This window comes from Cyprinus carpio, chromosome A7 (genome assembly GCF_018340385.1).
Source record: "Cyprinus carpio isolate SPL01 chromosome A7, ASM1834038v1, whole genome shotgun sequence".
Classification (NCBI taxonomy): domain Eukaryota; kingdom Metazoa; phylum Chordata; class Actinopteri; order Cypriniformes; family Cyprinidae; genus Cyprinus; species Cyprinus carpio.
In genome coordinates, this window is record NC_056578.1 from 24,936,720 (window position 1) to 25,189,311 (window position 252,592).

At 37.4% G+C, this 252,592-nt stretch overlaps 5 protein-coding genes across 8 annotated transcripts; 1 reads left to right on the top strand and 4 right to left on the bottom strand.

The window, feature by feature from the left end:
• Positions 1-917: 917 nt before the first annotated feature.
• LOC109056305 (neuropilin and tolloid-like protein 2) lies at positions 918-17,299 on the bottom strand. The gene is made up of 9 exons (XM_042760587.1): positions 16,894-17,299; positions 12,037-12,093; positions 11,610-11,750; positions 9,947-10,195; positions 8,878-8,925; positions 8,434-8,561; positions 7,539-7,767; positions 3,867-3,980; positions 918-3,072 (listed from the first exon to the last, which is right to left on the bottom strand). Exons 1-9 carry the CDS (start codon positions 16,901-16,903, stop codon positions 2,375-2,377), a joined length of 1,674 nt encoding a protein of 557 aa, XP_042616521.1. The 5' UTR covers positions 16,904-17,299; the 3' UTR covers positions 918-2,374.
• Positions 17,300-17,761: 462 nt separating this feature from the next.
• On the bottom strand, positions 17,762-142,316 carry LOC109083860 (T-cell immunomodulatory protein-like). 3 transcript variants are annotated; one of them, XM_042760584.1, is made up of 18 exons: positions 142,077-142,316; positions 141,749-141,833; positions 140,744-140,880; positions 139,629-139,686; positions 138,685-138,759; positions 138,484-138,578; positions 110,475-110,521; positions 102,920-103,001; positions 93,508-93,602; positions 79,162-79,310; positions 55,467-55,620; positions 52,918-53,026; positions 45,258-45,301; positions 40,478-40,556; positions 29,096-29,220; positions 26,215-26,297; positions 24,861-24,978; positions 17,762-19,157 (listed from the first exon to the last, which is right to left on the bottom strand). In XM_042760584.1, the coding sequence occupies exons 1-18, from the start codon at positions 142,276-142,278 to the stop codon at positions 19,098-19,100; spliced, it is 1,797 nt and encodes a 598-aa protein (XP_042616518.1). In that variant the 5' UTR covers positions 142,279-142,316; the 3' UTR covers positions 17,762-19,097. The 3 variants fall into 3 exon arrangements, with proteins under 3 accessions (XP_042616518.1, XP_042616517.1, XP_042616519.1); XM_042760583.1 differs by having other exon boundaries at positions 55,467-55,623; XM_042760585.1 differs by lacking the exon at positions 141,749-141,833 and having other exon boundaries at positions 55,467-55,623; positions 142,077-142,214.
• An 18-nt stretch (positions 142,317-142,334) lies between these two features.
• On the top strand, positions 142,335-199,906 carry phkb (phosphorylase kinase, beta). 2 transcript variants are annotated; one of them, XM_042760589.1, is made up of 31 exons: positions 142,335-142,453; positions 144,860-144,946; positions 149,072-149,210; positions 152,141-152,240; positions 157,088-157,195; positions 157,413-157,493; positions 160,628-160,743; positions 162,533-162,596; positions 165,208-165,303; positions 166,069-166,266; positions 169,176-169,233; positions 170,008-170,119; positions 171,091-171,215; positions 172,042-172,136; positions 182,113-182,168; positions 183,695-183,788; positions 188,696-188,779; positions 189,620-189,724; positions 189,949-190,031; positions 190,107-190,197; positions 191,652-191,710; positions 191,882-192,044; positions 192,123-192,204; positions 192,633-192,690; positions 192,886-192,976; positions 196,200-196,402; positions 196,549-196,683; positions 197,041-197,170; positions 197,335-197,442; positions 197,567-197,707; positions 199,167-199,906. In XM_042760589.1, the coding sequence occupies exons 1-31, from the start codon at positions 142,390-142,392 to the stop codon at positions 199,302-199,304; spliced, it is 3,264 nt and encodes a 1,087-aa protein (XP_042616523.1). In that variant the 5' UTR covers positions 142,335-142,389; the 3' UTR covers positions 199,305-199,906. The 2 variants fall into 2 exon arrangements, with proteins under 2 accessions (XP_042616523.1, XP_042616522.1); XM_042760588.1 differs by lacking the exon at positions 192,886-192,976 and adding an exon at positions 194,524-194,614 and having other exon boundaries at positions 170,008-170,110; positions 171,082-171,215.
• Positions 199,907-201,353: 1,447 nt separating this feature from the next.
• Positions 201,354-203,124, bottom strand: LOC109106258 (type-1 angiotensin II receptor-like). Its single transcript, XM_019119638.2, has one exon. It carries the CDS (start codon positions 203,064-203,066, stop codon positions 202,122-202,124), a length of 945 nt encoding a protein of 314 aa, XP_018975183.1. The 5' UTR covers positions 203,067-203,124; the 3' UTR covers positions 201,354-202,121.
• A 10,355-nt stretch (positions 203,125-213,479) lies between these two features.
• On the bottom strand, positions 213,480-215,138 carry LOC109092823 (type-1 angiotensin II receptor B-like). Its single transcript, XM_042759236.1, has one exon. It carries the CDS (start codon positions 214,976-214,978, stop codon positions 214,091-214,093), a length of 888 nt encoding a protein of 295 aa, XP_042615170.1. The 5' UTR covers positions 214,979-215,138; the 3' UTR covers positions 213,480-214,090.
• Between the last annotated feature and the right edge of the window lie 37,454 nt (positions 215,139-252,592).

A 252,592-nucleotide genomic window follows, 5' to 3' on the forward strand; every position in this document is an offset into this window, starting at 1 on the left:
GCTGAAATGAAATGTTGCGCCAAAAATGTTGAATCACAATGATTTATTTATTTTTAAATAAATTAATGTGTGCCTTGTTTCTAAACCTTCTAAAACTTTTAAAGTTGCTCTCGACATCTGGCTGTACATTTCTCATGCATATTTCATATGCATATGTTCCTGTAGCTGAGAGTAGAGTATGGTGCTAACACTTTCAAGGTCATGGGAGAATCACGACCTGATAAAATATAAACTCTAAATGCAATGTAGAGTACACATACATTCACATACATTCACCTTAATGTTGCTTCAAAACGAGATGAACAAGGTTCTTATGTGCTATATTCCAAGCCATATTTTGGCTTAGTGTGACATTTCATCTTTCTGTGTGTAATCAACTATTGTGAACTAATCATTATGTGGAAGACATTTTTTCTTTGGAATAACATGTTATGACCCATTCACCACACTATGAATCATTCACAATGGAAGGAACCAGAACCTTGTATTAAGAAAACAAATGAGGGCTCTTTTCATTTTTTTCAAATTCATGCTGACTTTAACCTCAGTGACAATCAGCTAGGGTGGCCGGGCCTCGGGGTCTTATGGAGGCTGTGACCTGCGCTGCGTCTGTCCTTTTCAAGACGTATGAGGCCTTGAGTGCTCCCACAGTCTAATTCAACATGACAGATCAGTGAGATGGACACTGGGAGAGGACTGAAGGAAAATAAGTAAACAGAAAATGAAATAACAGTGAAGATGAAAGCGAGGCATGTTCTTAGTGTGTAGACGTTTCCAGTAATGACAATAATAAAATATCATTACTGGTGAGCTTGGGCTGACTGAAGGAAAGTAATGTAGACTCTACTGGAAATAAGAGGAAATATGCATACTGCAGTTTCTGTGGTTCACAAGATGCAAAGATATTGTTGCACATCAAACATACTTCAGGTGGTGTAATTTTATTAAAATGTAACTGGACATCTCTCACATCAACATATTCACAATTATTCATGTTAAGACTAAAATGGAAGCGCAATTATAATTTGATATACAACATATATTGGTTAGAAAATATATTCCTGCTTATTTTTACTTAACAACAAAAAGAATAATTTCTATACAAAAGGTGTAAGCATTATTTTACAATTTCCCACACTTGATCTGAAGCTTGTAATGGATTGGTTGAACCTTCAAAATGGTGTTTATAGGTTAAAGAACATATAATGCATGTGCTGTGGTCTTTAATGGCCACTGAGACACAATTATAAGTGCACACGGGAAATTTGCTTAAAACAAAAGCTAAAAAGCAACTCTGAAAAACAAATGGCAAAATATAGAAATCAGGTCTGTGTTTGTGTACTCTGTGGTAGTATTTGATCTAGTAGGCATTCTTGTTCAAAAGCATGTTCCTCTGAACACCGTGTCCAAAGCAAACACTAAATCCTGTCTTCATGTAAACTAGGTTTTTTGCCCTAAGCAGCGATGACCACAGCTGCATATTAAACTTCATATATGTTCTGATTAGTTGTGATTCTCACATCACAGCGGATGGAAACCTGTCTTATCCTGTCTGGTTTGGGCATGGTGTAAAAGACCTGTTAACACCAAGAACGATAACTAAATAACTATATCAGCATCCACACATTCATAACATTCTGATTATTATAAGCACACACTGCAGATGTCGTCTGCCACTTTAAATGCTCAAGCTCTTCAAAGTCTGGTGGATTCTGATTGTCAATGTTTTTATCATTCAACAACTGCAAAAAATGTTCTAAAAGTGATGCCAACTGAAATTATTAAGGTTAAGCACTGTGAATTTCCCCCTTGAAATTGTAAATAATAGTATGTTTTACAAGAAAATACTTTTAGTCTCTCTTCTTCAAAATATCACATTTAATTCAATGTGTTACTTGCCATTTTCTATAATCAATTATGAAATTTACTAGCAATTTCTACAACAATTATTAGTTGTGGTGTGGACTTCACTATTCTCATAGAATTAGAACTATTATTAAAACTTTACAGTTATCATCCTTGGTGTGAACAGCGTTGAAGGATATAGCAGGGGATGGTTTTGACTTCAGTTCATAATGTGTCACCTTTATTTGAGCATAATTTGAGTTATCCACAGTGCCAAATTATGCAAAATGTTTGTTAATGCCAAGCAACAACACAAAACCTACACACTGTTTATCTTTCATTTTAAATGTACATAGATTAAAATAGCCAGCCACATGTCGTCTTCTCTGCCTGTCTGTGCACAGTCCGTTCACTCAGTGCACTCCGTACTTGTCTATATGACACTGGAGCCCATGCATTAAAAACAGCAATGCAGGACAAAGTCAGTTGTGATCAGTGCTCTCATTCTCCGTCGTCCTTCTTCGCCATCTCAGAAGTCCATGGACATGGAGTGTTGTCCTGGGTCCACCACGGTGGTGTTGTTGCTGCGAGCACTGCCATGGTTACGGATGGTAATGCTCCCGCATCCGCTTCCAATGCTGCCCGCAGCCCCTCCTACACTCCCACCCCTCACGTAGATTTCACAGGGGATCTCCTCCATCACGCGGTCCTCGATCACCTGCTCAGCGCAGTCGTGAGTCTGTTTGTACCCGTAGCAGCTCTTCTTGTAGGTGCCGGTGTTGCTGCTATTAAAGGTCTTCATGGGAGGTGGCTTGGAGAAATCGTTGTGGTAAGAGAGCTCCATTGAGCTGAGCGTGGAGCGGCTCTGCTTCATGCTGCCGCCCGAGGAGGCCTGGGTGCCACAGTGGTGCTCGTGGATGCATCGGGACATGGTGGAGGAGCGCCGCAGCTTATGGTAGCCGTCCAGCTCATCCGACAGCTCGGCCAGGTCTGACGACAGCTCCTTGTCGCGGAGGGAAAACAGCTCATAGTTGGGGGGATCGAAGACCTCTTGGAAGCCGCCTTTGTTGAAGACTGCCGGCCGACGGGCCACTACCTTCTTACGGGGTTGCTTCATTTGCACCAGGATGGAGATGATGAGCAAGACCAGAACCACACCAGCAGAGATGCCGATTACCGTGCCGTGTGTTTTTGTGATTTGGTGAAAGATCCCCTTGCTTTTTCTCTCTGAGATAAAAATAATTAAAACCATAAAGGGACATTAAAACATACTTTTATTAGTCAAGTCAAAATCTACTTTATACAGTATATTTAAAAGCAGCAGAAGTTGTTTTTCTATAAAGAAATTATATTTCACCCAAGTCTGTTGCCTGAATGTGTGAACAGAGAAAATATGTCACAAAATAATATATATAATATATTCATCAAGAATGCATTCAATTGATGAAGTGACAATAAAGACATTTATAATCTTACAGAATATTTTATTTTCAAATAAATCCTGTTTTTTCCCCCAAAACATTCTATTCATCAAAGAATCCTGAAAAAAAAATCATCACAGCTTCCACAAAAAATATTAAGCAGCACAACTGTTTTCAACACTGATAATAATAAGAAATGGTTCTTGCACACCAAATCAGCATCTTACAATGTTTTCTGAAGGATCTTGTGACAATGACTATTAACGGCTTTGCCATTACAGGAATAAATTACATTTTAAAAGAGATTAAAATGGAAAAGTTATTTTAAATTTGCTACATTTTTGATTAAATAATTGGAGCCTTGGTGAGCATTTTTTCAAAATCTTTCTAACTCCAAACTTTTGGTATTATATATATTAAAAAATAAATTTTGAATAATAAAAAATTATACTTTAATAAACAACAATAACATTAAAATATGTTACAAAAATAGAATTGTTTCATTTAGAGGAGAATAGCATTTTAACCCCAATCAGAGGTTTCCGTTCCAGGTCGTAGGTGACTGAGGAAGCAGAAGCTGGTGTTTCTGCTGTAACTCACCCTTGCAGTGGTTCTCATCCCAGGGGTAAACGCAGTTCTGAACGCCGTTGCACACCAGTGAGTTGTTGATGCACATGTTGCTGTGACAGAAAAAGGTGCTGCTGGAGCATGGAGCTGAAAAACAGAATAGATAGAAAGATTAAAACAAGGCATTCCCGTTCTATATTCTCATAGCAGGCGTCAGCGGCTGTCTGCCTCATGCCTGTGCCACAGGCTGTGTAGTGAGGGTTGATCACAACACCACAAATCAAATCTACCAGCCATCACAAAGCCCATCTGGCCAAGTTGCCATGAAGCTCTTGACTGAACGTATGCTTAGCATGCTAGTCAGAGCGAAGGGTAACGAAGAATGGAAAGAGAGGGAGAGGGGGAGATAAGCTTGTAATTGAAGGTGAGTGCTGATCTCTGAGGATGAATCCTTCAGGCTGTGTCTGTAAACCCTACACTCAACTCCTCGTCACGTCTCTCTCTTTTAGCTGCATAGCCTCATTCCTTACACCAAAATCCAACCGCTACATTAGAATCCTCCTTATAACTTCTATGCTGGAGCTTGAGTGAGGAGGGAAAATCTCATCCAGTTTATGGGACTAAGTGCTTCTGGCAGACGGTTGAAGAGGTCATAACTTTCATTTTCTGGCAACAGCTCCATGCTCCCACTATACTGTGCTCATTTCCAAAATGGTTAGACATTTCTTGCCTTCCAACAATCACCACTGATGACTGCCAAAGTCACACCACATGCCCTGATACATTATCGCTCATCGGGAATGGGGTGATACACCAAGTGTATTTGTTTCGCTTCTTGTTAGGGAAGAATCATTCAGAGCAGGATGTAGCTGAATGTACATTACAGTTCAAATGTTTGTGGTTAGTAAGATTAATACTAATACTGCTTACTAATAAATTACTACTAAATTAAAATGTATATTCTGCAAGGATGCAATAAACTGATCAAAAGTAACAGTAAGGCATTGTTACAAAAGATTTCTATATCAAATAAATACTGTTAATTTTTTCTTTCAATATATCAAAGAATCCTGAAAAAAATGTATCACAGTTACCAAAAAAATCAGAACTGATAATAAGAAATGTTTCTTGAGCACAAAATCAGCATATTAGAATGATTTCTGAAGGATAATATGACACTGAAGAATGGAGTAATGAAAAAGCTGAAAATTCAGCTTTGTCATGACAAATATAAAGTATAATTTTAATGTATTTTTGTTCAAATAAAGACAGCCTTGGTGAGCATAAGAGACTCCTTTCCATTACAAAATCTTAGGGTCCCCAAGCTTTTTTAATGGCAGGGTATCGGTGGAACAGGAAAGGGTTCTCATATCAGCAAAAACTCAAATGCAAACATGCGTCTCAAACCACTCAAATAACTAAACACATCATCCATGATTGTTACATGAAGCTTATTACTGCTGTCTATTCTAGTGGTCAATTTTTTTGTAGTGCTGAGAGCTTGTGTGATATTTTGAAACACAGTGGAAAAGCAAGTGAAACTGTTGATCATTGCCAAGATGTTAGTGAAGACATTAAATGAACCAACTAACCCAAACCCAACTTGGCTGTGTCAATCTATTCACAGCGCTGCAAGGCTTTCAGCAGTTCTACGAACTACAGTTCTACAGTGATGAAAATCATTTGCATTTGCCACAGCCACTGCTTTTTTTGCTCTGAGCAAGATTAATATTCAGATGGAGTTGACATTGAATGCTGCAATTAATTCCTCTGATTATTCTGGCATTTATTAAAAGTATTACAGACTAGAGCAAAAATATCCATTTGCTCCATGGTAATTTTCCGTAATTTGCATACAACCTTTAAACAGCAACTGTCCTGAAAAGCAAAGGGGAAAGAAATGTGATATATCTTTCATACCAAATCATCTAACTCACGAAATAAAGCTTCATTTAGTGTTTTCTTTCTTTTCAGCAGGTGCAGATAACTTCCAATTTTCCGTCATGACTGATCAATTAGCGTGAGAAATGTGCAGCACTAAAGCCGTGTTATTTGATTTCCTATGCAAAGGTTGGGGGAGTAATAGGCTTTTTGATATCACTGCTTTCTACAGAGATTGCTTTAATTAACTTCACACTCCTTAAATGGTCAATTTTTAAATACATGCCAGGTTGTTCAAGTCAGCTTCCATGAATCATAGCATATTTCAGTCTATTATTAAACATCATTTTTCTGACATTTCAAGCAACGTTTGTGATAAACTTGCATTTTGAAAATAGCTGATTTCCATTTAAATGTTGACAGTTGATAATATTTAACCCCAGTCCATGTAACAGTCAAACAGGGATGCACAGCAGCATTTTCTCACATCATATTAAGTTGTTATCTCAATGGCTTGTAATTTTAATTGAATTTGGCACATTATAATGTGGGGATCTGTCCTGCTCTCTTTGTTTTCGTGTGGTTTTCATACTGCGGTTAGCAGAATGCTTGCTATCCTGGACAGGCAGACTCTGCCTAAAGCACATTACAAAAATGAAATATAAATGATGTTTCTACAAAGCCTGCTGGCTTTTGCTCCTTTTTTTTTTTTTTTTTTTTTTTGCTAGCTGACGTGGCACATACTTCTCCAAAGGTCACATACATCCATACTAACTTTCTAGCACCATAAAAACCACTGATTTGTCTAAGAAACATGAAGGCTTCTCACTGCTTCTTTATTCAATGATACAAGCAATCACTATTAGTCTTCACTGTATGTTTAAAGGGATCATATGACATTGCAAAAAAAAAAGAACATTATTTTGTGTATTTGGTGTGATGAAATGTCTTTATGTGGTTTAAGTTTCAAAAAATACATTATTTTCCACATACTGTACATTATTGTTTCTTCTCTATGCCCTGCCTTTCTGAAACGCGATGATTTTTACAAAGCTCGTCATTCTGTAAAGCGAGGTGTGCCAGCTATACAGTGCGGTGTGATTGGCCGAATACCTCAAGCGTGTGACGGAAATGTTACGCCCCTTACTATACTGTGATGCCGTGTCCCGGTGCGATAAGAGAAAAACAATAAAACCCATTACAAACAAGGCATTTGTTGCATCCAGTGGGGACATTACTACTGATTATAATGACTTATATGCGTTGCATTGCACCGTGTAAACATAAAACGTCCGTGTTGTAAATACAACTTAACCACTGAGTTCTAGTTGTGTCCTCTTTTGGAAGGCCAAACAAAGTACTTTCGCTTTCACACCGAACCACACAGCGTCTCCACAACATGGCAGCGGCTGCAGCAACAATACTACAGCGAGAATCAAAGTTACATCTTTCTTTGCGTGAACATTTGGGCGGTGTTATGCAAATCGTCCCACACAGTGACGTAGACATGTGGGGGCGTGTTTAAACGAGGTGTTTTAAGAGGGCGTAGACGAGACTTAACTTTTATAAAGAATATCTCTTTGGGTTTGAGACTTTAGTCTTTGCAACTTTAGGGATCTTATCTACTCATGAACAGCTTGTAACACTCCAAAGAGATAGGAAAACTTGAAATTGCATCATATGACCCCTTTAATGATTTGTGTAGTCATCTATATTCACTTTGTCTGTGTCATTCTGTATTAGTTACCAATACTGTTCCATCCTGTCATCTGACTGTTAATTCCATCCTGTTGTAATTTTAAAATGAAGAACATATATACTCACGATCCACAAATGAGGTAAAGAGCATACGGAAACGGCTGAGTCTGCTGCTTTCATCGGCCCACATGCGCACGACACCCACACCAGTATCCAGCATCACGTCATTGGCCACCGTGCTGCAGAACTTCGCTTTCAGGTTCTCAATGGCGCTGCTGCCATCATATATTGCAACAAAGTTCTTCTTGCACTCATTTGAGTGCTCCATCTGGTACTCGAGGAAGCGAAGGTATATCTGCAGGGATGAACCAACCTTTAACAAATGCATCAGGTAGATTCTGCAAAATGCTGACTCAAACAAGACAAGAATACAGGAATTGCAAAAAAGGAATTTTGAGAGAAAGGAAAACACTGCTGCAGTTTGGTCAGACACAAACTGAACTGTCCTGATCTACGGGGACTGCTTACTGAGAAGAAGAAGAAGATGAACAACAACAAAAAGCTCCTGGCTGTTTTCTTTTAAGACTTAGGCACAAAAGATCACAAAAAGTTGCCTCTCACAACTCTAATGACTTATCTTCATGCTTTGTAATCATTCACTCCTCTGCCAAGTTCTTTAGGGATGTTTTTTTTAGCCTGCTAAGTGTTCCGGTCTGCTTAGCGCAGGTGAGTGTGTAATCCCCGGGCCATCTGAATGCTGTTTTCTTCCCTCAGTCTTTTTACTTGCTGATTCGGCTCTACCACCATTTCTGCATCATTGGCCTAATACTTGCTGCTGCTGCATTGCTAATTTGAGCTCTTGAAAAGTTTTCTCAGCAGAAAAAGGGTCAGGGGGGCCTGATGGGCTCCTGTGGTCTCGTCAGTCCCTGGTTTTAGGTGCTCATATATCTGCCCATGGCAGAAGAGCAGGGTCATCTTATTTGATGAACAGTGCTAGTAAAGAAGAAGTGAAGAGGGTCACCTTGGATTGTGGAGGGGCACGGATGGTCCAGATGCAGTCCAATGCGTCTCCATTTCTGATTTTATCCTCTTCTTCCACCTGACTGGAGTGGATAACTCCGTCTGTACCACTGATCTCAAACTGGCAATCTGCCGAAGGAAGAAGTTGGAAGTGAGAAAATACAGGGAAGAGAGTAATTAAGAAAATAAAAAACATAAAGCAGCTATAGCAAAATAATGCAAGAGAAAGCAGTGACTGCAAATTGGAGGCAAATAGAGTTTTTTTTGGGGTAAAAACAGAAATGGAAAGTCCGACAAGAGACAGAGTCAGAAAAGGCAGCATAAAACCAACAGAGAGAGGGAGGAGTGGAGGATGTCAGCAGCAGATAGCCTGCAGCCTGCCGCAGAGAATAGAAAACACTTGAGATGGAATTGAAGTGGGGGGTGAAAATATTGAGGGGCTTACCTGGAATTGGATTTAGCAATCCACCAACGTGCAAATGAAAATCTGGGTCTGAAATGATAAGACAGATATCGCATTACCCAGATAGCACACGCTGGAAATCCCATGCTCCAAACGTGCATTAGAATTCAGTTAAGTCAGCTGTGGGTTCTACAGTACAAAGATCTGCCGTTTGATCTAATAAACAGCATTTAATGTTTGTCTAATTTTACCTTAAGTGCACAGAACATCTGAAAGTCTTAAAGCTATTGCATTTGAATGGGATTTGGCCCAGAAATTGAATGCCTAAAAATCAAATGAATCAAGTAGATGTATTTGTATTATAAGTATAAGGACAGCATAATGGCAACATCAAACTTGCATGAATATTTCCTACACTGAAAAATGTTAACTTAACAATTGTGCTTCACGGGTAAAGTTAAATAGATTTTATTCTAGTGACAAATTTCAAATAAAAATGAATCAACCTAAACACAATAAATTACACCAACAAAAGTCATTTCAGAGTTTTTTCTACCTGATTTAATCTTTGAAATGACTTTTGTTGGTGTAATTTATTGTGTTTAGGTTGATTCATTTTTATTTGAAATTTGTTACTTGAATAAAATCTATTTAACTTTACCACGTGAAGCACAATTGTTAAGTTAACATTTTTCAGTGTAGGAAATATTCATGCAGGTTGCAGGTTTCCCCTTTTTTAGTGTATAATAGTGGCCATCAATTAAAAAATAGTTATCATAGGTTGGCCTTTGAGAATTATTACAAACTTGATTGCTGTGAAATCTAATTTATATGAAGAAGGTGGTCACATAAAAGGTAATTAATTTTAACAGAATGGAATCCAATACCCAACTGCTTAAATCACTGGATTCAGTCACATTTACTGAATACAAACTCCTGTTTGTGCACAACATACTTCAAGTCAGACAGACAGACAAACAATTCTGCAATGTGAAACACGCAAGCAAGAATTCTTTACAAGGTCTAAAGCATCAAGGCCATCTCTTTAAATTCAGAATGCGTTTATGAATCTCAAATATACCAAACTTTCTGCTTTCACTGTCTGGGTTACCTGCTATAAAAGTGTATTTGACGCGGAAACCTAAGCCTTCAAGCTCCTCGTCAGTAGTGAATTTGATCCACATGAAGCGGCCCGTGGAGGTGACCACGCCTGGACTCTTTGGCCCACAGAAGCGATCAATAAGAGGAGAGAAACCAAAGGGACCATCCCTTATCTCAATATGGTCAAAGCGGCACTCGAAGGAAGGTTCAATATAGTACATTTTGTCAAAGGCCAGCTGAATTCTCTGCCGAGGGAGAGCTGCAGGAGAAAGGGAATCGAGAATGAAAGAGTAAACATCATATTTAGTTTACAACTGTTGAGTATGTGACACTGTAACCTGTGCTGGAGGAAGCCATTGTCTATTCTGCAGGATGCCTTCCATAAATTGAGCTAACACAATAATGCTACATATAATATGCCAGTCACACACACACACACACACACACACACACACACACACACACACACACACACACACACACACACACACACACACACACACACACACACAAATGAACAATACAGATTTCACATCCACATTACATCCATTGTCCACATTATACAGTCTACTACAAATGAAGATAAACTCTCTTTCAATACCCTGTTGAAAGAACTTGATAGACCATTATGTTGCAATGCACACTTCATTTGAATTAATTTTGATTTATTAATATGAATACAGAAATTGTAATCTCCAATTTGTGTTGTGCGATAAATGCACAAAACATGTAGTACAATGAAGCAGCCAATATTCACTAACTACATTTTGAATATAGGTCACCTGCTCGAGGCACAACATCCATAATCATATTAGTCTCTGAAACAAATAACCAATGTCACTGTTGATTTAGGTTTGTTCGGCTGTATTTGCTGCTGCTTGCATTAAAACCACAGACTCTGCATATTTTACAGTTATTTATCAAGGAAAAAAATAGCTTCTCTCTGTTATACATATAAAGGCAGGCAAATAAATATGCACAGGATTATTAAAATACATTCAGTTAAATATATTACTGGGGCAAATTAAGGTAATTTGGGCCATTGGGTAATGTGGAAACTTGAGTAAGCTCCGACAATGTACATTTTTCTCCATCACATACAAGCGTTTGTTATAATGGTCATACTCTAAGTTGTCTTCTTGATCTGAGATGACAATCACAGTAAGCTGCATACGTCGAAAGGATTGAAAACTGAAATCCAGCCTATAGTAACCACATTTATTTATTCTAAAAAAAATAAATGCTTATATCTCATATAAAAGGATGATTTGAAAAGTTACATATATATGTTTTCTTCAAAAGACTGATGCATCTGTCAGAATGTATTTGAGTGTAAATAAGTTTGCTTCGTCCACAGGGGGCGCTCTCGCACCGCTTCAAATACTGTTACGCCAGCACAAAATTGTCATCCGCACTTCTATAGTGTTATACTGAGATGCACCAGCAGATATGATGTTGTTAAGACAATATAATTAGTGTTGTATATACCTTAATAATAATGAGAAGAGAAGAGTTCTTAAGTACCTAGAGGCAAAATACAACACTCCTATATAAGCAAACACTGTTAACTTGAGGCAGACATCAATCATGCTGTCATTACCAATTACAGTCTGACATCTAACAGCTGAAGAATAGCCAGAGAAGCTTCTTTCATTTGCATTTAGGGAAGTTACCTTCTAGGATGTACACACACTCCTTGTTGGGTGGATAGGAGTTAGGATAGTTTGGAGATGTAAACAGGCCTCCATTGATATTCCGGGTCCACTGGCCGCACTGCTCAGCGTTAAACAGAGATTCACCCGCATTCTGCGTCTCTGTGAGAACAGAGAGATGTAGAGGGGATAGAGGAAACAGGAATGAAACAGACAAAAACAAATTTCAACCCTATAGGTCCACTAGTCTGAACACAGGAAGCATTTATTTAGCATTTTGAATGAGTTTAAAACATTTACTGGCCAGTTTACCCACACACTGTTGAGACACTGAAAGCGAATAGAGCTGCACAGAAACCCTCTGCAAGTGCCTAGTGCAAAAATGTGTACAGATAGGACTGTCACAGGTGACAATTCAGATATGAGTGTGATAATGCGTGAGTCATACCTTTAATTTTCTGTGCCAGGGCAAATCCCTCTTCTATTACAATGAGGAGAACCCAGGCTGGAAACAAAAGTGAGCAAGAGCATGTCAAATGTTAGCACACAAAAATAGGCATGCGACATCATATTTTAGCAACAATCGTGTCCTTCATCTGACATGATGTTCAGGACACCCGTAAACTAGACTGGGAAATACTGTATTAGAACTGCAAAATAACCATACCGGAAATGACTTGGGTTCTGAAGTACTCTGACTACAGCACAGAAGACAGAGGCAAAGGCCACGGGTGATGTGAGCACCCAGACACAAGCACATCACCCCAAACTCAGCCATAACTCTCCACGCCCCGCATCTGGACAGGAATAAATCTAGCAGACTGATCAAACGTTGAAGATCCTTGTCATGTCATAACACTCATTGCACTTGATGCTCATCTCTGAGACAAGGCCAGATGGTGAAAGATTCCCTGCCTCGAAAATTTGTAATTAAATGACAAAATATCATGCACAGCCACACTGTTGATTTAATTATGATGCAATATTAATTTATTTCCTTCTGGATTTTGAGAGAATTATCTAGACAGCAAAATAAAACAATGAGCGGTCACAAGTGTATTTTAGTTCTTGTTCAATGAATTGGTATTTACTTTCAGGCCAATCAGTTGCCATTCATTAAGTATGATGAGATACAGCTGAAGAATGCCACGTGTGTGTTATGTCAAAAATAGTGTGCCTCAGCTTTCATTCTGGTACACTTTTAACAGTCAGTGTGCAAATTAAATGAAAAAGCCCCATTTTCAGGGTTCTCAGAAGCAAATGTTGTCATAGATTGGTAAACTTCTGTACTGATGAACAGCAGAAGAAGAAAAAGCGTTTCCATGACTATCCAAAAGAGGAAAACATATGGAGAGATTTATTATGGCATTTAGAAAGGAGATGTGAACTTTACATTCACCTCCATAGACAACCGATTAGAAACACCCTTGCAGCAGTGTTTTTTTTTGTAATTTAATGCAAAAGTAAAATCACACAAAGTATAGGGTTATGAATGTACATTGTTTAATTAAAATAAATATAAAAAAAAGAAAGCTTTACTAGATGTGCAGTGTTAATGACTATGGAAACAACATCAAAGTTGGTCCATAACTTTCTGTTTTCTGTTTAAGAGGGTTGTCTCACGCAAGAAGCATCATCGTTTGGCACTCCAGCATTGTTAGTTAATCATCAACTATTTTTAAAGGGGTGGTTGATTGCTATTTAACTTTTTTAACGTTAGTTAGTTTGTAATGTTGCTGTTTGATCATAAGCAATATCTGCAAAGTTACGAAGCTGAAAGTTAAATGCAAACAGAGATATCATCTTTTAAAATTCTGTCAGTTTAATGCCTACAAAAACAGCTGGTAGGGACTACAAGTTACTTGCCGGGTTCGTGACGTAACAAACCAAGATAAACCCAGACCTGCCACGCTCCTACCACGCTCTGCATCTCTCTCTCTCTCTCTCTCTCTCTCATTCAGCTCGGCTCCAACCATGAACTGTTCCAATTATACACTTATTTTCACATAGCTATGAGCAGTGTTAAACATGGACACGCATGCAGTTGCCATACTGTTTTAAAGCTTTAATCAGGATAAACCCGTATATTAAAAGATAACATAAGCAGCAGCATTTACAAATAATAGCGTATCTAAAAGCATGAGACAACAACAAACAAAAAACATAGGCCTACCATTAAAAGCCGTGCTGGCACAGGTTCTGCATGATCATCTTCAATAATATCCTCTGCTTCTCAATTGGGCTCAAACTGATATGCGATATTAACAATGCCATTGTTTACAATACAATCGGAGCACATGCCAGTGAGGTGAGGGGCGGGACATTTAGACTGGCACTAGAGACGGTTTAGCCAATCACAACACACTAGGCTAGCCAACCAATTAGAGCCCATCGCCTATTTTCTCCCCATTCAAAGAGATAGGAGCTGCACTTGCATGCCCAAGAGGTGTTTCAAAGATGGGCACCAAGTGAAATGACTTGCCTTAAAGAGACTTTGCTAAATGTAGACTGCGCAGAATTGTGCCATCTTCTAATTCTCATTGATTATTATGGTGAGTGACGTCAAGTTGACCATTGCAGGATGGCGGACACATCTACGTGCTTGGAGCGGTCAAAGGAGGAATCTACTTATACATATCTATGTCTCAAGTGGCAATTTGTTGCTATGGTAACCAGGTAAACACAACATCTGTTCACCAGTGTCAGAGATGGTCTTATTTATTGGGAGATGAGAGGGTCTGTATTACTTCCTATTGGAGAAAGCTTAACGGTCAACTTGTGCCTTGAAAACCAATCACATTACAGCCTTGAGGTCACTGAATTTCAGTCAGAGTTGTACAACACTCAATCGCCGTTTACAGATACCATAGGAATAAATGAGAAGTGCCATAAGCTGTATCCCTGTCGCAACGTCAGTGACTTCTTATAAAACGCCTGTTTTTTTTTTTTTTTTTATGTAAACTTTAAAAATAGTTTAATCCAAAAGTATTGTTTAGTGTGAAACATGTTGAAGACTAGCCGATAGCCTGTCTATTCATTAAATGATAAGCTGTTTCCTCTAAAAAGCTGTTTATTCAACACAGTTAAGCCTCTCCTCCATTGAGATCCATTAAAAAAAATAAAAATAAAAAACGGCCTTTGGTCTCCTTTCGCACGTACTGCCAAACCGGAAGTGTTAACATTAGCTGTTACTCTTTTTCTGCTAAAGGTTTCAGGCTTGCCTTCTAGTGGCTTTGCCAGCGTTTCCAAGGCGGTGAAGCCACCGGTAGTGGCCTACAGATTAAACGGAAGTGATGAATTCAATTTAGACAATATCCATGTACCGTGAAGTCATAATCCTATAAACCCAATTCCCTTCTGTCACTGTAAAAATTATATTAAAGAATTAAATTTGAAAGTATCTTCATTCTGCATGGCCAGCGTTTCGAAAGCTCCTGAAGTGACCCAAAAGACAATTCGGCAAATAAGACGAATACGGCTCGGGTTGAACTTCAACAGACTGCAATGCTAAAATGTCCTACTACTTTCTACACGCCTAAATGATTGACATATCTGGATTAGCTTGACCTGAAATAACACAACATCGTGTAGATTCATTTGGTAACAATAAAGTGAAAAGTCTAAGATGACAATCTTCATCTTATAAAGCCTCTCAGGCTAAAGACAGAACCATTTCATGTCTTGAAGAGATAAAGAGATGTCAGACAAACACACATGAAAGATGAACTGAAGAGCTCTCTGGGGATCCTTTATCTTATGTGATATGAGGGCAACAAAAAATCTTTTTAAATAGCCCACAACTTGGTTTTTAAAGTAGCTTAATTAAATTGAGTTTTGTCCTTAAAATGATGATGGCAACAGTAGCTCCAGATCTCACGCAGGATCTGATTTTCTGCATGAATTATCCTGCGTGCTGTCTGCTTTCAAATGAACACACATCTGGGTTGAGCCCCATGGGACGAAGCGTTAAAATGTTATGATATATATGAGCAACGCATCCATAAACAAACCCAAACAAATCTCATTAGGAAGGGAACAAAATAATAAAATTATAGTTTATTAAATAAAACTTTACATATAACTTTATTGCTTTATTATAACTTTAATTGACAAAAGAGATTCACTAGCTATTTTTGACTGAGTAAATGAACTGTACAGTCTATAACATCATTTGAATTAAATGCAGCACTTTACTGTATTTAAAGTTAATTAAGGACAGGTGACAATTTCCCTGTAGTATATCAACGAGAACTGTAAATGCCTCAAACTAATTACTAATGATGTTAAATACTACATATTACCTTTCATTAACAATTATTTGGTTGTAATTCAAATGTTTAATTGAGGGCAAGTTAATTTAAATTTGGCCATCATCATCTTGCAAATTCATCCAAAACTTATATAACTGATGAGATAATGGCTTATTTTGGAGGTTGATCATCTTTGTGAACCTTAATTATTAAAGTCGTGGTCATAATTTACATGACAGTGTTCACGTTGCCTTGTGATTGCACAAAAGATAAGTAATAGTAGTGAAGAACATATGACAGGCCTATTGAGTTGCATGTTGCTATATTAATTTATCATCTGTAATGTATAACATTTACACTGCTATACAAAGCATTACCACATTTTTTTTGTCGGGGGGAGGGAGGTGGGGGATGGGGCATAATTACCCTATTTTTCTTATTTGCAGAGATCTGAGTTAATTAGCTAATTGGGAACTACAGAAAATAGGAGAAAAAGGAGTATCTCAATACGTCTTTCGCCATATACATTTGCTTGAACCTCGATGTCGCGGTTCATCAGTGGAGAGGGTCATGAAGGCTGGGGAACAGCAGCTCGAGCTCCAGATGTGGCACGCGGGAGCTGTCACTTCAGCACTCTCGCGCCGCTCCTGCAAATGCCACGCGCTCACGCGGCGAAGTTGCACGAGACGCTGCAGAAATCTAATTCAACTCGCCCCTTGTGTTGCAGTGACTATAAAGCTTTTAACGTCCAAATTACCATTTTTGATGGATAATAATGAAATATACATTTTCCGTCATACAAACGACCAACGGCGTATGAAAATGAAGCAAATAATGAACCAAATTCTCTTTGACACGCGCGATATATAGCTAATGAACAAAAGCACACCTGTAGGTGGCGACGCGATTGTTAGCCCTGAAAACGGCAACTTATTTCTGCTCTATGAATGTTGAGCTGTATTTGTTTTGCTGCTTTGTTGCAGCGACGTTCATAAAGGAACAAACCCACGCTGTGTTGCCAGACACAAAATAAATGAATGTTTGCTTAAACTCACCTCTGTGCATTTCCTCTCGTTGTGAATACCGCTGCTTCCACCTTGCTGAGCTGTGTAGGCGAGCTTTTATCTCTCCATTTTACCAGACCTACAAATCCCAACTTTTCTTCGATCTCGTTAATCCCATTCCTCAAGTTGGAAAGAACCACTGTATTCCTTACGAAGAAAACGCCTGACAGGTTTTAAATGACTGAGTTTATAATCCTGTTGAGAAACGAGCTTTGTAAATCCTCGCGCAGTGTATCAGCTTTCAGACGGGCGACGCGAAGAGTCCGGGGAGAGACGCGGGTCTGCGGGAGTCTCGGGCTGAACTGAGGTGATCGCACTAAACGAGGCTCGTTTGAGCTTCGGGCGCTGCTCGCTTGAATGAGCAGCCTGTGCGCACGCGCGCTTCACGAGAGTGAGACGCGGAGAGCGCGGTCAAGTTAAGGTGACGTGATTCACCACGGCCGCAGCATCAAGACTCTTACCATGGTTTTGCTACACTAACCATAGTTTAACCATGGTATTTGTAATAAACCTGTGGTTATACAAATGGTAATCAACACGCCAAGAAACACACGTTATTAAAACATGGTTACTACACTTTTACTACACTAAAACCATTGAAAAGCATTGAACAGAGTATCGAACAGCCCCTAGTCATGATTATATTTAAGTCATTTGACGAATGTCTAGTGATAACACACACAGTCCTCCGCGCACGTATGAACCTTGTGAATACAGATCCGTTTTTTTCCCCACAGAGTACAAGAGGTGATGAATTCACTGCCGATGACTATCTTCTGACTCATCTGCTATATCTTCTGGAGATGTATCCGAACTGTAAGTGAATTTCAAATCAACCAAAAACAACTTGAGGCAAAGGTAATAAAGCATTTGGTCATGTTTATTGTTAATACAACATTCCAAAAGACATCTAATGACAAAACAGAATTTCAACAACCAAAAACACATTGAGAGTGATTCATTAATAATTAAAACTGAGCACAGATGCATAACTTGTTAGGACCAATATGCACCTGACCAGAAACAATTAGTGAAAACCATAGACAATTGCATGCCAGTTAATATGTGAGTTTAGTATGCAGCTGTATTGTGGTTTGACAATTGAATTTTCCTTTTAAAGTGAAATCACTTTATGTGCAAATAATGACACCATTTTTAAATGTAAAAGAGATTAGTATATGAATCGATGCATATGGATCAAAGCATGTGTAAGATATATACAGCCAAGAACAAAACCCTTCACAATGAACATTCTTCAGCAGCACATAATTAATTTCCAGTGTTTTAAAAACATGTAAAATAAATAATACCACTTTGAAACTGACAAGTGTCTTACAATTGGAAAGAGGACAGACACAGAGGGAATTACTAGAATGCGGACAGAGGACAGTGCATGCAGAAACAATAACCTGCTTTATGTTGACCTCAGGCAATTAGGTTTGGGGACTTGACTTCCAATTAAATATTGATACCCAGTGTCAAGTCAATGAATCAAAACACTAAACTCGCTGTGAAATCTTTTGGATGTGGCTGGCACTGACTGTTGACAGTTAAAGCAATACTTTATTGTGAAAGAAGGATGGCATATGAGTTTTTTTTTTGGGTTCCATCTAGCTAAATGCCTAATAAAATCAGTTTGCAGAGGACACCTTTGTTAAGAGGGGGCCTCATGTAGTGCTTGAAGTCAAAGCGTTTATTAAGTAAAGACTAAAGAGGTTCAGTGATGTGAAAGAACTATCACTCAGTTACATTCATAGACATAAAGGCTGACAATTAATTACATCCTTCAAAACACATGACATAAAACTTGAAACAAAACAAACAAGAAGAGAAAATTACCGGTTTTTGTTTCTGCCCACTTGACATTTACCAGATACTTTAACAATACAGAGAAATAAAGACAAAAGAGTTTTAAAATAACATGTTTGTCCCAAACCAAAGTACACACACAAAAAAAGGCACAAAACATTTCTCTCTTCTCAATGTGCAAATGTCATTATGCCTTTAGGATCATGTAAACAAACTTGACAGAAACATATCTCTCCTCTTCAGAAGTCAGCAGATCCAGAGAGACACATCACTGTTCAAAATATTCATATTTAGATGGATTCCTCTGATTTCAGACATTATTAAATGCATAAAAAGCTCCAGTGTGGAAAAAAAGTGAAAATAAATACCCACAACACTCCAATTTCTCACATGGCATCAAAATGGAAGCGATGGGCCTCCTGTCTCTTCTCCCGGTCATCTGCTTTCTGTAACACACAAGCAATCAAAGTTTGCTACATGCTGTAACTTCACGGTCCTGATATCAGTCCGGAGAAGCTGGGACTCGCATGTTAACCGTGCCCCTGACTTGAATGCAAACACAATACAATGGAGTTTGATACATTGGGAGAGGAAAAGAACAGACACAAAGAGAGAGAGACAGACAGACAGAGAGAGAGAGAACTCACTACACACACAATGGCACACTTTACCACAGTGAAATACCTCTGTGTGCAATCAAAGATAGAGCCAACACCAGACACTTGCTGCCTGAGACTGATAATAACACACACTGCCCAGCCTGGAGAGTGAGCGTGTGTGTGTGTGCGCTCAGTGATTATCCTGTCTCGGTGATGGCAAAAACCAGGTCTATTCTCAGCTAGTATGAGTGACTCACGCACCGGGACCCTCTGTGAAACACTTGTAAATTGGCTCTCCTGTTCTATAAGGGTCACTTGGATGTATTTTTAGCTTTAGGTGTGTCGTTTTCCACCTAGTAACTGTGGAAAGCACGTCGGTCATAAGCAAAATGGCAAATCAGTTAAGAAAAAAAGCAATGTGCCAGACAGATACAATAAGGGATTATTTTCCTTTTCAAAAGGACTTTATATGTCGCAGACCATGCAAAAAGAGCCTGAGGCTTTGACTGAGCGCTGTCAAGCCCTACGCTATCTGCTCAGGAGCATCCAGATGATATCTATTCACAAGATATACCACTACATGTCGGATTTTTCCACATGATACGGTGCAGAGTCAAATCAACATAACTATTCGCCATTTTTCATTGCCGTAATTGAGGTTTGTTGCACAAATGAAGATGTGAGATACATACCTACGGGTTCATCCTCATTTCAGGTCCATTTAAGTGTGTTCAGTGAGTCATAGGCCAGTCTCAGACTCATTGATTACTCTGTCATGAGTGCTCGACTTAATTACATAGTCAGTGATAAAAATAGCCTATACTCTCCTTCAAGCTCAGGATTACTAAATAGCAAGACTTGCAGATGTAACATATCTGACCTTTTGATTTCTTCCAGCAGCAGCCTATCAGTAATAGTAATAGTCTCTGTCAGATCAGCTGCCAGCAATTTAACGATGCAACTTCACAAGGTTTTTAACACAGGCGCAGTACCAGTGGAAAGTTCACTGTTTTTTTTCCATCAGATACTTCTGTATTATGTTTTTGTTGCAGAAATGTAACTTGCATTCCTCTGCCACACATTGGGTTTGACGTGTGTTCTCCAACAAGCACAACACAAGGCACTGAGATGCTTGAACATATATATGTACATAAAAACAGGTACTGATGGAGCCGTAGGCAACATATAGTACAGCATCTATGTACTGACAGGCTGACAGTCACATGACCCACACACATCCACAGTCTCCCGCATGGAGGAGGATTAGACGCAGTCATGTTGCCTGTGAGGCAATTTTATATAGACCTTTCCATGTCAAAATCATGTTCTCCTTTTATAATTCAATAAACAGATCAATATTACATTATTTATCTGAATAAATTCTGGTGCCTGTTTTGCCCTTATAAATTTTAATCATAACTGGATCTTCTGGATTTCATCCACATAAACCCACCCCTTTCTTACAATCAATTGCAAGCTCACATTCTTTTGTGCCTCCATCCAACAAACCGATGAACTAAACCAAGTCCCTGTCTGATTTGATAATCACTTTCAAAAGATGCATGTCAAAATAAATGTTTTTATGAAAATATGTTTTCAGTTGCAAATGTAATATTCTGGGCGATACCAAAAAGTCAATGCTTATTTAATTTTAATTAACTGATAACTGACTGATATTAAAATGTATGTTTTTTTGCACTAAAAAGCATAATTAAATACCCAATATCAACCAATTTATAAAATAAAAACACATGGTGCAACTGTATGTTTCTAGTTCTTTTTGAGTAATTAAGATGATGTAGTAAAAAAAAGAAAAGAAAACCATATTCCCTTATCATGTCTTAACAAATTTCTTCAGGTATTTCTTTAAGTGAGTGTTGCACCTTTGTTCAGCTTATATGTTTTTTGATTGCACCTCCTCTTCTGTTGGTAGAGCACCTCTTTTTACGTTTGTTTAAGTGAGGACGTCTACATGCAGGGGAAGACAAGGTATGTTTCTGCCCCACGCAGACATGCAAATGATACAGAAGACCTCAGTACTCTATTTGTGTCTTTCCCGCGACATTGAGCAGGATGAAGAGAGAAGCCGGAGGCAAAAGGGAAATACTGTCTTATCGTCCTCTAATGTCGCGCCCCTTCCACTGGGATGCAAATGGAACGGTCTGCAGAAATGGAGCGGAGTCCTCTCCAAATGCTATTTTCACAGGCACAGGTTGCCCTCTCTTATCTACTAAAGCCACTTCAATTACAAGCTGTCATGGGGGCAATGGAGATGGAGGGCTGAGGCAAAAAGAGAGAGAGAAAAATGCTTTGTATATCTGATCTTTTAACCCGTGTCCGTAGAGAACATGCATTTTCATGAGCGGTCACATGAGTGTGGAAGTCAACCTGCGCAACATGACTGACATTTCCACTGCTTCACAATGGCATACACTCATTCTTATCCTGAAAGTACATGCAAGAACATTTCTACAAATGTAGCTCTGTGATTAGAAGAAGAACATGTTTGGGGAGTTGTGCTATATTTGGATTGCGAGAAGCTGCAATAAATGGAGAGAGTTGCAGAAAAAGCGAGCGATAATGTGTAACAGTCTGGTAATGTAGCAACATGCGATAATAGACCACCTGCAGCCTACACAGCTCACAGCGTCAGTTGTGCAGAGAAATACAGGGCTGCGGAGCTTCTCTCAGACAGGCGGAGGAGAACGGGCTGCTTCCTGACCTTTTAATAGCTGAATAAGTGAGCAATGCTAATCGTCACCTGAACATGAGCATCAGGAAAGCCCATGTTCCATCAAGCAGTCATCAAGACAAGACAAAGAGCCAAAATACTCCCTCTTCCAGGACTTCCTTCAGCCTTGCTCTTCCCTTTTGTCAAATGTATAATTGCAGGGCTGAGGAAGAGAGATATGGAGCCAGCATGTTATTTTAATGCCGTGTCAACTCCAATGAAGGTTGTGTAGTGGGAAGCGCTTCCCTGAGCAGAGAGCAATTATGGTTTTCAGCGCGCATAATCAGGCACCCACAGCAGATGGCTTTGAGAGGATGCCAACACTAGAACAGCTCTTCAGTCCTCACACACATGCACACTCATTGCACCACCAGGACCGCCATAACGCCTATGAATACATGAACACAAACCGCCATTCTTAAAAGAATAAAAAGACAAAACAGGTGTCCCAACACTCTGCATACACCTAGGACAGAGTCAAAATAATGAAAAAAATAACTATTTAGCTATTTAACAAATATGTGCAAGCCTTGACAGTATCATTTTTTAAATTTACTTCTGTTTTTTTCTAACATGCATCCACTGCCAATGTAGTATCACTTAGTATACATTTGCAGATCTACAGGACCCTGTAGAAGTCTGGAAACTCCCTAGGCATGGGATTTGGGCAATATTAACATACAGTAGGGGAAATATTTATTTGATCCCCTGCTGATTTTGTAAGTTTGCCCACTTACAAAGAAATGAAAGATCTGTAATTTTTATGGTAGGTTTATTTTAACAGATAGAGTCAGCATATCAACCAAAAATTCCAGGACAAAAAACAAAAAAACATTATAAAAAGGTTAGAAATTGATTTGCATTTCAGTGAGTGAAATAAATATTTGATCCCCTACCAACCAGCAATAATTCTGGCTCCCACAGATTGGTTATGTGCCCATGTGGAACACAGATTAGTCCTGCCACTTTAAGAAGTTACTCCCAATGTTAGCTCATTAGATGTTTAAGACATCTGTCCACACAATCTGTATCTTCCATTCCAGCCTCTCCCACCACCATGAGCAAGACCAAAGAGATGTCAAAGGATGTCAGAGACAAGATTGTAGATCTGCACAAGGCTTGAATTGGCTACAATACCATCAGCAAGAAGCTTGGTGAGAAGGAGACAACTATTGGTGCGATTATTCGGAAATGGAAGAAATACAAAACAACCATCAGTCGGCCTCGGTCTGGAGCTCTGTGCAAGATCTCGCTTCATGGGGTAAGGATGATCATGAGAAAGGTGAGGGATCAGCCCCCAACTACACGGGAGGAGCTTGTTAATGATCTTAAGGCAGTTAACCAGTCACCAAGCAAACCATTGGTAACACACTATGCCGCAATGGACTGAAATCCTGCAGCGCCCTTCTGCTCAAGACGGCACATGTACAGGACCGTTTAAAGTTTGGCAAAGAACATCTAAATGATTCAGAGAAGGCTTGGGAGAAAGTGCTGTGGTCGGATGAGACCAAAATTGAGCTCTTTGGCATTAACTTGACTCGCCATGTTTGGAGGAAGAGAAATACTGACTATGACCCCAAGAACACCATCCCTACAGTCAAGCACGGTGGGTGGAAACATTATGCTTTAGGGCTATTTTTCTGCTAAGGGTACAGGACGATTTGGACATAAAAAACAACAACAAAAATGTTTGTTCTTTTGGTTAGATTTCTCAAGCAGTTCTCAAACAGGGAGCCTCAAGATTACTTAAAACCTTTAAAGGGGGTAATAAAATGGAGAATCAAAATGTTCTTAATATTTTGTCATATAAGAGTCTACTCTGCAATAAAAACATACGAAAAAATTTCAATATGGAGTTAATAAGATCCACTGTTTTAGAGGTGATTTTGCAGTTTTTCTGCTGGTCATTCTGGGAAACTCGAACTGAACACTGCTGAACACCAGCTTGACTAGGCTGATCTTAAACCAGGGACATTCTAGATCTATTTATAAACCAACTCTAAACTGAATGACTAGTCGGCTAATTGGTCTTAAGGAAAGATGGTTTCATGTTTACCCCAATTGGACGTGTGTCTTGGGAACTATTACATAAGATGTTCCTGCACTCAAAAACACTTAAAAACATATTGGAACAGAATGCAGTGGTCTTTAAAAGTTGGACTATTTTAAAAGGCTGAATGTGTACGGCCATGCAAACTGCATAAAAGCTAAAAGCCCAGTGCAGCATGCCAATTAAATTTTAGATAAACTCATCAACCTCACAAATCAGTTGTTGCGACAGCTAGTTATGACCCATGACAACTGTTATGACCCATCCTGAGTGTTTAAAAGGAATACATTCACACATTCTCAGGCACAGATAGCGTAAAAAAAAACAAAAAACAATCACCTTCCCACACACAAAGACAAAAACTCCCACATTCACGTGCACAGAACTCACACATAACACCCTGGAGGACATGTTGTGTGGGATAATAAGGAACAGATTTGATATGCTGAAAGGACAGAACAAAGCAATTAGGAGCAAAGCAGTGTGTGTGGAGCACCCCCTGGAGAGAGCTAGAGGGCAGGGCCACACACAGACACACCCATCTGCTCAGATCCTCAGACACATGTGCAGACCAAAGACCGAGGGTTGAGTCTGAGTGAGGTCACAATCCTTTGCTGCAGAAGCAAAGACAGATGCTGGTGTGTTTCAAGCAGATTCATAGAAGAAACCGGGAACGTAGAAGTGAGTGATGTACAATCAGACTCAGATCAGAAAAAGCAAAAGATGAGTGAGAGAGGCTGGAAATAAAAGAAGGGATGTTCGTTCTCACCTTCTCCTGCCAGTGCAGAATCCCGATGATGACGAGAATAAAGACGCACACACCAATCAGTGCTATCGCTGTCAGTAAGACTATATTACTGGGGGTTAGGTACAGCTTTGCACTCCAGCTGCAAAGACAGACAGAAAGACAAAAGAAAACTTTTCAGAGCACCATCTTTAAGTGTAGTAAAAACTTTAAACATCATTCAAATGTGAGAGAGCACATAAAGACATTATACTGAGTGGTACCTGTGTAGATCATCAAAACAGTGACTTGCGGAGTTTACAGCACTCTTATTAGCACTGCGTACCTTCATGCGCGAGCTTTAATACGATGATTCAAAGAACCTGAGAAACCTAAATATAATCAGACCTGATGCATTCTGACAAGCTGAAACATCAGGACATCAAGAGGAGCTGCTTTAAATAACAGACGGAGAGCGAGCGAGAGCACGATAGGTGGAACCCTCTCCATTCACTGGAGAGAATAGAATGAGAGATGCTCTGTTTATCATTACGAATTGTTTGAAAGCAAAAAGGCAGCTGAAGGAGCCCGAGTGGAGTCTAGCGGGAAATCAAGTGACCTGCTCAAATATTTATGATAAAGATTGGCAGACAGCTTCATTAAGATACATTACAGCTGTGCTGGTTAACACATGAAATATTAATGCCGGAGGAAATACTTTCTCACGGTCATGATTAAGGCTAGTGACGGATGCAGTGACAGTGTGAAACTGCTTTTAATTACAAGTTAGTATACTAACTAGTATATTAACAAGTTTATTATGCTTTTAAGTTTATTCTCACTAGATGGCTGAGAGATTGCATCAGTAGATACTGATAACAGTAAGTGAAGGAACTAATTGTGTACATTGAAACTTTGTGGCGAAAATAATATTGACTGAACAGAGGGTGCTGAGTGAGTGTGTGCAACAGAGAACGGATTGCAAAAATGTTTAGAAAAATATGCATTTTAATAACATAACAGTTCCATACATTTAGGAAAAAATAACAGTAATGAGTATATTGTTACATATGTGATAATTTAATTAACTATTTATTTATAAATGTAAACTATTTTCATGAATAATAATACAAAATAAAAATAAAAAATCTAATTATACTTTTAAACTTGCTTACAGCATTGTTAACGAAACCTGAAATGTTTGGCGTTATGGGAACAACGTGCTCCCCAAGAGGTAAACAGTTTAGAAATCATACTAAATAGTTTTTTTTTTTTTTTTTTGGAAAATGTAAAAACAGAGTGTTTTCTGTAAGACTTTTACAGTAAGAGGATAGAATGTAAAGTTTGTGCAGTATAAAAATCATTATGTCTATGAATAGTCCAACGTGTGTGTGTGTACCTGCGAGGGTCATTTTGTGGATATGGTATAACAATGAGCTGGGAGTTAGGAATGATAGCGGTCCATTCCTGTTTCCTCACGTCCTGCAGGAGAAAGAGAATAATAGATGGAAGAGAGAGAATGAACGCAAAGAATATTAGTACCATTACCGTCATGGAAATTACAGCACATTCAATTTCTGCAGCTGTCCTTTGGCAAACATGCACTAGAGCTGATGTGCCTCTGTGGAAGACAGAGGGATTTGCAGGAGATTGTATTATTGTATAATTGGACATTATTGAAGTGGGGGGTCTTAACGGAGAAGAGGGCATGTTTAACATGTCCGTCTTCAGTCATCATTAAACCCATAACGGCTGATACACTAATCCAACATCTCTCGTCGCACAATTTGTCCCGCATTTACACTGTTTAACTAATCTTTTGAACGTTAGAGGGAGAGCCGCACTTCAGGTGCTGATATGATGGTATGATGATCACTTCAAATACTCTACGCAGGCCAATCGCACTATATTTACTCCACTCTCAGAGAGATACTAATGAAAATTAAGCACTGACAGAACTAAAAAAACTAACATGGCAGCAATGAAAACGACCCTTTTGGTGCTTGAAGTCGCGAGTCTTTCGGTAGGAGAAACCGGAATCATTTTTTAGTGCATCGTTCAGATAATAAGCCTCCAAACATGAAGCAGCATCAATAGTCATCTATTCCCCCAGCTATTTGCAAAAAAGTTAATTAGAGGAAGGGAAGTCTCTGGAAGCCTTACTGTATTATGAAGACAGTACCTCTATCAATTACAAAGGTAATTTTCCCTCTTCAACTTGTTTCTCGACAGCAATTAGTAGCAAACGTTAAATCCGTCTTTTTGAGGGAATCCTCCAGGGGTACAGATTTTAATTTCCGACAACACATTTATCATAAAACTCTACATTACAGTATGCACATGAACACGCACAGCTGAGGAAGAGTGTGGGGTCTGAATGAGATATTTTTAGCATGTGTCTTTAGTGAGTATGGATGAGGCTTGCAAATGAAAGGGATGGGGTGGTTTCGGTCTTCCTGTAGGGAGTTGAGCCTCTGCTTACTGTGGAGGGCAACTGTGGGCACAAAGATTTGTTACAGTCAAAGAGCCTCTACTGCTGCTCTGAGCATTAAAGAGGGAGGGCAGCTCAAGCCCACACAATTAAGAGTTATGCTAACCGACAGGCCCTGGCCTTACGATTATGCAACAGTGAGAACTCAATGAGGCTTTTTTTTTTTTTTAATACGGACGGAAGATATTGCAATTTAAAGATATGATATGATATGATATAATGTAATTTAAAAGTGCAACCATTTAATATGTGAGAAAAACATTTTATTGCTTGTGCTTATTAGTACATGAAACGTGTAACAAGGACACTGTTACCCAAGCGTCACCCAAATTTTTCTAGTTCAGCATGTAGCAAAATGAAGCTCTGATTCGGTGTTGTGCAATACTGAGTAATGTGTTTTTCCACAATGTTCTTCTGACGTGATAACTTAGGTTGTTGAGAGACTAGAGATGTGAAAACGATAGAGAAGGGTGAGCTGTTTCCCTTCTGCACACAAGCTTTGAGAGTCAGCAGGAACTGCAGGGTATGCCGTATAGAAACCTTCATCTACATTCATCAACAACCATGCATGCAGAGCCTTTTTGAAGAAATTCTCTGGCAAAGTCTTCCTCTCTCATTCCCTTCAGTGTTTGTAGGAGACAAAAAAACTACTCTAGATCAATTAAAAAACTGTAATGAAATAAATATGCAATTAATTACATATATTAATATTTGATAAGAAATGAAAAAAAAAAAAGAAGATAATTAGTAAAAATTGAACAAAAAGCACCTTTAAAAAAAATCAATACATCACACTATTTCCAAATGCTAGATGAACATCTTTCGGCTGTTGTGATGTGTCTTGTTTTTGCACTGTCTTGCATCATAAGCGCTGCATTTTAAAGACTCCTTGTTAGGTTAAAAACAGTTTAACTTTTAAAAAAAGCATGCCTCAAGACTCCTGTGTTCGATTTCATTCTGCCCTGTGCTTCATGCAGCTGCTTGTCAATGCAAACTGTGTGAACAATTCTCAGTAAGAGCAGTTTGGCGAGTCGTTTTGGCTGTAGTAGCATATGGGTCAGAAGGCATAATTAAATGTGCCATTTTTGTGTTACTTTTACAAATAATTAATTGTACTAAATGGACGTGTTAAATCGGCAGCCCTATTAAAAACACAACACGGCAAATTGCTGTACACAAGGCTCGCTCATGCACAAGCTTTGTGTTAATGTGAATGTGTGTATGCATGTGCATGTATTCATGTGTGAGTGTGTTGGTAAATCAAAATCTGCAATTCTAATCACTGTTTGATAAAGACCTCTGTTTAACTCACTGACAGCAGAGGAAGCAGACGTCTTAAATTTAAATGAGCAGCACTGGGGGAATTCTAGAGGAAGTGGAGGGAGGGAGAGATTTCAATCACAGCTCTTCAGCTAAAACCAGACAGGGACGACGATTAAAAAATCAAATAAATAATTTGAAAACCTAGAAAGGATTGAGAGATGTAAGCACTGTCTTGGCGATATAGTCCTATAATCGTCTACAAACAAGAAATATATATATACATATACATACATACATACACAGTGTAGGGTATATATTCCAACATAGGAAACATTGTGTCTGGCATACTATATATAGTACATCAGACTCAATGTTTCCCTTCTAAAACACAGAAAAAGAGCAGGTAGAAGTAATCCAGGCCATCTGCATGCTCTTCCTCTCCCGGGGCCTTTCTACCCATGATTCCTCCCTCCTCCCTCCATATGGTGATTGTCTGTGAGCATGTTTGAGTAGGTGTGTCTGTTACCTTCCCTCCAGGGGGCTGGGGGATGCCCACAAACAGGTGATCCAGGAAGTTGGCGCTGCGCCCCAGACCGAGCACGGTGTAGGGCAGCTGGAGCGAGAGATGAGCCGACTGGCTGAGCTGTCCCGCTGCAGGAGAGAGAGAGAGAGAGAGAGAGAGAGAGAGAGGGGAGAGAGAAGGAGGGAGGGAGAGAAGGAGGGAGGGAGAGAGGGAGGAGGGGAGAGAGAGAGAGGGAGGGAGGGAGGGAGGGAGAGAGGGAGGGATGGAGGGAGGACGTGAGGTGGAATTGTAGAGGAAGAGAGTGGGATTGAGGATGGAGGAGTGAGAGGTGAAAGAGAACAGCCGAGTGTGAGGGGGAGGGAAGTGTAAGGTATGAAACAGGACATGAACAGGTAAGGGAGGGGGAGGAGAAGATGAAAGAGGAGAAAACCAAAGAAATAGCTGCCATTAGTGTCATCCGTAAATAAGGCTTATTATAATAAGAGATCTCAGCATATGAAGGGCTTTAAATCAACCTCAACAAACTACTGCAGAATATTTCACATACTACAATTGCTTTAAAATGGTAGGTAACCAAAAAATTAAAATCTGTCATGTCTCTCATGTCGATTCAAACCTGTATGACTTTATTTCTTTTGTGGAACACAAAAGAAGATATTTTATTTTTTTCCTCTCCATACAATAGAAGTCAATGGTCACCAAAACTCTTCAGAAACCTTCTTTTATGTTCTACAGAAGAAAGAAAGACAGGTTTGAAACGAGGGTGAATAAATGATGGCATTTACAATTTTGTGTTTTTGGTTATTGATGCCACTGTAAAAAAACACTGTGTCTCACTGACCAGGGACAGATCCCTAGCTAATATAAAATAAAACAAGCAAAAAAAGAATGCTCTTTTATAGTCTTGCTCTAGTAGTGAAGTACACAATGCTGGTATTTCAATCTATATCTTCTATTATCATTTACAGAACAGAACATGTTTGTGTATTGCAATCAGTCATATTTTTACATTTCATTTAGTCATTCAGCAGACACTTTTATCCAAAGCGACTTACAAATAAGGACAATGGAAGCAATCAAAACTAACAAAAAAATCTCAGTTTGCCTAGCGCAGTACACGTAGCAAGGTTATGTACAGTAGGTGGACAACCAAAATGGGTAATACCACCGCCGCCGCAGGGCCGCGGCGTAAACTTCAAGTCAGTCGTGTGTTAAAGTTATTCGCGAAACTACTGCCAGGTGGCGCAAAGGCACGGGTTGCAAACTGACAGTAACTGTAAAATTTTGGTTTGTAAACGGAGATGAAACAAAGTAAAACAACAATAACATTATAATATTACATTGTAACATACTTAAAACCATTAGAAAATTTACAGTGAGTTAATTTCAAAACGTAGGATAGTCTTAGGCTTCTGTCTACGCATCAAAAATTAAAAGAAAGACCTTTACACAAAGGCTCTTTCTGCATGCTATTGTTATTAAACAACAATAATATATATGTGTGTGTATATATATATATATATATATATATATACATATATATATATATATATATATATATATATATACATATAAATACACAGATTAAAAGGTAATGTTTTCATTGTTTTAAATGTTTTCAAAAAATCCTTAAGGTACCATATGCAGAGCAAAATGAGAAAGGTCCAGCATTTAGAAATAATTCTTATTAACTCTGCTATTATTCTTGATATTTTTTGCTCATTATGATTTTTTCCATCCATACTGAAACACGCGTGAAACTCAAAGTCTATTTTACCTAATGAATAATAGTTTAGCTTCAAAATGGGCAACATCACGAATATGGAAACGTTTAGATGTGTCCCGAATGAAAAAAGCCATTAATCGGTTAACATTTGTTACTATGGGTTAACAAATTCATCGGTTAAATTTTGTTACTGTGGGTTAATCTAGACTATGTTGTTAACTATTTACAAATTTCATGTTTATCCCGTTTTTCTCCATTGCATCTGAAATTTTTTAATTTCATAAAACACCGTTTTGTATGTTTTTTTTTAAAAGCCTTTTGTTTTAAGAAGACACAGGAAGTGTCCTCATAACCCATGTTTACGTTGTAGTACCCATGTCAGAATACACGTGTCCTCATAAACCATATTTACCAGTACACACACACACACACACACAAAATAAATAAATAAACTAAAATAACTGTTTTCTATTTTAAGATACATTTGTAAATGTAATGAATTCCTGTGATGTCAGATCTGAATCTCAGTCTCCAGCATCACACGATCCTTCAGAAATCTGTGGCGCGCTGAGGGTCCCTGGATCCCAGTTTGAAAAGCCCTTATGTATAATGTTGTTTAGCTAAGGGTTTGTGTATTCGGGAAACCACATGTACATGCACACACATACAGGTTTATCTGTAACCCACATATGAGCGACAGCATCAACAAAACAAAGAGGATTGAAATTCAGCTAGCCGAGCACAAGCTGAGGTGCAAGACGAGCTAATAGAGCTGTAGCTCGCCTCCTACACACACACACACACACACACACATGCTCACTCACCCACAGTCTGTACAAGTGCAAGGGCACATATTTTCTCTAACTACAACTGTAGGACCATTTTGGTAGAGGATGTACTCTAATGCATGCAAGGAAAAAGAGAAAGAGAAAATAGCTTCAATCTGACAAACAACAGGCAGGTGCAAAGCACTCTGAATAGTAGGTGGGAAAAAGGAGAAATGGTTTACAAGTGTATCTGTCTCTAACTTTAAAAATGTGCCTGCTAGCCACAATGCATACTTCATAAACAGATGGAAAGAAAACAACACAGTATATTAGTATATAAACAACAACTGAAAGCAGATTTTAGTGTCCACACAAACACACTCTCAGCCTAAACCCAACAGCCCAGGTCATCTCCTCAAGCAAACCTGTTTGTTAAATGATCTTGGGTCTAGCGTCGCTATAGAAACCATTCTTTGCCTTGTCGATTGGGCGCTTGTGGAATGATAAAAGGAACAAATGGTGGCGATGCTTCCTGGGCCTGAGGGATTAGAGAGGTTAGAGAGGAACAGCCGCTCGCCGAGCCGCAGAGCCAAAATGGCGGCTTGATCCAGACACTGATTTGTGTGTAGCGACACGTGTCTGCTCTGAGGGAGATAAGTGGAGTGTTCCAGAGGCCTTCAGCAGCATTTCCCATCTTATCACGCTACCGTCACAGAAAACAGCAGAGCGAAAATATGGCCACTCAAAGCCAGAAAGACATCCAGTGTGGAGAGAGGGGAAAAGAAAGAACCTGGGCCGACTAAAAGACACAAAAACTGTTTTTTTGGTAACCAGAACTCATAGAGTACAATGTCAAATTCTAGACAATCTCACCACAAATATGAATATATGAAGGATTTTCTGAAAAGAAAGAATTTTAGCACAATCACAGCACAATATCGGCAGGTAGGAATTCAAAAAGATGTAAAAAATAAAGTCGTCATGCAGATTTCATGAGATGACTTGGTGTGAAAAGGCCTAACTACATTTGGAGGTCAAATTTATTCTGTGTGCAAATTATGTGTGAATACTGTTCCCCAGCAATGACCCTATAGTAGCTCAAAACAACAACAACAACAGTTTAACGAGACAAATTACCATATTCCAAAAAGAACAAACTAACAACTCACTGATATTACAATAACAATATAAGAGATAAATACAAATCAATATTATTGTGTCTAAATAAATTAAAACAAAACAAAAATGACAATTAATCAAATTTAATTGAATTTTTTTAATTTAGGCATCACAACATTATAATGACACCTGTCATGCAAAAAGGGAAGGCAAAATAAGCTGGCTTTACCCTACACCTTTTTGGTTGATGATAAATTATGTATAATTATGAATTTTTGTATTAAAAAAATTATTATTATTTATTTATTTATTTTTGGTGATGATGATGTACAGTATGGAAATGGATATCTATTTTGAAACTAGCTAAAAATCACATTTAACACTGCTATTAAAATACTAGAATATTATTTTAAAATGAGCATTAATGACATTTTTTTTTTTTTTTTTTTACAAATCTTCAGAAGATGCCATTGAATCCCAAACCCACCTAAACTAAAGTGACAAACAGACCCTTCATTAAGTCCAAACCTACCAAAAGACCTAGAGAGCAGCGCTTATAATCCAAAAAACGTTTTGCAGAGCCGAATGATAGTTCAAATATATAAAAACACATTATACGTATGTAACTAGTATAAACAGAAAAGTTAGAAAATGGGAAACCAACACAAATCATTTGCAATCCAAGTGAATCATATTAGCAGTGTGAAACCTCAGGAAGCTGGAAGGTGTGCAACATCTTGCCATTAGAACTTACAATTACTAATGCTTGGCCAACATATAGTCCTGTCTATCTCACATGACAGAGCTGCTTTGAATCTTGTAAGAGCAAGGCAGAAAGAGAGCTATCAAGAGTGTAATTATAGAAGAAATAACTGCATTAGGTCAGATGGGTCTCTCTTTCTCTATATGTTCACTGAACATAACGAAAGGACTTCAAACTATCCTAGAGGAAAAAGGCGGCTTTCAGATCAATTACAGAGAAAAAAGGCTCCAACAAGGGTCATTATCACAGTCATTCTCTCTATCGCTCTTCATGGAGAGGAAGCAGACGATGCGGTATATGTGATGAGTGTGAATGTGCTCTCTTTGTGATTTTGATGGATTGGAGTGATATCCAGAGACAGAGACGTGCTAAAACCACCAGCAGAGATTCCTTCTTTTGCTCCATCACAATGATGATCCAGATCACGAACATAAAGATATACATACTCGTGGTCAGCACAAGCATGTCTACTCATATTTTAAGGCTGTGTGATTTAAAAACTGAGTGTTTTCTGATCACAGGAGACTTTGGAAAAAGACAGCAGGAAAGAGGGGATCATTTTGCTGGCTTGTGAATGGGTGAGGTCTATGTTTGCTCTGGGAGATTCAGAGAGGGACAAAAGCTGTGATCAATACTAATGGGACCTCTCACCCCAGCTGCAGGCACAGCACATATATGAGAGTGTGAATGAGGAGGAAGAGAGACGAAGATGGGGAATGGACTCGAGAGACATTAGACTTGTACAATAAGATTATTGTCCTTTTGGATATAAGCAAGCGCACACAGAACTGTGTGATTCATTCACCAAGTTCAATCTTCTCTTATTAAATCCAGTGGGGTCAAAATTTAAGATTTATTTTACATTACAAAGAGTATTAAGTAAACAATTTGAATAAAAAAGTTTAACAGAAAAAGCAATCAATGTCATATATTTGACGTGTCTTTTAATGACAGCAGCACTTCTCAAATAAAAATATAGATACTAGTGATTTTATTGTTTCTTCAGCATGAAAATGAATTAGTAAAACAAGTCTAGAAGACTAGAAAAAAAAAATTATGTTTCGTCACACTAAATAAAGGCACAGCTACATGTAACATTCATTATAACAGGTTTGTAAGGCAACTTATTTAAATTAATTTATTTTTTGGTTGATAAAAACAAGTAATTAAAGTTTTAATGGTATACAGCATATACAGCATAGAGTATAGCATAGAGTCTAATGCAGAGCCACAAAAGCAACTAATAGCAGAAATAGAAAATATGTAAAAAATAAAGTGAAAGTGAAGTGACATACAGCCAAGTGTGGTGACCCATACTCAGAATTCGTGCTCTGCATTTAACTAATCCAAAGTGCACACACACACAGCAGTAAACACTCACACACCGTGAACACACACCCGGAGCAGTGGGCAGCCATTTATGCTGCGGCGCCCGGGGAGCAGTTGGGGGTTCGGTGCCTTGCTCAAGGACACCTCAGTCACCTCAAAAAACAGACAGGTTCAGAAGTACAGCTGAGAATGAACTCAAAATGAACAGAAGTTCAGATAGGAATGAACAAAAACACATTCCTAATAATAATTCAAGAGGAAGAACACACCATCAACTAGGGCTGTCAAAAGTTCCGACTTCGGTACCAGTCAGTCCTGAAATGTTAAAAATTTCCCGCTAGCATTTTGAGCATTGTTGAGAGGATTCCTAAACAGCTCTTATTGTCTATTGTGTTCACACGTTCAACAGACATGTCTGTGATTGGCTACAATGATCCTCGCTTCACACTCTTCACCGAGCGCTTACACAGATACACATGGGAGCATTTGAAAGCCGCGTCTATCAGAGGATCCATCTATGAGCAGATAGACTATATTAGGGATCCACTGATAGATGTGGCTTTCAAACGCTCCCATGTGTATCTGTGTAAGGTAGTTGCTGTAGTAGTCATGTTGAATGGTGTAGGGTTAAGGGAGGTAAAATATGGTCATGCAGAAAGCATGTGCTTTATGAGTACTAATAAACAACCAAAAAAGCTAGTAATATGCATGCTAATAAGCGCTTAGTTAATAGAGAATAGTGTTTCCTAATCTACAGTGTTACTGTTTAAACTGAGTCACAATGTGAATAAAATCTTTTAAATTTGGCTGATTTAAATGTCATTAAAATAACAGCTACCATAAAGAGAGTAAAAATCTCAGCTCCGTTTAACATATTTGATCAAGTTTAAAACCGGCATGCAGAACTCTGCAGATATTTCTCCCCAAAGTAAATGGAAAGAATGCTAAAAAGTTAGCAGATTCCATCTGTGCCTATATATGAGTGTGTAGGACATGTAACAGTGTGTCTGTGTGTGTTCCTCACTGTGATGATTCAGAAGAGCTGTTCATTATACAGCACATTCATTTGGCTAATTAATGAGAACAGTCTCAAGCCCCATATTGATCTGCATCAGCCTCCCCTCTCCCTCTTCATGTCGGCCTCCATGCTTCACCTTTTTCTGCTCACATTCTCTGTTAACTTATAACTCTCATTCATTAGCTTAGTACTGCAAGGTTCAGTCCAATTATACAAGCATGAAAACAGAACCCTCTGTGGTACCTTATGAAGTACCTCAGATATTATTGGAGAGGATGCCCCCCACTCGGCTCCCTACAAATGCACATTTACCTGCAGGCTATACAAATATTCATACATAAATTCCCACACACAAATTAATTAAAAAGAAGAAAATAAATGCAGTCATGAATTGGAGTTAATGCTAAATTTAATACACATACAGTATATTTTGCATTATATAGTTTATGTATTAAAATATTTTAATTTGTGATGGTACACAACACATTTTTAATTGATAGACTAATAAATTTGTCATAGGTTGTTTGAGGCATAATCCTCCTAATTATTTTGTAATTGATCTAAAGAATATTTCTTGCTGGAATAGATGTTATCTTAGAAACTGTAGGTTGCTCCTCATTTAAGCCAATTGAGAAAATTTGTTAATTTGTTTGGTTTAGTCAACTCGGTTCCGTTTTAGATAATTTAATAGAAAGACAACTCAAGCTGATTTAAAAGTGAGTTATTTTCAGCAGGGCTCTGAACCGGTTCAAGGAACGAAAACGAAGATCGGAAACAAACAAAATATTGACAGGAACAGAACCAGAAACAGAAACGAAATCAAATTTTATAGTTCCGAACAGAATCAAAATTTGAAATGGCCATTAACCGGTTAATAATGTTATTTTATCGTTCCATGTAATATTTGAAATTTGATATTAACCAATCAGGAATTCCAGTAGTACGGCCTATGCAAATATGACGCTGAAGCCAACGAGTGAAATGTCCACTTAGCTTTGAACTCATCATAGGTAAGTCACAGTGGCAATGCACCGCCCTTAGAGTTTATTTGAGGATAGTATAAGATGAATTCAACAGATCACACACACCTGCAGCGCTTCTGTGAATGGAGAAAACAAAAAACCTCTATAGGCTTACATAAAATGGAATATAGGGATATACACTAAATATATTTCACTTAAATTCATTCATATTGACAGATTAACGAAACGAAAGAAAAAAAGGTGCAAAATTACGGTTCATTTTGACACGTTCCAAAGTTTTCGGAGAGAGTAGTTTTCTTTATTTTGCAAAAGCTTGACAGCTTTGAATAATGTCTTGCTTCTGTATAACCAACCAGCGTTGGTATGACCATCACGCCGACGCCTTACGCACACACACAACATAATTTTGCTATATTGAATCCTGTTCATTATCAAAATTAAATATGGTTAAAGAAACAAATAAAAAGTTACACTGCTCCGCTGTACAACATTTGTTGCGTTCAGTGTGACCGCTCTTCACTGTGCTGATATAGCCGATGTGAAGGATGATGTTTTATGTCGATGAAAGTACAAACACTATATAATAAACAATATTTTAGCATCCATATACGTTGGGAATATGGAAACATTTGGATTCGTGGCTAATGAGAGAGGTAGGCATCAGCTCACCTTAAATTAATTAGTTTTTGGATTGACGTTTTTATAGCCTAAACTTTAGAAGATTTGTTTTGGAGAGAAACTAATAACTGTTCTGTTTTTATAATGTTTGTAAACATTTTGCTTTAGCCTACAGGCATTTTAGCCTTCATTATTTTGGAAAGTAATAGGGCTAATAAAATGCGACGTGAGCCGCGACTTATGTTTTTTTTTAATTCTCAAAACGCAATCTTATACAAGTGTTTTTAATAATAAAATGTGAGGAGACTTTTTTTGTTTTATTTTAAAATAATTTAGTGTTTTTATAGTGTTGATTTTTTTTTTTTTTGTTTTGTGTAGTTTAATATATTTGGCCAAAATCTAGAAAAGATGATGCTGTATTGGCTGTGACTAAGCGCAGTGGGTTATTGGCGAACGTTACCAGATCTCTCTTTTTTCAGTTTCTTTTTGAGTAAAGAAAACGCTGTACTTTATTATTATTATTATTATTATTATTATTAGACAAATTATAGGCAAAGAAAATTGTTTTTAAAAAATAACGTTATTAACCGGTATTTCTTCCACCTGAACCAGTTTCGGAATGGTAATAATATCAGAGCAACAGGAACAGAAACGTTAAAATATCGATTCTGCTCGGAGTGAACCGATTGATTTTTTTTTTTCCATTTTCAAGCCCTGATTTTCAGTGTTCCAGTTAAACTAACTTCTAAAGAATAGTAGGCCTATTTTTCTACTTATTTTAAACTGTTATCAGGACACTACATGAACAATGTTGCCTTCATGGGATCTGTGGTTACTTCAGTTACTTTGACCTCAAATAGAGATAGGGAGAGCAAGTGCAGACAGCAGCAGAAATACTGCCGTCCCCATGTCCTAAGCTCGAGTCTAAATGTGCAATAAGTCTTGCTGTGCTGTGTTTTATTACTGGCCAATGAGAGCCTGAGGGAATAAGGGCCCTAATACAACCTGACCTGTTCTCCACTCCGCGTACAACATACACCCCATTACTGTCCTTCAGCTGACCCCAGAAACCCTGCCACAATCTCTCCAATTACAGCAGGACATTTAGCACAGAACTGTAGTTAGAAGTTCAGCATCAGATCACGGAGGGACGATGGGCCACAGTGTCACTAAGCTCTACTAACAGTTTCTGTGCTGAAATGGTAATTGCTTTTATTTATCTATTCCTTTGTGTTTTCTCTGGGAACGCCATCAACTCCCTGTCACTCCTCAACTCTTCACATGGTAAACTGTGTGTGGAGGAAAGAAAGATAGAACGACAGCTAGATAGAACCACACATACACAGAAATTAGTGCTGCACAATTAATCGAAATTAAATCGCAATCGCGATTAGGCAAAAGCTGCAATTGTCATTCGCATCTTGTCAGTGAACTACGGTTCTGTGTAGTAAATGCTGCTCCATCTGAAAGCACGTGATGGAGATTTACTACTGATCACAGAACTGGCTTTACTGACTTTTCTGTAAAACACATTAGAACCTGACCTAAAAATGAAAACAAACCTGACACACAGCAGGTGAAGCCAGAGATTCATACTGAATTTCATACTCAGACTATTAAGAAGCAAACACAGCCAAACACTTCTGTTCATTTGTATTCTGCTTCAGCAGGTGTACAACAAGACAAATCAAGAACATTATTACAGTGACATTTCATTATAGACCACTATGTCAGCATATACCATTTAACTCTGAGACTGTTTTTTTTTTTTTTTCAGGACATAATGACAATAAACATTTATAAATGCTCTGTCTGAGTGTCTTTTATCCCTTATGAATCTCTCTTCACATTAGAGAGGAAAGAACAAAGATAAAGAGGACAATGAGAGAGAGTGGAGATATCTAAGATAACAGAAATCCTTTCATGGCTAGAAGGGCTATAATTTGATTGGACAGAACTCAAAGACAAGTTCAGAAACTCTAGTCCAGCTTTTAAAAGCAGGACATAATTGCTTAAAAAAAAGAAGATTTCTTCTACAAGCATGGAGCACACAAGTTCCCAAAAAATCCATTATTTCCAGTTATCTGAGGATAATTTTTGTCCTTTTAACCATTTATCTTTGACATAGCTTTGTCACATCCCACTCTCTGTTCTGCTGAGGATCTTTAGCACACACACACACACACACACACACACACACACACACACACACACACACACACACACACACACACACACACACACACACACACACACACACACACACACACACACACACACACACAGAACAGGTCTGCACAGAAGATGCAGATATGCACGTGCACACACAGAATCACAGCATGAGAGAAACATTTATTCTGTTTATGTAATGCTTCCACTGAGAACTCAGTCAGTGATGTATTTCAAAAGAGAGTTCAGGAAAACAGCCATTTACACCAAAGTGATGGAGTTATGTCAGTGCCGTGAGGAATTTAATCTCATCTGCTCTTAGAAAGGTGGAACAGATGATCTTGAACTTAGTCAATCAGATATCCCTCAATGGCCAAAACAACATAAGAGACACTCATATAAAATACTAAGCATTCAAGAAACAAGGCAACTCAAGCGTCATACCGATGTGTGCTTAGTTACAGAATCTCTAGTTTGGTCTAGATTGGAAAACAGTATTTTAGACCTGTTGTCTACAGAACATGGTGTGACAACGGACAGAAATTACTGTCTCACTAACAAATGTCCATCAATTTGTTTTTTTTGAAAAAAAAAAAAGGGCAATTCTCCAGAGCATTTGTGTGCATCCTTCACACAATGTACCATGCCAGAACAGATTTTATAATTAACACCAGGATAAAGTAAAGCCAAGAAAAACTTTTTATTGGTCAATTCAAAATAATCCTAGTCTAGTTTAGTCTAATCCATAAAAAGTAGTGAACTAGTCACGACAGATAACTGTAGTGTGTTGAGGTTGACTTATCTTACCTTCCTGAGGCAGGATATGCTGTGCAAAGAGATATGTGTGATGCCTTTCCCATCTAGTGTTAATCTTTTCTGAGCCGTGTACTCACCAGATGCGTTCTTCAGATAACCGTTCGAGTCCACCGATGTGTACATGACATACGGGCCAGGCTGGTTCACACCAAAGGGCTGTGGGACAGATAGAAGTGATTAACAACAAATACAATACAATAAAATACAAAAAACTATATGGCAAATGCCATTAAAATCATAAAACTACTCAAGAAGCAAAAAAGCAAAAAAGCAAAAACAAAAACACTACCATCTCAAATTAGAAAAATAATTTTACAGGCCAAAAAAAGCCCACTGTCTATTGCAAATAGTGTAGTGTAGTACAAAAAAATATCACAGAACAACGTTAATGTGACCTCACTTTAACTCAAGCAAACAGAAGATGTTCAGACAATGCAAAAACCCCTAAAGCGAACTGACTCAACCACATATCTGATAATATCATTAAAATCTTCCTTGGGAAGGCTCATTGTAGTAGCCTGGGAAATTGCAAATATGATTTTGTTTCCTGGCAGACTGCTAAAATCCAGAACATTGGAGCTACTCTGACCTCTGATATTGGCCTGACGATGATTATGTTGACCCTTGCTTGTATGCAAGTGTATGTGTTTTCAGTCTTGAGTCCACACAGATCACCACAGGTTACACAGGCCCAGCTCCAGCCTCCCTCAAATACTGAGACACATGAGAGATATCTATCAGCATCCAGGAGGAATGTGGGGCCAGCACTGGCTCAGCACTGGGGAGATGGGGCAGACCTGCTACATGGCAGCTTCTCAATTATGAATACTTTTCTCTGTGCAGACAATAACCCTGGGAACTGCAAATGAACAGCATGCCAGGAACAAGTGAGCATAAATTTTTAAACAGATGTACTTGTAGGGCATGATTATGGGTGGGGAGGGGTGAAATGATTCCCTAGTTGTAAATTATGTTCTATCGTAGCTGATGAATCCAGCCAATAGACAATGTTGACAGAAAGTGAGACAATCCTGGACCCGAAGCTCTCAGTCATCCAGTGCCAAACTGACATAAATGAGGGAGAGGAAGACCTGGCAGCATCAGATACAGATGAAAGATGTTCAGACAAACACAAGAATGAGGGCCAGAGAATCTGACGTCAGTGAGACCTGAAGCCCCATACACTTCTTTGGATCTGACAATCTACTCCATTGCCAACATCCATCACAGAGTTTATTCATAGAAATCAAAACACAAAACACATGTAACTAACTACAACATAGCATAACAGTTTATGACTTTTGTTGCTACTTTAATTGCTTCTTCACTCAGTATGTAGAGACACATGATAAATGACTTTCAGTTTTGGTGAACTATCCCTTTAATTATCATGATACACACTTTAAATATTAATCATGCTGGGCATTCATTGCAATTAGTGTTTTAAATAGTCTGTCAAACATCATGTTCATTACTACAATACATATTTCATTTCATTCAGTTTGGTGCATTAAGTTAGACCTTTAGTAATAGATGCTTTTATAGTATTTGCTCTTTACAGGTGCAGCTGCTCCAAACAAAGAACTCACCAGATTAAGATGTGGAAAGACATGTTACGACCATGATTTGGAAAATGAGCAACAACCGAGGAACAGTAGTCACCGTTTCACTCAAAAATGATACATAGTAATAGTTAGGTAATGATTAAAATTATTTTGGCAAGTACAAAATGTGTTTAATTCCAAAAACATTTAACAATGTTTTGTTCAAAACAGTTTTTAATGTTTTAAGCTTTACTTAAATTTTACAATCCAAGTATAAGTAAATGCATGGTTAATTTTGCAAAATGTGTTAAATATTTTATCTACACTTACTGCATAACTGCTGTTTTTTGTTGTTGTTGCTGTAATTGCATTGTTTTGTATAAATACATTTTCCTCATTCCAGCTTGATCAAGTGAGTTCTTTAATGGATTTTAAAATTGCATGCATAATTATGAGAGGTTTATAGATTTAAGCCATGTTATTTATATATTATAATTAAGTAAGGAAAGTTCAACGTTGTGTTTGAGTTAAAACAGCAGTTTTTGTGAAATGTTACTACAAATTAAAATACCTGTTTTCTATTTGAATATATTTTAAAATACAATTTATTCCTGTGATGGCAAAGCTGGATATTCAGCAGCAATTACTCCAGCTTCCAGTGTCACATGATCCTTCAGAAATCATTCTGATCTGCTGATCAAGATTTTGCTCAAGAAACATTTCTTATTATTAATGTTGAAAACAGTTGTGCTGCTTAATATTTTTGTAGAAACTACGATTTTTTATCAGGATTCCTTGATGAATAGAAATACATGAAATTGTAACATAATAAATGTCTTTGTCACTTTATCCTTGATGAATGCTGAAAATCTCACTTATTTACTTAAAAACATATTGATCCCAAACTCTTGAATGGTAGTGTATCTCACAATGTGACTACATATATTGCAACTGTGATTTTGTTTTCTAATAACTGCGAAATTCAAACCTTAAATATTACAACTCACCAAATATTCCCCTTAAAGAAACTGAGGTTATTTGCATGAAGAGCACCTAACTACTATTATCAAGAGCTTCCTGGAGAAGTGAAAAAGCAAAGCTTAAACTGCAAAGGAAGACAACATCTGACCCAGACATGACTGCCAAATATAATGTCTGCAACTTCAGAAGCCAGTTACAAAGCAAAAAATAACTTCCATTAAACTCTTCAGATTGGCTGAAGCATAGTAAACAGCAGGAGGACCTTGAGCTATATCAACCATACAAGGACAGGTGGTTAACCCATGATCTCGCTGATGAAACGACCAGACAGCAAGAGACAAATGTTGAGACTGAGCAAGACAAAGAACAGAGAGAAACAATGTAAATGTGGGAAGATATATCATCAGAGGAAACAAAGTGATGCCTAAGACAGCAGAGAGGCGAGAGGCAGCTTAAAGGAGATAAACGGATATGTCACAAGAACTGAATTGGGAATAACAAACACCTCCATGAGTGACTGCAAATTTGCGCCAAATATTTGAGACTTAAAAAAAAAGGAACTAACTAAGACTCTCTCCAAACTAAAACAAAAGCTGAAATATAATAACTCTTAAGTGTTCCAGTGGGTCATTTGTTTTTGCAAGTAACATACAAATGGCAAATATTTCATTTAATTTTTTCATGAATCAGAGACTCCAAATAAACCAGGAACAAACACAAACACGATCCTTTGCTTCGAGTAAATAGTTCATTATAACCTGGCAGCAGATTTCAAATTTCCTACTACTCCCACAGCGCAACCTAAAGTTGCGATTAAACTCAAGTAGTGACAGATATTTCTTCAGTATTGTGTAAAAAAAAGAAAAAACTTCAGATGGTGACTTGGTTCTATTCATCTGTTGTCGATCGGATTTTGAGATCAACAAGTGGAGGGAGATGAGCGTATGCAAGGTTTAAGCGGACAAAATTATTGGAGACAATCACCAAAGAGAAGTCTGTTGTTTTCATAGGAAGGTCCAGTTATCACATTTGGATTAAACATTACAGGGTCACATAAAAAAGAAACGTATGCATAGAATGAATCAGTTGTTTACAATAAGATCTATAACATCCATTTAGAAAATATATAAGGTGAATTTTAACTTCTTCGCTACTTCAAGGAAAACTACCATATGAGTGTGATTTACACTGGCTGTGATCGTCCAGGATGTGCAACTGTGTTTAGCATGCAACACTGGAAAAATAGGACAAATGCAAATGACTATGATCCAGAACATATGCATTCATCTGCACTAACATCCCTGTTTCTGCATCTGAATATTAATTTAGCGTGAGACTGTATAACATATATGTCAGAGGTCCAGTTGGAGCGAGACAGGAGTGCGGCCCATCTTATTAAATCATAGAGCCCTCTGCTATCCACTGGCCTCAGGGCAAACAGTCTGTACTCGGCATATCACTAAGTTAGAGAACACATTCAATGTGATGTGTGTGTCTGTGTGTGGAAAAGGCTGTTTTATCTCTTCATTATGAAGAATGACTGAGGTCTGTGAGTGTGTATGTGTGTGTCGCTCATGCATTAACAGAGTAATGACATGCTTTGGGACCCTGCCAATGGCACTGACAGAATAAAAGAAAGAAGAATGTGTGTACATCGAAAAGGAAACAAGGTACAGAAGTGCTCACAGGCAAATGGAGAGAGTGTAGAAGAGAGAGGAAAACAAGAGTGAGAACATAAAAGCCTGTCTTCTCATCAGAATGAGGACAGCTTTGTGACTCACTTGTCCCCGACCTCAACAGCTAGTCAATAACTTCAGAGGAAGGAAGATAATGTGACAGAAGTCAGACAATCAAAATCAGGTTTGATCTTTTTAAGAGTTACCTATGTAGTGGTTGACTGATCGACCGAAGGTCGACTGGACTCTTATCGTTAAGGCTGATTATTCAGCCAATATTTGACATTTTTTAATTAAAAGCATTGGCAGAAGTGCTCCTGTTTGGCTGATAAGTGTCTGAATTGGGAATTTATTTTGACAATGCTGCGAATATACTATATTGCAGAGAAAAGTTGGTAAAGCTTAATTTTTTACACATTTAATTCTTAACGAGGTTCACTTTTCGAATTGATTACATTTTATAAATGATACAATATAAACAAACATGCTACAGGCAGGGAATGTGTAGAACATTATGAATGATGGGCTTGAATTCTGAAATCTGCAGGAACAGATTGCATGAGGGCCTGGTGATGCCAAACACATGCCAGTACCACTCCAGTTGAGTGTCTTGTATGATAGAGCAAAAAAAAAAAAAAAAAAAAATCAGAACTCACCTTGACGTTTTCTGGACAGTCATTGGAGCACAGGCCACTGAGCACTACAGAGAGGAAGAGATAAAGACAATCATAACTCTGTCCCACACATCTGGCCCTTAGATAAGACAGGTTGATTGCAGTGTGTGTATCAAATCCACTTTACAACACTCTGCTAAACACGGGCAGCAGTACATTCACCTCCGCTAATATCACACAATTTAACAGCAACTCTGCTCCCGCACACATCTTCAGCCAGGAATTATGCCTAGAGAAAATGAATTGGGTGAAATGTGCACTAAATTCCCACTAATGGTGTGAAATAAGAGCCAAACTCTCTCGCTCTCTTGAGGCCAAAATTGACTGTGTGTTAGAGAACAGCACATATGTAAGGGAAAGTAAAAAATCATTAATTGCTCATTAGTGGCACACAAAGAACCATCTGTGTACTTGTGCATCTGTCTTTATCTAAACTCAGCATTAGATTTTTAAACTGGCAGTGACAGGCAGCACTATTTACAGACACGGCAAATTAGAAAGTTCAGGATGGGAGAACACCAGCATAAATTATATAAGGGAAAATGGAAAGGACAAAGAAAAAAAAGCGACTTTGAAAGTCTGTGATGGAAAAACTAATTCTGAAAATGTTTCAATCACTTCTCATCCTTTGGAAATTTATAGATTTCCATATTTAGTCTGACGGACAAATGTTCTGCATGAGTTATTCGGATTGTGAAATCAAATACGTGGCTTTGGTTTTTAAAACAAATGTACTGAGGGGTGAAAGAGAGGTGTGACATGAAGCCTGAAATCATTTTTTATTCATGCCTGGTCTAGCAGTTTTGTTTTATTTTATATATATATATATATATATATATATATATATATATATATATATATATAGTTGTGCTTGGAAGACAAGAACAGAGCGATAAAGTCAAAATGGTCAATTTTTTTCTTATGTTTTTGAAAGAACTCTTTTATGCTCACCAAGGCTGAATTTATTTGATCAAAAACACAGTAAAAGAAGCAATACTGTAAATAAAATAACTGTTTTGTATTTTAATATATTTTATAATTTAGTCCTGTGATAGCAAAGCCAAATTTCCAGCGGCCATTACATCGTCTTTAGTATCACATACTCCTTTAGAAATCTTTAAAATATGCTGATTTTGTGGAAAAAAGTTGTTTTTAATCATTATCAATGTTGAAAAAGGTTGTGCTGCTCAATGTTTTTGTGAAACCATAATACATTTTTTAAAAGAATTTTTGGTGAACAAAGTTTATCAAATTCATAATATTCATATTCAATATTCAATTCATAATATAACAGCATTTATTTGAAACAGATTTTTTTTTTGTAACAAAGTAAATGCCTTTACTGTCACTTTTGATAAATTTTATGCATCCTTGCTGAATAAAAGCAATGATTTCTTAATTTTTTTTTACTGATCCTATACTTTTGAACGGTAGTATACCATTCTGGGTCCTGCAACAACCAAGCAGATAACCTTCTCCAGGTATTATATACCTCTTTGTGACAGACATCCTGCTGGCCTGAAGCTGTCAAATACATTTTAGGCTTTGTTTGTGAATGTGTGGCTAATAGTTGTCCACCGTTTTAATAATATTTTATAATTTAGTCCTGTGATAGCAAAGCCAAATTTCCTGCATCATCTTTAGTATCACATACTCCTTTAGAAATTTTTATAATATGCTGATTTGGTGGAAAAAAAGTTGTTTTTAATCATTATCAATTTTGAAAAAGGTTGTGCTGCTCAATGTTTTTGTGAAACCATAATACATTTTTAAAAAGATTTTTTGATGAACAAAGTTTATCAAATTCATAATATTCATATTCAATATTCAATTCATAATATAACAGCATTTATTTGAAACAGATTTTTTTTTTGTAACAAAGTAAATGCCTTTACTGTCACTTTTGATAAATTTTATGCATCCTTGCTGAATAAAAGCAATGATTTTCTTAATTTTTTTTTACTGATCCTATACTTTTGAACGGTAGTAAACCATTCTGGGTCCTGCAACAACCAAGCAGATAACCTTCTCCAGGTATTATATACCTCTTTGTGACAGACATCCTGCTGGCCTGAAGCTGTCAAATACATTTTAGGCTAGTGTTTGTGAATGTGTGGCTAATATTGTCCACCATTTTGAACATACAAACTGACATGCCTGCACACGCATGCTAAAGGATAAGGAAACATGCACACATAGTGGAAATGTCTTTATCAATGACAAGTTACCAGCAGGGCTTGTGCACTGAGCTGAAGCATGATACGCACGGTCATGATACACTCCCACTGTGTCTGTGTGTTTATTTGTGTGTGTGCATGTACTGCTGTACAGTGCCCACCTAAGAGTACAGCATAAAACCATAAACAGAAGGTTTAGCACTGAATACATCTAAACGTGCTTAATCCCAATGAAATGCCATTTTTTGAACTCACTGCATGAATAATGCGCTTGTTTACTGTCAGAGCTTAGTGTGAGCCTTCATATAGAGATAAGACTCGACATTTGTCTCTATTCCTCCCGCAGTCTTCATCTGGAGATCCTGTAAACCTCTCTAATACAAAGAAATTAAACTAATCACACAGCGACAGGAATGTCATCAGACTTCTATTGATAAGCTGAGGGGAAATATAGAGTGTTACAGTGGACAGTTGAAAATACAATTCAATAAAAACTTGTGATGGTTCATTCCTCATAGTGACATCTTGGTAAGCTTATAAGGTTACGTGAACAATTTCCTCGTTTGAACGCCTCATCACAGATGTCTGACATGATTCTGCTTGAACAGCTTCAACTTTTTTTTTTTTTTTTTCTTGTTGTGACAAAAGGAACAGATCCAAATTGTGTTGCAGTTGTTCCCAGGACATTGGGAGATTCTGCGGAGTGAATCTGTCAGGAGTTCGCAGCAACAATGGAATAGCTGTGATGTGATGGCTGTGAAATTGGACATGAGGCCTGCTGTTCTGTTCCGCACTGGTAAACCAGATGCCACCGACGCTCTAAGTGACTGTGTCTCATGTCATTCATAACAGCTGCCCCACACAGACGCTCACACATTATTACACCATCAGAGGTGGTGGTGCACTACTTCATAAAGCTGGAATAAAACCTGTCACTCTTAATCTAGTCCATGAAACTGGTGACCAGGTGCTTTCAAAGTTGTGAGATCACAGCCTGGAGAATACATCCATTACCTTACTCTAACCCAGCAGCATCACAGAGAGCTTTATGATTGGCTGTCATTCCTGGCTGAGGTCAGGCAGTGATTACAGTAACAAGCAGCACTCCCAGTCCCTCATCACTTAATCATTCCACCAAAAAAACTCTCCACACACTTAAAGATGCAGTGTCTACGCTAGAATACTACCAATCCAGCTTAATGTGCGAAGCAAGTGATCCATCGTTTTGCAGAAAGAAAGCAGCCAGACAAAGAAGCACTGACTAACTAATGGCATGAGTTTGGGGCGTGGCTATCTGTTTGACTGACCAATGGCAGTTGGGAGAGGTGGAAAGGATTTATTACAGCTGCCAGGTTGTGCACAATTCAAAATTGAACTAAAAATGCATTTTAAGTTCTAGTTCTTGAATACATTTTTTAACCAAAATTAAGGTAGTAAACAGGAAGCAATTTAATTTTAACTTTAACTTGAAAAAGTAGAATTTTAAAAACAAATAGTTTGAAACAAAAAGTTTGAAAGTTTTGAAAAACATTTTCCAGACAGACATATAGATATATTGATGGATGAATGTAACAATGGTAGAACAGAATAATATTGGTACAATAGATAGAACAATAGAATGATAGATAGAATGACAGATATATAGACAGACAGATAGACAGACAGACAGACAGAGAGATAGATAGATAGATCGATGGATAGATAGATAGATCGATGGACTGTCAGAATGACATGAAATGCATCAAATTTTTCAATTCTCAATTTTGCACAACCTTGTCAGACCACAAAAAGACAAACTTGTTCCTCAAGTTTGAGTTCGGTGTGTGACACCTTTCACTTTCTCTCTCCGATAATTTATTGTCATTCTCTACTAAATCTGTCTAGTAAGGCAAAAAACAAGCAAACAAACAAACAAAAGAAAACTACAGTGACTGACAGGACTGAACTGAAACCACAGTGAATGATTTATTAAATTCAATCTGCTACAATAAAAGAAAAAGACCCTACTTTAAGAGTTCCCATGTACAGTTGTAACATGTAGGGCAGGGGTTTGGTTTCCAGAGTGACAGATAGCAGAGGCGTGGAAGGAGCGAGCACTGGTCTGAACAAAGCGCGCAGATGTTCCTCAGTGAGGCTCATCTGCATTCTAATAAATGAACAGGAATGCAATCAGCTGCCATAGTTCTCCCTCTCAGCCTATAGCCAACACACACTTACTCATCCACACCGCAAATACACACTCCAACTGCCGTCTGTGTGTGTTTAGAGCACGTAATCACAGGAAATTACAGCACCTGGCCTCTCCCCGCCTCTTGTACTCTCCTGCTACCCGCTGACTGCTCACTAAGACTATTGAGTTGAAGCTCAGAGGGGAGGTATAAATATGTGTGCTTGAGCATTTATGACACTGAGGAAAAAAGGGGCAAGTGGGTGTTTTAAACATGGCAAAAGATAAAAGGGCTGGAGATACTGGGATGTAAATGCAGAACAAGTGGAAAAAAAAACACTAAGACTTCAACATATTAGCTTCAGATTTATGTGAAAACACACATGGACTTGAGGACTTGGCATCGAATGGAACTAAATTGTTTATTTATTCCTCTGAGGATGGAATAACTAAGGGCTTCCCAGGCAATATGTAAACTGCTGGGTACTGAGAGAGGGACTAGTAATTGCATTAGGACATGGCTTACATACCCACAATTCCTCTAGAGGACAGTAAATGAGGAAAGCTGATGCAGGTATAATGCACCGATCTAAGTCACCTGCCTCACTTTAGCGGCTGGTGGGTAAGGTGGATCTCAGGAGCGTTTCTAGTCATCAAACAATTGTCCCCATATTTTGATACTCTTTTTTGATAGTGTTATGGCTAGAAATTGTCTTTACCTGCAGTACAAAGTCATTCACAAGCTGCATGCACAAAACAAAACTCTTTCATTGGTGACAAACTTATAAGACATTTGAACAATTCCTACAATATATTGTAGGTAAATATCCACCTCCTCCAGTGCTCTTTTTATTTTCTGTTTTATGAAGTATTCAGTTGTGTTGTGAGAGACTGCGTGAGTTTCCTGTCCAAATGAATCAAACAAAATCGTGAACAATTTCAGACCTTTTCGCAGACCTGTTTGATCAATTACATCAATAGTGATTCGTTTATGAATCTGCTCATCACAATCAATACTAGTATTGATTCTATAAAGCTCATAAAAAATAAAATAAAAATAAAAACACATAACATGATTGCTTAAATATTACGAGGGTCATTAAGGCTTTTCACACTTGAAATATCAAGTTCTAAACCCTGGACAAACTGAATCCTGTGTTATCTTGCTTTACGTTTCACGATGTTCATAATTTACCTGGTGTTAATAATGAATCCGGGGTATTCATAGGCTAATGTTTCACACTGTTAAGACCCTGAGTAGACGTTCTCATTTGCGGTGTCACTGATTGGACGAATGCAGCACTCGACCTGTTTACATAATGACCAAGTTTTTCCTGAATGGAGTTTTCGGTGGACTATAGAGGTAAAAATAAAATGGTCTTCACTCCACAAATGCGGTGCTAAGTCTACTCCAAAGCAGGGTTTCATAACCCCAGATAAGAAGCAGTGCAATCCCCACATTCAAACTGCAAGTGTGAAATGTACCTTAATCTGGGGTTAAAAGTGGGGTTTAGAATGGTGATAACCCTGGATTACAAACGCTGTGAAAAGCCCTAATGATTCCCAGGTTGTAATACAGTAATCTCCACCATCAGGTAAAGATTTGTCAGTTATATTTTATTGGCTCATGTCCAGTTAAAAGGATTTAGCAACGCCACTGGTGGGTCTGCCGTTTGAATCCTCATTGATACAGAGAAAAACTTCTATATTTTGGGCTGCAGAATGGCAGTAACTAACACATCTTTCAGTTTGATGGGTCATTTGCAGCCGACTAAAGGAAAAAACCCTTCTCAGAGCAGTGCAGCGCACATACACATATGGGCAATGACCATTTCTGTTTTGATTCATGTGAAATTCAAACTCTAACCTATTGATTTGTAATACAGCTCCATTTATATTGCTTGAACATAGGTGCTTAATGCACTGAAGCATCTGTGGTCTGTCGTAGAGGTGCCGGGATATAAACAGCTAATATATTTATCAGGGAAAGTCTCCATTTACAGTTGCATCTCAATCAGACAGCAAATTACCTCCCAAATTGGCATGTTATTCCTTCTTTAACCACAATATTAAAAAAAGAAACATTTTGTAGTTGAAAAAACAAAGTTGAAATATATATATATATATATATATTTTTTATAATTGTTTTTTTTGATAAAGTAATCCTTATATTTAGTAAGACAAATCTATTGTAACAATGTAAAAGTCTTTACTATTTTGATGTTTTTTTTTTTTTTTTTTCAATTTTTCAATTCAACAAAGAATCCTGGAAAGAAAAATTGTTAGGCAGCACAACTGTTTTCAACATTGATGATAATAAGAAATGTTTCTTGAGCAGCAAATAAGGATATTATTATGATTTCTGATCATGTGACACTGAAGACTGGAGTAATGGCTGCTGAAAACACAGCTTTGCATCACAGGAATAAATGACATTTGAAAATATCAAAAAAGTTATTTTAAATTGTTATACTCTTATTTTACAATATTATTGTTTTTACTGTATTTTAATCAAATAAATGCAGCCTTGATGAGCATAAGCAACTTCTGTCAAAAACATGAAAAAAATCTTACTGATCTAAATTTATGACCAGTAGTGTCACTGCCATTTTACAGACAGTCAGTCATAAATTACACACCATATCTGTGTGGAATGGACTAGTGAAGACAGACCGACTGAAGAGGAATGCAGGAGCAGGAAGTCATGAGTCTGCCATTATTCACAGGAAAATGGTATAAACTACAGACTCATAAAAGCAACTTTATTATGGAGGAGAGTCTATTTGTATAAAACATAACATTTATACTGCATATAAACATCAATTCAACCTCTCTCACGCACACACAAGTGGCTATTTGATTTGAAAGGGGCACAAGCATCCTGGGAGCACTCTGTCACTGCAGTAAACTACCCAGAGTGCCAGTCTCCCCTCAGAGCCAGACATTCTAGCTTACAGCAGTCTCAATAAACACCAGATCTACAGGAAAGAGAGAAACAGAGCGTGCTAATAAGCGCGAGGAGGGGAGATTTAAAAGACTCTGGGTCAGTCTCATCCCTGTTTTAATCTGACACTGATAGAATGATCCTCACATGCTGTTACACTGAGGAAGCTAATCTGTGCGCTTGAGTTAGAGGAGATTTCGCCTTTAATTAAAACACAGCAGGCAGGATTAAATGGCATCATGGCTGCTTTTCTAGTGGATGCATTTGGCTCTGAAAATGTCAGCTCTTCAAATGTTAGCACCTGGAAACTCTACTGCTACTACGGCAGCCACACTGGACAAATCTCATACTCACCGATCACTTTAACGAAATACGCGTCGGCCTCAAAGTTGTTCTTCAAAGCGTGGATGACGAGCTCTTTCTTTCCTTCCACCTTGCTGAGCACGATCATATCTAATATACCCTGCAAATGAGAAATCAGAAACAATGTATCTAGCCCATTGAATCTCTCCCGTCTGATGAGCACTCATACCCTTAATGGACTCCAGCAAGCTATTACGTTTCTTATCAGCCCCTCTCTGCAGTCTATCCGGCTCGCTCTTAAGAATACTGTTGCGCGGGGGCTCCTGTACAGATAGCATCCTAATACTTTGCTAATGATGACTAGCTTGAATGCTAACAGAATGAGACATGCGCGTGCTGTTTGTTTAATGAGCTTTAGCTCCATTAGTTATGTAAGCATGAGGGAATTTGAGGTAATTGGCTATATTGCGATTACGACGGGGAGAAGGCTGCGATACAGATGGAGAGAAGGGTCGAGGGAGGGAAAGAGTAAATCTTGGTGGAAAAGGAACAGGAGAGACATTTGCAGAAGTGAGACACATTTGACTTCTTTAGGTGAGCACTAAGAAGCACACAAACCAATACAGACCCTCATACATGCAAACATGCATGACTCATACTTTGCTCACAATCATGCAAGATTGTTTCAGCAGACAAGCGTGAGAAAGACATAAAGAGGGTCAAAGATAGTAACAAAAAAATAAGTAATAGAATCAGTCCTTTCAATGCACTGTCTGTAACCTTTCAGCAAAAGCAGCTTCAACATGGATGAGCACACACACTTTAATGCTCACTGATTCAGTATGGAGGAATCTCCACTTACAGCATGTCCACTAAAGAAAGAAATCATTTTTCTTTTTTTTTTAATATAACTTTCTATTCATCAATAGAACAAACAAAAAGAACAAATCAGCATATCAGAATGATTTCTGAAGGTTCATGTGACACTGAAGACTGGAGTAATGGTTGCTGAAAATTCAGCTTTGCATCGCAGGAATAAATGACATTTTAAAATATAATAAAATAGAAAACAGTTGTTTTTAAATGTAATAATATTTCACATTATTACTGTTTTTACTGTATTTTGAACAGAAAAAATGCAACATTGGTGAGCATAAGAGACTTCTGCCAATAGCATAAAATCTTATCCACTCTAAACTTTTGAAAGATAGTGTATATTTAAATTGTTAAGTTCTTGCACATCGTGGTGACATTGGTTTTCCAATTGTATTAATTAAAATATCTGAATGCTTTATGGTTATAAGAATTGTGTGTGGGAAAATGTCATGAATACAATGTCACAAGGCACATTTTCTATATGCAATTGTGTCTTTTGATTTTGGGTAAAATGCAACCCGAACATTTCGGTGAGATTAACCCATACTGTATACAGATACTAGGCATTAGACAAGAGCCAGACACATTCATGTGTGAGCCTTGTGTAGAATGAACAGTCCAAATCAATGCGTCTGATCAAAGGACACAAACCTTGAGCACAAGTGAGATAAACACAGCTCAATGGAGAAGAAATAGAGCTGCCCACAGGGAAGCTCCACTTAAAATTCTAAAAGCAGAAAGTGCCTCAAACCACAAGTACACCCTTAATACTGATCAACCGAAACAGTGCAGTGAATTACAAAAGACAAACAGAATGGAAAATAAAACAGAAGGAAGAAAGCCTTAGTCACCAAAAGTAAATCCTTAAGGCCTATTTACAGCCATTCTGAAATTTGTAGGAAAATGTTTTTGCTAAAATAAGAATGTTAAATGTAACAAGACATCCATTTGAACCCCCTGACACTTCACCTAAAAATTCTGAACATGACATTCCATTTTTTTTCAATTGTTTGAATGTCAAAACATATCAATAAATCACAGACCAATAAAATATTAAATAAAATAAGTGTTTTGGTCATGTGCCTCGAACAAGCATTACTAGACGTTGTGCGCTTATCAATGTTATTTTACTATTATTTTCATGCTAATATTAGATTAGCTTTTATTTTTACATTTTAAGATTTTCATTTAAAAAATTTAAAATGTGTCATTGTTATGTGTTTGTCAGTTTCATTTTTGTAATAATTCTACTTAGCGTAAATTTATTTTTATTTCAGTTTAAGTTTTAGTCATTTTAGTCATTCAGCTTCAACTTATTTTTTATTAGCTAGTCGCCAAGACAACATTTCTAATTTTCTAGTTTACAAATTTCATATAATATTTATATTTTATTTTAGCAACACTAACAGGTATTCACATCAGACTCCGTTCAAACAGCTCTTCAGACTACAGAGACTGCCATATCATTGGATGGCAGGGTGTGAAGCATCAGAGACCGGGGTTTGTGGGAAATGTAGATTGTGTCGTTCTCTACTCTCAATTTTAAAAGAAGAGAGACCACTGGGACAACATTACAGTCAAAGTAAATCAGATAATGACTAAAGCTTGGTATAATGTGGGTCACAGAGACATCAACGAGATGAAGAAAGAGTGATTGTGGAGAGAGAAAGGAAGCAGCGCTTTCATTAACGCATCAAAAGCAAGGGGAAAAGGCCAACACTTACGTCCTCATAGATGTCAAAAAATGTGGCCACAATAGCCATGGGGATGGCACTTAGGTCTGACTGTTCCCAGTGCACAAGGAACATGCGGCCCGCCTGCCGACAGCTCTCGCTATTACACGCCACATTCTCCAACAGGAACGCCTGCTGCTGTGTGCTGCTGAGACAAAAAGAAAGAGGAAAATGACCGTTAATGTGAGAAACACAATGCTAAAAAATTGTGCAAAGACACTGTGTCATGTTAAATGTAACCCTTGCTAATTAAGTCTGCAAGCAGATAGCGAACCACTGAACTTTGACCAATTAAAGAGCATGTCTGAGTCTGAACACTTCTTCAATGACAATATTACTTGCATACATGCACACCGTAGAGAACAGTCCAGGAGCACAGGGCTTGATGAACCAGTGGGACTGGAAAAATGCACTGAATAAGACAATTAAGCAAAACCTATTCCTCCCCATAATTCAGTGCTGAGTGTGGGGGAGGTGGCTCTGTGAGGAAGCAGTTAATTATGAAATGAGATGCTTTTCTGCATTGCACAACAACCCATCTGCCAGCCCCCTGCTTTATTCAGGACTCTTGTTTTATACCTTTATTTACCATGTGACACTTTTCAGAACTATGCCAATTTCGACCTGGGCGTGTGTGAGGCTAAAAATAGAAACTGCATGAAGGTTTTTCTTCTCTGTCTTCCTTCTGTTGTTTCTCCTTGCTTTGAGAAGAAGGAAATGCAGATGGGACGCGCACAAAACATACATCTGAAGCATTTGAATTAAAAACAAAATATAGCCACAAGCAGCAATCATCAGGGTCCAGGGTGAACGGTTAGCGATCTTACTGAAATGAATCTCATGATACGTTCATCTTGAATCTTTACAGAAAGATAGGGTTTAATGAAACAAGTTACATCAACACAGTTGTCAGAAAGGGCAAATGATTTTCAAAAGAAATCACTGGCCCTTACCGTTTATATGAGAAGTCAGAAATAGCCCTCTAAACGTGTTAACTGTCATAAGCTATGTGATCACAATATATGTGGTGTAAGTGTGGACTTCTATTCAACATTCTATATTTAGACAAACTGCACGCCACAAGATGTCAATTTCAAATGAATGTGAAGATATTTGCAGCTCAAAATTTTATCTGAAGCATTTATCGCAAACCTTTTTTTTTAAATATAATTTATTTATACAGTTATGTATAATAATGCTTGCAGTATAAGTTTTTGTTTTATTATTCATACCACTATATTAAATAAGTGTTTTATAAAAATGTTATATGTTATCTTGAAAACTACATATCTTGATAATTGTCTCTTTATTTTAAAATGATAGCAATATATTTAATCAAGTCTGGCAACTTGAAAATATTTAATTAAGAGTCTATAAAATGTAAATAAAATTTAATGATCTACATTTCACAGATTTCACTGCACACTAATATAAATCTATACTGTCAGTACAACATACTTATACAAATGAACTAAACCTATGCATTTATTTACATTCAAAGAGATGGCAACTAATAGAAAAAGATTAATATATATTCTGTGCCCCTCTAGTATGATTCTGGTTCCCTCTAGTGGACAGCATTATTATATCGTCATCTTTCAGTTGAAATGGCTGTTAGTTTAGAATTTGCATCATAAATTCATTACAAAGTAAATTTACCTTTGGTGCTTGGATCCTTGGATAACAAAATAGCAATATCCAGGGCACCAAGACACGGTCTATTACACACTAAACACACTGTAATTTGCTAGAGTAGGTCTACTATATAAAGCCTACATAAAGAGTTTATGTAGGCTACTTAGAATATGTATATATACAGGTGCTGGTCATATAATTAGAATATCATCAAAAAGTTAATTTATTTCACTAATTCCATTCAAAAAGTGAAACGTGTATATCATATTTATTCATTACACACAGACTGATATATTTCAAATGTTTATTTCTTTTAATTTTGATGTTTATAACTGACAACTAAGGAAAATCCCAAATTCAGTATCTCAGAAAATTAGAACATTGTGAAAAGGTTCAATATTGAAGACACCTGGTGTCACTATAATCAGTTAATTAACTCAAAACACCTGCAAAGGCCTTTAAATGGTCTCTCAGTCTAGTTCTGTAGGCTACACAATCATGGGGAAGACTGCTGAATTGACAGTTGTCCAAAAGACGACCATTGACACCTTGCACAAGGAGGGCAGGACACAAAAGGTCATTGTAAAAGAGTCTGGCTGTTCACAGAGCTCTGTGTCCAAGCACATTAACAGAGAGGCGAAGGGAAGGAAAAGATTTGATAGAAAAAAGTGTACAAGCAATACGGATAACTGCACCCTGGAGAGTATTGTGAAACAAAACCCATTCAAAAATGTGGGGGTGATTCACAAAGAGTGGACTGCAGCTGGAGTCAGTGCTTCAAGAACCACTACACAAAGATATATGCAAGACATGGGTTTCAGCTGTCGCATTCCTTGTGTCAAGCCACTCTTGAACAACAGACAGCGTCAGAAGCGTCTAAAGACAAAAAGGACTGGACTGCTACTGAGTAGTCCAAAGTTATGTGCTCTGATGAAAGTAAATTTTGCATTTCCTTTGGATATCAGGGTCCCAGAGTCTGGAGGAAGAGAGAAGAGGCACACAATCCACATTTCTTGAGGTCCAGTGTAAAGTTTCCACAGTCAGTGATGGTTTTCGGTGCCATGTCTTCTGCTGGTGTTGTTCCACTGTGTTTTCTGAGGTCCAAGGTCAACACAGCTGTATACCAGGAAGTTTTAGAGCACTTCATGCTTCCTGCTGCTGACCAACTTTATGGAGATGCAGATTTCATTTTCCAACAGGGCTTGGCCCCAGCACACAGTGCCAAAGCTTCCAGTACCTGGTTTAAGGACCATGGTATCCCTGTTCTTAATTGGCCAGCAAACTCGCCTGACCTTAACCCCATAGAAAATCTATGGGGTATTGGGAAGAGGAAGATGTGATATGCCAGACCCAACAATGCAGAAGAGCTGAAGGGCACTATCAGAGCAACCTGGGCTCTCATTACACCTGAGCAGTGCCACAGACTGATCGACTCCATGCCACGCCGCACTGCTGCAGTAATTCAGGCAAAAGGAGCCCCAACTAAGTATTGAGTGCTGTACATGCTCATACTTTTCATTTTTATACTTTTTAGTTGGCCAAGATTTCTAAAAATCATTTCTTAGTATTTTCTGAGATACTGAATTTGGGATTTTCCTTAGTAGATTTTATAATCATAAAAATGAAAAGAAATAAACATTTGAAATATATCAGTCTGTGTGTAATGAATGAATATAATATACAAGTTTCACTTTTTGAATGAAATTAATGAAATAAATCAACTTTTTGATGATATTCTAATTATATGACCAGCACCTGTATGACAGGTTAAGTGCATCAAGTATTTAACAGCAGTAGTAATGTCTGTAGGTGTAACGGTAGGCCAGAACATCAAGCAACCATATATTTAACATTTTAAGAAAAGACCTTGTCAATTAGCCAAGCCAACATAAAGTTTTTTCTTAAAAAAATGTCAGTCTAGTTAAGATTAGATTTCATACTCAACTCCGCTTTTATTTTCAGTGATCAGGATCATTTTATTTTGTTAGATGTCAAATACATCCATGATGAAGTGGAGTGGGTACACAATGCAAGTCAAAATATACGATGAGTAACGTTGTTGAAAAACATTTTTGGTTCAGCTACATAAATATTGATCTACATAAACAAATATTCCAGCTTCAAAAGAAGTTGAGCTCTACCAACTGCAGCATACTGCTGATCACCACAGATAATTATTGATTGTGCTTACAGTAAAATTTATATCAGTACACTACTATTCAAAAGTTTGGGGTTGGTAGGTTTTTAAAAAAATGTTTTTCAAAGAAGTCTCTTAGGCCCCATTTACACTGCATGGTTCAAGTGAGCCAATTCTGATTTTTTCCTCTCATGTGGCACAGATCGGATATGACCGGTTAACGTGTAAGCAGGAAAAAAACGCATGGATTCCGATTTTCTCAGATCGGATTCAGGCCTCATTCATATGTGGTAATAAATCGGATATGAATCAGATACGTGCATTTGCGTGTGTCATGTAAGCAGACAAATCAGATATTCCCCAGTAAATGCGAGTCGTACGTCATTGAAAAAGTGACGTCAACTCAGGTGGACACCACCAACTGAGATCACATGACTTATTATAGGCGCGATGGAGGACGAAGGATACGCACAGTGGAGCAATGCGGAGTTTTCATGTCCTTTAAGTCTTTGGGGCGAAGAGACAGTGCAGGCAAAAATGCAGGGTTGTTACAGAAATAAATCCGTGTTTGAAGACATTTCACGAGATATGGGGAGGCACGGTTTAAGCGCTTTTTTCTCCGCCGTATGAGACCAATGTTTTGTTGATTTTTTTTTTGTTGACTTTTCAAAATATTGTGGAAAGCAAAACACTGTATAATTTTATTTGCATCTGCATCCATTGTATTTCATGCTGTTTTACTTCCTTTTCCGGGTCAGAACGTCTACATTTGGTAGTTTCAGCAGAGTATAGTGTAAAAATCAGAGTATAATGTAAAATCGGACACGGGTCACTTTTAAAAGATGATGTAAGCAAGTCGTCAAAAAAAAAGGATACAGTCAGAAAATCGGATTTGGGTATCAAGACCTGCAGTGTAAATGCAGCCTTATGCTCACCAAGGCAGATTTAATTAATTATGCGATTTTTTTATATTTTAAAATGCTATTTCTGTGATGCAAAGCTGCATTTTCAGCAGTCATTATTCCATTCTTTAGTGTCATGTGAAATCATTCTAATATGCTGATTTGGTTCGTTTTAAGAAACATCTCTTATTATCAGTGTTGAAAATGGTTGTGCTGCTCAATATTTTTGTGGAAACCGTAAGACATTTTTTTTTTCAGGGTTCTATGATGAAATAATAATCTCTTATTACATTAGAAGTGTCGTTAATGTTACTTTTCAACAATGCAATGTGTCATTGCAGGACAAACATATAAATTGCTTTAATAAAAAGAAAAAAGACAAAAAAGTAAACTTCTGAATGATAGTATCTCTCTTTCTCACTCTCTACAATGTATATATGTGTAAAGGATTAACTGACACCACACTTACTGCAGCACTGAGAACAGCAGCTTTACCTTCACAGGTTTAACCGGCTGCCGCACACAGAAGGAACATTTTTGTCCATGTATTTGGCTGTGAAACTGTCATGACTGCCAATTTAAAAACTAGTAGCTGAAACACATCAGTGCTTTTGGACAGCAACTGTACTCAAAGCACACAGACAGTTGTGTGTGTGAACCAGAGTGGTATTTTAGGTGTGTGTGTGAGAGTACATACAGTATTTGTCATCATGAGTGTGTACGTCTGGTTACTGGGCAGGCAGGGCCCCCTTCCTGTCCTATCGCTCTCTCACTGGAGCACAGTCGTGACCAGTGGCTCGCTGTGCCAACTGCACACCCATGAGCACACACACGCTCCTCACTTAATTGGGAGCTTTGGACTCAACACCATGGCAAACCCAGCAGGGAAGAGCATGCCAGAGGCAAGCCCACAGGCTGACCTCTCCCTCCAACTCTGTCAACCTCCCTTTGTTTTTCTCTCTTTCTACGGCAAAAGAGGGATTTGACTGTGCCGTTTCCTGACCACTGTGCAGGCATCAAAATGTGAGTTTTTGAGGACGTCAGTTATCCATAGCACAACCAGGGTATGAGAAGGAGAAAGACAGGCGTGTTGAGAGGGACAGCAGGCAGGCAGCAGGTCTGGGGATTCTCTGAGGGGTAAGATGACAGAAGCAGAGAGATCTCGTCCCCCCAGGCATCTCTTCAATACTGGTCCACCCACTCTTCCCGAGGCTTCTTTCTCTCTCTCTGTTGCCGTATGTCTTGGTCTACTTCTTTTTCAATTTGCTCTCAAGGGCAAAAACAAAGCAGTCTGAAGGGTGGATGGCATTTCAATCATTCGCTACCTCTGCTCTCTCACTGGAAACAGTATGATTCTGAATAAGGAAGAAAAAGGAAGAAAGTACTGTACATAGGAGGCTAAGAAAATAATCCTGAAACAGGGTTGTGTGTTATTCAGAATTTAATTTATACTGAGGTAGCAAACAGGATGCAGAATAACAATTACAACAACAATTTAAGGAAATTAGTCAATGCCTTGAAAGGACACAAAATGATCGACAGAACAATAGATAGAGCAGATGGATAGCTAATAGATGGACAGAACAACAGATTGATAGAACTATAGACTGTCACTGGGGTATATTTGTAGCAACAGCTAAAAATACATTGTATGGGTCAAAATTAATGATTTTTCTTTTATGCCAAAAATCATTAGGATATTAAGTAAATATCATGTTCCATGAAGATATTTTGTGAATTTCCTACCGTAAATATATCAAAACTTAATTTTTGATTAGAAATATGCATTGATGAACTTTATTTGGACAACTTTAAAAAGGGGCATATGATGTTGCTAAAAAAAATTATGTATTTGGTGTAATGAAATGGGTTTATGTGGTTTAAGTTTCAAAAAACACATTATTTTCAACATACTGTACATTATTGTTTCTCCTCTATGCCCCGCCTTTCTGAAATGCGTAGTTTTTTACAAAGCACATCGGTCTGAAAAGCGAGGTGTGCTCTGATTGGCCAGTTATCCAGTGCATTGTGATTGGCTGATAGATAATAATTACGCCAAGACAAAAAGATTAAAACCCATTATAAATGAGGCATATGTTGCATCCAGTGGGGACATAATTACGGATTACCAGCAGTTCTCAATTCCAATACTTGAGCCCCCGAGCTCTGCACATTTTGTTTATCTAAGTTTGTGGATGACACGACTGTGGTGGGTCTCATTAGCGACAGAGATGATGCAAACTACAGGAGCGAGGTGAGCCGCCTGGCCGGGTGGTGCAGTGACAACAGTCTCTCTCTGAACGTGGAGAAGACGAAGGAGATTGTTGTTGACTTCAGGAGAGTGCACACTCAGCATGCTCCTCTGACCATCAATGGTGCGACTGTGGAGAGAGTGAGCAGCACCAAGTTCCTGGGTGTGCACATCACAGAGGACCTCTCCTGGACCGACAACACCGCAGCACTGGCCAAGAAAGCACAACAGCGTCTCTACTTCCTCCGCAAACTGAGAAGTGCTAGAGCCCTGGCCCCCTTCTACAGAGGCACCATCTGAGCATCCTGACTAGCTGCATCACTGAGTGGTATGGCACCTGCAACGCGTTCCTCCCAGAAGTCTCTTCAACGCATAGTGAGAGCAGCTGAGAAGATCATTGGTGTCTCTCTCCCCTCCCTCCAGGACATTTACGGAACCCGTCTCACTCGCAAAGCCCTCTGCATTGCAGGTGATCCCACACACCCGTCACACAGCTGCCATCAGGGAGGAGACTTCAGAGTCTCCAGGCCAGGACCAGCAGACTGAAGGACAGATTCATTCATCAGGCTGTCAGGAAGCTGAACTCGCTCCCGAACTTGCACCCACTTCCCTCTTCTGCCCCAGGCACCACTGAACTATGACCCCCCCCAGGTCCCACATCCCCAGGTCCTTCCACTCCCCCCTCCCACTAACATACGATAACATGCACCAGTTACTTTGTGCAGCATTGGTCTGCTCACTACCTCAGTCAGCATAGAACTGACTGCATTCTACTACCTCTTCAGTCAGTTAAATAAAAGAACTGCTCTCTGAGCCCTTTGTCACTTTAATCAGACTGAATAAGTTTTTTGTTTTTTTGCACTACAATCTTTTTATCTGCACTGTTTATTCACCTCACTGGTTTGCACTCTATCTGCCATGTGCCTTGCGCTGCTTTATTTAACTTCATTTTTATTATTTTTTTTTTACATGCCCTTATTTGTATAGTGTATTTTAGATTTTATCTGTATCTATCTGTATTTTTAGGCTCTACTGTTAGTGTTATCTGTATGTGTGATTTGTGTTGGTTTAACGCAATTTCAATTCTCTGTATGTATGTACTGTACATGTGGAAGAATTGACAATACAGGTGCTGGTCATATAATTAGAATATCATCAAAAATTTGATTTATTTCACTAATTCCATTCAAAAAGTGAAACTTGTATATTATATTCATTCATTACACACAGACTGATATATTTCAAATGTTTATTTCTTTTAATTTTGATGATTATAACTGACAACTAAGGAAAATCCCAAATTCAGTATCTCAGAAAATTAGAATATTGTGAAAAGGTTCAATATTGAAGACACCTGGTGCCACACTCTAATCAGCTAATTAACTCAAAACACCTGCAAAGGCCTTTACATTGTCTCTCAGTCTAGTTCTGTAGGCTACACAATCATGGTGAAGACTGCTGACTTGACAGTTGTCCAAAAGACAACCATTGACACCTTGCACAAGGAGGGCAAGACACAAAATGTCATTGCAAAAGAGGCTGGCTGTTCACAGAGCTCTGTGTCCAAGAACATTAATAGAGAGGCGAAGGGAAGGAAAAGACGTGGTAGAAAAAAAAGTGTACAAGCAATAGGGATAACCGTACCCTGGAGAGGATTGTGAAACAAAACCCATTCAAAAATGTGGGGGAGATTCACAAAGAGTGGACTGCAGCTGGAGTCAGTGCTTCAAGAACCACTACGCACAGACGTATGCAAGACATGGGTTTCATGTCTTGCTTGTGTCAAGCAACTCTTGAACAACAGACAGCGTCAGAAGTGTCTTGCCTGGGCTAAAGACAAAAAGGACTGGTCCAAAGTTATGTTCTCTGATCAAAGTAAATTTTGCATTTCCTTTGGAAATCAGGGTCCCAGAGTCTGGAGGAAGAGAGGAGAGGCACACAATCCACGTTGCTTGAGGTCCAGTGTAAGGTTTCCACAGTCAGTGATGGTTTGGGGTGCCATGTCATCTGCTGGTGTTGGTCCACTGTGTTGTCTGAGGTCCAAGGTCAACGCAGCTGTAAACCAGGAAGTTTTAGAGCACTTCATGCTTCCTGCTGCTAACCAACTTTATGGAGATGCAGATTTCATTTTCCAACAGGACTTGGCACCTCCACACAGTGCCTGGTTTAAGGACCATGGTATCCCTGTACTTAATTGGCCAGCTAACTCGCCTGACGTTATCCCCTTAGAAAATCTATGGGGTATTGTGAAGAGGAAGATGCGATATGCCAGACCCAAGAATGCAGAAGAGCTGAAGGCCACTATCAGAGCAACCTGGGCTCTCAAAACACCTGAGCAGTGCCACAGACTGATCGACTCCATGCCACGCTGCATTTCTGCAGTAATTCAGGCAAAAGGAGCCCCAACTAAGTATTGAGTGCTGTACATGCTCATACTTTTCATGTTCATACTTTTCAGTTGGCCAAGATATCTAAGAAATCCTTTCTTTGTATTGGTCTTGGTAATATTCTAATTTTCTGAGATACTGAAATTGGGATTTTCCTTAGTTGTCAGTTCTAATCATCATAATTAAAAAAAATAAACATTTGAAATATCAGTCTGTGTGTAATGAATGAATATAATATACAAGTTTCACTTTTTGAATCGAATTAGTAAAAATAAATAAACTTTTTTTTCTAATTATATGACCAGCACCTGTAAAGCAGACTTGACTTGACTTGACTTGACTTGTCTCTCTGTTAACACACCTGATTCAGATAATCAGCTCGTTAGAAGTGAGCTCTGTGTATGAACTCTGTTCTGATTGGCATGGTCCCTACACAGTGAGCAGGGGAAATCTGTTGAAGTTTACCTCACTTCAGAACATTCATTCACGGATTTGCGCTGCGCAAAGTCTTCACACACGGACAAGTGTGACATCATATACCTCTTTAAATAAATACAATTTTAATTCACGTCTCGCACACTTCAATGCACTTTGAATGGAACATAAACGTTTGCTTTGAACTGGAATCATGGCGGAATATCCTGTGATGTTCACTACGCAGGGCACTTACGTTCGAATAAAACAAACGTCTGAAGTGAAAAGAAATATACAAAATGTACAAAGCGGGGGGCAGGAGGACTGGAATTAAGAACCGCTGACAAATACTTTTTAGGCATTGCGCTGCATCGCACCGCGTAGACATAAAACCATGTCTGCATTTGTGATCAGAGAAATGACAAACAACAAGCGCTACTTTACACTGCGCAATACAGTCTATGACAAAACTCACGTTTGAATCATCAGTGGCAAATCCTTTACATAGCCTATGTAAACGTACTTACAGACTGTGGGTCAGAACAGCCAGCATTGTAGTCTACTCTCCCAGGATCAGGAAACAGTCCTCCATAAAATGCACTGCACACATCTGAATATTTGATTTCTAGTTGTGTCCTCTTTTGGAAGGCCAAACAAAGTAGTTTCCCTTTCACAAGGAAACACAAAGCGTCTCCACAACATGGCGCCAGCGGCAACAGCCAGAATAAAAGTTATGCCTTCTTTATTTGCTTGAACGTTTGGGTGGTGTTATGCACATCTTCCCACATCGTGACGTAGACGTGGGGGTGCGTTAGAACGAGCCATTTTAGGTAAGCGTGGTTGACTCTTAACTTTTATAAAGAATATCTCTTTGGGTTTGAGACTTTAGTCTTTGCAACTTTACAGATCTTCTTTATGCACCAAGAGCTTATAACACTCCAAAGAGAAAGGAAAAGTTATCGCATCATATGACCCCTTTAAGGTGATTTTCTTAATATTTAGATTTTTTTGCACCCTCAGATTCCAGATTTTCAAATAGCTGTATCTCTGCCAAATATTGTCATATACTAACAAACTATACATCAATGGGAAGCTTATTTATCCAGCTTTCAGAGATTTCGAAAAATTGACCCTTATGACTGGTTTTGTGGTCCAGGGTCACATATGATAGATAGAACGATAGATAAAATGATAGATAGATAAAACGATAAATAGAACGATAGATAAAACGATAGATAGACAGATAGAACAATAGATAGATATAGAATGACAGATAGAACGATAGATAGATATAGAATGACAGATAGAACGACAGACAGAACGATAGAATGAAAGATAGACGGACGGACGGACGGACGGAAGGACGGACAGACAGACAGACAGACAGATAGATAGAGGGATTGCAACTGCACAATCCTGCAGTTTTCATCGAAAGAGCTACATTGTAAGGAAAGAAGGGTTAATGGCATTCAATAGTTTGAGTGAAAGAAAGAACAACAGCAGAACTGACATGCTAATGCTTCAGTGCATTGCTAGGCTAATCAGCTCCGACAACAACCATGCTTACTACAAGCTCTCCATGGACTCCAAGTGCTTCATGTAGACTGCATTAACGAACGAGAACATCATTACCAGAGAATGGGAAGTGGATCAGTTTAGATAAGTATGTTGTTTAATGCAGAAAGCTACATAACCGTAAAGACTTTGATTGAGCACGTCTTTCCCAATCGGCTAATGTAGATTTTTTTGAGACCTTTCAAATTAATCCCTCCTATCTGAAGTGAAGGAAGTAAATCTTTGCTTAAACATTTGACAGGCCTTTAAATTTTAATCGCCTGCTGCATTTCCAGATGTCATTTCATCTTGAAAGTAAATGGGAATACAGTCCACCACGATGGATCTGATGCTCTGAAAGGAGTGTGAAATATTGACACTTATTCACTTTTATCTTCCATCTTCATGAAATGAAGACGTCTTTCTACTCTTGGTGGAACTGCAACTAATCTTGACTGACAACGAAAGAAGTATTTCAAAACACATGCTCATGAGATGGACGGCCATTGCCTAGCAACAGAGCCCTGTGCTGCTGCAGCAGCTATAGTTTTGAGCTTGAGCCCTAGCTCAGCCAGTCCAAATAATTCAATGTACAAATAATTCAGCATTGAGATATATGGTAAATAATGAGGCCACTGCCGATGTGAGAAAAAAATTCAGGTCTCATTTACTTGCAGGTGTGAGATGCACTTGCTATAAACAATGAGCCATCTTTCCGCAGTAAACACACACCCATTTACCTCAAACTGCGAAGCATAATAGCAAATGCAATCACGTCCCAATGCATGTGTCCAGGTCTTCCCCCGTACTCCTTATGGGAGTCTTCTGTCTCGTCCCTCATAAAACTCAAGCACTTCTATAAAGAGGTAATCCTGACATCATGAAGTGTTCAATTGATGGCATTCAATTATACATGCATTAGCTCAGCTTAATGGATCTCTCTGATTTCGCTCCTCTCTTCTCACACAGCTTTAATGCTTCCGGAGACCAATGGTTGATCACACCATCCTTTTCTCCTTCTCTGGCCCCCTCTAAGAATTGTAAAGGTATACTTCTCCCCAGCAGGTGGTTTTGAAAAGTAATACTGCTCATTGAGCTGTGCAGGGGCTACCTGTGGCTAAAAACATGTGTTTTTCAGGGAATAATGGCTAGTGGTTGCTGTTCTTCTGATCATTTCTCACCTTACATTGGTGGGTCGCACTAAGGCAGCCTGTTCATATAGTTTGCCATCCACTGAAGCAACAGTCAACGCTGTTTTGAATGATATTACACAGTAGCTATGTGACACAAACCCATAGTCAAACGCATACACTCCCCCAATTAAAGGGCAATTCAGATTCAGTTTAGAAGGCAAATTAAAGGAATAGTTTAGGGATAGAAAATTAACTTACCTTCATGTTCTTCCAAACCTCTATGTTTTTAATTTTACGTATGTAAAAACAGAAGAACGAAAGTCAAAGAGGATTGGAACGACATAAGAGTAAGTAAATGATGACAGAATTGCAAACTATCCCTTCAAAAATAAATTAAGCAACCTTGAGGTTTCTATACCTGATAGAGTTGAGAAAGACATGAAATTATTGTGGTGAAGCAGCTGGATTGGAGACTCAAACCCCCATCCCAGCAGATACAGTATTAGGAGGAGTTAGGCCACTTGTACTACAACGAATGGAAGAAATCATAACGTGGATGTAGAAACTCCAGCTATTCTGATACAAGAGGCAATTGTTTTTAAGATAAAGGCATCACCTGTTTTTGCACCTGCACATCGAAGCAGAGAGGTGATTAGAGCAGTTCAGAAGCACACAGAGAGAAATAGAGCGAGAGAGAGAGAGAATGATAAAGTCTCTGAGGAGCTCTGCTAAGCCAGAACACACCTGCTGGCCCACAAGATGGGCACCCACCTGCTGCCTGACTACAGATCAGCTCATACCTCTACACCCCACCTGTGTTCACGAGAGAGCTGGGGTCCACCACCACACATCTCATTACAGAGCTCCTCTACATCTGAACTGCCATGAAAAGATCCTTGATAGAGATGTCAGAAAGATGTTGGAAAAAATGTGATCCAGCACTTCATAATTGTAACATCTGGATCAAGTCCACCCTAATCACCAGATAAGTGTTCTTGGCAGCTCTGTTGGTGGGTATGGAAGAGCGACAAGAGGTGGAGAGAGACAGACGAGCAAAGGCCTGGTTACTCTCGTCCGCGCTGGAGCCGGCGCACAAATGGATTTTCAGTGCAGCCCTCCGGCTGTTTAGCTGTGCTTTCCTCTGCTGATTCTATTTGAATTGACAAATGAAAATAAATTTGATTTTCAATGGTGTCCTTTACATTAAAATTCATTAGGTCTGCAGGACTTAACAGGAGTGGGGATGATGTCTAGCCTCATTGGTGGGACACAGCCAATTGCCATTAAAAAAAAATAAAAAATCTCTTAAATACTTTGGGCCCTTCCAAATATCTCTGTTGTAGATCAACGCATTATTCCTCTTCCCTGACAAGCTCTGGTGGGCATCCCGAGGCTGTTGATGCAGAACGTTAATTAATTTTCAGCGTAAATGGGCAGGAATGGAGAGGGGGTGGGACCATTAGCCCACGGCATATCGGCAGTCCTATCGAGTGGGTCATTTGCATGAGGGGAGAATGACTTTGATGTACAAAAGTGACAGGAGAGAAAGAGAGAGTTAGCAATAGAGGAGCACGAAGGAACTGGGAAACACCCTGTTAATTGCCCTCTTGTGTGTAGAGGAGGAGCTGCTGGCAGGCAGTGGAGGAGTTTGGCGCATTTGACAGGATGAGGTGAGTAACAGGAGTAGCCTTCAGCAAACTCAATCATGTTCGGCCACAGCCAGAGACTTCAGCATGCACCAATGGGAATGTAGTTTATTTTCCCTTCTTCTATCTCAACACACAAACCAACATATGGACAGTCACTGACAAGTATAGGGACATACATACACAAACACACTGCTCTAACATACTTGTTTCTGTGTACAAATCTAAATTCATTTTTGATTTAACATAAAAACAAACTCCTTTCCCTTGCCTTTATCTTTTCACTATAATCATTCTTTATTTTCATGAGCTGCTGTCTAATGTGTCTCTCTTTTCCTCTCAGACACAGAGGAAAGTTGATTTAATCACAGCTAGCAGCCACTTCATTTCCGGAGGATTGTTAACTGCGTGCCAAAATCAGACTGGAGCTCTTATGTTTGATATGTACCTCTTAAAAAGACTGATGGAGACAGACTAATAAATGTAATGAATAAATAATGAATGAATAAAAAAACCCAACAATTTCATGATCTGTTCCACTCTTTTTTTTTTTTTATAAATTATTTATAGTACAGTCAACAAAATAAAAGCGATATAGTTAACATAATGTTTTATTATGAGACTGTATTCAAGGGACATTTTCAACAGGGTGATATGCCACAGGTTAGACTGTCTAATTTGTTGCTATCCCTTATTTTGATATTAAGTTTTTCCTAAAGCTAAGATGAACTAATGATTATATTTTAGTTAACTGGACAATTAAATGCAAAAATGTTGGCTTAACTGGTGAAAAGACGTTGGTTCAACAATCGTTGGACCAACCTAGTATTAATTGTAAATTCGATTTGTAAATGCAAGTTAACAAGCATACAAGTTGGGTTGGAGGTTGGAGCATGCGCACTGTAACGACCATGAAGTTGGCGCATGTGCAATGAAGTGTGCCAACACTGAACAGACGAAAAGGAGCCTCACCCTAACTGTGGTGGATACGGTGAATAAGCTAAAGTCCCAAAAAGTCAGCGAATTCCTTTAACTTGCACTTATATTGCTAGTTTTGTAACATGTTTTGTGTTAACAATTTATAATGTTAAACATAGAACATTTAAAGTATTTAGTAACGGTTGAATGTGATAACACTTTGAATGTTGTTTTTTTTTTTTTTTTTTTTTTTTTTTTTAACTATATCAGCTGAACAAAAGATCTTAAGTTGGGAGATGTGAGATTTTTTAATTGATTTGGTTTAGTTGAATTATTTGTTTTTAAGTTTTGAGTAAACTCAAAAAAGCTGTGCAGCAAATTGCCTTGTAATTTTAAGTTATGTCAACTTTTCTTTTTTTACAGTGTGACAGCGATAAAATATGACAGATGTAGTGTTATCAGTTTGGAAAGTTTAACAGATTCTGCTGAAAGCACTCGTATATAATGTACAAAGAACAAATAAGAGCAAAAAAACATTCTTTGTATCAAGAAGCAAACTATATGACTTGAGCTGAATCTTAATGTGACCATTAGGAAGGGAAAAATCCTGACATGCTGGATGCGTTCCAGAAAACAACATTGTGTCCAGATGTTTTATCAGGCAAAACAACGTCCTCGCCAGACGCATGAAAATGAGGGGCGATGGAGCACTCTCACTGCTGTCTACATAATCTCAACCTTAGCTCTGAGGTCAGAGGTCACTCTCTCGCTTTTGAGGCTACCACAACATTTAATCTCTGCATCAGTGCAGAATGCTTGAGTGGAAAATGATTACACAACTTCTTAACGCTGTATCAGAGGGACAAGATCACACTGCTGCTAATGATGAGATCTTAAGCTTTGGATTCATGGAAAAGCTAAAGAATTCTGATCAATGTGTTCGTACTGCAGAAGTGTGATCTAATGAGGCCGAGATGGTGTGATTGTGTATTATTTACAGTACACGGCCAGAAGTGAACAAAAAAATCAACGCAAGCAGAGCTGTGTGAAGATGAACAAAGCCAGTCTTCTTCTTAGCCCTCTTAAAGTGATTTTATTGGTGAGTCAGAGGGCTGATGACCAAGCTCTTCTGCCACTCTTCATTTCATCTGAAGCCAAACAAGCACCTGGGCAGGACACCAGCGCAGAGGAGAGCCGAATGGGAAAGGAAGGGAGTGTGTAGCAGATGGGCCAGGTATTTGACATGAAATCTGCTGATAAAGAGAAGATTGAAAAGCGTGCTTGCTTAGCTGTTCTCAACTATCTTTCCTCTCTCTCTCTCTATCCGAATCAGACCAAGGGCCAATTCAACAGCCAAACAGCAGTGAGGGAAAATAAAGCTGAAGGAGGACACAGAAGCAGCAGAGTAGGTGGAAGAAAATGACAGGAAAGAGAATGCACACTTTGTTCTCTTGAGATGGCTGTAGTCATGCCTAGTCACACTGTTAAACATCCATAGTAAATGTGTGTAAAAGCGTGTCACAGAATCAGTTCTGTGTGTGCATGTGTAGCAATGTCAATTTTGGGCAAGTCCATTCACACTGCAGATATCATAGCAATCCCCTGAGGCAGCTATTTTCTATGTAGCCGAATGGGGGAAGACTGAAATTTTCAAAACTGTTAATCAAGATTACATGTCAATAATGTATTTCAAAGCAGCAATTTCTGACGTAAAGTACTGGTACTTTGACACTCAATTCAGGACAGGCAGCTGCTCTGGGTCTTCACTAGGGATGTGCACGACGACTAATTTGACTGTCGTTTAAATGGAAGTTTTGTATCTGACTAGTCGACTAGTCTAAAAGCAAGAAGCCCCCAAAAGATGGTAAGAAAAAAAAAAAAAAAACGTTGTGTGTGCGTGTATATAATAGCCTACATTTGAAATACTTAATCTATGAATCTATAAGAGATATATTTAAACCGTTTAGGTGGGTGTGTCTGCTGCGCACTGACGACAGGTAACTGATCCAACACAAAATATAGCCCATTTTTTATGAACATAATTATTTTAGGAATTATTAAACATAAACGTATTAGTATCAGAAATGGATTTGAATATATTACAATGAATAATATGATAGCCTCTGTTAATATTGCTTTATACTGAAATAAAAAGCTTAACTTCTTGGAAATAAAGCCTTTAAATGTCGTTAAATCCGTAATGTATTTAGTAAGTTATTTCTCTGAATAAGTTATGATGTGTAAATTTTTAATGTCCTGATTGAGAAACATCTATTTCAGACTCTCCAAGATCGAGCAAATATGTTTACTAGCATTACCATTTCCATGTAAAATGTTGTATGTTGAGGTTGTGTCCGTCTGATGTTTATCATGTTCATGATGTTCGCTACTGTAATGAACGTAGGTTTTTAATAAGTAGGGGAAATTCCCGATATTAAAAAAAAATAACCATTTACATGCCTGGGGTGCTTGCATGTACAGAGATACTTCAGATTTAAAAACGCTGAATTTTTATGTGATGTTTTCTCATAAAAATCATACAATTTCCTATTAATTCAATAGAACGTTTACGCACACTAGGGATTAACAATATGGCGTGCATGTTGCTGTTTGGGAACGCGGTCGTGTAAGACATAATACAGAAATACTTTGATGACAGACTTTGCTCAGGCATTTCAGAATGACTATAACAACTTTTCAGATGTTGTGGAACGAGATCAGTTCACTGCTAGTCAAGTTATCCCGCCTCATAGTGCAAAGTCAAATATTTTTTTTATATGCGCTTGGAGGAATTTATTTGCAAAATGCATTTCCATCTCCCATTATTCGCATTAATCCTTTTTGCATGAGTCAAAAAACACATCAAGCAAGTGTTAAAACTTTTTTGCGAATTAAGGGATTTTTATTTGAAATTTGGTGTTTCCATCACTTGTTTCTCATTCGATTCTTCAAAATGCGCATTAAAACAGGCTGATTGAAACATATTCCTGCACGTGAAAAACGTGCTTAGCAGGAACTGAAGTCGCGCACACAGAGATAACGAATAGCAAGTCAACAGAATTTCGGAAAGCGCCTGGACATCACGCAGCACCACCGAAGTGGGTCTTCGAGGAATAGACAGTGTGGACGGGATCGCAGCGGCGGCGGGCTGTAGTGATTGACATTAGCTGGCTTTGGCTAGTCTCTAAGCTAATGCCTACGTGCCTGTATTGAATATGATTACGCATCGCTCCAGTAGAGTTATTGTAAGCCAATTTGACATTACGCAGTTTACACAAAACTTTTCCGTTTCCTTCTAATTCAAAATAACCCCACACCTTGCTCATCTTTGACGGGGACACTTTTGAGCTCGCCACAACTGACACAAAGAAAACTCTTGTGAGGCCTGAGGTAAAAATGTAGTTTACGTTCCGCAACACTTTTAAAAATAATGTATTATTTTTCAAATATTTTATTTTAACTTATTTAAAATGTTTTAAATGTAACAATGGGAATTTGATCGTAACATAAAATGATGGTTATTTAAATGATATATTTTTTTTTTCTGTCGTGTAATCGACTATTGTTTTCAGTGTCGACTAGTAGGAGCTGTACTGTTTAGTTGACTAGTTAACTAGACCCGCATATCCCTAGTCTTCACTTGTCATATTAAATCAATTTTGTGGCCAAAATGCTTGCCTTGGCAAGATATTAAAGTAAACATTTTGTCAGTCAATGTGTAGTAGACAAGCGGGCAAAAAATGTGTTTATGATGTCATTATCAATCAAATAGCAACACTGACAAGAATGAAAGAAAGCACGAAAGATAGAAAGGAACTCACTTTCTGGACAACTTAAGCAACTTCAATAAGCCTCAACTTTAGATACTGAAAAACTTCAAAGCACTTTCTTTTATGGCTTTTATTCAACTTTTCAATAAATAAATCTCAAAAATAAAGCATAATTAATTAAAAACAAAAAAAAAAAAAAGTGGAGAAAGAGAGAGATCAGTGTAGTATAAAGCCATAAAGCAAATTCTAAATATCTCAAAATGTTGACATTGTTTCAGCTGAAAAAGACACTGTACTCAGCTTTTCCTTACCCACAGTCATGTTCTCAGAAAGTGACACACAGTGACTTACACTAACACAAAATGATCTCTACTGTATATATACACACAGTGAAGGATAAAATGGGAAGGTGCGTGTCAGAGGTACAGAATATCGTCAGTGAAAGAAACATACAGCGACTTAATCTCCTCCAGAGCTTCTCCACATCAGTGTCAGCATGTGAACTGGACTCATGTAGTCAGTGATGGACTGAGGCTTGACTTCTGCCTAGAAATACTACCACTCCAGCAGTAAGTCAGTGGTATGTCCACACACACTTATGTGCTATAGATGGGGCAATCTAAATACTGCTCTCTGCTTCAAGAACAGGAGGCAGATGTGATAAGAACGTCAGCACTAAAAAGCTCTTTGTGTGTGTGATTTGAGGTTGAATTTAAATCAAAATGAAGCCCATTTACTTTTTTAGTACAGGTTTATTCTCTTAATGTGGATGATTCATCAGTTCTGCTGACGTCAACCAAGTCTAATTTTCACAATCAAGTCAATTCCTGATGGACAAAATAATAAAAATTTTCACTCAGTAATACATCAAAATACAGAAGCAAAATAGGATTTTAAAGGAAAAGTTCACCCAAAAATGAAAATTGTGTCATAATTTAACCACCCTCATGTCGTTCCAAACCACTATGACTTACTTTCTTCAGAGGAAAAATAAAAACGTTTTAGTGATTTAAAAAAAAATAAAAATTCATACAGTGATAGTCAATGTGTTCCACTGATTTCAATTTTACAGACAAAAACAATTCTTCAAAATATCTCCTTTTTGTTCAACAGAAGATACAGTTTGGAACAACATGAACGTGTGTAAATGATGACAATTTTCATTTTTGGGTGAACAATCCCTTAAACACTGTGCTATGATGAATAAGGCATACAATGTCACTGGTAGCTCTGTAAGACTGCGCAAAAAAGAAAACACATCTAGGATGCTGTTCAACCACACAAACAGACTGGTCTTGAAAAGAAAACTGCAACTTTCAAAATTAAGACTTATGATTTATGAATGTAACAACTGCTAAAATGTCCTTTCCACCCAGGCACATGATTATGATTTAAAATCTAAAATTTCAGACTGAATTGGAAACTTTCAAATTGGTAAGAGAGAGCACAACAGAAGTTAAAAATAGCATCTACACCTCACGACCAATGACATCCCTTTATCTTACATTGCCTAAAGAGGATATGACAGAGAGAGAGAGAGAGAGAGAGAGAGAGAGAGAGAGAGAGAGAGAGAGAGAGACTAAGTGACAGAAGTCCAATGAGAAGTGGAGAGAGAGGCTGATGAGGCGGTCTGAAGCTGAAGAGGATGGAGAGATGAAGAACCCTTGAAGAGATAAAAAAGTTGAAACACGGAATTTTATACAAACATGTTTTAATCAACTGATGGTCCCGAAACATTCAGATGAGTATAAATCTTTACACTTGCCATATCTGCTGAAGACTATGCATGCCTCATTTAAAACAAGTGTGAAGCTCTCAGTTCAATTTTAAATGGGTTTGACTTTGAAAATGTCTCTGGCTGGTTGGGTATACTCTATCACCCACCCACCCACTCGCTTGCTCAAAAAAAAAAAAAAAAAAACCTCACCAACTCCAATACACTCTATCACCTCAGAAACCATGACAACCTTTGTTCACAAAATGGGCTGGATGCCGTTTAAAGGGTTTTGGGGAGAAAAAGAAAGAAAGAAAGAAAGAAACTGCCACAACATTATTCATCTAAATCCATCACATATCAGGATGCTTCCTCTGACCTCATGAACATATGAATATAGCCCCCTTTAGACAACCACTAGCCCCAAATATTCAACATAAAAATATTTGTTCACTAAATTCTTCCTTTTTTGTTTTATTCAAAGATATTCAAATACACATTCAATCGGTAAAAAATGGAATTAAAGTTATGGAATAAGCTTTATTCGAGTGATGCTGTTTGAGCATAAAAAAGATCTGCAAAGTTACAAAGCTCAAAGTCCACTTCAAACGGAGATATTTTATTCAACAGAAATCACTTTGCAAAAACTACAACGAATGACTCGTTTGGACTACATGGCATATTTTCCGTGATTTGTGATATCACAAAGATCGACGAATGGGATGAGATTTTGAGCTGCACTAGAGAAGGCAATGAATGTTATCACTATGCTGAGGACACGCTAGCTTTACCAAGGCAGACAAGCTTAGAGTGGATACAATCATCCGGGTTTAAATTGTGCTCAAATTTATTTGATTTTGATGCAATATTTACACTGAAGCTCACAGCAGACGGCTATGGTAAGGGGCATGACATTTCCCGACCAGGCGCCGAGTGATGTCAATCACAACACAGACTGGCCCAGCTAACCAATCACAGCGCATTTTGTATTTCAGAAGGCGGGCCTTTATTTAATACAGGAACTATTCCAGCCGTTCATGCCAGGCTGGGGAGAGAGGTGTTGTAATAATGTAAAATGTGAAAAATAATGTGTTTTTCGAACAACCTAGTATGAGAGCCTGTTCTAGTACCACCCCAAAACAAAATCAAGACCTTGTAAAAGAGCATAATAAAAAAATTTAAAAAGTGAGTGTGAAGAGTGTGAAAAAAGAAAGAGGAAAGAGAAGAAGAAAAAAACTTAATGAAAAAAGGCAACCAAGTGTGCCCTTAATGATATAATTGCAGAAAGTGAGGTAAACCACAACACGACCAAAGATTCATATAAAGATGCTGCGGTCTTTAATGAGAAGGTTCATGGGAGGGTTTAGAGTGATCCAAGCACAGATTAGTGTGAGATAAGAAAGTGGCCATCTGTGAGGAAAGGAGGTTTTAACATCCAGCTCCTGGCTGATGAGAATCAGATCACTCTCCTTGGCATCTTAGCCATTAAGAGGCGATGGTAATGACAACAGGACGATTGAACACACACTGGTGTATCTCTGAGGTCTCTGGATGCATGTTGCCTGATTACTATGAAAGTGCTGATGATGAGATTGGCTGTGGGGTGATTAGATGAGACTATAGCAACACTAAATCCTTATGACACGAGTGGAAGGTTAAGCCTCTACTGACTTAAAGATTAGGTCAACTTAATGTATTAAGCATGAAGACCATACACTAAAGACCAAAAATAAGCAGATCATAAAAAAGAAAAGCGTTTTCTAGGATTCTGTGTGTGTGGCTAAACTGACTCATTTGATTCTCTGAGTCCAGACACAAACCTCCTGCCCTTCAGGATGATGTGAAGTTGTCTTTGTTTTCTAAAAGCAGCCGCAGAGCCTCTAGTATCTTATCTCAATCAGAGGGCTGATAATGCCCTTCCTGCTGTTCTTTCAGGCCTGCCTGTCCTCACTCAGGTCAGGCCAGATCGAAGACAGGCGACAAGCTTCTGGCTCTTCACAGGCACTTGCTCTATCACTTTTGTTGATGGCAACACTTTGCTAACACTCAACCAACCTTTACCCTGTCATTTATTCACTGTTAACAGAAGAGTGACTGCAGTGTGATGTATGATGCAAAAAATGCTATTTTAAGTTATTCAGTAGGAAAATATCATGGAAAACCAATATTTTTTTTTTTTTTTTTTTTATATGTTTGATGCATGACAGACATACTCTAACACATGGAAATTATCCCCACAGTCCATTTACAGAAAGCTGCAAAAACTGATAATTCCAAAATCAAAATAATATTCAACATAAATGCAGCATGGTCAGATAGAAGGTGGAATATGATCATGTAAAAATATTATAAGTGGAGAGGAAAAACATAAAATGCCTCAAAAGTGTAGAAAGTTTCCCATATTCTTGCTTTATCAGGATCATCCAAGAAATGCATCAACTTAAGGTTTAAATTCTTTCAAGGAGAAAAAAAAAGAGAAGGAACAAATGCTGCAGTGCTTTGAAAAACAGCTACTGTGTTAACAAAAACATCTTATTTAGATAAAAGGAAAAGTAATAAATGTTGGGTTTTAGCCCTGGTTTGTTTCTTAGGAAGTAAAATACTTGTATGTTTGCAAAAATGTTTAAGCACTACTTGCTAGGTTTAAAAATGTAAAAGTAATATGGTGCTGAGAGTTTTTCTTTTAAACGAAGTATAGGTTCTTTCTCTACGATTCAATATTGTTAAAAAATAACACAGAAGTCACTGCCTTCGAGAGGTGCGTCCTAATGCACCACATGTACTCTATACAAAAGTAACTTGTGTGAAAAAAAAAAACTTCTTAAGAGTAGGTCCTCCATTCCAGTAAAGTATTTTACTCTTTAGATTGAGATGTTTTGTTTTGCATAAACCAGTTTCTGGTATATCTACCTCAAGATGATGTGCAAATATAGTGTTTTAGTGCGTTATGAAACAAGTGAAACATGATCATAGTTTCATAATGTCTCCATTCATATATTTTTTTTTCACCATTATCATAACCAATGCTTTATACAGAACTTTAATCAGATCCTATGTAAACAGTACTCATTATTTGAGCAGTAATTTCACTGGATGCTCTCTTCCTCTCGTGCAAATAATCAGTTGTATCATTACTTTTGCTCCTATTTGCGCAATTATTGATATAAACAACATTATTTGTACTTGAGTACAGATTTTGGCTATCCATCACTGATGCTGACTTACCTAGCACTGGTGTTATGGAGGATGACGAGGGCATCAGGAAAACCATCCAGGTTGTAGTCTCCTAAGTGCAGGGTGATGGGAAAGTCTGGAGAGGGCACAAATCCCCACACAGAATCCTTCCTCCTGAAGTCTGTCAGCACTGGCACCCACTGGAGCAGCAAAGAAAGACAATTCAGGTACATCAGCTATCATTTATTACAAGAGATCACTGCTAAACTAAAAGAAAAGCAATATAGCTTTATAAAAGTTAACAATATTCACACCACAGTTCAATGTGGCCCTTGACATGAATCCCTTTATTAAGTATAATGCAGAAAGTACAAATATAAATTTGTTAAAAATATATATTACTGTGCATTAGACGTGAAATACTGTGACACTTTGAACAAAGTTAATGCTAATGCACAAGATTTGAAGTCCAAAGTTCTTCTGATTTTTTAAAGTAACATTAAGCCTGTGTTATACTTTCTGCATGAGCAATCCGGACGCCTACACGGACAGCATGGGCGCGGATTACTTGCATTTATACTGCTGAAAGTGTACGCTGATGGTCCGCTCCTCACCAAACATGTGAACAAACAACTGCCCAGAATTATTGCACATCTGGCTGTCTTTATATTGTTTTATCGATGTACAGCTTCGAGTAGCAACGGGCTTCTTCACACAGCCTGCACATGTGCAATTGGTGCTTTTGAAGCCTACTGACCGTGCATACATGTCTGCGCGGTCACAAAAGATGGGAGGCACACGGTCGTCCACTCAGAGCCTCCGCGCACACTCTCCGATGACAATTTTTACGTCACGCGCACCATAGCAGACACTAACGGACGCGGAAAGTATCACACAGGCTTAATATAGCATTAAATTATAAAATTTGTTAATGTTATGATGAATTTGTCAGGGTAGGGATGTTTTAAGCAATTGAATCAGTTTAGGTGTGTCACTTGTCTGATATGAGTCACATTTAACAGGTCATGTGAACAACCTTGCCAAAAATAAATAAAAATTTTGGACTGATGCAGTGTGGCATTATGGTCCTCTCACTCTCTGGGTAGGGTCATTTGCACGCTTCCGGGGGAGGCACAAGTACAGATGCTACAGGCTTCACTCACTCATGAATGTAAAACAGAGAGCCAGGTGCATCTCTGCATGTTTGCATCCATATGGATAGAGGCACACAGACAAGTGGGACGGAGAGAGAGATTACTAGAGATATGTAGGGAGGGGGGAGATGGACACAAGTGAGAAAGTGAGAAAGAGAGAATGCAGGAGAAAGAAGGCAGAGCATTCTGTAATGGCTGCTAATAAGATTTTCTCCTGGCCCTCGGTACACAACCAGAATTAGCAATGCTGAAGGTGGATCAGGCAAAAAGAGGGTGTGTGTACAGTATTTCTACAAACTATTTTGCATTTGTACAAAAGAATATGTCTAAAGCTGATATTGACAATATCTCTAAAGCAAGAACTAACTGATGTTAGTCTCCTCTCCATTGAAAAAGAAAATAGAAGTCAAGCTCGTGATTCATGGTGTGCACTGTAGACTAGCCACCTCATTATGGGTAAAGGTGAGAGTCTTGCAATGTTTGTTTACATTGCAGAACCATTTCCCAGACAGATTATCTAGGACTATTTCAGTTAAACTATGGCTTAAAATTTTATATGTAGTTCATACAGTTAATGATATAACAATAACAAAACATACAAACAGTTGAAATCATCACAATAGCCAAACAATTAAAGATATGATAACTAACCTATATACCATCCGAAACATAAACATTCAAAAAACTTCAGAACATTAATAACTTGCTAGAGATGTAACAAGTACTGACTGCCAAATACATAACAATAACTAACATTTAAACTACTAGAGTGTAGATATAACAACACTAACTGTCAAACAGTTAGAGGCATTACAATAACTAACCTTAAAACATTAGAGACATAGCACTGTAACTAACCTTTAAGCCATTAGAGTCGATTTAAAACAATTACTAACTTTGAAGGTGAAAGGTGGCTGATTCCATAGGCTAATGCCAGCGTCCAAAAAACTTGTATTAGCCTATAATTTTTAGATAAGATTGTGGGACATGCTAAAGTGCTTTATCAGAAGATCATAAAGATCTGCTAGATGATTAAGGGAGAATAAGATATTTAATGCACGATGGGGCTTGATCATTAAGGGCTTTAAAAACAAACATCTTAAATCAACATCCTAAAATCAACAGGAAGCCTGAAGGGGACTAAAATTTGAGTGATATGACTGTATTTTTTTTATTTTTTTTTGGGCTGATGTTACAGTAACAGCCTTGCAGCAGCATTCTGGCATTCTTGAATCTTCTGAAGATTGAGCAACACCAAGATAGACGGAATTACAATAATCGTGAGGAAATAAAACTGTGAATAACTTTCTCCAAATCCTGCTAAAACAAAAATGATGAAAATTTAGAAATGATTTGTAGCTCATAAATAATGTTCTTGAAAAAAGTTAATGTGTTTGGCTCAAAGTTCAAGAATGACACCCAAATTTCTTACCTCAAGCAAAATTGAAGGAAAATGATTACCAAGCTCATAAACCAGCCAACATCTTGTTTTCAGGGGACCAAAATAATTATTTCTGTTTTGTCATTATTGAGCTGGAGACAGTTATTTGATAACCAAGACTGTCCTTGAAGCAGTCCAGAGAAGGCTGGATGGAGTCACCAGTTTTCCAAGGCAAATATAGCTGAGTTTCATCATTATAGAAGTGAAAAGTAATATTATGTTTACCAATAATACTTGTGAGAGGAAGATTAAAAAAGCGGACTCAGTATAGACCCCTGAGGAACCCCACTCACAATAGGGGCTGAAGATGAGGCAAACTTGCTCAAACTTACTGAAAAAGTTCTTATATTTAAGACAAGAACTAAACCACTGTAAGGCTATGCCCTTGCTAAGGCTATGCAGACCCAATGTTCCAGAAGAGAAAGAGGGATACCATGGTCTATTTTATCAAAGGCAGCGGTAGGACAGAGTAGCAATAATACAATGTTTGTCCCTGAGTCAACAACTAGTAATAAGTCACTGGTCACTTTCAGCAAACCTGACTCAGTGATATGATGAGTCGTAAAACCCTGATGAGACATAACAATAACTAACCGCTAAACATTAGAGATATAACAATAGCTAACTTTCAGAGTTAGAAACATAAAAATTGCTTCTGTAAGGAAAATCTAAGGTTTGTTAAAATCAAATCCCATATAGAGATTGTGGTAGAGCGTGGAGAGGTAACTCACACAACCTTGAGTTACATGATGTCACAATGTGTGATGGTTAAATGTCAAGTTTTTTTTTCATGATTGCCAACTATGAAAACATCTTCAAATTATGAGAAACAAGGTCTACTTATAAATTCATTCTGCCAGATATCCTATGATGAGCTGAATGAATGACAACCAAGAAAGACACATCCTCAGTACTCACTGACCTATGTTTACTCTCATTTTCCCTCTCTCTCCTGTCTTGTTTCTTGCTTTCTTTCTTTCTTTCTTTCACTCTCTCAAATTAATGAATGTTTAATGGTTCTTAAGCTCCTGGAGCACTTCCCTCCCACAGTACTGCTGAGCCAGACCTCAACCCCCACCACAGGTCCTAAGTAAGCAGTTCTGACTGATGGGCTGTTAAAACAGGTTATGAGACGTTATGACAGCTTATGGGCACACTTACCGATGACTCATCATAACAAAGTGGAAATACTGACAGGGTTTTAAATTAAAACATGCTTGGCAAACCATTTCTAAACTAGGGCCATTATTGTTGAGAACCTCAATGCTGAAATAAAACAAATGATCCTTATGAAAGACTCTGAGTTGGTGTACATGCTGGTACGTGTTGAGACATTATAAAATGCATGCACACATTCAGTTCTGTTCCTGTGTGTGTGAGCTATCCCAGAGTCCTTTACACCCATTCTACTATTAAGAACTACAGTAATGCTTCATATACAAAAAGAAAACCATATCTTTCTCTCCAGAAGCCACTCACACAGAATGGCCTTAACTCCCAGCTGAATTACTCTGAGTTGAAGACTCTTTTCATTCAACATAGAAATGATTATGCAAACAGTCATTGCCCTTGTGGCCATCTACAATCAGCTTCCATCACTCCGTGTCTGCTTGTGTAAATTAACTTATATCAGTGCTGACTGCCGGTTAATGCTAAGTCTTATTGATTTATTAGGGAGGGTAGATGGAAATCACAAGGCTGTGGGCTGACATTGTGGTGAACACGGAATGGGTCTACTCAAGTCCTTCTAGCTGATATAGTCAAACTGATCCATGTTTGAGATCATTACTACTCTGATAATGAGTGTTTTCAAACCTTTAAATTTAAGAATGAACTGTCTCTGACAGCAAGTGACACTTATAGAAAAGCAGAAATACACCGCTTTCCAAGGTATGCAAAGCGCTGCACAGTTTTCCATTTCAGACACCCAGTTGTCATGGAGAGGAAATTAAGTATTTACAGTATACACAGGTTTTCAAAAGCCATTCTGACGTTTTTTTTTTTTTGGTACCGTTTATCAAATAACGACAAATACAGAGTACAGAGACAGCAGAGTTGCTTTGGATTTTTCCTCTGTTATTCACTGTCGTTTAGCAAAATGATCCATTCGTGAGTGCCAATGTTTGTATTGGTCTGAACAGACACATTAGCAGCTGTTCATTCAAAATGTTTATCACGCCAAATTTTTACAGCAAATAGTTTTTGTGGAATTAACAGGCCTTTAGAAGGTTAAGGAAAGGCAAGAGAGAAAAACAGCAAACACGAAAGACTGAGACACGATTGAGCCAGCAAAGGTATTGAGCATTAGATGGCGAGACATGTCCTGCTTTACAATGAAAAGCGAGAACTGCTTGCATGTGCCAAGCCTGGCATGCAGACAGTAAGTCTGAATATGAGCAGGTTTGATCTACATTGAAAACATCCTTCAAAAGTTTAAAAATAACCCAAACCAGCTGCCGTTGGGAATAGGTGTTGGCAGCATTAGCTGCTGGCCAATGAAGACTGTTGGCGGCAAGCCAGCCTGGCAGTGTCGACCTGTACCATTGCACAAACAGCCTAGACGCTACATGCACCGGCATCCCTGAACTCTATTGCTGACGGAGGAATGGAGGAGGCCAGCAGGGTCACACAATGAGGGATGTAAAAGGCACAGTGCAGAATTAATGCAGAAATAAGCTCGATGGGATGTGACTGGCAAAATGTCCTGCTTATCAGCAGCCTTTGGAGAAATGTGAACAGGTTTTAAGTCAATAATTCAAGGCTAGTAAACAGATTATACTTTAAGCCACCATACGACCAAGAGAGTATTTCCCACCATCTGCTTCACACAGACCTGGACATTCTGACAGGTCAGGGGGGATTTGGGCTACTCCTCTGGCAGGTGCCTAGAGAGCCTGTGTACTCCACTCACTGTTTAAAAGGATGTGAGAGCTCATCTGAGAATCAGTCAGGCCTTTCTAACAAAGACTCTGCACATTTATCATCCTGTTTGTGGTGAACGTCAACCTGACAGTTTGTTGAGGCTGACCAGGTGAACATGTGGCATGACTTGTACAAAAAGACACTTTTGCATGTCTAAGACTATAACTGGCCTCTCAGAGTGTGCGTGATGGATGAGAGGAGCGATTAGAAAGCCTGTAGATGAGAATAAAGAAGGGAATAGGTAATTTGTGGTGAATGTGTGGTAGGATGGGCCTGTTGCTGAAGAGAGAGGTAACTCTGCTAGAATCAGCCTCCCATCCAGCTTTCAGCTGCTCTACTGATAAACCCAATCAACCCAAACTGGAGCACACAGACATGCTCTCTCTCTCTCTCTCTCTCTCTCACTCACACACACACACACACACACACACACACCTTAAGTCCAATCAAACAGAAAAGAGTGGGAAGCTAATCAGTGTCATCCAGGATAATGAGACACTCTGTAATTAACCAACTACCATAGAAAACACGCTAATTTTTTTCATTTGGCTTACTGCTTTAAGATGTTTATTGGCTGAACACAGCTGGGAGAGACCTGCATTAATGCCACCGGAACGCCCTGAGCGTCTAGACACTAAGGATGATGGGACACCTCAGCACCAGCGATTACTTCAGTTTTATAGGTTATTGCTCTACTTGTTCACGGCACACATGACAGTTTGTCATGTTATGAGGCAGTAACATCATTTGAAGTGTCTCATTTGTGTAAATGACGACATGAGCCCAGCAAACACCATGCGACCGAATAGCTGAAATGTCAGCGAATTAGACTATATCGTTGTTGCCAAAGTGACGGAGAGGGGAAGAGGGTGAGAATGATCTCTTTAATGCAGAAAACCATGATAGCCTTTCCTTAGCAAAAGTAATGGGGTATTTTAGAGCAGATGCTGTGCACAGAATACAAATGGCCTATTTTCCTCCCTCCCTCATATCAGTCAGGGAGACATCATCACGTTTGCATTGCCAAGACTCCGTCCCCGTGGCTTTGTTTACTAAAGCGCAAAAAGTCCCTGTTTTAGCCGAGCTTCGCTTTCCACCGCTCCCACATCCCAGCTGCGAAGCTTCATTAGGCCAAGAAATTAAAATCAGAGCTCGCCGGTGGGATGAAACCAGACGAGGTGCCATTACATCAATAGGTGCCACTGACAGATCATATGAAAGTTCAATGTCTAATTAACTGCCATCTTTATGACACTCCAGGAGAAAAAAAGGAAAAAAGAAAGCTTCATCCCTCGTTGCATTACGAAGAATGCATGCCATTCCTCCCTGCGTGTGAAAAAGTATCTACAACAGACAGCCTCTTCATTAGCCTCCCTAGAGGAGAGAAGCACAATTTGTAAGGAAATGTGGTACAAGAATCAGGAGACAGGCGTGTCAGATCAGAGGTGTTGATGGCAGGAAAGGTGGGAAGGGTACAGGCTGTTATTACAGCATGCAGTGTTTATGTCTGAAGAGAAAAGACTATAGACATGCACCTGTGAGAGTGCCCAGAACTGAAGGTCACCTGCAGGCAGTGATTAATTTGTAAATAATGAGAGCCGTAGCAAGGACTGGTGGTGGATCTGGCAGTTTGGGGGTGGGGGTTGGTGGGTGAAAAAGTGCCTTTAGCAACATTTTGACACTTCATGAGTGCATACATAGCTTGTAGTGGAAAAAGCTTTGTTGACGATACTGGTGGGAGCGATCTACTGTAGCTAGTGTTGCAATGGCAGCTTGTAGTGAGGTGACAGGTTAACACAAGATTACTATAGCGATGGTAAGTCTCCTAATAATTTGCATTAATGTAATTTGCATGAAGGTGTAAATAAATTTATTTTAATCATATTTTTTAGCCATATTTATTTTTAAATTAATACTTTTGAGCAAGAATGCATTAAATTGATGAAACTGATTTGAAATTCTGAAAAAATATCACATTCTACACAAAAATACTACTGATTAATAATAAAGATTTTTTTAAACAGTAGTTTTATTTCTCAACATCACTGTTTAACTGTATTTTTGATCAAATTAATGCAACCTTGGTGTACATAAGCGACTTCGGAAGAGAATCGGATACTTGTTGTGGAATTCAAATTTCGATTCTGCCTATCAATTACTATGCGCTTTTTTTTTCTTCATCTGTAGACCGTACCTAGTGATCTGGCATGACCTTGCTCGCTAATCTAAGTGCTCCAAAGTTTGGCTACATTTGTGATCAGAAGCCAAAAAAAGCTTTAATATCTTTGATAGCTAAACATGTTGCAAGAGAGGTGTCACCATCAACATGACAAAGCACTTTAATAATAGATGGTTAAGATTGCGAACACGATTCAAACACCAACATGATTCTGTTCCTTAATTACAATGATTCGTCTATTTCATTCCTCAACCTTTGACGTGTGATTACAATGTTGTGATCACTTGTTGGTTCATCCGTGCAGCGTATGATCACACCAGTGTGATCTGAACATTTAAATTTGCGTTTGCGCTGCCATTGACCTACTGTAAAGAGAGCAGCTGTCTGCCATGAATGAAACAGGGATGAACTTAGAAGCTACCAAACACTTCCATGTTTTCCCTATTTAAAGACGGTTACATGAGTAGTTACACGAGTAAGTATGGTGACACAAAATAAACAATGGCAATTTCCTAAGCGGATAAAAATGATGACTATAATCTATGGTGGAAGAGCACTTCGCAGAACTTCGACCTCGGCGCAGTAATATCATCACTCCTGAAAACTCTTCCGCCATACATTATAGTTATCATTTTTTATCCGCTTAGAAAATCGCCACGTTTTATTTTGTGTCACCATACTTACTCGTGTAACTACTCATGTAACTGTCTTTAAATAGAGAAAACATGGAAGTGTTTGGTGGCTTTTAAATTCATCCCTGTTTGGATCCTAAGGAATGAATGGTGCTAAACTAAAGGCTAGCACAGTGGCGCCGCATGCTACAGTGATTGAGTGCATGCACTAAGACGGGAGAGGTACGTATCAACTCGTCTAAGTTGAGGGAAGAACATAGTGGAATATGGAAAAACTGTGGCGTTTTCCTTCAAAGAATGCTGATTCATCCAGTAATGAAACAAGTACATCTTGAGTGAGTCATTTAATCATTAATTCATAAATTACATGTGATTTTGTTTAGTTATCTAATGTTTTTTTCTTTTAGAATCAGGAGAGAACCACAACTTCCATTGGGGAAAAAAAACAAACAAAAAACCTCAATTTATCCAGAATCATGCAGTTCTATTTTGCACACAAACGACTCTTAAAGAGTCCAGTTTTTTATGTAACCTGTTGATTTATGTTCATGGTATTCAGCGCCAATAAATGGTTTGCAAAAAAGAGACACAGGATAAATGTTTGATATCATTATTTAATCACATTGGAATTGAAACTGGGAATCGAAAAGAATCGAAATTGATAAAATTCAAACGATACCCAACCCTAGGAATGACATGAGGGCTTGCAAGCGATGACAGATTTTTCTTTTGTTAGTGAACAATTCCAGTAACATATTATTACAGTATTAATATTGATTAAATTGCCTACATTTTTATTTATTTTTTCAAATAAAGACCTTTCACCGTTTAAAAGCATTAAGCCATGTGGTTACAGATAAAAAAGGAAGTCGTTGGGGAAGTCATGGCCTAATTGTTAGAGAGTTTGACTCCTAACCCTAAGGTTGTGGGTTCGAGTCTCGGGCTGGCAATACCACGACTGAGGTGCCCTTGAGCAAGGCACCGAACCCCCAACTGCTCCCCGAGCGCCGCTGCATAAATGACTGCCCACTGCTCCGGGTGTGTGTTCACTGTGTGTGTGTGTTCACTGTGTGTGTGTGTTCACTGTGTGTGTGTGTGTTCACTGTGTGTGTGTGTGTTCACTGTGTGTGTGTGTGTGTGTTCACTGCTGTGTGTGTGCACTTTGGATGGGTTAAATGCAGAGCACAAATTCTAAGTATGGGTCACCACACTTGGCTGTATGTCACGTCACTTGTTACTTGTTAAAAAACAAACTGTGAAGTTTTGTGATATTTAATTAAATATACAAACAAACAAATAAATAAATACAAATTTTTGATATCTTTGTCACCGATTATTGTGACACTGGCAACAGACATATCACACTGCCCAGAGTAATTCTCAAAAACAAGAGAGCTACATATTCAATATTCATTTCAACAGTTCCAGCACTGCTTCAGTGAGAAATCATTAGTACCAATTATGTTTTCACTCTTTATATTCTTCAGACATAAGAAACGCAAATTACAAATAACTAAGGATTCAAGAGAAGACATCTACAGTAAATGCCATTACTGCAGGACAAACTGTCAAAACAGAGAATTATTATAATCACTCTTAACAAGAGTCAAAGAAAGGTATTTTCAGAGGCATGGTTAGACATGAGATGTGGGCGGTGAACCATATGGTTTGTTTATAACAATAGGAATCGTTTGACCCCAATCTGTAAAGGCCATAGCATAAATGTCTTTCAGACGCGTGTGAGGTTTGATAAACTAAAATAGGTGCTGCATCGTACTGCAGTGGTGCCAGATCAGTAAAGACCCATTCACTGACTAAACAAATGCAAAGTGGATGACAAAAGTTGTCCCTTGACAGACATTTGTGAATGTTAAAGTAGAGAACATTAGCAGGAGTCACTTAAGGAAAGAGCTAATGACTTGGCCTGCGCAGTGCCCTTAGAGGAAAGCTCAGAGGATTTCTTCAGAATTATTTCAAATGACATTAAACAGGAAGGACCAAACTAGCATTTCACAAAAATAGTCAAAGGTTAAAATCCAGAGCTATCAGACATTGCAATGCATGCATACTGCATTTTCTTTATGTAGCAAAATGCACCATTAACCAAGGTTGTACCTTAAACTCTGCAGCACAAACACACAAAGCCCTAGAAAACATTCTGAACACTTTACCAACTGCCTAGTAACCATAGGGGATGTTTAAACCTTCGCAAAAGACAAGAATGCACAAATCTGTGGAGTTTTCTGTTGAGTTCTGTGCGCTGTGTTTCTTGGAGGAACTGTTTATCTGATAAAACTTCTATTTTGGCTAATTTCTGATAACGCTTTCAGCTGCCAATAAGTGCACAGCACTCTCAGCTCCCATTAGCACATTTTACCATATTCAAATCTGCACACATTCCCCCTTAATCAGTTTAGATAATGTTTAAAACTATTCAGATTATATGTGGGTTGATTAAAAACTCATGAATGGCAGCATACAAGCTGAACAGGTGGTGCTGTGACAAGAGGGGAGCAGGACGGCATGAGTGCTGACAGATTCACCAGCTGCCTGAGCGAGAGACTAAATGAAGGCCTCAGCGCCCCGTATGGGTTAAGTAGATAATGGCCAATCTAACCTCCTCAGGAGATGTCTCTACAGGGATGTCTGGGAAATGTAGCCCTTAGTAGCTTCGGTGCCATGATAAAAAGAACCAGTCAGGTACAAAGCCACATCCACTCTTACACTGATCAATACCGTTAAACAAACTGCTCAGAGACTGGCGCTTTAGGTGATTTCAGACTCACAAGATACATAGTCAATGAGACGAACAAATATCCAGACAGAGAGACACACACACACACACACACACACACAGCACAGGCAGAATTCGGAGTGTGAGCCATGAGAGTGAGTGTAAATATTATTTATACTTCTCTGAGAAAAAAGGAATGAAATAAATGGCCTGACACAATCAGCTGATGCTGCCAAGTTGGAAACAAAGTTGCTATTAAGGAGTACATGAAAATGAAATGAATAAGTGTAAGACATCCCGGGCTGAGAGAGAGAGCAGCTCAGCCTATGAAAGCGTCCATCCCTCTCTCTTTGCCCTGTTCACTTCCTCACGACTCTGTTGAAATTCAACACACATGTACACAGATGCTCACTTCTACAACCTCAGACAATCTATTGCTTTGCTCTCCATCATTTCATCCCCATCTCTCTTTCTTTCTCGCACCATGTTTTATGGATGCTGCTTTGCTGCATTGCAGCTTATGGAATAGTTTAATTCTGTGGCGATCCCTTCCTTTCTCAAACTCTTTCAGAGCCCAGAATCCATGTCTACAATCCAGGCAATCATTTAAATCTTTCAAAGGGTGAATAGCGTGCAGGTGTAAACAAAATGCAACCATCGGGAAATAGATGTCTGATTGTCAAAACAATTGGTTATGAAAAACAATTTGGGTGTTTCTGAAATAGTTTCACATTTGAGGACAAAAATTACTGATAAACAGCTCTATAGAGCGAGAAGCTAAACCTGAAAAACATGCTAATGAGACCTTTTCACAGGTAAAATGGAAAAAAAGAAAAAAAAAAGGTAAATATTAGGCTAAAGGCCATTCATACCAAGGACAATAACTATAAGGATAACTGTAACCATCAAGTTTTAATAATCATTCTAATTCTATGAGAGAAGTGAAGTCCACACAACAGCTGCTGTATAACTATAACAATACAGAGGAATACATCATTGGAATCACTTTCAATACTGTTTTTTTCCCAGCTGATGAATGAATAAAACATTTGCAGCCAATCAGAATCCACCAGACTTTGAAGAGCTTGAGCATTTAAAGTAACAGATGACAAAAATCTTGATCCATTAAATTTTTACTATTTTATAAAAATATCTTACTGAAAATCTAAAATCTCTATTACTGAAATCTCCAGTTCATTCCTATAAGACATTTTGTAAAGCTTGTCTCAGTTAGCAACAGTAACCAAAGGAGGGTAGACCAAAAGATTGATTTAAAGTCAGCATGAAATAGAAATAGTGAATTTCTTTTCTTCACCTATTGTGATGCATTGAGAAAAATATAATTTATGATACACTCAGCAATATTCCATTAACAAATAAGAACTGCCAGTTTTGATTTCATGTTAACTATAAAAGCTGCCATTGGTAATTTCTGCGCCACTGTTATTAGTACCAAATGGAACAACAATAAATAATTCCAAACGGGCCAACCCTGTCTTCCATTTCACAGGTAGCCCCGCCCCATAATCACATCATTGGCTAAGAAAAAAAAGCCACCTTCGAACCGCTCAAGTGAACAGAAATATCAGCCTGGCCCGGAAATCAACCTGGATTAATTATAGTAAACTCATCACTAAATAAAGATAATATTTTAATTTCCAAATTCAAAAACCTACACACACCATCTTTAATTAAAACAAAGTGACTTTGAAGTGTCCATTTATACAGCCAGCCAAAAAAGTGTGTGTGTGTGTGTGTGTGTGTGTGTGTGTGAGGGTGATGACAATCACTGACTCTAATCACTCTAATGAGTGTGATGTTACATGTGTTTACACTGTCAATATTAATCAGATGAGCTGGAAAGGAAAACAGAGAGAATGAGTTTATTTAGCAGACTATGTGTGTGTGTGAGAGAGAGAGAGAGCATATTTGTGTGATTAGCAGACAAACACACCCCCGTCAACACAAACATGCTTAAAAACAGAGAAATCCCTGTGCCAATTAAATCACAGACTGCGTTCTTTGACTATAACACAAGTGTGTCTTTTGTTATTCTCTACGTTTTGTCAAGTGTTTGTTTTCTCTCTATCTCTCTTTGAATAAACGCTTTCAAACCAGTGTTGCTTGTTGTTTTCTGAACTCTAAAAAGAATGGAAGGGGAGAAAACTGAGAAGAAAAGACATTTAATGGACAGAGACAGTGATGGACAGATGGGAATATAATGAAAGAGTCGAACTTTTCATTTCTTTCAGTATATCTGATGATGAAGACTAGCGCCCATGGCAGGCGGACAAAAGCTGACACGTGTTCCCTGCCCTTTACATTCTTGCCCTCTCCTAGTCTCCATCCATCGCTGTTCCATTTCTCTCTGGTCCCAAGGCCTGTCACAGGCGGACTATGTGTGTGTGTGTGAGGGCAAAGAGATAACCGCTGCCTTCTACTGTGAGGCTGACATTCAGCAAAGAGCATGAGCTGCCAGACCACAGCAGCCCTTCACACAATGAGCTCTAAATAACTATATGCCACTATTATTATAGGCTTTCATTGCAATCTATTATTATTATCATTTGAATCTTCATATATTCAATGGATAATACATGCTTTGAATACAAAATGATTCCCTGAATGACCCTTATGGGATCCATAGATTGGAAGAACAATCAATTCATCAATCAATGTCAGACAATCCATTCATCCCTTTAAAATGTAGTGCTGGGCAAAAGTACTGGTTTTCTGATTAATAAATAAAAAAAAAATAATAAAAAAAAATACAACGCAACCAGTGTAGTCCAATACACAAATGAATGATTCTTATTAACTGGTTCTTTTAATTGAATCAGTAGCATATGGAGCATCCTGTGGTGCTCAATTACTGCAATAAATGACTCTTAGAGTTAGGTTCTTTTAATGAATATTTAAAAAAAAATATATGTTATAGGTATGAATCAGTCTGAAATTTAAATGACTGTTTTTTGTTGTTGTTGTTGTATATTTTAAAATATTTTAAAATTCCTTGCTTGCATCCTTGCTTAGTAAAAGTATTCATTTATTAAAAAAAAAAAAAAAAAAAAAAACTTCAATCTGAATCAAATGAACTTGAATCAAATTGAGAGCTTGTGAATCAAATTAAATCAGGAAATCTGTTTGAATGCCCAGCCTTCCACTGATCCATCTCTCAAAGCTATCCATTGGTTTCAGAAGAGACTGACAATGTTAAAACAGTCCTGTCAGTGTCCTCACAGCGGCTCAGAGCTCACTGACTCTGCAGATGCAAACGGATGAAAGGGTGGTGGGATGGAAGAGTGTGACACGGTAATAATGGAGGGCTCGTGTACCTCTGTCTCTCCAGGCTTGACCAGGTAAATTGCACTTCTATTACACGCAATATCCATGCAGACTGGCAACAGGTGGTCCTGGGAGCCATCACCATCTGAGGCAAAACAGAAAGAAGGAGAGAGAGTGAGTGAGTGAGGAGGTAAAATGAGGTCTATGATATACTAATGCATCTTTTCATTTGGTTCGTAACGCTCCAGAATCCAGCATACGGAGATAACATCATGTGATCTTGAGCATGTGTAATGAAGTGTGTCGCACCCTGGTGCGTAGCAGTTTGTCCTGGTGTCAGAATCCTGTGCCTGAGATTTTATTCCTTCATTTTTACCACTTGCATGCTTGACACAAAGTACCTACTATTAATATGAAATATTAACAAATCAGGAGATCAATAAACTAAATCAAGAAAAGAAAAAGCAACTCGACTGAATAGTGGAAAGAGGAGAACTGGAGGCAGTGCAGTGGTGTGAAACATATGCATTGACATTCATAGCATCTACCACACACCAAATAGCCACGTAGATCAAACCGGCAGCCTGCGGAGAAAAAGAGAATTACAGGCAAACGCAAACACACACACACACACACACACACACACACACACACACACACACACACACACTTTAAACCACCAGGAAGTACTGGACCTTTAAAATCTCGTCCTTTCGGATTCCTAAAGTGCAAACTGTAAAGCACAATGCTCGCAATGTCAAGGTCATGGGTTTGATATATGAATATAAGTATTTGGTTGTGTCGCAATATACCAGTATTGACCAAACAAGCCAGTGCCAGCAACTTTGGATGACAGTCTAACATAGTACATGGCTGTATAACACTGGTTGCCACCTGTCCAAAAAAACAAAAACAAAAAACAAAAAACTGAAAAAAGAAGACACCGACACAATGTGTAGCAAATATTTCCACACAAAATCATTTAGGAGCAGATGACAGACGAAAGCGAGAAACTGTACCCACACCCAACAAAAGTCAGTTCGCCAGGGTGGGAGTTTTTTGGGATTCTGTTAGACGGAGAATAAGTAAGCTAAAAAGGTGTACTAACACCAAGCAACCTGTTCACCCACTTTTACCTCCATCATCCTGCAAATTTCACCATATAGGATTGTAGGATTAAGTTGTACTTAGTTTGCTAGCCCTGAAATAGGAAATGTTATATTAAAGTCTTAGCTGTGTTGTTACAGCTCCATTATGGGGAAGTCGTGGGACTCCCAATCGAAGGGTTGTGAGTTCGAGTCTCGGGCCGGCAGGAATTGTGGGTGGGTGGGGGGTGGGTGCATGTACAGTTCTCTCTCCACCTTCAATACCATGACTGAGGTGCCCTTGAGCAAGGCATCGAACCCCCAACTGCTCCCCGGGCGCTGCAGCGTAAAATGGCTGCCCACTGCTCCGGGTGTGTGTTCACAGTGTGTGTGTGTTCACTGCTCTGTGTGTGTGCACTTCGGATGGGTTAAATGCAGAGCACGAATTCTGAGTATGGGTCACCATACTTGGCTGAATGTCACGTCACTTTCACTTTATAATATTGTTTTTCTTTCCCTCAACATCTTCAAAGATAACACAGTAACATTGTTATTGTGAATTATTTTAAACATGATAATCATATAGTGAAAACCTGATATTGTAACAGCCCTAATATATATTATGTATAGAGACCAATATATAACTGGGGCAGTCTTGGCCTAATGGATAGAGAGTCAGACTTGTAACCCGAAGGTTGTGGGTTCGCGTCTCAGGTCTGGTAGGAATTGTAGGCGGGGGAGTGAAAGAAAGATAAAGTTTTACAGAGAATATTGCTTTACAAACCCCAGTGAATAAGCTAAAAGTGACAGTGAATACAAAGTATTCTTGAAGAGAAATACTGTATGTAAAAAAAAAAAAAAAAAAAAATCAGAATAAAACAATAATTCTGACCAGTATTTAGAAAACAGAATGAAACAGAGATAAAGACATTCAGTAAATAAGTTATTTTTATTAAGTTAAATAAAATGAATTAATGTCTAAAGTTAGCAAATTACCTCTTGTAGCCCTAAAAAGCATTTAGCAAAATACTAATTTCATCTCTCATTTTTTTTCACACCTCCTTGCAACCTCCAGTTTGAATTAAGATGGAAATTAGTGTGTTAAAGGTGCAGTTGGGGATCTTGGAAAATGCTAACTTTAGCCTGATAGCAGAGAAAGCGTACGTCCCACCCTCCCTGCAATCGCCGCCCAAAGCCAGCCCCCCTGAATGCATAAACATACACAGACCAGAAGACCAGAGACAACATTACTACAGTACAACATGTGTCATTCACTGGTGAGGAAAATTGATAGTACAGTTAGTAACAGTACTACAATACCAAGGAAGGAAGGAAGGTCAGGTTGTTGATGTTTGCCTGCCATTCTCAATCTGTCTGCACAGTGTATGTGAACGCACTGATGACGTATCCTGTCTGCGCAAACAGGGTGCGCAGAGGTATGCAAATACATATGTTGACAGGCATGTAGTAAAAGTTTGGACCGAACATTTTGATTGGACGAACATTTCTTGGTCCCACGCCTTCCACAGAATATATAAATACATATAAATACATTTAGAGCACTTAAAGGGTTAGTTCAGCCAAAAATTAAAATTATGTCATTAATGACTCACCCTCATGTCGTTGCAAACCCGTAAGACCTCCGTTCATCCTCAGAACACAGTTTAAGATATTTAAGATTTAGTCCCAGAGCTTTCTGTTCCTCCATTGAAAATGTATGTACGGTATACTGTCCACGTCCAGAAAGGTAATAAAAACATCATCAAAGTAGTCCATGTGACATCAGAGGGTCCGCTGGAATTTATAGAAGCATCGAAAATACATTTTGGTCCAAAAATAACAAAAATTACGACTTTATTCCGCTTTTTCTTCTCTTCCGGGTCTGTTGTGAGCGTGTTCACAACACTGCAGTGACACCGCTGACGTACGACGCTGCTGAGGTGTTATCTTTGTTATTGGGCGCACCAGAGAACACGTCAGCAGCGTCGTACGTCAACAGTCACAGCAGTCGCGTTCACAACAGACAGTTCACAACAGAAGTCATTAATGACATAATTTTAATTTTTGGCTGAACTAACCCTTTAACTTAATAAGTGCTATCGGGACGTGAAGAGACTTTCAACCAGAATAACAAAAAAAATTTCTGAAGACAATCACCTTTTGCACCTTTAAAGGAGCTATGTGGAGGTTTTTACTTAAAAAAATCTTTAAGATAAAGTTTTCATTTGTACATGTATGAGCCAACCATGATGTAAAAAAAAGATTGACACCTCGACTGTCCACCACGGTTGCCTCTATCAGCCTGTAGGCTCAATTGTGTGTGGAGGAGTCGGGCCCGAATTGGCGCGAAAATTCACGAAATGTGACGTCATGCGCGTTCTCGTCTACTTGGGCTTACAACCGTACGGCACGCCAGCCATTATAATAAGCAGCGGCAATAGTGTTTTCAGATGGACTCTGTGGATGGAAAGAAGCGACCAGCCTCCGGCATCACTATTCAGACACCCACGGACACTCCTCGTAAGTTAAAAAAAAAAAAAAAAAAAAAAACGTATCTAGTGTTGGCAAAAAGAGAGAGCGTGCGCACTGAGAACGAGCATTAGACTGGCTGCAGTTCCTCTAACGGCCACTGGTGTCAGTAACGGTTAGAAATTTCAGAACCTACGCAATGCTCCTTTAAATAAGCCAATTTATTTATTTATTATTTGTGCTATACAATACAATATAAGCAAACACTCACATACATACAGTATACCCTTATCACCAACAATCATAGAAGAGCTGCTTTCCATTATTGAGATAAAGAATCTATGTGGCTTTTGTTTTCTGTATTTTTAAGAGCTTTTCTCTCAGTACATCAGCAGAAGGAGAGACTGAATGTGACAGAGTGTGTGTCTGTGTGAAATTCAAAGCATGTATAAGTGTACGGTAGGAGTACGAGCCAGTTGCTTATCGTCACTAATGACTTCAGCTTCCTGCTGTACAGTACACATGCACATGTCTAGTAGCTGTAGAAAACCCCAGCAAAAACCCTCTATGACAACCTCGCGTCCACACACACACACACACACACACACACACACACACACACACACACACACACACACACACACACACACACACACACACACTCTTGTTTATGTCATGACTGGCCATTAAATGCCACATCACATTACATGTGACACTGAATTCAAGCAACAACAACAACAAATAAAAATGTTAAAAGAGGACATCTCTGCCATTCGCTACCTTTCTGACAGCGCCCTAGTATTGAATATCATTCAGCTAATGAATAATGCATTTAGCTGTCACATGTACAAAAAGAAAGAGCAATTACCATCCTGATAGAGCAGATGGAGAATTTTGTCTAACATATGTTGTGCATTCATAATGACACGTCCATGTCAAGACTGACTACATTCTGACAGTGCACATTCATGAATTATAATACTTTTGCACTGTACATGTGTTCGAGGGTGTGACTCTTGCAGTTCTGATCAAGCCTCATCTGAATTCTGAACTGGATTCTATTGTATTTCTTATCCCGTACACCTTTATTGTACATATGTTTTTTTTGTAATGAAAAAACTAAAACAATAATAATGCTGTCTAAAACTTTAACTAACTAAATAAAAAATGATGATGTTGTTAATCAGTAAATTTAAAAACACATTACTTAGTCTTTAGTGTCCATGATCCTTCAGAAATCATTCTAATATGCTTACATAAAGCTGAAACATTTCTGTGATACATTTTTTAAGGATCGTTTGATGAATAGAAACAGCATTTATTTGAAACCTAATGTTTAGTAACAACACAAATTGAGAAATCAACTTTTACTTGAGCTTTTGATATATAAGAGGTCATTGTACTAAAAGAATATCCTGTAAGTTTCAGAACTGAAAACGTCCCGGTTACTGAAATAAAAGCTTTTATTGACTCCAGGCCGAGCGAATGCCAGATCCTGGAATCTAAGATAGGTCAAACACCACAGAAGAATATCAATGCCTAATTCTGTAGCCCCGCCCACTGATTCACGCATGACATACTTGGGAAATAACGTAAGTGGCGCTAAACCGGATCGGGGAACCAAGCAATAAACATGCCGTTGAAGATTGCTAAATATTGTGCAGTGCCTGGTTGTGGAAGAACACAGTCGCTACATAACCTTACTTCAGATTCAAATATTAGAAATGTGTGGTTGAATTTTATTTTTAGTGAAGTTTCAGCTCACGTGAGTAAAACATTGAACATTTTGAACTCTGAAATTTCTAATCTGCATGTCGCCACATTCAGACATCAGCAGGAAGCTGGTCCACATTCAGATGGACCCTAGAGCTACAGCAACATCACTGCTTGGCAGGCTTGACTAGTAACATGACAAAATATCTGCTCTGAGATCAGTGCTGTATCAGCTGAGGTGGGGGAGATCATTAGCCAGACCTACTGGCTACTAAACAGAATTGGGTTTTCCTTTGTTTTTTTAAGCGGATTATTTTATGGCCGTAAACCATACAACGAGCCTCCTGCAGTGACTGCCAGAACTATTTTGCTGGAGTCTTTGGAGCAGAAAAGGATGGGTGGAGAATACTAACGGAGAGAGGGAGAGCTAGAGGAGAGGCGCTGAGAGAAGAAGGTCACTGGGGTGTATCTTTGATCTGCCACTTAGGTGTGGGACGGAGGAGAGAACCGTGCCATAACTGACAGCCAGGAGTGTGATCAGAATAACACCCATTTCAAATCAAACAAGCGGACCCTCCTTTCTCACCCTCCCCCACACATATTCCCTGACTCTCTTCCCACATTCCTCCCACCTCCACTCACTTCTCGGCACAAAATATACCTTTCACTGCATACCACGTTCATTTGAAATGAGGCTTTGAAGCAGCTTGTATTCACATTTTCTCTTACCGTTTTACCGTAGGTCAAATTTAACGTTTATCTCAGCCAGCAGGTGCTGCAAACCCAGTGTTTCTCTTTTTTTTCTAATTAAGTGCCGATTCAAACGTTAGCTGTAAATAAAAGGTAGAACAAAAGCAAAAATCAAGACTGCTGCTTTGATGATCAGTACAATTACACCATTTAAACCAAGCCCACGTCCTGAGGGCCAAACCTTCTGCTGTTTATAGAAAACGACACGTGGCGGGACCTGATCTTTCAGTGCCCACTCAAGCCAGTCGAAGGTATAATGTCAGGATGTGTCCTTGGCTTCAAAGGAAGCCATTCCCTTCCCATTACCACCCACTTAATGGGAACAGCATCGCTATGATTCACATGTATTGCATGTGTGTGTGTGTGTGAGGGGGTGAGAATGCTGTGGGAAATGGTATGTATTTGTCTTCACCCCCAGCACCCATCCACTGCCACATTCTATACTGTCAAAGACGATCACCATCATGAAACTGCAGCCTGTTCCTTACACCAAATCATCTCATAATGACTCTACAGGCTCCTACACTCACACACTACTGCAGCTAATTGGTGCCGACAGTCTGATGCCTGTGTGCGAGTACTAGATGGTGGTGAAAAGCTTTTGAGGGAACCAAAAAACAGGAAAGGAAAATGGAAAAGGACAAAGCGGAGACAGATGTTGATCATTAGGGTTCAGCAAAGATCTTCACAGTCCTGTCTCCAGAACAAGTGCCTGACACTAATCCAATAAAGCCCTTTTCTGTGTGAGCCTCCATTATTGACTCGGGCACGACTGCACATACATGTAGAATAGGGTTCCTCTAGCATACACGTCTCTTTCCATCCCCAACATCATTTATCATCCTAAATCACAGTCTACAGTTCATTTTCTCTCTCTGTATATCTTTCCACTCACCCAACCTCCCGCTTTGCATTGCATTCCGTCAATGTGACATCATTTCTGTGAAGCAGTAAAGGTCACAGACGATGCATCTCAAAGGTTTAAGAAGTCATAATCATAGGGCAGCTTACAAAGGCCACCTATGTCCCAACATCCTGCTTACCAGGCAAACATCATTGCTTGTACACCAGAACACAGTGTAACACAGATTTCACCAACACATGACACCGAACACAATTTCAGTAAGCTTATATTTCAAGGTTTCTTTTAGAATGGGGAATTAAAACTGAAAACTAGGAAATGAAATACACAGCGTTCTTTTGCATTTAAGTGAAACACAGTGACATTGTTTTATGTCATATACAGTATTATTTATTTGTCACCTGCCAGTGTCATATATTGAAAAGCTCAGCTGCTGTTCACTCTAAAAGGGTGTATTTTTTATATTTTATGTGGTGTCATGAATTACTTTTGATAAAAACAATGGTTTATTACGGTATGTTTGTTTGGCATTTTTTATTTATTGTATACCCTTTAAATTCGCTTATTGAAATAACAACAGCAGCAGCAGCAGTATGGTGTAACATTTATTTGAAACACATGTATTTGGTACTTCCTACCTTATATCTTTACTCTTTCCTTTCATTCTTTTCATGGCTTTGGAAAACTTGTCTCGGATGTTTGTCTGTGTCGCTTTTTGCATAACTCCGGGTCGTCGACACCAAGCTTCGTTGCAATTTCTTTCTAGGAATTAAATGCTTTCTCTGAATCTTTAAAGTCTCTCTGCGAGCGATCGTACAGGTGTGGATATATTTGTGCCAGCTCAACTATTCGACACGCCAGTGTATTCATGTTGCTAGTAACTAGGAGATGTTATTCTCTTGCCTGACCTCCGTTGAATGAGAAATAAACTGAAAAAAAAATAAATGAAAATAAATTGCACGTCAAAGAAGGTGGAGTGTCAGAACACAGCTCAAAGGAGCCAAAACAAACTCCCCCAGAAAGTTCACTTTGGTCAGCTGTTTCGAACTCCCAAACAAACTCAAAACAAACTTTGTTTCGGCCTGATTTTGTTCGGAATGACACATCAGTTCGTTCGAAGTATATCGGGGCCTTTATGGTCAGTTTTTCCTCTTACTATTTGCACTACAAACCAGTGTTTATGATTATGCTAATACATTAAAATAATATATGATTAAAAAGTTTGCAATGTAAAACAGTATTACAGACTGTTTTTGTACAGGTAAAATAACTGGAAGCGAATGATACTGGAAGCCTTGCATATTCTGTCTGCGTCCATTCTTATGCCAAAAACAAGGTAAATTCAAAAGGCGGCCAATGAATCAGTAGGTAAATAAATGCAAGAAAGAAGGCCAACTTCAATTCAGTGTGGAAACATTTCAGTGATGTCACCAACGTCAGCTACATTTTCAAGGCTAAATATTCTATCAATATTGATGATGGTTTTTTTTTTCATAAAAATGTTCACAAAAAAGTTAAAATATGTACTGCATCTAAGGGTGCAGTAGTTGCCAAATTAACTGCAGAAAATAAAGAATAAAAGACAATGAGATAACAGGAATTCAACACCTGCTAAAACCCCCATTATTTTAGCTGCTATTATAACTGCTGTTATAGTTTTGTATTATTTTAAATACGTTTTTATTTTTAAATTTTCTATTGTGATTTTAATTTTGATTAACGTTTTAGTAATGTAGTTGTGCTTTTGTCATAGTGTCATAATAGTTTTTAGTCTTATAGTTTTTATTAATTCCCATTTTAAGTTATTTTAGTAAATCAACGTAAACTTAAATAAAATTAAAAATGTTGCTTTGGCATCTCACTGAAATGAAATAAGGTTAACTTTATTTTATTTTGGTTAATATTTATTTTATTTCAAGTAAATTTTTTATGGTTTTCATTTCAGTTAACTATAAAAACCATGATCCCAAAAAGCATAATAGCCTGACTGATTGGGAGTCAAATGAAAACCTCCATCCTTCTCAAAACTCATATCCTTTGAAGCTCTTTGCTGTGAAAACAGCTTGAAGTGACATTTTCCAAAATGACATGAGAAAGAGATCAGAGGAAACAGATTAAAGAGTGCAAGGAAGGGCTCTTGTTTGGTCAGATAAGTTAGACTTGAATATAAAGGCCAAGCTCCTGAGACACAGCTCAGTTAAACACATTCAATCTTAGGTCAATTTCAGTTTGCTTATTAATCATTTATTCTATGTGAGATTTCACTGCCAGTGTCATCTCTGCTATCAGTGGGATGATTTTGGAAAGGGGAAATTTGTATTGTTAATATTTAATAGGATCCTACAGGAACTAATATTCAATTTGGCACCATGTGGTGGTGCACTGAATCTCTGTGTTGCGCATGTATTGCCTTTAGAAACTCAAGGCTACTTTCAGATTCTGAACTGCATAAGAATTGAGCATATTATGCATGAATTATTCCAGAAATCACAGCCAGTGTTTGGTTGTATTGGAGTGCGTGCATGTAATGCCACCTCTAAACACAACACAAATGGGCCGCACACAGTAATATGCAATACTCACCGAAGTCTACAAATGCAGATTGACCCACTTTCTTCGCAATCCCCGGTGCCTTTACAGACAGGGTTTGGGTGAAGTTCCCGTCCTAATGAACAGAAAGATTTAACAGGATTAAAACACACACTTTCATTTCATATAAAAAGTACATTTCCTTTAATGCAGGGCTTAAAACTCTAGAAAAGAAATCTTGTCCTTGAGCAGCAGGAAAAAATGCATTTAATTTCTAAAGTGTCAGCGGAGCAGGCAGAACAGAGCTAATATTTCAGTGCATCAGCCGCTGTGGGCATGAATGATAGGGAGCCCGTACTGACATGGGGTAGGGATCGTTGCTGCACGTCTGTACTTCCTGATGGACATTACGAGATAATGCAGCAAGGCAAAACAAATGTGTGGTCTGACAGTCTGACCAGCTGAATTTAAGGGGAAGCTTTAATCTGATTGACAGGGCATGAGGCAGTGGGGCAGAGAGAGCAGAAGGTAACTGACGGCAGACGTGCGGTGTTGGTGTGGGCTGAAGGTGACTGGCAGGTAGGCAGCAGGGGTCACAGAATGACGGCTAATTGGAGTATGGAGGGGTCAGAGGGCAGGGTAAGGCTACTGTGCCCATTGATTAGCCCATGTAAGCCAGAGCACAGCATGGCACTGGTGATCAAAGCGCATCTTGGAAACTCACTAAGACAGGAGCTTCAGAAAAGCCTGGGAGACTCAACCCACGTGCTGAACACAGGCCTCCACACAAAAAATGCTATACAGCGCACTGACTGTCCACTACAATAATATGAAGCAGACAGCAGAGAGACACATCCATTTCACAAGGACCAGATCAAAGCCACATTACCACTGAACGATGAGTCATTCGTTATGGCCGATGCTCACTACAGGACTTACAGGGTACGGGCAGAGAAGACAGGTAGAAGAACATGTCAGAATGAATGAGAATGAAATGAAACAAAACTGAAGGACGTCAATAGAACAAAGAGAAGGTGAGACACAGAGCTATACTGTTTTATATCACACCATCAAGAAGCTGCAGCCTTATGTTAAACTGGTTTAAATGACCATTTTCCATATTAATCTCCACTTCATACACCACAAAGCAACAAAGGTGTTTTTTGCAAATTCCAAGTGGGTTTTCATGCATCCTAACTGAGGAGAGTACTGAATCTGTCCACAGTGCCATAAAGCCCAGATTGGTGGACTATTGCAGTGAAGTATGTTCTTCTGTAAGTTTCTTCCATCTCCAAATAGAGTATGATCATGAAGCTCAATAAGAGTCACCATCAGCTTCTTGGTCATCACTCTAACCAAGACTCTTCTCCTCCGATTGCTAAGTTTAGTCAGGAAGCCAGCGTGCTGGTTGTTCCAAACTTCTTCCATTAAGGATTATGGAGGCCATCCTCCTGTGAACCTTTAATGCAGCACACATGTTTTGTAGTTTTTCCCAGATCTGTCTCTCAACACAATCCTGCAGACCCTTCCATTGACCTCATGGCTTGGTTTTTGCTCTGATATGATTTTAAGCTGTTAGACCTTATTTAGACAGGCGTGTGCCTTTCCAAATCATGCCCATTAAATTGAATTTTCCACAGGTTATCTCCAGTTGAAAAACAGAAACATCCAACAAAACTTTAATCACCTGGAGCGAAATTTCAAGTGCTTTTTTAGTTTTTTAAGTAAATATGCAAAGTTGTCACAAATCTGTTTTTAACTTTGTCATTATGGTGTATGAAGTGCAGATTGATGTAGAAATAAAGCCATTTAAAGCAGTTTAACAAAAGGCTGCACAAATGTGGGAAAACTATGTATACAATTTAAACGACTAAATTATTAAGTGTTTCAATAGAAAGCTGGCCTCCAGCTGAGTTCCAGATTTTCTCCAACACTTCACAAAAACACTGCCCCCCTCCACTCCCACCAACCTGTAACTGAACATAAATTGCTTCATTACCTCCAGTACCATCTGAAGCTCAGTCAGCACACAATACCTCGGTCTAATCACTCCAGCTCTGCCAGATGCATCATTTCTGTCAGCTTTTAAAGTCGTTCAAAACCAAGATGGCAGGGTGGTAATTGGTCTCATTATATGTGATGACACACTGCTTGGGATCACAATTTGAGAGGGGAATAGGGGGAAAATATAAAATATACTAAAAGTGTCTCTGCTTACTTCTAATGTTATTTTTAAATAATAAATTCTAGGTTTTGTTAAGAAACAAACCGGATCACATGAAACATTGAGGACAGCTATGGCACATTTATAATATGTAAAATAGTCAATTTTGTTGTGAATATGTAATATTCACAAAAATGCATTCATAAAAAAAGACACATTTGGCACCATAATGGTGTGTTATTCGTCTTTTTGTAGTGGTTGTCCCACTTGATAAATGGAGCTGGTTTATGCGGCAGCTCTTGGCCTGAGGGTTTGTTCATAATTCTCATGCACAAAACTCAAATGTCTGCTTCCTTCTGTATGGACAGTGTTTATCTATCTCCATGGAAAACTCCCTTGAGCCTTCGCTCTGAAACTGCAGGCACGCATCTGGCGGTCACGTATTATATCGATTGGTGTATGATTGCGGGAGGCAGTTCAACTGTAATGTGATTGTGGCTTAGTTAAAGATAATGGTGACTTGACTTGCTCACCCTAATCTTCTCAGAGTAGAATGAGGCTGTGTTGAGTCACAGGGTCTGTCTCATTGGATTGATTGAACACTGATGTTAATAGGAAGGGGCTGCAACTGTGGTATGTTGGTCTCAGGGGGCTGTGAGTAACTGTGTCTAGCTGGAGAATGGCTAAATGGAATCAATGTTCTTAAGGGGGAGTGTCTTTCGAGACAATACATGTATTGATGTTTCACAATTAAAAAGATTTAGAACAATTAATATCACATGTGAAAATGAACATTTCAGTTCTAAGCACTTATTGAACTATTGGTTCTTATTTTGCTCAGGCTTGTTATATAATACAGCAGGTCTCCTTAAAACAATAGTTCACCCGAAAATGAAAATGTAATACCTGTATAATTTTCTTACAGAGGTATTTTGAAAAATATTTTTTTTTTGTGATTGACTTTCAATGTATGTAATGTATTTTGAGTTCCAGAGAATAAAGAAAGTCAGATTTGGAATAACATAAGAGTGGGTAAATCATGACAGAACTTTTGTTTTTGGGTGAACTATCCGGTGATTTAAGGACACTAGCTGTTTTGCTGCCTAAGACCACCCTCCAAACATATGGCAGGTAACCTGTTTTCAGATCATGCACAAATATTTCCATATTTTTATTCAAGTTTCTGTTGGTCTGGGCCTGAATTTAGATTATCTTATAGAAAGGAAATGTTTTAAAGTTATTCTGATCTTCCTGGCTACAGGCAGTTTATAATGGCCAGGCAGCACTATTGGAATTGTAAAAGCTATAAAAGAGGATGTGCCATAACATTCTCTGAGGGCTGTTGGACTGAGGCATTTTGCTAACGCTTACTAAATGCTGAATCTTGCTGTTTGATGTTCATTAGCAAACAGAAAGCATTCTGTTATAATAGGCACTAGGTATTTTAAGAGATTTATGGTGTGAATAGTGTTAATTAATTTTTGCTTTTCAACAAAAAAAAAATTGTTGCTGTTTTGCCATAACCATGTTAAATCCCTGATTAACAAGTAGAGCAGAGAGTAAACTTCACAGTAAATTAACAGAGAAGAACAGAATATATCAGCCTCCCTCTGGCCTCATTACATGTGTGTATTTTAAATTTATTGTATGCAGAACACACAAGCTGTTCAATAATGGTTAAGGTGATAATCACAATTATTTTGCTCAAAATATTATAACCTTGATTGCTAATCAAGATTATTCTAATTTGAGATTTTTTTTAAACATTTAATCAGAATTATTCCACTTTCATGTAAGCACAAATTTATTTGACCTCATCTACAGTAGTTTCCTGATTTATGTTCATATATCATATACGTCAACACATTCTATACTTTATGAAAACTGGTAAAACCTTAAGAAGCTTCTCTCAAAAGCTAAACCAGTGAAATTCCTAATATTAATTTCAATAATACCAAATTATGTTAACGTTTTTCTATTAAATCAACAAAAAAGACTTTGTGGGTGCTGAGTAAATTCACTTATGCAACAATATAATCATAAAAAAAAAAATGAAGATGATGTCTGGATTTATTGCAGCTTATTGCTGAGCAGGTTTTCTCACAGATGATGTCACAGCAAAAAGCACAAGCGACATTTTGAAGGAACTCAAACTGGTTGTATTGCACATCAATTTGATGAAAATATTACAATGGAAATCACTAAATTCAAACCTACATGTTTGTCTTTGTTTTCAGATATCCCAGTGTTTTTTTTTTAAAAAAAAAAAATTTTTTGCAGCAGCAAAGGAAGAGCGCATGGTTGCCAGGTTGGGCAGATTGCATTCTCATAAGAGAAAAGTTCTGATTGTGGGATTTAAACTGATGGCATATAGTAAACCTGAGCTTGAAAGTTTGTGGAGTTTTGTTACCAAAGCAAGATAACGGAAATGTCAAATGTTTTCAGCGTAAATAACCAGCTGGCCAATACCGCAGAAGATTATGGTTAATTAACGGAAATAATAAAAAAATTGTGATCTAAACACAGTTAATTGTGTGACCCTATATAGTGATATTTGTTGACGACAGAGTCCTTCGTATAGAAGCACACATCAAAAATGAAAGAGATTTCTCAAAATGATCACATGAATATTAACATAATTATTACATTTTTGCAAATTTTACATAATATTATATTTTATTGAAAGCAACATACTATACATGGCATTGAAGGTACACATTTTTCTGTACTTGCTTTCCCTGGAAATCAAACCCATGACCTTGCTGTTTGCTAGCACTATGCTTCAATATTTGAGCTATAGGAAAGCTAAGATGCATGCTGGAACTTCAGCTATCATGTATGCTGACAGGAGCACAATGTAACTGTCTACTCCATATTCATCCACAGAGGTCTGAAGCTCTCTCTCTCTCTCTCTCTCTCTCTCTCTCTCTCTCTCTCTCTCTCTATATATATTATATATATATATATATATATATATATATATATATATATATATATATATATATATATATATATATATATATATATATATATATATTAGTAAAGCAAGCACAAAGATGGTCTGATTGTGGTTTGGGTTGTAAATACAGGCTTGCGGGGTTGATTGTGTGGCTCTGTGTGACTGACGCAGTGTGGGTTTAAGTGCCGCAGTGTACTGATTGAGTTTTGGTGCGGCAGCTATGACTGGGATCATAAGTGATTTACATGTGAGCAAGCACAAGTTCAACCGGTGAATGTGTAAGGACGGATTAATGTTACAAGGGCAGCCATAATTACATGATGGTGTTTTCACCAAACCGTGGGCTAACTCTGTAACTTGAGCTGAGGGAAAAACAAATAATTCACTGAGCTAAAGAATCAGAGGGCTGATTTTTTATAGCTTGTTTATTTGGTCGGGCGGCTCCGTCTAGCTGCTAAAATGACTGATGGCGTCTTGTATTACAGTAATGACTTTGCATGCAGTCTACAGCTGAAGCTTTTCAATTTAAACAAACACTGGAGCTGCTGTGTGCTGTGTGCTGTGTGTATAATCAGAGCTGGGAATAAGAGTTTAAGGAGAGTGAGAGGAAAGTAATTAAAACAAGGGTGCTACAGGAAGCACAGGGCACTGGCCTGTGACCAAAGACTGTTAACTCAAAAACCTCAGAGTAAATAGGGGCAGGATTACTGCAGTTTTACTGGGAGACATTTCCCTGTGAGGTGTGTGTGTGCGCACACAAGTATGATTCTGAGGGGTGGTGTGTGTTTGTTTATGTGTGTAAGAGTCAATAATCAAAGACTAGTCACCAATCTGCTGTGTTTTTCATTGGGATCCCTTAATCCTCTTTCAAGGAAAATGAACTAAAATGGCTGCTGCCTCAGATGTGTATTAGTAATCAAACATCACTCCCCCTCTTTAATCATCCACCCACTTTTCTCCTCCTTTTCTTTATTTCCACTCTGCCTGTCTGTCTTCACAGCACGTCATTTTATCCATCCCTGCACTTCTGTCACCAGCCTCTTGCTCTCAGAATTAAATGATGAGGCACCCTGCAGGAGGAGGAGAGGTGATCTAACCCGAATCTCTCACTCTGTATCTCTGAAGCACCATCAGCAGCGGAGCGCCACAGACTCATGCGACGCTGGAACAGATTAGAAGGCAGTGGAAATGCTTCTGGAAAAGCTGCGGCGCTTCAAGACGACGCACCACTGACCTTTTACAGTCAGCTTGGGTCACTGCGGCACATTGTAATCCTCTCTCTCTCTTGCATTGTTCAACTATTTATCATCTGCTACTGTTGTAGTCTCCCACCTGCTCAGAGATGCTCCTTTATGAAAGTCTGTCTCAACTTCCTTCACTTTTTCACCTCTGATTTTTCTAGTTTTTCTCCACTTTAAGTCTTTCCATCCATCTTACTGCCTGTCATCACACTTTTTTTTTCCAGTTCTCTTTCTATTCCTCTGTTTTCTAACTCTAGTTTGACCTCTGGTTTTGTGTTCGTCAGGCTCTCACATTAAAACCTACTCTTACTGTATAACGGAGCTGTGACCTAGAAGTTAGCAGTAGCAGGACCAAGCATTTGTCAGGGTACATATAGTTCCCTACTTCATTATATACACTACTGTTCAAAAGTTTGGTGCGGTAGTTTTTTTTTATTTTTATAAAGAAATTAATACTTTTATTCAACAAGGATGTATTAAAATTCATCAAAAGTGACAGTAAAGACATTTTAAATTGTTATAAGAGCTTATATTTAAAATAATAATAAAAAAGTGATGTTCACTTGATCTTTCTATTCATTAAAGAATCCTGAAAAAAGTATCTTAAGCAGCACAACTGTTTTAAACATTGATAATAAGAATTAAAATGCATTTCAATGCAAAACCAATGTTGTATAAATTAACCAACCCACAATCCAGTTCAGCTAAGCACTAAATGTATTGAAATACTGCTGTATTTAAAACAAATAACAATAACTTTAATTAATATAAACGTGCTTAGTTTTAATGTTTTAATATCATGCTACAAACACAGAAAAAAATGTAAAAAGAAATGCATGTGCTAATTTTCTATTGATCATTGCAGTTATTAATCACATGATGGAAAGGAACACTAGGTGCATGCTGTATAGTCGAGCACACTTTCAGACCTGATTCAGGTGTCAGGAATGCTGTGATGGAGTGACACTGCACAGTCTCAGCAAAGTGTGCCAAATTGAGAAAGTCCAAGTGCTGCATCCTCCATAAGTGAGCACTTAGATCTGATGCACAATATGTGCATTTGCCATGCAAACTGCTCATGTGTTTTGCAGCATTTCCTGATTTGTATAATTCTTTAGTGGATCTTTGCTAATACAACATTGACAGCTCATGCAAATAAATGACTGCAAGCGGTGGGAATTGCCTCCTCAATGTTAATACGCTGGTGTTAAAGATTAAAGTGCAGGAAGTAATACTCTAATCTACCTTATTGATCCAGGTCTCATATCCATCCGTGGTGGTGAGGAACAAATCTGTGAGAAAAGAAAGAGAGATAAAGAGAAAGAGATCATCAGTTATTTCACAAAATGACCAGACCTCCTTGCCTTGCCAGTGCGATACTGATTTAAGTAAGCTAGTAATGCATTGAGTGTGAGAGCCATCATCAACAGGTGGAGATATAGATCCCTGTGACAGAAAGAGAAATGGACCAGTGCCATCGTGCTGGCAGCAGCTGCTCCTCATTCATCCTGCAACACAGTATTGCACAGTAAGAGACTTCGCCGGACCTTAAAGGGATACTCCATCCTAAAATGAAAATGTTGTCATTATTCACTTACCTCCATTTTGTTCCAAACCCGTAAAAGCTTTGTTTGTCTTCGGAACACAATTTAAGATTTTCTGGATGAAAACCGGGAGGCTTGAGACTGTCCCATAGACTGACAAATAAATAACACTGTCAAGGTCCAGAAAAGTATGAAAAGCATTGTCAGAATAGTCCATCTGCCATCAGTGATTCAACCGTAACGTTATGAAGCGACGACAATACTTTTTGTACACAAAGAAAACAAAATTAACAACTTTATTCAACAATCCCTCTCCTCTGTGTCTCTCCAAATCAGCGTAGTGCCATTTTGGAGAAGTTCTGAGAAGTACGCAGGCAGTGTATGCTCTTCTGTCTTCAGTCTCAAGCCTCCCGGTTTTCATCCAAAATATCTTAAATTGTGTTCTGAAGACGAACAAAGCTTTTACAGGTTTGGAACGACATTTTCATTTTGCAGTGGAGTAACCCTTTAAGCAAACAAACGTGGAAGTGTGGAAGCAAGCAAGCAGCAATCTGATTATCAAAACAAACCTTTGATGGAAGCATACTGACAAAAGCATAGTTGAACAAAGGAGATTGAATACATGTGTGAAACGATAACCCATGAGCTCTGTATATTGACATATTAAACTGAAGTCCAGCTGTGAAACTGAACCTGAGCTCAATATAAGCCATGCGTCACCTCCAGTTAGTCTTTGAAATGCTGACAATTTCAGATGTTCAATACATCGATGTTGTTCCCTACATCACCATTACGACTCACGTGATTTCATCTGTTGTGTGTCTTCCTCTCAATAAGTGAACACACCACACGTATTATCAAGCATGATTCTCCTGGCAGAGTCCGATACGGAGTTATTACACTGATTGGCACAGAAGAGTGGTGTAATTTTCTCTTGCTGTCTATGTTCTTCTTTCTTTTGTGTAATGATGGCTTCATTTTAGAGGCCTGGACGTTGTTATGGAGATGGAGCACGAGGCATGTAACAAGGCACTGCAGATATGACTGCAGAGTGAACTGGAAAGGGACTTTCAATCATAACAGAGGGTATTTGCATATATGTCTTCAAGATACTGTAGCAAGAACAGCCTTTTTAATTTTACAGGTCATAGAAAGGATGGAAATGGTCATGAAAGACTAAAATAAAACTTGATTAACCTGATAAACATTATAAGTGGACCACAGAGAAATAAATTCTACAAAGGAGCAGAATCTGGCACCTTAAAGGGATTGTTCACCACCAAAATGAACCCTCTGTTCTCATTTACTTACCCTCACATCATTCAAAACCTGTAAGACTGTAAACAAACGAACATATTTTGAGAAATGTCTCAATGGGTTTTTTTTTTGTTCATACAAATGGAAGTCAGCGGTTGGTTACACACATACTTTAAAATATCTTCTTTTGTGTTCTGCAGAAGAAGGAAAGTCGTGCAGTTTTGGAATGACATGACGGTGAGCAAATCATGACAATATTAATTTTAGGCTGACCTATCCCTTTAAGAGGGGTAAAGCAGGAGGAGGGGTCTATGGGTGAGTTTTAAAGTCAGTGTGATGAGGTGGGCCAGGACAGATGTTTGAAGCGATTAGGGCATCTGTGCTAGTGCTGACCTTTGAGGAGAAATAAAGACCAGACGCTGAACTCAAGAGTTTGTGCTTTAGCTGCAAACCTTTGTCCTCTGGCTCTCATTTTGTCCTTTTCCTCATCCTCTAAAAAAAAAAAACATTTTCCTCTTCCTATCTCACTCCTTCAGGTCTCACGCATTCCATCTCTTATCCCTCTTCACTCTCTCTCTTTCTTGGTGAAGTGGTGTTCCCTGTGGGAGTGGAGAGCTCGCTGCCGGTGGCTGATGAGGTGCGGAATAAACAGTTTCATTAATCAGACTTAGAGCAGTGCCACTGGTACAGTCGGCTGATTACACTCAGGTCTGGGCCCTCACGTGTGCTCACACGCACACACACACCCACACCTCAACGTACATTGTCATATACCAGCACCTTTTGACAGACGGTGAGTTCACTTTAGAGAATTTCTGCTGATGTGTAAAAATAGCACCTTTCATTTTAAGTGTCTTCTACAAAGGATAGAGCTTCTAACACGTTCAGCAGTTTGACAAGTGAAATGTTAGCATGACTCTGAAAAAAGGCCCTCTTCTGAAATGCCATTTTCAAATCACAATTTTTACAATCTGGTTTGGTGTGAAAAACAGCAAAAACAGCAAATCTTGCGTTGGATGAGTTTTGCTCTGAATTTAGACAGAATTTTTATTTTTTTTTCAGTTATTTCTGTTTAACCGCTAGCATTCATCAATTTAATATAATCAATTATCTTAGTGAGACACACAAAAAAAATGTATCTTACTAACTAAACAATCAGCAGTGGGTGAACTTAAGAGGTGGGTCAGCTAAAAAGAAGTGAAAGGATTTTTATAAAAGCAATTTAAGGAATAACAACATACATTTTATTATTTCTACAAACATAAAGAGCACATTTATGTATTAATAATGACAGTGCAAGACATATTGAACGTGTGCACAGCAAAGGCTGAGACAGGCACTCTCAATAAGCCTTTCAGAAAGTACTTCAATCTCACTCAGGTTTTTGAAATGTCAAATCACTTTTTTTTTTTTTTTTAAATCAAACACATGTTTGTTTCTCAAGGCCAGTTTCAACCAATTTGACCAATTTAAATTGCTTTCCTGTGGAAAAGTTAACAAGTAAGATGGCCTTATGTGGCATGGCCATGGTCCCCATTTCGTGTTCACCGTCTGATTTTTTTCAAGAATTGCAAGAGTCTAAAATAGACAATTCCAGTCTGACTGATGAGCTGCTTTTCCAGTTCAGATGGAAACAAAGTTTTGTTTACAAGGCATGAAGCTGCTACAATGGACACCTCCAAAGAAGATCTATTGGATTTGACAGAGTTTAGGTTTGTAGCATCAAATCTTTGAAAGACATTCAAGAGATCTGTTCAAGGCAATCCGAGAAGCAAGTAAACAAGAAATTTTCAAGCGCAGAATATTCAGCTTGATTTTCAGAGGTATGACCATGAAATAACTGTTAGGTCCGTGTACCTTCTGGTCATTTGATTTTCTACTTACAAAGAAATGAAGAGAAATGAGAAATGTTTGATTTTGTTTTTTTTTTCTTTCATTTTGTTTATGAAGCAAACCCCCCCCCCCCCAAAAAAAAAAAAAGATTTTTCTTTTCTTTTTTGTCCATGGTAAAAAATTAGTTGATGCTTTAATGTTTGTCTCATATGCGTGAGCAGCCCTGAAATGCCCATTCCATCTGATTAGTAAACCTTCCCATGATTCTTCTGTATACTACACCATATGTGGCAACAGAGAGCTCAATTCATTTTCAATATAATGTAATGTAATGTAATGCAATGTAATATAATATACTTTACTTGAATATCACCATAATAATTAGTCTACTGCATTGTCTTAAAGCCCAGTTATAGGCTATACAATGTATAGGTTATACTTTGAATTATGAACTGAAGCAATAATCATAATATTAACTCCTTCCTGTCACTATTCCAGATCACTTAAAGTCTGGCATTGATCCAGTCTTCCACATAAGCTAGTTTGGGAAAAGCCAAACTATAAAATGTGTATGAGTTTATGTAAAAATAATATGTTAACGAATGTAAGTAAGAATGAATAATTTATTCGTCAGAAATGATATCCTCTGCTGAATCAAAAAGCACATTGCATTGCATTCTTCTTCTGGAGTAAATTCAAGGTTTACTCCTGTGTGAGAATTATTCTAAATATTCACAAATGCAGCTTTGTTTATGGAGATGATGGGGGGGGGGGGGGGGGGGTTTACATGTTTGCGGGGCTCATGTGAATGTTTACCGTATGAATAGCTTGCGCTGCGTGTGTCTGTTTACACACATTACAGATAATGAGCTCAGACAGGAAACACTGTACCTTGAGTTGGTTTCATACAGGTTACATAAACAAAAAATATTTGTTTTCAATTTCAATGGTTTCATTTAAAATTAGACATTAAGCATTTCAGACCGAGATCGCGGAAAGCACACCCTGTTCGTTTTCTTTACTTACAAAAGCACAATTTTGTTTGTTGTTATTATAGGTGTACACAAATAGAAGTATACCCCTTACAGTTTTGAATAATGCATTACTCATATTACCAAAAATGACAAAGTACTTTCTGCTGTTTATGCTGATTCCTTTCAGAAAACAGTGCAAGGGATCACGCCAGCGCCTCCACCGAATGGATGTGCAGTGTTGTTGTGTTTTATACAAGATGTATATTTGCAAGAAATATATGTAATGGCCAAACAGAATGAAGAAACGTTATTGTGACTAGGCCTGCACGATTCTGGGAAAAATATGAATCACGATTTTTTAGCTTAGAATTGATATCACGATTCTCTACAACGATTTTTTTTCTCATGAAATGTAATGTTTTATTGCACACATGAACCATGACAAAACAAAACAAATTGGGACAAGTACCAAAATATTTGTTTTGGAACATATAGAAATTGCACATTCACCACAAGACTGTAAACATAGAGGCTTCAAGAATAAAGAGAAACACTCTTTAACTGCGTGCCTCTTTGCAGAATGTGCACATACCCTGTTACTATATATTTTTAGACTTGACTATATTTGCTAAATTAAATCAAATTAAATTAAACACACATTGCCAGTTTTCAAGAGTTAATTTAGCTTAACTCCCTGAAAAAGCAGCAATGATGAAGCAGTCATGGGTGGGTAGGAAATCTCTGGAAACCACAGGAAAGAAAGGCTCTGTTAGCTGTTAAACATGCATGTTGTGTTTACATGCCTCCATTCTTGTGGCCAATCTGCACAGAATCAGCAGAAACAACCATCCTTTAGACACAAACGTCCAATTTAACTGTTTAATCAGAAGCGGTGGAGAACATAACAGGGAGTGACAGAGAGTAATGTGACTCTCGGACAATTAATCAAATAAATTTGATTATACATGTTGCAGTAATGTACGAAAATATGCCTTGATTAGCGCTCTGATTCATTTCATGCTCTCATTTCCTCCACTAACAGCATGCAGTCCTCTCTGTTGCTATGCAATCTCGCTTTCCCAGCATCCCAGCATATGGCATCTTGTGCATATTATTTGTTTGTTGTTTTCCTTTTTACATCACGCAGTTGAAACCTCCATTAAGGCATTAATATTTTAAAGGGCCGTCAGAATTAAATAATTAAGGAGCAACTTTAGATTATGTGTCATGAAGTGAGATCGAGGGGAGGAAAATTCACACATTGGCTGCTCACGAAAGCTGATTTCATTTCTAGTGAAACAATCTTAAATATTGAGAAACCACTGAAAGAGAAACAACAGAGAAACAAAAATGGCATGACACTGAAATAAAAAAGGCATTTAATCCCTTATCTAATCTGATTAAAGGAATATATGCAATAAATATAAAATATTTGCAAAAATTTAATTAGTTTAACCTCTGACCACCAATGCAAAAGAGCCACTTTTGAGCACAAACCACAACTGATGCAAAAATCACTTTGCATAAAGGAACAGTGTTATTGTTCAGGCTATATAAAGCTTGTCTTACAAGCTACAAAACAATGTGGTGCTAAAATCACTGTGCCTCTATTTTCCGGCACACACAAAGCCAGTGTCGTGTCGCTGGAAGGAAAATAAGACAGATCTCATTTATCTTCCACCATCACATGCAGAACAGCATGACAAGTGGAATAATTACAACAGCATCCCTAAAGCGATTACGTAAGATTTCAAACAATCCACTATATATATATACATACATATATATATATATATATATATATATATATATATATATATATATATAAACAATTACAAGAGGACCGCTGTTTTAACACATATAAACTAGCTAACGTGCATTGCGAATCTGAGATACGGCGAGTCACAGCAGGGCTTGTGCAGTTTGAGGGGGAATTTTCTGGAAGAAGAACAGTTTTCCATTATATCTAATGACAGCATTTAAACGAGTACACGGTATGAAGCACAGCAGTGGCCCGCTCTCTTTCAGCTGAGAAATGTTGGAGAGTCACTCAACTTTCTAACTGCCTTTCCTGAGGCATTATGGGTAACAGCAGAAACGCACGCAGAGACAGGCTCTACGGGAAGAAGAGACAGGCGAGGAGAGATGCGAGAGCATCTGTCTCCAAAACTCCTTCAACTGCCGCTGCCCTCTTTTCCAGAGCAAAGGGAAGGAAGAAGAGAGAGCAAAGTGAAAGTGTTCAGCGGCAGACGCGTGACAACAAGAGGAGAGTGAAAAGAAAAGAGGAAATGAGCAATAGAGGAGCGAAAAAGAGAGATCAATAAAATCTACTCCGTTCCTCTGAGACAGGGTTCACGCAACATCGTATTGTTTTGTAAGTTATGAAACTGATAAGCACACCAAAAACAAATCCAGAACCAAGACATGCAGAAGACTTTCACTGGAGTGAGGTCACAAACAACTTCCAAATGCCTTTCATCTTTTATTAGGACAGATGCGATCATGGATTTCTAGCATGATATTGTATGCAGGTAGAAGCTTTTGAAGACAAGACTTTAAAAACCCTCTGCATTACCATCTGTTAGTTTCAGAAAAACATTCCGAGACATGATGCATTGTGAAGGAGAACATTTTTAGCAAAAAATTCTACGGCGTTCAACCTCAAGTTTAAAAGTTGCTTAATACTTTTGAGGAAACCGTGGTACCTGTGAGTTTTTTTCATGAATAGAAATAGAGCAGCATGTATGTAAAATAGATTTTTCGAAACAAAGTAGAAGTCTTCACTGTCACTTTTGATCAATTTTCTGTGTCCTCGCTGAATAAAAGTATTAATTTCTTCAATATTACTGACTTTTAAACAGAGGTGTATTTTTTCAAATATCCTATTGCACATTTAACCAGATCATTTTACAGTACATTTACTGTTTGTTACTGTATATTACTTAAGTTGATTAAAGAAACTACTATAGTAGCTGCTTAGGTGAAATGATTATCCTTTCCTGACCAATTAAAAAAATAAATCAAATCACCATTTAAAGGCTTTCCAGACCAACTACATAATTATTGAGATGTGCATTGCATATCTTTAAAAAGCTGAAAAACAAAGCTATATGAACCAGTAAGCCTGTCACAATTATTTACAATAACCATGATTACTGTGAACATTCAATTCTTAATCACATACTGCAGTCTGAGTGAATTTTAAGCAAATACAGAAATGCCACAAATCATTTTCTTTTGCCAGTGCATTATGTGATCTTAGACAGACAAAAATAATATAAATTTATTCTAATTTTTAATGTTTTGTGTTCACTGTAAATAAATGATTTCTGCACTTGAGGTGGCTAGATTTCTTTATAATAAAAAGCTCTGCATCTTCAAACTCTGTTAGAAAATTTCACTTAAATAAATAGAAAGCACTTTCCCCAACATACTCCACAACAAAATTCCTTTACTTTCTTTTTTACACCTACATCTGAATTTCATTCCTGTGTCAGCAGACGGATCCACCTCTTCACTTCTCCACACTCTCACACACAGACTAACAGACCTTTCACTCTCTCACACATACACAGACTCATCCTTTAAAAGACATCCTCACACTTCCACACATACGTTCGATCTTTCTCTCCCTTTAAGACTGTTCCATTACCGTGGATGGTTCCTAGTCGGAGGCCAAATGCTATAGCTTGAAGATAACATGTAATATCCTCCAACAGCATGATTCTCTAACAGAGAGTGAAACATAATGTAATGGACTTCCACTGTTGTCTTATTGCTATTCTCAGTTGTAATCTATTATGCACCCAGAATGCTGTTTGGTACATATGTATTTTTGTCATCTTTAATTGATTCTGGAAAGCCCAGGCACCCATTTTCTCCTTTCCTGGCTTTTTATGACTGAAAGTATGAATATTTTTTAACTTCTAGCTCCTATCACATTTGCATACACCTTTCACAATCGGTTAAATACAAGGATTTTCTGTCAAACTCAGTACTGATGAGAGGAAGTCATGATGGATTTAGTCACAGAGTGCATCGAACCGTCTGTCTGTCAAACATGCAGGGCTATGATGTGGGTGCAAAATTTCAGCATCAGCCCGAGACTCGAATCCCAAATTCCGTTCTCCTTCACAGATAGAAGGTGGCGGTTTCCATGCCAACAGAGGTATAAGTATATACAGCACCTTAGACCCAGAAACCAACATATAGCTCAACAGCAGGCTGTGATGATTTGGTGTTTGTGTGCATGAGTTATTCTACAGCTGCTCTCTTCTGCCAACCAATCAGACTAAAGCTAAAGCATCCCAAACTTGGAGCACTTAAACAGGTTATGGGGACACTCGGAATTCAAATGATTTGTAAAAACCAATTAAAAAAAATGTAAGAAAGTAAACAATATTTTTTAGGTTCAGGATTATGCAAACATGCAGTTAAGGTTCTTTAGTTTAAATGAGGGTGTTTTTCACTCTCTCCTTCTCTCTCTCTCTCTCTCTCTCTCTCTCTCTCTCTCTCTCTCTCTCTCTCTCACACACACACACACACAAAAGTCATATACACTTCATTGACAGCCAGAGATGCTGACAGTCACCCTGAGAGATCTCTTTACACTGTGAAGAACCGTAAGTGCTTCTGTTCAAAATCACATCACAAACACACCTTTTCTTCACATCATTTTTTAGGGTGAATGGACAGCCTGTTATTTTTGGAACAGTACTATTACTATTGCTGCACTATATATTATATACTGTATACTGCTGTTCCCATTATGCAAATTGTCTGTAAATGGAGATTTTGTAGTGAAAAACTCCCATAAAACCTACCTATTTGCCGAAATGTGCAGTCTAAATGATTTCATTTAAATAATTGTATTTTCAAAATTAATTTGTTTAAATTCCTTAGAATCAACATTAATCTGTTAGTTGTGAAAACAACAAAATATGCTTTAAATATGGTTTAATGTGGAACAAGCAAGGTTCAATTAGATAAATAAATGTATGAGAATGATCTATATAATCAATTAGATTTTCTGATGATAGATCCTGGTTATTGTGAATTTACACAATTAGTATATTACTACTATTAAATCCCATTCTTATTTAATTTATGACATTTATGACATGCATCACATTAAGTTTATTAGGTCATTTCAAAACCATCCAAATAGATGGAAAATTTATATGCATATACAATATGTAAATCCTAAATATAAGGTCTGTATGTGTATATATATATCCAGTACGCTTGCAAAGCCCATGTTTAAGATGGAGGCCAGTAGCATGTTTTTTCATGAAACAAAAGCACATCAGCTCTAAATGATAAAGGAGGGGAGGCAAAGGTACTGATTGGTAGTTAATTACAATGCATTCACAACTTCTGAGCTCTCATTAGTTCCAAACAATGCTGACATGCTGCAAACCAAATGATCTCCATTATCATCGGCTCGCCTGCCGCGAGCAACTTCCTCCGCCTCTGAGGCACCATGCCGTCAGAGCGAGCGAAACCACTGCTTTCTCCCTTTATGTCTTAGCGCCCATACACGTGAAAGCAAAAGCTGCAAGAATGAGACGTTCTGGGCTTGACGTTTTGAGTTCTGAAAGCTACAGAATGTTTTCACAGTACAATGATCTTTTTCATTGCAAAAGGTCAAGGAAAAAAGCGATGCCTCATGATGTGACCCCCTTTAAATTTAGCTACAGCTGCAAAATCAAACATTCAACAAAACAAATCATACCACCAATGCCAGCACCAAGCAAATAAAACCTTCAGACTGCCCTCTGTCTGAAGGCATTAGAGGGCCCATCTCATATGTGTTTTGGCTGATGCCGCGGGGTTGTTTCTAGATCTTTCTCCTGAGGTTCAAAAGGTAGAGTGTTGCTTATTTGTACAGCTGTCACTTCCCCAACCAGCCATGATTCCATCTTTAATGCCCTTGAGGGAGTCAAAGAGCTAAGCTAGACTGTCCTTAAGTGGCGAAATGCTGTCGATGAGATCAGACGATCACAACGTGAGCTTGACAGGTGAATGAGATTTTAATAAAGAGGCTAACGACAAAATGAAGTGTTGTGAGAGTGACAAGACTCTAATGGCGATTATTCACATGTTGTATTAGTTGTGCCACCTCTACTGCTGCAACTCCTGAAAAACTTTTTCATTTTGGGTATCGCCCCATCAAGCTCCGCTGGATCCGCTCCTCTGCAATCAACGAAAGGAACGTCTGTACTTCCTCAACAGACAACGAAACAGACATTTTTTGGTTGGGTTCGATCCTTCACTGGCTGTGCTGATTTAAATCAAAGAGTATAAAAGACCAAGAGGCGAAACTCTGATGCTTTTTGGGTAACAGCCACTAGCCATTTTGGAGTGAAAATTCCAACTGGACAACAGCAAAGATACAGAGAAACAGACAGAATAACAACGAAAGAGAAGTCAAAATGGAATAAAAGAACGCATTGTTGGCCAATCCACTGCAAAACTACCAGTGACAGTAAAATATCGTGCCATCAATAGTTTACCCAAAGACCCTGACAGGTAATTATTCACAAAAGTGTAAAAATATTATGTGTTTTGAAGTGGGACGTAAGGCCCGTTCACACCAAGGAAGGACGATAAATATAAAGATAACGATAAAGATTTAGTTCTAAAAATCATTCTCAATATCAAAGAATAGCAGAGTCCACACCACCGCTATAACAATAAAGACAAAGAGAAACGACATCGTTGGAATCACAAAACAATTTTTTTTTTACAGCTGATGAACGATAAAAAATTGACAGCCAATCAGAATCCATCCTGCTGTAATGAGCTCGAGAATTTAAAGCGGCAGACGAGCGTGCGCTTAGAATAAACAGATGATATCGTTCGCTGGTGTGGACGCTAATATTGTTATCTTTATAGTTATTGTTCTTGGTGTGAACAGGGCTGTAGTCTTATGCCCCTGCTAACTTTAATTGTTTTTAGTCTAGTAGTAAACATAATTCCTTTTAGGAACTTTAGGTCCTAGCCATAGAAACCATAATAATGATTTATATGGATATGACACTAAGTAATAAGCTTATGCAACTTTATATTTAACAGTTACTTAATATAGTATTATTTACTATTACTCCACTAGGTCTGAAATATATATTGTACGTTTAATCCCCTGGAACACACTAACATGATGATCTAGATTAGATGATGCATTGCTGTCTCTGTCATAATTAAATAATTAAACAATTTTGGAGAAAGTGGCTGTACGTGTTTTTTTTTTTTTTTGGTTTACAGTCTTCCTTTAATGGACATTAATATAAGACAATACTGCAAAAACAGTTAACTGTCAAGCTGTCATATTCCTGTTATATATTAAAAAAAATTATGTCATTAATTTAATTTCATATGTTGGTATTAATTCAGTGTTTATAATGCTTACACTTGAACTTAAAATATTTTCAACCAAAACTGACATGGTTTCTAGAGAGCAAAAGGTTTTGTGAAAAAAAGGAAGACTTTAAAGTCTGTAAAATAAACTGTTAAAAGGATCTGATGATCGTTCAGGCTGTATTTCAGATTTAATGTAAATTTTTTCAAACAAAGCAGCTGATATTTGCCATAGCGACAGCTAGAATCTAGTGGAGTGCCGAGTTGCTTTCACTCCAGAATGACGGAAGCGCAGGGCTGCTGCTGCTGGGCGCTGCTGTTGCAATGGAACTTTCTATTGGCTCTCACTTCTAGTTAGTAGACGTTCTTTGCTTAAATCTATCTAGTGGTTCTGTTGTGTCTCTGTGTCACAAGTTCAGTGATGCAGGTAGTGACGATTCTCTCCGGCCAATCAGTGATCAGCAGAGTTTACACATCACGTTTTGGTAAAGGTATGGTTCAAATGGAACCTCTACCGAGGTGGTACTGAAAAAAGTACCCAGTAGAAAACCCACCAAAACCGTACCGAATCATACTGTCCCATACCAAGCAGTGGAAAAGCATCATAAAGAGACCTGGAAGAACAAAGTTAATTGAAACAGGACATGTTGATTTTGGACTGTCATCTCAATGGAGAAGTTCTCAGAGGTTCTGCTGTCTTTAACCTCTCTTCTTCTTGACATTATCAGAAAAAAAGTCATTTCACTCATCCCTGAAACAGAAGAAATGACACCTTGAGCCAGGACACCAAAACAGGCCTACAGAGGCCATTCAACAAATCTGTAATTACATTCCTGTGAAGACTTCATCTTGAATTCTGAAGTCATGCTGACAAAATCACTCCATCTTTCTGGTCGAAAGGCCACAGGCTATATCCTATGAGATTAGCACAGCGTGGTCCACTATGATCAGTGAGGAGCACTATTCACTTCAAACAGACCATGAGGTGGAAACAGATGAATAAAAGAGACAGAGAGCATGAGAGAAAGCTGCCTTTTTCTCAAGGTCAGTCCTTCACCAGCGTCATCTCTGCAAGATGCCACAGCCACGAGCACAGTCTCTTCCTACCTTTTAGAACACAGGGGGGAAAAACGTAGCCCAGAAAAACAGAAAAATGTGGGATATTACATGCATCCTGATTCTGAATCCATCCTGACATTTCATTTTCCAACTCGAGATGCACTTCAGAAGACATAAACTCTCTGTATAGAAAATATATAATGAAACTCAGTGAGTTACTGAAAGGATAACAGAGATTCAAAAGGTTTTTCATGTAACCACCCAGTTTCAGCTTGTTAACAGACTCGTATGCGTCACCTACATTTTGTAGATCTGCGGTGGTTCCCAGGCTGAGGATTTCTTCCCAGTTTGGTGAGAGAATTGAACTACACTAAATGAATATTGAATGAAGTTAAACTCATAGGAAACAAACTTCATTGAGCTGACAGTGAGGGAATGTAGAAGGAATTTTTTTTTGGTGGGTCTGGGGGTTAAAGGAGGGCATTGAATCCAGGGCAAAGAAAAAACTGAAGTCTATTATTAGATGCTACATAAGCCAATATCTAAGCCAACAAATCCGCTGCATTTCTCTAACCTTTTTCCCCAAAGCACTTCATTCATGAGCATGACGGTACTGGCATAAAATGGAAAGATGCTATTCTAAGGGGATATAATCTTGTAAAACCATTACGAGAACAACATAGGTGGAGTGGAGGGGATTATGCCAACCCCACATATTCCTTATTCCATTTCGCTCATATTGTACTGGCAGAGAGAGCAATGGGAAAAGCAGCCCAACTTATTTCACTAACAAGCTTTGATGCTCAGGCTACTTACCTATGTGTCTGCCTGCTTTTTGTTGGAATACAAAAAACGTCTATCCAGTCACATGATGTGCAAATTTGTGGGATGCAGAGGAATGTTTACAAATGTCACATTTTAATATTTCATAACTGGTGCAGAACATTCAACTATGACACATGCGGAAAAAAATGACGCCAAACCTTGACAGTCAATGATCCATGTTTCAATATGGAGATGAAGATCAACAGTGAATAATGATTTCAATTTGAAAGTTTCTCAGAATACAACCCCCTTAAACCTGGCATTAACATGTTATGCATCTAGAGAATTTTTTAGACTTTACACTTTCATTCCAATGTGACTTACAAAGTCATTTACATACATAAGAGTTTTTTAACCGAAATGTATCTGCCATTTATCAAATTTTAAAAACATTCATAATGTGTTTGCTATTTGATAAATGAATAAGATATTGTTGATTAAATTGGGGGAATAAATCACGAGCACAGTTTCTGTTGTCTTTTTCACACTGCAAGAGCAAAATTGTTTTACATGACTAATTGCAGCAGCATAACCTCATTACAGACTGCATACAGCTGAGTGAGGATAACGAAAATTCATCCGCATTTACATCTTCATTATATTTGGTCAAAATCTGTCTCATACCAACTAATACATTATCAGTGATCTGATCACAATGTGTCTTCAGCCCTATTCAGACGGTAATTGTTTTTCATGGGGACGTCTGTAAAAGCAAATTTGCATGGTTTCTCAGTGATAAAACTGAAATGTTCAGATGATGATTTATTCATGGTCGACAAAGGAATTTTGTGAGCCTACAAACTCAGAAATGTGGTTTTCAGAGTCACATCACAGAGTCAGCCACATGTTTAACATTTATTTAAAAATCCTATTTAATATGGGCTTTAAATGGTCTTCTGTCTTGCATATTATCTCTCCAAATGATGGATGTAATTTTAAAAATCTGGAAATAAGCAAAAATAAGTTACAGTAACCTCTTATTTAAAAAACAAAAACATTTGGCTCAGCTACTTGGTCGACTAGTAAAATAATTACCAGCCCAAATTTCTCTAAATGTATATAAAACACGTTTTAAAATTTCACTGCATACTTGTTGCTGCCGTAACAATGGCCCATTATTATTTAGGTAAAATCTAAGATTAGATTAGGACGTCAGTTTAAAAAAATCAGTCGTTATAGGATTAAAAATCACATGTTAATACCATATTATAGAGGGTGACAAAGCTACTATTTCAAATGGCTTTAATGGACTTCAAGTAGATAGTACACAAATTGTACAGCATGGACTATATACAGGTGCTGGTCATATAATTAGAATATCATCAAAAAGTTGATTTCATTAATTCCATTCAAAAAGTGAAACTTGTATATTATATTCATTCATTACACACAGACTGATATATTTCAAATGTTTATTTCTTTTAATTTTGATGATTATAACTGACAACTAAGGGAAATCCCAAATTCAGTATCTCAGAAAATTAGAATATTACTTAAGACCAATACAAAGAAAGGATTTTTAGAAATCTTGGCTTAACTGTAAAGTATGAACATGAAAAGTATGAGCATGTACAGCACTCATACTTAGTTGGGGATCCTTTTGCCTGAATTACTGCAGCAATGTGGCGTGGCATGGAGTCGATCAGTCTGTGGCACTGCTGAGTTGTTATGAGAGCCCAGGTTGCTCTGATAGTGGCCTTCAGCTCTTCTGCATTGTTGGGTCTGGCATATAGCATTTTCCTCTTTCCAATACCCCATAGATTTTCTCTGGGGTTAAGGTCAGGCGAGTTTGCTGGCCAATTAAGAACAGGGATACCATGGTACTTAAACCAGGTACTGGTAGCTTTGGCACTGTGTGCTGGGGCCAAGCCCTGTTGGAAAATGAAATCTGCATCTCCATAAAGTTGGTCAGCAGCAGGAAGCATGAAGTGCTCTAAAACTTCCTGGTATACGGCTGTGTTGACCTTGGACCTCAGAAAACACAGTGGACCAACACCAGCAGATGACATGGCACCCCAAACCATCACTGACTGTGGAAACTTTACACTGGACCTCAAGCAACGTGGATTGTGTGCCTCTCCTCTCTTCCTCCAGACTCTGGGACCATGATATCCAAAGGAAATGCAAAATTTACTTTCGTCAGAGAACATAACTTTGGACTACTCAGCAGCAGTCCAGTCCTTTTTGAAGCGAGATGCTTCTGACGCTGTCTGTTGTTCAAGAGTGGCTTGACACAAGGAATGCGACAGCTGAAACCCATGTCTTGCATACGTCTGTGTGTAGTGGTTCTTGAAGCACTGACTCAAGCTGCAGTCCACTCTTTATGAATCTCCCCCACATTTTTGAATGGGTTTTTTTCACAATCCTCTTAAGGGTACGGTTATCCCTATTGCTTGTACACTTTTTTCTATCAAATCTTTTCCTTCCCTCCGCCTCTCTATTAATGTGCTTGGACACAGATCTCTGTGAACAGCCAACCTCTTTTGCAATGACCTTTTGTGTCTTGCCCTCCTTGTGCAAGGTGTCAATGGTCATCTTTTGGTCTTCCCCATGATTGTGTAGCATACAGAACTAGACTGAGAGACCATTTAAAGGCTTTGCAGGTGTTTTGAGTTAATTATCTGATTATAGTGACACCAGGTGTCTTCAATATTGAACCTTTTCACAATATTCTAATTTTCTGAGATACTGAATTTGTGATTTTCCTTAGTTGTCAGTTATAATCATATTTATAATCAATAAAAGAAATAAACTTTTAAAAATAAAAGTCTGTGTGTAATGAATAAATATAATATACAAGTTTCACTTTTTGAATGGAATTAATGAAATAAATCAACTTTTTGATGATATTCTAATTATATGACCAGCACCTGTAAGTTTTTTTTGGAAGATATAGCCACTATGAACTGTCCTTATGTGGAGAATACAGGCTTGGAATGGCTTGAAGGTAGGGCTGTGAATCTTTGGGTAGACCGCAAATCAATTCGATTCACAGGTTTTCGATTCAATTCAAGAACGATTTTTGCAAATTCAGAACAATTCGATTGAATTAAATTCGATTAATGATTCGATTCTGCATTCTTTAAGTTCATTCACAGGATTATTTAAATGATTACCCTAAATTCCTTAAATGCTTAGTCATGGGGCAAATTACACAGCAGCCTTTATGGTTACAGAACCATAGGTTACAGAAAAAAAAAACACTTTTGTGCATTGTTAGATGCTAGTTTAATGATGTTGGCATGACATGGCATATGTAGAAATTTAATCCAAGATTTAAAAAAAAAAAAAGCTTTAAAAGTTTTATGTATAGGCTAACATTTTGTCACACAAGAGGTGTAGCCATCATTTCAGAAGTGACAGAAATGTCAAATAAGATAATTTTATGTATGTATGTTTTATTACGATTTTTTTTTTACAAGGAATTATTTTCTTATCTCTTACTTTGAATTTGCTATAAAAAAAAATCAAATACACTGCTGCACAATAATCAATCATTTGTAATCTATAATTTTTTCCTAATTGCAATTTTATGATCGTTTTATATACTACAAACAATTATTTCAATTTTCTGCACAGAATAAGGTAGAAAATACACTTTATAGTTCTGTACTGTAATAAAAGGTGTGTCAATTAGCACTCCATCATTCATACATTTTATTCATTCTGTTTACTGTCTTAACATTTCATCAGTTCATTCTGCTTTTTATTCAGATTAGCTGCAGATATAGCCTGGCACATCTTAAGTTCTATGAGCTCGAGATCCAATCTCTTTCAGTGCTAAAACTTCTTTATCTCATTTTCATAAAATAAAATGCTATAGTATTTAACTTTTCCTCTCCATCGGCGAATGATGATCCTGAAAGAAAACGTGCCGGTGTCTGTTGGCTAAAGCAACGAATGCTACTTTCATGCATCTGATTATCAAATAAACCATGCACTCTTATTTCACGGTTGTTGTTAATGCTGTGGTTATTTTAACAGTTCCCTTCGTACATTCAGTTCAACCACATTGTTAAAACACATGTATCATTCAATGGAACGGTGCGTGCACAATGGTCCATGTTCTACATGATGTTTCTGAATATAAATGTACATGTCTAGTCTGTGACAACGCACCAGCATTATGCAAGTAATAATAATAGTTTTAAACAAGCACCCCGAGCACAAACAAAATGCCTAAAAAAAACAAAAACAAAAAAAAGCAAGCATGTGGGTGGATAAAACTGGCCCTGGGGTGGCAGAGAGTGAAAGAGAAGAGAGTGGGAGAAAGAGAATCCGAGGCAGCTCAGGCAGGTTACGAAGTCTTCTGGGATGATGATCCATTTAAACAGACTCTTCCATTAGCTACAGCCACTAATTGAGTGAAGGACAAATAAAGTCACGGCCCTTTTTAAAAATGCTTGATTAATACACACTGAACTTAATTAGGTCTGGTGGCTCAATCTTATCTGTTATTGTTAAGCATGCTTACTCTTTCCCCAAAGGAACAGATTAACATTGGCCATCAACTGTGTGGGACAACTTCAGCGACAAATCTGCTGCCTCGACTTTTATTTATCATGTTAATGTAAAAATTTAGCTCTTTGATATACTGACAACAGTCTGGAAGGCACCATATATCAGCATGTTTATAAAAACGGAAGGCAGCGAGAAGACATACATATTGAAAAATAATGAGATCTCTACCCACATTGTTTCAGGCTATTTGTCAGTATAGCTGTGCCAGGTCTGTACAAGGAGAAACACCCAGTCATTGTGTTATCCACCCGCTATGTTCTGCAGATCTAGCAGACGTCTCTAGGGTGCCAAACAATGAGAATCACGGAGATGACGCCGAATCTTGATGGGTCCAAATTTATCCCTGTTAAAGAGTGGCATCTTATGTAAACAAGTTAGTGCCTCTTCCTCTGCAAAATCTGGCTACTTTATTGGATTGTTGTCTCTTTTTGCAAGAGCATAAATGAAAAGGTATTAAAATCCCATAGGAATAACAATAAACACAGTGAGAGGGATGGTGCACAATCACGGGCATTTGGCCTAATGTATCCTAAATGTTCAACTGCGAGTGAGAGTCTGGAAGACTGCCGGAGATAATGATTTGATGAAACTCCCACTTTAGCAGTCCCCTAATGTGGAAAATCTGTTTCCTTTACATTGCGGGACAATTAACTCACCGCTCACATTCAGATAGATTTCAGGTCTAATTGGCTGCAGTTTGGAGCACTGCAATACAAGGTTGCCTAGCAACCAGTCAGAAGGCAGAATTGGTGTCTTTTGTGCATATTTGCGCATAATGACATTTATAATTATTTGGCAATTACTCCCTATTTTTAACGAGGTCGCACATTCTTAATCCACGGGGTATCAAGGACATAATGAAGATGTGGAAATGTGATCTAGATGCCAGTGGCATCTCCATGTTGATTGAGAGATACAAAAAACAGAAGATGGAGAAGTAATGAACATTTGCCACAGGGGCTTATTGAATGCAGGAGACTTCTGCATGTTCATTTCATTGCTATTCTCTATTTGCTCCTTTAGCTACACATTAGCCTTACCTGAGCAATCAGAGCTGCTCAAGCACGGCAGCATTAGCCTATTAGAGGCACATTTAACCGGACTTAATCATTCACCTTTGTCTCAAGTAATTGCTTGTTGTTCATCTTAATAAACCACTAGGGCCAGATATCAGATGCAGAGACTGTATAAATGAGAGGGAGATTTTGCATAGAAGCTCAGGGTGAAGGCTGGACATTCCACTGTAAATCTTAAAGGAGGCATTGTTATACCTAAGTGGATGCAATTCCATGTTTTCTAGCTGACGCAGCCATGCAGTGGTGTTACGATTTCATATGTGTGACTGGAATCTGAGCTGTGATCCAGAGGTGACCCTCACTGAAAGGACACGTACGGGAACAATTCAAGCCTTGACTGAGAAGGTCACAGAAGCAATATAAATTGAGCAGTGAAAGGCCAGGATGCTGGTATTGACATTCAGTCAATATGACTTCAAAAGAGGTCCTTCAACTAAGTGCTCAAGTTCATATTATTCAAACTTCAATAATGCAGATAATGTCCGTCCACATGACAACCTTATTACCAATAGACTGACATTTTTTGTTATTTTGAAAAGATAATCATCAAGTGTTCTAGAATAGAAGCAATTAAAGTGTGAGTATACATACAATATCCATATGTATGTAATTTCTCATTCATAATTTCAAGGCCTTTGTGTAGATATTTAAAGATGGCCATCTAGTTAGAGTGTGTTAATTTCAACATATACTAATTTTTCAGTTTTGAAGTTGCTTCTGTTCACATTAGTCAATGAACTATGAATTATCATTTTCGTTTTCAGACAGTATCCATTTTAAAAACTATCAGTTGATTAATCAGTATTGGCCAGTGTGGTCCAAACTATCTGTAAAATACACTTTCGGTCGACCTCTACTTTAGAAAATATATTAAAATAGAAAACAGTTATTTTAAATTGTAATAATATTTCACAATATTACTGTTTTCACTGTATTTTTAAAACAACGTTTTGAGAGCATAATGGACTTCTTTCTAAAACTCATCCCAAACTTTTGAACAATACTGCACATGGAAACATTTATTCATCCCATTTGAAAGCAGATAAAAAACTACTTAATTTGCTACCCTAATTTTGTACAATTATATGCTTATTTGCATTTATTGTTGTTTTTTCCCCCCAGCTATCCACAATCAAATCTGACCTGCCTCCCAAAAATTACCATTAAAATGTAAATGAACCCACCATGTAAATCAAGATCACATAATGAAGAATTAAAAAAAAAAAAAAAAAAAAAAAAAATTATATATATTCGTTTTATAGAAAGCACAAAACAAGCCAGAATCAGTGACCCAGCCTTCAGTTTCAGCTGTTATCTAAAGGTATACCCCCACTAAGGTCTTTTTTCTCAAACCAACTCTTGCCACAGCAGACAGCCATAACTGTAGAGAGGTGGATGATTTTGTCGTGGGTGTACACTTTTTTCTCCCTCCTGGGCTGTTGTTTATCTGCTGTGATTTTCTCACAGCTGTAGAGGTCCAGAGAGGCTTTCTTGGTCCTGTCTGCCAATCAGACCCGACAGCACGGCCGATCGTGTGGCAGCAGAACAGCCTCCAGATGGTTTGGGGGTGGCAGTGATGCCAGGCTCCCACCGAGAGGGTGCGAGATAAGTGCTATAGTGGCTCAGGGGCTTTGTTTTAGCATGGATAAATGGTGTTCATCCTTACTGGTTAGTCAATTACTTTTTGACCTCTTTAGCCTTTCCTGGATGAGATGCTTAAGTCCTTTTTGGTCACTGTTACATAGACACATGACCACTCTGAGCCTCAACTACACTAATGGACAGTAAGACTTTGACAGGATTCTTCAAGAGAGCATTTAAATCTGTTTTCAGTCTTTATAAACACAGGATTATTACGGTCAATTTTATGTGACTGACAGGTAAGCTTAACAGGAAACTCTTCACCCTTGAAAATGGCTTTGAATTCATAAACAGCTTTTGAGAGATCATTTGATTTAAAAAGGTTAAGACAAAAAAAAGACACTGACATCAGGAGTCAGGAGAAGCACTCTGCAATGGAGAGGATGCTGAAATGCACTACCTTTCTGGCTTATGATGACTGTGAGCCACTACAGACAGCACAGGTTTTAACCAGGACACCATAGTGACATTAGTTATGTGAAAAACTACTGTAGTAGCATTTTGTGACAGGCTACAAATCAGAGTGCGGTTGATTTTCTAAACTTGACATTAGTTTTAACTGAATTGAAGTCTCTAACCGTGCGTTCACACCACCACCGGAAGTCATTCATTTTCAATGTGAGCAAGTGGCGAGCTCTGGCGCAGTGTGTCTTGCATCTAGGAGAGTTGAAGTAAGTCAGATCAACTTTATGGTAATGAGCTATGACATGGTTGGGCGACAACTGATCGGAATGCTTGTTTTTCAGCGTGAAGTCAATTCATTTGATCAAAACAACACCGATTTGACCAACTGCATTTAGGCTACACTTCAACCAGGACAGTTTGTAATGTAGGCTCGCCCAGCATTAATTTTAATGTTATTTATGTTAATGTTATTTTAAGACGTATGCTATTAAATGTATGTTGTATTTAGTATAAGTTAGCACTTAACCATGAACACAAAAATACACCACACAAATGGCTTTTACTGGTTTATTTTGTTAGCAAAAACGTAACTATAATTAAGTTTTTTTTTTAAGAATTTTGACACTCTCGCCGACCGAAGGCTGCATTTATTTAATCAAAAATACAGTAAAACAGCATAATTATGTAATTTTTTTTTATTTTTTTTAATATGTTATTGAAATTTGTATTATGTTATTGTCAATACTAACACAGCACAGCAGAAATACCAAGAGAGTTTAGTACTTCACAGGCACTCGCCACAAGACCTGCTGCTAAAGGATTACAAGCGGAGAGAAAAAGCCTGACAACAATCTAGAGAAGCAGAATAATGTAAAACTAAGTTATTCAGTGGTGTAGAAAATGTGAATATCTGTTGGTCTCAGTCGAGTTGAATATTGATCAAATATACATTTATGTTTACATGAATATGTGACGGTTAAATGTTTATAAGTAAGTTAAAACGGCAGTACAGTGTCTAAAAATACTGTATTTTGAGTGCAACCCTGTTAATGCATGATTTTCACTAGAGAAAAGTTGAACTTAAATATTTTTTAGGTTTGTCAACAACTTTTGATCATTAACATGCCACAGCCACTACTGAGTTACAACTTAATTTAGGCTCAATCTGCAGCCATGTCTCTAGCAGTCCTGTTACTGTATTTATAGTAGTTTTAGTAATACAAACCTCATATAAAACAAATGTAAAATGAAGCTCGTTAAATATTTAGTTTAATCTCCTGCAGTCAATGATCTGGTTAAGCACATGCTGGCATTTGTTGGTAATCCCTAGTGTGCGTAAACGTTCTATTGAATTAATAGGAAATTGTATGATTTTAATGAGAAAACATCACATAACAAGTCAGCGTTTTTAAATCTGAAGTACCGCTGTACATTCTTACAATGCAAACACCCCAGGCATGTAAACAGTTATTTTTTTTAATATCGGGAATTTCCCCTACTTATTAAAAAGCTACGTTAATTACAGTAGCGAACATCATGAACATGATAAACATCAGACGGACAGAACTTCAACATATATATAACAAATGACAAAGTGCTCATTCTGAAATCTGAAAGATTTATGCTTTGTATACCTTTATTTGCGTTGTATAGTTATTCATTGTTTATATAATTTTGTTATAGTGTTTTTATTCGTAATTCGGCGCTAAGTGCAAATGTTTCAACAATGATTTCCGTTAACAGCATTCATTTGAAGCCTGTAATGATTTAAACGGTGGTTAAATTAATTATTAATTTACCATACAACATTTTACATGGAAATGGTAATGCTAGTAAACATATTTGGGCGATCTTGGAGAGTCTGAAATAGATGTTTCTCAATCAGGACATTAAAAATATACACATCATAATTTATTCAGATAAATAACTGACTAAATACAGTACGGATTTAACGACATTTACTTTATTTCCAAGAAGTAAGTTAAGCTTTTTATTTCAGTATAGAGCAATATTAACAGAGGATATTGTGTTATTTATTGTAATATATTCAAATCCATTTCTGATACTAATATGTTCATGTTTAATAGTTCCTGAATAATTACATACATAAAGAAATGGGCTATATTTTGTGTTGGATCAGTTACCTGTGTCGTCAGTGTGCAGCAGACACCTAAACGGTTTAAATATCTCTCTTATCCTGCCCAAAAAGACCATAAACATTGCAGATAACATCTGAAGTAAAAATGAATTTACATACAACATAAAAACTAGTCCCGTTTGACTGATTTGCTTCAAATCTGGTGATTTTAGGACAGCGGTTTGAATGTGACTCAGTGGTACTCTCCGCCGGTAGGGATTAGTAAGATGGCGGATCGAACACTTCCGGTGGCTTCACTGCCTGTTGGCTGTTTAGAACGCGATGAGCGATCCAGTCATATATAGATCAGTGGGTGGCGCTCGCTGAACTCAACAGATTGTACAGCAGAGCAGTGCAATTTGTTTCTTTAACTGTATATTATTTTTATAATGAACAGGCTGCATGTGCGGTATGGTCCAACGCTGGTTGGTTTTACAGTTAGAAGCAAAAAAAATTAATAAAACTGTAAAGCTTTTGCAAAATAAAGAAAACTATTTTCTGCTGTCTCGTTTTCCATTAACTTTGGATCACGTCACAAACCGAAACTCAGCACATTATTTTTTTTGTTTGTTTTGTTAATCTGTGTCAATGATTTAAGTCAATGATTAAATACATCCCTGTAGGCCAATATAGGCTATTCCTTTTTATGTAAGCCTGTAGTTTTATTCAATTTTTTTCGTTTACAGAAGTGCTGCAGGTGCACGTGATCTGTTGAATCCATCTTACAGTACCCTCGGATAAACTCTAATGCATTGCCACTGCGACTTAGATAAATTTACAGCTGAGCGGATAGCACCACATTTGCATATTTGAATTCCTGATTGGTTAATAGCAAATTTCAAATATTAAATGGAACGATAAAATAACGTTATTAACCGGTCAATTGCCATTTCAAATTTTTCGATTCTGTTCAGGACTGGAAAATTTGATTTCATTTCTGGTTCTGTTCCCATCAAATTTTTGTTTGTTTCCAGTCTTCGTTTTCGATCCTTGAACCGGTTCAGAGCCCTGCTTCACAGTAAGAGTTTCAGGCCCTACTTTGCATCCTATACATAGAAGGAACTGCTTGATTTGTAGTCACTAAATTAGCTTATATCACTACAAGTTACTTTCTCCAAAATCTTAACCTTCAAAGACAAGTCAGCCAACCCAATGTCGACAAACAGAGCAAAACCAAACCTGTAACATGCAAAGAGAGAAAGAGATTCAAACTTTTTCCTCACTGGCTACAGATGAGATTTCTCTGGAACTTGTTTCAGAACACATCTGTCAGGCAACAGAACATTATGTGCGTAAATTAAAAAACAACAACTATTAGCTAACTTCAGACTTTTGTACTTTTAAGAAGCTTTTAAAGAAGTTTAAAAATCGAGAATTTGTATAACCTATATAGATATAATATCTACAGAAAAAAAAATTCTCGATTCATACATAAATGCGATATATTTATAGTATTTTTCGCGTCAGCGCTGTTCAATGCATTGAATCAGTGCCATAGATCTCTATGAAGTGAAATATCAGCTTCAGCGTTACTAAGGCGTTACCCCCTGGGGTTGTCCCACCCTAAAAATATAATTACAAACCAAAATAATATAATAATATAAAATAATATAATGAAAATACTTAAAATAACTGAGTAAGTAGCAAAAAAAAGAAAAGAAAAAAAAAAGCGTTTTAAGTTTAGAAAGTTTTGAGTCCCCCCTTCCTTGCCTCACAGTGGTTTGGTCCACTGCCTGCTTTCCCCCTTTACCTCACCGACACACACGAGTCCGGTGGGCGGTGGGAGAGAACTGAGTGATTCAGTAGTAATGTGTAAGTAGGCTGTCAAGGCTATTTTATTCACTTTAAACATCGGATGAAGTGATTCTTTCTCTTTAATACAGATGATGCTGAACCATTAATAAATTTGTCATGACAAAAAAAATTATATCGGATGTAATTTTCCATGAGCGATTACAAGGTTACCTAGCTTGTTTGGTAATGTTAGCTTGTTTAATACCATAGCTTGTTGGATAGATAGTAAGTCACCCACTACAACGAACACAACGATAAGCCTGTGTGTGAACTGATATTAAGCTAATATTGTAGATCTACCGATGTGTTGGGATTTGCTCAATATGATGTTAAGCGGCAGATATGGCTTGCTGTGGTTGAATATCTAAATAAGATACAACCCCCCACATCCCCTACTGTTAGATGAAATTTACACCCTTGTGCGTAACAATGTGACTGCACTGAGTGACAGCCTTCATGGGTTACAGCCTTTATGGGTTATGATTTTGTTCAGTTTAACATCAGGTTTTGTATGCTCCACTCTTAAATAAGCCAATTTATCATAGATAGTGTTTTGTGAAAGCTCAGTTTTTAAAGGCCTATTAAAATGTTCATTGTAAAAAATATTTTTTGTGCTTATTTGTCAATTAAAACAACAATATACAACATTACTGTAAATTATACAACAAAGGCAGCATATTATTATAATGTATTATTTTATCTGTAAAAAAGGTTAACATTGACAGTCAACAGAGAGCTTACCTATCACTTGTATAAAAATAATAGTGTAGGTCAGTTGGTTTTTTGAATTTTTTATCTTTTGCATTTTATAACGTAGCTATCCTTAAATGAAAACAATCTGCAAAGTTGTTAATCAAAAAAGTGCATAAAAAAGAAAGATATTGTCTCTCAAAAGAGAGAGTCGGTCCTGAATCGCCGTAACGAGTCGTTATATGTTCGACTCTTTTGCCTGTTACCGGTGTACGTCACTGGGTAACACATTTGCATAATCCCCGCCTGCCCGCGAAATACGAACAGAGTCTGATCTGCCCACAAACACTTCTGCTAGTTAGTGCGTTTACATCATGCTGAGAGGAGACGCGGTGTTCAAGGATACCACAGAAATACAATTAGAGCCTTTTGTTGTGTGCTTGTCATTTTATCAAGAACTGCTTCTCTAATCTGGGCTTTTATCTTTGTTGGCTTCTAATCTTCTTAATTTGGACTAACAAACTCTCTGAACCACGACCTGTAAGTAGTATGATTGATACGTTAGGTGTACATTTTCAAATGAGTGCTCAAAATATAATTTTTTTTGTGCCAATATGTGATGTATACCTAGTGCAGCTTTAGGTTTCCAGGTAAAGCACGATATTACTGTCTTACTGAAGTAGTTCTAAAAATTTGCAGTGAACCTAAGAATATGTCGATTATTGTAGACTGACGTTGTTCTAATTACTTTGTTTAATAAAAAAGAATGTAGTGTAGCACACAGACTTTATAATAATTGTGAAACTGCTGTTTATTGTGCTGCACTGGCAGTTACAGGGTTAATGCGGGAGAGATGAGTGATTTCGGCTGGTGCTCCTGTGATACAACTGTTCTGCATTCTGATTAAAAGTTAAGACCAAGCGTCTTTTGTCTGTCGTTCTTCAAACATTACAGTAGACATATTTTGGTTTACAAACTGTATTGTTTCATCAGTTAGTCACATTAGTACTTGGCTAATGTATCCACCAAGTGTTCACAGTTTAGCAGTTAAACTTTAGTTGTGGGCACGATTCGCTTTGATTAGTGTTTTTGTATTTTATGTCATTATAAGAATGGATTGATTATATTATTGTTTTATGTAAAGGTGCTTTGTCAATGGTAATGCTGGCTAACTGGCTCAAGGACTCATCTGTGTGCCAATCACAACAGGTTTGGCGCGCTGACCAATCAGAGCAGAGTAGGCTTGAGGAAGGGAGGGGCTTGCTCCGAACTTGCTTGAAACGAATCATTTCCTATTCATTGGCAAATGACTCTAATATTAAATGTATATTCTGAGAAAATTACAATGTTTTCTGACCTTAGATGCATTTAAACCTGATGTAGGGGACTCCAATACAATATTGGGACACTTTAAAATACCATCTGACCTGCTCTTTAAATATTCGGGATCATTATGTTATTAGTTATTTGTATTTATTTTTGCTAATATTCTATTATTTATGTTCAAAAGCTTACAGCTTTTAAGTTATTCAATTTAATAGGACAATAATAAGGAAAAGAGAATTTTTTATTTTTTTTTTTACTTTTAAGTCCAATACTCTATTATAACTCAAACTCCTGTGTAAACAGCACTTTTTTTTTTTCTTTTTTTTTACACTTGAATGCAATAAATGTTTTGGTTCTTAAAAGAAAAAAAAAGAGAGAGAGAGAATCGTGTGAGAAAAATTGTGATGCACATTTTAGCAAGAATTGTGCAGCCCTATCTACAACCTTTTGTGACCTCCACAAAGCATGAGATAAATCATTACATAAACCAAACGTAAAATGTAATTTCATATACTGTTTCGAAAAGCAGTATGAGGAACATGTCTATTCGAATAAACCTGAGTCTCTGACGTGTTAATAATCAAAGAAGTATTCCTAGCATTCCTAATTCATGAATACATCAAGCAGCACTCAAGGCTGTTCCATGGCAAATGGGATTCATCAAGGCATCTACAGCAATGCTAAACGAAAGCTACAGAATAGAGAAGTAGCGATTCTTTAAATCGGTCCACAGAGCAGCAGAACCTTGCAATATTTTCTCTGACACTTCAAAAACCTTTAGAGTGAAGGAAAGACCACAGTAGCATTACTCACCGGCAGTGAAGTCCTTGTTAAGGTCGATGAAAGCATTGGAATGAGGGACACGCATTTTGACTTCAAAGTTGAGAGCCTGTTCACATTTCAGTTGCCTGACAAACAATAAAAAAGCATGCTTTGTACACTGTACACCTGTTTTCTTGACACAGGCAGAAAAGCCAAAAACAAGCTATCGCATAATAAGGAAAACAGTCTTACCTACTCCTGAGATAGCAAACCTCTGACGAACCACCCACAGATCCAAAAATGTCTGGAATCATGTCCCCATTAAAGCTGAACATGGAAAAGAGGAAGCAGCATTAGACCTCTGCAAAAGCAAAAACTTTTGAGATTGCAATTTTATACTCAAAGGATTGCGGAGTGCATTATATTATATATGGTACATTATATTAAGAATGATTTTGAGACATCAAGAAGAACTGTGCTCACTTACTGTATGTTTAAAATTAACACAATCCTCATCAGTGTTTTGTAGTGTTTAAGACCAAGATCATATCTGGATATTACATAATGTTCAAAACACCCTTGAATTAACCCTTAAATGCATGGATGATTCACCAATCATTATTACATATTCGTGTATTTAGCTACCTGGACCTATATATCCAACACGGATGGATCTCTAACTGCTGCAATAGCATAAAACTCATGACATTTTAATAACAACTACAAAATAATAAAATAAAGCATATTTCGTTAAATTTTGAAACTTAGAAGGGTTCAGTTTGAGCAGATGATTTTACATCACTGTTATCGTCAGAGCGCACTTGACCAGGACAATTCAGCACCTGGCTCATTTCCACAATCTCAACCATATTCTCAAAACTATTGTTTTCAACTACTTTACAATCAATATTTTGAGCTTATTCGCCCCATTCACTCCCATTGTGCAGGAAAAAAAAATTATACCTCAGGTCGCTAGCGACCCTATAAACATTTTACAAAAAATTAATCAAAAACAGAACTTTTATTTATTTATTTTTTCTTTTTATATTTTTTATAATGAATAGATTTGGGGAATACTGAGAAATTTGATGTCTAACTTTAAAAAATGAAGGAGGGAGAGGGTAGTGAATGACGTCCCAGGTTGCTAAAGACCCAAGGTATGCATTTAAGGGTTCAAAACAATATATTGCACTTACTCCATGACAAGGGGCTGATCAATAAAGGTCCTGTTCAGATCTACCCTATGACTCTGGTCTATAAGAGAAGAGATAACATTTATTAAAAAAACTGCACAAATCACTTCTGGAGTATCATTTCTATTGCTCTGGTCCAAATACCATTTTTTGAGCTTCGAAAGTAATCAACACCGAATATTCGAAGCTTCAGAGGGAGGAGGCTGAACATATTCTTCTCTCTAATAAAGGCAGGAATCTCGGCGTGTCTGTCTGTCTGTTTGCATTTTTATTATGTCAAAAACCATTTATCCAATCGACTTCACGCGTTGCGGGTGTGTTTCTGCGGACCCAAGGGAGTGCAGTGTCCCATTTTTATGCAGTATGGGCACACAACACGTTCAGAATTAATATACTTTTAATAAACTACAGAACAGTGTGGGCAGGGCTTATATGCTCCGAGAACGGACCCTGCACTAGTGATACAAAACACACTGCTCTGTTAAGAGCAATACTTTATTAATTATTATTAGGCTGAGCTACTGTACGTTTTTTATGACTGCCGTATTCGCAAGTATTTTCCAAGCAAATCAAGTGCACGTTTTTATCATGTGTAAAATTACTGATTAACATTGCGGATAAAAGCAGCTCGTTTTTTTTTACACTAACAATATACTATAGGCTACTACTTACAGAACTCAGGTGATTTTTCAAATTTGATGCACTGTTGTGGTAGGCCAGTTTCAAATCGCATATTTGGCACACTGCCTTTGTCTTGTCCTCACTCAATTTAAAGTGCTCCCACACAGCTGAGGTCTTCTGCATTTCTGTCTTCTCTTCCAGATGAACTAAATCATGACATTAATGACGTTCACTCATGGGTGATTCATATTAAAGTGGGAATGAGAACCGTTTCACAGGGGATGCCAGGTGTTCGAAAAAAAAAAAAAAAAAAGAATACTCAAATCTCAAAATTGAAAATCGAATGCCAACCCACCGAACGAATATTCGAATAATCAAATATTCTGGTCCAGCCCTATTGGCAAAAATATTTAATAAATAAACCAGCTGGAGCCAAGGTAATGTATAGAACTTTGTGATAGCACTTTAATTGCTTTGTTTTCTTTTTCAGACTTTACCCAAAGTTTGGTTATGTCCCCAGAAGATGAAGACAACTGTTTTTAAGCTGGAGTCCTTTGGGGAGCCAGTAAGAAGCACATCCATCTGAGAGTCTCCATCATAATCACCCGGGACCACACTAGTTATGCTGATGTCACTAAGAGAGCCAGAGAAACACATGCACAAGCCAATATCAACACACACAAACTCTCACACTAAAAGCCTGATATATTAAATAATATGCAGAAAAAAAATACATCTTTTTTTTTTCTTTTTAATGAAACAGTTTATTGAACCTTTAGACAAAAAAAAAAAAAAAAAACATAAATAAAAAATAACAGTTTGCATATGTGGTTTAGGTTTTACATTATATTTGATATATCAAGCTGTTACAGCCCATACAGTATGATATAGTGATAATATGGAGCTCACACACTCAAGAAAAAAAGAAAATCACATCAGTTTTAATCAGAGGCCCAAACTGACTGAGAGTATGCTACTTGGTGCAGTTGTTATGTATATGGTCTCTAAGTAAACATAATAAATAAGCATAATAAACATGCACTGTCAATCTATATCTCCCAATAATATGTCATAGTAAGATGATATTTAAATGCTTCGCTTTATGATCAAAGCTTTGTAGTTTTAACTGTGGGGAGCAAAACATATAATGCAGTGCAACAGAATTAAACACTACAGAAGAGCATTTTCTATCTTTCTTTATGCATACATTATTAACATAATGTTTCTAAAAAGATGGATAGTTAAGTTAACCTAGGTTGCTTCAGTCCAATAAATGTTCACTTGAAATACTGACAACAACATAAAAGTTATTTTTTGTTTACTTCCTAAAAATACTAAAATCGACTTTCCTACCACAGCCTGAAAGTAGACTGACATTTTAGAATTATTTTTAAAAGGCCTTTCATTTACAGTCAGAGGGCAAAAGGCATGTAGAAGATTGTGTTAATTTAGAGGCCTTAGAAATGCATGTATCAATCGTGTGTGTCCGTGTGTATTCGTACCTAGGGAAAGCCTCTTTAGTGAGCTGGACTTTAGGTTTGAAATAAGGAGCTTTAAGATCAGCCAGGAAAATCAACAACTCAGAATCTAAAAGAAGCAATATTCTCATGAAATAACACAGAATCAGGGTTATTAGCACAAGTAAACAATACATAAACGAGTACAAAGGGAGGATCCTGACACACCTCCTGTCATTAGCAACAACGCAGCGTTATACAAAACATCTTATAAAGCTCACACACACTGTACAATAAGCATCTACTTGCATTACATTAAGTTCAACTAAGAGGCAGCATTTATCTTAACTTCAGCTAGCAGAACTATACTTACCCTTCCTGATGATGAAAATGTCAGTCTGTTTATCAGAGTTAAAGTCGCCGAAAGCCGCTACCGTGCCAGCATTCTCCGGGCCAAATAAATCAGCAGTAACGTCCTGCAATGCAAACGTGACGTGTTGTCCCACAAAACTTAATAACAACGTCAAAAACCAAGCCCAAGACAGCAACATTTTGCTGTTAGCTTCTGTCACCATAATCTGGAACACGGCATGTCGTTCTACGGCAGCCGGGGGAGTACATATAGGCTTTGCGACAGTGTGAGTGGTTAAACGGTATGAGTGTGATGTTGTTATTTAGCTGTCATAATGGCAAGCCTAGCGGATGTCGGCTGGAAGCTGCTGGAGTTCAAAGCCAGATCTAAGCGATCAGGTTTGGCTTTTGTGATGCATGGCATTGAGCACGATTAAACATTGCGCATTTGTTCTCTCGGTGCATTTTGATCCATTGTCCGTGCTGCATAAGCGCATTAACATGAGTTGTCTTGTCTTGTGTGGCAGATAGCAGAGCCCAAAGGTCAGGCGTCAAGTGCACGCTGATCAGGGCTATATTTAGAGACTAACTGCACACTGAGCTTAAGGCTTTGAATTTTTAAAGGAGTATTATTTTTAAAAGACTTCAGTCCCCTCGAAAGGCTTTTAAACCCTCTCAATTCAGTGCTTGTTAGCATCTGCTTCAGCCTGACATTAAAACTCAAGTAACGTTAGCACTTGAAAGAGTTCTCAGAATCCACTTGTGGTTATGTAAGATAGATAAATAAATAAAATCACACGTAGTTTCTTCCTGCTAGAAAATCGCTTGCCCTAATGTTTTTCTAAACATGTACAGAAATGTGCATGTATAGTGACTGTCCTTCTGTCTAATATTATCTACAAATTCATATGGGTTTAGAACAACATGGGTGAGTAAACAATGACAGATTTTTTGCTTGTACTATTTTTTTTAAATAGTCAATTTTGTTTGTACAGCTTTATAGAAATTCATGATGTTAATGATGTCAGTATCTTAATGTCTTCATGCCTTGTTCGCGTATTGAGCAGATTAGAGCTGGTTGATATTATAGTTTACATTTTCTAATACAAACAATCAAGTTGTTTAGATTTGCAATATGTTATAAATCACTTTACATGAGTATACTGTAAGTATGGGGTAAAGTGGTATATATCCAAATTTATATAAAGAGCTGTGAGGAAAAACGATATAAACATTCAAGCAGCTGAGATTTGCACATTTCCCTTTAAAATAGGACTAAAGATCACAAATTGTCAGTCATTACCTTAGAAGTTGGCTTAGCATATTAGTTCATATGGTGTCATTTCTGCACATTTTAATTGTCATCTCATCCCCTCACATCAGTCATACAAGATCATCTTTCAATTGCGTCTAATGTAATTTGTTGCATGCCCGTTCAGTAACCATGCCTGAAGAAAATCTCACTGTGTGATTCCATGTAATTTGTCTTTTCTATTTTCTGCTAACCCTCTGAATTATACTGATGTTGTAGTTTAACTAATAGAGGCCTGGCGTAGAGTTCACCTAATGAAAAATGGCCAACACTGCCAATGAAGTGAATGTCCATCGCAAACTCCAGAAATTTGGTAAGTTGGGGCGTAGCCATTGGTCCATGGAAAAGACACCTATTACTTTTGAAATAAGAACTCTCTGTTTTAGTTTACAAGTATTGGAATAGAGTGCTATTAGCTTCTAATTTTTGAAAGCCAATATATTCCCATAACAGTCTTGGTTCAGACTGTTTGATGCCTAATTGAAAATGGGTGCTTAATTTTTTTTTTTTTAATGATTATTTTAGTTTTTCATCTGTAATATTTAATCAGATGTAAAGGGTTAGTCATAAATAAACCATTGTGACATTGTGGGGGAAATTCTGTGATTAATGAAATCAGTAATGCAGTCCAGTACCTCTCATCTCTTTCTGTCAATGTCTGATCAAATCTGTTAACAGAGGGTTCGTATGCTTCTAAGGGAAGTTACTTTTATATCGATGTGGTGAAACTAAAATGAGGAGTATCTTTCATTTGCCTTTTGGATGTGCACTGCTTAGCTGGAGTTATCTTAAAAAGAAATGGCTTTGTCCCTGCTACTTAAAAGCTGATGGGAATTATGCTAATTTGCTAGGAAATGTGAATTTTCAGTACCTGAGGTATTGACCCCGGGTCGATTCTATTAAAATGTAAATTGCTCCAAAGTTAAATGTGTCTGAAATAGTGCTCCAGTTGATGGGGTTCCCCTGAATTTCAGTCCTTACAGAAAAAAAGCTGAATCTACTGGTGTCAGGTTCCATTATTCACAGAGTTTGTGCCAGTGCCTTCAGTTTTGCAATCAAGCTGTGTGTGTTTGCAATGACGTTCAATTTGATATATGCATTTTGAGAACAATAGCTTTAGTCTTTTGCGTTTTGCTTTGATTGTTTTCCTGGCATGCTTTGCTGCATTTGCACCCCAGTAAATCTACATTTCGCTGCTCTTAGCATTGTAAATGGAAAAGAAAACCATTTAGGTTACAGAGACTAAAAGAAGCACATTTTGATTTTGGTGAGTCAGCTCAGCCTCTGCATACTAAATAGTCCAAAGTGAGCCTGTAGCGGGTCAGTTGTCTATAGCAGCATCATCAATAAGCCATGCTGACTTTGAAGTATGCTCATCACTTCCATCCAGGGATACTTGAATTGCATCTAAAGATGAGATAAGCATCACATTATTTCAGATCTATGTCGATTCAAATGTTCTTTTATTTTATATCTTTGCTTTCTATGATCAGGCTCCATCTATGAACCCCTTAAGCTGTCCACACTGCACCGGGAGGATGAGCCCCTTTGGGAGATACTTGACCGCTACTATAGCTCAGGTGAGAACTTATGTCCTGGATGTAACTTGTTTGTCATATAGGTTTGAGAATAGAGGTTGATCTTAACATTTTATGGTATGGTTTGCTCAGGATAGTCTGAGAACATCTCTTGAGCACTTTATTATGGTCTTTAAATTAGGTATTTAACCTCATTGTGTTGTGTCATGGCTTCATCTAAATGCACCACCTTTCTTTTAATTTTAATTTAATAAAGTTATAAGTTTAATAAAGTTATAAAGCAATGCATTTAAGGTGTCAAGCTGTGTACAAATTGCCAAGTTACTCATGATTTTCCCTAATATAGTTGATCTGTGTATTAAGTGCACTGGTGTTTACTCATATTTTATAATAATTTAATCATGGAAAGATGTTTCCTAGTTTAATTAGAGGATTCAGAAAGTACCCAAACCATTATTTTTAATTATAATACCCAGAAAATGAGTTGAGTCCAAACACTAAAAGATTCATTTGAAGCTAGTATGGTTTCAATCATTGCTGAGCTCCTCTGTGCATTTTGCTTTTAATCAATACTCATCTCTTTTCCTGCCCACCCTCTTTCTCCCTCTCCTTTCACCTAATCTCACTTTCAATTTCAGTCTTCGACATGACAATAAATACTGCTGAGATGAAACAGCATTTTAAAGATTAAGAGTTTTGTTGATAGTTTTATTAATTCTTATAGTTTCATAGATAAAGGAAAATGTTTTAATGTTTTTTGGGGTCATTTAGCTTAGTTTAAATGTATGTGTCATTTGTAAACTACTGATGTAGAGTCTTCTTAAACTTGTTGGTTACTGGTTTGTTGATGATACCATAAAGACCGGTCGTTCCCGCAGGTGAGGGTGATATTGTTAGTGACTGATGCACTGCAAAATAAATAAACACACGTATGTATGTGCGTGTGTGTGTGTGTGTGTGTGTGTGTGTCTGTGTGTGTGTGTGTGTGTGTGTGTGTATATATATGTATTACAGTAAAAATGAAATTATTATTATTATTATTATTATTACTAAATAAAATATGAACATTGCTAAATAAAAACAAAACAAAATTATCTGTCATGTTGCTTCTCAAGCAAAATGTATCTTATACTGGAAAACAAGCGCAAAAATAATTAAGAAAAGATAAAATAGTTTTCAGAGAAATTTAACAAAATGTAACACATTAAAATGTACAAAAAAAAATCTATAAAAATGTACTTTTTATAATGACTGAGAACCATTTCTTAAATCAAGTCATTCATCTGTAACACTAGCAAAGTTTATTAACCAACAAACACTTTGTCATTCCTAAAACAATTACCTAAAACACTATCAAGTAGCATTATATAGATGGTTTCAATGGCAACAACATAAACAAATGTTACTGCGCATGCACGCTTTTGTGGCCCTAACTTATCTTCCGATAGACTTCCAAATAGAATCAATAACAACAGCTAAGTAGTCCCTCTAGAGTAGATTATTTTTGATAACAAACAAAATATGTTTGCTGCGTAAATCAGACTTATGCAAAATGCAAATGTATTCTCTGCCAGTGGGAGGTGCTTTAAAGCAGAAGAAACAGAGGTTTCCACAGTAACTGCTGTACACAAAGCAGCACTGAGCTCACAAACACTGCTTTATCAGGCATTTAACAAGCAAGATGAAATGAAAATGACATCGAAAATTTAATAGACTGAATAAAGATAGTCTTCCTTCAGAAATACAGTGATATATAAACACTCGCGCCTCGTTTTGATTTTTAAATGTGCAGGACGTGCTCATGTTTATTCAACGAAGCCTTTTGGAAAATAGGTCAGTTTTGATATTGTGAGCACCATAAATAAATCAATGTATGGGAAACACATCCCACAGCACAACCAACTTAGCACAACTTCAGTCTGCTCATCACCTTAACTTTAACTGCGTTTGTAGATGGCGCTATAGCCAGACTGATAAACAAACAGACCGGAAGTTAACTTCGGGCCAGGTGCGTGCGCCCGATGAAACCATCTATAATGTTCTTACAAAACAAGAATGACAGCTCTCCACAGTTTAAAATTCACTCCAGTATATGTTACATGGTCCATTACAGTACAAAATTGTTCTTAAGTCGTCCCCTTATATAGATGGTAATGAAAATGAAAGACACCTGTATTGGTCATTTTTAGATTCTGAAGAAATTTCACTATGGTACTACTGTAGAAATCAAATTGCGGTTTTATTCAGTTTTGTGTTATATTTGGTTTTGAACTTAAGTTTAACCAGTTTGAAAAAAGTGTGAAAACATGCAAATTGGTCTGTACTGTAGGTACTTGGTTACAATATATTGGTGGTCATTTTGTCTCAGTGAGAAAATAATTTATAAAATTTGAAAGGACAAGTGAGAATATGACCCTGCCAGATCTGTGCCCTATTTACATTTATATGCTTGCCAGCATGGACAGTCTGTCTAATTCTTAGAGCAAAAAAGGTGTTTGACCAATGGAGGACCTAAACATATCAGGTTGACCTTATGGTTCAATACAAAGAACACAGACTTCAGCTGCTTGGTTTAAAATATTGTAGCAAAATGTTGTGTTTGCACATTTCGACACCTGTTTTGTCTAGCACACCTTATTCAACTCCTCAGCTCATTAGTAGAGTACTCAATGAACTTGTTTCATCCTCCACAAAAACTGATGGCAGAGCCTTGTTTCTTGAAACTGCATACATGAAATCTTAGTTTTCAATCTCTTTCCTCCATCCAGACTTCACCCTGTTCCTAAAGCTCATTTAAAATCCCAACACTGCGATGAGAGCACTGTAGGATGAGGAAGGGAGGAAGTGAGAGAGAACAGAGAGTGAAGAGTGACAGAGAAGATGCTTCTCATTTCAATGATTCTCTTGAGTGAGTCATGGTTGAAGCAGACAAACGTATACAGAGCAGGGTAATCCCACTTTGAGTGATTCCCCATGCCATTCCCTATAAGACAAATCCTACAATAATAAATAAATGTAAGTTTCATAATTCGCATAGTGATAGTTTTGGCAGGCTCTTCCTTAAAGCTGAAATGCATCTCAGCTTACTACGAGATGGATCATTATATGTACTGTATAATGTGAAATTGTGAATGCAGCACATTACATGCATTACATGCATACTGTTTGTGTGTGCAGTGTTAGGGTTGATTTAGAGGAGCCTTATGCTGATAGATGATAAGAGAGATGCAGTCTTCAAAGAATTTGCATCTAGAGTGCAGTGATGCATTCCATCCCTCATGCTAAAGATGCGTGTGACTAATATTTCATTTCACTTATTTTCGTTTCTCCAAAAAAGTCACTTTATGTGCAGGTGATGCCACCGTGTGCCATGCCGACTGTGAAATGACAGCAAATGAGATTTTCTTGATTAGTAATTTAAGGTTTTCACAGGAGCAAATAGGTAGTAATAGCAGGCTGTGTGGCAGATTTCTCCAGATTAATTGATCTCTGACCTGTTCCTCCCTGAAACATTATGGAAACTGCAGTCTTCCTTTCAGTCCTGCCGGCATCAACCGCAGTCACAGTACAAGGCCTAATTAGATAAAGATATATTTATCGCCCTTTCTGGATTGCGGGATTCTTCCGATGGGAGTCGGAGGAATCCTGGCTGCAGTCTCTCTGAAGAGTATATTAATATTCTGACTAATTCCCCCCAGTGTCTCCTTAACCCCCAGCCCTGCTGGCACTGTCTCTCTGAATTGACCCAAACTCTACATAACAAATGATGGCTCGGAATGAATGTCCCCTTCATTTGTGCTGCCGTAATGTGCAGATGAAAAATGAAGTGCCCTATTCGGCCTGATTATACATTAGTAAAGAGAAATCACAGTGGAGAGAGAGTTGGGCGCAGTGATGGATAAAGCTGCGATACCTTTTTTTTAATAGTTTTTTAATTCATAATCTTGATGTAGATGAGAAACGTGCAATAATATTTATTTAGCTTAATTAATTATACATTCTGTGGTATTTTATGTTAAGAATAACAGGTGTGAAAAGGTGTTCATCAAAGACGTGTAAACAGCAAGGTCCGGCAAGTGTGTTTTCGGAGGCACATGCTGTTGCTGTGGGCTGTTGATTGTAACACTATATCTGTTTTTATCTCTGTCCTTCTCTCATTTCTTCTAGTGAAGTGCACCATTCTGAACTATCAGAGCCCTACCACTGGTCTGTTCCCAGTGAAGACCTCTTCCACCTGCAAGGAGGCTAAAGTCAGAGACTCCTTGTACTGCGCTGCCAGTATCTGGGCATTGTCATTGGCATACAGGTACTTTTCTAGTGGTCCCATTTACCAGCATGGTAGACTCATCAATCATGAATCAAAATCCATTAATCCGTTATCAATATAAACAAGATGATAATCAGTGCTACATATATCTAAGTGCTAAATGCTACATATAAGAAGATGTTTGTGTTAAAAAAACAACAATAAGCCAAGAGATAAGTGTAAGGTAAGTGTGATGTGGTATGCAAAAGGCTGAACAAGCTATTTTACAACATCTTAAAGCATATCTGTAAGGGAGCTGTTTTATGGGAACGTTTTATGTTGTTGTTGTTTTTTTTTTAAAAGAAATTAATACTGATCAAAAGTGAAAGTAAAGACATTTATGTTACAAAATTTTCCATTTCTAATAAATGCTGTTTTTTGGACTTTCTATTTATCGGAGAAAAATGTATCACCGTTTCCATTGAAATATTAAGCAGCACAACTGTTTTCAACATTGATAATAATAAGAAATGTTTCTTAAACACCAAATCTGAATATCAGAATTATTTCTGAAGAAACGTGTGACTCTGAAGCCTGGTGTAATGATGCTGAAAATTCAGCTTTGCTATCACTGGAATAAGTTTCTTTTTAAAATATATTTAAATAGAAAACAGTTATTTTTAATTATAATATTTTAGAATGTTACTGTTTAATGTATTTCTGATCAAATAAAAGCATTTTTGGTGAGCATACTGTAAGAGACTATAGTGTAAGTATTCACTCTTCACATTTGATCAATTTCTGTCAGTGGCAGCTTAATCACATTGAGGTAACTCTTTACTCACTGATCAGGTGCAGTCTGGCACGGTGATCTAGATACATTTGTTCCTGTGCTCAAATTAGTGGACTGCTGCTTTTACACAGCAGTTTCCAAAGCTCAGTTAAGACAAAATTAGACTGAACTTAATATCCAGGGATGTGCTGGATACCGGATAGCTTAAAGGTTATATGTTCAAACTCTGCAAGGGGGAATTGAAGAACTATCACCTTTATGCTCTTAAACAAGATATTGGAGCTAAACCCCAGGTTCCTCTTGGGGGATTGTTCAAAGTCACTTTGAGTCAAAGATGTTATGACCAAACACCTGCTCGCTCTGTAACTGGGCTGTTGTAGAACATTTATCTTATTCTTTAGCTACTTCAGTGATTTGGCTTTGTGTTCTGAATCATTTTACATCCTAAAAATGAACTTTCTCCCAAGAGGTTCACTTGCAGTATTTCCTTGTGTTTTGCGCCGTCTTTCCATCTTTCATCTGAAGGCAGATTTCCCTCCAAAAATAAGATCTGTCATCATTTATTCAGCCTCTTGTCACTTCAAACCTCTGTGACTTCTGTTGAACAAAAAAATAAGATAGTTTGAAAAAAGCATTTTGTGACAAAGACAAAAAAGCTTCATAACAACACAATAAAAGTCTTTTTTGTTCAGGCAGGAGGTTTTGATGCATGACTTTTTCTACGACTGGGACAACCAAATACTTGAATATTGTTTTGTAGGTTTATTTTTCTAATATTTTCCTAATTTTACTCTAACAGCCTTGGTTGTTTGTCCTTTCATAATAATAATTAACAGCTGAACTGAGAATGCAATTCTGTCCAAGTATATTTTTATGTAATTTTTAATTAGAAAAGCAAAGTTTGAATGTTTTAGAGAAAAACTTCGAAATATGTTAATTTATAGGCTCTTAGTAGTTTCACTATTTTTATTTAGGTGTATATTTTAAAAAAAAAATTTCAATATTTTCAATATTTAGTAAAAAGGGAATTAGTTATAGACGTTTTATAGCGCCCCTATTGTGCCATTTTATTTTTGCTTTTCATGCAGTGTGTAATAACTGTGTGTGAACGTAAACAATCTGCAAAGATTTAAAGCCGAAAGTGCATGATAAATAAAGATATTGTCTCCCAAAAGAATCAAATCTGAACAGCCTAAATGAGTCACCAGTAATTCCAATAACATACCCAGTTTATTTGGACCAGCTGGCTCCACTGAATCAAAACCTGCGAGGAAGATAATTAATAGATGTTTATATTCTCAATCGAGGGTTCAAAATATGGAAATATGGCAATGGGCGTTTAGTTTCAGACACGTTCTGTACGCGGTAGACCAACTACAGCAGACTGAGCCATCTGACCAGTCAGATTAGAGTAGGCTCATGGAAAGGAGGGGTTTAGAGAGACTGAATCTTTGAACTGCTTGGAACAAATTGTTTGAGAATTGCTGGAAAATGAGGTGATATTAAATGCATAATTTTTAGGTTTTTTTTTTTTTTACCTATTGTAGGAGACTCCCTAAACAATATTAGGAACCTTAAAAATGGCATAATAGGGGCACATATGATATATCTATACCATGCACACACACACACACACACACACCTCCCCTCTTTCTAAAGCAGGTCACCAGGACTCTGTTGGGCCGGGTCAAGGTTACAAGATTTATAGGAGGGCACCCAAGAAAGAGACTTTCCACTGAACTCCTAAGACAAAGTGTTTTTTTTTCTCCCCTTCTCACTCCTCCTGGTGATGGTTTTTCCTCTAGAGGACGAATGCGAGGATAAAAATAGTTAGCAGGCCTATATCAGAGACAGGCATAGTCATCAGTCTTCACCTCTGCATATTAGCATTGTCAGAGGAGTTTAATTAAGATGATTCCAATCTGACAGCTAGGCCTGAACCCATTACTTACTCTCTATTTGTCTCTGTAAGAATGTATGTGGGTGGTGTGTGCACATGCATGCTCTACATAAGCTTTGATACTATGAGTTAAAGGTCTGTCTCATTTGCATGTTCGCTTTTTTGTGACTGTGATAGTTTCAACACTTGCCTTGGTAAATGGTAATGAAATGCTGCATATACTTTGCTATTTAAAATCTGTATTCTCAAAATAATAAAGTGTTTTCCAGGAACTCATGCAGAATGTTTGTTGTACAGGCGCATTGATGATGACATGGGCCGCACTCATGAACTGGAGCACTCTGCCATCAAGTGCATGCGGGGGATTTTGTACTGCTACATGCGGCAGTCTGATAAGGTGGGTCACACCCTCACACCATAGGAAAGAATGCAGCAGTACTGCATGCATCAATTTTGCCTTGCTGAAGATCTCTTTATTCACCCTTGATGAGTAGTTTCAGGCTGCAAAACAACCTTACAGTTCTCTTGATCATGTTTGGTACTGTTCTTGTAAGGTTAAGATTACGCTTATGCAGCAGCTTGCAGGTCAGATGCCCTTGTGCAGAGTTGGCACAAGTTTGGCAAGATCACAAGGCCTGCATTTAGCACTTCATAACAAATATCGCATGCTTACTTTTGGATGAACTATGCTTTTAAGTTTTCTTTACAAGTTGGAAATCAAATAGCTGATCTTGTTTTGCTGATTCTGCCTGTGATAAGTCTCTGCATTGTGGCAGCTATGTATGTAACACACTGCATGAAGTGTTGGTTTTGACTGCAGATGTGTGAACTCACTCTGCAAATTGGATGGTGCTTGGGCGTTATTTAAAGGGTTGTCTGTTGGGTTGCATTTGAGTGGCTGCCAGTTGAGCTTTTGTGTAGTTTTAACAGTTGGATATTGCTGCAATCAGGGTTTTGTCAACGTTCCCATGGCGAGCTGCCTGTAGTGGCTGTGGTCATTTGCTTCCTGTTTTGGTCCAGCTGGTCATTTTTATTACCAACTGAAAGGAACTGTTAAGTAATGCAAAGGAGTGTTTCTAGTCTTTCATGCTTTGGCACAACATGCCCATCAAATAGTACCCAAATAGTTAATGTGATAAATGGATATAAATTGTGTAACTTGTAGTATAAAGTTTGTTGCTCATTCACAAACTGCACAGTGCTATAAAGAGCAACTTTATCGCTGACACATGGACAGGGATAAAGCTGACACATTATTGTGTATCGTAGGTAAATTTCAACCCATACAATGCTAGTTTTGTTTTCTGTCTAGTTTTGTATGCTGTTACGGTGTGGGAAACCACTGTAAACACTTCAGTGTGTCAGTGAACTTGTCGAATGAATCAAACTGAGTTGCAAACAATTTTAGATGTTTTTGCAAACCCCTCTAAACTGATCAGATCAGTAGTGATTGATAAATTTGCTTATACTGATTCTAAATGGCTAAAAGAAAACATACATTACATGATTGCTGAAATATTATCAGGGAAAATGACTTGCAGGCTCATATAAGGTAATCTAAATTTATCATTAGTATTTTACCGCGGAAAAGCTGTATGTCACTATTAATAAATATAATAAATAATAATAATAATTCATCAAAAATTTAGTCATGGTTTCCATAAAAAAATCATTAATTTTTTAAAATAAATTGATTGAACAGAAAAAGTTATTTTGACATTTTGACCTAAAAAAAAGCCTTAAATATGCAGACCATTGCAGTTTTTCACTGTTAATGAATTGGATGTGTCTTGGAAATTCCCAATTCTAACATGACTTCACAGACAATTCAAACAACTACCTGTTGTTAATATAATAACTACAGTATCTTGAGCTAATTCCCTGAATTCCCCAAATACTTGCAATACAATCCAATACTTGCCTGAAGTATGGTGACGACGTCCCGACAAGAAGCTACTATCACTACCTCAGGCACACTTGAGCACACAGGTCTTTAGCATCTATACACTCTCACCGTCCTCCTCAGGTGTACGCTGGTCCGACATGCGATCTTTAATACTAACCCCGAGTAATACAGCCTCAGCCCGAGGACAGCTCTATAGTCTTCCAACACTATCACTGTCTTTGCGGTGGCCTTTTGAGCGTAGAATATTTAGTACTTGTATTCCTCAGCTGCGCAGCATATACCAGACACGGCTCCCAAATTGCTCTTTGCAGGACTAAAATTGTTATTCACGGCCGGGAGGCCACTGGTCACAACAACCAAGAGAGACTCCCTGAACAGAAATATACATGTATATTTATACCTTGTAGTTGAGTAAAAATCAATGTCACTCAAGTCTTCTTCACTGTAATTGGTTATACTGATCTGCTCTTTGGTTTGTCATGTGACTTTTAGTTCTACTGTTTTAAGCACTTTTTGGGTAAGTATAGATTATTTAATCATAGATACATGGTCTTTGATCTGAGCATCCTTAGTCTGCACTTTTCTGAACATTCTATGTTGAACATACCCCTTTGACTCCTTCTGAGGCTATTACATAAAATATTTCCATCACAGATGCATTTGAAGTTACATTTCTGGTGATGTGCTGATCACCTTTAACAGTATATGAGTAGTTTCATTTCACATGCACAAAGAGCTCATTTTTATGCATTTTTTATTTTTTTTTACAGTTGCCCATTGCTCTAAAGCAACTGTTCTCACCCAGCGTAGACCTGAGCAATTACGCCTCTCTTGTGCCTTTGAAATTGTTCCATTTCATTTATTCCTGACCCCCAAGACCTGATTTGCAAGAAAGCTTTTCTGTGTCTTAATTATAAAGCCTCGTTTATGCAGTTAATTACACCGTGCCATGCTCATTAACATCTGTCTGTAGCATTCACAAAGAACATTGGGTTTTTAATAAACTCACAGTGCATTGCAACTCTTCGTATCCACGGTTCCCCAGGTAAATTCAACAACAGACGTGTTTACTGTGGCATGCTGCTGATAACACACTGTGAAAAATAAGTCACAAACAGATGAAAAGCAGCAGAAAAGCATGAACGCTTGAATTATAGTTAAGTCACGCATGTGTTTCTTCGCAGCGTTAAACTGGTCTTTATGCAGAAGAAGACTTCTCTTACCAAGCAGCCACCTTTGATGAGTTTAAAAATGTCAATCCAAAGTCATAAATCACTTTGGCTCTATTTTGCCAAGTAGTGTGTCATAAAATAATAGATGTTCCTTCAGCAAATGAAGGTTACTCACTGCCCAGTTGTGCTTTCAGCTTTTATTGGTTTAATTTTACAGGCGACTAAGAGATGTTTCAAATGTCATCCTTTGTCTCACAGGTGTCTTTATCGTTCTTTTTTTTTTTTTTTTTGCCTATATCTATATATATATTTTTTTTTTACTGAGATTTGGACCCAGGGATAAGTGTTTTTTTATTTTGCGGAAACTTATAGCTGTGTTTGGCCTGTTATACAGCTGTGTAACTGGTGTGAAAAAAAAAAAAAATCATTGTGTATCTGGGACAGAAGAATGCCTCTCATGACCTGACAAGAGAGGGGAAGGGAAAAATGAAAAATGGGCCACTTATTTATAACACTTAAAGTATGCTGTAGGGGCCCGTGTGCATGCGGTCAGTGGGAAAGGTCGGCCCAATTTTCAGCTATATTGACGGGTGAAGGGTCCTTTCCATAACTGTAAGATTATAATATGTGAGTGACTGCCAGAGATGGCTTTATTCATGTGGTTCATCTTAAGAATCTGTGGTTTATGTTGTTGTTTTTTTGTGTGTATGTGTGTTATATTGTACACACTGACATTTTGAGCTAGAGCAGAGAATCCCACTGTGTCTCCAGGATTTTAGAAGAGTTGATATTCTGTTTATGCATGTGTGGAAGATTCAAGAAATTCTTGGGGCTGTGTGGGATTTATGGGAAACAGTCTATGGGATATTAAATGTGTGTGTTTTGTGTACATCTAATTGGTTATGATTGAATTATAAATTACATATACAATACACAAAAAATTATCTGTTTATTCATAAATTTTTTGACACTTTTATCTCTGTAGAAATAATCAGTCAGTGTAATCCAAAATGTTATTTTGAGCATCTAAAGCTATTTTTATTTATTTTTTTCATTTTTTTTTTGTTATTTTGCAGTGTATGCCTCATTTTTGTGCCGCATTAAATAATCATGCTTCTATATATTTTGCGACCTCATTCTCGACATCTGGGGAAAAAACCCCTGCGGCAGTCACGTCTGCTGGGTAGGTGATTGGTTTTCTGTCGTGAGTCAGTGCAGAAGCCTTACCCATCGTCTGCATAATCTTATTTACTTGAGTTAACGACTTGCATCTGTTCAGTCTACCATTTATTTATCATCTTCACCTCTTTCTGTTTGATCACCTTTTAATTTCATCTGGTATGCTTTGTCGTCAAGTCAATAACAATGTGGTGTTTAATAAGCAAATAAATATCAGTATCTGACATCCAATGAATTTAAAACAAATTTCTTGTCAACATAAGAAATTAGAATATATACTGTTTTTTAAAAAAAAAACTGTATATGTGTGGTGTGTGTATGCTAGAATTAACGTCACTGTAGACCTTCACTGCATGCAGCTATGAACTTCACATCATCTTCTGCCTGACCAGAGAAGCATCCAATGACCTTAACTAAATGACTTTAGAATAGAGTGAATGCAGAAACGCATGTTGTTTATTTGTCTCTAATACCTACTATAAATATGTTTTTCCCCGTTATACTTATCAAAAAAAATAAATAAATTACCTTAAACAGTAAACTTTTTAAACTCTAAAGCTTGAGTTATGTAGATTCTCTTCCTGATTGAGTAGAGCTGTGATCCGACAGCTTCCTAGCATCTATTTCAAGCCAAGTAGACCTCTGGGAGCACTACATCTTTCCTGTGGAGTGATTCACACATTCAGAGTTGCTCCCAAAATCCCACGTCGTCTTAACTGTAATTTGCACTTAAAAAGCTAATGTACATTTCCTGATATAATGCAATATTACAGAGCAGTACTTTAAATTAGATAAAATCGTGTTCAGGCGCACAACTGAACCATGACCTCCTGGAATATCAATACACTCCTTTTTTTCCTTCATTCACTTACCTTAGTAAGCGTTTGATAAATTATGAAACGGCCAATACCTTGGTTATATGTTGCATTTTTCATGGACTCTACCCTTCTCCCTCCGACTTTTCTCTCTCACTCCAATTTCTCACAGGTGGAAAAGTTTAAGCAGGACCCGAGTCCGTCCACATGCATCCACTCAATATTTAACGTGCAGACTGGAGATGAGATTTACTCAAATGAAGAGTACAGCCATCTACAGGTGCTTCCCACACTGCATTCACACACTATAACATGTAATCTTTTGAATTAAACTATTCAAATTAAGTTTTATCAAGTAATGGACAAGTAATGAAAACTTCAAAATTGCAGTTTTACTCACCGTTACCCTTTACATTAGTGTGATAATCTAAAATTATATTATTATAAAACTGCTGAAACTATAACCATTCTTGAATATGCCTTTTCTTTTCAAACAGATTGATGCCATGTCTCTCTTTCTGTTGTACCTGGTTGAGATGATTTGTTCTGGCCTACAAATAATCTACAATACAGATGAGGTATGTATGCATGTGGTTCCTTTACCAGTCCAATTCTTGTTACTTTGATTCAGTTCAGTTTATTTGCATAGCACTTTCTGAAATGCATATTGCTACAAAGCAGATTTAAAAATATACATGCCTTAATGTGCAGTCACATTTATAGTCATTCAGCAAATGAAGACTAGTCATTTCAGTAGGAATTCATGGGAGAAATGCATGTAAGGGCGAAAGTTTTCTCTGCACAGATTTTGCAGCAGGTTCATTTCATACAAATTTGTGGCACTGACCAACAGAATGGTGTGAAATACACAATGCACCTTTTTGTTTATGAAATTTTGCTAATGTGACTGCACATTTACACTTTTTCAAGTCAAGGAAAAATTCACCAAAATGTTTAACTCTCTAGATGTTTAGAAAGGTATCGTCATCTGTATGATGGTACTGTACAGTGTAGTAATAATTATACAGTAGATGAGAATTAAAGGATTGGGGAGTGTTTCACCTCAATGGGACAGCCAGTTTGACTGCAGTGGATTAGGCAGTGAAATGTTTTACACCCAAAACCTTGTCCCTAGCCACTAGATTCTGCCTGAGGACTTGCTCTAAGCTGAGTTGAAATGGTTGAGGGCAAAGAGCATACATGCCAGTTCCTGCATTTTACCAACCTGAGAGATCACTTATGCACTTGCTCAAGAACTCTATTTTGGAAAATACTGTAGCACAAATATAAAACCATTGTTAAAAAGGCCTCTTCAAATCCTGCACTCACCCCTGACCCCTGGACTCACACAACAGAGGAGACACTGAGATGTGTTAGTGGTTTCTGTAATAGTTGTGTAATCTTTCTCTTTTCTTTGGGCTGCACAGACTTCATTAATAGCGTCTTTTATTCCTGCTGTCCGCGCCTAGGGGCATTTATTCATCGCTCTGCTGATAAACCACTGCCTGTTGAATAACCGCAACTTTTATTAATTCAGCCATATTGTCCTTTTCTTAGAAATTGTTACTCTTAAATGTTGTGTTTTTAAGCAATTACCGTGTACAGCCATATCATGTATATAACAGGCAGAATTACCTTTCTAGAGCTTTCCTTAACAAACTTTCACAGTAGCTTTTATTTTGCTATTTGCAAAAGAGTTGCTAATTGACGTCTCTAAACAGTGCCTACTCGGGTGTGTAATGCAATTAAAAAAAACACAGTTGTGAAATCAGCATCCCATTACATTGCATTATTAATGAACAGCAGAACAAATTGGGGAGAAATTGCTAGTTCCATATTTTTCCTTCTCATCATTGGCAGTGCATTTTTTTCTTATATAATGTAAGCTTTGCTTTATCAGTGTGCCCTGGTTCTGGTTTGGATTTGGATTGAGTGGTTGTAGGGGAATTTGTGAGCTATTAGACCACCATTGTAATTAGTTAGTCCCTGGTTACTTTAAGGGGTTTTTCCATCTGATAAATGAAGAATAGTGGTTCCAACCATCATACCTTCTCTGCATACTTGTCATCCAGTCTTTTTAATAAATGGGGTTTTGTTTTGCTTTCTGACTCACCAGAATTTGGGATAGTCTAAATACAGATAAACCCTAATTTGTGTGATTTTAAAAGATAAACATACTGATGAAATCCTTGTTGAAAGGTTTTAATAAAATACAAATACACCAGGATGGGCAACAGTGTTGCTGATTCAGGCTGAATTAAGATGTTAAATGGGAACTTGCTAATTTGGGACCACATATTGGTTATTGACAGACTTACAATGCAATACAATGAAAACTAAAAATGTGTGCAAAAAGTGAGAAAATGTAATATTTACTTGTCTTGCCACTATTCTGTAAGAATATTTAACGTTTAAGTCACCTTAAGTCACGTGATAGCGCTTTATACAATTCAGCTTAATTTATATGGTTTTTTGTGATATACAGGTTGATAGTGGTTGATTTATGGTGGTAAACAAGAAAATAATGATTCAATGATGCTAAAAAGACACCAGTAAACAGTCATTATTCAGTTAAAATCAGTTAATTGTTTATTCACATTGGTTCAATAACTGTGTCCATCAATTATATGTCCATCATTTTAGGAATGAGTTTAATTCATCCCTAAAGCAGCTCTGGAGAAAACAGTGATGTCTTCATCCAGCTCAGTCTCCTCTGACCAGACAAACTAATGTTTGTGGCTTAATTCCATGTCAGAGTTGTGGACAGATATCTTTCAGAATATTTCATGCAGATCCTTATAATTTAATGTTTAAACATCGCAACTAAACATCCATTTAGGAGCTGTTTCTGTGTGTCGTCTTCATTTTGAAGCTCATTTAAAACTTGAGCCATTACTATATTTGGCTTATGAGTGATTAAGAAATGTCATAGTTTATTAGAAGTCATCTATTATTAGAAAGACTTATTGACAAAGGGCAGCTTCAGTAGTTACTGTACAGTTAGCTATTAAAACACCTTATCCAGCAAACACAAACAACGACTGATCCATCTTCATCCTTAAAAAAGTTCCACTCCTGCTCTGCACTCGCTCTCTGCGGTTGAGAGAAGGAAGAAGAGAGAAAATAGTGCCACCCGGGGCCAGTGGTATTCATTAAGATACCATAAAGCTCGTCACATTAATCATTTTAGTCCAGGCCCAAAATAAAAGTGCTCAAGCCATCCCTCTCTCCTCCTTTCTCCCTTTCCATTTTGTCTTTCGCCTACCTTCCTCAGTGCCCCATTTTAACATGCTTTAGGGGCCCTCAGTTCTCTTCATGTTAAATGAAAAGCGCTGTCAGCCCGGCCTCCCTGGGTGTTTGAATATTTCCTCATTTACGTACCACAAAGTCATCATTCTTTCCCTCATCTTGTTTTTCCTATGGCCTCATTCCGCACTGGGGATGGGAAGTGTTGAGGGGCTTACAATATTACCAATGCCACCCATGGAAGTGATGGATTACTTTAGCTGCTTTATACTGTGGATTATTATTCAAATAAAATTCATGTATAATCAGAATATTAGATGGGTAACACGAAGGAATGCTGATTTATTGACAAATAAAAACACCCATGGCCTAGAAAAGCTTTGAGAGCAGGCCTACTTCTCAAAGCAAACCTAGATTTGTTGATGTGTGCTGATGTCTGATTTCTCTGACATGTTTGCATTTGTAGGTATCATTCATCCAGAATCTGGTGTTCTGTGTGGAGAGAGCTTATCGTGTGCCAGACTTTGGCATGTGGGAACGAGGAAGCAAATACAACAATGGTAGCACAGAGCTGCACTCCAGGTAAGTTTGATCATTGTCTTTCTGATCCCTTTTTATAACTTTGTCATTAAATAAAACTGTGAATTTGAAGTAAAGGGTGCACAGTATATCAGTAAAACATTGGTTATTGGACAATATTACAGTTCTTTCAATTTATCAGTATCTGTCAATATTGGATATTTAACTATAAGATTTTTGTTTTATTTTGTTTTAAAGAAGCATATTTCATGCTCCCCAAGGCTGCATTGATTTGAAAGAAAAATACAGTAATATTGTGAAATAATAATTAATGCTGTAACCCAAAGCTGAATTTTCAGCGGCCATTACTCCATTCATCAATGTCACATGATTCTTCAGAAAGAATTCTAATATGGTGATTTGGTGGTCAAGAAATATTTCCTCTTATTATTAATGTTGGATTAAAGAACAGCATTTATTTTAAATGGAAATCTACCACAATATAAAAATCTTTACGGTCAATTAAAATGTTAACATTATATTTAATTCAGTTTTTTAGCGTCTTTTAATTTTGATTAGCACACGGGCCACAGAGCATTTTTCTTTTCTCTAAACCTGTATTTTTCACTATGTACCAAGTCAGCTTTCCTCATGCTCAAATAAAACAAACTTTTGTTTACTGCTCGCATTAATGAAACCCCACACCTAAAACGATGTGAACATTTCAGCTCATGTTGAGGAGGTTATAGATTGGAGCATGCCAATGTTGGCCCTCCAGTAAAGGTGACACTTCATTTCAGTCCATGAGTGACTGAACTCTAACTGAGAGGACTCACATAGAGAAGCTCCTATCTGCCCATTGCAGAAATGATTCTTGGTGCTCTGCAGAAACTGGACTGTGGATTTGCCCAGACAATATGCTTTATAGAAGAGCAAGTCAATAGGAAGTGACTCCCAACACGTCGCTTTGCCTCTCTTTCATAACCAGGCTCAATAATGATTCTCTCCATCACTGCTTCCTTATCTTGCAGTCACAGCATCCCCAACTGAGGGCCAATTAGAATATTGACTTCTGCTCTTTGCACTTTTTAACTGAATGAAAAATAATGTTTAGCATTTTTTTAAGCAGATATTGAAATATTTTATAATGATCAATTTATGATTCATCGTTCTTTAAATTTAACCATTCATCCATCCAACGCTCACCAATACAGAGCCAGTTATACAGCAGATCATGGTTCCCCCTCATTTTTTATCCAGTTTTGTAATTTTGAGCTTTACCAGCTTGAATGTAAAAGTATCATAGTCTGTCATGATCATTGTAAGGTTTTACCAATATATTTGAGGCTGAACATGTTTGCTTTCTGTCCAGGCAGAAAATCAATAGGGTCTGAACCACATGTAGCTTGATTGTGATCATAGCTGACGGTTTTGTTGGGAAAGGGAGCAGAGCTGGATTCTACCACGGTCTTTTCAATTTAGAATTATCCCCAATGCCTTTCAGTTTTCTGCATTTTTACTATTGATTTTTCTTCACAAATTGCAATTGGTTGCTTTTTTTATTTTTTATTGCTTAGCACACCTAGATCTAATCGTGTACTCTAATTGTATACTTCACAAGAGTGAGTGGCTGCAGAAGCAAAAATGACCGAAATTATTAGCTTTGTTTAACTTCAAAGGAGTCTTTCATGGATGAAAATGGCTTTGGATATAGGCACCTGGAACAGAACGGTACTTAACGAGTGCTCAGTTCTCTGTTCGCGAAAAGTGCTCAAATAGCAAGAGCAATATTCATTTTGTCTTAAAAAGGAGATGCTCAATGTGACTGTGAATCTGGTCTGTTGTCTTCTAGCTCGGTGGGACTAGCCAAAGCAGCTCTGGAAGCCATCAATGGATTCAACCTGTTTGGAAATCAGGTACTGCTGCCATCCTTCAGCTAATAATGGGTTAATTCACTCAAAAATCTAAATTCTGTCACTTACTCACCATAATGTAATAAGAAACCTCTATGATTGTCATTCTTTCTCTTTCTTCTTGGAACACAACAGGAGATTACATATTGTCCAAACTGACATTTTTCATCAAACCTGTGTAGTGGCTAACAAACTAGAGCGATACATTTTTTTATAATAAAGTCCTCACAATGGGGGGATTTTCCACCTCTTGAATGCTTTTTGAGGAACTGTGTTTAATGTTCATAAAAGACGGATTTTAGTAGTACAGCTAAAGGACACAATGTACCAAGAGCTCTCTTCATCTTTGTAATAAATAAATGCGTCTGCTTCTGCATAGGGATCTAATTCATTGCAAGAATGTGTCCAAGGCAAGAGAGAAATGAAACAAAGTGATCAAGATTATTGGGTTAGATTGTGTTTGAGCTATCCGTTTTGTCAGATTTCCAACTTTGATGGATGGTGAATACTTCCATCTGATTTTGGTGCTCTTTTCTTTTTGGAGCGGTCATTAGTGGGATTAATTTGTTTTGGTGTTGAGGGAAAATCAAGATGGCAGTGGGCCACATCCATTATATTTGGTAATGGACTGGAAAAGTGATAACATCCTCAAAGGTAATTTATTTTGTGAGTAGAAACAACCCAGTTTACCCATAAAATATTAAAAGCGGATCCATTTTGGAAGAAGAAACACCCCAGTGCATTGGTTGTTAACCTTGGTTGTTTTTCAGTTGTTTAACAGAAGGATGGGCAAGATGTAAGAAATATGGTAGTTATTTGTAGTTACAGTTTTGTTTTGACCGTTTGCCAAGTTCGCCTCTTCCTCCCTAATGTGGCTCTCTGTGTTCTGTCATTAGCAGGAAACATGGTGCAGTGTATGAAATGACTTTATGGAAGTAACTGCTTTAGACAGTGTTGTTCTGAATTAATGGAGGACTCAAATGACTGGCTTTACCATGTGTCTCTCAGTTGGATGGAAGGCGTGCTGTGTCATCACATGAGTTATGTTATTAATGATGACTCTCACGCTCCATTTCCTCAACTAACTCTCAGCATGGACGGCAGAGCTGGCTCTTTCATGTGTTTCTTTGGAACAGGAGCTGTCAGAGCACTGTTATAACAGGATACAAGCAGGTAGATCTTTCACGCCATATGTTGAGCTACATATTGCTCAGCTTTCTTAGCTTTTAATCAAAGTCCCATCATTTTGAAACCATTGCACAAATTCTCACGGTTAGATTTGGGGTTTAAAAACCTAGTCATCCAACTACTGACTAATCGTTTACTGAGTTTATCTACACAGCATTCTGTCTTTAGCATGCTAAATATCACACAGCAGCTACACCAAGAAGTTGGTTTTTAAATCGACCCCCTTTAATTTTCATTAGAATAATTGATATTTTTAATAATCTCTAATTTTTTTTCCATCCATTGAAAGTCTATGCAACCAAAATGTACATGCTTCACGTACAAAGTACAAAAAGACATCATAAAAGTAATCATGAATCGAGGGATAAAAGGGATATATTTGTGCAATAAAATGTTACAGTCTTTCAGACTTAGATTTTAATTTTTTAGTGGCAGATATTCAGGTTTAGCTAAAGTTAGCTCTTATCTCAGTCAGTTGGTGATGGCATATTCTGCTGGAGTCTACATATCACTGACACGCCTCCCCTTCTCACACTCTCCACAGTCATTTACAATCCCTCTCAGCACGTAAATTGTTGGTTCAGAGGCTCAGATAAGCATTTTTATTCTTTGTGAGCTTCTTTAGATGATTTAAATCTTCCACAAAATGGTGCTTGTGGTATAATCGGTCTGCGGACACTAAAAAAGCGAAATTGAAAAAGCGGTCTCAGTTTAAATGGAGAGGTGTGAGGGGAATGCAGAGAAAAGAGAGAAGCAATAGTTTGTTTTTCTTTCTGAATGGATGGCCGTTGACAACTAAGAAGCTTCCGCTCACTGAGGTTACTTGCAAAATTGCTTTTTAAATTTGTGATCTGTATTTTGTGGGTGTATTTATTTACTACTGTGAATATATAAATTGTTGATGCATTATTAAAGAGCATATATAGGTGTGTGTATATAGTCTACAAATGTGTGTTTGTGTGTGTGTGTTTATTATTAATCGTGTGTGACAGTCCCTGTCTAGGCTGGTGTACTGTAGAGTACGCCTCTGAGCTGAGTTTAGATTGTGAATTTCATTTGGGCATGGTGAGGTTGGTGGTTTCAAGGTTTTTCAGGAAATGATGTGGAACTGTTGCTGTGTGACACACCACAAGCCCAAAGTAATCACTGAAATCTGACTCTCTGCTGCATCTCTGAGCAGCATGATGGTTTTGTGGAAAAGAGGGCTGGTTTGATTTTAGGAGACCCTGTGAAGGATCAGCCTTTACATTTCTAATGTGGAGGTTTTAAGCAAATCTTATATTATATAACTGACAGACCTTTGTGAAAGAGTCTAGGTGCACTATCACCTGTAACAGACCCTGGTGAATTCCACCCGTCAAGCGGAGGTGACAAGATGGCCATAATAATGTTTGATTTGTGATGTTTGTTTACCTCTGCCCTGCAGGGATGCTCCTGGTCAGTCATTTTTGTGGATCTGGATGCTCATAACAGGAACAGACAGACTCTGTGCTCTCTCCTGCCGAGGGAGTCTCGTTCCCATGTGAGTTATTTTGCCTGCTATGCATATACAAACTGCTGATCCATTATTCAAAGGACTGAATGATTTAAAAAAGCTTAGCTGGAATGTGCTACGGTATTGATCAGACATTAAGAAAGTTGGATATGATTCTGATTGGTTGGATGCGAGGAGCGTGCCGATCTTCTGAAGCCGAGAGCGTGTTTTGATGGAGTGGAGTGCATGTTAATGACTTAATATATGTACTAGTTTCAGTATGAAAGACATTATTAAAACTGTTTTCAAAGCATATCAAACTCTTATTCTGTGAAAAATTCAATTTCTTGTGATAGCATCTATATACTGTAGCATCTGTAAAGAAATGTATGACATCTGATGCCCTGGATTTGTCAACAGAGCGTCCTTTCTGTCCTTCACAATGTCCATTAACAATGCATAATTCCCATTCTTCTTTGTGCTGATTTTAATGGAGAACAAAGTGATCCCTGCCAAATAACAGGTGAATTAGCACAATTAAGCCAAATTAAAGCAGTGCATTATGCAGAAATGTTCTTCCTTTATAAGTTGAGGGGCATTGTTTGATTCAGTGGCCTGAAGTCTTAAGAATTGCATGCATTAGAGCCTCTTCATGAGTCTGACTAATGTGTTATTAAAACTGCAGAGGCTAATGTAGAAAAATAGCCCATTCTCAGAAAGAGAGTGGTCACTTAACCCTAAGTTCCCTCGATATGTCCTGATGTAAGAGCAGTGAGTCACTGAATGTCTTATGCTAGTGCTCTTGTCATGTAGAACACAGATTCGGCCCTCCTGCCCTGCATCAGCTACCCAGCGTTCGCCGTGGATGATGATGCTCTATATTCCCAGACTCTGGACAAGATAGTCCGCAAGCTGAAGGGCAAGTATGGCTTCAAGCGCTTCTTGCGGGACGGCTATAGAACAGCCAATGAGGACAAGAACCGCAGGCACTACAAACCTGCCGAGATGAAGGTGAGTGTGGTTAGCAGCGTATTAGCTGAAATGAAAAAAAAAAAGACAAAAAGAAATTCAGTGAAAAGGAAAATGAAAAGAACCTTTTCCCCATATTCAGTTTTAGGTCTTTTATTTCAGAAACAGATTTTGCTATAAAGGTAAGCGACAGATGGAATAAATGGCATTTTTATACGCATCTTTTAATCTGGTTCAGATTTGCAGATATATCTCTCAGGAGAATACGAGGGCTGTGGGTAAATCCCATTTGATTGGGTTGAACTGTGAGGAAATTAACTCCAAAATTAGCCTGAATCTGAAATCTGAAAGGGGGAGATTTAACCAGCAGCAAATCATCACATCAGCTGTCGGAGGTGACCTCGTACAATAAACAAGCACACAAGTAGAGGGAAATGAGCAGTAAAAGAAGAAAAGGGTTCTTAGTAGGACCAGTGATCTATCAATAAATCTGCCTGATTACTTCATCCACCCCATCAAGAAAATCCCATGTGACTCTCGTGAGTTTTAGACTGTGACTGTGGCAGTACCAAGCTAATCCTTTGTGCACACTATCATTCAATAGTTTGGGGTCAGTATTTATTTGTTTATTTATTAAAAATTAATACATATAATACTAAATATTAATACTTATGATACACATATTCAGCTACATTTACATTTGTTGTTACAAACATGTTTTATTTTAGATAAATGCTTTTGTTTTTACTTTATAATCATAAAAAATATAAAAGCTAATCATAAAATATAAAAAATCCTTCCACTGAAGACTCAAAGAATGGCTGCTGAAAATCAGCTTTGTCATCACAGAATTAATTACATTTTCAAATATTTTTAGATAAACAACAGTTATTTTAAGTTTTTACTTTATTTTTGGTAAACATATCCTTAGAGGGAAGAGACTTTTTACACCATTAAAAAACTTACAGACCTCAAACCTTTGAATGGTTTTGTTCTTTTAAATAGAATAGTAGTGAAACAAGAGACAAGCCTGATATAGGCTTGTTTGGATGTTTTTTTTTATTTATTTTTATTTATTTTTTTTTAGTGTGAAGGTCTTTTTCTTATAGGTGGAAAGCAGTCCATGTAATTTCATCTTCCATCTTTTTTTTCTTTTTTTTAAGCTATAGGAAATTATTGTATTATGAATTATGTTCTTGATATCTTTGTGTTATCAGCCTGTCATGCTCAGACAAATACAAGCTCTTCTGCGTGGTTGGAGTTTCCATTCTGTTGAACCCGTAACTAAGTTATGATGGCAAAGGATTTCAAGCCTGAAAGTCTCATACTGACTTAATGTCCTCTGGTGAATGATATAGTCTCACTAAGCAATCGTGGTAAGTGAAGCCAATGACTCATGAGACTCCTTCTGTTTACTGTGAGTAGGCCTCAATGTCTGCTCTATCCACCCAGGAGACATTTATTTATCTGCCTCATATAGCTCCCCTCCATCTCACTGTCCTCTCTGACTACACTCTCTCTTTCTCTGGCTGGTTATAGAAACTGATATCAAGGAGAAAAGTGGATTTTATTTTTAGTCTTTCAGGGTTTAATGTAAGCCTGTTGGTGCAACCGATTTTAAGAAACCACTTATAGTCTTGAAAAATGGTCCTTTGAATCAAATGATTTTTCGCTGTTAGTTAGTGAGTAGATTAATTTAGTTATTTCCTCTCAGTTTTAGAAGTTGGCTAAACAAGTAACCCTATTTCTGTCCTGAAACAGTTTATGTGCGATATGATACGAGACCAGTCCAATTAACAGCCTTTATTTCATTCCATCCTAATCTCTCGCTCTTATCTCCTAATGCCACAGCGATTGTCTTCCGAGATTGCTAGTGGAGATAGAGAAGACTTAATTACATTTGGGAAAGGTTGAAAGACATTTTGTTCCCTGTCAGCCATCAAAGTGTGCTTTAGATTTTGCACCTCTTAAGCAGCTCACAAGATTTCTTTTCCTGAAGACAGATCATTTGAATTGAGGTTGTCATATAATTGGCAGCAATCAAAAGAGGTTTACGGGATTGTATTATGAACGTTTCATGTCATGAATAGCGAGAATGTTGTGAATGCATGAGCTTATAAGCTTCATCAGTTTTAACTGCAGCTTGGAAAGTGGGTAGCTAAATGCGTATGATTGTGTGCAATAAAATGACAGATCAGAATGCACCATGGACATAAATGGGTTCACACAAAATTGTTTGTGTTAATTTCTATTTATTTGGTTAGATACAGCTACAAATGTTTCTGATGGATTACATGTAGCCCTAATTTCAAATCCTGTTTAAGAAGAAATCCTCTTTCTGTTTTTCCAGAGTATCAGAAGGCACTTAAATGTAGACTTATACTTCCAAGTGAATGTGATAAAACAAGCAGCAGTCACATAATTTGAATTAATCATTGCTTTTTTACATTCACAAACCATCTTTACATCTGAGTTGATTTTAATTTCAAACCCAAGTGATTCATGGCCCAGCTCTAGGGAAAGAGACGGAGCACTATGGCTTTTTAATGGAGTTTCTGCTTGACTGCTATACTTTACTTCAACATAATTGTTTTCTGTTTTCCTGTTGTAACTGGAAAACAGAGGATGTCTGGCATTTCCTCTCAATGATTTGCAGGGCTTCTATTTCATGTGCTGTATGTGTATTTTGCTGCAGGTAACATATTGCTGTAAGTCAGTAAAAGTACAGTTTGTGTGGCACTCAAAATGTACTAATCGTTTGAACATGATGTTTTTTTTTTTTTTTTTTTGCTCATTTCATTTTAACCATATTGCAAATCACACAGGTGGACTGAGGAATTCACATATATCTTTTCCTTGTTCAGTAAGCAATTAGACATTTGAACAGTAATGGTCACTGAATGATGTTTATGTATATGGTGCCTTATTCTCTGCCCTGTGATGTTTTTCAGCTCTTTGATGGGATTGAGTGCGAGTTTCCTCTTTTTTTCATCTATATGATGATTGATGGTAAGATTCATGAATATTAACTTTTAGGCTCTTTAAGCTGCTCAAAAATTTGATCGTAACCCTTCTTTTTAATGTTTTGTTCCTCTGAAATTTTCCTCTTTTTTTAATTAATTTTGTTATCTGCCATTTTTCACTATACATAGTCGATCTGCTAATATCCGTCCTAGACACGCCCCTTATTGCTGATTGGCAGAAAGTTTGTTTTGGGACTCGGTTCAACACTGTGGTCAATAGCCTTTTTCAGATATTGCTTAGTGCGCCTTTAAGTGATCTGATGCTAATTTACAAGTTTACCTGAAGTATCAAAATATGATTTTTACATAAAATGTACTGTTAACCACGAGAATAAAACACGAAAATAAGCAACAACAAAACTATTTATGTAATATATATATATATATGTGTGTGTGTGTGTGTGTGTGTGTGTGTGTGTGTGTGTATATATATATGTAAAATATAATTGTGGGATTTACCTTTTACCGTTTTAACAATAAATCATACTGTAATTCACAGTTTTCACTTGCATATTTTACAGAATTATATATAATGCGATGTTAAACCATTTACAAATTTTCACTGAATGTGCTAACAAGAAATGTTACTGTAGCATTTACAGTATTTTTCTTGTAAAATTTACAAACATTTTTTACAGTGTTGCATATAAATGCTGAGCTTGCTGAAATCAGGGCCACTTGCATAAATGTCCCATCAGTATTACCTAGAGGATGGGGATGTAGAGTTTTATAATTCCCCTTTTGTTGACCTCTCGTTCAGGTGTGTTTAGAGGAAATCCTGCTCAAGTCAAAGAGTACCAGGAACTGCTAGAGGCTGTCATCTTCCAGTCCTCTGAGGGTAACTTGCGGACAAACACATATGCATATGCACATCTTTTTAGACAAACTGCCAACGCTTGTCACGCTGTGATGTACTCTTCTTGCCAGCCAGTGTCCTCCAGCCCCTGCCAATGACTGTTATTTTCCCATTACTCTTTATTAGAGTGGTCCTTTCGTATTCATCTCTCCCTGGCTGCATGGTTTCCTCAGACGCGTCACAGTCAAGTGCACAACAGAGGAGATGCTCATTATTTAAACAGACCAGTCGTTTCCCCACAGACAAACAAAACATGCTGTCCGACAGTCCTTCAGACCACAACTCTTTAGAAGTACAACAACAACAATAATTAATAACAATTAATAACTAGTTCAGCTCTCTTCATTTGCTTGCAGTGAGCCTCACCAATACAGAGGAGAGCTCAGCTTAGTTAACTAAATAATGCCTGACAGAGAAAAGGTGAAATTGCGGCTAGGCAGCCTGATTGCTGCTTTTCTGTATCATTTTTACATATTTAATTGATACTTATTCAATGGACAATATCCAAATAACAGCACTGACATCCAACAACAGAAGCAGTAACATTAGTTACAGTTTAAAGAAATTTCGCACACTTCAAAGTTGTACTGCTATTGACCTGAATATCATGTGTTTTAAATTACATTTACAATTTGACTTCTTAGTTAATTTATTCTTTTGCAAACAAAAATAGTTCTAAAAGCGCTATACCTGTAACCTGTTACTATACAGGACTGTTCAAAAGATTTTTTTGATAGAATGGTTAGCAAGGCTGCACTAATTTGTTCAAAAATGCAGTTTACAATAATTGTTTTCTATATGATTATATTTTAAAATGTAGTTTAACCCTATGATAACAAAGCTGAATTTTCAGCAGACGTTGCTCCTGTTTTCAGAGTCACACGATTCTTCAGAAATCTTTCTAGTATGCTGGTTAGGTACTGAAACACTCTGTCTGTTTTTATTGTATGCTGGTGAGGTAGTTATTCACTATTGTACTCAAAAAATGGCAGACTTTGTAGAGGCTGAACAGAAGAATCACGGCAGCCAGAAGCGCTTTCCCAGCAACTCAGGCCGAGATGGGATGCTGTTCCTCTGGGGACAAGCCCTCTATAACATTGCTAAGCTTCTGGGTGAGTTTCAGATCCATCCAGAGCCCAGGGGTCAAGGCTGCTTCACAGACACACAGTAAAAGAGTTTACATAAATGTTCTTTTATTTATTCATGCAGTGACTTTATTCCACTTGCTCACATTCCTCAAAAGGAAAGAGACCCAAAACCACTGCAGTCGACAAAATGCTTTATAAATGAAACTTAAATAATGGGATCGTATTAATGGAGGTCAACAAATGTGTTTTATGAATAACAGCGATTGTGTGAAGAAAATGTTATCAATGTTTGTTTACCTTCATGTCCTTTCAAACTGATCCGATTTTCTTTTTTCTTTGGAGGGCAAAAGGTGATATTTTTCAAAATACTTCTTTTCCATACAGCGAAATGGAGGCTGGTGCTTTCAAAAAGGAGAAGAATACAACATAAAAGCGACTTATTCACTATTTTTTTTTCTAAAGCCATTTTTATGAGGAACCGATAGAGAAAATGGAAGTCATTATTCATTAATCTTCTAGCTTTTGACAGATCACATCAAGTTTGATTTTCAGCGAATATCAAAATCTAAGTCTAATAACTATTCTTATTAAGTATTAACATGATTTCCCCCCACAAAATATTGTATTTTCAGCAGTGTTATTACCATGCTGCACACCAAGAATTATTCATATTGTAGACAATAATTCATGTGTGTGCGCTGCAGTAAAATCCAGACCAGCAGAGCATTGGTAATCTGTGAAAAGGGCTTGTTTTTCAAATGGAAAACCTTGTCTGGGTTCAGAATGCAGAGGTTTAGTTTAAAGCTCACGTGAACTGAACAGTAATTCTTGTTCTGTGTTTGCTGTTCAGTGGATGGTTTGATCAGGCCAAAGGACATCGACCCCATCCATCGCTATGTGCCACGGCAGGATCAGAGGAACGTCAGCATGCGATACTCCAATCAAGTGAGCTGCTTCCCATTTCTCTTTAGCTACACGAAATACTAAAATGTATCCTGTAAACACACGTGTGAATGGCCTTGGTGTTTAATCTCCATCCGAGCATCGTGCTTAATTTGTTGCAGGCTTTAGCAGAAGCCCTGATAAATCTTTGTATCAATCCCCTACAGTTGACTTGTATGCAGATCCATTCCTTGTGGATCTGTTATTGCTGAGACAGACCACACTGTTCTTGATAGGAAAAACCTACGGACACCTGCTGTTTCATAGCTCCCTCATCTGTGCCTATAGACAGTCTGCAGTGTCGCTATAATACAGCATCTGCTCATTACAGTGATGGAATTGTGTCAGAGCCCTGGCATAAAGTGAAACGGGTTGAAAAATGCACTTGCTAATTTAAATTTCCATCACTGTAGACTATCTAGTAAAAATCATGCGATTAAAACTTTATTAAAACACAACTCTGCTGCTAAAACTGGAGATAATTATTTATAGTTGGTAAATAAATGCAGCCTTGCTGAGCATAAGAGACTTCTTTCAAAAACATTTAAAAAAAAACTTACCAACCCAAACTTTTGAACGGTAGTGTATGAACTATCATCAATGAAGATTTGTAATATGACTTTTTTTAATGTGAATCTGTGTTGTCCGTCCTTTTCTATAAATCTCTCACTTATTTTTGCTCCATGTGTGTAAGATTTGAGATTTCACGTGTCTTTTGCTGTTGGGAAGCTGCTTGTCAGCGGTCTTGTAACAGTGAAGGAGTGTTTATCCTAGACTGTAAATGTAATGTAGTGCTAGCTACTGAATGCAGATTTCAAGTATGTAAGGATGTAGGGAGCCATCAGAAATGTCACTTTCAGTCAAGAGCTCTGACTCTAGATCTGACACTTCTAATAAAGCAAGCTTGGTGACTCATGCATGCAATAAAAGCTAACAAGGAGGTTGAGATTAGTGCTGAGCGAGTTTAGTTAACATTTATCGCATGCATGAGTCATGTTTACATATATATATATATATATATATATATATATATATACTGTATATCCACACAGTATAATAAACAGCAGATTATTAGTAACTATTAGTTTATTATTAGTATTATTATTAGTAATTTTAGTAATTTTAGTAATTTTATTAGTAATTTTACAGCCTCAGACACCTAAACCAACATCTGTCAATCATTTTTGAATCTTTGTGAATTATGAGAGAACACTCCCTGTGCTGAATGCAGTCTGCTAATCTTAAGCATATTAATTTACGTATCTCTCTGAAATGATGTCTGAGAATGGATTCAAAAGTGCCAGGAAACTCTTATCATATATTAGGTACACTGGATTACTTGTTTAATGAAGGCAGCAGTATTTTGATTGGATTTATTTCATAAGGAAAAAAAAATAAAAAATGCAAATGCAGTACCTGCCTACTACAAGATCTGTGAATTGTCAGGTGTAACAGCTGTTCTTTCATTCCTCCCCCGACTGCAGCCGCCTTCTCTCATCTACTTTTTAAGGCGAGATACCTGACACCTCAAAAGAACGTTCCTTCATACCATGAAACCAGACTAATGACATGGCCTTCAGGAAGCTTTTATTGAATATTGTCTCAAATTCATAATGTTGCTTATTGTATATTGCCAGCAAAATCATCCTGAGTAACCTCAGCCCTAGTTGAGATGTAGCAGTAATTTGACTGATATTGGCTTGGGAGCACGTGTTTGTCTAATCAGAGGCAGAGAGGGGCAGGCGGCTGTTTTATTCATGAGTTTTGCACCGCTGCATGGGAAACTGGGAGGAGCTCTGCTGCTTTGAAGGAGGGCACTGCATATTGCACAGTAATGCGTGGCGTGCTTGTCTCTTCATGTTTGCATCAAAGGCTGCACTGACTAAAGGGCACGCTGCTGTGGCTGCTGTTTGTTTGCGTGGTGTGTTGGTGTGGTAGTGTGCGTTTGTGGATGGATTTAGTCATATGAAGTGTCAGTTTATGTTTGTTTATGTATTACAGCCTGTCTTTGAGCATCTTTCTGCAATATTTATCCGAGTACTCATGCACTACCTGGCTGAATATGATTGCCAGTTTGTGTTTATGCATTGGTTGTTCCCAGCCTACACTTGTCCTCCTAACATCTCCCATACTTTATCCTCAGTATGAAGGCAGATCTTCATTTTGAACCATGTCCTTGCTCAAAGATTAGACAGGCCTTTTTTCCTGATTGATGGATAAACCCTGTTTCAACAAAGCACAGATGGAGCTCAGTTTAAATTTAGAAATGATTGTTCAGCAGAGCAGCCAAGGTGCAGGAAGCAGTCTCATCTTTTTGCCTTTTAAACACGAGAACAGCTTTTGTAATGCTTCCCTCGCTCACATACACAAGCTTAGGGAAAGAGGCCTATCTATCTATCTATTCTGCAGTTACTTGGCTTTGCAGACGACTGCCACGATAGATAGACATTTCTCTGATTCATATTTAATTTGATGCATTAAGATAAATGTATTCCAACAGAACACGGCCTCATTGTTTTTGTTGGCTGTGCTCAACGACTGTATCTTTTAATGTGAAAACACAGGATGTTCCTGCGGTGTCTTATAGGAAGTGATTGTTCAGGGATTGAGTAGAGGAATATGGGGATTGGACACAACTCGTTCCACATGAAATCTCCTGTCTGCATGTCTTTTTCTCTGGGCTGAGTCACTTTATAAACACCCAGAGGGATTTCCAGAACACACCACAAATAAACACACCACAAACGGTGAAGAGATATCTGTGGCCATACGGCATGTGACATGTACAAAGGGTGTGTAAATTACAAAACAAAGCATATCTATCTATCTATCTATCCATCTATCTATCTATCTATCTATCCGTCTGTCTACCTGTCTTTGTATATCTGTCTGTCGTTCTATCTGTCATTGTGTCTGTCTATCTTTGGTTCTGTGACTCTGTCGTTCTGTCTGTCATTCTGTCATTCTATCTATTGTTCTGTCATTCTATCGTTCTCTCTATCGTTCTATCATTCTGTCTTTTGTTCTATCTGTCTGTCTGTCTGTCTGTCTGTATGTCTGTCTGCCTGCCTATCTGTATGTCTGTCTGTCGTTATGTCGTTCTATCTATCATTCTGTCATTCTATCGTTCTCTCTATCGTTCTATCATTCTGTCTTTTCTTCTATCTGTCTGTCTGTCTGTCTTATCTATCTATCTATCTATCTATCTATCTATCTGTATATCTATATGTATATCTATATGTATATCTGTCTGTCGTTCTATCTGTTGTTGTGTCTGTCTATCTATTGTTCTGTCATTCTGTCTATCTATCTATCTCTCTATCTATCTCTCTATCTATCTATCTATCTATCTATCTATCTATCTATCTTGATTTTTATATATTTTTTTATTTTTATATCTATCTATCTATCTATCTATCTATCTATCTATCTATCTGTATATCTGTATATCTGTCTGTCGTTCTATCTGTTGTTGTGTCTGTCTGTCTGTCTATCTATCTATCTATCTATCTATCTATCTATCTATCTATCTATCTATGTATCTATCTATCTATCTATCTATCTATCTATCTATCTATCTGTATATCTGTATATCTGTCTGTCGTTCTATCTGTTGTTGTGTCTGTCTGTCTGTCTATCTATCTATCTATCTATCTATCTATCTATCTGTCTGTCTATCTGTCTGTCTGTCTGTCTGTCTGTCTGTCTGTCTGTCTGTCATTCTATTTATCGTTCTGTCATTCTATCATTCCATCTTTTGTTCTGTCTATTGTTCTGTCACATTTACACACGTACACACATCTCACCTTTGATGAGGGAACTAATTCACCTTGTACTTGTCAAGGTTGCTCTTCCTGGTGGAAATTACTCTTTATAAATATAAGCATGCAGTGTGTATGTGTGTCTAAGCAGTGAGTCCTGAAAAGATTGATGGAAAAATTCCACACATCACTACACATGCATACGCACACACATTCACACACTGCTTTGATGCACCTCAGTTGTCCACCTTCATGGTAAGAGACAAACAAAACACTTCACAGCGATGATGTGTTAAAGATATTAAAGAGAGAGCAGGAAAAGGGTCATACGCTTGGCAAGGCAACAGAGGGATTCAGTGCTGATGGCTGTGCAGAAACATATTTGTTGTTGGAGCTGAAAGTCGTTTCTCAAACGTCTGCTGAGTGGTGACAGATGTGTTGTATGTTTATCACCGACAGCAAGCAGACGTGAAAAATGTGGCAAGATATCACTTACGTGTCACTCACTCAGTTATTATAACTCCAGACTTTATAGTGTGAGAATTCAAATCCAGTGTCACTCTGACGCTGTAACATTTGGAGTGTATTTCACTGCATGAATATCTTGGCTTAGAACTTTTCATGTCAGCTCTTAAGCCCCTTTCACACTGCACGTTGGTTCCGGAAAATTGCTGGATAATTGCCAGATCGCCTTCTGTGTGAACGCAAACACATCCCGGGATTGATTCCGGGATCGATCCCGGGTTGGGGACCTAGTAACATTGCCGGGTTCAGTCCCGGAACGAGCTCTGTGTGAACAAAAGCCAGAACCAATGCCGTAAAGAGTGTGTCACACGTTATCATGTGACTCTTTTACCGGGTGTTTTGAAGGCAGACGTTCACGACCTTAAAAAAATGTGCAAACTGTAATGAAGCAGAGATCAGGTAGTTCCTAAAGAACCCTTAAGACCCAAACCAGACCTCCACAAGACCCAGACCAACACTAGACCTCTTGAGACCCAGACCAATAAAAGGCCCCAAGAACCTGTCAGTCCGTTTAAATAAATTAAAATATAGAAACAGAATTTTTATGTCACTTTATGCAGTGAGATACAAAAGAACATCTGAACCCAAAGCCTTTTATTGTCCTTTAGTGATGTTTGATGTTTATTCGATTGGTAACCTGTGGAATGAATTGCAAAAAAAGTGTCAAGGTTAGCTCTGTGTCATCAGCTTCCAAATTATTCTAGTGACTGTGAGTTTTAAAACACAGTCCTAGGCTTTCCCGAGCGGCTCAACAGGCATTAGTAATCAGCCTCCTTATCTCCTCTCACTCCACACACTGCATCTTTATGGAAAGTATATCACATACAACACCACTGACAAGCACCAAACTCCTGAGGCTTTCACCTGCCTCACTTTAATATAAATTGATTTTTTTTCTTCTTGTCATAAGGATTGCCAACTAGATCTAATATATCTGTGGTCCTTCTAGAGAGGGCTTATATGTATCGAATTCACAGCAAGCCTTTGTTCACAATTACACTCCCACCTTCTCAAAAGTCCAATCCCCAACCTCTTCAATTTTTTTAAGGTGGTTGTGGCCAGACCTGCGCTGTTGCATAGGAAGCCCCTTCACTCTATTATAAGATGTGGAATGTAGTTGAAAAAGTAAGCACTTTTTCCATTCTACTTTGGAAAAACTTTTTTTTTTTTTTTTTTTTTTGTAAATACAATGGGGTCCAAAAGTCTGTGACCAATGCTTAGCTTTTTAAAATCTTAAATCCTCTTGTTTATTTCCAGGTTTAAATTCAATTTTGAATCCCAGATTTTCAGTGTGTTCTCAGACTTTAGAATCTCTCAGTTTGATGGGGTGCTTTATCAAGTGAAATGTGTAAATCTGCAGCTCCCAAACTTGCCAGCTGCAGGGTTTAACATTGAGAACTCAGTGCATTAACAAAGATGCTTCCTCAAAGTTTGATCCTTATAGGAGCATTAGACATCTTGAAGAGCAGCAGTTCACATCACTTAATGATTTTGCCTTTTGGCAGAAGAGCAGTTGAAGAACAAACTGCAGTGCGAATGTGGATCTGCCAGATCTCTTTTATACACATCATATCTCCAAGAGACAGTCCATTAGGTTTGCATTGATTTGTCACATAAATGGATTCAGGAAAAAAAGGGCTTATTTCAGGCTCCCCGATTGGAATTGAATCTTTACAGATACATTGAGTTTGCAATGAAAATAGAATAAAAGAGCATAGAATGTGCAATCATTTATCAGAAGAATGTTTTCAGTAAAAATGGCTTATTTGAGATTTGTCAAAATAAAACAAAATATTTACAACTAAATGATCAAGTGGAATTTTATTTTGCATTCAGTTTGTGGTTTTGTAGTTGCTACTGTCTGCAGAAAAAGAAAACGTTGTAATAACATGAAATGTGATCTCTGTATTATGGTATATTGCATCTAAGGCAGCAGTAATAGCATTTCATTAGTCTGTACTTTTACACCTTTGTGATACACACTCACAAGCTATGGAGATTTTCCATTAGTGATCCCATTTCGATTTCAGCAGCTCCAGACTCTGTGAAAACATCACTTAGCTGCCGAAGGGGAGGTTTTTCAAGTGCTCTTTACATCAGATATGAAATTTCCTCAGCACGCAGGGGCAGCTTACACCGCAGTCAGTCTTAACCTAGATACTGCTAGAGTCTAAGCCTGTCAACGTATGACTGCTTTGAATTTGTGAAAGCTCCAAATGTTGAAAAGATGCTATCCCATATTAAAATTACTTAAAGTTTTTTCTTTTTAACCTTAATCAGGTTAGACGCCATATTGATTTAACATGGATGGAAACAAGGCTGTGAGGAATAAACTTAGTCTTTACAATGGCATGCACCGTATAAAGGTCCCAAATAATGTAATTTTCACAAGTTTTCAAACTTTTCAAAACAGTCTTAGTCTAGTTTTTTTTTTTCTTCAGAAAGACATTACTTCAGCTCAACAATCGCTTAGTTATTAATCAACAGTACAGTCCACTGAACTCCAAGTACTTATATATCTCTCATAGCCTCGTTTTCATTAATTTCATCCCAAATTAAATATGGTGCTACCCTGACTAAGGTCTGTACCATAATGCCATAATATTATTTGAAGTTGAATAGCAGTAAATACTAAACATGGTAAAAGATGTGTTATTTATCAGAGTACCATGGTATTAAAATCTGCTACCATCGTTCATGGTACAAGTCTCAGATGTTTGCTGTTTAGAGGACGTATCTGTGCTTCTCTGCAGATACAGCATGATTATGCTAAAAGTCACAAGAGCCTTTATCCTCATTTGTTAATTTTTTGTAACAGTTGTTTTGGTCTTCAATTTATTATTGTTCCAGAGGAAGACCGATTTGTCATTAGAGGTAAATATTGACTATTTGTCTCACGGTGGGGCTCTTGGAGCCACATTACAAATAGAGATAATTTGACTGATTGGTAATGGATACATTAATAAAGAGCAGTTTTTATCACTGTCAGTAATATTGAGCTGCATGCTCATAGTGTATTGTCTGCTGGTTCAGTGTGGAGAGAGAGACTGCAGGAGTCTGCAGAGCACAGGAAGGCTCCCATCAGTACCACTAGAAGCACTTGCAGGGTTTTGTAAACCACCAACTGTTCTCATTCACACCACTTCCAATAAAACTTCCATCTCTTTATAACATCACTACAAAGCCACTACACTGCTGTGAGAAAAGATGTGCAAGTCAAAGATGAGATGTATAGTGGACAAATGTACAGTATTTAATCATTACCTTTCCATTGTAAGTTTTCAATTTTTTTTTTTTTTTTTTTACCTGAAGCTTTGGTTTGATTTTGTATTGCTTTTTTCTTTTTTTTTAGCTTCAGACTATGATTCCATCCAGTCGGAGGGTTTCAAACATGTTTGATATTTTGAGCCAATTTTAGAACACATAATGTTTTCATCTGTCATGAGTCTCCTAGCAACAAGGCACACGTTTCTTTGCTGCGTTCTAACAAATTGACCGTCTGGTATCGTGTGATCCTCAGTAGTGTGTTTGATGCCCAGTTTTTCTCTAACCATTTTCAGGATCTCCAAGTGGATGATGCCTATAAACATGTTGAGATTTTCTGTCCTTTCACTCCTGTAGTTTATTCCAGCCTTTAGTTGCTTGAACCTGTTCCCATCCACCTGAACAAAATACCATCCTCCTCCCTCGCGCAGGGCAGAATTAGCGTGTATATTCTCTGTTGATCAGCCCTTGTGATGACTCACTGCACTGCCTCCACAAAATGGTTGTGCCAATATGTCATTTAACCCAAAGCTGTGATTTGCCCTGTTCACCAAGCACTTATCTCCCCCGTTTCACGGGAAGCAAACAACAACAGTCGAGACAAACAGCCCGCATCACAAATATAACCATCTTCCGTTTAGACCAGGGGTCGGCAACCTTTTCCGCATGATGTGCAATTTTTAATTTTTCTGGTTAACCACTGTGCCAACAGGCCCCCCCCCCCTTTTTAATTTATGCTTTGTACAGTACATGCACATTTGTAAATTATACGATAAAAAAAACAATTGGCCTCGTTGATTTCCATGCAAGTTTCTGAAGATTTTTTCATAAATTGTTTTTTAAACATTTCAAATGTTTCTTGAATAACAGATATACAGTGTGACCTTACTGAACATCATTGTTTGTGTGTTTGTGTGTGTGACAAGGCCAATGCATTAAAACCATTCAGTTTAATCACTGTTCTATATCAATGTGCTGGTTTAATTGATGCGCGCGACACACACACACACACACACACACACACACACACACACACCAATGACACACAGATGTGAGATCGCGCTGTGCAAAAAGTAACATTCAAAAAATCATAAACTTGTAGTCAGAGCTGCCACGTGACTTTGATTAATCGATACTGAATCGCTACATTATATTTCTCAGCAAGGAGGGTGGTAAAATCGCTGTTTTTAAGTAACTAAACTCATTGTTTGTAGAGAGACAGACGCAGACAATTTACACTCTCTCTCTCTCTCTCTCTCTCTCTCTCTCTCTCTCTCTCTCTCTCTCTCTCTCAAAATCGCCATATTTGAGAAAAAAATTTGAGTAGTTTGCATCACTGGATATAGCTGTCGGTCATTTAACGTTTCTATCGTAAACGTATCGTTAAAAGTTGACTAATATGAAATGATTTGCAGCTTCATCTTACCTCGCTCTCTTTAACTTTAAACTGACGCCTACATTGATTTGATTGGCCAGATCTGACATTTTGACATTGACGAGTGCTTTTAGACTGCTGAGGCTTTGGTCTGAAGTGCCTAGTATGTGCAGCGGTCATGCACACATCCATAGACTAATGCAAGTTAATTCTCACACTTTAATAGTATTTATAGCTCCTAACAGGCTGTGTGACTATGATAAGTTATTACCTCAAAATGTACGTCAGTATGCAGTTTTCTCTAATGCTCGCGTGCCAGCGATTATCCCTCTGCCTGCCACTGTAGCAGAAGGTTGCGACCCCTGGTTTAGACTAATAGATTTGTCTGTCTCAACGTTTGATGCATCCTAGTGCATTTGAATGTGTGTTATTTACATATTAGCTGTGTTTTGAAGTTGTAGCAGAAGGTTTGAAAGGATATTGTATGTGTTCTATACATTTTTGCAAGAGAAGTGCCTGGCAAACCTTGGAGAAGCCCCCAAGTTGTGATCTTAAGAAAGCAAGACAAATTAGCTGCTAAGATGCTCTTGCTGTTTTGGAGTTGTGGCAGTGGAAGGTTTAAATGGAGGCTGGGTGTCCTCTGTGTGTAGGCAGAGGGCTTTAGCTACTGATTGATCTGACCCAACCTAAACCTTCAGCAATCAGCAACTCATTATCTCAGCGAAATTACTACACCATCCAGCCCAAACGACTGTAATGAGCTAGCATAAAGAATCAGGGCTTTGATCCACCATCATCTCCCTCAACTTTTGCTGCAGTCTCTCTTTCTCTCCTTCTCAATGAAGCTCTCCCTCTCTCCCTCTCACTGTTATACTCAAACTGCTCTGGCGTTTCTTTCCCTTTTAAGGTCTCTCTCGCTTTTCTTCATTTTTAGTTAAGTCACTCCCTCCTGAGCTCACAGGTGATGGATTTTACACTCTGCGCCCTTGCGTTTGATTCCTCTCCTTTGAGACCCAAAGTTTTCCAATACGTCTTCTTTGCTTGTTTCCTGCAGGGTCCCATTGAGAACGATGTGGTCATTCATGTGGCCCTGATAGCAGAAAGTCAAAGGTAAGTACATTTCTCATGTCTCTCTCTCTTCGTCCTGTGGTCTAATTGATGCATGCGCACTAATTATTGGGCAATTCTGTAGCCTTCATCTATCAGCACTCTCATTTAAAGCTTTTCTGGTGAGAGGGGGAGGTGAAAGAGGTCGTATGGCCAGCTGGTCCCAGCCAGGCCTGCTCTGCAGTTCATTTAACATTGTTCACCCCAGCACTTAACCCACCTCTCCCCTCACTCACCCTGCAAACCGTAATCAGGATTACTTGTCTAACTCAACCATCAGTACATTCATTTAAAGCAACAAGTTCCAATTAACACCTCACCTTCCCTGCAAAGCTTGAATAATGTTGTTTAAATATTATAGTATAACCTGGAGCAGAGGTTCTGTTTTTTTGTACAGTAGATGTACATTTTCATTGAACCCCACATCACAGAGAAGTGCCTGTAGACCATTCATTTATATTATCAGTGTCATGCATGATTGTTTTTCCCTTGGACCTTGACTTGAATTTAAGTCCTACATAACACAATTATGATGTATGTTAACTATGTAAATATGATAATTAAAGTCTTTTAAATTATGTCACAGATCATATTATACATATAACCAAAGATAAAATGACCAAATGGACCCTTTTCACACTTCCAGGGTTTTCAGAATTACAGAAGCCATCAAATTTGGGTAAAATTTTTTAGTGGTGACTATAAAAATTTACAACAGACATATTGTTTGTGTTTTCATTTGCTCTAATCGCAAAGGGAAAAAAAATCCAAGATGGCATTATCTGTGTGACTTTACAAAGGAGTAACAAATTGTACCCAAACTCTTGGTAATTTGTCAAAAAAACATCAAAATTTGCCATCACTGCTAGCATATCCCTCATGCAAGATACTCTTTTCATCCAATTATAAATGAACTTTGAATCATGTTCATTTATGGCAGTTAAGATGTAACATTTATTAGTAACATCACAACATCATACATATTTACACAAGATTTGAACAGGATTCATATTAAGTGAGATATTAGACATAGTGGCATATTAAAAGCATGGTAGGTGATTTGGTTCAAAAACATTTTTTGTCATGCTGGTTGAAAGTCTCTTCATATCCTCATAGCAATCACTAAGTGGTCTAAATGTATTTATATAATCTGTGGAAGGTGTAGGGTCATAAAATGTTCGTCCAATCAAAAGCAATACAGTGCAGTAATAAGACTTTTTTTTTTTCAATTAGAATCGCTATAATGTGGTTTGTTTTTGAACAGACATTTTGTAACAAGGGAATATAATGTAGCACAACAATTGCACCAAATTGAATTACAAAAGATTGATTGTTTTCAAACACATGGAAGAACACAGGTTGTGATCTCAAGAAAACAAGCTAGAAAAAGAATAACATTGGCTTCTAGAAGTTTGTCGTTATTTTTGTAATTCCTTTTGATTCCACTGATGGTGCAGAAATGACACACATTACCTTTAATAGAGTTGTTTTTAATGTTTAATAGTCTCTGTCTTGCTTGTGTTTTTCAGATTGCAGGTCTTCCTCAACACCTATGGCATCCAGACTCAGACCCCGCAGCAAGTGGAGCCCATTCAGATCTGGCCCCAGAAAGAGCTGGTGAAGGTATCACTGTGCAATCAATCATACTGACCAACAAACAAATCTTCCACACTGCTCAATTTCAGTGACAGTCGCTCCATTAGACTATTAGTCAGTTTGGATTGACTGGCACATCAGTCATGTCAGTCAGTGAATTATTTTTGCATGCTCTTAAAGATTTACACATTACGGATTGAACCTCACGAGTGCACTTAGCTTGACAGAAGACTCTGAAAATAGACTTTAATGTTTTCTCAGATATAAAAAATGTCCTTTGTGGAAATAATTACAAAATATTAATTCACTGTGACAATATATCAATAGAATGTAGTGTTCATTTACTGACCGACCTGGTCTAAATTTATCATAAATCAGATTTTTTGAGTATTTTTAGGGGTCACAAATCTTGTGCTGAATGTTATTCCTGCCCATTCTGTCTGTAATTGACAGAGCACAGAGCAATGTGTGTGATAGTGTTTACATGTTTGTTCTTCTATCTATGGGTGTGTGAGTGGGTGGTAAGGCTTTGTCACTGGAACATGCAATTTACTGAAGTTTGGTTTAAAAGCTGTTTGAAATTAGAAACCCAACAGTATCTGCTTCTCTTGACTGTGTTCTTTCCGCGGTCAGTATGTGCGCTACAGTATCCATTAGAGAGAGCGATGATTTGCTGAGTATGCCTCTGTAAGGATGCTTACTCAGTGGCTGACCTATCAGAGACAGCTGGAGCTCTCTAGATAGGCCTGCCTACTGCAGATCAGCTGCAGCACCTTCATTTTTTTGATATTTTTGTGGAAACCATGATCGTTTTTTTTTTTTTTTTTTCAGGAGTCTTTGATGAATAGAAAGTAAAAAAAAAAAAAGATTTGAAATAATAAAATTATGAATGTCTTTACTGTCAAAATTGCTGACCCCCAAAACGGTAGTGTAATTTGATTAATATTAATTAATACATTCAATTTTATAATTAAAAAAATTCTATCAATTCAAGCAAGATTCCATGGTCAGCTTCACATTGGGCCTCTGAGCAGCATGACACAAAACAAAACGTGTCCAAATTCTGAATGAATTATACACAGAAATACTGGAACTCTTTTTACTGTGCAGGCCATGAAGAGTTTCGGACTCTAGGCAACACTCCCAATATAATCATCGAAGCTGTCTACACTCTCTAAACCTTGTTGATTATGATGTTGATGATAATCACTTTCTTCTGATGTATGTTGGCTGTTACTCAGTCTGCATGGTGAGCAGTGCAACATACAAATCTAAAATCTTTCCAAATTACTGTCGATGATGTTTCTTCAGCACTTATTATCATGTGCCACAACAAAAAGATTGAAAATGCATTCATGGATCAGACTGCTCACATTAACTTGCTCATCCTTTCAGATGAACTATATTCTAATGACTGTATACTGAACTATATGAACTATATACTAAATACTTTAACTCTGTGACTGGTTTCAATGCTTAATCGCTGTAAATGCATTAGAAAACGTTTACACAGTAGTAATAGATCTAAATGGAATGCTCTCAACACTTTTCATGATTACTTAATTGTGGATGTCATTGTAATTCAGCTGTTTATTCGATCTTTTGTGCATCCCTAATGTACAGCTCTATCCTTTACAAATCCAAGAACTTGATATTCTTGAATAATCATGTTAAATACAAGCGCAGATAAGAGAGCAGTTCAAAGGTTGACATGCTGTTTCTAATCCAAGCGTCAAGGCTGCTGAAAGATATAATAGTGTGAATGTCTTCATTGTAGAATCCTTTGTATAGCTATTGTAGCACCCTGGCTTCACTGCCCCTCTTGATGTGCTACAGGCTTAACATGCGTGACATTTGCAGGTTTCGTGTCAAGCATGTTGAGCTCCTGATTAGACGGAAGGGCACTCCTGATTCAGTTGTGTTTTCTCCTCATTGCTATTCTGCACACAAATTTTCCAAGGTACAGAGATCTGCATCGAGAGAGAAAAAGAGTTCTGGAGCATAAAGCTCTCTTGAAAAATTTGACAACTAGATTTTGTCTAAATTAGCAGCTCTTTTCCTGTGTCAGTTGGATATGATCTGGGTTCTCCACAGCAGGGGTTTATTCAGCTTGTTCTGTTATTTTTTCTGTTTGTCAGTATGCAGTACACTTTTGTACTGGAGTGTTATTCTGAGAATGTCAGACTGCAAGAGGTCAGAGAGAAATAGAGCTCCATCTAATGTCGTAAAGATGTCAGCACACTGTGTCTTTGTCCTCTCTGCACTGGAGTATTATTACTGAGGCAAGCATCACAAAGCAAGGTGAAGGCTTTATTCATAGCCTTTAATATTGCTATGCTACAGGAGATGTGTACTGTTAGACACAGACTTGTTATTTTCACTTGGATGACAATAAAATGGCAGAAAAACCCTAGAGATTTAGATTGAAGGGTGAACCTGAGCAGTGAAGAGGCTATAAATCTCAAAGTGGGTGGATGTTGGTGAAATAGGGTGGCAGGGAGGCAAGACTACTGTTCCATCCCATCATGCACTGTGGCATGAATAAATCATGCAATTTACTGCTTTTCCAGTGTTTACCTGGTAGTGTATTTGTTTACAAGTTGTGTGTCATGTGGTGTAGAGACTGCAGCTCTGTCAAAATGGGGGTTGCTTGGGAAGGGGTTAAATTTGTGGTTGTTGAGTGAGCCAAACCCAAAATTTACACATTGGTACTCTGAGAGGAAAAAAAAAATATCAAATTTTTTTTTTTTTGACAGATATTGGTACTTTTATTAAACAAGAACACATTCAATTGATCAAAGATGACAATAAAGCCATTTATAATATAAAAAAATAAAAATCTATTTCAAATAAATGCTGTTCTTCAAATGGTTTTATAGAATCATAGAAGCAATAACCAGCACAAATTTACACAATTTAAGCTAATGTAACTAATTTCTTGAGCACCAAATCAGCATATTAGAAGCATTTCTGAAAGATCATGTGACACTGAATATTAATGGCTGGAAACATTACATTTTAGGAAACATTACATTTTAAAATATTTTCAAACAGAAAACTGTTATTTTAAGTTTTTTAAGTAAAAATATTTTACAATATTATGGTTTTAACTGTATGAGCATAAGAAACTAATTTCAAAAACATAAAAAAAAATTCTTACTTACCGGAAAGCTTTGAATGTTAGTGTTTGTGCATAAATCGATACAGTACAACACACAAACACATATTCAAAATATTAGACTTGTCAGTGAGAATCTACCTACCTAGCGACATGGTGAGCTTTTGCTAAGCAAAGTTAAACATTTTCTTCAGAAAATGTATGAATCTGGTTATTCCTACAGTTTTGCACAGCAAATTGTAATGATTTAGAATCTGTAGAATCTTAGCTTGAAACCTAAAGTAACCATGAACTACTTAGGAACTTAACACCAAGTTGGTCTCTGGTTCATTGGAGTCTAATTAGTATACTGTAAGTTGTGGTACATGAAAGTATCATCTAAATGATAAATTAATAATTAGAATCAGAATCAGAATCAGAATGAGCTTTATTGCCAGGTATGTTTACACATACGAGGAATTTGTTTTCGTGACAGAAGCAGAAGCTCCGCAGTGCAAGAGAATGACAGAAACAAAAAACACACAATAAAAGAATAAAAAAATACAAAAAATACAAATCAGTAGGTAAGGAATGACAATATACAAATTGACAATTGTATGGCAGATATATTACGAGCAGTTATGTATGTACAGGTATATTATGTGCAAAAAAATAATAATTTAAGTGTACACTAAGTATGTGTGTTAGATAATAAGTATATGTGTCTGTAAATATAAATAGTGTAATGTGTTCCACAGTTATTGTCAAGTGTTCATTAGATGGATTGCCTGGGGGAAGAAACTGTTCCTGTGTCTGGCCGTTCTGGTGCTCAGAGCTCTGTAGCGTCGACCAGATGGCAACAGTTCAAACAGGGAGTGTGCTGGATGTGAGGGGTCCAGAGTGATTTTGCCAGCCCTTTTGCTCACTCTGGATAAGTACAGTTCTTGAATAGACGGGAGGGTTGTACCGATGATTCTCTCTGCAGTCCGGACTACCCTCTGTAGTCTTCTGAGGTCAGATTTAGAAGCTGAGCTGAACCAGACAGTTACTGAAGTGCAGAGGAGGGATTCAATGATGGCGGAGTAGAACTGTTTCAGCAGCTCCTGTGGCAGGTTAAGCTTCCTCAGCTGGCGAAGGAAGTACAACCTCTGCTGGGCCTTTTTCACAATGGAGTCAATGTGAATGTCCCACTTCAGGTCCTGAGAGATGGTGGTGCCCAGGAACCTGAATGACTCCACTGCAGTCACAGTGCTGTTCATGATGGTTAGTGGGGGGAGAGCAGGGGGGTTTCTGAATTAGTGATGCTTATAAAGAGAGCAGCTTATAAAGAGAGCAGCTTTCTTGAGGTCAGGAGGAGGTGTTGTGAAATTGTTATGCTCAAATAATGGCTTAATTGCTCCGATCTCTTTGTCTTAATTAATGGCACTAAGACCTTGTGAAAAATATCACAGTGGCGTTGGACCAACTTAAAACTGTAAGGTAAACTGGCTTGTCTGGCTCATGCTGATTCTTGTGCCAGGTATGAGGGGATATTAATAATCACAGTAACAGGTGATTCCCATGCGATACAGTTTTATCTGGTGATATCTCACTCAACATTGCCATTGCTTTAAAAAGCACACCACTCAACAAAGTCTTTAATCTGTTCCAGTCATGCAAAAGCCTACACATACCCTGTCATGACTGTTTAGTTTCCCTTTTCTTCAGGGAAATAACCAGCTTTCAGAATCAACTACTGAACAAAACATACACGGTATTAATTAAACCACATGGTTCCTGTACTATAATGGCTTGGATAATGCCTTTGTTGTTAATGGGTCTGATTTTATTTTTCCAGGCATACCGCTTCCTTGCCATCAATAAGAAGCTCGGTTTGAGTGGGAGACCGGAGAGGCCTGTTGGCTGCATTGGCACTTGCAAGGTAAACAGTGTTCTTTGTGGTTGAAACTATGAAACACTGACTATGATAATAAATATGATTCCAGCTCAAAGAAAAAATGTAATTGTGTGCAGTATTCTAAGCAATGCATTGGCTATGTGTGAGGAACAGACTGTTTAATTGAAGGTATTGAAATTTAACGTAAGGGACTGAAATTGAAGGTATTGACTAATCTTCTTCCATTAAACTGTTCTTTTCAGTGAACTGAATGATTTATTCATGGATCTGACTGATTTGTTCACAAATATTCTGGTTGCAGCAGTTCTTGTGTTAACATCTAGCTAACTTTTTTCCACAAATCCATAAAATGGCTTTCGAAGACTTGGAAAATAGCACTCATAAGTACTTTTATGTGTCCTTTATTTATTTATTTTATTTTTTTTTTTTTTTTTTTTTTTTGGTGATGTTGTAATGTCTTTTTTTGGAGCTTCACAGCCATGGTCACTTGTCATATAGCCTTGCGTAGGCAAACCTTCAGACTTACAGCAGAAGGTCTGGGTCGGTATGAATTATAGATGATTGATTGTAAGTGTATTGTTCTGTTATAAATCCTGCTGAGCCTCTCTGCCTACATTGTTTTTAAACATGTTGACATTTGGGGAAGATAAAAGTAGGAAGTCCAGAGTAATTATCCTCTGTATTTGATGGAGAATCGGTTAGGTTTAGTATGACAGTAGTAGGCAGTATGCAGCTTCTCACAGAAATACAGAGAGAGTTAGAGGGATGTTCATATGTCTGTCTGTGCAGAATGGATGGTATGTTTCATATGCTGTCTGAGGTAAAGTTGTATGTAACACAATGGGTCATTTTTCTCCCCCTTAGATTTATCGAATCCTTGGAAAGACTGTGGTCTGCTATCCAATTGTCTTCGATCTTAGCGACTTCTACTTGTCCCAGGATGTCATGCTTTTGATAGATGATATTAAGGTGAGTTGGGTGATACCACACCTCACTGGTTCCTCAATGTAAGAAGAGGGCTCACTTTATGTCCCATACTTTGTCTGTCATTCTATATAAAGAAAGAATCAAATTTAGGGCAATGGACAGAAACATTTCCCATAAATCATCAGTGTCAGCCCTCAGGGTTACAGAGTGTTTCTCTGCTGTCTGCACTGTATTAACGCGTTTGTGTTTGCATTTTTTTTTTATAGAATGCTTTGCAGTTTATTAAGCAGTACTGGAAGATGCCAGGCCGGCCTCTCTTCCTTGCCCTTATCAGAGAGGACAACATTAAGTAAGAGTCTCTCCCATCAGCCAGATCCTGGTTTTGTTTGTGAGAGGTACAGAAATGTGATCTCTTTCTTGCTAGGGGGAGCCGTTTCAACCCCATACTGGACATGCTGGCATCTTTTAAGAAGGGAAACATTGGAGGAGTCAAAGTTCACGTGGACAGACTTCAGGTGTGCTGCTCTTTACAAGACTAAGTCTTTTTGACTTCCACAACCAGCTTTTCCCCGCCTTTTCCCACACGAGAAAGTATTATTAAAAAATTAATTCATAGTTCTCTGAATAGTTTCATTTTGTTAAATAAAATTAGACAAGGGAAATCTGAGAAATAACAAAGCATGGTTTATTAATATGTTGTTTTGGTGCTCAAGAAATATAGATTTTTATTATTATATTAATGTAAAACAGTTGTGCTGTTGTGGAAATAATGATTTAAACAATCTGGATTTTTGGATTAATAGAAAGTTCAAAAGCATTTATTTGAAAGAAGACAATATAAATATATTTACTGTCACTTTTGATCAATTTAATGCATCCTTGCTGAAAAAAAGCATTAATTTCTTTCAAAAAATGTTTAGAGTCTAAATCTTCGAATGGTAGTGTACAATATATCAAGCTGTTCAATTATAGTGAAATCACCTCAAAAAAAAAAAAAAAAAAAGCCGTTGATAGCAGACTAATGCAGATATTAATGAAATGATTAGACGAGAGAGAGAGAGAGAGCACGAGTGAGCAAGAGCATGTATATTACCTCTGAGTCTTCGTGTCTCTCAAAATTGTTTGGCAGAAACGTCTCTACTAACAGTGAAAATTTAAGTTCATTTTTTTTTACGAAAAGCGCCGTTGTTACCTCGCTTGTGCGAAATATCATTTAGCTTTTAAAATAAAATTGTCTGATTAGAGTTAAAAACATTAGGGAGTGTATGTTTCTGTACTGTAAGTTATGTATGTGCGTCTGTGAGGGAGAGCGGGAGAGATAGAGTATGTGGTTTACCTACATAATAAAGCGTAATTATGTGGCAATACATGCAAATGATCTGTCGTTTCATAATCATATTGCTTACTATATTTATTTGTCTGGCCAGTGTTGTTGTGGGTTTTGTGCTGTTGTAAGACCTTTGAAATAACAGAAATTATTTGACGAAGTGATATGGTCCAGAGCAGGGTTGCCAGGTTTTCGCAACAAAACCCACCCCATTTGCAATTGCTAAGTGTTATTGAGGACGCTTCAACCTGCGGACGTGAAAAACAACCCACGGCAACCAATTCTACGGGAAAACTGTGGACTTGGCAACACTGGTTCAGAGCTGCTTTCGCTGTGCGTTTCCCTGAAAATAATTGCACACTTTAGAACGTTTGTCGGCCAGTCAGATTCAAGCATTCAACGGCCCCGTAGTATAAATGATTATAATACTCTCTACAAGGTTCCCTTTGTGAATTTGTATAGTGATAGAGAGCATAATAAAGAATATCACAACAGGGGCAAATACTCTTTTACGGTACTTTATTGCTTAGCGTGTTGATTAACAGTCATTTAGGACATATTACATGCATCATTGCATGTCTTGTCTGAATGCTTGTGTGTTCCCTTTGGTCTAATGTAACATTCTTTGTGGGAACTCTGTAGACCCTGATATCAGGCGCTGTGGTGGAACAATTGGATTTCCTTCGTGTCAATGAAGCTGAGTAAGAATTAACCTCCATTTGCACCATTTGTCTTCCTCTCCACCTTTATGTTCAATATGGTTCACTTATTGAGGCAATAGAAAAAAATTACCCTCACGGTTTCTAATGCATGCCTCAGATTCATCTTCCATTTCCTATTGCCACAATACCTTCCTTTATGTTCTTCTTTAGGATCCCAGAGTTTAAGAGCTTTGAGGAGCTGGAATTGCCCAAGCACTCGAAAGTGAAACGTCAAACCAGCACACCGAACGCCTCTGACTTGGAGCAGCAGCCCGAGATCAACATTGAGGAATGGCTCCATAAATCCACATTTGAGATTCTACAGAAATTCAATGTGAGCCTAACTATCCTGCCCATGTGTGATTATGAGTTTACTATAGGTGCTCTTATATAACTCGTATTCTGTTATCAGGACTGTGACTGTCTGGCCAGTCAAGCCCAGCTGGCAAGTATTCTCCTCAGAAAAGAAGGCCCTGACTTCTTCAGTAGAAATGGTATGTGGTTTCTCTTTCACTTTCTGTGGCTGAAGTATTTCAGCAATATTAAAATGATGAGCTTTTTAAAGAGCCACAGGACACTTCTTACCGCATGGCTGCTTTTAAAGCTCATCTGAATGAAATGTCCACAGCTGTAATCCATTTAGTGCCTTCATGGCTAAGCAAGTGGGTTGGCAATGCTAGCTCACACCCTTGTCACGGTCTTACTTCCCGTAGTTACAGTTCACCTCCTAGCTGAAGACGGTTCACACTCTTAAATGGATCTATTGAACAAGCATGGACCGATTAAATATATGCTTATATGTGATTTTATGTTGCAATCTGGAGCTTCCACATGTCTTTTGGCATAAATGCTCCCGGGATGTTGTCTGCAAATATGTGTTTTTATGGATAACGTGCCATTCTTAACCCTCCTTTATGTTCAGAGAATCTTAAAGATGACTTGGAGAGAATCTACAGAAGAGCTGGGAGCAGGAAGCTTTGGTAAGAGATTCCTGTTTACACCATACTCTCCAGAAGCATTTAGAGTTGCACTTATTTGTTGGGTAAAAATGAGGAACTCTTGATATATTTATGGTTATTTCTGTTTATACCTCTTTTTTGTATATGTCTAATGTTATATACAACTAAACACACTATGCGCATATATATATTCTTAAATTCGCAAACCTCATGTAGGCAGGCGGTGCGTAGTGCTGCGGCCGTTATCCAGAAGTTTGCCGGTTCTATAGCTCCACATATTACCACTATGTTGGTCCATGGCAAGCAGGTAATTAGCCACTGGGGTATACAACCTCTGCATGTGTGGTGTAACTGTTGACTCTGTGCCGACGGATGTGTTAACTCATGAGCACGCAGCACTCATCCTTTTGTTGTTGTCTTTCATTATATCCGCTCACTCAAGCTGTTATAATCATGCACAGAGAAGCCATGCAGCCCATTACTTTTGGTTTGTTTTTTCCTTTTGTAATTGTTATTTTGCGCATATGGTAATTTTTTTTGGAGGTGAACTATTTTATATCCTTCATAACACAAATTGATGTCTCATAACTGGGGTTGCCACTTTAACTCTCAAATTTGTCTCATTTGCAGTTTGTTTGTGAGCTAAACCCCATTATGTCTGTGACAGTATAACCTGTCCATAACACCTATTGATATTAATTCCTCAAAGGAATCCATCAGCTAAACATGAAATTGGTGAACATTTAAATAGGTTCCTGTAGCTCAAATTACACTGAAGTCATGGATTCAATTTCCAGGGAATGCACCTACTTATAAAACGAATACCCTGAATACATCGCGAGATGATAACTTTGGATAAAAGCGCTTGCCAAATTAATTAATAAATTAGTGGACATGCAAATTACGAAAGTGTAGTATAAATTTGTAGTATGAAGTGTATTCCAGGTGCAACAGCACCAGGGTCTGAATGCCCAGTGCTACTTTGTCACTTTGAGATGCTGAGCTCTCCTGATCGTTTTTGTTCCACAGGGCCCAGCTTGAAATACTAATGAGGATTTAAATGCTACAGGGGGTCAAAATCTTGGAATATGTAACAACGTCTCATTTATTCAAATGAGCATTATGCTGCATTACAATTAGATTTATTTAAATCTAAATTTCAAAGAAGTTTGGCGGGGTTCACAAAGTTCTTTTTGGTGATACAGTATATGTGAAATGAATTACTTCTGACCTCCAGTTACATAATTAGTCATTGTTTATGAGACAGCAAGTCTTATTCAGTGGTGTTCATAACTTTATGGTTGGTAAGATGTTTTAATATACTTGAAAGAAGTCTTTTATGCTCACCAAGTCTGCATTTATTTGATCAAAAAAAAAAAATAATAGTTACAATAATTTTAATATATTTCAAAATGTAATTTATTCCTGTCATGACAATGCCGAATTTTCAGTAGGCATTACTTAAGTCATCAGAGTCACACGATCCTTCAGAAATCATTCTAATATGCTTATTTGGTGCTCAAGGAGCATTTCTTATGTTGCAAACAGTTGTGCTGCTGCTTAATATCTTGGTGGAAACTATAATTAATTTTCATTTGAAATTGAAATCTTTTGTAACATTATAAATATCTTTACTGTCACGTTTGATCAGTTGAATGCATCCTTGCTAAATAAAAGTATCCATTTATTAAAAAAAAAAAAAAAGCAATCTTACTGACCCTAAACTTTTGAACAGTAGTGTGTATATTTTAGGGATAACCTATATTTTGTAATAGGCTACAGTCCAGTCCCATTTATGTTTGGCTCCATTGAATGAGTGAGAATATCTCTGTTGTACTGTGTTGTGTTCACCAGGTCCGTTGTGCGCCTTGCTGCCAGTCTCTTAACTAAGCTAGTGGACAGCCTTGCACCGAGCATTACTAGCGTTTTAGTGCATGGCAAGCAGGTAAGTGGAAAACAGGAGCAGGGGCCTAAATAATTGGTATGAATAAAAACTGAAGTCAAAAATCTGAATTTCAATCTGGGATTTCCCACAAAATTTTTCCTGTTCACTGACTATAAGTAGGTTAAAATTAGCCTTAAATTCACATCAAATGTAAAAGTCATGATGGACTCCTCTTCCTATTATGCATCATGATAGTATCTAATTGCATTAGTCATCACTGCCAAAGCTAACCTTGCTGCCCTTTCATTTGACTTCGCTTCTGCAGCAAAATCGCTTTTACCCAGAACTCCTGTAACCATCCCATTGTTTGTGCATTACATTTAACATCATTGTACATTTACCTTTTATTTGCTTCGTTTTGAGACAAACATTATGTGTGGTGTGGTGTGGAGTGTTTGTTTAATGAACTGCCATAGTGTCCCAACATAGGCCCGTTAAGCCTCTGGTGGTTGTGAAATGATTCATCAGAGTAGCGCACTAGCAGTGAATCTGCATATAAATTGCATCCTAGGGGCCTAATGTTGTGGTTAAGATAAATGGGTACGGTTTGGTTTGAAAATGGGTCATTCTTTGCATACAAGAGCAGTCTGAGCTGACCTGGATGTAAAATTATAGTCCTAGCCTTATTTAATCTAAAGAAGCTGAGCCCTTTTCTGTGTGCTCCCTACATAATGTGTATTTTGGTAAATTACCATAGCAGAGCAATACTGAAGTCTGCTGGTAACTGTGAGGAGAACAGCAGATCATGCAAAGCAAACCACCACATACTTCAACCACACTTAAAAATATATGCATTCTATTACATAAATAAAATATAACCAAAGACCAAGATAAGTATACTAGATGTTGGATGGGACAAAGCTAGCCCCTGATGACCTTTGATTTGGCCCACCATACCATAAGAGAAAGAGAGCGATAAAGCATGCCATTCTAATATTTTTTTTTTTTGCATTGAAATGTAGATAATCTACACAAATTTGAATGAAAACAACAACAACAAAACCAATACAATTTTAATAAAACAAAGTTATTGTTTTATTAATGTAACATTTACTTTTGGCTCAAGGCCACTGTAATAATATTGTACTTTCAGTGTTTAAAATAACATCTTGTAAAAGCTTACTACCAGTTTGATTGATTTAATGGGAGGTTTTCTTGAAAACAATATTTGTATTGGAGTGTTGTTATTTTGTGATTTACACAACACACTCTCATGGCAATTATTAACTGTTTTATGTTTTTGCCAATTGGTGGCTATTTTGTATGATCTCATTCGTATGCTTTCAAACGACGTGCCTTCACCCCTCTGATGCTTTGATTTAGCGGTGGACCTTCATACAACATTCTCCCTAAATATAGCACGTTTCCCAAATCGCATTGTACGAATTCATACAAAATCACCCCCTCAAAAAGGGTTACTTTTTCCCATGAGATCAGGTTGGATTTATACATTTTAAAATGAATGATCCTGGTTTGCGTAAGTGCAGTACATTAAAACCCATTCAGAGTAAAAGAAACAAGCAAAAATGCATCAGTGAGAAATCATCCATCATGATACAGACTGACGGCAGTTCTGTGTTACCAGGTGACTCTCGGCCTGTTTGGGCATGAAGAGATCGTGATCTCTAACCCCCTGTCTCCAGGGGTCATCAAAGACATCATATACAGCAAGTGCAGCCCCCATGGCGAGCGAGAGGCCGTGCTGCAGCAGGAGCTCGTCATCCACATTGGCTGGATCATCTCCAACAACCCAGAGCTGTTCAGTGGCATGCTGAAGATCCGTGTGGGGTACGCCATCACCAAGAGTTTCATAAAACATGCTCACATCATTAAGAATCAAATCTATTGCAATAGGTTCTCCACATCTTCTCTATCAATTATTTACATAGGTTACCTTAAACAAACTTTATTTGTCGTGCCTATTTTTCAATCAGATGGATTGTTCAAGCCATGAAGCATGAGTTGAAGATTCGTGCTGGGGACATGGCACCTCAGGACATCTACCAGATGTCCCCTAGTGATGTCAAACAGCTCCTGCTGGATGTCCTCCAGCCTCAGCAGACTGGCAGGTGCAGAATGCTGACCGTCTGTGTGTTACTCTAGATACCTGCCAAGACTGAATTATCTGCTGTGTCCAAACACAAAAGTAGTATACAGTTTTTCATTATTTGATTAATCCTAACCCTTTTTAATAGGGCAGCTGAGGTTGATTATCAAGTAAGAGAATATGGTCTTCTTCAAATAAATGCAGTCTTGTTCAGTATAAAAGATTTCTTTCGAAAAGCATTTAGAATTCTACTGACACCAAATTTTGAAAAAGAAAAATAACCTTTTTCCCAAAAGAATCCTGCTTCAGAGTTAGCATTTAATGATTTCTTCACTGCAACAGTTTTAAGGATTAATTTTAATCCTCCATACTTCCATAGAACGTGGCTCAATAGACGTCAGATCGATGGCTCCCTCAACCGCAACCCTCTCGGCTTCTATGACCGTGTTTGGCAAATCCTGGAGAGAACACCGAATGGCATCATGGTTGGAGGAAAACATCTCCCTCAGGTAACTCTTCTAAATAGTTTAAACATTTTTTGAAAATATTAAGCATGGTATTGTTGAGGACCTTTAGGCCTGCATAAATAATTGCATCATTAATGGATCATTTTAAATGTGTTCAGAATATCTGCCGTTTGAGATGACCACCTCAATCTTTCACTCTTTTGCAGCAACCTACTCTGTCAGATATGACCATGTATGAAATGAATTTTTCCTTGTTGGTGGAAGACACATTGAAGAACATTGTTTTGCCTGAATACAGGCAGATCATTGTGGAGGTTAGGCACAATTTGGTCCTGCTGCAGCCTTAACCTATTTTGCAACGCTTGAATTTGTAATCTGACATATCATTCACCTGCTGTTTGACCCTGTGTCTTTGTGTCTTTGATGACCTGAATGCAGCTGTTAATGGTGGTGTCAGTTTTGCTGGAAAGAAACCCAGAGTTGGAGTTTCAGGAGGCTGTGGATTTGGACTGGTTGGTTAAGGATGCTTTTGCGGACTTTCAGAAAGACCGCAGCAAACTGGATGGATCTGAGAAACAGGTGAGGGCAGATTAAGTTAATGTTATCAAATGTTTGGATCAATATATACTACTATTCAAAAGGTTGGGGTAAATAAAATGTCTAAATGTTTTTGAAAACACTTATGGCTGCACGTATTTCAGCAAAAATACTGATGAAACGGTAAAATTATGAAATAGTTACAATTGTTTAAAATAACCGTTTTCTATTTTAATATATTTTAACATGTAATTTATTCCTGTGATGGAAAGCTGAATTTTCAGCAGCCATTACTCCAGTCTTCAGTATCACATGATCATTTAGAAATCATTCTAATATGCTGATTGTTGTTTTGCTCAATATTTTTGAGGAAACTGCATTTTTATGATTGTTTGATGATCAGAAAGTTCAAAAGAACAGTTGAAATCTTGCAACATTGTAAATGCATTTAATGCATCCTTGCAGAATTAAAGTATTAGTTTCTTTAAAAAAGGAGAAACCTCTGTATATAACAGTACTGTATATTGTAGTAAAACAAACAATATTGACAAAATATACTTTTTTAATGTCTATTCACTGCTTTTCACCTTCCACAATTATGTAATGTCTTTGAATTATCTTCGTTTGGTGGCTTTTCTCAGTAAATAGCCATTAATCAGCATAGCATGTAATTAAAAGACTGAGAGCTCTAATATTTAAAGGGTTACTCCACCCCAAAATGAAAATTTTGTCATTAATCACTTATCCCCATGTCGTGCCAAACCCATAAAAGATTTGTTTGTCTTCTGTTTAAAATTTAAGATATTTTGGATGAAAACCGGGAGGCTTGTGACTGTCCCATAGACTGCCAAGTAACTTACACTGTCATGGTCCAGAAAAGTATGAAAGACATCATAATTTTAGTTATTCTGCCATCAGTGGTTCAATCTGAATTTTATGAAGCAACAAGAATACTTTTTGTACACATAAAAAAAAAAAAATATCGACTTTATTTAACAATTTGTCTCCTCTGTGTCTCTCCGCATCACCGTAGCGCCATTTTGAAGAATATCCGCTGAACGCAAGCAGATACAGTGATGAGGAGAGACACAGAGGAGAATAATTGTTGAATAAAGTCATTATTTTTGTTTTCTTCCCGTACAAAAAGTATTCTCGTTGCTTCGTTATGTTACGGTTGAACCACTGATGGCAGATGGACAATTCTGACGATGTCTTTCATACTTTTCTGGACCTTGAAGTTGCAATTTACTTGGCAGTTAATGGGACAGTCACAAGTCTCCCGGTTTTCATCCAAAATATCTTAAATTCTGTTCCAAAGAAGAACAAAGCTTTTACAGGTTTGAAACGACATGGGGGTAAGTGATTAATGACAAATTTTCATTTTGGGGTGGAGTATCCCTTTAATGTATTTTAAAACACAGCAGCCAGTATGAATTAGAATAGCATGTCTGCTTGCATTAGCATTTTGTGGTGATGTTACTAAGGTAAATATAATCCACAGGATAACATGGAGGCCTTCTACAACACACCAGCCCTGGGGAAACGTGGCACTTGCAGTTACCTGACCAAGGCAGTAATGATCCAGCTACTGCAGGGAGAGATGCACCCCAGTAAAGATGACCCGTGTTCTGTCAGCTAACGCACCACAAACTCCTGTCAGCATTACTTAGACTGCCATACAAGCCCAGTCTTGCTAACATAGGATTGTTTTTGTCTGAGATATATTATATAGTACATAAATATATATATATAGGACCTTGCCCACATTTGCATCTATTTTAAAAACACAGTTTACAGCTTATTGTGTAAGAACCATTAAACTTGGCTATGTGTAGAGAACATGCCTCATTTTAAACTATTAATTTAAGGTCAAACTCCCCCTATCATCATACAGTGAAGTAACCTAACTAAGTAAACTAACTGCATGTCATTATTTCAGGATGTGGATTGAATAGAGTGTTGTAGATGTTGTTGGTTATGAACATAAAAGTGAATCTAGAAGCTGTTATGCAAGTGTTTTTATTTTGAAAGAATTGATTACGTAGTATACAGATTTATCTTAACTTTATGTAGTTTGTTTTTGACTACTAGTTAATGTATCTTGTGTCACTTGCCTTTATGTATGTTTGAGTGGTATGAAAACTGTTGGAATGTTTTCACTATATAACAACAGTATTTTCAGTCCATTATTACTTAAGAAAAATATATATTGAAAAATAAACGGTCCGTGTTTTAACTTGATTGCAATTGTCTGCCCTTTTCTCATTGTGTCAACTGCATTGAAAACCTCAAAGCTTTGACAGAAACATAAAAGATGCTTGTGTCGCATAGATAGTTATTAAAGTACATCCCAGAGAAAAAGCTTAGCAGAAATCTTGTTTTTCCGAATGAGTGGGTGTTTGGACCAAGATCCTTATTTATCATGCTGTCCACTGCCATCAGCATCCGCTTAGTGTATGTCAGAGCGATCAGAGGTCTCAGCAGTTCTCCTGAGGAATGAGTACCAAACTCACAATATATTGAACACAGAGACCAGACTGAGACTGAAGAATCTGTGTCTGCCCCTGAGGCCAGATAGAAGCTTTGAATAGATGGAAACAAGATTACACACTGGCATTTAAGGGCTGAACAAAACTAAATTACATGTTCTTAAGCCAAAATCTATCATATGCAAGTGGGTGGCTTGTTTTTGCTGATTTGGGCAGTCCATTTAAAAAATGGCTCAATCTGTAAGAAGGTTGGCATTTTTGAAGAATGTAATGCACTTCTTTTAGTCTTACTGCATTTTTTTCTGATTTGTGTTATAAATCAATGCACCATTACACCCAGTTTTACAGTACCCATCCAAATTAATGTACACTTCCACACAGAATTTCAATCCACTTGAGAAAAGCAATAAAAGTGTTTTAAAACCCTCATAAAAGTTAACAGGCTCCTCAAAGTCACAGTGTGTGTGTGTGTGTGTGTGTGTGTGTGTGTGCAGCTGAAGTGCAGTCTGACAGGTCTGTCTTCACTGTTGTCTCCTCTTAGTCCACACAAATATGCAGATTTAAAACATTTCTATTTGAATTTATTCCTAATGGCAATGGTAATTTATGAGGAGTCATTACTCCAGTCAGCACTGTCACATGATCCTTTAGAAATCATTCTAATATATTGATTTCATGCTCAAGAAACATTTTTTATCAGTCTTGAAAACATTTGTGCTGCTTAATATTTTTGTGGAAAAAGTGATATAGTGATTCTTTCGGTTTTTTTTTTTTATTTTATTTTTTATTTTGTTTTTAATTGAGTATTTTTTTTTGACATTGTTTTTTTAAGTGTTATTTTGTATTATGTTGAATTGTCAGCAGTATTGTATTAGTTTTCCCACTACTTCACGAATAACTTTTACCACCAGTGATGCAATGAATCCTCATTATAAACAAAGAATGTGTGGCACCTCTTTAACTTCACCTAAAAATCAATTTTGCATTTGCTTCTATTACAAATACACCGCTGTGCAATTTGCTGCAGTTCCAATCCCCTTCACAGAAATGTTTCTATCTTAAGGAGATGGTCTTTATATGGATTTTTATTTATTTATTTTTATTTTGTAAACAATTCCCCATTCTTTCTGGCTGTTGTCTATTTAGATTTCAGATACCTCTTACACAAAGAAGGAGAAGGAATGTCAGAGAACTGGAAGTAGGTTTTTCAAAGAATGTGACCTCTTTATTATTCATTTCAAACCATATCAGTCTTTGACAAAGCTGACTTACTCACTGTCTTCTGAGAAATACACATGATCTGATTGGAAACAGGAACAACAGATAAAAACTAAAACAGAAAGTTAGTGCTCAGCTGATATTGTTGTACATGTGACAACAGCTCAGTTGTTTTTAAAATAGTGTTTTTTGTTTTTGTTTTTGTTTTCTGGTTACTAGGTGATTTTGCCAACATTATTGCACACACATGGCTTACAGATAAGCAAGCTATTGTACTGTCTTTAGATTGTACAGTACTATTCTAGCAGCAAATGCCAATATAGCCATTTCAGTCCCTAAAAACAGTTCACACAACAAATGCTTAATGATAACTGATGCATCAAATCACAAAACAATGCATTTTACATTCAGTAAAGAAGCATCTTAAATATATAATACTTAAAAGGTAATTATTGATGAATAACAAAAAGAGCATGCATCTAAACATTACCCACTATGATCATGTGTTGTTTAGACATTGCTTTCATTTATACAGTACACTGTAGTTCAGAGTCATAATGTAATTCATAAGAATAATAGCTTTTGCATTACAGTGGTGAAATTACAGAAAAATTAAAGCATTAAACTCATCAAAAACTCTTTAAAAAGTGCTACATATACAGCTTTCTGAAATTCATCCAAATGCATTTTTAAAAGGTGCTTCTATCATTGTCCAGTTTCTTCTGCGTATGTTGATATGACATGTTTCTTTAGTTCAAGGTGCAAAGCTTTACTAGTGAGCTGTTCACTTCTATGAAATGATCCCTTGGTAAATGTTGTGAGCCTTTAGTGACCATGGTCTCCTTTGGCTGTTTGCGTTTATGTAAACTCTTTGAGGAAAAGGCATAGAGGAATGGATTCACACAACTGTTGATGAATGTAAGACCTCCAACAATGTCACTGGCAAAAGAGAGAACTGGATTTAATCCTAAAAAAAGAGAACAGATTTCCTCTAATTTTATTATTTCGTGTGGAGCCCAAAAAATGAAGAAAACTATGACAATCCGTGTGACCAGTTTAGTCGGTCTGTGTCTGTATCTGAATGCTCCCTGTGTGGCTGTTTTGTATAAGCAATAATATGAAGTCAGCATGATTGTGAAAGGAAGAAAAAATCCAAGCAATGACTCCAGTAGAGCAACAATAAGACTGGCTGTTGACTCCAGTTTTCTTTCACACTTGGATTCACCTTCAGTGATATCTTGTGTAAGTACACCAGGACAAGAGAAAAGCAGTGCCAGAGCCCAACCACTGATCAGCAGCGCTCTCTCTCTTCTCTTGCTCATCCACAACTGTGAATGTTGATGTCGAATCCGTAAACAACGATACAAACTCAGCATAGTTACTGTTATCACACTTGAGTATGCGCTACAGTAGACGAGTGCTATGAAAAACTTGCAGCTTACTTTGTCAATGCTCTCTAGGTCACTGTAGATCCACACAGGCAGGGTTATCAAACATAAGATGTCTGCAGCTGCCAGATTCAGCATTAGATGAACGGTGAAATTGTCCTTTTTGAAATGCCGAACTATGAAAAGAATTACTCCAATATTACCAGGGACTCCAACCATGAAGCAGAGACCCATCAGCCCACCGCTGACCAGGTTAGCTGTAGTCCAGCTGGTGGAGTTTAAACTGGAGCTGCTGTGGTTCAGCATGACACAGACACACTAATGTCGAGTTAAGACAACTTCTTCAGAGATCACCACTTTCGCATTTACACGCTTATTTATAACTTATTTCATCACTTCCCTTCATACACACCCACAGTTCTCATGACATTTTTTTCTTTCAAGATCTCAGATCTAGTACAGCGTCTGCCACAGAGTTCTCATGAATTGTTTTCTTTCATAATCTCATAGATAATCTCATACAGTGTGTTATGCCTCTATCAATGTGAAACCAAAATTTAATAAAAAAAAATGAACAACAGATCTATTATATTCAACTGATATTTATTTTCAGATATCATATACACTCAAAAATCGAAATGTGTGTTTACAACTCATTTGGACATAGACTTCAGAAACAGGGCCGTACACAAGTTTTTATAAATACTGAGGTCCCAAAATGGAGTTAGGGGGGTTCAGGGGCATGCTCCCCCATGAAAATTTTGATTTTCCTGACCTACATGTGTGCATTTTAATATGTTTTAAGGCTCATAAATTGGATAATAATATATAGTAGGTTTAAAGTGGGGGTTATTTTGATTTATTTTTATATTTTAGTGATTCTTAAACATGAGAATCAGATTAAATGTTGCAATGAATGATCCACCCTACTAACTGGAAATAGAGAAGATACAGTTTGTTTATTAATTTAATAAACTCTTATAAAGTTTTAATTATCCTGGTAGCCTTCAGTAAAATCACGTATAAAATGATTAAACAGGATTATTATTATTATTATTATTATTATTATTATTATTATTATTATTATTATTTTATTCCCACTGATATAAATTAATCTTTTCCAATAAGTTTAAACTGATTTTTACATTTTATGGGCATTTTTACCTTTATAAATCAAATTCTTACATTTAATCAGTGAATTAGGATAATAGACATTTGGGCTGTTACCAAACAAATGAAATCAACACAGAAGCTGCATCTGGCATTTAGATGTATTTTCACAATGCAAGACATGAATGCATTGAACCTGCAGTTATACAAATGCATAAATAATGTTTTGATATATTAAACATAAAACGTTGAATACTGATATTTGAAATGAAAAAAAAAAAAAGTCGAAATGTGAAATTAAAATCGCCAGGTGGCAGCAAATCACTGTTAATAAGTGAGTTTTTGCGATTGAACCGAATCATTAAATGGTTGATTCATTCAGGAACAAAACACCATTATGTTGCTCAGAGATGCAAAACAGTGCTGTGGCTGTGTTTGAAAATATTTTTGTTGGCGAAATACAAGCAAAACAGCCAATATGGTGTCTAAAACACAACTCTCTTAATTACCTTCTTGTTTATTGAGCTGTTGTAAAAAAAAAAAAATCTATATCATATTTATAATCATAGTAATTTTGGAGAAAAACGGCACTCTTCAAGTGAAATCGATTAACTATATGAAGTGGTATAAATATGTAAATTTTCTGCCCCCATGTCTTGAATTTGTGATCATTCTAAATGCATTTTAATAGACTGAATCATGCAGAGAAAGAACACACTCTAAATGTGCACATGCAGTAGTCTAGACTTCAAGTAATGCATGCGTGCTCTCTGTGGGGGGTTTGAATGGTTTTTGCAAAATACTCAATGTCAAATCGCACATCGTTAAAACAACAATTACATATTATCGCATGCAAATATCGTACACCCCTACCGCTGATGCATCTAAGATGAGAAGATCTGTTATCTTGGCTTTTTATCCTTGCAGCACCAAAGCAGAATTAATATAAGGTAATTATTTTACAACTTCTGTTATTGGAAAAATACAGATGTCCGGACCTCGGGGACCTCAGTGGTGGGTACGGCCCTTTTCATAATTACCTGTCTTCATGCCAGATTTATTCAAACATATATATATATATATATATATATATATATATATATATATATATATATATATATATATATATATATATATATAAATAACTAAAAGTAAAAACAAAACAACTCCTATTTAGTATTGTTTTAGCTAACTAATGAACTGTAAACAGTGGATAACTTTGCTGATGTAAATGCCACATAAAGTGATACTGTTCACAGTCTGTTTTATTGGCATCTTTCATAGACTGTATAAAAACATGGACGTAGTGTCCGTGACATCACCTGTAGTTTTCTGAAGAGTGTTTTTGAATCTCAAAGTGGGCGGAGCGGGCTGTCGCCATCTTGGCAGTGCGTCACTGCGTGTCACTCCCGGATAATCGAAAAGGGTCAAAAAGGTGGGAGCTGGTTGCTGAAAGCATGCCCACCGAGCTCGATGGCAGTGTCAGCAGCGGCAATCCACCTGTCACTCAAGTGGCCACGCCTTTAATTATGCAGAACTTTAAGGCTTAATATAATTTAAACGGATTAGTTATAAAAAAAATTATCCCGCCTCACAGTTATCATGAAGGGCAAAATTAGCTATATAGACTAAAATAATTTTTTGAACCAGGCTGTAAACATGTTTTTTTTTCTGCTGTTAAGGTGGGCATTTTAACATGGGGAGTCTATGGGATTGACTCCCTTTTGCAGCCAGCCTCAAGTGGCCAGTCGATGAATTACAGTTTTAGTCACTTCCTTGTTGGCTTCCGAGAGAGTGGGAGGTTGCCCATTGGCATCTTTTCCCGGTTGAAACACTGATTGTGCAATATTACATCAGACATGATACATTTTGTTAAGCTATACTGCATCCCGACATGAACTATGTGATTCATACGGCCAAATAGAGTCTGATTTACTTAATCTTTAACTGTTAATGCGTTATTGACATGTACATTTTGACAGCCCTGTATTCAACAGAGAGATTTTCTTCACACATAGTATGAGTTGCAGTCTGATACGTTTTCCTACTGACCAGACACAAGAACATTTATCTCCCCCCGGCCATATCCCACCTGAACAACACATTTAACACACCTCAGGACTGTACATCTGTAAATAGCACATATGCACATTCACAATTCTGTCTACTGCCATTTTGTTTTTCTCTATATTTTATGACTGTATTGTTATTTATAGTTTATTGTCTATTCTCTTTATTATTAGTGTTTTTATTATCTTAAATTATATGTATGTCTGCTCTATGTTTGTACTTTCTGTACTGGAAGCTCCTGACAACAAGACGAATTCCTTGTGTATATAAACACACTTGGCAATAAAGCTCTTTCTGATTCTGATCTTTCTGATTCTGATTCTGGGAAGACAAATTGCAAAAGTTTTAAATAGAAAATGGAGAACTGTGTTTCTCAAGAATTCTCAAGAAGGGCGGAAGAGGAAAAAGGAGAAGAGAAGAGGGATCTACAAAGAATAAAGAGTTCAGTCATATTCACAAGTTGTGGCTTGCCAAATGTACCTCGGAGTACTACATGTAGTGTGCTTCGTGAAGTTTCTGAGGTGAAAAAAGGCACAAATCCGGCCTCCTCTGAGAAAGGAGCATAAAGAAAGCATCTTGAATGGGCAAAAAAAGTACATGAAGATGGATTTTGTCAAAGTATTATGGATGGATGAGATGAGGGTGACTTTAGATGGTCATGATGGATGGGCTTGAGGCTGGATTGCTCATGGACAGGAAGCTCTGACCAGGGATTGGTTTCCCAAAAGCATCGTTGGCCAACTGGTTGCAACTGTGGTTAGTTCTCAGACTGTCTGATGCTTATTGCAAAATACAATGCTAGGAGACGGTGACAACACTCTTCTTGCAAGAAATTCATAAGAACTAAACTATTTGGGGGTATCTTCCAAATTTGCTGTATATGTGTCCCATGAACATGTGACACATTGCATGTCAGCAGTCTAAGCCACACGAGACAGTAAACAATTAGTCACAGGCTTTCCATCTCCTTGTAAGGTCCTACAGAGTAAAATACCACTGTTTATGGACATTTTCTGTTTCTGTTTTCTAAAGTCTACACGCTGTTAAAAAAAAAAAAAAAAAAAAAAAAAAAAAAAAAAAAAAAAACATTTTGCTATAATTTATGGCAACTTAAAATTGATTGAGATAACTTTAAAAATCCAACTTGACTAAAGTTAAATATGTCAAGCATGGACACTTACTTTTTGAGTTGAAACAACACATTATTACTTATTCTAATGTTGAATTTTAAGTTGTGATAACTAATTGCAGCAATAATTTTTTTTTACAGTGCATGTGAATACAAGTGAATCTAATTCCATGGTGTGGTTTACATTTCATTAAATTACATTTCAAACAAAATAAATGTTGCATAACTACCACAACTGTTACTTGTTCCATTGGGTTACTTACAGTGCCTTGTGAAGTATTCAGACCTATAAGATTATATATATATATATATAATATCTATATATATATATTATATATATATAATATATATATAGATATATATATATATATATATATATATATTTTTTTTTTTTTTTTTTTTTTTTTCTTTCACATTAGTCTACACACCACTCCATAATGACAAAGCAAAAAACAGATTTCTTTGCAATTGAATCATATTTTTTTCCATTGTCATTATGTGCAAACCAGTAATAATGTATCATGTCTTATTACCATTTAGTAAAAACTTGGAGACGATTGAGAAATGCCCCGTTAATAGTAGTTCTTTATGCAAAGTGTGAGCTTAAGTAGCTCATAGTCGTTTCAAGCTGAAAATATCAAAATTGTGGCAGGCGCAAGTACCAAATGTCGCACATAATTAAACTAGAGCTTCTGGTTCTTTCAGACGCAAGACATAAAAAATAAAGTTAATGCATAACTTCACCATAAAATGAGGCTGCATGACCAGGCAGCTTACCACTTACCATTTCAATTAAAAACTTAAAATTAAGCATACCATAGTTATATAATAAATAAAGAGAAAGAAAATATTCCGTTTTTTATTTATCAACATCATAAAATGCATTAAACTTTACATTACACCATGGTTTCTAAACTGAGCTTAATGTAAGAACTGCAGTGAGATTGTGAGATTAATTAACTGATTGCCTCCATAATTGTAACATCCCCTATAAAGTTTGATTTATATGTACGTACAGTCCCAGTCAAAAGTTTGATAAATGTCTCTTTTTAACAATGAAATACTGCCATAATTGAAGTCTCTTATGCTCATCAAGCCTGCATTTATTTGATCAAAAATACAAAAAATAAAAAATAAAAAATAAAATAAAGGTAATATTCAGCAAGGATGAATTAAATTGATAAAAAGTGATAGTAAAGACTTATACTGTTATAAAATATTTCTATTTTTTTTCTGTTAACTTTTTTTGTGTGCAGAATTATTAGGTACACGTTTTGGGAGGTTTACCTTTCACTCAAACCTGTTTGATCAACTTAATTGTTCACAGCTGTGACTGTGAACATATAGGGTGCAAGTCCTCTTTGTCAGACAACCAGAAGGTGAATAAGTGAGAAGATGCTTATATTGACTGTGCAGAATTATTAGGTACTTTTCCACTAGGTACTATGATGGGGCAGAAAAAAGACTTAACACATGATGAATAGAATAAAATAGTGAAATTGCTAGCTGAGGGATCAAACATAAGACAAACATAAGATGGACAAACAACGGACAGTCAGGACTGCTGAGAGGATTATTGGTGCCCCCTGACCAACCTCCAACCTTTTTACACTTCCAGAGTGAGGACGAGGGCTGGTAAAATCACTCTGGACCCCACACACCCAGCACACTCCCTCTTTGAATTGCTGCCCTCTGGTCTGCGCTACAGAGCACTGAGCACCAAAATGACCAGACACAAGAACATTTATCTCCCCCCGGCCATATCCCACCTGAACAACACATTTAACACACCTCAGGACTGTACATCTGTAAATAGCACATACTGTATGCACATTCACAATTCTGTCTACTGCCATTCTGTTTTTCTCTATATTTTATGACTGTATTGTTATTTATAGTTTATTGTCTATTCTCTTTATTATTAGTGTTTTTTATTACCTTCAATCATATGTATATCTGCTCTATGTTTGTACTTTCTGTACTGGAAGCTCCTGACAACAAGACCAATTCCTTGTGTGTATAAACACACTTGACAATAAAGCTCTTTCTGATCCTGATCTTTCTGATTCTGATTCTGGTGAATTTCAGAAGAGAAATTGCAAAAGTTTTGAATAGAAACTGGAGAACTGTGTTTCTCAAGAATTCTCAAGAAGGCCGGAAGAGAAGAAAAGATAAGAGAAGAGGGATCTACGTAGAATAAAGAGAGAAAAACAAAACCAGTTCAGTCATATTCACAAGTTGTGGCTGGCCAAACATGTAGAGTACTACATGTAGTGTGCTTCGTGAAGTTTCTGAGGTGAAAAAAGGAACAAATCCGGCCTCCTCTGAGAAAGGAGCATAAAGAAAGCGTCTTGAATGGGCAAAAAAAGTACATGAAGATGGATTTTGCCAAAGTATTATGGATGGATGAGATGAGGGTGACTTTAGATGGTCCTGATGGATGGGCTTGAGGCTGGATTGCTCATGGACAGGAAGCTCTCACCAGATTTCGATAGGCAGCAAGGTGGTGGAGGAATTATGTTATGGGCAGGAATAATCAAGAATGAGGTTGTGGGGCCTTTTAGAGTAGAACAGGGTGTAAAAATCAACTCTGAGAACTACTGCCAGTTTCTTAAGAGCACTCTGTTCAAACAACGGTAAAAGCTCAGAAAGGTATTAAAGACTACCACCCCATGTGTTGGCCACCAAACTCATCAGATTTAAATCCAATCGAAAATTTCTGGGCTATTTTAAAGCGCCTTGTTTATTCTGAAGAAAAGCCCTTCTCAAGTTTGGATGCTTTCTGGAATGCAGTCATCTCTGCAGTAAGGTCTATTGACCCTCAGCAGGTGAAGAGTTTGACTGATTCTGTGGATTGAAGATTGATGGCTGTGCTAGAAAGAAAAGGAGGCTACAGTATGTGAACAAGTGAAGGGACTAAGACTGAACTTTAACAAGTGTTTTTTGTTGCTTTTGCCGTTAGTAATGTTTAAAGATATTGTTCATTTACAGTTTTCATCTTATTTTATCACTTCCATTTGGTTCTACCTAAAATGTTGTTGTAATAGTTGTGCTATTATCTATGTACCTAATAATTTTGTGCACCTCTTTTAAGAAATTATTATTTTTTTGTTATATAAAAGCATAAAAAGTTTAGGAATCATTCAAGTGCTTTTTATTGGGGTTGGGGGCCTCCAACATGAATTTTGACTACAAGGCTTCCAAATGTCTAGAACCAGTCCTGACTTTGAAAGAAACAACTGAGAGACAGAGATGTAACGTCATTACAATGATTACATTGCCTTTTTTCTTGTATTTCCTCAAATTTTAGATATGCTATCTAGACATACAGAGACTCACAGGAAAAGCTGATTTCCTCATACAACAGCAGTGGCTGTGAGAAAATAAGCTGTGTGATTACTTCTCCATGACACTGGCTACTTCACGTTGTGTAAATCCAGTGTGGCAATCTATTGTTGTCAAGATATGTTGTAACATATCTTATTGCGTTTGTATAGGAGTTTTGATGCATTTCGGCATTGTGCACTGAGACCTGCATAGAGACAGCTAAGATGTGATGCAAATAGATTGTTTGAAGCTAAATTTAGCATGTCTTTGCTGCCATCTAGTGGATGCTAACCACATAGCTCTGCTAGCAGACTACGGTCCAGAAAGTAATTTTTTCACTTTAAATGTTTAAAACATTGTACCATTACATGTGATGACAGGTGGTTACCCTTCTATTGCTAGTTGCAAAATAAACTAATAATGGGTGACAAATATGACTACAAATAAAGTCTTCATACAATGACATTGGTATCACTGTTGCCGTGGGTAGTTTTTCATGTCCGCAGGTTCAAAGTATGAATAGTTTTAAGTCAAAAAACATTAAAAAGACTAGACCCCTCGACACCCTTTAAAGGGGTCATGATGCAATTTCAATTTTTCCTTTCTCTTTGGAGTGTTACAAGCTCTTGGTGTATAAAGAAGATCTGTAAAGTTGCAAAGACTAAAGTCTCAAATCCAAAGAGATATTCTTTATAAAAGTTAAGACTTGTCTACGTCCTCCTAAAACGCCTCATTTAAACAAGATTTGCATAACACCGCCCAAATGTTCACGCAAAGAAAGTAGGCGTACCTTTTATTCTCGCTGTTGCCGCCGGTGCCATTTCATGGAGAAGCTGTGTGTTTCATTGTGAAAGCGAAACTACTTTGTTTGGCCTTCCACACCTCGCTTTTCAGTCCAATGAGTTTTGTAAAAATCGACACGTTTCAGAAAGCGGGGCATAGAGGAGAAACAATAATATACAGTATGTGGAAAATAATGTGTTTTTTGAACCTTAAACCTCAGAAACACATTTTATTACACCAAATAATGTTCTTTTTAGCAACATCATGTGACCCCTTAATCAAACAGCAAAATCGAAAGAGGACAGGCACCTTTGTTTATATTGCTGTGTGTAGAACAACGTTAGCTGCACTTTTAATATTTAATAAATATTTCATTTTAATAAAATGTAAATTCATCCCCTGCACTTTATTCTGGCATGTGTGTTCATGTAGAGGTTTCTAGATTTAAATCTACATTTAAATTCAAAGAGACAGTACCGATAGTTTTTGCATGACCTGACGTTTTATTCATATCCAAAATGGGGAGATGTGAATATCATGAATGCTGAACACTCTCATGCAGTGCATGTTTCATTCATACTCGAAGCCAGAGGTGCGCTTGCACAGAAAGTCCAAAACAGATTCATAGAAGTAATGACGTGCAGGAGATACCTAATATGGACAAAAGCATCCCGCTATGGCTGTAGCTGAATAAAAAGCAGAAACGTTTTTACTGATGAAATGTGAAGACAATAAACACAGGATTGTGAAAATATATGGTTCATGCGTGTTTTTCAAGTTATATCAAGGTAATGAATAAATAAACTATATGAATAATGCAGTACTGATTGACATATCATTTGGTATAGAAACTATAAAATATATTTCCTGCCTTATTCTGTGATAAAAATGGGAAAAATGGGAAAAATATTGAACAAAAACATTATAGCCCCTTGCTGCAGCTAATGTTGCTTCCACAGGCTACACACAGCAATATAAAAAAAAGCTGTGCTGTGCATGCTCTCTTCACATAGTTCTTGTAAAATAAAATTAATTTAATAAGTAAACAAGCAAATCGCTCCTCTAAACTCCACTTACTGGCAGCCGCGGACATTATTGAAGGTATCTGATAGTGCACTAAATTACTAAAGGTGTCTTAACATGAGGGATCATCAGGTGAAAGCAGGGCCAGCCATAGGCGAGATTTTAGATTTCCGTCCCCCCACCCACCACTAAAAAGATTTCTGAAAATGCAGAATTTAAAAACTTTACTATGATATAACATAACATAACATAACATAACATAACATAACATAACATAACATAACATAACATAACATAACATAAATACTGATAAGAATTAACATAAATGAGTAGTAAATAAATTGTGATTATAAATAAATTGAGATGCTGAAGTGCCTTTTAGGTATTTTATGAGTGAATCTGTTAATATTGAAGAGACCAGACATGAGCTACTCCCACAGTTATCCTACAGTGACAAGTACTTATTACAACAAAGGGAAATATGAGCAATATGAAATGCCTAAAGTAGTCTAACAGACAACAAAGGCAACAAAATAAAGGCTACATTTTATAATTTATTTTTACATGTTAGCCAGCTAGCTAGCTAGAAAGTGTAATTGGCATACATACCTTTAGTGTCAATTTTTTGCATACATACAGTGGAAAAAGACATACTTAATTCATCTTACTCTAATGGCAATGTCTCTTGCACTTCAAATGATTGCTTGTTAATATTGTATGCATTTTTGTATTTTCAAAATACAAATTATTTGTATTTTAATTAAATACATTTTTCACACCAGTATTTTTTTATTTTAATTAAATGCATCTCATGAACACGTATTTGTAATTTGTAACAAAATACTTTTTGATGTATTTGTGCCCATCCCTGTTTATAGGTTTCAAATATGAAGTCCAAGATCATTGTAGCATCAGCCATGGAAAGTGACTTAAACGTGACTATTAGAGGCAGAAGAACATCTAAAATACTTCATTATGGAGGTTTCAAATTGTTGCCTGGCACCATAAAGTTGCATTCACCTGAGAAGGTTGCTATTGCAACAGCGAGCTGCTGCTGCCTTCCTCATAGGATCAGTATCAAATATCAAATTGAAAAAGATACAAAACAACCATGATTTATCTTTTTTCTTGTAGCTTTAGTCAGATCGGAAATATTCTAAAAACACATTAAAAACAAGGTCTTCTATGATTAGAACTAATCCAAATGAACTATGTGGTAAATAACCATGGTATATTTTTAAGTAATAAATGGAAAATATGTACTGTGCGATATTGAATCTTTTTGTTCTGATTTGTATTCATTTTAGTTTATTTTGGTTATATAATCAGACACATCAAACACAGTCACAGTTATATAAGTTACTCACAACACAACACACACACTCAAAAAGGTCTATATGTTGTTTGGACGTCAGTGTTCTTCAGAATATCTTTTCTATCATAAAAGTTTGGAACAACATAAGGGTGAGACATTAAGACATTGATTTCTTTGTTCTATAAAGATCAATAATTCAAAGATTATTGTTGTGCAATCATAGTAAGTTAATAAATTGTTTTTAAATGACCTAAAAACAGTAAAAATATTTAACAGTTGTTTCAGTAATTGCTCAACTTCACCTTTAAACTTCCTGTACCTCAAATAGTAGAACATGGTGCTAGCAACACCAAAGTAATGGGTATGATTCCCAGGGAATGTACTGATAAAATGGAATGAAATGTAAAGTCACTTTGGATCAAACCATCAGCCAAATATAACTGCAGCTTTTCACTCAGAATCCAGTTTCTTTTCCGTTACAGTTTGTAAGCGGTAAAAGTGTCTGCTGTGTTCACAGATGAGAATGTCTCCTCTAAAAAACAGCATGTTCCTTCAGTTGGACTGAGAATCTGGTCATTTTTGTTGACGTAAAGTCTTTGAAGCCACGGCATAGAGGAAGGGGTTCACACAGCTGTTAATGAATGTAAGACTTCCCGCAATGTCACCTGTCGAATTTCTGATCTCATGGAGTTTAGCTGAAAAAACTGGTAATGATGATTTGAGAAGTATTTCAAAAATTTGAAACAAATTAATAATGTGGTGTGGAGCATAAAAAATGAAGAAAGTTACCACAATCTGGGTCACCAGTTTGGTCAATCTTTGCCTGTGCCTGAATGCTCCCTGTGTCACCTTCTTATGTAGGCAACAATATGAAGTCAACATGATTGTGAAAGGAAGAAAAAAAGCCAGCAGCATCTCCAGTATGGCAACAGTAAGCCTATACTCCTCTGAATACAAAATCCTGCCACATGATTTCTTGGATTCAGCTTCAATGATATCTTGTGTAAGTACACCAGGACAAGAGAAAAGCAGTGCCAGAGCCCAACCACTGATCAGCAGTGCTCTCTCTCTTCTCTTGCTCATTCTAGACCACAACTGTGGGTGCCGAATTTGTAAACAACGATACAAACTCAGCATAGTTACTGTTATCAGACTTGAGTATGCACTACAGTAGACGAGTGTTGTGAAAAACTTGCAGGTCAACTGACTGATACTCCAGCTGTAGAGTTGGTTGTAGATCCACACAGGCAGGGTTATCAAACACAAGATGTCCGCAGCTGCCAGATTCAGCATCAGATGAACGGTGAAATTGTCCTTTTTGAAATGCCGAACTATGAAAAGAATTACTGCAATATTACCAGGGACTCCAACCATGAAGCAGAGACCCATCAGACCACTGCTGACCAGGTTAGCTGTAGTCCAGCTGGTGGAGTTTAAACTTGAGCTGCTGTGGTTCACCATGACACAGACACACTAATGGACAATGTGCTGTGTTAGGAAAAAATTCTTACAGATCACCACATTTATAACTTATTTCACTTGCTGCCCCCCCCACACACCCACACATGGTGTGATGAAATGATTTCCATCCTGTATGTGGTTGACGTAGTAATTAAATGGGTGCTATTATGCTTTTTGACATTTTCAACTTCCTTTAGTATGTGAATTGTTGCCGTTTGTGCATGAAAAAAAAAGATCTGCAAACTTTATTGATTTTTTAGAAGCATTTAACATGAAATAAAAATAATGATAAAATAAAATAATAACAAAACAAAATAAAACAAATTACATATATATGTACATATAGGCCTACATACAGTACAATACACATTAACGTCAAAACAATGGTACATTAATATCCTGAGGTGGTGCATGGTAAGCCAAGTTACGAAAGATCTGCAAAGTTGCAATGCACAAAGCCATCTCCAATGGGAGTAATTCTCTATATCAGTAAGCATGGTTTCTGAACTCCCTAAAAAATGGAATGTGCACGTTGTGATATCTCACATTTAAAATAAACCCTGCCCAAGGTCTAAGCAAAAAAATATGAAGGGGAGAGGCCTGGTTAAGTTGTGTTAGCGGTGTGTTGTGTTGTCACCATGTCCAAGTGACGTTGTTTCACAGATCTAATATACTGATATATATGCAGCTGTTTACATTCACAGACATAACCGACTGTGTTAAAGGATTAGTTCACTTTCAAATGAAAATTTCCTGATAATTTACTCGCCCCCATGCCATGCAAGATGTTTATGTATTTCTTTGTTCAGTCGAAAAGAAATTAAGGTTTTTGATGAAAACATTCCAGGATTTTTCTCCATGTAGTGGACATCAATGAACTCAAAACGGTTGAAGGTCAAAAGGATAGTTTCAGTGCAGCTTCAAATGGCTATAAACCATACCAGACGATGAATAAGGGTCTTATCTAGCTAACTTGTGTTTTTAAAACTCTTAAACCATTGAGCCTCTAAGCAAGGCAATACAGCTTGACTATCTCTGCAAGTTTCTTTGAATAGCAGCAGCAACTCGTGTCACTTACATTCTGTAGATCAGTGCTTTTCATCTGGTTTTCCTTCTAGACACAGATTTTACAAGTGGCCACTCAGATCATTACCTGAATTGTTTATTGCACAAAATTAAACGAGAATGTCCTTAAAATCAAATGCTGAAATTGATTCATTGGGATGGTATTTACATCAGCTACAAAATAGTTTTAAAGGCTTTATATGCTACCCCGTGGCATAAGGTAATATAAGGTCAGAGTGGTGATGCTGATGAAATGCATGCAATGAATGCAATCATTCGTATCTATCAGTACTAAAGAAATATATTTAAAAAATTCCCTGACCATCTCTTATGACAGAAAATCATATGATATGCATATGCTACAGTCTGTGTTTACTTTAAAGCAAAAGAGGATCTGTTTTTAGGAAGTGCATTTTTTGTTGGACTTAACTGTTTAAAGCAACAGGTCATCCAAAAATGTAAACTCTGTCATCATTTACTCACGCTCACGTCCTTACAAACCTGTATGACTGTTTCTTCCCTGGAACACAAAAGAAGATACTTTGTAGTTAAAGTCAATGGGGTCTGAAAGCTTTATATAAGCAGCAACTCTGTCATACAAACAAAACTGTGTAAGGACACTGCCCCCCACTGAGTGAACAGTAAATCAACTAATGACTGGTAAATAGTGTCACTGTTGTTGTTGGTTTAAACCACTGCATGGAAATATTTGAGTTTGACTCAAAAACATAACTCCTTCCAACATGACCCTACAGTCTCCTGCCCCCTTTAGATCCCCATCACTTTAAAATTGGGTTAAACTTTGAAGTTTTTTTTTTATAACTTTTTTTTAAGAATTCAAAACATTTGACTATTTGATAATGGATTATGAGTCGTAACATGATAGCTTTTCAAAAAGTAAAAAAAATTGACTATATTATGTCATAGATAATGGACTGGTCCGGCCCTATGATTTTTTTTTTTTTTCTGACCCAACTTTTTTGTACAGTAAGTGGCCAAATTACAAAATCTACAAACCTAAAATATGGGGTTAAAAGGACATTAAACATTTATGAAGTACACTTTTTTTATAGGTAAGAACCTTAGTTTTTTTTAATAATTTTTTTTAAGAATTCAAAACATTTGACTATTTGATAATGGATTATGACTTTTCAAAAAGTAAAAAAAAAAAAAACTAATATATATATATATATATATTATATATATATATATATATATATATATCTATATATAGATACATATATATATATACCATCTTCCTTGGTATATATACATCTTCCTGGTCAAAGACATTGGATTTTAACATTAAATTATTATTATTATTATTTTTTTTTTTTTTTTTTTGAGAAAGGGCAGGGGAATTTAAAGTGTTCAAATTACACAAATCTACAGCAACTACACCTAAAAAGTATAGGCTTAAAAGGATCTGATTATCCAGCATTTATTTTTAAATGTACACTATTGATCAGTTTACTTAAATAAAAAGGTAAGAAAAGATAAATTCATAATCGAAAAAATAAATAAAAATAATAATAATAATTTAGACATTTATTCATAATAAAGATGCCAGGTCCGTAACTCTGGATGTCCAGCAGATGGCAGGATTTTTGGCAGATACACAGATTTCAATGAGATATTCCTTTTGCTGTGGGCTAAAACCAATTAAAGAAGAAGTCTTTAAAAGAAGAAAGTCCTGTTTGAAGAAATCAGTCAATACTATACGGTCCATTTAATCTGGATGTGTAGCGCAGCTCTTTGCTGTCACTTCTGTGATTATGGTCTCAATCAGAAAGACATCATCAGAGGATTACAGGCATCATATTTTTGTTTGGGGACTGGGCTGTTTTCATATTTGAATGTGACCTGTCACAGTGTTGGCAGGGCTTCTGCACCATCTCACCTTTTCTGACAGCAGGAAAGCCATAATCCAGAATCAGATGTTGTCTTTATATATTCATAAACCTCCTTTGGAAAGCAGCAAATAAGCTTATATAGTCTGTCCTGACAAGCCTTTATTGAGCACAGAATGTGACTGGTGCTGATGCTACAACTTCTGCTTAGTGTAATAATTTGGGGATAGTAAATTTCACATTAATATGGAGAAAAATAAAAACACTGTCATTATTCTTTTTCATGTAGAACATAACACAAAGCAAGTTTACTTAGAATGTAATATGTTTTTTATTTAATAATTCATGGAAATGTTTAATAGAACACAGTCTCATTTGTTCAGATTGTATCTAACAATAAGATAGCCTACTATCTACGTAAATGTTTTTATAGGATGACTCTCAGTTCTGTGGATTTGAATCACATTTATGCTTATAAAGTTAGCTCTGACTTTATTCACAGACTTAAACAGTGTTTAAACCTCTGAATATAGTGATTAAGGTGTTTGTAGAGTGTAAAATGAGATCAAGATATGATGAGTTTTTATCCTTCAAGTTCTAAGGGATTTGTTTGGAAACTAATAGGAACAGGGCTCTTTACACTCGCTTTATATTTAATTTAGTCTTCCCCACTGAAGTTTAACTGTGATATTAAACACAATATGTTCCCCACAGGATATGCTTGCAGGGAATAATACAGCGTGGCTGTGTATGGGAGCTGACAGCAGTCTCTACTTCATTTGGATTGGGTTAACAGACAGCAGTGCTGCCTTGCTGAGGTCCAGGGGAATTCTGGGTGATGTATGAATTTGCAGACAAATGACCTGTGAATGTGGGACTAGAGTGAACTCCACCCCTCAGAGGTCAGAAATACACAGGCTGTTATGAGAGAACAACATATGGTGTATCAACATATCAAACATACTGAAAGGAGTATAACTGAACGCTTAAATTTTAAATTAAGACATATGTCATTTGCAGTGCTTCATGTGATTGTAGTTCTTTCCATTACTAAAAGCAGATAAGTACACAGTCTTGTACTTTTGTCTTTTGTAAGAGTTTCAAATACTTTTTTTTTTGTATTAATTTAGAATGTGGTTGGTTCATGGTTCGGTTCTACTCTTCACAGAATACCTAAAAAAAAAAAAAAAAAAAAAACATTATGGGAAAAATTCTGTCATAAAGGCTGTAGATGCTTCAGGACTCAAAAGAGTTGGTGAGTGAGCTGGCCAGTTACTGTATGTAACCACATTCATAAATGTATACATTCAGTATATGACCATGAGTTTTAAATCATAATGAATCAGATTTAAATCATAATGAAGAGTTCATCTCACAGTCATATTTAAAAAGTAAATATTTCACCATACCGAACTGTCGATAGAAGGCTATTATTTCATGAGCTCAGTTTTATAGTGTAGAATTTAGCTCATGTCATTATGGCTGACACCTACAAACTTTTTAAATAAATGTTTATGTATATTTAAATAAATGTTTGTTTTAAAACAATTATTTAAAAAAAAATATTTACATAATTAATATTTAATAAAGCATATTTAATAAAGCATATATTTAACGATGTAATTATTAAAATAACTTTGTGTGTTATAGCTAGGTTATGTAAGCAAGAGGCCGTGCGGTGTCGTGAATAAATCACGGTTGAAAGGCGTTGTTAGGCACGACGCGAAGCTTTTATAAAACGGTTACCACGCAATAAAAAATATTAAAACCAAAAATGTATGTATTGAAATGTTAGGCTACTTTTTTGAAGCAAGTTCGTTAAATGCCGTCCTTCCGCTAAAAATAGTTCCTGACAGCAACAGTAAACTGCCTTATCTAATGGAGTTTAAATACAAACAGAGAATATGAGCTCTTATCATCCGCTGTGTCATTTATTACATAGGCTACATCTGCTTATCTCTCAGCATGTGAAAAGCATCATTAGCCTACCGTGTAAACTGATGGACATACAGAATCATACCTGAAACAGAAAACTAATAGATACAGTAATATTCCCTGTAGTCTTCCGCACAGACGCGTACACACATCAACATCCAGGAATCCAGGAGAAGCGTTATTAGACGGGGGAGGGCGGGGTCCTGCAGGGGCTCAAAATTAAAGATGAAAGATGCAACATAACGCCAGCAGGGGTCACTCATATTTAATTAAATAATTAACATTTTTTCAGTGTTTTATAGTTTTAGCTTTAATGTTTACTTTTTATTTAACTTTTAGTAAGGCTTTGTTTAAACATGCTAATAAAACATTGATACAAATTTTGTTTTCTTTCATTGAGAAGGAGCTTAATGCATTACATTTCAGCACTTTCAAAATCTGTGATTAATGTTGATTTAACTCTGAAAAATCCTGCAGTTAAATGTGATACAATATTTTATTGATTACATTTACACTGTTTACAAATGTAAACAATTTAAAATTCAAAATACAAAGATTACTAAAGATTTCATAATTCTTAATTTTACAGCGAAATATATTACTAACTTCAACTGACAACTATTATATACTGCATTTATATCCAACTTACCCATATACACAAGACTGTGATCTTTTGTCAGGAACATTGGGCCAATCTGCTGCTGTCCAGAATCAGGTGGTTTGTCTTCGTCTGGCATCTCAGCTGAGACCTGTCCACTATGGGTGACCCTACCAGTAGTTGTGAAGTACCAGTGGTGTAGCTCTCAGCATCACTGATGCACACAAGCCCTCACAGCACATCAAGCTGCAAACCATGTGAGGGACCCTAACCTACCCTAACCCAGCTGTTTAAAATCAACTGCATGTCAACCAACCACTTCAAACATCCTAACAACCATGAAGCAATGCATGAAAACCGCTCAGAAGAGTCTAGCGACCACAAAGAAACACGATAACAACTGCTGGTAAACGCATGTCAACACACTGGAAACTACCAAAAACTTCCTGACAACCACGTAACAAGGCACTAAAATCAGCTCAAATCAACCGAGGAACTGCATTTATCAACACATTGACAGCCACCAAAAGCATCCTAACAACCACACAGCAATGTGCTAAAAACTTACTCTATAAACTATAAACTTGATCTATAACTACACACAATATATACAGTATTTACATACAGTACGTAGGTCTGGCTTTGTTGAAGCTCCATGTGACACTATGATGACTCAGTGTCTGGGCTTCTTTCTACATGGTTCGTCAGGCAGGGGCTCTTCGCTGATGTCCACGTAGATTCGTGGAGCGAAGCTTCTGCTGGTTGTGGAGAAGCTCTCAGTGATGAGGACACGTTCATCAGGCTGCTCCGTCTCCACCAGTGTAGGGCAGTTGAGCGTCTCCCAAAGGCGCTGCTTGATCTTCAGTCCCAGCTCAAGGCTGTAGGGACGGCGCCGACCGCAGCTTGTTTTCATCATGGGCTCCGCCACAGAGCGGTAAATGTCCTGGTAGCCCAGCACGCTGCGGCCGTGGATGGGGACAGGCTCTTCCTGCTGACACAGAGGCCCCACTGAAGAGACTGAGGCTGCTGGACAGATGTTGGGAAGAACAGCTGCGTTCTTCAAGTAGCGCTCTTCCAAACCTCTGGGTCTTCGAGCTTTGGCAGAGATGCAGCTGTAAGAGTGCTCTAACCTGATTACAGCTGCCAGCTGTGAAAGCTCACAGGGGTTTTGAATGGAAGAGACGGTCTCCACCAAGAATCCCCTCAGATGTGTCGGAAGAGCCCTGGCTCTTCTCAGGCGACGCTGCTCCATGCTGAGGAATCAAGAATAAGTTCACAGACTAGACAAATTTCAGAAACTCACCAAACTGTAGCGCTGTGAAGAGCTTGTAGCACGTGGTGTTATGGGTTTTAGGGTTTTGAGAGAGTTGTGTTGTGATGATTTAAAATCATCTGATGTTGTTGCTGTTGTGATATAGTGTTGATGCTCATTTAAATGTAAACAAGCCTTGACATCAGCAGTAAGTCCATTAGAGCAGCAAGAGATCTGTATTACATGTTCTAGATGCTTCTCTATTACACTTAGCATCATGTACAGTTGTGTGTGTACCTTGGTGATCCTCAAATTCATTTTTCTTCAAATCTTTCAGTGTTTTGAAGATTGTGTTGAAAGTGGAACTGTTTGGATGATAGGGGTCCCGTTACATCAGCCGTAAACCAAACACTGAATCCCACAAAAAAAACATCATACCTACGGTCAAGCATGGGGTGGCAGTGTGCTGGTGTGGGGTTGCTTTGCTGCTTCAGAGCCTGGGCAACTTGCAGTAATTTAGGGAAACGTGAATTCTGCTCTTTACCTGAAAATCCTAAAGGAGAATGTCTGGTCTTCAGTCTGTAAGTTGAAGCTCAAGCGCAACTGGAATATGCAGCAGGACAATAGCTGCTTTAACAGGGACACTAATAATTCATTTGTAATGGGACTAGTAAAGTTGGAAATAAAAAATTCACATGAAACCACACATGTATTGGCCAAATATGATTTATATTTCATTCGACCTGTAAACACTTGATCAGATTGAGAACTAAAACTGGAAAGTTTTTTTTGCATGTGCAATGACATAGAAATAGCGTTATGATGTAAGATGCACAGAACAAGCTAAATTACTGTCATGTCATTCTAAAATTCTGCTTCCTCATCGTCTGTAAAGTGATGCAGGACAGATGTTGTCCCACCAGTCCTTGCTTCGGACTCTCACCAATATTTACGGCTTGATAAATATATGCAGCATGACACAAAGCTTCATGTGCTTGTCATCTTTAAATTAGGACCTTAAATATATAAATATTAGGTCTGCTTTTTCTTATCCAAAGCATAGGAATAAGCCCACCTCTGAATGCCTCAAAAAAGCAAAATTAAAGGTTTAGAGTGGCCTAGTAAAAGTACTGATTTGAACTGGAAATAAAATAAATAAGAACTGTATGTGTTTACTCAGGTAGCCGTTGTTTTATGTTGTATTTGGTTTGAGGATATAAAATATTTAGAATTAAATAAATAAATAAATTGTTACTCTCACATCAGAATGTTCCATGCCTATACAGTACATATCAGATTTTTTTTATGTTCATGTATGCTCAAATTTAGAAAGCTAGAAATATTTATACATTCTTTTATATTTATATTATAAATATACACTGATGAACCATTACATTATGACCACCCAAATCCTAGAGCAATGAGCGTGCCTGGCAAGCGAATAGTGCTGCAAGTGCAGTTCACAGAGCAGTATACAGTATATACCACCCGAGGGCTGCCTTTCAGTCAGTAGTGTGTTTGGTGTCAGAATGGGAAAAGCTGCCAAATTATCGGAGTTTGATAAAGAACACATTTTGATGGCACAACACTTTGGAACTACGATTTCAGAAACAGCGCACCTTTTGGGTTGTAGTGAGTACATATCAAAAGTGGTGCATAGATGGCCAAATGATGAACCTTCGTCCACAGCTCATTGATGACAGAGGGGAGTGTAGACTGTCGGCGGCTATGGCACCTGGCTGCACTCTTGTTCAGACACAGGCCAATGGTGGCGATGTTATGTTATGGGCGATGTGTTCCTTGCCAGTGATGGCCATTACCAACAGGATAATGTGCGATGCCACACCAGAATTGTCACAGAGTGGTTGAAGAAACATGAAGAAGAATTTCTGATAATGCTTTGGCCTCCAAATTTGACTGACATTAACCCAATTAAAAACCGGGATCACGCTATGACACCACCACCCCGTAATGTACGGGAACTGGAGAACCTGCTGTTGACATTATATTACCAGTAGCAGATAACCCAGGAGACCTATTGCCACCTCGTGGAATCAATGCCTTGCCGCGTGGTCCCTGTTTTGTGGGCTAAAAGAGGTCCTACAAGTTATTAGATAGGTGGTCATAATGTAATGGCTCATCTGTGTATTTGTCTTGTTACAATTATTGTTAAGTAATAATTAAATGGTTTTCATTTACTTTAATAATTTAAAGTTCAGGCTCGGGTATAAATTGACTTATGAAATTCTTTAAGTACGGCACCAGAAATTACACAGAACTGAATAAAACCATTATAATATCAAACTGATTTTCAAATAAATGTGATCACCCCAAACCTTAAATTAATCTCATTTATTAAACACAATTTTAAAAAATCGACCTATTGATTTCATGGACTCGATATTATTGTTGTCACGACCCCAGTCTTGTGTTGAGGGACTTTTAAGTTGAAATGTTTTCCATTCCCATTGTTTCTGTGCTCACCTCCTGTCTGCCTTTTTCCTCTGCTCCCATGTTTGTTGCCATAGTTACCCCTATGTGTTGCCATGGTGTTTCTTTGGCTCCTCCCCTTGTTAACTCATTTCCCTGTGTATATATACCCCTGTATTTCAGTGCTTGTTCATCAGTCGTTGTGTTCCTTGTAGATGCTCATGTTCCTTGTTCCCAGCTTGTGGTTTCCTGTTCACTTGTGTTCCTGTGTTTTGTTAGTCTTTTGGTTTGTTAATAAACTAAGCTTGCACGTAGATCCACCTCATCTCACCTTTGCTCAGCTCCTAGCATTACTATTGTAACCTAAAAGGATTCCTAAATGTTTGTATGTCTCTAAAATTTTAAAATGCTTATTTAAGATTCTGTCAATAACTGAATAATCTATCTTTCAGCATCTAGGCAAACGTACAAAAATGCATGTGTGCTACAGCCACACTTTTGTGGCTGTTTTAAATGTTCTATATACATAAAGTAAACTTGAAACTAGAGCCACGCTTTAAACAAATACCCACAATAACTAACATTGCTTTACTGTAACCTGCATTGGCCTTTACTGTCTAGACCTCTTGTTGTGCTTGTAACAGCTTGTGCATTCTGTAGTTTATATGGCAGTTATAAGGTAGTTATCTTGTCCAATATCTTGTGCCGTCTGAGTCATATGCCCCTGCACTAGCTCTCCGCAGTTTACTCTTTTATTGCTCTTTAAAATGAAGACTTACAAAATTCTTGAAACTTGAATCTAAATGTTTATCCTCTGTTTAATCATATAGTCTCTCTCACACATACTTTTTATACTCTGTATCCTCAGGCAATCCTGATAATATTTGGCTCCCTCTAAGATATACGGGAATCCAGTACATGAAAGAATAAAATTACAATCCATCATTGACATTGTTAGTCTCCACACACTTCACAGTCGGCACAGGAACAAGGGGAGTGTTACGCACCCATCCACATGTGCTCTTTTGCAGAGATTATCTCACCAAACAAACCTTCTGAAATTTTGGGAGCTCTCCAATCTGTGCAAGAACAATAAAGTCAATAAAGCTGCGTGAAATGCACAAATCATACAGTGACATTCTGCGGCTGTTCGTGATCCAAACACTTAGACTTACTCGCAACTGTAGTTTAGAGTGACATTCAAATTGCTTTAATGCATTCTGTCTGACATGCCGAGAGAAAAACAATTCAGGAAATCAACACTCAGGGTACAAATTACCATCAGGCTTGAAATGGCATGTGTGACAACTGAAATTACCCTACCCAAAAGCAAACACAAAGAAAACAATGGTCTAATTTTTATCAATTAGTCAGGTTTGAACCTCAGGCATGGTATTGTGCTTGGCGTATTGCTATATTGGCTCTGAGGTCCACATGACTGTTGTAGCAACATGGCATATAAATACCAGAGGTTGCTAATGTTATTAAAGTTGCATGTTTTATGTTGATAAGGTGAATATAACATCATTTTGTGAATGTCAGCTTGATGTCAACCGGTATGGAATACATCATAGCTTTATTGCTATACTGCATCTTTCAACACTCACATACATCTAAAGTTCAAAGAGGGCTAAGATGTCATGTTATATTATCTAAAGAATACCATTTACCATTCTGCCTCAAACAATATCACAGCTATGCCTTTTTTTCAATGCTGTTTGCTTATCATTTAATGGTCAAGCTATTGTTCAATCTGTGCCTTAATTGCAAAATGGTTCCCTGCTGTATGTTACTTTATAGAGGGCAACAGTTTCTGGAAGTAAAAATCCTGTTAATTTTTTCAATTTTAATTTTAATTTTACATTTTTGTAATTGTAACTGATTATTATTTAAAGTCAGACCTATTGTGAGCAATGGTGTTTAACAATAATAATGTTTAACAGCAGAATTCCTGGTAAAAATCTATTGCCCATGATTCCATGGAGAAATCTCCACCAATTCAGGCTTTGGAACAAGCCAGTTGCTCCAAAAGAACACTTTAGCACCCACCCACTCCCATGAAGCACTGCTATTACACTGTATATATACTGTATATGTGTGTGTGTGTGTGTGTGTGTGTGTGTGTGTGAGATGCTGTATATCAGATTGTGCAAACTGTCACTACTTTCATGTCTTTTGTATTACAACATGGATTCACTCTTTGTTTCATACAAACACACCTTATATCTTATAAATCTATTTGTAGTGAAAATCACAGGATGTCAGTAATTATAATTGCTGTAATATTGTTGCACCATTCATTTTGTTGCTAGGCTGTTTTTTACATTGAAATGGACTATTTTTTTTTTCTTAGAGGAAGAATGACAATAATACACAGGTAAAATGACCAAATAATTTAAATTGAAATCGAATCAAGATTTATTTATTTGGTGAGTCACCAGGGGTGAATCACTCGGCATGGACTTGCGCCCAGGCCTGCTCTGTGTAAATCATTAGCCACCAGTAAATGCTACCTGCTTTATCTCTTTGGTGTTTCATTTTACAGAACAAACAGTTTCAAATGGACAACTGCAGGGAGTGTTTGAGGCACACAGTGAGTGGAAAAGTGGAAGGGTTAAAAATAAGAAAATGAAAAATGGTAACTGTGAACTTCTGGCCCCTCATTCTCCTCCGACAGTCTTTTGTGTGTTTCTGGCAGTGTGATTAGTCACCAGTGAGTGGTTTAATTTGACAGTGATTATTACCATGTTAACTGCAAACTGATGGAGCCCATTATCGACTGAAAGTATGATGTCACTACTTTTTGGATAGAGAGATAAGGCCATGCAAGCAGCCAGAGGGGTGTTTTATTGTGGAAAAGATGATAACTGCAACTTGTGTTCCTTATACCATACCAAATGTTAATGTGAGAAATGTTATATTTAAAATTGTTTCTAAAATTTGATTTCTGAGAGAAAGATTCCTATGATCCAGTGCTTTTTAGTGAACCAAATACTGCAGAACCAATTTGGAATCAGAATGATTAAATTATAAATAATTTGAAAAGAAAAGTCTGACTGACACGGGGATGTTTGCTGTTGATGTAAGGTAAATAAACTTAAAACCTGCTAAAACCTAGATCTTGTCCAACAGCTCTGATGTACACAATTTTTGCCCATGTTTTTATTGGCCTTTCTTAGCTTCTATGAGTGTGGATGTTAGTTTAGTTGGCCGTTTTAAGAGTGTGGCTGCAGGTATTCTACTGTCTATTTGAATCAGGATTAATCTGATCCGAGTGTTATAGACACCACACGGCATTGGCAAGCAATGGCAATAATATGGTCACAGTGTGTGGAGTGTTAGCTGCAGTAACTTTCTAGATTAATGACCGGTTTAACAGATACTTACTTTCACACTCCCAGGCGCCTGCACAGGGAAATCTTACTGGACCAAGCACAATCAAACATGATCTCTGTTAAAATCTCCATGCAATGCTACCTGCTTAAGGGAACCTTATGCCTGAACTTGCTTTGGATTCCCCCACGAAGTGGATCCATAATGCTTTCTACACATGTGCAGGGGTAGAGGTACAGTAGATGTTGTAATGTTTGAGTTCTTAAGCAGCAGGGGTCTGAGGACGCTTCATAGCATGGGATGCAGGAGAATGAGAAAAAAATTGTAAATAAAACAGATTGGGTTGAAGAAAAAACATTGTAAACCCTATGTTTTGCTTGGAACCCGACAGGATGTGGGATGAAGAGGAGCAGGAAACAAAATATAGAGCGAACCCTCAAACACACAAACATGCAGTTAGCTTCTAGAGCCTTTCACCTTGACTCTTTTAATAAGCTGTTCAAGTGCAGACATGCTCCAGCTGATTCGTTTGCTCCGTGTCCAAAATACGGGTTCCTCTGTAGCCTCTGGAATTGGAAGGTTACTGCTTTAAGTAATTATTATAAATGAGAGACTGAAAAACTTGAGACAGCAGTGAACATACTTTTGACAGCCAAAAGAGGATAAATAGGGTGAAAACGTAGGGTGATAGGGTGAAAACCAGAAATTGAGATTGAAAGATAGAGAATGGGAAATAAGTGAGGGTTTCGCAGAGTGCTAAATGTGGGTCAGGCACAACCTTTCCATACTGCAGATGTTGTCTTCTTTGAAGCACATTCTTACCATCCTAGAGGGAGTCTATACTAATAACACAGGTGTAGACACACTTTCCTGCACTGGGCTGTGTTATTTATGGCAACAGAGTGCCTGAGGGAGTCACGGGAGAGGGGTATTCCCTGTCAGAACGAGATGCTGGTTGCTGGCAACAGCCCTGAACACAGTCAGTGATGAGAACCAATATAGATCTACCAATGTAGAAAGTCATGAGCAAAGAACAGAAAGAGGCCCCTCTTGTCTCTTGAATACACATCCTCTCAGGCCTCTCAAGCTTGGAGTTGCATGTTCTGCACAGCTCACCCTAAACAGCTCTCACAGTTCGACAGAATTGAATGCCTGAGTGGGGCTCCTTCAACCCGCTGAATCATGAAATGATTTAAGAATGGTGTCATCAAACCAAAGACTCATCATACAATGCATTGCCACTGGGGGGAGGTGGTGAGCAGCTAAAAGAGGTGATGCAGATGTGTGAGAACAAAGTTAAATAGCACTTGTTAATCTTTGTTTTATTTTCTGAGAAGAAAGTTAGTAATTACAGCCACTTAACATCGTTTGAAAGCCATCATTTAGGCCTAAACTAAAATTTGTATTTATTTAATAAACTTCTAACAGTCATTACATAAACCCAGTATATTGACTTTTACAGTAGGATGTGGGGTGATCATGGTGGATCCTAGAAATTTTCCTCTGCTTAAAATGTACTATGTTTTTTTTTTGTTTGTTTAAATAACATAAAACATGTACAGTATTTTCTATGACACCTTTGTATCCTGTGCCACAGCTTATCTTCTAAACCTAACAGCTAGTGGGGCATAAAAGAACATTGTATATGAAAATGTATGAATGTATGAATTTGTTTGTCAAAACATAAAATAGAATTTGCCATGAGAGAGTGTTGGTTGTAAGGAGACATACAATTTGTGCTCCCAGTAAAGGGGAAAGTGATTTAACTGCATATAGGCACAGGGTCTGAGGGGTTAAAGAAAAAGCTTGGCCCATCTGACAGTGAGGAGAGGTCATGTCCTCATCTGCTTGTTTCCCAAGAACACCAACCACCAAAATCTGCCCACTTTTCATCTGATCTCCGACGGCAAGCTTAGAGGGATAACTCTTGTTTTTTAATAATGGCTTTAGATGAAACAGCAACCTGGGCGCTCCCTTACTTTAATCTTCTTTCCGGTGACATCAAATCCTCATTATTGTATAATGCATGTGTGAATGTCTGTGTCCTTAGTTGTCTGATGGAAAAAGGAAAGGTAGATGATTGTATATGTGCTGCTGTCATAGGCTCACCTGTATAATAGATCAAATAATGGTCTGAAACCTGACAAATGCTTTATGGACAAGTATACAGAGTAGAGGATCAAGACACTGAGTTTCAGTGTTTAAATAACATCCTGTCTACTAAGATATATTTCTCAGGTCCTTTTTTTTTAAGGCAGGATATGAACGTTCTTCACTGCTTATGATATCCCAGAATCATTTCTGTGCCCAGAGCTTACTTGAGTGACACTTACAGATACTGTTCCATCTAGACACACCAGATGCTTGTTCATAGGGTAGTAGATTCAAGAATGAGAGCTGTTTTGCTGAATATATAATATATATATTGTGAACACCCCCTTAGGGACCCGGTTCAAAAGCCACTGCTCTAAATAATAGAAAATATTAGTCTATTCATCCATTTTCTAAACTACTTGTCCTATGCAGGGAAGCTGCAACAGAAAACATCTTACTGAGAATACTGGGAAACATTTATCTGTGTGGCGTGATTTCCACGTGGTTGCTTAAACCTTAAACTGTGATGCTCTTCTGTTGAATGTGGGGGTGAGTGTTTGTGTGGGTGTATGTGGGTAACCCTTAGCCTCCAGTGCAGCCTCTAATCGATCATGTCTGCTCCTATCCTTTCATCTGCTGTTTGGCTGGATTTGACTGGCCACGTGGGATTTGCATAGTTCATCCAAACCGAAGCCCTGACTCAGCAAGTGACCAGAGGGCATGGTATCCAAGGCTGGGAAAGAGCTTTACATTGCGGAATCGAGCCTCGGGATGCACAGAGCTGGAGTCTGCAGCTGCCAGCAACCCTGCAACACTGAGGCACTGTTCAGACTCTCCAGGATACTTCTAATTTCTGTTACTGGCTCAGTTTTTCAAACCACGATCAGTCTCAGTGAAGTAGGGATATGTATTAAGGCGTTAGGGAAAGTAGTTTCCATTATTTGAGAAATTTAAGTCAATATTTGATTTTGACACTAATGACTCTCATTTGAAAACACTAATGTGGTTAATGGATAAAGGCCGTCTCTATCCGTTAGACTGAGAGACAGCAGAAAGTGAGCTGGCCTGTGCTCTCTCTCACAGTTTGAGGTGTGGTGCAGTACTGTATGTTATGGGTGGATGGAGGTGGTGGTGTAAACCAGAGTTCTATACTATGGATTCTGTCTGGTAATGGTTCTGCATTTCCCCTAATTCAATTCTCAATTCTCAAGACTCAATTTCTCAAGTTCTCCATTCTTACTCTCATTTGTTTTCTTAAGAGCTTTTCCTATAGAGACCTAATATAAATCAGCCTCATCTTTCTTCTTTACCAAAGGCCTAAAACTTTGTGCACTTATTCAACTTCAGACATTAAAATAGATGTTGAACTTTTGTTTTGATATAATAGCCTACAAGATGCTAATAGGCTCCAGCATCTCTAAAACCAAATAGAACTAGCAGTTTGGAGAATGGTGGATTTATAAAATCCTGGAATGATCAGCCTTGTAATTTTTTTTGTTTGTTTGTTAGATTGTTAAATTTCTATATTTAACAAAATCATAACAAAGTTGTATATGCTTTAGTAGTTAAATGTACCACGTATAAAACTAGCACTAACCTCTTTTTTTTTCGCAAGTTTTCAATAACTTACCAGTAAGACCATATCATTTATGAAATGTCATATTTATTAATTAATCTTTAGTATGACCTGATCCAGTTCACTGTAAAAAGTGACCTGAAAATTGTTGCCTACTTCTAACTGATTTAAAACATAGTTTTATTGGTATAAATAAATGTATTTAGGTTGATACAGCAATATTAAATAACCTTTTGACTTGAATAAAACCAGTTAGCTTAGATGTTACAAGTTTTGCTTGCCATTTTGTTTGTAAGCAAATTTATAAAGTTGATTAAAAGTGATAATTTTGATACATTTGTAATTGTAACCTATGTTCAAGAGTTAACGTGTTCTGTCATTTTCCTCATTTACACACAAGCCTGTTCATTAATAATCACTGTTCATAACATCAAATCATGATATCTGAAAACATATAGTCAGTTTGATTGAGAACATCATACTAAAAATAAATAAATAAACTGAAAGAATAAGCCACACATTCAGTACACATTCAAAATGTCATTTTACTGTTGACTGCAAGTGGTACGGTATCCACCTACATGTCCACCGCATGTAAATATTTACAGAGTGTAAGATGATGTCATGTCTCTGCTCCCTTGTTCATAATGATGATTGTCTCCACTGTGAGTAGCAGACATGGTGCAACTCCAGGACTACGCGGCCATATCAAAACAGAGTTGCTGCTCATTCTGATCAATCAGAGCAGAAAATTGGATACAAGGGGCCCTACGTGGACTTCTAAAGCCAAGCCAACACACAGCAACCCACACATACCATTTCCTTTGCCTAAAAGCCCTTTCAAAAGTGTCCTCTCAGATCACACTAACAATCCCTATTGTAACAGGTCATCAAAATACAGTTTTTCATGCTAGAGGGTGGGGCATGATGGGATAAGGTTGTGTTTTCATCATGCCGCTGAGAGGTCTGGTGTGGCAAAGGGAAATGACAAAAAAGGGAATGACAACTGGTCCTTATTTTCCTTTAGTTTAACACATCAAAATAGCAACTAAAGGAATTTTCCTGGTTCAGTGCAACACTTGGGGCACAATGAATCTGGGTTTTAGTGAGGCACTTAGACACAATAGAAGCTAATGGAGACAATTCGGAAATATTAAAGTCGGCATGTAATGAAAATTCGCATTACTTTCTAAATGCATGTTTTGATCTTATTGTTAAATGATTTGTCTATCCCTATGCTTTATACATTTTTTAGACCTCATAATCTTTAATAAAAAATGTAATTTTTATTTGCATTTTTGCTGTTACAGACAACATTATTGTCAAAACAATTGACGATAATAGTACTGTTTTTGAAAGTTTGCATGTTCAGGCCCCAAAAAACCCTGTTGTCATGTAAATGAATGGCCAAAGCACATAAAAGGTTTTCAGTTTTTAGTTGAAAATGGTGTCATGTAAACGTTCGTCCCTTTAGTGCATTTCAACTATGCCGCTTTCTTAAATCAGCTGCAAGGTCACATTCAGATATACTTTCATCCAAATTACATGGTGGATAACAACGGTGTGCCCACCCTACATTTATTCTTTATCAATAATCCATTTCACTCAGATGTACTTCTCATTGTGGATGAAAACATGTGTCACTGGTTTTGTTTCTATGTGACTGTTTCAATAAAGCCACAAGATGTAAAAACTGTGCATGTTAAAATTATTATCCTTTTTCTGTATAAAATAATATCCAGTTTTACCTTTATAAATTTCCTCATAGGAACCCAGATTTTTGCAAGGGACAAGTCAAAATAATTTTTTGTGGTAATCAAGTTTATGCCAAAAATGCTTTCGAATGAGCATAATTTAAATTGAACCCGAAATATAACTTAGTTTAACAGTAAAAGAAGCAGTCGCTTATTCTTGTCTTTACTGAGCACTTTGACTATAAGAAACTCCAGAAAACTCAAAAATCCTCTTTTCCCAGTATTTTCAGAAGAAATAATTGAGGGTGCACAGTCAAGAAACCGAGTGGTTGATTAGCTCAGCTGTGGTTTTGCTCTGTGACAGACAGTGGATAATGGGTGTTTACAGTAATTACTGCAGACAAACATGTCTGAGCGTGCGGCTGTATTGTGCTCCGTCTCCCGCAGTGAACGTGTTTTAACGAGGAACAAATCGTCTGTGGGTTTCTTAATTGATGTCTCTTATATTTACAGAAATGTATTTCCACTGTTCTTCAGGCTCATTTAAATGTGAAAATGAGACATGAAGTTTGAGATGCTCTGAGGGTGGAGGGTTTTCAGGACGTATCAGTGCCATTTGAAAGCTCTGCTTCAACGCTTCTGTTTAGACAAGAGGGATAAAGGCTTTCAGCGAGAGAAATGAAGCTGATGACAGAGTAATTTACAGTGTGTGAGCCAGAGACCTGTTGTAATCTTCGATGAGGGGATGGATTTATTGTTGATCTCTTGTGCTATTGCGTTAGAAACACCCAGAACACTACAACACAAAAACCTGCCAGGTGAAACGCTATTATGCCCAAAGTCCCTGAAAAAAACTGCAGAAGCAAAATAAACATGCTTGAATTATCACCTAAGAGGAAAGAGCTCACTATACACACTGTAGAACAAAGTTGGACATGACAAAGCCACATTTCTCCTGATGTTTATCATCTGTTGACTTGTGCAGTGCTGAGTGTTTTGATCTGTTTAATTCATTACGTGAGCATCAGCAGCCACACACCCTGTAGATCAAAAGATTGCTGAGTGAATCAACTATTGTGTAAAACTGGGCTATTGTATATACCTGGTTTGTATGTATGCTGCGACGTGTGTGCGCTCACTTTAAAAGTGCTGACTGTGCCGATGCAAACAAAACTACACCTCTGAATACTGCGCTCATCATATTTGTGCTAGTATATGACTTAAGGATTACTAGATGCTTTACGAAAATCAGATTTTAATCCAATTTCGAACCACCTGTTTGGATCCGTCTGGTAAAAATCATATTCCATGTGATTTTGTCTGGTATGGGTTTTGCTTTCTGTCAGAACAAGGCCTAAAATGTGCTTGAATAATTTAGTAAGAGCCACAGAGGTCTATAATACCTGAAAAAAGCTATCTGTTAGCATTCCGGACTCCCGGAAGTACTCTGAGATCTTTTTTCATGAGCATTCAGTCCTGCCGTTTGATGATGTAGTTACAAAAATGATCAATAAGGGCTAACTGTGTCATGGTAACCCACCAAACTTTGACCCCTTGGTCATGAAAAAATGGCAAAGTATGACATCTTCCTATTGAGTTTCCTTTCCGTTTCATATCCACAAGATAATTACAGATTGTTCTATTGTTCTGTCAGACCTGGGGATTTTTGTTCTCTTGTGCAGAGAGGATGTTCATGACACACCTCGGGGGGAAATGAAGACCTCCTTCACACCACATTGGCAAGGTAAAAACCCAGCCCTATATGAAAAGTGAACAAACAACCTTTGTTTCCAATGCTTAGTTGAGATTTTAAAAGGGAAACACTGTGTGTGTTGTTGAGGGGGAGGTTGGCAGAGACCAACAGGAGGAATCAAGAGAAGAAAAACCTGACAGTTCAGAGAGAGCCGGTGTGCAGGTGCTGTGGAGTTATGAAACACTATCACCTCCGCAGACTGCACCTTAAATCTCAGGCTCTCTGAGTAATCATCAAGTCGGTGTAGTGCTCTCCCTCCAGTAAGCTTTGTGGTCAGCAACACTTCATCTTCCAACTTGTAGAACTTGGATAACAATTTCACAGTTTCAGCATGGAGCACTGGCCCATAACAGAAACCCACTTGTATTTTCACAGAGCTGTATTTTAAGTAAAAAGCTTTAAATTCACCCAAAATCAACAGCTAATGCTTTTAAATGAAATGTAATTGTTACCCAATATTAATCTATTCAAATACTAATATTAAATATAAAAAATACTATTATTAAATTATAGGGCTACCATTGTCCTGATGCAGGGACTGAAATACTCCAATGTTAGCAAAAAAAAAAAAAAAAAAAAAAAAAACTATTATTCATAATATTACAAAATATTTCTATTTCACATAAATGTTGTGCTTTTGGGCTTAAAAAGTTTCTTGAGCACCAAATCAGCATATTTGAATGAATTCTGAAGGATCATGTGACACTGAAGTAATGACTGCTGAAAATTCAGCTTTGCCATCACAGGAATAAATGATATATTTTAAATATTAAAATAAAAATAAAACAGTTCTTTGAAATTCGAATAATATTTCACAATGTTACTGCTTTTACTGTATTTTTGATTAAACAAGTGCAGCCTTGGCGAGCATAAGAGATTTCTTTCAAAAGTATTAAAAAATCTTGCCAAACCCAAACTTTTGAATGGTAGTGTATGAAATGTTCTGTGCATGAGCGTTTCATGATTTGTTTATCTTGGGCTTCAGGCAACTTATTGAATCTTTCCAGTGCTTAGTGTTCTTGTTTCAAATAGTTGAAGTTGGTGAATTGCTTCTTGCAATTGGATTTTGAGATCCATAACTGGGACTTCAGGCTCAAATAGATCTTCCAGCTCCCACAACTCCCTCCTTTACTCAGAAAAATTATTGTCTTAGTGTAGCTTACATATCCTCTACATTCTGAAATGTTCTTATTGATTATTATGTGCTTTTGAGTTTAAATGAAAACTACCAAAATACATTTTTGTGTGCTCTGTGCTAGCATTTCCTTCTTGTTTTATTGCATAGATGACTGATTCCAGTCATGGTGAGGATTTAAGCTGGTGAAAGTAGGATAAAATATCCAGATGGGTCTCTGGTTAAGAGTGACTTACTTGTTCAGAATGAAATATGTCTGAAATTGGTCTTTTTCATAAATATCTTGTGTCTTCCATCACGGAATCAGTTTCATTGCTAAATTAAATAGGGCATCTATTGTAACTAAAGGGTTCTGTTGCCAAGCCAATCCTCACTTCAGTGGATATGAGCCCTGAAACACTCAACCCATCTTCAATAATATCTTAAAGCACATATTCCTTTAAGTAAATAATTATAATACAGCTCCTAAATTACATGTTTTTTTTTTTCCTGCTTTGTGGTGAATAAGCAGAAACATCAAAGGCAATCACTCCACCCATAGACAAGGGCCACCACAAAGTAGAGGAATTATCATAATCAGAGATGAAATTTTTCCTATAGAACATTTCTAAAAATATATCATGCCAAAAAATAAAATAAAAAAATAAAAATCCCCTCAATTTTTCTACCTCATGATGTTTACCCTCTAACTTTAGAAATGCTGACATTCTGAGCCTAGACACTGCCCAGAGAGAGATGAGAGGAGTGTGTCTTGCCAGTGCGGTGGAAGAGTTTAGGCACCCTGAGGTCTGTCACGTCCTCCTAGATGAGGCACTGCCATGTGGCACAGCAGGCTCACTGAGTTTTTATAGTTTAGAACTTTTAATTTAGTTTTCATTTATTTTTCAGTCGGTCTGTTGTGTTTAGTTCACTCTATCATTGTTAGTTTTATTTTATTTATATGTATTTTTTAGAGTATTGTGGTTTAAAATCATTCAGTTTTTACATAACATTTATTTACTTTATAATTATGAGTATGTTTATTGGCATTAAACTTTCAGTACAGTCTAGTGTTATTGCTGTCTAGTGGCATTTTTACTTTTAATGCAATAGGAATATACATATATATATATATATATATATATATATATATATATATATATATATATATATATATATATATATATATATATATATTCATACCACTTTTATAATTTTAAAAAAACTTTATAATTAATAAAAAAATGCCAATTTTTATACATGGACACTACTGCTCAATAGTTTGAGGTCAGAGTCTCTTAAGCTCACCAACGCTGCATTTCTTTGGTTAAAAAATACAGTAAAAACTGTAATATTGCAAAATATTAGTAGGCCTCCACGTGTTTTGTTTTAATACGTTTTAAAATGCCATTTATTCTTATTATGGCAAAGCTTAATTTTCAGCAGCCATTACTTCAGTCTTCAGTGTCACATGATAAAAAAAAATGTATACCTCAAATGCACTGTAAGCGGCTTTGGATTTAAAAAGTATCTGTCATATGTTTAAATGTAAAAAAAAGAAAAAGAAATCCCTTTTTATGATTTATATCCTGTTATTCACATATTTCTCAACTACATTTTTGTGATTATGATAGTTTGCATCTGTGGTACATAGACAGCTGTGGTTATTGCACAAACTCACATGTACTGTATAATCGGGTAAAGCCGATTTGGGTGTGGTCATATTAATCATGTCTATCTGAAGGTGAAGCTGCTGTATTTGATACAGAGAGCTCAAGCATTGCTCTGTCTGTAGACCCACAGCACTAATGAGTGACAGGCAGCTCCCACAAACACAAAGCCCCGCTTATCCTCTTTAAGGCATTAATCCAGATTCATTTGAGTAATCCCTGGCAAATATTCCCTCCAGACCTCATGTTTATCAGAGCTTCCGTGGTGATTTCTGGGAGAAAGCCGGTGCGTTTGATCGGATCCCGCGCCAATCACATGCTGATAGACAAAATGTTCTTGAGGGGAAAAAGCCATACGTCAGATGTATTTACACAATCAAACACACGGGTGAGAGTGAGCTCATGCTGCTGCCTATTGCAATGGGAACACTTTCTCCACATGAACCTTTGGTGTGTGTTTGTGTTTAAACAGACGCGTGGGAAGTAAATTATCCTGTCTGCTGTCTCCAAAGTGTGCATGTTTTCTTTGCTTTATTAAGCTTTACAGCCCATAAACCTATAGTTCTCTAGGAGTGCTGGGCTTTGATAGCATACTGTTAATTTTCCCTGCTCTCCCTCACTGTTGTGCAGGACCGTGAAACGCCGCTATGATGACTGGGTTGAGACCTCTCTAATAAAAGCCATTACGTGGCTTGTGAGAACCAGCATGTGATTTACTCTCAGGGTCACTTGCTTATTTCATCCTGTTTTGTCATTGGCAAATGCATGACTGTCTGCTCTGGGTGCGTATATTTTGTTCTGAGGAGTGTACGGTACTTATTTCAGACAAAGATCTGAAGAAATAAAACAAAACAACAAAGTGGATGGCTGGATGGTAATTTATGGCTTTGTAAATATAGCAGCAGATCATGATGTGGTCCAGAGGGCACTGTGGAGCGAGCTGTTGACAGTGAGCGATTGGATTTGCGCTACCCTCCCATTATTTAAAAATGTAGCCTCAGTATATCCTGTGCTCTCTATCAGGTCTGCTTCTTCCCATTGAGTTTGCGCTGATGTGGCACAACTGAGAGAGTCTGCACTCCTTGCCAGGCCACGTGAGCAATGAGAAGTTTGGATAGTCTGTATGAAAACCAATGAAAATTAAAGAATGTGCAGTGTTGGAAATTTGGCAAAAGTTGAATTTACTTGACGTCTCTTAAAACAACTGTTTTTACATTGATGACTCCAAATATTGCTCATGTCAGAAGTAATATATCATGGCAAACAAGTTAAAGATTAGCAGCCAAGCAATCAGGTAATTTATTAAGTGATGAGCTGTTTCCACAGAGCTGGGAAGCCATAACAGGGGAAGGCTGGGAAATTGCAGAAAGAGATCAGCAGAACCTTCAACTTTGTCCTGCAAGATTTAAATGGCCATTTTGTGCAAGTTAGCTACAGTAAAATAAAGACTGTTCCTTTTTTAGGCTTGATGATAAGACTGATCAAGTTTGGTCTAGTTGTTTTTTTTTGCATTAATTCTATATCGCTCCATCACAAGAGTAACTTGAATACTCAGGGTTTTTCTTTCTTTTTTTTGAGATCAATATTAAGACTAAAAGCAATTACAGTTATCTAATAACTAATGTTTATGTTCATGTTCATTAACAATATATATATATATATATATATATATATATATATATATATAAAAAGTTGTACAAGTTGGCATTGCAATAAAACAGGAATGCTCATCCAGGCATCCGTCCTTCAGCATACTGAACATCTCCTCCATTCACTTCTATTCAAACAAAACAACCTCTACTGAGTTATGTGGGTTTTTCCACAGGTTTTGAATTTGGTAGTGTATTTTAGGAAGGGTGGAATTTTGTTTGTTTTAGGCAGGGCCGGCGCTAGCCATTTGGGTGCCCTAAGCACAAATGCTTTGTATATTAACATGCTTTTAGAAATATTTTATTTGTTATTTATACTAGTAGCCTATTGTGATGATTTTTTCACGACCCAGATTTATGGTGCCCCCCCAAGCACTTGGTGCCCTACGCGCAGTGCGTGATGTGCGTGTGCGGAGCGCCGGCCCTGCTTTTAGGTACTAATATGTACACTTTAGGTACTAATATGTACCTTTAAGGTACCAATATGGACTCTTTAGGTACAAAGGTGTGCCTTTTGAAAAGGTACCACCCTAGTGACAACTTTTGTACCTTTTTTTCTGAGAGTGTAGTGACCCTGTTAAGTTCAAGTTCAAGTCTGCTTTATTGTCAATTTCCACATGTACAGTACATACATACAGAGAATCGAAATTGCGTTACTCTCAGACTCCGGTGCATACAGATAACATTAACATTAAAGCCTAAAAAAATAACTAGATCAAATATAAAATGTAGATACAATTATACAATAAGGGAATTATAAAAAAAAAAAAAATAAAAAAATTATATAAAAAAAGACATATAATAAAAATAAAAGTTACAAATAAAGTTAAAGTTAAATAAAGCAGCGCAAGGTAAATGACAGATATAGTGCAAATCAATGAAGTGAACAACATTGCAGTTAAAAGATTTTTTAGTGCAAAAAAATCACTTATTAAAAATATCTTAAGTCTGATTAAAGTGACAAGTGACAAGTGACCAAGAGCAGTTATTTAACTGACTGATGAGGTAGTTCCATGCCGAATGAGGTAGTGAGCGGTGAGTGAGCAGACCAATGCTGCACAAGTGACTCGTGCATGTCATCACATAATTAGTGGGGGGGGGGGGGGGGGGGGTTCATAGTTCAGTGGTGCCTGGGGAAGAAGAGGGGAGGGGGGGCAGGTTCGGGAGGGAGTTCAGCTTCCTGAAGGAAGGAATATATTCACAATTAAAACCTGAATTTTGAATTGTGAATATATTTGCATTTTGTTACCCAACTTACTATCTGGCTATCTGCTAACTGATAGTCGCCGAGGGCTATGAATCACTCATATGTCCACCTAGGACAAGAATGAAGTAATGCCTTTTTATTCACTAACATAAAGGTGCTCAATGAGAAAAAAAAGGAAGAGTAAAAAATAGGTCATAAACTCTCATTGTAGGGTGGGTAACTGGAGCTCTTCACATAGTCATTGCCAACTTTTTCTCTTTACACACAAAAATATAAACTTGAATGGCTGATGGTGGTTAACAGCGGTGGCTTTGCTATTGATGGAGCCCTGCTAGCTGTCTCCCATTCACCTCTAAGACCATGTTGCAACATGTCCCATCACGCCTGTCTTGCACCTCCAAATGTCAATGAAAGTTAAATATTTATCTGCCTATTTCCTGTTACAGCAACTTTATTTTTTAAGAGCTTGATTGACTTTGTATTTTAATGTGGAAGAGTCTCTGCACTGTGCATTCATTCTTTGTGGTGGTTACACTGTGTTAAAGCCAAATGATGAATCTTCAGTGGAACTTCGATGAAATCCTATATATATGTTGCTGATATTGAGTAGCTTATATTGTAAACACAATATTCACATTATATGTTTTCTTTGTGGCTCTTATATTAACAGCTTATGACATTCACATTAAAAGCACAGTATGTGTGAATCTGCCATAACACACATAGTAGTGGAGTTCCACAAACAGTGGATTTGAACAAATCAATTGATTGGATTAATGATTCAGTGACTCAATGATTTCATACACACTGTGGGCTGTATCCAAATATGCATACTTCTCTACTAAATAGAAGGTGAAAAATATGTGAAAATAGAGGTATGACCAAATTCATAAACACATAAAACAGTAGGTGAACTTCTAGTGAGATTCTGAAATGACCCTTTGCTGGGAACTTGACTGACAGGCGATCTGACAGATCATAACACCGAATTTGCCATTTTGCCATTCAGATAGGAGAGTAGATTAAAGTTGATGTATTGACGTTTTTCCGTGGTTGAAATAAAATACCTTCTGATGTTCATTCATGTTTATTTTGTGCTATAAGAGGACAAGATGATCGATTCATGTGCGGCTTAAACTGAGGTGCTACAGTGATCTGTCACGGCACATTAAAGAGCCACAAAACAGTATTTATTGTTTGAAATCCTTAAAAATTGACAACATTTGAAAGACTTTGTTTCATACCAAAAGTAACCTGCTCTGTATTGTCGGTCAGTGCACTGTCACTTTACACAATGTATTTTTCACATGAGAACATGATGTGTGAGTGTCATGGCTTGTCTGACCTACCAACAGTAAGGGGGGGGGGTCTTTGCAAAGGGTCAAATGCACATTCATTGGACACTTTACTATCCTATGAGGCCACAGAGAGGATTTGTGAATGGCAGTGAAGCAAAGCAACTGATGCTGTAAGTCACATGACAAAGAAAAATGGAGGATGTACTATATGTATTACATTCATACAACACATATTCATAATATATAGAACATACTGTTTAATGGTTGTAAGATCATATTCAAATATAGTACTTAGTACAGTATGCGATGTCAGACCAAGCTATAGTCACTTGGTAATAGGTAATTATGGTATAAAAGTGTGTAGCATTGTTATTGCACCTTATTGTTGTGACCTGTGATTTCTTGCATATTTCCATGAACTTCTCAGGTAATATCTATGGTTTGATGCATTTCAGAGGTGGCAAAAATGAGAATTTAAAATGCACTGTGAGTAAAGTGCATTATAATAAAATAATTCAGTAATCATTATGTTTGTCTGTGGGCTTTGCAAATATTTAACCAATGAAAAGTATTTAAAAAGAGCTTGTAACTAAAATTAACTCAATCTTGTATGAAGTGCCCCACACATTTTGGACTGTCAATGCAAAGGTTAATAAAGAAATGGTTGTTTAAATATGTACAGCATTTTTTTAACCTATATATATAGCTTAAAGTTATATGAATTTGAGGAGCGGAGTGTCTTTGTCTAGCATTTGTTGTCAGTCACAGCAAGTTCTAATTAGTACTGTGCATAGCACTTCGTCTTTACAATGTGACATTTTGGCCAAAAGACAGAAAAAACTGAGGGGCAAATAGCTCCAATAAACTTTATAACCTGTAAGTTAATGAAAACATAATGCAGCCATTCTAATGATGGACAAAGCACAGAGATTTGCTGGTTAAAAACCTCGTAACTCCACTTGAGCTTGATATTAATAAAATTTTAGTAATATAATGACACATTCAAGCGCCTGGTCATATATAAAGCCAAAATATCAACTTTGACAACACAGTGTTTAATATTTAAAAAATACAGTTTTATCCATTTCCTGAAAAGTAGCTGTTTTGAACAGGCTAGACCCTACTGAGGTTTCCGCATGATAGCTATTGTAAGTTCTACTGCATAATATATTTTTAGCAAGCAGAATAATACAGCATCATGATACACATAGTCACACTATTAGCTTTTACATTTAGCTATCATAGTCTTTCGAAGGACAAAAACTTTAACTTTAAACTATTGGCTTTACATTTTCAAGTCAGCTGTCACTTTATTTTGCCGCAAGGCCCTGTAGAGTTGTGAGGCCTTGTACAGTTAGTCACTTGGTGCAATCCATGCGATGGCACTGATGTGCTGGAAATGTTCAGTGTGCTCAGTGTGCTTTTTTAAATCGCTATATCAAATATTATTTTAATAATTAAATTAAAATATGAAACAGTAACACTACTTTTTATCGTGGTTTATTATCAAACCGGTAACAGTTTGATTCCAGATAACACACATACATCTGAAAGATGTCTGGTAAAGATCGCTTAATCTGGAAAGCATCTGCTGTGTACCAACATCTGATAGACATCTTTTAGATGTCAGTTTTACATACATAATTTCTAAATCTATTGCTCTCTTGCTCTCTCTCTCTCTCTCTCTCTCTTCTAACTCGTAGCTAGCTAGCCAGAAACTGAGCCTTTGTGATAAAGAGCAAATATCTATCAGGGATGTGTCCTCTGAAGAGGCAATTCGTACTACAAAAATAAAACATCGCCAATATTACGGAATATAACATTAAAAAAAGTGTAAAAATCACTTGTTTTTCTAAAGAAAGACAGCGACACCAGCAGGTAAAGTTATAGTGGGAATCCACGTCTCTCTTGCCTTCCCTGAGCCCATTGAGTTTTAACAGACCCCTACAGTGTGCGTTGAGTTTGCTCCAAAATAATAACTCAAGGTAGTAACAATTTAAACAATATATTTTATTTGTGAACTTATGTTCAGCTATTCTATTTAATAGTTAACTTTTAATTATTTTTTTATTTTTCGGCTCACCAGTCATCAAAGCTTGGTAAATATTGGTCACAGACACGGATATTTACTTTAAATTTCACCAAGCTGATTACTCAATAAAAACTCCCTCAGATCATGTTTTCATGCCATTTAAAATCTTATTTTGACATGGGGGTTATTGAGAATGAACGGGGGAAAGTCACATGAGAGGAGACAATGCCTCCATCGTGATGTGATTGGATATGACTGGTTATGTTCGGCTGTGATTGGGTCACATGATAAATCCCGCCTCTTGTGTTCATGCGCATTGGCAAATTGGTCTGAATGAACAACACTGTTGTCTTATTATAGGGGAGTAAACGATTTTGGATGCAGGCCATCATTTATTTTGTTTTTTCCTCAATGAATCAATTTTGTTGAACAAATCATTTAAACATAAAAACTGTCACTTGTTTCATTCCTAAGTGAGTTAGTGTTGTGGAACAAATCATTTGAATGAACGATTCAGTGACATGATCATTAAGACAGACACTCATCGCCACCTACTGGTGTAGCTATGTAACCTGCAGAAAGAGTCACTAAAAACTATTGCATAGACTAATAGTCTGTCTGTAAAGCACTCAGACAAGTGGAGTGCTGTTGTATTTATTTACATTATATCACCATCAAAGATCTACTGAAGATTCAGCATTCACCCTGACATTCTGTTATTCTGATTTTGCAGGTTGGTAACATGATAAAATTTACTTTAAATTTAATTTATTATTATTATTTTTTTTTGCTTGAGCCTGATATTACTTTTTAATATAGCATTTTATCAGTTGCTGTCTTCTTAGGATGAAACAAAAATGTCCTCTGTAAAAAGGTTCAAACTCAGTGGCTGTTTGAGCAGAGAGTTTCTTTGAACAGCGGACAGGCAGAGACAACTGTGAATAGGTCAGAGTGAATTGGCCTCCTGTTGATGCCCAGAGACGTCTCTTTAGCCTCTCTGCAGGAGAAGAAAGCCAGACTGCCACTCGGCTTACAGCTAATGCTGCCTGCTGCTAATTGCAAGACCTTGTGTGAATGTAAGAAAGCAGAGGTATAGGGGGATTAATTTGACAAAGTGAAAGCAAATCATCTTAGAGAGTGAAAGGACAAGTAAGAGAAGAATGTGTGTGTGTTTTCATGTGTTTTCATACTATTGACGGGCCGGCCAGCAGGGGGCTACATTGGGAATTCCCAAAGCATGCTGAAACACATCCCCTCCTTTTTCCAGTCTCTTTAACCTCAGTTCTGTTCACTAAAGATCTTCTCTCTTTTATGGTATTTTCTCATTCATTCCATCCAATTCTCACTGACCCTTCATTTGTTAGTAAAATCACATTGCCAACTTGGGTTATGTAAATGTAAAGTCTCGAATCCGAGTAGGCTTGATCATTACTTTAAGCTTTATGGCTTTAATTTAGCCTGATAAAATTAAAAGAAATATGTGCACATCCTCATTTGTTCCTAAATCTAAACCTCACTGTTCAACATGGGCACTTTAACTCCAACTAACCTAGTACACAGACCATCAACCAGCTCCTGCAAAGTCCATAACAGAATTCACATACCACAAACATTTTGGCAGCCGGACATGTGTCCTAACTTGTGTTTATAGTTGAACATTATTTAGCAATCTCCTCTTAATAAAATCTAAAGTGAAATGCATGGGGTTTAAAAGAACATCACACTGGAGAAAGACATGCAGTAGACATGTGACACAAATCTGGCTTGTGAGGACAGACTTTTGCATGATTGTGTTAATAAGCCATAAGTGAGGCTTTTCTGGCCGTCTATCCATCCATCTATCCATCTATCCGTCCATCCGTCCATCCGTCCGTCTATCTATTGCTCTCATTTTTTCTCTCTCTCACTCTCTCTCTCTCTCTCTTCTGAAATGGTCCTTACCTTTTTTTGTCAAAGTACATGCATATATTAGCCCACTAGCCAGCCAGACCCTGAGTCTATCTATCTATCTGTCTGTCTGTCTGTCTGTCCGTCCGTCCGTCCGTCCGTCCGTCCGTCCATCCGTCCGTCCGTCCGTCAGTCCGTCCGTCCGTCCATCTGTCCGTTCTTCTGTCTGTCCGTCTATCTATTGCTCTCATTTTTTTCTCTCTCTCTCACTCTCTCTCTCTTCTGAAATGGTCCTTACCTTTTTTTGTCAAAGTACATGCATATATTAGCCCGCTAGCTAGCCAGACCCTGAGTCTTTGTAATAAACAGCAAAAAAAAAAAAAAAAAAAAAAAATTAACAAAAAAAAAAAAAAACAACAACAAAAAAAATTCAGCCCACAATTTTTTAGCCTATCAGAAAGCTAGCCAATCACAAATGCTCTCTGTGAATTATACTTTTATTCATTTAGATTTACTGGCGTTACACTAACAAAAATTATACTAACACCTCTAACATTTAGAATTTTTTATTTATAAGTTATTATTTATTCAAAACAAGAAATTATTCTATTCTATTCTATTCTATTCTATTCTATTCTATTCTATTCTATTCTGTCCTTAGCATTCTCAGATAAATATAAAGCTGTGCTATCATATGTTGGAAGGCACCACCAGACCATGGCTGCAGAGTTCAGCAAGGTATTTTAAGTAAGTATGACCTGTGGGACTTTTAGAAAATAACCTTCACTTTTTACTCCAACCTGTCAACCTAAAACTAAAAAGAGAGGGCCTGCCAACACTTCATTCAGAACTGGAAAGACCATTCTGTGGTCAGTAACATAAGTGAGGCTTTTCTGGCCGTCTGTCCGTCCATCTTTTCCATTGTTTATTTGTCTAATAATTTTAATGTTCAGCCCTGTTCACCTCTCTTAATCTCAACCTCAAGAATGGCTCCCTCAGCAGCCTGCTCTGGGCTAAGATGGGCCCTGCCTCCTGGTGTGATCAAAGACTAGCTTTATCCTCTAGAGGGGTGTAGGTTACAGTGCCATTCACTTTATGGGTGGTCAAAGGGTCAGATGAACATGTAACCACATAGGAGATAAATCCTTAAGAGTAGCAAGCCCAGTGTCAACAGATGTTGTATGATGTATGAGACGACTAGGGACGATATCACATCTTCTTCTTTCACGGACCACCAAGACTCAGACACTCAGTTCATTGGCGACTTATCTAAACTGTGCATGTGGTGCCTTGAAATCAGAGCTCAGTGATACAAAACCACAAAAAGCTCTTGGCTTTTGGAGATCTGTATAAAGAAAGACACAATTAAACACTCAGCAACTCAATGTCATTGTGAAATAGATAAAGTATATCAAGATTACATATGACATGTATGCAATTCTAAATAATATTTCTTAAATTTTGATTCTGACTGGATTTATTTTTCAAGGCTATGAAGTAGTTCCAGCCTTTTTGAAGTAACTTGAAGTAATTTGTCTGAATTGTTTTAAAAGAGTACTAGTGGTGTGCAACTTTTTAAGAGAAATCTGTAGTGTAAGTAGTTCTACACACCTGAAAAAATGACTTTGAGAGTGATGTAAATTGGGGAATATATGCTGGATTTCTGAATGATTGAAAATGAATGCAAATCTGAGGTGTACCTGCCATTCCTCTTAACATCACATTACTTTATCATGTGCATTCATTGACAATAATTCAATGATATGTCATGAATAGGGCACAGCAGTTGGGTTGCGTGTTAAAATCCAGTTTGTTTTCTACCTTATAAACTTATAACATATAAACCTTTAAAGACAGCCCTTCTGTGAGCTCTGAGGTTGTTAAACAATTATGTAAAAATCATAATACTTGTACTTCTAACAAAATGTTTGTATATATCTGAATATTTTATGATACACTTAAACTATAGGCCTATTGTTTCTATGTATATGTACAATCAACAACTTTGACAAGTCAATAGCTGTATAATTTTCCTTTTTTTCCATTTGATTACATAATTCAAAATGTGTCACGAGAGTGTAGTTCATTCCCTCATTAAAGACAAGTGTTGTATCTTTGTCTTTTTGTTTAATTTTCAGATCCTTTTTGGCTTCAAATATAAGTAAGTCATGTTGTCATTCACATCAGAGCTGGTTGCTTTTGTTCATAGTTTAGAACTCTTTAACAACTTTTGTTCTCGATTTTTTAAACCCCCTACGGAAAAAAAATTTTGTGTGTGATGTTTTCTGATGATCAATGGCTTGAATAAAGAGGGTGGTTTTTTTTTTTTTTTATAAATTTTATGTATTTATTTTTAGATTTTTTAAGAAATGCTGTTGAGATCTTACTTACAGTAGATATTTTTTTATGAAGAGGCCAAGAGGTGATTGTTTGCTGCATTACTTTCTCAAATCTCACCAGGCTGTAAAACAAATGACAGAGTTCCATATTACATGTATAATGTTATATCTACTGTACTTGACTCAGGTTGTTTGAGTAAAATTATCCATAAGCACTGTATCTTTATCTTGATTACTGTATTTGGAGTGTCCTTGGTGCCACTCCTTATCCCCTGGCTCTCGCTGGTTAATGTGGTGAGTCAAGAAAGATGCTTTAGAACAATCTTCTGCCTGTTCCTCCAGCCTCTCCACTCCTGCAATTTTTATATTTCCACAGATGGGGGAAAAAATAACCAAAACAACAATATTTAGGCTGTAATTACAGGAGAGTAAAATTCTATGTCTGACAGCGAATGAAGGATGATGGCTTTGCATGGTCAAACACACCACTCAGAAGATTCTACGTGCACAGACCAATAAACTAAAAATACATTGAGTCTGGTCTGTTTGCTCACTGCAAACAAGAACACAATGGAGACTTGCTATGAGGTTTACGCTAATTCTCTTCAACAAGCATAAATCAGATGCTAATAGGATGTGGAGTGTTTACTGCTTGAGTAGTTTTGTGAGCTTTCATGTACAACAATAAATAAACATTAACGTTTAAAGGCGTGAGTACAGGAACAAATTAAACTAGAGTATGTAGATAAACTCAGTAGGTCTGTCACAGTGTGTATTTGATAAATCAGAGTGAGAGGCCTTTAAGAGGAATCGGCAGACTGCCAGGTGCCTCGTCTCCCACAAATTATCTTCATTTACCTAAAGCCTGCAGGGTAAAGCCCACCTGTAGTGATACCTTACACAGATACTTTCTTTTTTGTGGACAGGAAGAGAACATATAGAGCTGCATATTTTGGTATTAAACAGTAGTAAATGTTTATATTGTTCTTCTGTTGAAATCAAAATTGTTTAACGTTTGTCTGGTCTTATTGAGAATGATTCATCTGCGCATGCTAGTTTCTGAAGGAAAAACACATCTTTAAAAGTAAACTTGCTCTTCCTCTGAAATGACTTTCCTTTTCTGGTGACATCACTGAGGCCATGCAGGCTTTTGGATAATGTATCAACACTATTTGTTCATTATATTTGTCAAAATCACATTCTACCTGGCTTCATTCTGTTATGTAACACCATTTTCCTAATCTAATCAGTTATCAGTGGTTAAAATTAAGTCACATACTACATATTTTCTTGCTTACTTTCTTCTTTGCACTTCACTGACCTGTACAATAAAGGTAAAAGAAATATTTTTGTGCTGTACAGGATGTATTCAAAAAGTCCATCATGGAAATTAGACACAATGGTTTTATTGGTCAGCACTGATGGCTTTTAAGAGGGAATGGAGGAGGGGGCATTATCCCGGATAAAGCAGTCATTAGCTACAGTCTTATCAGATGTGGAGGCATTGTTTAATACATATCTGAGTCTTTTCCTCTTACCCCCCACACAGACTTACACATACTGTATGCATGCCGGCCAATACACTCTAGAAACACAAAGACTAGGCAAATAGATCTTACAAAACAGAGCTACACAGATACAAACCACTCTCCCATGTATTTGTATTTATATAAATGTATTTAGATGAGCATTTGACCCTTGTCTTGAGTCATGTCATGTTGATGGTATTGGAGTTATTTATTTTTATTCTCCTGAACTTCAAGAAGTTTCACTGACAACGTCAAGCTGTTTTTCTTAAACTGGGTTGCTTCTCAGTGCTAACATTATGAAATGTGCTTGATCATTTAAAGAGTGCTGACACTGTTTTGAAGTCTATATTCTCAGGCCAGGTACACAATAGCAGGGAATAGTAAACAGACAGTAAACAACATTAAACAGATAGTAAATAGCAACATCAGCACCAAATTAACCATTGTTTGACCCATAACACACAAGCGCTCAAAACACTGATCTCTTTTAAAATACAGATGTTGGTAGCTTTTAGAATTTTAATGACTGCATATGCAGCTGTATTTGTCATGATTTCTGAGATATTGCAAGTTGGAAGTTTCCTCTGGCCTTCAAGTCATAAGATAACAGATATCAGGGATATTCTCCAGGGTATGAGCTGAAGTCAAGAGGTCAGACTTGAAAGGCAGTTGTTTCCTCGTTGTTTCCTCATTATTTCCTTATTTGTCACACAGTCAAATAAATAGTGGGTGCAACCACTAACTCATAGGTGTATAGTTTCATGTCATGGTTTAGAATTTATGACCTCTCCAGTCAACACCCTTGTCTGTATATATTTATTTCCAAAGGTACAGCCCACATAGACTCTATTATGGATAAACAATTTTGTTGAGTAGAATGGACATTAGTCCTTACAAGTAGGTTGTGTGTGTTTTTTATGTAATCAAAGGTGTTTAATTCTAAAATTTTTATGATTTATAAGTTTGTCCTCCTCAGCAGAACGAATGAGAGTTTACAAACTGATGTTATCAAATACATGTAGATGAGCTGGGCTGTGTATTTCTGCATAAATAAATTGAAACCCACAGATCATCATTATTTAGAGATGTGCTTCGAATGACCATCAGACATTATGGTTCCAGTATTGCACTCTGTTCTTTAAACCGAGTACGGGGTAAATTAGGAGCAGATATGGGCAACCCTGACCTGGCATAGTTCTCCCCAGCTGGAGCCACTGCTGGAAAAGCCATTTCTCTACAACATGCAAACAAATATAAAACAAATGGTGTACAGCCATGTAAAGAGAGGAGGAACAAATGTTAGGAAATATGAGGTCAGATGCTGAGTTATGACCTCACTGCCTATTGCATTTCGTTAAATTGCAAAAGTTGCTTTAAACGATCATATGTGCCAATCTTTTGTAAGAAGAAAATCTAAATTGATGAAGATGCACGTTTAAGAGTCATTTCATTTACTCCAGAAGTTTGTATTGGCAAGTATTATATCTGCGCACCATGGCTTAAACTACTCATTGGTTGGTTGAGTGCAACTGATTTTTGGACAGACATCTATGAGTGAACCTTTTGACTATTTTTGACACTCCATTTAACATACCATATACATAAACCCATATGGTATGGTGTTGCATGTTCAGCTCTCTGTGTCTATGGAGTTTGGGCACAGTTTTAAAATCAGGGAAAGAAGTATTGATACAGAAACCTATGTAAATAACAACACTGTAGTCAAAGCAAAACCATCTTCCTTTGGGGTTTGATTCATTTGGCTTTGACAAGCTCAGCCCCCAGCCAACATTTACTAAAACATCTGACAACACTCTTTCTGAGGACTTTTTAAAATTAGGTAAGAAACTAATGGATTGTAAAGCATGGTTAAACTCACTAGATGATTCCTTTCACGTGTAGACTTTCTTTGAGCTACTTGTCATATGTTTGTTATTTTGTAGAGCATGGCAATCTTGGCCGGCTCTGTTCATTAGAGACTAAATCCGAAACCATTGCAAAAACAAACAAAATAAATATCAAACTACTTTTAAGCCACCTCTCATGATGTCTTGAATTGATCTTTTATTCTTTGGCTGAACCTTGACTTTAACTTTTATGTGATTCATAAACATTTTAGTATAAAAATCAGGTCGTTTTATGAGCTCCTTTAATAAACCGGTGAACAGGGTAAAAAATCAAACAAATGAGAGTGCTCAAATTCACCCAAATGTAGGCCGAGCTCTCATCTTAAGACTTTGGAATCAGTGTGTACTAACAGCTGTCCTGTGTTTGGACATTATAGGGCTGGGAACCAAGAAGCAGTTCATATTCAGATCTGGTTAAATCTCTTAAAAATATGGGAAGTCAATTATTTTAAGTGCACACTCATTCTTACTAAAACAGTGTTAAAATATTTTGACAGTGTTTGCTACTATTCAGTGTTGCCACAATATTAAACCCACAGCTTGAAATTTACAGCATCATCAATCAGTGTAGACCGATACCGCAAAAAATAATGAGCCAGCTAGTGAATGCTTTGAGTGGTGCAATTTCCCAACAAATGACTCATATCAGTTGGATCTTTTTAAAGAACAATCAAAAACAAAGTGTAATCAGTGTAATCCGATTCCTGAACAAACAACTCTTGTAAGTTCTTTTTAGTTAATGCAAAACATACAAATGCATTCAATTAAAATCTTATTTGGAATAACAAATGTCACTTGGGAGCTTCATTGAATACACTGTGTGACTAGTGTAGTCCGAATCCCAAAACAGCTCAAAACATAACTCTAATCAGCTGATTTCACACTGAAAAAAAAAAAAAAAAAATCATGTAATGCTCAGGGTTACTTAAGACCTGGGACTTAAACTAGTTTTTTTTTTAAATATATTTATTTATGTATGTACTGTATGTATGTATGTATGCATGTATGTTTTTTTTTTTTTTTTTTTTTTTTTTTTTTTTTTTTTTTTAATGGTGCCTGTACAGGGTAATTCAAAGTCTGTGTAAACAGAATTGAAGCATACTGAATTTATTTCTGATTTATATCTGTTCTGTTGATACCAAATTATCTCATAATTTGGCATAACGGCCTACTAAGATTTTCTTTCTAAAATAATATAGCCTATAATTAGACTTTATAGGTTACAACTAGAATCAGGCTGTCAGGAGATTTTGTTTGTACACTACTGTTGAAAAAGACTGAATAGATGCAGTAGTCGAGCAGTCGCAATTTAGATCAAGAACACACAATAATAATCACTTAAACAAACTGCAGTACAGTGTAGACTAAGAGGGCTTGCAGAACACATATTCATGACAGTAGA

Coding starts and splice junctions, on each gene's coding strand:
- phkb (XM_042760589.1), top strand. CDS start 142,390: ATGGCAAGCCTAGCGGATGTCGGCTGGAAGCTGCTGGAGTTCAAAGCC. Junction 189,725..189,948: donor TTTTGATAGATGATATTAAG/GTGAGTTGGGTG, acceptor TTTTTTTTATAG/AATGCTTTGCAGTTTATTAA. Junction 190,032..190,106: donor ATCAGAGAGGACAACATTAA/GTAAGAGTCTCT, acceptor CTTTCTTGCTAG/GGGGAGCCGTTTCAACCCCA.
- LOC109106258 (XM_019119638.2), bottom strand. CDS start 203,066: ATGCTGAACCACAGCAGCTCCAGTTTAAACTCCACCAGCTGGACTACA.
- LOC109083860 (XM_042760583.1), bottom strand. CDS start 142,278: ATGGTGACAGAAGCTAACAGCAAAATGTTGCTGTCTTGGGCTTGGTTT. Junction 140,881..141,748: donor ACTAAAGAGGCTTTCCCTAG/GTACGAATACAC, acceptor TGGCTCTCTTAG/TGACATCAGCATAACTAGTG. Junction 138,579..138,684: donor GTTTGCTATCTCAGGAGTAG/GTAAGACTGTTT, acceptor ATTGTTTGTCAG/GCAACTGAAATGTGAACAGG.
- LOC109092823 (XM_042759236.1), bottom strand. CDS start 214,978: ATGGTGAACCACAGCAGCTCAAGTTTAAACTCCACCAGCTGGACTACA.
- LOC109056305 (XM_042760587.1), bottom strand. Junction 7,768..8,433: donor GTGCCCCTCCACAATCCAAG/GTGACCCTCTTC, acceptor TCATCCCTGCAG/ATATACCTTCGCTTCCTCGA. Junction 3,073..3,866: donor GGATGAGAACCACTGCAAGG/GTGAGTTACAGC, acceptor TTTTTATCTCAG/AGAGAAAAAGCAAGGGGATC.